This window comes from Puma concolor, chromosome E2 (genome assembly GCF_028749965.1).
Source record: "Puma concolor isolate L17-30 chromosome E2, mPumCon1.1.hap2, whole genome shotgun sequence".
Classification (NCBI taxonomy): Eukaryota; Metazoa; Chordata; class Mammalia; order Carnivora; family Felidae; genus Puma; species Puma concolor.
In genome coordinates, this window is record NC_141681.1 from 54,199,041 (window position 1) to 54,436,005 (window position 236,965).

The 236,965-nt window shown below is 49.0% G+C and overlaps 12 protein-coding genes, 1 long non-coding RNA gene, 1 other non-coding gene and 1 pseudogene across 43 annotated transcripts; 9 read left to right on the forward strand and 6 right to left on the reverse strand.

The window, feature by feature from the left end:
• The first annotated feature begins 6,438 nt into the window (after positions 1 to 6,438).
• On the forward strand, positions 6,439 to 23,252 carry SNRNP70 (small nuclear ribonucleoprotein U1 subunit 70). Of its 5 annotated transcripts, none has more exons than XM_086690351.1 (10): positions 6,439 to 6,641; positions 7,341 to 7,563; positions 9,599 to 9,661; positions 9,775 to 9,829; positions 14,355 to 14,419; positions 14,588 to 14,650; positions 15,280 to 15,361; positions 18,617 to 18,718; positions 22,241 to 22,328; positions 22,411 to 23,252. In XM_086690351.1, the coding sequence occupies exons 2-10, from the start codon at positions 7,417 to 7,419 to the stop codon at positions 23,060 to 23,062; spliced, it is 1,317 nt and encodes a 438-aa protein (XP_086546477.1). In that variant the 5' UTR covers positions 6,439 to 6,641; positions 7,341 to 7,416; the 3' UTR covers positions 23,063 to 23,252. The 5 variants fall into 5 exon arrangements, with proteins under 5 accessions (XP_086546477.1, XP_086546480.1, XP_086546476.1 ...); XM_086690354.1 differs by having other exon boundaries at positions 7,407 to 7,563; positions 22,438 to 23,252; XM_086690350.1 differs by having other exon boundaries at positions 6,440 to 6,641; positions 7,407 to 7,563.
• Positions 23,253 to 28,610: 5,358 nt separating this feature from the next.
• LIN7B (lin-7 cell polarity scaffold B) lies at positions 28,611 to 32,054 on the forward strand. 2 transcript variants are annotated; one of them, XM_086690355.1, is made up of 6 exons: positions 28,612 to 28,718; positions 29,130 to 29,248; positions 29,524 to 29,595; positions 30,216 to 30,425; positions 31,421 to 31,584; positions 31,922 to 32,031. In XM_086690355.1, exons 1-6 carry the CDS (start codon positions 28,682 to 28,684, stop codon positions 31,941 to 31,943), a joined length of 624 nt encoding a protein of 207 aa, XP_086546481.1. In that variant the 5' UTR covers positions 28,612 to 28,681; the 3' UTR covers positions 31,944 to 32,031. The 2 variants fall into 2 exon arrangements, with proteins under 2 accessions (XP_086546482.1, XP_086546481.1); XM_086690356.1 differs by lacking the exon at positions 31,421 to 31,584 and having other exon boundaries at positions 28,611 to 28,718; positions 31,922 to 32,054.
• Positions 30,735 to 33,773, reverse strand: CE2H19orf73 (chromosome E2 C19orf73 homolog). Its single transcript, XM_086688656.1, is given in 4 exon segments — positions 30,735 to 32,323; positions 32,325 to 32,480; positions 32,482 to 32,622; positions 33,552 to 33,773. Coding segments are annotated over 4 exon segments (717 nt in total). The 3' UTR covers positions 30,735 to 32,125.
• On the forward strand, positions 33,084 to 62,539 carry PPFIA3 (PPFI scaffold protein A3). 2 transcript variants are annotated; one of them, XM_086690362.1, is made up of 30 exons: positions 33,084 to 33,269; positions 37,378 to 37,632; positions 37,896 to 37,997; positions 38,371 to 38,535; positions 38,878 to 38,952; positions 39,265 to 39,339; positions 39,659 to 39,880; positions 41,044 to 41,190; positions 41,290 to 41,424; positions 41,828 to 41,911; positions 42,086 to 42,217; positions 42,699 to 42,761; positions 42,904 to 42,983; positions 43,257 to 43,401; positions 43,911 to 44,098; positions 45,465 to 45,687; positions 46,322 to 46,485; positions 46,615 to 46,742; positions 47,764 to 47,857; positions 48,309 to 48,390; positions 49,107 to 49,307; positions 50,900 to 50,962; positions 51,130 to 51,156; positions 52,214 to 52,389; positions 52,804 to 52,901; positions 53,110 to 53,285; positions 53,378 to 53,446; positions 53,670 to 53,841; positions 54,320 to 54,391; positions 61,602 to 62,539. In XM_086690362.1, the coding sequence occupies exons 2-29, from the start codon at positions 37,393 to 37,395 to the stop codon at positions 54,376 to 54,378; spliced, it is 3,585 nt and encodes a 1,194-aa protein (XP_086546488.1). In that variant the 5' UTR covers positions 33,084 to 33,269; positions 37,378 to 37,392; the 3' UTR covers positions 54,379 to 54,391; positions 61,602 to 62,539. The 2 variants fall into 2 exon arrangements, with proteins under 2 accessions (XP_086546488.1, XP_086546489.1); XM_086690363.1 differs by lacking the exon at positions 61,602 to 62,539 and adding an exon at positions 54,478 to 55,271.
• On the forward strand, positions 48,103 to 48,206 carry LOC147573738 (U6 spliceosomal RNA). Its single transcript, XR_015245185.1, has one exon. It is a non-coding gene; the product is annotated as a U6 spliceosomal RNA (small nuclear RNA).
• On the reverse strand, positions 55,437 to 59,925 carry HRC (histidine rich calcium binding protein). The gene is made up of 6 exons (XM_086690364.1): positions 57,362 to 59,925; positions 57,216 to 57,286; positions 56,588 to 56,656; positions 56,280 to 56,334; positions 55,769 to 55,805; positions 55,437 to 55,581 (listed from the first exon to the last, which is right to left on the reverse strand). Exons 1-6 carry the CDS (start codon positions 59,712 to 59,714, stop codon positions 55,545 to 55,547), a joined length of 2,622 nt encoding a protein of 873 aa, XP_086546490.1. The 5' UTR covers positions 59,715 to 59,925; the 3' UTR covers positions 55,437 to 55,544.
• On the forward strand, positions 60,008 to 100,329 carry TRPM4 (transient receptor potential cation channel subfamily M member 4). Of its 4 annotated transcripts, XM_086690357.1 has the most exons (25): positions 60,505 to 61,302; positions 61,602 to 61,669; positions 66,017 to 66,191; positions 66,492 to 66,672; positions 66,823 to 66,986; positions 67,150 to 67,333; positions 70,269 to 70,330; positions 70,691 to 70,882; positions 71,173 to 71,272; positions 75,246 to 75,358; positions 75,694 to 76,035; positions 76,191 to 76,325; positions 81,812 to 81,941; positions 82,123 to 82,268; positions 83,498 to 83,610; positions 84,000 to 84,077; positions 88,197 to 88,628; positions 94,164 to 94,296; positions 94,451 to 94,625; positions 94,883 to 95,060; positions 98,671 to 98,864; positions 99,063 to 99,195; positions 99,441 to 99,513; positions 99,599 to 99,704; positions 99,959 to 100,329. In XM_086690357.1, exons 1-25 carry the CDS (start codon positions 61,279 to 61,281, stop codon positions 99,961 to 99,963), a joined length of 3,636 nt encoding a protein of 1,211 aa, XP_086546483.1. In that variant the 5' UTR covers positions 60,505 to 61,278; the 3' UTR covers positions 99,964 to 100,329. The 4 variants fall into 4 exon arrangements, with proteins under 4 accessions (XP_086546486.1, XP_086546484.1, XP_086546483.1 ...); XM_086690360.1 differs by lacking the exons at positions 60,505 to 61,302; positions 66,017 to 66,191; positions 66,492 to 66,672 and adding an exon at positions 60,008 to 60,161; XM_086690358.1 differs by lacking the exons at positions 66,017 to 66,191; positions 70,269 to 70,330 and having other exon boundaries at positions 60,495 to 61,302.
• Positions 100,330 to 104,013: 3,684 nt separating this feature from the next.
• Positions 104,014 to 126,743, reverse strand: LOC147573740 (orphan sodium- and chloride-dependent neurotransmitter transporter NTT5-like). 9 transcript variants are annotated; one of them, XM_086690374.1, is made up of 13 exons: positions 126,494 to 126,743; positions 126,123 to 126,402; positions 114,864 to 115,124; positions 114,530 to 114,687; positions 114,297 to 114,423; positions 113,959 to 114,137; positions 112,756 to 112,962; positions 112,314 to 112,552; positions 108,508 to 108,694; positions 107,885 to 108,086; positions 107,584 to 107,743; positions 107,104 to 107,269; positions 104,014 to 105,002 (listed from the first exon to the last, which is right to left on the reverse strand). In XM_086690374.1, exons 3-13 carry the CDS (start codon positions 115,084 to 115,086, stop codon positions 104,922 to 104,924), a joined length of 1,929 nt encoding a protein of 642 aa, XP_086546500.1. In that variant the 5' UTR covers positions 115,087 to 115,124; positions 126,123 to 126,402; positions 126,494 to 126,743; the 3' UTR covers positions 104,014 to 104,921. The 9 variants fall into 9 exon arrangements, with proteins under 9 accessions (XP_086546500.1, XP_086546498.1, XP_086546497.1 ...); XM_086690372.1 differs by lacking the exon at positions 104,014 to 105,002 and adding an exon at positions 105,886 to 106,545 and having other exon boundaries at positions 126,494 to 126,742; XM_086690371.1 differs by lacking the exon at positions 104,014 to 105,002 and adding an exon at positions 105,886 to 106,892 and having other exon boundaries at positions 112,756 to 112,866; positions 126,494 to 126,739.
• Positions 126,744 to 129,563: 2,820 nt separating this feature from the next.
• On the reverse strand, positions 129,564 to 209,421 carry LOC112851241 (orphan sodium- and chloride-dependent neurotransmitter transporter NTT5). Of its 7 annotated transcripts, none has more exons than XM_086690377.1 (15): positions 209,324 to 209,421; positions 191,979 to 192,051; positions 187,869 to 188,048; positions 184,306 to 184,388; positions 137,035 to 137,451; positions 136,436 to 136,593; positions 136,119 to 136,245; positions 135,750 to 135,925; positions 135,443 to 135,553; positions 135,026 to 135,267; positions 133,475 to 133,661; positions 132,873 to 133,074; positions 132,594 to 132,753; positions 131,105 to 131,267; positions 129,564 to 130,893 (listed from the first exon to the last, which is right to left on the reverse strand). In XM_086690377.1, exons 5-15 carry the CDS (start codon positions 137,372 to 137,374, stop codon positions 130,708 to 130,710), a joined length of 2,052 nt encoding a protein of 683 aa, XP_086546503.1. In that variant the 5' UTR covers positions 137,375 to 137,451; positions 184,306 to 184,388; positions 187,869 to 188,048; positions 191,979 to 192,051; positions 209,324 to 209,421; the 3' UTR covers positions 129,564 to 130,707. The 7 variants fall into 7 exon arrangements, with proteins under 7 accessions (XP_086546503.1, XP_086546501.1, XP_086546502.1 ...); XM_086690375.1 differs by lacking the exon at positions 209,324 to 209,421 and adding an exon at positions 192,862 to 192,940; XM_086690381.1 differs by lacking the exons at positions 131,105 to 131,267; positions 209,324 to 209,421 and adding an exon at positions 192,862 to 192,940 and having other exon boundaries at positions 130,762 to 130,893.
• LOC112851308 (U6 snRNA-associated Sm-like protein LSm3 pseudogene) lies at positions 156,263 to 156,577 on the forward strand (annotated as a pseudogene).
• Positions 166,003 to 175,921, forward strand: LOC147573741 (uncharacterized). Its single transcript, XR_015245001.1, has 3 exons — positions 166,003 to 166,139; positions 167,152 to 167,279; positions 175,657 to 175,921. It is a non-coding gene; the product is annotated as an uncharacterized LOC147573741 (long non-coding RNA).
• LOC112850799 (orphan sodium- and chloride-dependent neurotransmitter transporter NTT5-like) lies at positions 167,275 to 183,086 on the reverse strand. Its single transcript, XM_086690388.1, is given in 13 exon segments — positions 167,275 to 167,816; positions 169,286 to 169,339; positions 169,582 to 169,687; positions 169,827 to 170,025; positions 170,358 to 170,454; positions 170,456 to 170,542; positions 177,556 to 177,794; positions 177,961 to 178,016; positions 178,019 to 178,072; positions 178,296 to 178,472; positions 178,674 to 178,800; positions 178,990 to 179,147; positions 179,537 to 183,086. Coding segments are annotated over 13 exon segments (1,872 nt in total). The 5' UTR covers positions 179,895 to 183,086; the 3' UTR covers positions 167,275 to 167,656.
• On the forward strand, positions 205,467 to 210,058 carry CD37 (CD37 molecule). Its single transcript, XM_086690390.1, has 9 exons — positions 205,467 to 205,738; positions 205,970 to 206,044; positions 206,155 to 206,227; positions 207,121 to 207,245; positions 207,341 to 207,415; positions 207,963 to 208,067; positions 208,731 to 208,967; positions 209,349 to 209,432; positions 209,690 to 210,058. Exons 1-9 carry the CDS (start codon positions 205,676 to 205,678, stop codon positions 210,056 to 210,058), a joined length of 1,206 nt encoding a protein of 401 aa, XP_086546516.1. The 5' UTR covers positions 205,467 to 205,675.
• Positions 210,059 to 210,976: 918 nt separating this feature from the next.
• On the reverse strand, positions 210,977 to 226,864 carry TEAD2 (TEA domain transcription factor 2). Of its 3 annotated transcripts, none has more exons than XM_086690382.1 (13): positions 226,752 to 226,864; positions 224,872 to 225,109; positions 224,426 to 224,490; positions 223,942 to 224,004; positions 222,701 to 222,712; positions 222,369 to 222,476; positions 222,221 to 222,279; positions 218,801 to 218,865; positions 217,622 to 217,770; positions 214,639 to 214,812; positions 212,867 to 213,028; positions 212,038 to 212,190; positions 210,977 to 211,598 (listed from the first exon to the last, which is right to left on the reverse strand). In XM_086690382.1, the coding sequence occupies exons 2-13, from the start codon at positions 225,101 to 225,103 to the stop codon at positions 211,485 to 211,487; spliced, it is 1,356 nt and encodes a 451-aa protein (XP_086546508.1). In that variant the 5' UTR covers positions 225,104 to 225,109; positions 226,752 to 226,864; the 3' UTR covers positions 210,977 to 211,484. The 3 variants fall into 3 exon arrangements, with proteins under 3 accessions (XP_086546508.1, XP_025770288.1, XP_025770290.1); XM_025914503.2 differs by having other exon boundaries at positions 226,792 to 226,859; XM_025914505.2 differs by lacking the exon at positions 222,701 to 222,712 and having other exon boundaries at positions 226,792 to 226,859.
• A 50-nt stretch (positions 226,865 to 226,914) lies between these two features.
• On the forward strand, positions 226,915 to 231,710 carry DKKL1 (dickkopf like acrosomal protein 1). 5 transcript variants are annotated; one of them, XM_086690387.1, is made up of 5 exons: positions 226,915 to 226,978; positions 227,219 to 227,440; positions 228,524 to 228,698; positions 229,249 to 229,389; positions 231,308 to 231,710. In XM_086690387.1, the coding sequence occupies exons 3-5, from the start codon at positions 228,543 to 228,545 to the stop codon at positions 231,617 to 231,619; spliced, it is 609 nt and encodes a 202-aa protein (XP_086546513.1). In that variant the 5' UTR covers positions 226,915 to 226,978; positions 227,219 to 227,440; positions 228,524 to 228,542; the 3' UTR covers positions 231,620 to 231,710. The 5 variants fall into 5 exon arrangements, with proteins under 5 accessions (XP_086546513.1, XP_086546511.1, XP_086546510.1 ...); XM_086690385.1 differs by having other exon boundaries at positions 226,934 to 227,440; XM_086690384.1 differs by lacking the exons at positions 226,915 to 226,978; positions 227,219 to 227,440 and adding an exon at positions 228,004 to 228,118.
• The last annotated feature ends 5,255 nt before the right edge of the window (positions 231,711 to 236,965 follow it).

Below are 236,965 nucleotides of genomic sequence, written 5' to 3' on the forward strand. Positions count from 1 at the left end.
TGCCACCCGCGTTCATGGTCATATGCTCGTCCTCGTCATTGCCGGTAACGACATACCCTCCAAACAAACTGTTTTTATCATCCCGTGCTCTCCTTTTTCCCGTCAACTGAATTGAGAAACTTTTGAGCCTGCCAGCACATCACAGTACATTGACCCTGTTATCTTTTCTTTTCCTTTTTTCAATTTTTTTTTTAACGCTTATTCATTTTTGAAAGAGACAGAGCGTGAGTGGGGGAGGGCAGAGAGAGGGAGACACAGAATCCGAAGCAGGCTCCAGGCTCTGAGCTGTCAGCACAGAGCCCGACGCGGGGCTCGAACCGATGAACTGTGAGATCATGACCTGAGCCGAAGTCGGACACTCAACCGACTGAGCCACCCAGGCGCCCCGACCCTGTTGCCTTTTCATTATCTCTAGCTCCCCCACCTTGTCCTCACTTCCCTCTTTCTCCTGCTTCCACTGTTCATGGGCCACCGATAAGATCCCTCACTTTCCTATGTCTTAAACTCCCTTGCCTTATGACCCCCTCCAAGGCACTGTTGTAGCCGAACTCCAAATCCTTCTGGTAAATCCTTCTCTCATCTACTCTGTGCCTGGCCCTGGGGGGCCTTGACGGGGGCTGGACCTTATATCCCAAGCCCTGCCTGCGACCCTGGTACGTTTGCCTCATCAATATACCCTCTGCCTCCCCAAGATGGCTGTTACCCATCTTTGTTCTTAAATCCCCCATAGCACCCTGGCCCTCCTCACCCTCAGTAAGCTGATCACCTCACTCATTCTACTGAAAACACAGAAGTTACCAGAACCCCTAAAGATGTCTACCTCCTAATCCCAGGGACCTTTGAATCTGTGACCTTATATGGCAAAAGTGGGACTTTGTGGATGCGATTAAATCAAGGCTCTTGAGTTGGGGAGATTCCCCGGATGATCTGGATGGGCCCAATGAAATCAAGGGTTTTTATAAGAGGAGGGTGGGAAGGTCAGATTCATAGAAGATGTGAGGATAGGAGTCAAGGTCAGATGGAAAGGATGCTACAACGCCAGCTTTAAAGAGGGAGGGAAGGGGGCACCTGGGTGGCTCAGCCGGTTAAGCATCCAACTCTTGATTTCCAGCTCAGGTCATGATCTCATGGCTCATGAGTTCATTCGTGAGTTGGAGCCCCTCTTTGGGCTCCATGCGGACAGCATGAAACCTACTTCGAATTCTCTCTCTCCCTCTCTCTCTGCCCCTCCCCTGCTCTCTCTCTCTCTCTCTCTCTCTCTCTCTCTCTCCCTCAAAAATAAAAATAAATATTCTTAAAAAAAAAAAGAGAGACAGGAGGGGAAAGTCATCTGACTCGCTCAGTCGGTGGAACGTGTGACTCTTGATCTCAGGGTTGTGAGTTCGAGCCCTAAGTTGGGTGTGGAGATTATTTAAAAATAAAATAGGGGGCGCCTGGGTGGCGCAGTCGGTTGAGCGTCCGACTTCAGCCAGGTCACGATCTCGCGGTCCGTGAGTTCGAGCCCCGCGTCGGGCTCTGGGCGGATGGCTCGGAGCCTGGAGCCTGTTTCCGACTCTGTGTCTCCCTCTCTCTCTGCCCCTCCCCCGTTCATGCTCTGTCTCTCTCTGTCCCAAAAATAAATAAAACGTTGAAAAAAAAAATTTAAAAATAAAATATATTTTTTAAAAATGTTCTTTAACATTTATTTTTGAGAGAGAGAGAGAGAGAGCATGAGCAGGGGAGGGGCAGAGAGAGAGGGAGACACATAATTCGAAGCAGGCTCCAGGCTCTGAGCTGTCAGCACAGAGGCCGACATGGGGCTTGAACTCACAAACCATGAGGTCATGACCTGAGCCGAAGTCAGATGCTTAACCGACTGGGCCACCCAGGCGCCCCTAAAAGTAAAATCTTTGAGGGGCACCTGGGTGGCTCAGTTGGTTGGGTGTCCGTCCAGCTTCGGCTCAGGTCGTGGGTTCACGCCCCGCGTTGGGCTCTGTGCTGACAGCTCAGAGCCTGGACCCTGCTTCGGATTCTGTGTCTCCCTCTCTCTCTCTGTCCCTCTTCCACTCTACCCTGACTGTGTGTGTGTCTCTCTCTCAAAAAATAAACATTTAAAAAAATTAAAAAAAATAAATTTTGAAATATTTTTAGACTTACAGAAGAGTTGTAAAGATAGCACAAGAGTTCGTAAATACCCTTCACCCAGTTTCGTCTAATATTGGCATCTTACTATCTTTGCTAATGACCTCAACATTTTTTTTGTTAATATTTATTTATTTATTTTGAGGGAGGGCGGCAGAGAGAGAATCCCAGGCAGGCTCTGGCTGTCAGCCCTGAGCCCTACCTCACCAACTGTGAGATCATGACCCGAGCGGAAATCAAGAGACGGATGCTTAACTGACTGAACCACCCAGGTGCCCCACGAACTCAACATTTTTTTAAGAATACTGGTCATTTAGGGGCGCCTGGGTGGCTCAGTCGGTTAAGCGTCCAACTTCAGCTCAGGTCATGATCTCGCGGTCTGTGGGTTCGAGCCCCGCGTCAGGCTCTGTGCTGACAGCTCGGAGCCCGGAGCCTGCTTCGGATTCTGTGCCTCCCTTTCTGCCCTCTCCAGCTCGTGCTCTGTCTCCATCTCTCTCTCTCTCAAAAGTAAATGAACATTAAAAACAAAAAGTGTGAGAATACTGGTCATTGACACCGTAGATTGTTCCTCAATTTGTTTACCTGGTGGTTTATCTTGACTAGATAATGATTATGGAGGGTTTTTCTCGACGGGGACAGAGGTGCAATTCCCTTCTCCTCCTATGGTGTAGACACAGGCTACGTCTTACTGCAGGTGACATGAATTTGGATCACTTGGTTACCGTAGTATCTGCTGGGTTTCTCCACTATCATTATTTTTTTCCATCTGTAATTAATGAATGGGGGAGCCTTTTTGTTGTTGTTGTTGTTCAGTCAGGCTTAGTGAGGTGGACTTGACATACAATAAAAATTACCCTTCATAGTGTATGCTTGTGAGTTCCGGCCAACGTATACAGTCATGTCACTGCCAGTACAAATCAAAATATAGAATCGTTCTCTCACTCCTCGAAGGCTGCGCTTTGCCCTTCCTAGTCAACCGGTCCCCAACGTCCGGCTCCTGGAAACCACTGCGCTGTTTTCTCTCCCTCCGTCCCTGCAGCACTGTCTTTTCTAGAATGTCAAATACGACGTGTAGCCTTGTGAATCAGGCTTCCTTCGCTTGGCAAAATGCATTGAAGACCCATTCCTCTTGTGTCTGTGACTGTAGTGTTCCAAGACACGGACGGATGCTCACTTGTCTACTTAGCCACAGTATAGACATTTGAGTTCCATTTCGGTTTTTGGTGATTATGAATAAAGCCGCAACAGAAATCCATGTATAGGGGCGCCTGGGTGACTCGGTTGAGCATCCAACTGCGGCTCAGGTCGTGATCTCACAGTCCATGAGTTCCAGCCCCGCATCGGGCTCTGTGTTGACAGCTCAGAGCCTGGAGCCTGCTTCACATTCTGTGTCTCCCTCTCTGTCTGTCCCTCCCCTACTTGCACTCTGTCTCTCTCTGTCAAAAATAAATAACCATTAAAAAAAAACGAAAAAAAAAAAAGGATAGGCTTGCTGGGGTTGCATGATGAGTGGATGCTTAACTTTTTTTTTTTTTTTTTTGCCATCAGGAGACAATTGCATCATAAGACTTTTATTTTTTGCATCGCAAGTCTTTCTTAATGTCTTTTTTTTTTTTTTTTTTTGTAGGCTCCACACCCAACGTAGGGCTTGAACTCATGACCCTGAGATTAAGGGTCATGTGCTCTGTGGACTGAGCCAGCCAGGCACCCCTCTTTTCTATTTTTTTTTTAAAACAAAATCTTCCTTGACTTCACCTCCCTCTCTGGTATTACTGTCTCTCTCTGCTCCTGTTGCCACAAAACCTCTCTAAAGACTTTTCCCCACCAAAGGTCTTCTTTGGATTTCCCACTGCCTTGTTAAGGTCTCCCACAGTTGCCAAACTTCAGCCGGGATCTTTTGCATTTCCCAGCAGCACTGGACTCGAACCCTGCCTCCTTGAAGCCCTTGCCCTCTTGGCTTCCTGGACACCTGAGTCTCCCAGTTTTTTTCTTACATGAGAATTTTTTATTTTTTATTTATTTTTTATTTTTTTAAACGTTTATTTATTTTTGAGAGAGAGAGAGAGACAGAGCATGAACAGGGGAGGGGCAGAGAGAGAGGGAGACACAGAAGCTGAAACAGGCTCCAGGCTCTGAGCTGTCAGCACAGAGCCCGACGCGGGGCTCGAACTCACGGACCGTGAGATCATGACCTGAGCTGAAGTCGGATGCTTAACCGACCAAGCCACCCAGGCGCCCCAAGAATTTTTTATTTTTTAACAAAAAATTTTTTAAATTAAATAAATTGGTTTAAGTTTATTTACTTTGAGAGAGACAGAGAGAGTGAGCACGGGAGGGGCCAAGAGAGAGAGGGAGAGAGAGAATCCCAAGCAGGTTCTGCACTGTCAGTGCCGAGCCCCTTGTGGGGCTCGAACTCAGGAACTGTGAGATCATGACCTGAGCTGAAACCAAGAATCAGACGCTTAACCGACTAAGCCACCCAGGGGCGCTTCTTACTTTTTTTTTTTTTTTTAATCAGTTTTTTTTTAAGTTTATTCATTTTGAGAGAGTGCGAATGGGGGAGGGGCAAAGAGGGAGAGGGAGAGAGAGAATCCCCTGCAGGCTCCGCACTGTGAGCTCCGACGTGGAGCTCAGATCCATCAACTGTGAGACCATGACCTGAGCTGAAGTCAGATGATTAACTGACTGAGGCCACCCAGGCAACGTTTTCTTCTTACACTTGCAATCACTCCTGCTTGGGCCCCTTTGCTGGGTCTTCCCCATATTAGCTTCCCTTGTGTCCCAGGTGAGTTCATTCAGCCTCATGGCTCCAGATACCATCTCTAACCCAAAGACTCCCAGATCTAGGGTTCCAGCCCCAGACTTCTCCGTGACTGCCATATATTCCAATGCCACAACGGCACCTGAGTGCCAGACATCTTTGCAATGTCCAAACCCAGAGCCATGCGATCAACAAGTGAGTCTTCCTCAATAACCCCCTCCACCCACATCTCCCCTCTCGAAAGCAACAGCACCGGGGCCCCTGGGTGGCTCGGTTGGTTAAGCGTCAGACTTCGGCTCAGGTCATGATCTCACGGTCTGTGGGTTCAAGCCCAGCATTGGGCTCTGTGCTGACAGCTCAGAGCCTGGAACCTGCTTCCAATTCTGTGTCTCCCTCTCTGTCTGCCCCTCCCCTGCTTGTGCTCTGTCTCTCTCTCAAAAATAAAATAAAAACATAAAAGTAAATACATAGCACCATCAATCACCCAGTTGCTCAGTCTACAGATCGAGGAATAAAGGTTATTACTATTTTTAAAAAATATTTATTTTGGGGAGAGTAAGAGGGGAGGAGGGGCGGGTGGGGGGGTGGGCAGAGGATCCGAAGTGGGCTCTGCACTGACAGGCTGACAAGCAGAGAGCCTGATGTGGGGCTCGATCTCTCAAAACTGTGAGATCTTGACCTTAGCGGAAGTCAGAAGCTCAACAGACTGAGCCGCCCAGGTGCCCTAGGATTATTACTATTTTTTTTTTTAATTTTCATGTTTATTTTTGAGAGAGACACACACATACACAGAGTGGGGGCGGGGGGGGGGTAGCTGAGAGAGAGGGAAACACAGAATCTGAACCAGCCTCCGGGCTCTGTGCTGTTAGCACAGCCAGATGCGGGGCGAACTCACAAATCCGAGATCATGACCTGAGCGGATGCTTAATGGACTGAGCCACCCAGGCACCCCTGCCCTATTTTTCTTTATTGTGTTGGCCACAACTCCCAATTTATTCTCCCCCCCCCCCACAATTTATTCTTTTTAAATGCCTTTATCATCTCCCCAGTACAACGTAAGCTCCAAGAAGAAAAAGACTTTCTCTTAGTCACGTGCTATATATCTTCAGAGCCCAAGCAACGCCTAGCATTACACTAGGCGCTGAATGAACAGTTATGATTTAACAGGTTAGACATCAACGTAACACCGTTCACGTACGGACTCTTTGCCTCTTTGCCAGGCGGCGGAGGGGTATTTAGTTGTACACACAACATTCGCATGCGTACAAGATCCGGGAAGTGTGTTAGGGAAAGGGGCGGAGCATCGAGGAGTCTCGCGCATGGAGGCGGTTGGAGCCGAAAGCGAAAGGGGGTGGGGGCTGGGGTTTGGTGCGGTACCCGCGTGCGCACTGCGGCCTGCAGCCAGCCGCGGCAAAGGAGTTTAAGGTGCCCGTGGGCGGGGAAGTGAGCTTGCGCGTGCGCAGTCCCCGCGGCGCCGCAAGGTCCCTGTGTGTGGGTCGTTCTGGATCGCGCCGCGCGTGCGCAGCGCGGCCGGCGGAGGGATTTGAGGCTGGCTCCACCCCTTGCCCCTGTCGCGAGCCGAGGCCGCGCGGGCTCGTGAGCAGCGGCCTGGTGCGCGCGCTGGGCGGGCGACTGAGGGAGACCGACGCGGGCGCCGCCGTAGTCGAAGCGAGAGCGGGAGTCCCTGCTGCTGAGGGGCCGCCGCAACCGCCGCGAGCCCCCGGACCGTCTCCAGGCCGAGGAGGGCGCCGCGCGGCGGGTGAGTGAGACTGAGTGGCCTTACGGGGTGCGGAGCCGCTACCCACAAACCCCTGCGGTGGGCCCCAGCCTTTTCCCCGCGGCCGGGCCCCCTTCCCGCGCCACCGCCGCAGGACCTTTCTGGACCCTTTACCCAGACTCCTCTGGGCTCCGAGGCCCTCTTCCCACAGCTCTCCCGCGGCCCCTTACCCACAGGCCCTTGCGGTGTGTTGCTTTTTTTTCTTCCTCGTCTCCGCGGCGCCCTGGACCCTTACCCATAATTCCTTTCGCCTTTGGGGGCCTGCATTTATTACCCACAAGCCCCCAGTTCGAGGGGCTTGTTGCTTACCAGATTCTTCCCTTGATCGGAGACTTCCTGTGATTCTCGCCCCCATAACCTGTTCTCCAAGGTGTGGGACCACCAGCCGCCATTGGTTTGGACCTCCCTCGTAAGGATCGTTGAGCCCCCCCACACGCTCGCAGGGAACCTCCCAGCCCCACGGCTCCTTGCTCGGGACCCTGAGACTTTAAGTCCTCGTAAACTCTTTTTCAGTCATCGCTGCCCTTACCAGCCTTGCCTCGCCCTCTCACAGCCTTCCCCCGTGAACTTTATATTTCTCATTCAGATTTAGTTCTTTGCCGTGAGCCATACGATCATTCCGTGTTCTTCCAGGACCTGCTTTAATACTGAGATCTTACTCCTTCTTTTTCTTCTTGGGAGTCTCGGGATTATAGGGGCTTCGACTCTCCCGGTCACCCTAACCTAAGGCCGTCCTTCCTCCCTCAGACTTGGCAAGATGACCCAGTTCCTGCCACCCAACCTTTTGGCCCTCTTTGCTCCCCGTGACCCTATCCCATACCTGCCACCCTTGGAGAAACTGCCACATGAGAAACACCACAATCAACCTTACTGTGGCATTGCGCCCTACATCCGAGAGTTTGAGGTGAGTTCGCTGAGCAGACTCTTAGTGGTTTGGGTTCTGAGGCCGGGGAACTGGATTTGAGGGTCCAGTTTCTGGACACTTTCTGTGTGATTTAGGCGGGGGACTTAACTCTTTCTGATTCTCAGTTTCTCTGTCTTAAATGGGGTTGATAATGCTTCCTTGTAGGGTTTTTGTGAAAATTCAGTAAGTAGCAGCTGAGGATTCAGGTTCTGGGGTCAGGCAGTCCTTGGCACACCATTTATCAGCCATGTGACCTTGGGCAAATGGTGTGTTCTCTTACTTGATTTCTGCATTTTTTGCCAGGGGATAGTAGTATTTTCCTCATAGTGTTGGTGGGGCATTAACTGCGACACTTATTACAGGGCTGGGCACCAACCAGTCAGCAAAACGTCGGTGTTACTGCGTTGACCAGTTTTGTTGTTAATAGGATGATGTTCGTGTGGGCTTGAGGATGTCGGCTATGCAACTGCAGGGAAAACACAAATACGTAACTTGGGCCTCTGTTTTTGTCGTTGGTAAAACTGGCCTGACAACATCCACCTTCTAAGGTGCATCAGAACACACCTGAGAAATGCTGGCACACAGCCAGAAGTCAGAAGCGGGAAGTTCTGGCCTCAAGTAAGAAAGGGCCGTGAAGGTGGAGGAAGCTGCAGGGCAGAAGTTAGTGGAGAGATAACAGGAGGTTGGCTCTTTAGTAGGATTTGCCACCCTCGGTGAACCGGTACTGGGAAGTGTTATTAGCTAATTAAACTAATTTAACGGCTACAGGCCAGTGGCGTCCTTGATGATGTGGTCATGTGGCAGTTACCGTTTAATGAGTGGCTGGGGAGATCTTCAGGAACTGCCCTGGCCCTCAGGAGGGGTCCAGTCATTGCTTCTGAACTGCACTGTCCTCTTCTTGGGCATCAGCCCTGGTCCCGATCTCTGTCTATGGTAACGGACAAATCTTTTGCAGATTGGGGTTTTTGGTAAACACGAAGGGATCGTTCTGATTTTTCTCGTATCTTTAAAGAAAGACCACAGAATAAAAGATCAAGTTTTTATTTGTTTATCTTTTAAACGTATTTATTTTTGAGAGGAGAGAGCATGCACACACAAGCAGGGGAGGGACAGAGAGACAGGGAGACACAAAGTCTGAAGCAGACTCCATGCTCTGAGGTGTCAGCACAGAGCCCAGTGTGGGGCTAGAACTCATGAACCATGAGATCATGACCTAAGCCGAAGTCGGATGCTCAACCGACTGAGCCATCCAGACGCCCCAAGATCAAGTTGTTTGTTTTTGTTTTTGTTTTCAGTTTTTTTTTTTTTTTTAATTTTTTTTTTTTTTGCAACGTTTATTTATTTGTTTGGGGACAGAGAGAGACAGAGCATGAACGGGGGAGGGGCAGAGAGAGAGGGAGACACAGAATCAGAAACAGGCTCCAGGCTCTGAGCCATCAGCCCAGAGCCTGACGCGGGGCTCGAACTCACGGACCGCGAGATCGTGACCTGGCTGAAGTCGGACACTTAACCGACTGCGCCACCCAGGCGCCCCTTCAGTTTTTTTTTTTAATGTCTATTTATTTTTGACAGAGAGAGAGAGAGACAGAGCATGAGCGGGGGAGGGGCAGAGAGAGAGTCCCAGGCAGGCTCTACACTGTCAGGCGCAGAGCCTGACACAGGGCTCGAACTCACAGACTGTGAGATCATGACCTGAGCCAAAGTCAGATGCTCAACCGACTGAGCCACCCAGGCGCCCCAAGATCGAGTTTTTGTTAATTTCAGCAGGCATAAAACTGCTCTATCAGGTTGCTGTAGAAGTTTCTGAATTCTTCTGATTTGTCTACTTTTCTGGTCACAGACTGGGAACAGTTTGTGGGTAGCACTGGTCTGTGGACCAGGTTTTGATGCCACTCCCCACCTCCACTGGCCTGGGAACTGTCTGTGTTTGCTTGTTTGTGTGTGAGTGGCTGAGGCACGTGTTGTTTTCTGGATGGGTGTCCCTTGCAATTTCCCCCTGTCCCTCCCACCCTGTCACCTGTCTTCTTATTTCCAGGACCCTCGAGATGCCCCTCCCCCAACTCGAGCAGAAACCCGGGAGGAACGCATGGAAAGGAAGGTATGTAATTTTCATCTCTTAGCCACATGTCGTTTTGCCATTTTCTCTCCAGGATGTTCCCTGACATCAGGGCACTTCTTTCCTCATTCAGTTGTCCACCTTTTTCCCGACAGAGACGGGAAAAAATTGAGCGGCGACAGCAGGAAGTGGAGACAGAGCTAAAAATGTGTAAGTCTCTCTTCTCTTCCCCTCTCTTTTTCTTCAAACCTTCTTGCATTTCTCTCCGGCTAATCCAACCCAGGACTCTAATTTGGGAAGGTGGGGGTTTTAGGCCACAAAGTTGGCCAAGCACTGTGTTTGGTTGAGGATTTAGAAGTACAGCGTGGGGTCAGGGTTGGTGGGAAGGGAGGCCTGGTACCTCGGGCTGCACACTGTACGGGGGAGTGCACTCAGGGAGACTCCCACAACCAGCTGGGTGTCCTGGGCTGCAGGACAGATCCGTTATAGTCGTAGTCATTAACCAGACTCACAGAGGGTCACGTCGGTCTCAAGTGGCCCTTTCTTGTTGGAGTAAGGATGTTGTAGTTGGAAGACTCGGTCTTTCTTTCAGCTCTTGTGAGGCTGGTGAATCGTGTCATTTTGGACCTTATTCCCTGGAGCAGCATGTTTCCTCAGGGCTCTTATGCAGATGCCAAGCATCTAAAGGCCTGATACCAGCCGAGAGCTCTCTGAGCAATGACTCACCAGAGCTGCCTTCCTGTCCTTTCTCAGACCCTGTGTTCAAACCGCATTCAGAATTTCCTCTTCCCACCTGGTCTCCTTGGATGTTTTCTTCCCTGGAACATGGCCATGTAGCCTTGCTAGTCATGCTCTCTGTTGTTGCCACCCAGTTTGTTTTTAACACTTTCTTTACTCCTTTCTCCGGTTTGTCACCACCACCTGTCCTGTTACTCTCTCAATGTCCCAGATCTGACCCTTCGCTGCATATGTGTCACCACTCAGGTTTTCTCTTGCTTGGACACACAGTAACCGTCTGATTACCTGCGTGCCTGTCTCCACCAAGTTCTTTGGGTCTTTTTAAAGTACAACTTTGTATCATTTTCTGCTAACAGCTTCCTTTTGCTCTCAGCTTAAAGATGAAAGTCTCTTTCCTGCCCGCTGTTTCAAACATGTTGTGCATTGTGCTTCCTTCCCTCTCGAGCTACAGCGGCCTCTTCTCATGCCTCGTTCATGTTGGAACGTCCCTTGGCATTGGGGTTTTGCCCAGGCTGTTCCCCCAGTCTCTGATGACACCTTGGTTTATGTGTAACAGCTCTTTGTATCCCTGTTCAGCTGTCACTTCTCAAGGAAGCCTTTCGTGACTTCCTTGCTCGGGTCAAGTCACCTTGTGCGCTGAAAGCCCCGAGTCCTGCTACAGGTTGGTCGCTTTGGTCTGCAGGGGAGATTTGAAGATCATCTCCACCTCTACTCTGTGGGTTCACAGCTGCTCTAAGAGAGCAGTGTTCGGATGCGATTTGCTCACCACCATGGCCCCAGCTGCTATAGGGCTCGGCACACAGAATTGTCGGCAGTTAATTTGGGGAGTCTTGGTCGCATTGTAGGGCACAGGCCTTGCAGTCTGACCCTTGTGCGTTGTAACCCCGATCCTGCTGCTAAACTGCCAGGTGGCCTTGGATAAATCTTTTCTCCCCGTAGAAGTTATTTTCCACACTTTTAAGAATGGGATCTTGGTAGGTTAAACAACATCATAAAGATGTAGTTGGTCGAATTCAGGATGTGGGAAAGGGTATAAAACAAAGTTGTAACTCAGTTTCTTTAACAAATAAATGACAAGGAGAAAAAGGGCAGGGAGTGGACCAAAAACGATTAAAGAATCAAAAGATCGGTCAAGCAAGCGATGTGTATGCTTGTTTGGATCCTGATTTAAATGAGGTAACTGCATTGGGGCGCCTGGGTGGCTCAGTCAGTTAAATGTCCAACTTTGGCTCAGGTCTTGATATCGTGGTTTGTGGGTACAGAGTCCTGCATCAGGCTCTGTTCCGTCAGCTTCAGATCTATGTCCCCCCTGCCCCGTTCTTTTTAAATAAGCGTTAAAAAAAAAAAACAAAACTAACTTTAAAAGTCCAGTTTTGGAAATAGCGGAGTACATTTGAACCCTGGATTTCGGGTTAAGGAGCTGACCTTAACCTTTTAAGGTCTAGTAAGAGTACAGTGGTGATGATTTCTTTAAAACTCTTTGTTAGAGGCTGCAATGCTATGTCTGGTGTTTGATTTAAAATACTTTGGTGGGATGGGGGTACAGATGAAGCAAACATGGCCATGTGCTGATAATTGAAGCTGGTTCATAGGGCTTCATTATATTCTTCTCTGCTTCCCTTAGTGTTTGAACTTCTGCATAACTGGAAAGATAAAAAAAAAAAAAAAAACGGGTCAAGTACGTTAGGGTTTTCATGGCCCTAAGAGCCTCCATCTCCAACTACAGAAGTTGGCTCTGCCTTGTCACCCGTAGCAGCTACCATTCGAGGGGACCTTGTCCCTTGTTAAGCAATTGGTGTACTTCATACCGTTGACTTCTCCCAGCTTCCAAGTGTGGCGGGGGGTTATTACTCCCATTTTTAAGATCAGGAAACCCGGGGCTCGTTGAGGGCAGTATACTTCCCAAGAGCCGAGAGTTTCAAAATACTTTTCCTACCATCTGAAAGCCTGAACAGGCTTTCCGGCTCCATAGGGCGTTTCTTCAGGCTCCTGCTCGGGGTTGCTACCTAGATAATCCCTTTAACCAGGGGTTTTCCAAGGGCAGAGGTGCCAGCACGGGAGTTCCCTGAGTTTGTGTGCACAAGTGCACCAACTGGTGAGCTGCTGACCGGCTTCAGTTCTCTGCTGCCCTCTTCCTGCTGACGTCTTCTTTTTGCAGACACATGGGTGTTCTCGGCTCGGCTGCACTAGTTTTTGCCTTTGGCCACATTCAAGGGCAACTCCTCGAGTAAGCAAGAACCGCAGAGAGTTCTGCGGTGTCCCTTGGATGCTGCCGGGCACCTCCACGGCACATCAGGAAGTTTCAGGTCTCTGCTGTTTGGCCTTGGTCCTCTCCCCCATCCCCTGCAACCATTGTAGCCTTAGCATTCCTACGCCGCCTGTTAGGCCACCTGCTGCCTAGGGTTGGCAGATGCGTTTCCCGTTGCAGCTGTGATGGTTTCAGGTCTTCAGTCAGATGTCCTCATCCTGGTGAGGCCTTTCCTGACCTGCCCATTACAACTCTTCACCCTGGGTCTGTCACTGTGTGATGGAACCAGATGACTTCCTCACCGAGTTTGCTGTCGGCCTCCCCGCATGAGTATCTGAGCTTCGAGAGGACGGGGCTGTGGTTTGTCTTGTGCGCCACTGAATCCCTGGCTCTGTACGACGGTTCCGGGAACTCGCCAGCACTGCACAGATACCTGTTGGACGAACGGACGAGAGCGGTCGGTGTAGATCGAGATACCGGGGCACAGAAAACTACGACACAGAAGGATGAGGGATGGTGAGGAACTGAAGGGGGTAGGCGCAAAGATGGCGTTGTCTTCAAAGGCCACCGTCACTTTCCAGGTAGTTAGGCTCAGTTCTCTGGTTTGTAATACATTCCCTGAAGTCATCTTGAGTTTCGCTTGTGTTTGCAGCCTAGCCTCCTCAGATCTGCAGCTTTATTTCTCTGGCTTCTTGCAGCACCCAGGCTGTCATCCTGAGAAGCTGGTGTGTAGGTGTTCAGTATGGAGCTTGGTAGTTAGAACACCGGGGCTGTGAGGTTGGGCTGGGACGTAAAGCCGGGCTTGGCCTCTTTGCTGCTCTGACACTTTGCCTCTTCCATGCTTCGGGCGTTGGCTTAGTTTCCGTTTGCAGAATGAGGATTCATTTTCACCGTGCGGCAGTGTCTGGGCCTAATTATGTGTTCAATAAATTATTAACGTTCATTTTTTTACATTCTCCTGGGATACGGCATGTCATTCTACGGGTTGTGCTGTGTCGTGTCACATGGAAGAACCGCCTTTGCTCTGAAGTGGTCGGGGTGCCTTTGGGACCCTGGCAGGAGTCGAGGACCGCTGTGTGTGCTTGGGCCTCTATAGTTGGTGAAAAGGACTTCTTCCCAGGCCTGACCCACCAGAATCCCCCCGGAATTGGTTTTGTAATAGGTTTTGGCTCCTTTGTGTGGAGATGGTTGTTCCTCAGTGGCCTCGTGGTAGGAGGGTTGGGAGTAAGCGCCTGTTGAGCATTTCGTGCGCTCCAGCACCAGGCCTGGGTTTCTCCCTGGGGCACAGAGGTCATGGGGCAGAAAGTAGGTGGACACTGCTAGGCTCTCTCCCAGCCTTTGAGCTCCGGTTTTCCTGAGGGCTGTAGGTGCAAGCCGTGTCGTTGGGTGGCAGCGTGGCCCCGCAGCTTGAGGGAGGGAGCCTGGCACCTGGAGTGGTCAGGCTGCCTCTGGATGCCCAGCCTTCACCTGGAAGGGGCTGGGGCTTTAACATATGTAGGTCTGAAATGTTGTTCAGACTCCTGGCCCCCATCCAGTGTCAGCTTGAGGTCAGCCTGTCCCCTTCCCCCATCAGCCTAAACTGGTTACTGAGATAAAGGCTGCTGTGCCCCAGGGAAACTGGAAAACGGAGCGTGTCCGAGGTCTCCAGGTCACCAGCAATTTTATTTTAACGGATCTCTGTCCGTCTGTCTTTCTTGCTGTGTGTGACTGTTGATATTTTCTACGTACACATTCTTTTCTTCTGCACAGGGGACCCTCACAATGATCCCAATGCTCAGGGTGATGCCTTCAAGACTCTCTTTGTGGCTAGAGTGGTGAGTCCCCAGCTCCCCAGCCCTGGAGCCCCAGAGAAGCCAAAACCCTGGGCTGCTGAGAGCTTGGGTGTGGGACAAAGGACAGTAGGCTAGGTCCTGGAATGTTCTGAGGGCTTGGGGATGGTTAATTTTTCCCACTTAACTTTGTGTCTGTCTGTCTCCTGGTAGAACTATGACACAACAGAATCCAAGCTCCGGAGAGAGTTTGAGGTGTACGGACCCATCAAAAGAGTGAGTGGACTGGGACGGGGGGTTATTTGAATTGGAAAGGGATTTGGTGGCGGGGTGTGGAGGGAGAAGGCTGGTTCCTGGCCCCAAGGATGCATCCCATCATTTCAGGGCTTCAGAGTCCATGGGCTGCCTTTCCATTCTGACTGTACTTCCTCGCAGGGGATTTTGGGTAGCAGGAGTAAAATTAAGAAGTGGTAACTAGCCAAGCCCGTTTGTTTACCGTTGTCTGCGGCTCCCGTTGCTGTGAGGCAGAGGCGGGTAGTCGGGACAGAGACTGTCAGGTCCATGGAACCGGAAGTATCTGCCGTCTGGCCCTTAAGGGAAGATGTAGAAGCGTGTGCCGATTGCTGTTGTGGAGCAAGGCTCTGTGTTTAACTGGCGGGCCTCGATTTCATCGAAAAGTCCCCTGAGCGCTCTGAGCAGTAGTGAGGGCTTGAGATCAGTGTGCGCGACCACTGCTGAGCCCGGTGCTGGGAGGGCATTAGTCACCTGGGGCTCTCAGGGACAGGGACGGGGACAGGGTGTGAGGCATCTGTCGCTGGCGTAGGCCGCCTCTGTGGTTGAAAGGGTGGGATTTCCTTGTCTGAGAACTCATCTCTGCGCCGCCCCCCACCGGCTGCCTCCCTCAGATACACATGGTCTACAGCAAGCGGTCAGGAAAGCCCCGTGGCTATGCCTTCATCGAGTACGAACATGAGCGAGACATGCACTGTGAGTACTTCTGGCCTGAGCCCTGCCCTCTGACCCTCTCTCTTCTCTGCTGCCCAGCCCCTTCCTGTCGTCTGTCCCCAACCCCTGCCCTGCCAAACCTGACATTAGCGATGTCTCTTCTCCTCCTCCCTCTGTTTCTGATATATCTTTTTTTTTTTTATATACGTGTTTTTTAAAAAACAAAAACCAAAATCCCCCACAACGTGTGTGTGTGTGTGAACCCGGGGAGGTAAGTGTCACACGTTGAACCTCAGGGGCAAGGAGGGAACTGGGTGGGAGCTGGGGCCAGCTGGACGTGGGGGGGAGGGGTCGGGTGTTCGGGGAGCCTCTCCCCATTCCCCCCACCAGAAGTGGGGGTGGCTAGGTCAGAATGAGGACTGGCCTTTGAACCTGCCCTCTCTTCCCCCCAGCAGAACTGGGGCTGGGCCACCCGACCCTCCGCCTCCCCACCCCTGGCCCCCCACCCTGTTCCTCAGCGGGCAGTGGGCCTGTAGGCGTGTTCGGCGCCTGCCCCCACATCTCCAAAGCCCCCTTTGAGGCCGCGGCGGCGTCCACATGGGCAGGGATGGGTGGGCGGGGGCGGGCAGGGCTGCGGCGTGTCCAGGGGCCGCCGTATTAATTGACTGTTCTTATTGTCACTGCAGCCACCACGCAGCTGGCTTGCAGCTGATGCTTACGCTCCCCTTACAACACCTCAGTGTATGGTTGGTATAAGGGTTTGTATCATGGGTAAGATCACTCAGCACCGCACACTAGCCCAGCTTAGCCAGGCAGTGCAGGAGCAGTGAGGCCTCCCTCCTCCCATCCCCAGTCGCCCCCTCAGCCTCCCCGCACCTGGAACCCTTTCCTTGTTTGGGTGCCCTTTGTCCCTCCTGCCACCCCTGCCCCCAGTCCACAGGCTCTCTGGTAATCTTGTCGGTCCCAGGAAGGGAAGGACGGACCCTGATTGGAAAGGCGTCTGGCCTCTCCAGTTGGGCTCCACCCAGCCCCTGACTTAACCTGGCTTCATGGCGTCAGTGGGAAGGTTACAGGAATGCCGAAGACAGGACGCACTGGGGGGAGGGCTCCGCATGGAACCCTTCAATCCTTTGCTCCCTGCCCCCGTGCTTCTGTGGGGCTGTCACTGTGGTGGCCCTGGAGAATCTTTCTGGTTGCTAGATTCAGGGTGCTGTGCCCCTTTGCTGTCTGCCTTCTCCTGGTCAAGGCCTACCTAAGGGCCGTGGTGCCCAGCGGCTCTGCAGAGTGCACGGAATTGGGGATTGGAGTGTGGGAGGGACCAAGTGACAGGCTGCCAGGGGCTGAAGGTGTCGTAGATTCTACTTAAAACCCTTCCGCTGTCTATAGAGACCTAAGAGAGGGAGAGAAAGACGAGCCTAGAAGCACACATGTCACGTGGTTTCTTTGCTGGTACTCCTGGGTTGGGCTTCTTCCGGGGTTTGGGACACTGAACCAGAGCAGGGTTCCTTTGCCTGACTGTGTTCCCGGTCCTTCACTCCCGTCCCCCCACTACCCTCCTCTGGGTTCGGGGGCCGAGCGGCCCCTCCTCCTCAGATCCTGGGCTGCACGCCATCTCCTGGACCCCTTGAGGCTGCCCCTTTGGGTGCCAGCCTTTGACCTGCAGGTGGCGGGAGGGAGTGTGGAACTCGAGTTGGAAAAGTCCTTCTATGTGCTGCGAGGGGGCGGGGCGTGTGCCTAGTTTAGCGTGGACTTTACCGGGAAAGGTGAGGGCGCACAGGTTCTCTGAGGCCTCCCCAGCCGCCTTCTTAAATGCAATAAGATAGTCCCGGGACTTTACCAGCTCCTAGACTTGATGTTAATCCTTGTCTCCCCCTCTTTCAAGGCCTCCATGAGGTTTCTTTGGGGTCCGCCACTTCCTCTGCCTGCCTCCAGGTGGTGCAGGAGACGTGGTTCCTCTCCCTCTCCACTGGCTCCCTAGAACCCTCCCACTTCCCTCCCTGTAGCTTTAGCTGACCCCATGGTGGTGGGTGTGGGGTCTGTGCGCGTGCTCAGGTAAGCTTGGGGGCTCCAGGTAAGCGGTCCCGTGTCCCCCCCCGGGAAGCCCGCCTCCTCGCCAGGCCCCCAGGAGTTGCCGAGCCCCCCCCATCCCGCTCGGTTTGGACACCCGCAAGGCCGGCATCGGTAAATGGCACCTTTTTCTCTTCCTCTGGTTGTTATTTGGGGGGGAGCGGGCTGGGGCGGGGCAGGGTATTGTGGTTGGTTGAGGACAACTCCCTAGGCCAGGGCTGGGGGTGGGAAACGGACTTTTTTGGCCTTCCCGACGCCCGTGTGAGACAGGCCCTGGGTTGGGCCTGCCCATTGCTGTGCCCTGCCCAAGAGCAGGAACATGCCTCACCCCGAATCTCCCCCTCTACTCCTCGCTCTGCCCGGCAGGCTCAGGCTGGGGTTGGCCTCCCAGCGTTTGTTGAGCAGGGGCTATGGAGGGAGAGATGGGACGGGGGCTGGGATTGGGTGGCAGTCAGTCGGCTCAGGTAAGGCAGGAATTGTGAGGAGCACCGCACGCCTCCCATGCCTCCCTCCACTTTCCCTCTCCCCCACCTGCTGTAGGGGGCCCCTCCAGGCCCCCTGGGAGCACCGTAACCCCACCCTTCTGCTCCCTGCCATCTCCTGAAGATTTCTCCCACCCTTTTCTGGTTCATTTTCTGTTCTGATGTCTGTTCCCCCCACACTCACCTCCGTCCCCCAAAACACAAAAAAATAAAAAATAAAACGGTGTGAACTGGGGTGCAGCGCGGCCCAGCTGGGCCTCCTCCCCCAGCACGATGTTTTAGGGTGCATGCCTGGGGTTGTGGAGGAGCCCTCCCCCACAGCAGAGTCCAACCTTAAGTTAACCTTCAGTTTCTTTGCAGCGACTTTGGCCGCCTGGACAGGAGGGGGCTGCTCTGTCGGGTGGGAGTAGGCAGGGCTTGGCAGCCCAGGTGGGTGGGTGGTGGTTGGGGTGGTCCTGCTCCCCCCAGTAGCAATTGGGGGGTGATGAAAAGTTCCGAGATGGAGCAGGCCCCTCCTGGTTTGGGAGAGGGTCAGTCTGGCTGTCAGTTGCCTGGCTGTCTGGTGGGCGTGTGCTTGCGTGTGTGTGTGTGTGCGCGCGCGCGCGCGTGTGTGTGTGCGCGTGCGCCTGCGCACAGAGTGCCTTGAAGGGGACATGGGGGTGGGGATGCCACAGAGCCGGGCCCTGTCCTGACTAGAGGACCCTCTGGGGACTCTTTCCCCCTCCCCCCCCCCCCACGTCTGTTGCAGCCGCTTACAAGCACGCAGATGGCAAGAAGATTGACGGCAGGAGGGTCCTTGTGGACGTGGAGAGGGGCCGAACCGTGAAGGGCTGGCGGCCCCGGCGGCTAGGTGAGCGCTCCCTGTGTGGGCTGTGCCCCGGCGGGCCTGCATCCCTTCTGCATTCCCTGCCACTTTCTGCCTGCCTGGCTGCTCACGTCTTTCCTTCCTCTCTCCAGCTTGTCTCTCATCACCGTCATCATTCCTGAGGGCTGTCTTCCTGTTCTAGGTTACTCTCTAGTTGGTGGACTTCCTCTCTTTGTGCCTCATTCTCCTTATCCTGGAAAGTGGGGGTCACCTCAGAGTTCACCAAGCTCAGCATACCAGATGCCCAGCTTGGCAAGGAGCCCCTGGTAGGGTTGTAAATGTCACCCTCTCATCCACTGACTCTTTGCTCTTGCTTGTCTGTTGATACGTTGGTTCAGCAAATGCCTGTTTACCATATTTTTCCTTTTTTTTAAATCTTTTTATTTTTGAGAGAGAGAGAGAGAGGGAGAGAGAGAGAATACCAGCAGGGAGGGACAGAGAGAGAGGGAGACACAGAATCCAAAGCATCTCTGGGCTCTGAGCTGTCACCACAGAGCCCGACATGGGGCTCAAACTCAAGAACTATGAGATCATAACCTGAGCCAAAGTCAGATGCTTAACCGACTGAGCCACCCAGGCGCCCCCTATGTTTTTACTCTAATTTTTTTTTAATGTTTATTTCTTTTGAGAGGGAGAGAGAGCCATGTGCATGGGGCGGGGGGTGGGGGGGCTGAGGGAAGGAGAGAATCCCAAGCAGGCTGCATGTTGTCGGCACCCAGCCAGACACGGGGCTCAGTCTCACGAACCATAAGATCGTGACCTGAACCGAGATCAGGAGTTGGATGTTTAACTGACTGAGCCACCCAGGCGCCTTTACCATGTGTTTTAGTCAAGAGCAAGGCATATATATATGACGGTCTTTGTCTGTCTCTAACTGTCATTCACAGTGTCAGTCAAGGTCAGTTTGGTTGCAGGTATCAGAAATACATTTGAGGATCTTAAAGCACAAAGGAGCCTTGTTGATTGAGAATCCCACGGATCCTTTGGAGCCCAAAGATGTGTGATGCCAGTTGGCCTGAAGGGGACCTGGTAGCCAGACCTTAAAGTTGCCAGGAGCCACCTCTGGTGTCACTGCAGCTTGCTTCTGTCTTGCCTGCTATCTGTGCAGATCTCTTCTGTGTTTCCCTGCACTGGCCCAGTGTGTGTCCTGCTTTATATCCAGTCTTGACTGAGTCTCTGCGTTTTGGGGTGGGTGGATCTCAGTGGCTCAGCCTTGGGCCTGGACCTGGGTCTGAGGTCTTGCCATCCAAACATGCCTGTTAAGGACCTACTTCTTTGAGGGTGAGTGACAGTTGTCCAAGAAGATGGTCCTCCTTGGGTAGACCTGTCAGATGGATCAGTACTCTGCTCTTAATCCTGCCTTCCCGCCCACTCTTCTCACCCTGAACTTGCCTGTGTGACAGAGACCACACATTCAACTGCTGGGTCTCTGAACAACAGATCGGTTTTTATCTTGCCCTCATTTCTCTGGGGTGGAGTGAGTTCTTCAGAGTGCTGTTTCCTGTTCTGGTAGAATCCCGGAATCCCAGAATCTTCTAGGTCAGTTGGCATTCAAATTTTGCGATTGCAGTACCTAGTACTTCCTGACCCAGCATGTATACATGCAAAATTATAACCCAAACAAAAGTTTTATGAACAGAAATTGCTTTTTTTTTTTAATGTTTATTTTTGAGAGAGCGAGTATGGAGGAGGGACAGAGAGTCACAGGCAGACTCCACACTATCTGCGCAGAGCCGGATGTGGGGCCTGAATTCACGAACCACAAGACTGTGACCTGAGCTGAAATCAAAAGCTGGATGCTTAACTAAGGCACCCAGGCTCCCCCAGAAATTACCTTTTTTACAGACAGTCTATACTAGTATTTTATATTCTGTTGCTTTACTTTGTTTTTTGTTTATTATTACTATTACTATTATTTTTTTAACGTTTATTTCTGAGACAGAGCATGAGTAGGGGAGGGGCAGAGAGAGAGGGAGACACAAAATCCGAAGCAGGCTCCAGGCTCTGAGCTGTCAGCACAGAGCCCGACGGGGCTTGAACTCACAAACTGTGAGATCATGACCTGAGCCGAAGTCGGTTGCTCGACCGACTGAGCCACCCAGGCGCCCCTGTTTTTTGTTTATTAAAAAAATTTTTTTATAATGTTTATTTTTGACCAGGAGAGAGTAAGTGGGGGAGGGGCAGAGAGAGGAAGACACAGGATCTGAAGCAGACTCCGGGCTCTGAGTTGTCAGCACAGAGCCCGACGAGGGGCTCCAACCCACAGAATGCAACCCACAGAATACCTGAGCTCAAGTCGGATGCTTTACCGACTAAGCCATCCAGGCGCCTTTTATTTTTTTTAATGTGTTTCGGTTGCAACCCATCTAATTGGTGATGTGATCCATTGCTGGGTTGTGACCTGACAGTTGAAGACACAAGTCTGTTCTGCATCATACCTGTGACGTTCCAGATGCCCGGTCAGTTGCCTGTGCCTGTTAGAATGTTTGCTCTCCGAGCATCCTTTGCCTGTTTTCACCCGGCACTGCTGGAAGTCCTTTCCTTTCGTGGAACTCCGGCCCGCCTCACTGAAGCTTGCTTCCGGTCTGTGTGGTGTGGAACGGTGCACGAGAGGGCAGCTTCTGGAGTCGGCCAGGAGTCCTGTCCCAGTTCTGCACCTTCGTGGCCAAGTCCCCGTGTGGGCAAGTGACTCTCTGGGTTTGTTTTGCCATCCGAAGAAGGCGCCGTTGCTCCTTAGTTGTCCTTTGACTACTGTGCGTAGACACTTACGTTACATGCTGGTGACAGCAAATCCAGACCTAGTCCTGACTTTCACGGTGCGTAACAGTCTGAAGAGGCAGGAGTTCCCTGCTCACAGGGGCGTGTGCACTGTGAAGCGCCACCTGAAGTTTTAGGAAAGAAATGTATTCAGTCCGTGAGTAAATGGTGGGGAACCGGGCAGTGGGGTAGGTTCGGGAAGGCTTGCGGTGGAAATGGTGTTCAGGAGGACCCGTGAAGGGGGAGTAAGTTAACCGGACAGGGAAGAGCAGACCCCAAGGAGAGCAGTGAATGATCCCCTGAAGTGGGGCAGAAAGGAGACGGAGACCGAGAGTGTGAGGGGGTTGAAAAGCGCCCCGAAAATGAAGAACCAGTGGCCAGCTTCTGGAGGCCGCTTGATGGAGATTTTGGAGTAAAGGCAGTGGGAAACTGTTGGAGGATTTGAGGCCGACCACGTTTTTTAGTTAGGTTTCTAGCTTGGCGTCGTGTCAGGAGGCAGCTGAGCAGAAGGGGTTTGGGAGGCTGTGTGGACTTGGAGGTTAAGGGTGCGCTTTGGAGTCTGAGTACAGGTGTTGACCAGCTGGCGCTTGGGGAAAGGCCTCAAGTGTGTGAGCACAGCTGTCTTGTTAAAGCGCACCCGCCACTGGCGGTTGCAGGCCTGCCTTTTGCTCTTTGATGCGCCTCGTCTCCCTTCCCTGAGTGCCCTGTTTGGACTGACCCTTTCTCCGCCCGCCCCCGCCCCCGCCCCAGGAGGTGGCCTCGGTGGTACCAGAAGAGGCGGGGCCGACGTGAACATCCGGCATTCGGGCCGGGATGATACTTCCCGCTACGATGAGAGGTAAGATTGGGCAGCTGGTTTCCTGGGATGCGGGCGGTCACGTGGGGGAGCCCCGCCACAAACCTCTGCCCACCTCATCCAGGCCCGGCCCCTCCCCGCTTCCCCACAGGGACCGGGACCGGGACCGCGAGCGGGAGCGCAGGGAACGAAGCCGCGAGAGAGACAAGGAGCGAGAACGGCGACGCTCCCGCTCTCGGGACCGGCGGCGGCGCTCACGGAGTCGCGACAAGGAGGAGCGGAGGCGATCCAGGGAGCGTAGCAAGGACAAGGACCGGGAACGGAAGCGGCGAAGTAGCCGGAGCCGGGAGCGGGCACGACGCGAGCGGGAGCGCAAGGAGGAGCTACGTGGTGGCGGAGGCGGTGGCGACATGGCGGAGCCCTCTGAGGCTGGTGATGCGCCGCCTGATGACGGGCCTCCTGGGGAGCTGGGTCCTGACGGCCCTGACGGTCCAGAGGAGAAGGGCCGGGATCGAGACCGGGAACGACGTCGGAGCCACCGGAGCGAACGGGAGCGGCGCCGGGACCGCGACCGAGACCGGGATCGCGAGCACAAGCGGGGGGAGCGGGGTGGTGAACGGGGCAGGGATGAGGCCCGAGGTGGGGGTGGTGGCGGCCAGGACAACGGGCTGGAGGGTCTGGGCAACGAAAGCCGAGACATGTACATGGAGCCTGAAGGAGGTGATGGGTATCTTGCTCCAGAGAACGGGTATTTGATGGAGGCTGCGCCAGAGTGAAGAGGGCTTCTTCCTCTCCCCGCCCCCCCTCCCGTTTTGTTTGGACGCGTTCCTACCCGTCCCTTTGCTGTCGTCCTCTTCCCAACCTTCTTGGCCACCACCTAAGTTTGCCAGCCAAGGGTAGGAGTCTCCTTATTTGTTGTGGCCCCTTGGATTTAAAATAAAATTAATTTCCTGTTGATAACAAGCACCTTGGTTTTTTCGCTGCTTTTAATGTCTTCCCAGAAGGTTGTGCCCTTTCCAGCGGCCCTACTCTGGTCTGTGTCCCAGGGCATGCCAAAAACTTGGGCTTTTTTGACCTGGGGCTGGGGCTACCCCCACTACCCCAGAGCCATTTAAACTGGGATAAGGAGGTGCTCTGAAAGGGTTCCCTCTGTTAGGGTCTTAGATGTCTTTGTGGTTTCCTTTCCTTTTCTTTTTCTTTTCTTTTTCCTTTCTCTTCATCTAACATCTTTCTCAGGGCTCTTATGGGGCCGTCTCTCTGTAACCCTTGTCTTGGTGAAGATGGGGCTCCAAGATGAGGTTACTCTGTGGAAGCTGTGATTTTGGAAGGGGAGCTGTTGTTGAGGCTGGAGAGCTGGGAAGGGTGGGGAGATGAAATGGGAGCACAAGCTGGGGGAGGAGGAGCTGAGCCACCCAGGTGCCCCTCTTCTTTTAAATGTTTATTTTTGAGAACGCACATGTGAGAGTGGGGGAGAGGCAGGGAGAGGGACAGATCTGAGGCCGGCTCTGTGCCGACAGCAGAGAGCCTGATGTAGGGCTTGAATTCAGGAACCATGAGATCATGACCTGAGTTGAAGTTGGATGCTTCACAGAGCAAGCCTCCCAGCCACCCGCACCATGAGTATTTTTACTTCACACATGGCTCTGACAGTGGAGGATTAACAGGAAAGGGGAGGTCCCATCAGCAGTTGAGATTCCAGCTGTTTCTGGACAGAGAAGATCACATCAGGTGACGGTGAGGACACTTCAGTCTGGTGACCGCTTGAGAAGGAAGCCAGTTAGCCTTGCAGAACCTTGGAGCGGCTCCAGACCACAACTACAAGTGCAGCGAGGGTGGCGGACTCCAGAATCTGTACGCGGAACAGTCGCCCTCCATTTCAGCACTCGATGCTTAGGGAGCTGGGTGGGCATTTCCTGCCCAGGCAAATACAGGAGCTACTTTGGTGTTTGAAAAGTTTCTCTGTCTAAAGGCAAACTTGGCTTGATAACCCAGAGGCAGCCTATTAAATCTGTCTGACACACATGGATTATGCTATTTTTTTTTTAGAGTTTATTTTTGAGAGTGCACGTGGGGGAGGAGCAGAGAGAGAGAGAGGATCTGAAGCAGGTTCTGCGCGGACAGCACAGAGCCCAATGTGGAGCTCAAACTCACCAACCATGAGATCAAGACCTGAGCCAAAGTCAGACGCTTGATCGACTGAGCCACCCAGGCGCCCCTCTAGAAAGAATAGCACTTGCATTGCTGAAAACCAAGCACATGGATTATGCTTCTAACTGCTTCAGTCGTCCTAAGCATCCAAGGGTGACAGGCATTTGAGAAAATCCTGCAACAGGAGACCACGAGGTTAAGTGGAAAAACTGGCCCTGGAAGGAAGACTTTAGAGAATAAAAGAGAGCTCAGTGTCTCTAATTAGCATATTCTCAAAGATCTCCCAGATGCTGCAACTACACTTCTGGAATTGGCTACAAAGAACAGTGTTCTGGACTAGCGTGGCACATGCCGGTTATGTTACATAAAGACCAGTCACGGTTTGTAAAAGAACTTGTGAAAGGCACTGGGGACCTGGGCTCGAGGGAGTCTGATGCCTAAGAGAAGGAAAGCCAACACCCTCCCTTTTTCTTTGAGGACATTTGCCAATTTGGTTTGGGGGAACAGACTCAAAAGTGGCAGTCCACTGGGCTGAGTTCACAGAGGTCACACCATGCAGGTGGGGCTTGAGGGCAAAATTATGCTGAGCCAGATGGGGCACTGAGCCCCCAGATCTACACGCAATCCCCACTCAAGGCGTTTGCCAACTGCTAAACTGCTTGCTGTCAGTACAAGAAACTCCCACCCCCACCCCCAAAAGGGCTCATGGGAAAGAACTAGCTGGAGGCTACAGAGCTGAGCAGAAGTGGCAGCAGCCTTGCGGGTCTGGGGGAGACAGGTTGGGGGTCCCACCCTGCAGGGAGCAATGGCCATGCTGGAGATCCCCAGAGCGGCCACCATATTGGAGGAAGCCACAAGTGAAACAGCAGACATGAAGAAACCTGAAAGTGAACCTCATCAGGATTTAGGTGATCTGCCTGCCAGGAGAGAACTTAGCCCTTTGGAGGAAGGTCTCATTCAGAGCCTCTGTGATTTTTAGTACACAATACTCAGCATCTACTCAAACATCATTAGGCACTTTAGAAAGACAAGGACTTGCATTGCTGAAAACCAAGGAAAGAACAGCCAACAGACCCAGGCATTCTGACCCGGGCATTCTAATGTTGTTCTATATGTTGACAAAACAAGGAAAGGGAGATGGAGGGAGAGGGAGAGAAGGAATCCAAAGCAGGGCCCGTGATGTCAGTGCAGAGCCTGACCTCAAACCATGAGATCATGACCTGAGCTGAAATCAAGAGCCAGATGCTTAACCTCCTGAGCCACCCAGGCGCCCCCAGGATGGAGAACTTTAACTGAGAGCTGCAGTCTTTAAAAGAAAAAAGTCAAATGGAAACTTTAGAGCTGAAAACATTAACAAGTTAAGAGTTGAGATGCATTCTGTAATCAGATACTTCGTGACCTGAAATGTTCTGTTACAAACATTACAAGTACTAGGGGAGAAAAAGAATTAGACAAACGTTCTTGAAAGTAAAAGAAATCTCACGACCTTTTAAGGAAGTTAACAGGATATACATCACCAAAACAAGGGATTTAAAAGAGAGGAAACTATGGGGCGCCTGAGTGGCTCGGTCGGTTAAGTGTCCAACTTCGGCTCAGGTCATGATCTCACAGTTCGTGGGTTTGAGCCCCGCATTGGGCTCTGTGCTGACCTCTTGCTCAGAGCCTGGAGCCTGCTTCATATTCTGTGTCTCCTTCTCTCTCTGCCCCTCCTCCACTTGCACTCTGTCTCACTCTGTAAATAAATAAATAAAATTTATTTATTTACAATAAATGTAAAAATAAAAATAAATGAGAGGAAACTAGATCTGATTCAGAGCAATGGAGGAAAGTCCCAGTTTGGCAGTTTCTAGAGAGCACTTCCAACCCTTTTGGGGTCAGAGGATTCAAGTTTCCAAGGAGTTTTCAGGTTAAAAAGAAGGTTCAGTAGCTGAACCAATGGCACTAATCATTTCACAATATACATAAATCAAACCATCATGCTCTTTGTCCCCCTTAAACTTCTACAGTGCTGCATTGTCAATTTTTTTCAGTGAACCTGACTAAAAAAGAATCCGTAAAATTCCTTGTGATGGAAAGTTTGAAAAATTGAGAAGGTGATGGAAGAAAAGCACATAGAAATCCCAGGAAAGCAAAAACAAAACCAGAAGCTGTCCAGGAAAGGAAATGGAAGCACAGAACACTACTTGGGCTCGGCAGGAAATAGTAAGTACTCAGACATACCATGAGCACTTGATGGATGGCCCGAAAATCTGGTAGGAGAAAACTACCATGGGAAGAGAGCAGAAAGGTTGTAAGAGCAGCAAATCAATATGTAATCTATTACTAACATCTAACATTGCTACATTGAGACATAGCATGTTACTTAGATACAGAAGCAACTAGAAGATTGAACAGCCATAAGCTGCCTCTTGCAGTGGGGAGAGTTAGGGTGGGGGTAGGGGCAGGTTCTTTTCAGTATCAGCCTTTCTGTATTCTTGGATTTTGCTTTCAACTGTAAACATGTTTTGTACTCTGAGGGAGAGAGGGAGAGACAAACTTGATCTAGCTCTCTCCCTTTGCCAAAGCCCTTTTCTGGCTTCCGCATCCCCATCCAGCTAATGGTGCGGGCAGGCAACAATCAGTCTTCTCCGCAGTCTTGTCTACATTTCCTATGTACCTTTGGCCTCTTTAGAATACCTGATACCACTGCCCGCTTCCCCTTTTAAAAGCACCCTTTTGGGGTGCCTGGGTGGCTCAGTCGGTTAAGTGTCTGACTAAAGCTCAGGTCATGATCTCACCATTTGTGGGTTCAAGCCCTACTTTGGGCTCTGTGCTGACAGCTCAGAGCCTGGAGCCTGCTTCAGATTCTGTGTCTCCCTCTCAATCTCTCTCTCTCAAAAATAAATAAATGTTAAAAAAATATATAAAAGCACTTTCTTAACAGTTTCTCCCACCTGGTTTCCCTACTACTTTCCTGGCCCCCCCCCCTTTTTTTTTTTTTTTGGAAAATAAAATTTTAATGTTTGTTTATTTTTGAGAGAGACAGAGAGACAGAATCCGAAGCAGGCTCCAGGCTCTGAGCTGTCAGCACAGAACCTGATGCGGGGCTCGAACCCACGGACCATGAGATCACGACCTGAGTCCAAGTCCCACACTTAACCAACTGAGCCACCCAGGCACCCCCCCCCCCCTTTTTAAATCTTCTTTCTAACTTTGAAATGTTAGCAGTCCTAGGTCCTCTTCGTCCTATATTACCCTGTACCCAGCGTTCTTGTCCACTCCTATGGTCTTATCCACCCTTTGCCCAAATGTTCAGTACTGCTTTCAGACTTGGGTGCTGCACGGGCTCCTCAGATTGAAAATATATCCGATAATCCTTCTCCAGTATAGACCATCTTAACAAGAGGCCCCACCAGCACCTTAGTATCATACACAGCAAATTACCAGGACACGTCCCGACGTTTCAAAATCTGTCCACCTATCCTCCCTGCCTCTGTCCTGGTCCAAGCCATCATGGGATTGCTGGGAGAGCCTCCTGCTTCCACTATGGCTACCATCCAATCCAGTCCGCACACGGTGGCTGCACGGATCTTAAAATACACATTGGAATATCACGGTACTCTTAGGAGTTACCATGAGGTCCAAAATCCTCATCATGTGTATGCCAACACACAAGGCCATGCATAACCTGTATGCCGCCTACCTTTTCACCGTCGTGAACCACTCTTAATGTTTACCCCGTGGGCTCCTTTCTGCCTGGAAAATGATCCATGCCCCACCGCCTGATGAACTTCCCTCCAAGGACTCTACGTCAGTGTCCCTCCTAGATCATCACCTCCTTACTTCCAATTTGTCACAGTCGCAGCTGGTTGCCTACTTCCCTTCCCCCATAGACTAAGTTCCTTGAGGGCTGTGGGTTTGTCCTGCTCACCGGAGTGTCCGGATGTTTAACATAACGTTTGTCCAACAAACGTGGAAAAAAGAGAAAGGGGAGAGACAGATGTGGCGGGCAGGGCAGACTGAAACGGAAGGAGTGTAAACAGAAGCTGCAAGACGAGGGGTCGCAAACCGGACAGACCTTCGGCAGCCGCGGGTAGGGCAGCCAGACAGGCGTGGCGGCAGGTGGGGCGGCCGCGACGCCGGGAGCCGAGCGCACGTCGGGCCGCGCCCCCGCAGGGGGCGCCCGCCGCCCGGGGCGTGGCCTCGCGCGGCCCCGCCCTCCTCGCCGGAGACCGGGCAGGCGGGCAGCTGGCGGCGGCGGCGCCGACATGGCTGCTCTGGTGGAGCCGCTGGGGCTGGAGCGGGGTAAGCGCGCCAGGGGGCCCTGCCCACCGGCCGCGGCCCGCGTCCGGGACCCCGGTCCCCGCCCCTCCCGGCCAGGCCCCGGCGGGTGGGCGGGCAAATCGAGCGGGGGTGGGCGGGGCGGGGCGCCGCGAGTCGGCCGTTCGTGGGTGTGGGAGGGTCCGTGGGCTAGCGGGCCCAGGAGGGGCGCCCACCGCACAGCCCTGCCTGCGTGCGTATGGGGATTCTGGGGCGCAGGGCGCCTGGCTGGCCGCAGTCTCCCTTGCCACCGGCAACTCTGCGGGTGTCCGACTGAGACTCGGCTGTCTTTCCCGGGATCTGTCTGCGTTCGCCCTTACTGGTTTCTGGCCGCATCTCTCCGAGCTTCTCCGTGTCTCTGACTCTGTGTCTATGCGCCCCGCCCCCGCCCCGCAGACGTGTCCCGGGCGGTGGAGCTCCTCGAGAGGCTCCAGCGCAGCGGGGAGCTGCCCCCGCAGAAGCTGCAGGCCCTCCAGCGAGTCTTGCAGAGCCGCTTCTGTTCTGCCATCCGGGAGGTGAGAGCAGCGCGGCGCCGGGACACAGGCGGGCGGCCGCCCGTCCTGATCGTCGCCCCGAGCTCAGGGACTACGCCTCCCAGCAGCGCCGGGGGGCGGCCCGCCTTGGGGTGCCAGCGCTTCAGCTCCGGGTTTCTTCGGGAGTTGTAGTTTCCTCGGGCTCCAGGTCGCGGGGGCGGGGCGGATCCTTGGGTGGGAGGGTCTGCGGGCCTGGACTCCGGCGTTGAAGGGAGGAGGGGGCTGGTGGCTCGCTGATGCTGCTGCGTCCTCACCAGGTGTATGAGCAGCTCTATGACACGCTGGACATCACCGGCAGTGCTGAAATCCGGGCCCACGCCACGGCCAAGGTTGGTGTCCCCCCACCCCATCACCCACGCTATCCGCTGAACTGCATGGTCTGGTTTAGTATCTTCCTAAAGTCAACTGTGCCCGTTTCCTCCTTCATGATTTTTGTCGAATCTATGTACCAGCGTTATTGTTACTTACTGATCTTTTCAATAATCTCACGTTTTACTTAAATGTCATATAAAGGCATCTGTAGCAACCGCCAGTGGAAGCTAGTACCGCATACCTGACAAGAGGATACCCTTTAACACCTATACAACGAAATAGCATTAAACACTGAAATCTTAGTAAACTATAGTTGTATGCTATTTCTTGCCGCCCCCTGGAGGCTCTCAGTTCCTTCCAGGCCTTGTTTTTCTCTGTTAAAAATCGAGATTGGCAAGTGGTGAGTATTTAAGAGGCACTCATACCAAAATGGAGACATTCCCTTTGATGTCTGAAGCATTGAGAAGGAACTAAAAGGGACTCATAACAGTGTGAGCTTGTGTTGAACGGCGGCAGGTGCCCCGTGAGTGGGGAAAGTGATCTGGCCTAAATTGCTCTCCCTGGCCCAGATCCTCCCCCCTCGTCCGTACACCCACCAGGGAGGGGCCCTCACCTCCCCACACTTTTTCTCTCCTAGGCCACGGTGGCTGCCTTCACAGCCAGTGAGGGCCATGCACATCCCAGGGTAGTGGAGCTGCCCAAGACAGATGAGGGCCTGGGCTTCAACATCATGGGGGGCAAGGAGCAGAACTCCCCCATCTATATCTCCCGTGTCATCCCTGGAGGCGTGGCTGACCGCCATGGAGGCCTCAAGCGCGGCGACCAGCTGCTGTCCGTGAATGGCGTGGTGAGTGGGGACTGAGGCTGGGCTCCCGGTCTGTTCAAGGTTAGCACAGTCCCTGCTTTTGACATTCATTCAACATGCACCGCTTGAGTACTGCCTCTTTGTCCAGCCCTGTGCTGGGCACCACTAGAGACACTGAAAGAGGTTTGCCTCAGCTCCCGTATTCAAGGACTCCTTTTTGGTGAGAGAGATAGACTCTGACTGAAATAATCTTGATCCAGGGAGATAATAATGAGGAAGCACAAAGCATTATGAGAGCCCAAATGGGACACCAGACCAGCACAGGTGAGGGAAGTTTTTTGCAGAGGAAGGAACATTTGAGTTGGGTTTTGAAGGATGCAGAGGAGTTCTCCAGGCAAATAGGGTAGAGAAGAGTATTACTAGCTGAGGGTGTTGTAGGTCGGGGCTGTGACTCTACACTCCTCTGAGCTGAACAGAAAGGGCTTGGGGCCAGCCATGCAGGGCCCAAGTGTCAACCTGGGAAGCTGGGACTTCATCTCAAGGGTTCTGGGGAGCCTTGGGAAGGCTGTGAACAGCGGAGGGATAGGCTCAGCTTGGAGGGGTCGAAGGACCCCTTTGGAACTCTGTAGGGGATGGACTGAAGGTAGAGACTGGAGGCCAGAAGTTCTAGGGAGGAGGCTAGGTGAAAGTCCCTGGGGAGAAGATGAGGCCTGAACTGGGGCCAGGGTGGCAGGGACAAAGTAGGGAGTCAGAGCAGGAGGGACGGGGCCGGGGAACAGCAGGCTTTGGGGAGGGAGGGGATAAAGGTGGACTTGGAGGTCCGGCTTGGTGACTGAGGGCTTTGAGGGCTTGTCCCTGACATGGGGAACTTGGCAGGTTTGGGGGGAGGAGGACGCTGAGCCAAGAGTGAATGTGCTTCTCCCAGAAGGACACAAGGCCCTGGCAGCCCGGGCTGGTACCAGGCTCACCCACAGTAGGGTCGGGGCTGGGTGTGGGTGGGAGGCCCCAGGCCCAGGTGTCTGTACACCGCCCTGCAGAGTGTTGAGGGTGAGCAGCACGAGAAGGCAGTGGAGCTGCTGAAGGCAGCCCAGGGCTCGGTGAAGCTGGTGGTGCGTTACACGCCTCGCGTGCTGGAGGAGATGGAGGCCCGCTTCGAGAAGATGCGCTCTGCTCGCCGGCGCCAGCAGCACCAGAGCTACTCGTGAGCCCTTTGCCACCACACCCCTGCGGCCTCCACCGCCTCCTTTATCCCCAGAGTCCCAGACCAGACCAGTGACTTCTGGGACCTTGATGGCCACCACCCCCAGCCCCGGCTCCTCTCTCTGGGGTTCTGACCCTTGACCCCTGACCCAGGCTCTCACAAGCTATCCTGGCTAAATCCTTTGGGGGGTCTCCTAGGCTCACTTTCATCCCAAGGTCTGCAGCCGACTCTCCAGAATCCCTCAGTCCACTGCCCTGGGCCCAGGCCCGGCTCTCTCCCATGCCTCCCCAGGTCCCCTTCCCTGAGCTTGACTCCCCTCTCTTCCCCCTCTTTGCAGGTCCTTGGAGTCTCGAGGCTGAAACCACAGATCTGGACCCTCACCCTCACCCCCTCCCCTGTACAGTATTTATTGTCACTGGCTCCTTATTTAAAGATCTTTGACCCTCATTGAGTGTCTGTGTATCTGTCCTGCATCCTGGGGCTAGAGTGTCTTGAGATGTTGGGGGTGGGTGGAGAGAAGCTGAAGTCGAGAGACTGCTTTTCAGAGCCTGAGAGCAGAGGCAGAACTTTCCCCCAAGGTCTGAAGGCGGTGGTTGGCCGGCTTCCTAGGCATAAGTACAAGGCGGAGCCTGGGACCTGGTCTGGGTCCGAGTGCGGGGTCAGAGCCGAAGACAACGTCCCCTGCCCTTAAGAGAGACTGAGGGCGAAGGCCAAACCCCTTCTGTAGTTGGTCTGACGGAGGAGTCCCGAGAAGCTGCGGAGCCGGTGGGCAGCCTCTGTGTGGGCGGGGTGGAACGAACCATTAGCTTCGTTCGCCAGGGGAGGCCTGCAGGCCGTACTATCATCAGCGTGGGGGGTGAGGGTGCCGCGTGCAGTTCCCAAGGTGGGCGCAGGGGGTGCAGAGTAAGGTGCGCTCGCCGACCGGCCATTCACCCCACCTTCCAACCTGAGCGCGTGTCTCCGGGAGCCGCCCCCGCCTTAAAATCCAACCTTTAGTCCCACCTCACCGCCGGTCCAGCCCTGCTGTCCCGTGCGGCGCTAGGGCTAGCGCGCGCCACCTCCGGGATCCGGGGTCGCGACTCGCATTCCACGCCGCGCGCCACTAGCTCCAGGTGACATCATCCCCCTGCCGGGCTCCGCCTCCCGCCCCAGCCGCCGCACGCCGCGAGCTTATTGGCCGGCGCTCCTTGAGCCCCGCCTTCCGCTCTCCGCCCGCGCGACCCCTCCCAGTCCGTGCGGAGGCGGGGTTTAGCCACCGGCCGGCTCCGACGACGCCTTCCATTGGCCATTCAGGGCCGTCTGTCAGTCTCCTGTTAAAGGGGCCACGACCGCACGGGAGCTGTGGGGGGGAGGGAGGAGGAATTTTTTTGGGGGGGAGGTGGGATTTTGGGGGCGCTGGTGGGCACCCCTGGATCTGGCGGCTTCGGCCTCGCGGGGGGGAGGCTGAACGGTGATAGGGGCAGGGGGCTATTTTAGGGGGTAGAGGTCTGTGAGACTGTGAGGGGGAGGGGGGTCCCCAGCGCCCAAGCCGGAGCCAGAGACGCGGAGCCCGCGCGAGCGGCGGAGACAGGGCTCCGGAGCCACAGATCCGGGCCCCGGCCGCCGCCAGGGGCCCCGCCCGGTCCCCCCACCCCACCCCACGTCCCTCCTGCAGCCCAGCTCCGCCCGCAGCCGCCGCGGACCAGGTAGGTGAGAGCCCGGCCCAGCCCGCTTGGCAGCGCCCACCCCGGGGACCCCTCGCCGAGCCTCCCTCGCCTTGCCGAGATCCTGGACTCCCTTCTTTATACCCGGGGGCCCTGGAGCCCAGATTCCACAGCCCAACCCCAGACACTCAGGCGTGCCCCTCCCGGTTCTCAGAGTCCCCAACCGAACCCTAGAATTCCAGGCGTACTGCCGCCTTGCGCCTCGTCCAGGGCCCAGGAGCCTGGATTTCTCAGCTCAGCCCCGGGAGCCTCCTCTGGACCTACATTCTCTTCCTCGGCCCAGTCTCGGGAGCTCCAGACACCTGCTGTGGCTGTGTCAGATCTCCCAGCTAGGGCCAGCTGCCCCCCGTCGCGTCTGCATAGTCCCCTATTCGTGCACGGGGTCTGCCCATCTCCAGCCCTCCGGCTTGAACAGCCAGCCCGGTCCCTCAGTCCAGGCCGGCTCCGCGGCCGCCCTGGACACAGGCCCGCTCTGGAGCTGTCCATGGTCAGCTCACTCGGCAGCCTCACCTCCCCCACCTCCTGCTGTTGCTGCCGCCGGGGAGGGGGCGCCTGCGGCGCCGGGATCCCCCCAGCCGCGCCTTTGACCCGGAGATACCCGGGCCCTCTCTGACCCGGGCGCCTGGGCCTCAGGGCTCCTCTGGCCAGCCTCTCGGCCGCGTCCTCAGTACCCCAGGTTTCTGGGACCCCAGCTGCTTCTCGAGGAGTCAGGGCTTCTGAATGTTCCTGCCTAGTCCACCTCAGGGACCTTGGCACCCAGGGATTCAGCTCCCACCTGACTCTGGGAACCCTGTCAGTGTTCACTCCGTCTGCCTAAAGGCTCTAGCTGGTAGCCCCCAGCCCCTCAGGACCTGGGAATCCAGTTTCCCAGCTCTTGCCCCCTTTAGAAACCCAGTTCAGCAGCCCCTGTGCCCCTCAGGCAATTATACCCAGATTCCTGGCACCCCAGCGGCTGCCTGATTAGGGATTCAGGCACCATGACTCTCTCCCTTTCAGGGGCTTGGAATGCAATTCTTAATGCAATTCTCTGCCTTCTGCCCACCTTCCCCCCTTGGAGACCTAGATGCTTTGTCCCAGGTTCTGTATCCCCTTCAGGGACCCAGGGGTTCAGACCCCAGCTTCTGTACTGCTCACCGAAGCCACCTGCCACAGCCCTCCTTCCCAGCAAGGACTTGGGCTCCGAGCTTCCATCCCCTGTCTTTTATCTCCAGGAGTCCAGGCCCCCACCAAGTGTCTAGACCCTTAGCTCTAACTCTTAGGAACCCAGGTTCCCACAGCCTCACAAACCCCATCTACCTGACATCTCCCTTGGCCTTAACAAACCCCTGCCTCGTCCCCATATCATCTCAGGTGCTGGGGGCTCTCTACTCTCTTCCCTGAGACCCAGCTTCCTGAGATGTTTCCAACACCCCATCAAGATGGTCCTATGTTATGATGTCTCATCCTCCGAGTACACCTTCTCAGGCTGATGAGCCAAACATACACCCCTTCCTCTAGATGTGTTCTGTGACCTAGGTTCATCAGATGATCTAGAACCTACCCGCTATCTTCCATATTTCCGGCTAAACTGTGCTCTTGCAATGCTCTAGATTCATTCTAAATCTGAGAACACTCTCAGTCAATATCTCTGTTCCGTTTTCACCCAAGGTATATTCTAAATTCTAGATTAGGCGGTCAATTCTAGGCGTGTGTGTCCCTAAGGAATTCAAATATCTTGGTAGTGCCCCCAAGCTAAATGCTGATCCCACCTTCTCCTCACACGTGTTCCAAATCTTTCGAAACCAGAACTTGCCGATTCTCTGCGAAAATTTTATTTTAGGTGTGTTCTAGGCTCAGCCACATCCTTGGCACTGTTCTAGATTCCTTTCTCTCCCCGGGGACATTCTACACTCTAGAACATGTGTGTTCCAGTTATGGGCTCTAGCTTTTTTCCAAATTGGGCTATCAATGTTAAAAGGCACTTTCCTGTTTTAGGTTCCAGTCCAATTCTGCGGTCTTAAATCTAAAGGATCCCCACTGAAATGTTGTACGTCTTCCCCCTTTTGCAGGTACTGGGTTCTAGGCCCATCCATTCCCACCTTTTCTGTCCATCTTTTCCCTAATGTGACCTTTGTGTAGAACTTATCTCCTGGCGGATCGTGGGCTTCCTCCTCCATCTGCTACTTTAGCATTCTTAGCAGGCTCTAGGCTCATCTCCTCTTTTTGGAGTCTTCAGCTAGAAATGTCCTCATTTCCAGAACATCTCTCCCCCCTTCCTTTGCCAGCTCAGTCCTTATGCCAGTAAATTCCCAATTCCCAGCATGCTTCTGCATCTTCCCCCAGGCACTTCTAAGTTCCAGGCAGACTCCTTGCTACTTTCTAGGGTTTTTTCCCACCTCCAGGGCCTGCGCTCAATTCTGAAGCATATCTTCTCCCTTCTGTCTATCATGTAGACACATGATAAAGCTAAGAGTGTGGCTCCTGATTTGTTCTTTGTTGTACCTGCATCCCTGGTAGGTGTCACTTTCTAGATTATTTCTCCTGACTGGGTTCGTTATGCATTGCATTAGGTATGTTCTTAGATATCATTCTGCACCCCTTTGTGTTCAGGGTTCTTGGGTGACCCAGATACTCTTTAACATATTGGATTGCTTTTGGCTGGTTCAAGATTCTAGGTCTGGGTTCTAGAATGTGCCCCTCCCTCTCCTTAGCCCTATGTGAGGATTTTACTGTACATTTTCCGCCCTCTGTGCTGTATTCACGCCAGTGGCTTTCTAGATTCTACATCCAGCCTTGCTAAATCTCATTTCCTTCTCAGTGCATTTGAAGTTCTGGAGCGGCTTCTCTAAAACATCCTGTTTGCATCTCCTGAGTAGGTTCTGGGTTTTAGACACGATGTTGGTCTTGACCGGTCTCCTTATAAACATTGTCATGAGTTTGGCCTCTGAGTGCTGGCATGCCGGTGTCTAGATTCCCAGGTGTACCTCTTCAAAGACCAAGGCGACTGTCTGCCTCCTCTCCCAGGTTCCAGGGCCCTTCAGCCCCTCCTCTTCTCACTGGAGTCCAAGACCCCAGTTCCAGGTTTTGGACATAGTCTGCACATTGGGTGGGGCTGGGAACTATCCACTCTCAGAACCGGTTATGCTGCTGCCTGAAGGGACAGAAGGAAAGGAGGGAACAGAGCGAAAGTCACTTCTGCTTTCCACCGGGCCAGCTGGACCCGTCTGACCTGATGTGTGTGGAGGGAGCGGCTCAGGAGACCTCCCTTTATCTCCGCCCACAGCTCATGCACCTAGATTCCTGAGACCTGGGGGCCTGGACTCCTAGGTTCTGGGGGAAGAGGGGTCTGAAGGCTGGGATTTCTGGGTCTGAGGTTGGAGACTGAAAGCTCAGATTCTTGTGTCCCTGTCTGACCCCCAGGATTGGGGAAGAAGCGGCTGGAGGCTCAGACTCCTGGGTCTAGGGGAAAGAAGGGAATTGGGGACCTAGCCTCCTGTGACCTGAGGTAGGAGGGAGCTGGATCTTGGACTCCTAGGCTGTGGGAGATGGCTAGCAAATGGAGTGGTTTTTAGATTCTTCTGGAGCTGGGATCCAGATACCTGGAAAATTGAGGGCAGGATTTGGGCTGTATAGGTCACATCCCTGTGACCTTATACGGTGCCACTGACCTAATTCTGTGACCCCAGTTCCTTGGCCTCCTGAATGCATGGTTCTCGTTTGAGCTTCCGGTTTCTCACTCATGCAGTGGGTTAATGCCGGCCCCCAGCAGGGTCAGAACAGGGAGAGACTGATTTTCCCATATTGACTCAGGCAATGGGTCACCTGGCTTTGGTTTCTCTGACTAGACTGGTCCTAGATTTGCTGCCAGTGCCTGATGGCGTCTGGCCTCGGTTTCCCCAGATGCTCTCACCTAGGTAGCTGGGCCTGATTTCGTGAGAGCAATGGGTTTCAGTTTATCCTGTGCCATGATCAGAATGGATGGACCTCAGTTTCTTCAGTACAAAGCCTGGGTTGCCCCGCCTCAGTTTCCACCATGTAGTATCCGAATGGCCGTGCCTCAGTTTCTCGACGAGGCCGGTCTCTGTTCCCTGCCCCCTCCCCACTCCCGCAGGCCAGCACCGCCGCCATGATGTGCGAGGTGATGCCCACCATCAGCGAGGATGGCCGGCGGGGCTCGGCGCTGGGCCCGGACGAGGCGGGCGGCGAGCTGGAGCGCCTTATGGTCACGATGCTCACGGAGCGCGAGCGCCTGCTGGAGACGCTGCGCGAGGCGCAGGACGGGCTGGCTACGGCACAGTTGCGGCTGCGCGAGCTGGGCCACGAGAAGGACTCGCTGCAGCGCCAGCTCAGCATCGCTCTGCCCCAGGTCTGGGCGGCACCGGGGCGGGGCTTGCGGGAGGCGGGACCTCGACCACTGAAGGCGCGGAGGGGGCGGTCCGGAAGGGGCGGGACTTGGCGCCTAGAAAGGAGGGGGGGGAGACCTTGCCGGTGATGGGCGGGGCCTGAGCCGCGGAAAGGGGCAGGGATTTAGCAGGGAGGGGCGGGGCCTTCAAACTTCCAGTCCTATGTAATGAGGGACATGGGGAAAGGATTGATCTAATTGTCCGGTTCCTGCCCACATCTGGACAGGAGTTTGCGGCTCTGACGAAAGAGCTGAACTTATGTCGGGAGCAGCTGCTGGAGCGGGAGGAAGAGATTGCAGAGCTGAAGGCGGAGCGGAACAACACGCGGGTGAGGGGGCGGGGTGTGGGGGCGGGGCCTAAGCGGGGCGGGCGGGGCCACGGGGGTTTGCAGCCTGACCCATCTTTTCTTTACCCATCTTGCCTCCCTACTACCACTGCCTGGCTGTCTCCTCTGGTCCCCTCCTTGCTTCATATTTTCTCCCCTATCTCCGTAATGGCTCTCTCTTCCTGCACTACCCCTTCCTTGACCATGCCCCGACCTTTCCTATCCTTCTCTCTTTTCCCGACCTCTCTCCTTTACCCCTATGCTTGGCTCCACCCCTTCCTCCGTGTGTCCGTCCCACCTGTCTGAACCACCCTTGTCCTGACTCTGCCTCTCTTCCCTTGCCTCTTTTCCTTGGCCCGGTGACCTAACCCTGTAGCTTCTCCTTGAACACCTGGAATGCCTGGTGTCCAGGCACGAGAGGTCACTGCGCATGACCGTGGTAAAGCGCCAGGCCCAGTCCCCGGGTGGGGTCTCTTCCGAGGTGGAGGTGCTCAAGGCTCTAAAATCCCTCTTCGAGCATCACAAGGCCCTGGATGAGAAGGTATGAAAATAGGATGCAGAACGAAAGGCTGTGGTTGGCTGGGGCTTCCCTGGATAGGACAGATTCTGGCTGTGATTGATTGGGGATGTCCTAAATGGGAGGAATGTTGCCTGAGATTGATTGGGACATGCCACTTCAGATTGGGACTTGACTGATAACAGAAAAATTAATTTGGGGGGGGGGCTACCAGTGGGTGGGGCTGCCTTGGTAACTGGCTGGAGCTGCACACACACCATAGATAGAGTAATGCTCGTGTTGCCCCATCAGGCCGTGCCAGGGGTTTTCTGCCTGCCCTAGATTGGGTCTGATCTCCACCTCACTCTGTCCTGTTCCCATCCCCAGGTCCGGGAGCGGCTGCGGATGGCGCTGGAGCGGGTGGCGGTGCTGGAGGAGGAGTTGGAGCTAAGCAATCAGGAGGTGGGGGCGTGGCCAAGAAGGAGGAGGGACTAAGGGGCTACCAATGGGGCGAAGTTGATTGGGTGGGTTCGGGGCTAAGGGCAAGAACTGACTGCGGAGGAAATAGCTGGACGGGGAAAGTTAAGCCTGTAGAGGACAGGGCCACAAGGAGGCTAGGGGGATGAGTAAGGGTGGACTCCATGCTGGGCGGCCAAGGAGAGACACAAGGATAGACTGGGAGTTGGGATGGCCTCAGCAGGACCAGAGCCAGTGAGAAGTAGAATTGGGGGCTCTAGGACTCCCTTTATCCTGATCTCCCTTTCCCGTTCCCAGACCCTGAGCCTTCGAGAGCAGCTGTCTAGGCGCCGGTCGGGGCTGGAGGAGCCCGGCAAGGAGGGGGATGGGCAGGTGAGAGATGCAAGTACCTCGCTCCCCTTGCTTTTCAAGGATCCCCATCCCCGTGACCTCCACTCAGCCCCCTGACTTTGTGATGGTCCGTTTAATGTTTGATGCGATCCTCAATGTCTCTATGACATCTGAAGTCCTAAGAGCCTTTCTGGCCTTTGACCTCTGATTCAAGTCATCTAGCTAACTTCTGTGACCTCCAGGACCTTTACTGGTCTTTGATTCCCCTCCCCTCCGTCAACTTTCTCCTTATATCCTCTCTCTATCTCTGTGTCCCCCACTCTGGGTTCTGTCCCTTTTTCTCTCACTGTCCCTACTCCAGCCCCTTGCCAACGGCCTTGGTCCTGGCGGGGATTCGAACCGGCGCACAGCGGAGCTGGAGGAGGCCCTGGAGAGGCAGCGTGCGGAGGTGTGCCAGCTGCGGGAGCGCCTGGCGGTGTTGTGCCGCCAGATGAGCCAGCTGGAGGAGGAGCTGGGCACCGCCCACCGCGAGCTGGGTAAGGCCGAGGAAGCTAACGCCAAGCTCCAGCGCGACCTCAAGGAGGTGAGGCCGGAGCCCCTGCTGGGCTGCCCTCTGTCCCTCCCTCCCCCTAACCCTCCCCGTCCCCCTTCGCCCAAAGTCACAGAGCTCAGGAATGGTGCAGCCTGGATTCAGTCCACAAGCTGTGTGGACTCTCCTCCTCTCTGAGCCTCAGTTTCCTCACCTGTACGATGGGATTTATGACCCTTGCCAGAGGGTTGGAACATGACACATACATGGTAGGCGCTCAATGACTGGTCGTAGTTAGGTTATCGTTGGAAAATTCTCTGTGCTTCTAAGTTGAATTCCTTTGTCTGCATTTCACCCCATCCTGGCTGAGGCCCCTTGAGCCTAAGTCCTATGCCCCTGGGACTGCTGGGAAGTGTAGGGTATGGATTCTGGAAGTTATCTGATGAGAAACGAGAGTGAGCCTTTTTCTTCATCATTGGGACTTTCGCCTCCGATTTTGAACCTCGGTGGCACTGGGACCTGTTGGAAAGTGTGGTCCCGCCTCACGGGCTCCCAGACGGAAGCCCATCTCCCATGAGACCCTGGGGCACCGTCTTAGGTTTTCTAAGCATGTGTGACCCTGGGGCTCTTGGGAGATGCTGCCTCCTACATGGAAGGGACTTTTGTTTTTTATGAGACCCTAGGGCACTTGCTCTGTGGTTCTAAGCCTAGGCTGTGCTAGAAGTTGCTGAAAACCTAAGGCCTGGATTTTTTTTTAAGTAGTTTATTATTTTTTAAGTAGGCTCTGCCCCCGGTGTGGGGCTTGAACTCATGACCACCAGATCGAGGGTTGCATGCTCTACTGACCGAACCAGCCAGGCGCCCTAAGGCCTGGATTTTTGAGGGAAGTGGGCCAAGAAGAGTGAAGACTTCCCTTCCATGGACCTTAGGTCATCCATAGGGGGAGGGTCTCAGACAGTACTGCCCTAGAAGCTCATGGAAAGCGTGGTACCACCATTTCAACCCTCCGGTGGTCGGTCGGGGTCTTACCGTCGGCTATTCCTGGGAGTTCTTGGCAGGTGTGGTTCCATCATTCTGACGCCCCGATACGGGAGACTTCATTTCCCAGGATGCCCTGGGGTGTCTGATCCGGGGTTCTAAGCCTACACTCCCACCCCCCCCACCCCCCGGGGCTTTCTGGGAGCTGTGGTCCACGTGAACTTTTGCCCCCTCCGCAGGCGCTTGCGCAGCGGGAGGATATGGAGGAGCGGATCACGACGCTGGAGAAGCGCTACCTGAGTGCCCAGCGTGAGGCCACGTCGCTGCACGACGCCAATGACAAGCTGGAGAACGAGCTGGCCAGCAAGGAGTCGCTGTACCGGCAGGTGAGGGCGTGGCCAGGGAGGTGCTGTGGGGGCGAGGCCGTGGCCCGTGTGACCTAGCTTCTCCCGCTCTCCCCGTCCCCCATCCGTGTCCTCCCCCAGAGTGAAGAGAAGAGCCGTCAGCTAGCCGAGTGGCTGGACGACGCCAAGCAGAAGCTTCAGCAGACGCTGCAAAAGGCCGAGACCTTGCCTGAGATAGAGGCCCAGCTGGCCCAGCGTGTGGCTGCGCTCAACAAAGTGAGGAGAGGCCAGGGGCGGGAGTGTGGGGTGTGGCGTCTGGGGATAGGACGGGGTCTTCCGTCTAGTAGGGTAGGAGACTTGCAGCTGGGATTCTGGGGAAAGGGGCAGCGCCCGGGGTCCAGGAAAGTGAGGGAGCTTGGAATGCAGGCAGGGCCTGGAGGTTTGGTGGGGGGTGTTTTCTAGTCTGTACTGAAAGGATGGCTCTGAACGCAAAAGAGACAGAACAGATCCTGAGGAAAAGACGGGGCCTGAATCCTAGTGCGGAGTCTGTAGCCCTTCGAAGGAGGAGCCTGGAGCGCGGGGGGCGGGGCCTGGCATCCAGCCTTGGGGGAGGAGGGACCTTGAGCCCAAACGAGTCCTCGCGGAGCAAAGTCACAAGCCTTGGGGTTCCGTCCACTAGGCCGAGGAACGTCATGGGAATTTCGAGGAGCGGCTTCGGCAGCTGGAGGCCCAGTTGGAGGAAAAGAACCAGGAGCTGCAACGGGTGAGCAGGCGGAAGACGGGAGAGGGTGGGGCTTTGAAGCGGCGGGGGGGCGGGGGGGGAGGGCAGGGGGAGGAGCTGAGGTGAGGGGGCAGAGTCGGGGGCGGGAGCTGAGAGCAGGGGCGGTGCTCTGGGCCGGGTGGGCTTGATCACCCCCTTCCGGCGACTTTTGGGCAGGCCCGGCAGCGGGAGAAGATGAACGATGACCACAACAAGCGGCTGTCAGAGACAGTGGACAAATTGCTGAGCGAGTCCAATGAACGGTTACAGCTGCACCTCAAGGAGCGCATGGGGGCGCTGGAGGAGAAGGTGTGCCCCGACCCGACCCAGGACTCCAGTAACCTGGAATCCTGGACCGCCTCTTGCCCGAATCCCGGGGCCCCAGACCTTTCCCCGTAATGTTAGTTGAGATCCCAAACCTGGGCATTGCGAGTTCGAATCCAACAGACTTCTCTGGTCTGGCTGGTACCATTCTTTCACCTGGTCTAAACACCCCGAGGGCTGAATTCTGGGGCACCCAGAGCCTGAGTTCTTGGCTTTTCCCCAAGCCTCTGATCCTTGGCACCCTCAAACTTTGAATCTTCATGATGCAGGATGCCAAATTCTGGGGCTCCCAGGGATTCCCCTCCCCAGATGCATCTTTGGCCCCACAACCCCCATGCCCTCCAGCTCACTAGTCATGCCCACCTCATTCCCCTGGGGTTGCCTTCGGCCAGTCCCTGGACACTTACAGCCCCCAGGACATGCCTGTTTCAGGCTCCACCCCTCACTGCACCCGTGTCCTCCACAGAATTCACTGAGTGAGGAGATCGCCAACATGAAGAAGCTTCAGGACGAACTGCTGCTCAACAAGGTAAGGAGGGGCCTGGAAGACCCCGGGGGTGGGGGGGATGCCTGGGACCAGGGACACGGAGCGGGCATTGCTGGGAGGGGAAGGCTGTTTCTCGGGGGATGGGGCAGATTCTGACGCGGTGCTTCCAACTTTCTCCCACCAGGAGCAGCTCTTGGCAGAGATGGAGCGGATGCAGATGGAGATCGACCAGCTGCGGGGCAGGCCACCATCCTCCTACTCCAGGTGACAACAGTCCTTCTGCCCACAGGAGCCCCCTTGGCCAAGCGCAACCTTTCTGATGGCCGGGTCTTCCCCACCCCCCACTCCCTGTCCTCCCGAAGCTTCCGCTGACTCCTGTTATTTTTGACGCCTGGCTTCATGACTTCTGACCTTTCCTGACCTCTGACTTCAGATCCCTCTCCCCGTCCCCTGACCCCAGGCCGTTTCCCATGACTCCTGACCTCTCTTCCCTTTTCCTGACCCCTTGGTCTCTGACTGCCATCTCCGTGCCCACAGGTCTCTCCCCGGTAGTGCCCTGGAACTTCGTTACTCCCAGGCACCCACATTACCTTCTGGTGCCCACCTGGACCCCTATGGGGCCGGCAGTGGCCGGGCAGGCAAGAGGGGCCGCTGGTCAGGGGTCAAGGATGAGTCCTCCAAGGTCAGCAGCCACCTCTGGGGCCTGGACTGAGCAGGGGGTGGCGTCCAATGGCTCTGAGAGGGGGCTGGGCTTAGAAACAGGGTCTCCTGGACCCATGCTGTCTTTTTTTTCTCCCACAACTCCATCATCCCCACTTGCCCGAACATCTGTTCACGTGGATATCCTGCTACCTGGTGAGAACTTTACAGGAATGATGAGGTGGGGAGAGGGGTGGGGTCTGGGGGATGGGCAGGGTATAGAATCCTACAGTGGGGGTGTAGGTGAAGAAAGGAAGGGGGCTGGGTCGAGGGAAATGGTGGAATCAGGAGACGGGATAGAGTCATGGTTGGTCGAGGCAAGGGACTTGTCAAGAGACAAAGTCGGGTGGGATCACATGGTGTGGCCAGTCATTTTCAGGGGACATGGGCAGGGTCATGGAGGGTGGACAAGATCAGTACAGGTGAGGGAAGACCCAGCACCTACTTTGGCCACCACCCACCTGGCATCCTTCTGTCCCCACACAGAGACAGGAGTGGGAGCGGTCTGCCCCTGCGGGGTCCATGCCACCCCCGTTCCCTGGGGAGCTGGATGGCTCAGACGAAGAGGAGGCTGAGGGGATGTTTGGAGCTGAGCTACTTTCCCCCAGCGGACAGGCCGACGTGCAGACGCTGGCCATCATGCTTCAAGAGCAGCTGGAAGCCATTAACAAGGAGATCAAGTGAGCACTGGCCCAGTTTTTCTCTGCCCTGCCTGAGCTGACCCCATAGCCCCTCTGGCTCTGGAGACTGATCTGAAGGTCTGAGCGTATCTCCTGTCCTACTATCTTCAAGGAACTCCCCCAGCCCAACTCTCCCTCCAGTAACGAGGATACCCCAGGAAACACCCAGAAGTCTCCTATGTTATGTGCTTCTTATCTATCTATCTATCTATCTATCTATTGTTTTATCTATCCATCTATCTATATGTGTATCCATCTATCATCTTTCTATCTATTCCCCATCCAGTATTCACAATTGCCCAATACACCAAAGACTGCATCCTGAAATGCCAAAGTTCTTAAGCCACTACACCAAGAGTCCTCTGATACACCATGGAGGTCATGGCTTCACACAACTAATGCCCAGAGTCCCCCAGTATCCCAAGAATCTCAACACAACACAAGGTCTCCAATCCAAAACACCAAGAATCTCATCCTAATACTTCAAGAACCTCAACTCAAGATACCAAGAATTTTTACCTAATATAACAAGAATCCTCAATTTATTATAAATCCTCCACTGCCATAAAGTCTACCCTCATTTCCCAGAAATTGCCCTATTTGGCAATTTTCTTTTTTTTTTTTTTAATTTTTTTAACGTTTTTTTTATTTTTATTTTTTATTTATTTTTGAGACAGAGCATGAACAGGGGAGGGTCAGCAAGAGGGAGACACAGAATCTGAAACAGGCTCCAGGCTCTGAGCTGTCAGCACAGAGCCCGACGCGGGGCTTGAACTCACAGACCGCGAGATCATGACCTGAGCCGGAGTCGGCTGCTTAACCGACTGAGCCACCCAGGCACCCCTTGGCAATTTTCTAACAACAACTCTTCGCGGGTCTCAGCAGATATATCAACATGACCACCACTTTCCATCCAAAGTCATTCATTCTGAGTTGAGGCATCGATTCACATACCAAATGACTCCGTGAACTTCCACATCCTAGGTGGACCTCAGAGTCTTTGATCTTATTCTGATCTTATTATGATCTTGCTCTTTTTCTCTCCTCCTTGGAATTTGACCTCCCGCTCTGTAATCTTTACGATTTTACAGAACCATGAGCTTATCATCCTGGTAGCCTTGATGCAGACCCTAATCATCCTGTTGTCCCCCATTGCTCCATGATCTCTGGAACTATGATGATCCCTTGACTCCCATTGAACCCATGAGGCCATGATGAATACCCCAAGACCCTCTAACCTCATTGTGCTTTCCCCAGAAATTCTTTGTGCCCCATCAAGCCTTCCTGGCCCTTTGGGATCCCCAGACTCTGTCCCCCATTGCCTGCCTCTGTCCTCTCATGCACTCTCCCCCCATTCCCTCCTCAGGCTCATCCAAGAGGAGAAGGAGACAACAGAACAAAGGGCTGAGGAGCTGGAGAGCCGGGTGTCTGGCTCTGGCCTGGACTCACTGGGCCGCTACCGCAGTAGCTGCTCACTGCCCCCCTCCCTCACTACCTCTACCCTTGCCAGCCCCTCCCCTCCCAGCTCTGGCCACTCAACACCCCGTCTGGCACCTCCTAGCCCTGCCCGCGAGGGCACCGACAAAGCTGTGAGTGTTCTGAAATCCTTCATTTGGTGGGGTGGCCAGGGGAAGTCAGATACAGGGCTCCCCAACAAACAGCAACAATAGCCCCTCACACCAGTGATTTTCAAAAGTAACCTTAGCTCTTCCTAAAAGTTCCAGCTTAAAGGGCATAAAGCCTGAGCTACTGAGTTTATGAACCTTAACTTGAACTTTAGTCAAATCTGGCCTGCTTTTACCTGTTTTATGCATTAAGTTTCTACAAGGTTTTTTTTTTTTGTGACTAAACATACATTTGAGAACTACCATTAGATCATCAGAATTGACCTTTGGGGAGGAATAAGGTTTATTAGGCCTATTTTACTGCCTTAAACCCAGTTTCCCAGCTTCCAGAATGAGTAACTTATTAGCTTTCCTTGAGTCTGAGCAGATCCCACTTCTGACACCAGAAGCTAGGCTACATGAACACTGGTCAAGCTCCAGTGGGACTCATTGCTGTTATATTTCTGCAACTCACCCCTACTTGATCCAGGCTACCTTCAGAAATGGTACCCAGAACCAAGGCCATTCCAGACACTCCCTAGTAGACATCCCAACTAATGAAGAGCCCCCAACATGACCCCTCCAATTCATTTCAGGATCTCTGCTTTTCTGTCCCCAGAATCATGTCCCCAAGGAGGAAGCTGGTGCTCCACGAGGGGAGGGACCAGCCATCCCAGGAGACACCCCACCTCCCACTCCCCGCTCTGCCCGTCTTGAGAGAATGACGCAGGCCTTGGCACTGCAAGCAGGATCCCTGGAAGATGGGGGGCCTTCACGGGGAAGGTCAGCAGGGACAAAGGATGGGATGGGGAGGGGCTTGCTTGGGAGGATGTATCAGGGGATGGACAAGGACTTGGGAGAAGAGGAGACATCCTAGATGGAGTCGGCCCTTACTCTGTCCTGCTCACCCAGTGAAGGCACCCCAGATTCCCTGCACAAAGCCCCCAAGAAGAAGAGCATCAAGTCATCCATAGGCCGTCTCTTTGGCAAGAAGGAGAAGGGACGAATGGGACCACCAGGCCGGGACAGCTCTTCTCTGGGTGAGTACTCTGATGCCAACCCTGTTTTCCTTTCTCTCTCCCTTTCTCCCTTTTGCCCTTTCTCCCTTTCTTCCTTTCTTTATTCCTTCCTTCCTTCCTTCCTTCCTTCCTTCCTTCCTTCCTTCCTTCTTTCCTTCCTTCCTCCCTCCCTCCCCTCTTTCCTACCTTCCTTTGTTCCTCCCTTCCATCTTCTTTTTCACAAATTCACTTGACATTCATGTGAGTCTAGGATGTGAAAGGGGTCAGACTTAGCAGAGGTAGCAAGAAGGAGGAAGGACAAGGAGAAGGTACTCTGAGCCCTGCCTGTGTGACTTGGTGGGGAGAAGGCTAAACAAATTTATTTCATTTACCTCTTTTTAAAAATGGTTATTTCTTTTGAGAGAAAGCGTGCAGGAGCAGGGAGAGGGGCAGAGAGAGGGAGGGAGAGAATCCCAAGCAGGCCCCACACCATCAGTGCAGAGTCTGATGTGGGGCTCGAACTCATGAACCGTCAAGATCATGACCCACGCTGAAATCAAGAGTTGGGCACTCAGTTGACTGGGTCACCCATGCACCCAGCCTATTCTTTAGTAGAGAAGGAGAGAAGACCGCTTAAAGGCAAGGCACATGGTGTGCTGAAGCCTGCTCGTACTGGCTTGTGAAAGCCAACTTGCAGGCATTTAGTGAGCTGCTTGACATTACCTTGGTAGCTTGAAATTTGTGGGATTCTTTCCGCCATGGAAACCGACAACCACTACAAATCGGGGAATACCCGCTCCCTCCCTGGAGAGCTAGTTGTTAAACATTTACCACCTTACCAAGGCCAGCCCCGGGAAGACATCCCCATTTTGGGGATGTCCCCAATTCACTGCCTGGGAGGTGCAATTGGTTCCTGCTTGGCTCTGTCATTCCCTCTCTGTGGCCTCATTTACGACTCCCTCGGGACCTCTGCTTCCCTGGCATCCTTCTCAGCATCCCCCAACATCAAAGAATCTCCTTCCCACTTGAGACTCTCCAAACTCTGGCCCCTCCCTGCCTCCAGCAGGAACACCCTCAGACGAGACACTGGCCACGGATCCTCTGGGGCTAGCCAAGCTGACAGGCCCAGGAGACAAGGACCGAAGGAACAAGAGGAAGTGAGTGCATGCGTGGGGGGGGGGGGGGGAGGGGGGGAGGGGAGGGCTGGTGGTCATATGCGAGAAGAAAATGCTGGAAGGGGATTTGCTTGCCTGAGAACTTGGGAACCCCCAAGTTTTTATCATTTTTTTTCCTCTTCTTTCTTGATTGGACTGGGGGAGACCACTTACAGAGATTCACTTTTTTTTTTTTTTTCTTAAAACCTCCTTCCAAATTTTCTACTTTCATAAAAAGTGCTTTGGATGCTCACTTTGGCAACGCATATACTAACACTGGAACGATGCAGAGAAGATAGCTTGGCCCCTGTGCAAGGATGACAAGCAAATTCACGAAGCGTTCCATTAAATAACAAAAAAGGGCTGGGGGGGGGATTTGTGGTAAAGGGGCCCATCCTGGAGGGCTGGGGGTCTCTACTCCTGAGAGCTCCTGCCCTAAGCCTCTGTCCCCCAGGCACGAACTTCTGGAAGAGGCCTGCCGCCAGGGCCTGCCCTTCGCCGCTTGGGATGGGCCCACCGTGGTCTCCTGGCTGGAGGTACTGGGGCCCAGAAATGCCCTGATCTTGATCCCCAACTCCTGTGACTGTGACAGCCCTGCCATTGAGTGCTGCCCAGCGCCACCCCGCATCCTCCTCGTAGCCCGAAGGGGGGGGGGGAACGGAGGCCAGAGGGGGATGAGGCCCCGGGAGAGGTCAGCCTCGCTGTTGATCTAAACAGCTTCCTCCTTCTTCTCCCCCCATCCCCTGCCCCTTTGGCCATGCCCACCTCGGCCCTACGCTCCTGTGGTCTCTCTCTTTCTCTCTCTGTGTCTCCCCATGTCTCTGACTGCATGGGATTCTCTGTGTCTTCTCTTCTGTCTCGCTCTCCATCTGTGTTTTTGTCATTCCCCACATTTCTTCCCATGTCTCCCTCCCAATGTCATTGGCTTCTTTCTCTCCCCATCTCTCTCTCATCTCTGTATGTCTCTCCTCATCTCTGTCTCTCCCCGTCCCTCTTTCCCCTGTGACTCTGGGGGTTACCCTCTGACTCTCCCCCTTTTTCCCCCTGCTGTGTCTCCCCCTGACGCCCTCTTGTCTGCTTGCCTTGCCCCGTCTCTGTTGCTTCTCACCACTAACTTTCCCACCTCTCTGTCTCCCCCCTCTCCTTTTCTTTCTGTTTCTCTCCTGTGTCTCCCGTTTCTCCTCCCATATTGTCTCCCTCTCCATGCGCTGTCTCTTCATTCCCTCCCCGCCCCACCCCTCCTCCGGCCCAGCTGTGGGTAGGCATGCCTGCATGGTATGTGGCCGCCTGCCGGGCCAACGTCAAGAGCGGTGCCATCATGGCCAACCTGTCGGACACGGAGATCCAGCGGGAGATTGGCATCAGCAACCCCCTGCACCGGCTCAAGCTGCGCCTCGCCATCCAGGAAATGGTCTCCCTCACCTCGCCCTCAGCGCCCGCCTCCTCCCGCACGGTGAGTGTTCGGAGGCCAATCCCAGCCCTTGCCGCCTCAGGGCCCCGCCTCTTGTCCTCAGACTAGCCAATACTGGGCTCGCTAACTCCAGCCTGGTCTCTCAGACTCTCTCCCCTTGATCCCTGGGGTCGAGGGGTGGGATGGGGGGTGGGGTGGGGTGGAGGGTGGGGGAGGTGTTCCTCCTCAGGTCTCCGTGCCTTCCCTGTACCCCCACACCTCAGTCTGTCTTATACACAGTGGACCCCATCCTGGAGAAAAAGCCGAATTCATGTGGTTCCTTATAAACCCCTTGATGAGCACCCCCCCCACCCCCCACCCCCCGGCTTAGCACATGCTGCTCCTTTTCCTGGAGCACCACCCCCCGCGCCCCCCACCCCCCACCCCATCCTGTTTCTCCTTCTTATCCTTGAGGCCTCACCTCAAATGTCACCACTTCCAAGAGGCCTTCCTAACCCAGCAACCGAACTGGTCACCCGCCCCATCACCCCAACACATTAACACCTAATTTTCCTCCCTAGTGTTTATTGCCTTGTAATATTTATCCTTTGATCCATGAAGAAACTAATTCAGGAATTGTTAACTCCTTGCCCTGCTTGCTATGTGTGTGTGTGTGTGTGTGTGTGTGTGTGTGTGTGTGTGCGCGCGCACGCGCGCGTGTTTATCTAAAGCCCTTGAATGTAATTTGCGGACGTCATTACTGGTTAGCTTGAAAAATTACTTCTGCAGGGCACCTGCTAACAATAAGAACATTCGCCTATGTAGCCACCGTGCCCTCATATCCAAGGACGTTACCATTATCATCAAAGTCATCTATTCAGTCTATTTTCAAATTTCCCCTCGTGCATCCCAGACCCTACCAACTGTGCACTCGTGAGGAGCTACATAAATGTTTTTGAATCAGTGTATGAATTCCTAACCCGTGGGGTTGCTGGGTGCAGGTGGCCAATAAATGTGACTACCCATCCCCATATCACCCCCCCTCCCCGCTCCAAACTTTTGTCCCATTGCTGTATCTGCCACCTCATTGTGAACCCATCTGTGTGAGGTCAGAGAGGTGACGCTGTGCCCAGAACCACACAGCAAAATACCAGCAATTTACCTAAATTTGTCGGACCCCGGAGCCTTTCTTCTTCTTCTTCTTCTTCTTCTTCTTCTTCTTCTTCTTCTTCTTCTTCAGTTTATTTATTGTTTTTGAGAGAGACAGAGACAGCACAAGCGGGTAAGAGCCAGAGAGAGAGGCGGGTGGACAGAGATCCGAAGCAGGCTCTGTGCTGGCAGCAGAGAGCCCGATGCAGGGCTCGAACTCAAAACCCGCGAGATCGTGACCTGCAACAAAGTCAGGCGCTTAAGAGACTGAGCCACCCAGGCGCCCCCAAAGCCCATGTTCTTTTGCCTGGTACACAGTAGGTGCTCAATAAATGATCATTTGTTTTCTCCTCCGGTGCCTGACCCAGAGCAGTGACTGTCCTTTCTGAGGCAGAAAGCAGCATGTATATAAATGGATCTGGCCTGGGCCTCTAGGAATACTACCCCGTTCCCCTCCCCTATCCACGAGCCCTCTCTCAACCTCCGTAACACCCCTTGTCCCTCAGTCCACAGGAAACGTGTGGATGACACACGAGGAGATGGAGTCCCTTACGGCAACGACCAAGCCTGTGAGTGCCCCCTGCCGGCGACCTTGGGGGTGGCACTAACTGTCCCTGGGGAGGGGTGGGGGGGCGAATCTCTGTCCCTTCGTCTGTCTGTTCGTCCCTCCCTCCCTCCGCCGTCCGCCTGCCCCTTAACCCACCCCTTCTCTCCCCTCTTCCCACTAACGGGTCAGGAGACCAAGGAGATCAGCTGGGAGCAGGTAGGGGGCGTGGGGCGGGACGTGGACGCATGAACAGGCTGTGCACGCTGCATGCACACCCCTCTTTTCCCAAGCCCCACCCCCACCCTGGCCGCAGCGTTCCATCACCACCGCGGGGGGGGCGCTGCACTGAGCTGGGCTTTGGACCGTCTAGTTGTGGCTTGTTGGGGGTCCGGTGTAAGAGTCTGGACTTTTCCATTGTTAGCGTGGGGCATGGGCCATTCCATTATCGTGAGTTGCGGGGGTCCAGGGCTGTTCCACTGCTGTAACTAGAGGGAGACATCGAGCAGTCCGTGTTCTCTATGGCTGGGAGGGAGTGGGACCGGTCCGTGTACTGGGGCAAAAGGGAAAGCATTTTGGGGAGGCGGCAGGTCAGGCCTCAAGTTGGGGAGGAGGAGGAGGAGGAGCTACACTTGGTTCTCAAGAAGGGGAAGGCTTGAACTCCCCTGACCTAGGTTAGACTGGGGTCTTTGCCTCCAGTCAGGGGGAGGTATTGATTGTTTCCTTATGCTACAGGGAGTGCAGGACTTTGGGCTGATTCAGAATATTGTCCTGGGCCAGATATAGCATTAATATTTTTGGACAGTGCCGGAGTGATGGATAGATCCATTATCGTTTGTTGTGGGAAGAATCCGTGGTCCTGACTTGGGGGGAGTAGTGATGTTGGACTAATCCATTGTTCTAAGCTGGGACAGTGCTAGCCTAGTGCTTCGCACACCGTGCTGTTCAGGTGCCCGAGGATCTTGTGAGAATGCAGATTCTGATTCAGTAGCCTTGGGGTGGGGTCTGAGATTCTCCAGTTCCAGAAAGTGCACAGGTGATGGTGATGCTGCGGCTCCACGGCCCCTACTCTTGAGTAGGCAAGGGTCTATTCTGTCATTCCGAAGGAGTAAGAGACAACTGGATTGGTCCATTGTCCTGAGCAGAGAATGACCATTGTCCTCATGTGGGGTGGAAAAAGAACAACCTTGGGTCGGGGGCTGGGGTGCACCCTTTCATACACACATGGGAAGGGGTCAGAGGGCCTGACCCCTCCCCCACCTGCCCACGGCCCCAGATCCTGGCATATGGTGACATGAACCACGAGTGGGTGGGCAACGACTGGCTGCCCAGCCTGGGCCTGCCCCAATACCGAAGCTACTTCATGGAGTCGCTGGTGGATGCCCGCATGTTGGATCATCTTAACAAGAAGGAGCTCCGGGGTCAACTCAAGATGGTGGACAGCTTCCACAGGTGGGGGCTGCCCGGCCAATGGGGACAGCCCAGGGGGGAGCCTCACTCCCAGAGTCTTTGGCCAATGGGACTGGTGAAGGGACATTCCTTGGACTATCCTTGGCCCTTTAGCCTGGGTTCTCAGGAAATCCTGACTTCCGTGCCCTTTCCACAAATAAGATAGTTCACTAGGAAAAGTCCACGTCCTCGAAAAGCTTAGTTAGCTAGTTGACCCCATACCCTGCCCAGGGGAACCAATAGGCCCTGCCTGTTGGAAACACCCCAACTCCTGGGAAGGTCAGCAATCCATAAAACTGACCCTGTGGAACAACTCCCCAGCCTTTCCCAGAAGACCGCAGCCAATGGGGAGGGAAGAAACAGCAGCCATTGGGGTTGTCCAGGCTCATCTGTGACCCCACTTTCCCTATTGCTCAGGGTGAGTCTGCATTATGGGATCATGTGCCTGAAACGGCTCAATTACGACCGGAAGGACTTGGAGCGGAGGCGGGAAGAGAGTCAGACCCAGATCCGAGGTGAGCAGGAGTGTAAAGGTCTCCCTGGCAGCCAGGTGGAGGATTTGGGAACGGGTAAGGGAGGAGGTATGATTAGGGGAGGCGGGGGACTGGGAAGGCAGGAGCAGGGGCCTTTGGTGAGGGGGTGGAGCCAGCATGGGGGCGTGGCCAGGATGAGGAAATGGGGGTAATTGGACCAGCTAGCAGCTGACAGTCCCTTCTGTCCCAGACGTGATGGTGTGGTCCAATGAGCGGGTCATGGGTTGGGTGTCCGGACTGGGACTGAAGGAATTCGCCACGAACCTCACGGAGAGCGGGGTGCACGGGGCGCTTCTCGCCCTGGACGAGACCTTCGACTACTCCGACCTGGCCTTGCTCCTGCAGATCCCCACGCAGAATGCGCAGGTGAGCTACCGCTCGGGCCACCCTGGGCCACCCTGGGCATCCCCACCTCGCAGACTGCACGCTGCAACCCTCCCTTCACCTCTCGTCCCCAGGCCCGGCAGCTCCTGGAGAAGGAATTCAGCAACCTCATCTCCTTGGGCACAGACAGGCGGCTGGACGAGGTGGGCGCGGCCGCCGCCGAGGGGTCTCAGCTCCTAGCGGCACCTCTGGGGTCTGAGCCGAAGGGGTGGGGCTTGACTTTGCGGCGGGACGCGGTTGGAGGCGGGACTAGGGCAGGGGCGGGGTTAAAGGAGAGATGAAATCCGAGAGGGCTGGCGTCAAAGGAAGCGGCTGACTCAGACCCCGGCTCTCGTCCCTCACCCTCTGTCTGGCCCCTATACCTAGGACAGCGCCAAGTCCTTCAGCCGCTCCCCATCCTGGCGGAAGATGTTCCGAGAGAAGGACCTCCGAGGCGTAACCCCCGATTCAGCTGAGATGTTGCCCCCCAACTTTCGTTCGGCCGCAGCAGGGGCCTTGGGATCTCCGGGGCTCCCTCTCCGCAAGCTGCAGCCGGAAGGTGGGCGGCTCCCAAATGCGGCAGCCCCTCCTCCCTTCCCCTTTCTCTCTCTCGGTGTGGGAAGAGGACCAACTCTACATTCCAGAAGCCTCCCTCCGGGTTCCGAAATGGCCTAGTCCCTTCTCCCCCATCCAAGAAAAATGGATTGCTCAGTATGCCACACCTCGGGGTGTGGAATGGATTACTCCCGCACCCCCTTTCCAGAGTGGGAAATGAATTCGCCCGCTGTCACCCGGGGCACCCTAGATGAATCCAAGGCTGCGGGGGGCGGGGTGGGGGGGGGGCTTGGCGCTGGGGGAGAGGGAGGGAAACCGGCGTGGAGCCAGGCGTTCGGTGTTATTTCGGGAGGGGAAAATCCAAGAGAGGACGCTTGAGTTTGAGGATCAGAGAAACCCTGCTCTGTGCGTGCGTGCGTCTGTGTTTGTGTGTGTGGTTGACACGCGCACCAGACTGAACACACCCCCTGCTCTCCTTCCAGGCCAGACTTCTGGGAGTTCCCGGGCAGACGGCGTTTCGGTCCGGACCTATTCCTGCTAGTGTAGGCCTCCAGGTGAGGACTGTACAGGGCGATCTTGGGGGTCCGGGGCGGCACAATGGATCTTCACTGCTCCACGTACTGCCCCGGCGTCAATGCAGGTGACCTCCCTCGGACGGAAGAATCTTCCAGAGGCTGGGCTGTTCCCCCTCCTGCCCAGAGTATGGTCTCGCCGGGGAGAGCGGGCGGGGGAGCTCGCGCCGCGGACCGGACCATCTGTACAGACAAGCGGGGAGTGCGCGTCCCCGCCTCTCAAAAGGACTGGGCCTGGACCAAACCACACGAACTGGACTGAGAGGGGGAAAGAAGAGGGCGGGAAGAAATCCCGCCCCAAACTTCCGCCTCCCTTTTCTCTACTTTGTAATTTATTGATCAGTTTCCGATGGGAGATGGGGGCCCTTTCCCCGCGGGAAGGGAGCGGGGCTTCCCTCCCGGGCCGCATGCTAGGAGAGGCTGCCCGCTCCCCTTTTTCCTTCCCCGTCGCGGGGCCCAAGTCTTCCTTCTTCGTCCGAAAGGAGGGGAGGGGGGACTCGCTGCTACAAGCCTCGCCCCACGTGCCACTCATCCCCGCCCCGCCGGGTCAGGTCGCCGGTGTCTGGGGTCAGCTGCGGGCGGAGTCCCCTCTTCCTCCCCAGTGTCTCGTGTCCCCGGGGCCTCTCCGCCCCCCGTGCTGTGGCCGTGTCCGTGCCCCGGGGGTAGGGGGTGCAGAACTGCGCTCCCGGTTCCCCTCCGGCTCCGGGGTTTGCATGGGAGAATCCTCTTTCCACGATGCCACTGGGCGACGTGGCGTGGGGGGAGGGAGGAAGGTGGGGGAGCCCTCGCCCGAGACTCTTGGTCGGCCTCCCTGCCCCAGGCGTCACTCAGTGATCACGGGTAAAGAGAACTGTTTCAAAAAGCTCCCGTGTTGACTGATTTATTTGCCAGGACCTTAGGGAACCAACCTCCTCAAGAACCCAGGAGGCCACAGGGAGTGGCCTCAGACTCCCTCAGACTCCTCAGTTCCCAGTGCCCCCCCGCGCGCTCCCTGGTGCCCTGAGAATCCAGACCCCACGCCTGACAATGAGGTTTCGGGGAACATGTTTATTCATATTCAGTTCAATAAATATGGCTCGTGGGCAGGGGTTGGAGGGCGAGGGAGGTGCGTCTGCGCCGCAGCCGCGCCGCCGGGTCAGGGTTCCGGAGTTTCCAGCATGTCCGCCAGGGCTCTGGCGAGGGGGGTGCAGGGGTTAGACAGCCGAAGTGTTCAAAGCTCACCCCAGGCACTTAGCTAGAGATCGCTAATCTGCCCATTTTACCGACAGGGAAATGGAGTCCCAGGGTAGTCCATAACTCAGGGGTCAGTGCCTTTCTAAACAGGGCCCTTAAATTGCACCCCCCCCCCCCCCCACTTACTGGTACAGGGAGGAGGAGAAATAGTCGACGTAGCTTCCTGCGGGAGAAGAGAGAAGAGGCTTGAAGGGGAACCCCACGGGTGAAATTAGGGGGCCACTTATTCACCGAATCCGGAATCACGACTAGCTCCGCCCCCTTTTCCCTAATTCCTTCCCTCAATTGAATTCCTTCTATTGGGACTCCTTTCAAGGTCCCGCTCCTTCCTCCTTGCTCTGGGCGTTCCCATTCTCCCGGAGCCCGGGTCCTTCCAAGTCTACCTGCTTTGGCCCCGCCCATTCGTTTCTAGGCCCACCCTTGAAGCCTCTACCCCTTCCCTACTGGGCCTCAGCATCAGTCCCAAACCCTCCCTCGGCCCAGGTCCCGCCCCTCCGCGCGCGCCCCGCTCCACCCGTAGACTTCCAGCCTTGGCCACGCCTCCGCGCCTGGCCCCGCCCCAAACCTCCCGAGCCCGCCTGCGGGGTTTGGCTCCGCCTCCACGGAGTTTGCCACGCTGGGCTTCGCCCGCGCTCACCTGGAGTGCAGACCGTTTCGCAAACCAGCGGGCAGAGGTAGCAGAACTGGCAGTGCTGGGGGCGGGGATGGGGAGAGAGAAGTTTAAGACGAGATCAGGGGCGGAGCCAGGTTGGGGGCGGGTGCCGTACAGGGGCCTGAGGCAGAGGTTAAGGTCAGAGGCGGAATGGAGTGCGGCGTTGAGGCGGCATCAGGGATAGGGGGTTGGGTCAGTTTGAGGACAGAGGCTAGGGTTTGGGACTGTGGGTGCCCAGGGGGTTCCCGGGCATCCTGGGACTTGGTGGAACCTGGGTCCGGGGAACGTGTCACCTGGCACTGGTCGCAGTGCTCTCCCATGTTCTCCTCGTCACAGTGACAATTCTCACATTCAGTACATCTCTGGGGACGGGAGGATTCTGGTTTAGAAGGAAACCCTAACCCCTTGTGGGAGCCACCCGCCAGTCCTCCACCCCGCCCCCTGGACAGGTCCCCAACTCCTGACGGTTCATTACCTCTGCCCCCCTCCCCCGCTCAGCATCTTGCCTCCAACCCACTTTCCTTCCCCCTTGCTTCCCCTGTTGCAGGGCGACACCACATCCCTCTGTCACTGTGGGCTAGACGTGCGGGTGTTTTCTTCGTCCCTTCTCCCTATTCTCCTTACAGCCTGCCAGTCCCCCGCCCCATTCCACCTGCCCCTTCCACCCTATGGACCCTCCCCTCTGTCCCCATATCTGCAGGTACAGCTCAGACCTCACTCTCTTTTTCCTAGACCAATGCCCCAGCCTCCTCCCCAGCTCCTGGCCTCCAGTCTGTCCCCTACATGGCCCCAGAAGCGTCTTGCTCTGGCACTGCCCCTGCCCCTGCCCCTCCTTTGCTCAGAGCAGTCCCAAGGCACCACCTTAGAGCCCAGGGACGAATTCCAGGGACAGCCTGGATTGGACCTGGGCTGGGGACTCACATTGCAGAAAGAGCAGTAGCCACACAGAGACCCCGGCTGGTAGTTCCCGTACTCCCGGTCACCCTGCAGGCCTGTGGGGACAGGAGAGCAGCGGTGAAGCCAGCTGACCCTGTTCCTCCCTGCCCCCACCTGGCCAGATCACTTACCAGTGTCCTCACCACTTTCCTCCTCACTGGAGCCACCTCCAGCCACCTCCCTCCTGGCCAGTGGGTTAGGGATGATGGTGAAGGGGAGCTCATCTTCCTCCAGTGCCTCCTCCTCCTCTTCCTCCTCTTGGTGGTCTTGGCTCAGAGGGGCCTGAACCTCAGCCTTCCCTTCCCTCCTCTCCTCCTCCTCCTCCTCCTCCTCCTCCTCCTGACTCAGGCTGAGGCCGTGACCTTCCTCCTCATCTTCTTCATCCTTCTGGTCCAGGCTGCCATGCCGGGTGTGCTCCTCTCCCTGTTCTGAACTTTCATCATCTTCTTCATGGGAGCTGTGGCCCTCTTCCTTCTCCTCTTCCTCCTGAGAATCTCTCTCCCTCAAATGGCTTCTATCCTTGATCCCCATGTGTTCTGGGGGCTGGGGGCTAATCTCATCTTTGATGGATCCTCTATGGCCAGTTCCTTCATCTTGGTGGCCTTGTTGCCTGTGGCTGGGAGCCTGGTGGCCAAGCTTGTCAGAGACGTCCGCATCTTCCTCCTTGGGGACCTCATGGTGGTGATGGTCTGGGACCGCTGATTTATATTCATCTGGAAAATCCTCTTCCTCGGTGCTCTTGTGGCCTTGGGGTTGGGAGCTTGCAACGTGGTGGCTGAACTTGACTGTGATCTCCTCTTCCTCCTCCTCCTCCTCCTCCTCCTCTTCTCCAAGGCTGTGAGTATGTCTGGGACTCTGGTGCCAGTGTTCAGTGGACACATCCTCTTCCTCATCTTCTTTGTCTCCATGGCCTCGGTGCCTGTGGGCCTGGTGTCCATACTCAGTGGACATATCCTCTTCCTCATCTTCTTCTCTGTGGCCTCGGTGTCTGTGGCTGGGGATATGATGATGGTGTTCATCTGAGACGTCTTCATCCTCTTCTTTCCCGTGGCTGTGATGCCTGTGGGTGTGGTGTCCATACTCAGTGGAGACGACATCGTCATCATCATCATCAACATCGTCGTCATCTTCTTCTCCGTGGCCTTGGTGTCCGTGGCTGGGGACATGATGGGGATGTTCTTCTGAGACGTCTTCATCCTCTTCCTTCCCGTGACTGTGATGCCTGTGGGTGTGGTGTTCGTACTCAGTGGAGATGACATCTTCATCATCATCATCAACATCGTCGTCATCTTCTTCTCCGTGGCCTCGGTGTCCGTGGCTGGGGACATGATGGGGATGTTCTTCTGAGACGTCTTCATCCTCTTCCTTCCCGTGGCTGTGATGCCTGTGGGTGTGGTGTTCGTACTCAGTGGAGATGACATCATCATCATCTTCATCAACATCATCGTCATCTTCTCTGTGGCCTCGGTGTCTGTGGCTGGAGACATCAGGGGGATGTTCTTCTGAGATACCTTCATCCTCTTCCTTCCCATGGTTGTGATGCCTGTGGGTGTGGTGTCCGTACTCAGTGGAGACGACATCATCATCATCATCATCATCGTCATTTTCTTCTCCGTGGCCTCGGTGTCCATGGCTGGGGACATGATGGGGATGTTCTTCTGAGACGTCTTCATCCTCTTCTTTCCCGTGGCTTTGGTGCCTGTGGGTGTGGTGTCCGTACTCAGTGGAGACGACATCATCATCATCATCAACATCGTCGTCATCTTCTTCTCCGTGGCCTCGGCGTCCATGGTGGCTGGGGACGTGATGGGGATGCTCATCTGAAGCATCCTCATCCTCTTCCTTCCCGTGGCCCCTGTGCCTGTGGGCCTGGTGTCCGTACTCCGTGGAGACAACCCCTTCCTCCTCGTCTTCATCCTCCTCCTCTCCGTGGCCTCCATGTACATGCCTGATGATATGATGGTGATGCTTGCTGGACACAACTTCACCCTCGTCCTCATCCTCATGGCTGTGGCTTCTGTGGCTGGGGAAGTGGTGCCCATGCTCGGCTGAATCGTCCACATCTTCATTCTCATGACCTCTGTGCCCACGGGCTTGCCGAGCATGCTTTGTGAAGACTCCCTCATCAGGGACATCCTCCTCTCTGACCTCCTGGTCTCGGTACCTGTGGTCTCGGAGTCCGTGACTGTATTCCCCGGAGACATCTTCGTTCTCTTCTCCGTGGCCTCTGTGGCTCCGGAATTGATACTCTCTCTCTGTAGAAACATCCTCCTTCTCATCTCCATGGCCTCCGTGGCTGTGGATGGGGTGGCCAAACTCACCTGACACGTCCTCCGAGGGCCCCACGACTCCTGCATTGTTGTTCCAGTTGCTGAGGCCTGGCCCAGCCCCTCTCAGCTGCTGGGTCATGGCAGGGGGGAGGAGCAGGCTGGCCAGGGCGGCCCAGAGGAGAGAAGTGTGCACCCGTGGCCCACGTTGGCCCATGGGGACAGACAGGCAGCAGAGCTTTGCCCAGGGCTGGCTCCAGCTGCTGCTGTGGCTTTGTGGATGAGTTCTGGTGTCCTTGTCCCTTTTGGGGTCCTTCTCGTTCTTTCTGTCTGTGTCTTTCCTTCGCTGTGTCTCTCTCCGTCTCTGCCTTCCTCCGGCCCTCACTGCTGGACACCCCTCTGAGGCAGTCTCAGGAGCCCCCTAACCCCCCTCTCGGGCCCTCCCTCCCTAGTTCCAGCCAATAGGGTCTCTCTCCTCCCCTCTCTGTGGCTAAATTTACTTTCCGCCCTGAGTTATTCTGGGTCAGTCCCCGCCTGCCCCTCCCCTCCTGTTCTTCCTCCCAGCTGGGGAAGGGGTGGGTGAAGGGGTCTCTCCTTGGCCAGGAATGGGGGCCAAGGACTTGACTTTGGACTGCCAACAAGTTCACGTTTGGCAGCTGCAAAGGTAATGGATAGAATTTTAGTGGGCCAAGTTGGGGGAGCCTGAGGCATGGGGGAGGAGGGCAGAAGGGACGCATCTGAGAGGAGAGACCCCTCCCGTGGAAGACCGGGGGTTAGACTGGGGGGAGCTTCTGGCCAGAATGGGATCCTCTGTTGAGAGAATGGATGACAACATGGAGGCCCTGGACACGGGTGGAGACAATTGGCCCCAACACACGCACCTGTGACCTCCTGTCCCTGGAACTGAGAGCCAAGGGCAGGAGGCCAGGCCGGGCCAGGGCTATAAATACAGCAAGGGGGTAGGGGTTCAGGTTACCCAGCTAGGCTGCAGCTGTCCCTGTCAGAGCCGGCAGGGGACACGTGGCCCTGCTTATCTATGTGTCATTATCTCCTGTTCCTCACCCTGCCACTACTGCCCTGGCTTTTGGGTCCCCATCCTTCCTTATGGGTCACCCGCTCTCATTCCTGTCATTTAGTTTCTGAGGGTCCCCGCTCCCCCACCCCCAGGATTCTGTCTTCCTGTCACTCTGAACCTCTGCTCTCCACCCAACTCTCGGTCTCTCTCTCTGTCTCTCCCTGAGGCAGTGTACCCGCCCCCCCATCTCTGTTCACCCCCTTTCTGATTCTCTTCCTCCCACCTAAATGTCAGTGCCCTCCACCCGTGGATTAATTTACCCCTTCTCTATCTCTGGCATTCCCTCTTGGGTCCCTGTCCCCCTCTTTCTGGTTCCCTCTTCCCCTGGCTCTGAGTCTCTGTCCCTCCTTCTCTGGATCTTTGCCCCCTCTCTCTGGTCTCTGGTCCCCTGTCTCTGTTCTCTGGCTCCTCCCCCCTACTCTGGGTTTTTGTTCTCCCCTTCTCTGAATTTCTGTCCCCCTCTCTCCGAGCCTCTGTCCCCCTGTGCGTCTCCTTCTGGTCGGCCCGTCAGGCCCTTTGCCCCGCCTCTCGTTCTACACGTCCACAAGACTTCCCGCCCCCCAGATCCTGCACCGCCCCCCAGATCCTGCAACGCCCCGGGCTGAGCTGGGAAGTGGCGGATCCGGTTGGTCCTGGGCGGGTCTGGAGTCAGGGTTGGCCCGGACGGAATGTAGGGAGCCGGATAGGTTGCGGCGGCTGCGGCAGCATGGTGGGTCCGGAGAAGGAGCAGGTACAGCGGCCGGACTCCCGGGTCTGAATGAACAGGGAGCTGGAGGCTTAGCCTCCTGGTTCCCGGAGAGGAGGGCGCTGGAGACCCAGATTCTTGGGTCAGACAAAGGAGAGGGTCGTGGGGGTCGCTGGGGGGGCTCCGGACTCCTGGGTCCTTGGGGACAAATACGAGGGAGGCTGGGGGAGGAAAGCGCTGGGGTCCCGGACTGCTGGGTCCCCGGGTAGGGTGAGGGGTGGTGGACGACTCCGGGTCCTATAGGACTGAACTGGAGCCCTCCCACCTCTTGTTCCTGTCCCTAGGGCTGGATCCCCAAGATCTTCAAGAAGAAGACATGCACGACATTCATCGTTGACCCCACAGACTCGGGGTGAGGAACTCGCCCCAGGGACCGAGCCCAGAGCATCCCCGGAGCGTCCCCGGAGCGTCCCGGCCCACCGACCCCACTCACCTACCCCCCCACCCCCTTATGTCATTGTGGACACTCCCAAGGGCGTTCCCGGTGGCGCTCTCCCTCGGGGGAGGGTTTGGGTCCCTGTGGACGCTTCCAATTTCCCTTGCCTGGTCAGAGTCAGTGTTAAAGCCCCAGGGCTTGGTTCTGTTTCTTTCCTTCCCTGCGTCTCCTCTTTGTGTCTCCTTGCCTCACTTTCTCCTTTGGCTGTTTCTGTTTCATTCATTCATTCATTCATTCATCCGTCCGTCCATCCAAGAAGCCTTCATTCAGTGCTCCCAAGGGAGCACAATTATCGGGAGCACGGGCCCTGCCAGGGTTCAAATGTCACCTGGGATGGGTGCTGTGTGGCTTTGGGTAAATCATTTCACCTCTCTGGGCCTCATCTGTCACCTGGACAGACAGACAGGCTGCCTCCTGAGTGGAGCATGTATTGTGAGGATTTAAACAAGTAAATGCTTGTGATGTTTCTGGAACAGCTCCCAGCACATGGTTTGCGCTGGAAAAGGCCTGCCATCCCCCCTGGAAGATAGCAGTTACCACCGTGTGCGGGCCCCGTGCGCGGGCTCGGTGCCCGGGGCCACTTGCGTGAGTCCCGTGGGGTGTTTGCCTCCCTTGAGGAGCTCCCGGCTTTCAGTGACGGTCTCTCCAGTGGATTCTGGCCTTGTGGTTGTTTTCAAGACAATCTCTGGGGCGTGGGAAATGTCAGCATTCCTAACGTTGAGTGTGCTGTGAACACATTAGCACAGTGTGGCTTGCGATTATGTATAAATAAACAGATCTACATTACTGGGGGGTGAGTGCTCTAAACCTTTCTGCTGATGGGGAGTGTGGCCAAGGCAGTTTCGGAACCTCTGGGCTGGTGGGAAGAGGACCAGAAGGCACGGAGACAGGAACTCGGCAAGACTGCAGCTGGCCCTGCGGGAGCCCCGAGGAGAGTCTGGCTAAGGCTGGGGAGGGGACACAGGGTGTCACTGGTGGCTAGTGGAGGAGGAGGAGCCAAGGAAGTGGCATTTGAAGGATGAGTTGGAGTTTGACAGTTGAAGGCAGTATAGAGAGAAGAGGTGGGGTGGGGGGTGGGGGGTGAAGGTGGTTCCAGGTATGGGATGTGCAGCAGGTGCGGTGTGGCTGGAGAATGGAGCGAAGTTCAAGGTGCAGAAGGGCTCTGTGGCGGAGGGTGGGGCCGGACGGCCCTGGGCCTCACCGGCGGGGACCTTGGCCTGGGGGTGCTGGGGTGCTGTGGGAGGGGCGGGGTCAGCTCTGGGTGTGGAAAGACCCGCTGGGACTTGTGTCAGGTTGAATAGGAGTTCTGGAAGGCCCGGAAGAGGCTGGGCTAGGGTCTGGGTGGGACCAGAAGAGGCCTGAGCCAGGCCACAGCTGTGGGGACACAGGGCTGGGACAGGGGCAGGAGCTTGGGGACTGATGGATTTCAGGAGTAAGAGGGGAGTGAGAAGGGGGACGATGGCTCCTGGACCTCTGGTCTGGGACCTGGGAGACAGTCGGATTGTCCCTGAGATGGAGAATCCAGGAGGAGGAGGGGCTGTGCTGGTAATTCTAAGACTTGGGTTTTTTTGTTCGTTTCTGGTTTTTTTTTCACGGAAGAGTATTTTTTTTTTTTTAGGGAGAAAGAGTGGGAGAGGGGCAGAGAGAGAGGGAGACAGAGAATCCCAAGCAGGCTCGGAGCCTGACAGGGGGCTCGAACCCACGAATTGTGAGATCATGACCTGAGCCAAAATCAAGAGTTGCACGCTTAACCGCCTGAGCCCCCCAGGTGCCCCGCGTGGAAGAGTATTTTTGAAAACCTGTCTCTGAACACCTGAAAACAAACATGCCACCTCAGGCCACCCCAGTTGCTAGCACATCCACAGGTTTTCCACCTCCTGCTTCTTTCCCTTGCGTTCCTTGCTTGGCCTCTGGGGGCATCGAGTTTGAGACCCAAGTTGGGAAGCCATGTGGCCCAGGGTTCTGGGAGGCGCAGAGAGAGAGAGAGCGAGAGAGCTCGAAGGCCACGAATGATGCCGGGACAAGGCAGCTAGGGAAGGAGGGGTTCCCTGCCAAGGAAAGGAAAGGGTTTTTTAGACTCAGAGCCTTTTAGCAGTGACCAGTGCTATTTAATGATAGTCACCTGAGACCTGAATAGGGGCCATTGTATTTGGGGACATGTCGGTAATTGCTGATGTTATCAGGAACAGTTTCAGCTCTGGTGACTTCACAGAGGAAGAAAGGTAGGAGGTGAGAAGTGCAGAGAGGGAGTCTGCCAGTTCTGCTCACCAGAACTTTCTGCAATGGGGGCAGTGTTCCGAATCCATATCCGATATGGCAGCCACTGGCCACATGTGGTTCCTGAGCACTTGAAACGTGGCCAGAGCTGAATTTTTAATTGCATTTAATTTTAATTTATTTAAATGTAAAGAGCCACCAGTCGGTTAAGTGTAGGACTGCTGATCTCGGTTCAGGTCATAATCACAGCTCGTGAGTTCAAGCCCCATGTCCGGCCCTGCACTGATAATACAGGTCCTGCTTGGGATTCTCTGTCTCCCTCTCTCTCTGCCCCTGCCCCACTTGTGCTGTCTCCCCCCACTCCAAAAATATATATAAGTAAATAAACTTAAAAAAATAATTTTAAAAAGGTGTAAAGAGCCACATGCGGCTATGGTCTACTGTATTAGACGGCTGAGGTTCTGGAACATTCCATGAAGGAGTTTTGCCTACAGGGCTAGTGGGAAGTAGATGGACGGTAATGAGGGGGTCCAGGGGTGGGGTTGAAACAGGTGAAAGGATCAAGAGGGTAAACTGAGGCATGCCGGGTCCCTGAAGGTAGACTCAGAAATGAAGAAGGATGTGTCCTTCACTGTAGTTCTCTGTGCCAGGAGTTGGGCTGAGTGTATTCTGTTCATCCTGTGTGGATTGATGGCCATTCTTTTATGTGTGGATTGGTCCTTAAGTCGAGGCTGGCTCCACTTAGGTAAATGCGGGTCTCTTCTGGAGTCAGGGACCGAAGACATTTAGATACATTTTCTTTTAATTTTTTTTTTGTTTATTTATTTTTGAGAGATAGAGCACGAGCAGAGGAGGGGCAGAGAGAGAGGGAGACACAGAATCTAATGCAGGTTCCAGGCTCTGAGCTGTCAGCACAGAGCCGGACACGGGGCTTGAACTCACGGACCACGAGATCGGGACCTGAGCCGAAGTTGGACGCTCAACCGACTGAGCCACTCAGGCGCCCCTAGATACATTTTCAAGTAAATCCCTCATTCACCAAAACCATGTCGCTTGCTCTTTAAAAGGCAGGTGCCAATCACTTGCGCATTTGAAGCAAAAAGCTTCATCCATGATTACCATAAATGGAAAAACTTCCATTTGCCACAAAGAGAAAGAAACAAGCAGGAAGAGACGATTACAATGAAAAAGCAAAAAAAAAAAGTATTTACCTTTTAACTGGATACTGTTGCCAGCCCAATTTTTGGAGCCAGAGGCCGGCTTCTCTGTTAAGAAAAAAAAAAAGAGTAATGGGTCATAGCCAATAAACACCAGAGTGAGTTCAAAAAAATAAATATAAAGGGGGAAAAAAAGAGTAATGGGGTGCCTGGCTGGGTCAGTTGGTGGAACGTGGGGCTCTTGATCTCCCCGTGGTGAGTTCGACCTCCACGCTGGGTGTAGAGATCACTTAAATAAATAAGCTTAAAAAAAAAAAAAGTGTAACAAAGGGTTAGGCGTTAAAGATCTTCTAGCGCCCAGCTTAAGCCTCTCTCCTCGACGGGAATCAGGAGCACTGGAAAAGAAAGGACTTTCTCGCTGTGTCATTCGAGGTTATTTAAAGCTCTGTGTGGCGTGTCCCGTGGAGCGGTTTCTCCGCCTGAGTCTGGTAGGCAGCCCTCGTTTCAGAAAACGCTGTGTTGTTTCCCTGACGCCTCATAATTCCACGGAGGAGGCTGTTACCGTTGTCTTTTGATTTGAGGAGGAAACGTGGGCTCAGAGAGGTGAAGCCCAAGGCCACGCAGCTGCCCCCCCCTCCCCCCAAGTGCTCTCTGGATCGCTCTGAATTTTCCTTGTACTGATGGCCGCTGGCCCTTCTCCCTGCAGGTAGCTGTGAGGGTGGGACCCTGTTCTTGAACCATTGCGGCTTCTGTCTGGTGGGCAAGTGGCTCTGGCTGTTCTTCCGCCTCAGGGTCAGCATGGGCCGTGGGGCTCTTCTGCAGGAAACTTTAATAAGAGTCCCGGGGGACACCCCTGGGGTTCATGGTCCCCCATCCCCCTCCTCCCCAGAGGAAACTTGTGCCAGTGCGGGCGTCCCCGGAGTGTCCACCCGTCAGTGGCCGTGGAGGATGCATTTGGGGCAGCCGTGGTGACCGTGTGGGACAGTGACTTGCACACCACAGAGAAGCCGACGGATGCCTACGGGGACCTAGATTTCCTGGGCGCCGGCCGCAAGGCCAGCAATGTGAGGCTTGCCTGTCTGGGCGGGGCTGGGGTCCGGGAGCGGAAGCTGCATGCCTCGGGGGTTCTCAGAGTTAGAGTCTGGGGGTGCCGCAGCTGAACGCTGTGTCTCCCCATTTCCCATCCCTGTCTTCGCTTCTCCCTGGATCTCTCTCCCTCCACCCCTGTCTGTCTTTTCTAAATCATCCTCCCTCTCTCTGGGTCTCTGTCCCTTTCTCTGTTTCTGTGCCTTTCTCTCTGGGTTTCTGTCCCCTCCTCTGTCTCTGCCCCTTTCCCCGTGTCCCCTCCTCCTGTGTGTCCGCAGTTCCTCCGGCTCTCTGACCGCACGGATCCAGCTACAGTTTACAATCTGGTCACGCGCACGTGGGGCTTCCGGGCCCCGAACCTGGTGGTGTCAGTGTTGGGGGGGTCAAGGGGCCGCGTCCTCCAGACCTGGCTGCAGGACCTGCTGCGACGCGGGCTGGTGCGGGCTGCCCAGAGCACAGGTGACTGAGGCTGGGTGGCCGCTGCCCATCCCCCCCGCATCGCTGGCATGCGGTCTCCCCGCGGCTCTGCATGGGTTTTTGTCTCACTCTCTCTGTCTCTCCACACCTGTGTCTCTGGACCTCACCATCACTCTCTGTGTCTCCCTGTAGGGGCCTGGATTGTCACCGGGGGGCTGCACAGGGGCATTGGCCGGCACGTTGGTGTGGCTGTTCGAGACCACCAGACAGCCAGCACTGGGGGCACCAAGGTGGTGGCCATGGGCGTGGCCCCCTGGGGTGTGGTTCGGAATAGAGAGCTCCTCACCAACCCCAAGGTGGGACCCAGAGTCTTGGAAGAGGAGGGGGCTGGGAATCCTGGGTCTGAGGGAGGAGGGGCTGGTGTCTGTCCTCCTGGTCCTGATGGGAGAAACGCTCTTGTCTGGCCCCTCGCCCCCCGCCACCCCACCCCTCCCTCCCACCCCCGCACCCCACCCCCAGGGCTCATTCCCTGCGAGGTATCCGTGGCGCGGTGAGCCGGACGACGGGGTCCAATTTCCGCTCGATTACAACTACTCGGCCTTCTTTTTGGTGGATGACGGCACCCATGGCCGCCTGGGCGGGGAGAACCGCTTCCGCTTGCGCTTCGAGTCCTATGTCGCCCAGCAGAAGACGGGCGTGGGAGGTGAGTGGCTGTTTCCACTCGGGACAGCGGCCCGAGGCTCCCGATCCCAGTGGTCCAGTCTCGTTGAGGTTTGGGGATTGAGGGGCCGAGGAATTACCTCTGGTCAAGCGTCTTGTCCCATTATTTGCTCTGTTTTGAAAAATCTTTATCTCGAAATGTAAGCTACACAAGAGTGGATAGCTCGGGGGAGGTTTTACACTGACCCCGCATGGGCAGCCCACACCCAGATCAAGAAATTACTGGCCCCCAGAAGCCTTCTCCCTCCTCCACCCGAGGGTCACCCCGGTCCTGCCCTTAGGGCATGGAATGGTTCTGACCCTGTTTATGCTTCCTGTGAATAGATTCCACCATCTGTACGTTTTGGAGTCTGGCTTGTGATAATATTATTTCTGTGAGATTCATCCATATCATTGCAGGAGTTGTAGTCTGTAAATAACCCATGGGTCAAAGAAGCCAGGAAATATTTTCAACTGCATGATAAAAAACATATCACATATCACCACTTTGGGGATGCAGCTAAAGCAGTATCTAGAGGGAAATTTGTAGCTTTAAATGCATAAATCGAAAAAAGAAGAGGGGCACCTGGATGGCTCAGTTGGTTAAGCATCCAACTCTTGGTTTCAGCTCAGGTCATGATCTCATGGTTTGTGGGTTCGGGCCCCACATTGGGCTCTGTGCTGATGGCACAGAGCTTGCTTGGGATTCTGTCTCCCTCTCTCTGCTCCCCTGCTTGCTCTCTCTCTCTCTCTCTCTCTCAAAAATAAATAAACATTAAAAAAGTTTTTTTTAAAAAAAGAAGAAACACTGAATATCAAGAGTTTAAGGATCCAATTGAGAAAAACAAACACACAAAACTTAGAGGGGCCCCGGCTGGCTCAGTCAGTAGAACCTTGGGCTCCTGATTTCCAGGTTGTGAGTTTGAACCCCACGTTGGGTGTAGAGATTACTTAAAAGTAAAATCTTTCAAAAAAATTAAATGAACAAACCCCTAGAACCAGAATAGCAAATCAAACCTGGGAAAAATAGAAGCAAGGAAATAATAAAGACAAGGGCGGAAATCAATAAAATAGGGAAAGGGACACCTGGGCGGCTCACTCAGTTACCTGTGGGACTCTTGATTTTGGCTCAGGTCACGATCTTATGGTTTGTGAGATGGAGCCCCGCGTCAGTCTCGCATTGACAGTGCACAGCTTGCTTGGGATTCTCTCTCCTTCTCTCTCTCTGCCTCTCCCCTGCATTTGCACCATCTGTAAATAAATAAATAAGTAAATAAATAAATAAGTAAATAAATAAATAAAATAGGAACAAATGTGCAGTGGAGAAAATCAACTAAACCAAAAGCTGTTTCTTTGTAAACATTTTTTCTCTTTTTAAAAGTATCCACGGAATGCCTGGCTGGCTCAGTTGGTGGAGCAGAAGGCTCTTGATCTCCGGGTTGTGGCCTCCAGCCCCATGTTGGGCGTAGAGATTACTTAAGAACAAAATTAATCTTTTTTTTTTTAATGTTTATTTTTGAGAGAGAGAGAGACAGAGCATGAGAGGGGAGGGGCAGAGAGAGAGGGAGACACAGAATCGGAGGCAGGCTCCAGGCTCTGAGCTGTCAGCACAGAACCTGACGCGGGGCTGGAACCCATGACCCGCGAGATCATGACATGAGCCGAAGTCTGAGGCTTAACTGACTGAGCCACCCAGGCGCCCCAATTTATCTTTTTTTTTTTTTAACTTCTCTCTCAAAATAAATAAATAAACATTAAAAAAAGAAATAATTTCTTAAAACAATATTTATTTGAGTGGAGTTTCCAGTTTTCTGAGAGTATAAACCATGTTTTCTTCCAATAGATCCCTTTGTCTTTTCCAGCTCGAAAAAATACGAGTTTGTACTACAGTTTTTCTTTCTTGCGTTATTACATTGGCTCAATACTCATGTATGAGTGTGAATAGGAGTAATGTTGTCTTGTTCGTTATTTTAATGGGAATAGAGTTAGTAGAAAACTATCCGAGATGATTTTGCTGTTGGGCTTTGGGAAAGGTCTTTATTGTATTTAGGTAGTCCTTTCTTGGGCACCTGGGTGGCTCAGTCGGTCGAGTGTACAACTTCCGCTCAGGTCATGATCTCAAGGTTTGTGAGCTTGAGCCCCGCACGGAGCTCACGGCTGTCAGCTCGGAGCCTATTTTGGATCCTCCCTCTCTGTGCACCTCCCCCGCTTATGCTCTCTCTCAAAAATAAATAAAAACATTTAGATAGTCCTCTCTTTCTTTTCTTTTTCTTTTATTTTTTTTTAACGTTTATTTGTTGTTGAGAGACAGAGAGACACAAAACGTGAGCAGGGGAGGGGTAGAGAGAGGGGGAGACATAGAATCTGAAGTAGGCTCCAGGCTCTGAGCTGTCAGCACAGAGCCCAACGCGGGGCTCGAACTCACAAAACTGTGAGGTCATGACCTGAGCCAAAGTTGGATGCTTAATCGACTGAGCCATCCAGACGCCCCTAAAGATTTTATTTTTAAGTAATGTCTACACTCAACATGGGGGTCAAACTCAGAACCCTGAGATCAAGAGCCTCTTGCTCTACTGACTGAGCCAACCAGGTGTCCCTATATAGGCCTTTCTGCTCCTTATTTCCTTCGTCTTTTGTTTGAACTTCATCCTTTCCTGGCTCCTGGGCCATTAACCAATTATAGGAGTGACTCATACCATAAATACCTGCCTCAGTCAGGAGTCCAGGAGTCCAGGCCACCAGCCCCTACTCCCCTGGCAAGCCGAAATTGACTGCCCCTCCCAACGTGCTCAAAGATATGACAATTCCCGTGAGCCTCAGGACACAGGATTACACAGAAGCCATGTTTGTCCCGGGGACTCATGGGAAACGTGGTTCTTTCCCATCCCTGGCAAAGGCTGATAGGAGTTGACCAAGCTTCCGGCTTTCTCTCTCCTCAGGGACTGGAATTGACATCCCTGTCCTCCTCCTCCTGATCGATGGTGATGAGAAGATGCTAGAGGTATAGGGGCCCGTGGGGGCCCTGGGAGCCTCAGTCGGTTGAGCAGCCGACTCTTGATTTTGGCTCAGGTCACAATCTCACGGTCATGAGATCGAGCCCTGCATCAGGCTCTGTGCTGAGCATTGGAGCCTACTTGAGATTCTTCCTCTCTCTCTCTCTCTCTCTCTGGCTTGCACTCTCTTGCTCTAAATCAATAAATCAATAATACAGGTGTGGGGGCCCAGACACCTGGGTCTAAGTGGGGGCCCTGACTCCTGGCTCCTGAGACTTGGGGGGGGGAGGAGGCTGGGGATCTGGACTCTGGGTGGGGCGAACACCTGCCTTCCCACACCTGACTGCCCCCCTTTGTCTATCCTGTAGCGGATAGAGAATGCCACCCAGGCTCAGCTCCCCTGCCTGCTGGTGGCTGGGTCTGGGGGAGCTGCAGACTGCCTGGCGGAGATTCTGGAAGACACTCTGGCTCCAGGGAGAGGGGGGAGCAGGCCAGCTGAAGTCCAAGATCGGATTAGGCGTTTCTTCCCCAAAGGGGACCCTGAGGTCCTGCAGGCCCAGGTATGATACTGGGGGTCCAACTCTGGATCCTGAGATGGGAGGGAGCTCCTGGGTCTTAAGAAATGAGAATGCTGAGGACTTGGAGCCCTGGATTTCAGGGAAGAGGGGAATGGAGGCCCAGACTCATGGATTTGGGGAGGAGAGGCCTGGGGGCCCAGCCTCCCAGGTTCTGGGGGGTGAAGGGTGCTGGCACCTAGACTACCAGGCCCTGGAGGGGAACGGTCTCCTGTGACCGTGGACAGGGCCCAGGTGGAGTTGGGCTGGGAGTTACAGAAGGTGGTATTCCGCAGGTGGAGAGGATCATGACCCGGAAGGAGCTGCTGACAGTCTATTCATCTGAGGATGGCCCTGAGGAATTTGAGACCATTGTTTTGAGGGCCCTTGTCAAAGGTGAGCCTTGGACCCCCAAACTCTTCCCTTCTCTCCGCTCGACTTTGGACCCCTTTCCCGCCCGGGGCACTTTATCCATGTCTCTAATCTACATTGGGCTCCTTTTGATCTCTGTCCTTTTATTATTCCCCTTGGCCGTGTTTCTTGGGGCTTTGCCTGGGGTCATTTGGACAGTTTTCCCAAGAGACTTTCGTTATGTGCCAACATTGGTTTCTTTCTGTTGGATCCACGAGTGCCCGCGTCCAGCTATCTTTCATCCGTCCAACCATCCGTCCATCCGCCCATCCATTCTCCCACTCTCCTTTTCTTCCTGTCCTACGTGGCTCCTCTGTTTCAAGCAGCGAGGGGTAGGGGAGTCAGAGAGGAACCAGAACGCTGCTTCCTGCTGAGAAATTCCCAGTATTTCACTATTAGAATGAATGGCGAAAACCGAGGGTAGGAGCATAATGGCTACCTGGTAGAGGCTGGGCTGGGGATCATTTATTCACTCAGCAAACACCACCTTAGGGTCCAGAGATCAAAGCAGATCCATTTCCTGCTCTCAAGGACCCCAGATCCTACGAGGGTTGTCCCGACACAACCTTAAGTAAAATTTAAGACCCAAGCGTAGGGGAGGAACCACTGTCAGTAAAGAGACAGGAGGAGGTATTTAAGCGGGCCTTTCATAGAATCTGGACTTAGTAAGATGAGGAAGTGGGATAAATAAATGGTAAGGAGTAGGGGCGACTGGGTGGCTCAGTCGGTTGAGCGTCTGACTTCTGCTCAGGTTACGATCCCGCGGCTTGTGAGTTCGAGTCCCACGTCGGGCTCTCTGCTGTCCACGCAGAGCCTGCTTCGGGTCCTCTGTTCCTCTCTTGCCCTGCCCCTCCCCAGCTTGTGCTCTCTCAAAAAGAAACATTAAAAAAAAAAATGGTAGAGTGGGGAGGGTCGCTTTTGGTGTCAGAAATGTTATCGGGGAAACACTCCCATAGATAAAAACTCCCGAGAGCATAGTGTCAATTTATAATTCGTTCTCAGCACCAGGCCCCCACCCCAGGTGTATCTGTCATGTTCTGGGATGTGACAGAAAGAGCAGTTACTCTTTAAAAAAAAAAAAATATTTTTGAGAGAGAGAGAGGAGCAGAGAGAGAGGGAGACAGAATCCCAAGCAAGCTCTGCACGGTCAGGGGTGAGCTCGATGCAGGGCTCGTCACAAACCCTGAGATCATGACCTGAGCTGAAATCAAGAGTCGGATGCTTAACCAACACGAGCAGTTACTTTTGACTTTGGAGTCAGATAAAGCTGAGTTGGAATACCAGTTTGGCCCCTGCCTTTCTGTGTGACCTTGAGAAAGAGACTACCCTCCTCTGAGCCTCAGTTTCTCTCTCTCTGAAAAATGGAGAGAATACCTTGCAGGAGTGTTGTGAGCCCCAGGGACAGCTCATGAACAATGCCTGGTTCCCACGGGCGAGCCAATAAATGGGAGCTCTTCTTCTCCTTCTTCTTTTAATTTTTTTAATGTTTATTTATTTTTGAGAGAGAGACATAGTGCGAGTGGGGGAGGGGCAAAGAGAGAGACACAGAATCCAAAGCAGGCTCCAGGCTCTGATCTCTTAGCACAGAGCCGGAGGTGGGGCTCGAACTCACAGCCGGGAGATCGTGACCTGAGCCAAAGTCGGAAGCTTAACCGCCTGAGCCCCCGGGGGGCCCCTACATGGGAGCTCTTCTTAATATAATTCCATTTCTCGTAGGGACACATTCTTTTTTTTTTTTTTATTTTTTTTAATGTTTATTTTTGAGACGGAGACAGAGCGTGAGTGGGGGAGGGTCAGAGAGAGAGGGAGACACAGAATCCGAAACAGGCTCCGGGCTCTGAGCTGTCAGCACAGAGCCCGACGCGGGGCTCGGACCCACGAACTCTGAGGTCATGGCCTGAGCCGAAGTCGGACGCTTAACCGACTGAGCCACCCAGGCGCCCCTCGTGGGGACACATTCTTACATGGAGAATGGCAATCAGCGAGCAAATCTGATTCACTTCACAGAAGTTGACTCCCAGCCTCCTGGGAGAAAAGAGAGCGGCTCTGTACAAGAGGTGCTTTGCCGGGGACAGTGTTGACAGTGTTGGCTGAAGGGGTGCAAGTGATCCCCCTCTGCTGGGGAAATTGGAGATGGCCGGGCGGACTGGGTCATAGCAGATGGATGGGGTTTCAGCGGGTGTGGAAGGAAGCATGTTCCTTAAAGAGCGTGGGATGAGCCTGGGCTGAGCAGTTAGCATACATTTTGCCCGTGATCCTCCATTCTTGCCCGCAGGGGGTGGGGTGGGGCTAGGGCCAGAGGGTCAGGGGGCTAGAGAGGTGGGGCTTGGGGATGTGAACGGAAGGGGGGGCAGGCACAGCGAATCGGGGTGGGAGGGGGTCTGCTTCATCCACTGGGTGGACAAAGGGGGGGCCCTCCCTGAGATGCCGGACCCAGGGAAGGTCGGTTCTGGGGAAAGACGCTGAGCTCCACAGGGGGTCATGATGAACCTGAAGGGCTGTGGGTGGGGGGAGGTCCAGGTGATCGCTGGGGAGACGTGATTAGGCAGAATATAAAGCGAGATATTACAAATCTTTTTTTTTTTTTTTTCCTTCTCTGGAAACTGTGAGGAAAGTAGGGGAGGTTTATTTATTTTTAATTCAAAAATTTTAACTGTATTTATTTTGAGAGAGCGCGCGAGCGAGCAGGGAAGGAGTAGAGGGGGGAGGAGAGAGAGGATCCCAAGCAGGCTCTGAGCGGTCAGCGGTGAGCCAGAGGCAGGGCTGGAACTCACAAACTGTGAGATCATGACCTGAGCCGAAGTCAGGGGCTTAACCGACTGAGCCACCCAGGCGTCCCCAAAGCGGGGAACCATCGTCATTCCCATTTTATAGATGAGGAAACTGAGGCTCCCAAGGTCCAGTGGCTTTCCTGAGGAGACACTCAGTTGGTGCCGGCAGAGCTGGGATCGGATCCCAGGTCCGCCTGCTTCGGCCCCCCCCCACTAGATTACACCCCCTCCTTCCGCCATACCCACTTTGGGAACCACCAAAATGTGATGAAAGTCCCTCCTTTGTTTTGGAAATCGACGTGGAGCAAGCGGAGGGAGAAGGAAAAACGGACTCCGTGGCACAGGGGCTCTGAGGCCCAGCCGTGTCTACACTTGCCCGACTTCTTGGCCCCACCGGCTGCCTCACCTTTCAGGCTCTCGTTGACCGCATCTGTTTGGATCCATGAATTGTTGGATCCAAGTTTTGCTCTTCCTCGTCCCCCACCCCCACCCCAGTGATCTCCAGGGTCTCCCAGAGCCCTTTTCATGTTTGGATATTTTTTCCAATCTCCTTTTCTGCTAACTCAGTTTTCTTCTCTGTCTTCTCACAAATACCCTTAAGTTTCAGGAAATCAGAGTGACTCACTTTTGCCATCACATCCTGTGTTTTCCTGCACCCGGACCTTTGCTTGGGCTGCTCCCTGCTGCCTTGAAGTTTCTTTCCTCATCTTAGACGCACACCTCCGAATCCTGCCTGTCTTTCAAAAGCCCTACCTCAGTGCCCTTCCTCTAGGAGGCCCCCTTGGATCCCCCTCACACCTCCGCGAGCGTAGCCTCCCCCCGCCCCCCCCCCATTCCCTTTGAGGGTAGTTTTGTGGTTCCTGGACACATGTCTCTGGAATGATCTCCTTCAAGGCAGAGGCTGTATGGGGTTTCTCTCTCTATCCCGCCCACTGCCTGGTCCATAACCTACCTCAATAAATGTTAAATGGATAAATGATTTCCTTTCCTTCTTCTTGAGGACTCTAGACCACTGGTCTGCGCATGACCTCATGCTTGCAATAGCCTGACTTCTTAAAGACCCCAGGCTGTACCCGACAACATCCCCTTTTTATGGGGTTTAAATGTCAGGTATCCCCCACAGAAGCAAAACAGACATTCATCTGAAGTTCCCCCCCCCCCCATTTCTTGCCCCCTCCCTCTTTCAGCCTGTGGGAGCTCTGAAGCTTCAGCTTACCTGGACGAATTGCGTTTGGCTGTGGCTTGGAACCGCGTGGACATTGCCCAGAGTGAACTCTTCCGAGGGGACATAGAATGGCGGGTGAGGGGGCGGAGCGGGGGGGGGGGGGGGGGGGTGGTGGCGGCGGCTGTGGATCCTGACAAGGAGGATGCACTCTCCTCCCTCCCTGACTTCTTCCACATCTGACTCGCCCTTGCATTATGGCCTGTCCAGGCTTCTCTTAATTGTCCATCTGTTCCCGTCTTGTTTCCACTATCCCCATCCATCCATCCACCCACCACCCACCCACCCACCCACCTACCCATCCGTGGTGCACTCTTGGCTCTGTACCCCATCTCTTGTCCTTAACGTCTGCCCTCCGCGGGCCTTCTGTCTTCTGTGCTCTTCTCTTACCCCATCAATCCTCGCCCTGCCAGTCCTTCCACCTGGAAGCCTCCCTCATGGACGCCCTCCTGAACGACCGGCCCGAGTTCGTGCGCTTGCTCATCTCCCACGGCCTTAGCGTGGGCCACTTCCTGACCCCGACGCGCCTGACCCAGCTTTACAGCGCCGCGCCCGCCAACTCGCTCATCCGCAGCCTTCTGGAGCAGGCGTCCCACGGCGCAGGCTCCAAAACCCCAGCCCTTACACCCTCTGGGGAGCCCCGACCCCCTGACGTGGGGCAGGTGCTGCGGCTGCTGCTGGGGGAGACGTGCGCGCCGAGGTACAGCGCCGGGGGCGTCGTGGATCCCCACCCCGGCCAAGGCTGCCCGGAGAGCGTAAGGACCGAGCGAGGCCAGGCTGCGCGGGGAGGAGGTGCCGAAGGACCTGGGGGCGGGGCCGGGGAGGGGTGTGCGCCTGGACGGGGGTGGAGCTGATGGCTGGGGGCGGGGTCAGGGAGGGCCAGTCCTCACCACGCCTCCCTCGCCTGCAGAAGTGCCTGCTGAAGGACAAGGCCCCGTCGGAACTCACGCTGGACGCCGTCCTCGGGCAGGCCCCCTGGAGTGACCTGCTCCTCTGGGCGCTGCTCCTGAACAGGGCTCAGATGGCCCTGTACTTCTGGGAGATGGTGAGTGCTGACGTGATCTCCGATTCTACTTTTCTCTGTGTCCCGCCCTGTCCTTTATTTCTACTGGACCCCAGTGCCTGGCCCCTGATGTCACCCCCACCCCCACCCCCGTTCGCCATTCCTGATAGATGCCGCCATCCCCTGCTTCTCCACCCGCCCCACCCCCAATATCACGCCTTTCTCCTGACTTGTTTCCACCAGCAATATATATTGGGCGGTTTCCCTTGTCCATACACGGGACTCCGCCTCATTCTCTCGGAATGGTTACCTCCAAGGGGAAGTTAGAAGGTTATCTGGTAGCCGAGGGGGAGTCTTTTTTAAACATAGTTACACCTGGAAAATCGAGATGCATCGTGGTAGTGGCCATGTCGAAGGGGACAAAACCCGAGGCAAGGACACCAGCTAAGAAGGTAAATCTGGAGGCCTCCAGGCAGCCAAGATGAGGGCCTGGACTAAAACAGGTGCGATGGAGGTGTTGGGACCCATTTGAGAAGCTTGAGAAGTTTTTAAAAAGAAAGAAAGAAAGAAAAAAAGAGTCATAGGGTTTGAGTAGGATCTAAGATTGAGCCTATTTTTATAGCACAGAAATATCTTAACAGGACTTCTTCAGCCTTGGGTTGTTTTCAGCCCATGAGGCCATGGCTTAAATATAGAATTAAAAAAATATATATGTTTTTTAATGTTTGTGTTTGAGAGAGAAACAGCACAAGCAGGGGAGGGGCAGAGAGAGGGAGAGAGAGGGAGACACAGAATCCGAAGCAGGCTCCAGGCCCTGAGCTGACAGCGCAGAGCCCGAGGCAGGGCTTGAACCCACCACCGGTGAGATCATGACCTGAGCCAAAGTCAGACACTTAGCCGACTGAGCTACCCAGGGGTCCCCCCCCCATTTTTAATATTTATTTTTGAGAGAGAGCACAAGTGGGGGGCAGAGAGGGGCAGAGAGAGAGAGAGAGAGAGAGAGAGAGAGAATCGGAAGCAGGCTCCAGGCTCTGAGCTGTCAGCACAGAGCCTGACTCAGGGCTCAGACTCACAAACCATGAGATCATGACTTGAGCTGAAGTCGGACGCTCAACCGACTGAGCCACCCAGGGGCCCTTAGATTTCTTTTTTCATTGAGATCAAATTCATCTAATATAAAATTCACCATTGGAACCACTTAAAACTGCATAATTCAGTAGCCTTTAGTAGGCTCGCAGTGTTGGTTCAACCTCTAGTTCCAGGACGGTTTCATCATCCCAGAAGGAAACCCCAAACCCATTTAACACTCGCTCCCCATTCCCTCCTCCCCCAGCCCCTGGCAATGACTAATCTGCTCCCGGTCTCTATGGACCTGCCCATTCTGGATACTTTATAGAAATGGAATCATCTCAGATGTGGCTTTTTTGCACTTGACTTCTTACGCTTAGTATAGCGTTTTTGTGGGTCATCCCGGCTTGTAGGTATAGGCGTGCTTCCTTCTATTTTGCATCTGAATAATATGCCCTTGTATGGATACGCCGCGTTTTGTTTATCCAGTCATCTCTTGCTGGTCGCATGGGTTGTTTTGACTTTTTTGGCTATTGTGAATAATAGTGCTGTGAACACTGGTGTGGAAATACCTGCTCGGGTCCCTCCTTCCCGTTGTTTTGCGTATATACTGAGGACTCCAATTGCTGGATCATATAGTAATTCTGGGTTAAATTTTTTGAGGCACTGCCGTTCTATTTTCCACAGTGGCCGCACCATTTTACATTCCCTCCAGCAGTGTGCAGGGGTTCCAATTTCTCCACATCTCCACCACCCCTGTTATTTTCTGTTTGTTTGTTTGTTTGTTTGTTTGTGTGTTTTTTATAATTGCCATCCTAATGTGGTTTCGATTTGTGTTTCCTTAATGATTAATGACACGGAGCATCTTTTCATGGGCTTATTGACCATCCGTTTACCCTTGGAGAAATGTCTATTCAAGTTGGTTTGTTTATCTTGTTGTTGTTGTTGAATTGTACGAGTTCTTTATATGCTCTGGATATCAATCCCGTATCAGGCATATGACTTGCAGATATTTTCTCTCTTGCTGTGGGTTGCCTTTTCATTCTGTTGACAGTGTTCTTTGATTCACAAAAGTTTTAAGTTTTGACCAAGTCCAACTTGTCTGTCTTTTTTCTTTGTTTTTGCTTTTGGTGTCATATCTAAGTAACTATCGCTAAATCCAAGCTCACGAAGTTTTATCCCTGTGTTATCTTCGGAGGGTTTTATGGTTTTGTAATTATATGAACTATAACTGTTTAATCCTACACGTTAGTCTTACTGAGATTCCCCATGTGTGATCAGTCACTTCTCCTTTGCTGATCTTACGAGTCTCTGGTTTTGGCTTTTGACAATTTGATTAAAATGTTTTTCAGCGTGAACCTCTTTGAATTTATCCTACTTCGAGTTCCTTGCTCTTGCACGTACAGATTCATGTCTTTCATCAAAATTTGGGGAGTTTTACTCCATTATATCTTGAAATATTCTTTCTAGGGGCGCCTGGGTGGCACAGTCGGTTGGCGTCCGACTTCAGCCAGGTCATGATCTCGCGGTCCGTGAGTTCGAGCCCCGCGTCGGGCTCTGGGCTGATGGCTCAGAGCCTGGAGCCTGTTTCCGATTCTGTGTCTCCCTCTCTCTCTGCCCCTTCCCCGTTCATGCTCTGTCTCTCTCTGTCCCAAAAATAAATAAACGTTGAAAAAAAAAATTAAAAAAAAAAAAAAAAAAAGAAATATTCTTTCTAGCCATTTCTCACGGTCCTCTCCCTTTGGGACTCCTATTATACATATATTGGTGTGGTTGATAGTGTCCCACAGGTCTTTTAGGTTCTGTTTATTTGTCTTCATTCTTGTTTCTCTCTGCACCCCAAACCGGATCGTCTCAACTGATCTGTCTTCAAGCTCATGCATTCTTTCTTCTGTCTCCTCAAAGCTGCTGTTGAGCCCTTCTAGTGAATTTTTCATTTCAGTTACTGCACTTTCTAGCTCCAGAATTATTACGTTTGTTTTTGTTTTTTGTTTTCTGGTAATTTCTGTCTTTTTATTCCTATTCTCTAGTAAGACATCCTTCTCCTGGCTTTCTGGAGTTTTTGTCCATGATTTCCTTTAGCTCTTTGAGCACATTTCAGGCAATTAATTTAAAGCCTTTGTCTAGTAAGTCTGGTGTCTTAGCTCCTGCAGGGACGGTTTCTGTTTCTTTTTTTCCCCTGATACTGTGCCATACTTTCTTGTTTCTTTGCCTGCCTCATCGTTTTGTTTTGTTTTAACTGGGCATTTTGAATAATATAGTGTGGCCGCTCTGGAAGTCAGCTCACCCCCTTCCTTCAGGGTGCGTCGTGGTTTGTTGTGTTGACGGTGGTGGTGTTTGTTCAGTGACTTTTCTAAGCTCTTTTGTAAAGTCTTTATTCTTTGTCATGTGTGGCCCCTGAAGGCCCTGTTCTGTTAGGTTAGTGGCCAGCTAGTGACTTGACAGAGAAATCCTTAAACGCCCAGGGCCTGGGAGGGGGGGAGGGGGGAGGGGCCCGACACTCCTGGTTTGCAGATTGGCTCTGTGTCGGAGCTGTCTTTCTTTTTCTTTTAAAAATTTTTAATGTTGGGGCGCCTGGGTGGCGCAGTCGGTTAAGCGTCCGACTTCAGCCAGGTCACGATCTCGCGGTCCGTGAGTTCGAGCCCCGCGTCAGGCTCTGGGCTGATGGCTCAGAGCCTGGAGCCTGCTTCCGATTCTGTGACTCCCTCTCTCTCTGCCCCTCCCCCCTTCATGCTCTGTCTCTCTCTGTCCCAAAAATAAATAAACGTTGAAAAAAATTTTTTTTTTAAAAATAAAAAAAATTAAAAAAAATTTTTTAATGTTTATTTTTGAGAGAGAAAGAAAGAGCACAGAGGAGGGGCAGAGAAAGAGGGAGAGAGAGAGATTCCCAAGCAGGCCCTGCGCCATCGGCACAGAGCCCGATGTGGGGCTCGAACTCACAAACCCCGAGATCGTGACCTGAGCTGAAACCAAGAGTCAGACACTCAACTGGCTGAGCCACGCAGACCCCCCTGGAGCTGTCTTTCGACACTCAGGCAGGCTGTTTGCCATTTTGCCTTAGCCTTCACTTCCTGCTTTTGCTGACACAAAAGGTCAGCAAGAGGTGAAAAGTTAGGGTTTTCTCGAATCTCTTCTGAGCCTGCACCATCTCAGTCATGCATGTAGCCTTCTAGATTCCCTGATACACGTAGGAACTCCTCAAACCCTTATTCCTTCAACTCTCCTCTCTCCCGGCCGCTTCCCTCCCCAGCTGCTGAGTATATTTATCTTTTGTTCGCCCTGTTATTTTTTGCCTCAGGCGGCTGAGGCTAATCTATTTGTCCTTAAATGCTTTCTGATGGGGAAGCCATTTCTGGTTGGGGGAAGCCCCGAGAACCTTGAGACAAACGCAGGCCCTTGAGCTGTTCCTTCAGATAGCCACCAGCTAAATCCACACGCGCACACAACCACAATTATTTAAGGAGAAGATCTGAATCTCCCTCTGGTACCAACAGTTTGCACCAGGAACAGGCCGCCCTTCAGGCGGGGTGTTGACAGTGGTAGTTAAAATGTCACAGCGCTCTTTTGCCCAAACTTGGTGTTTTCTTTCTTCGTTGAACTTTCTCCTATTTGTTGTAAGTTTTATAGTCCGGTCTTGGACTCCGAGAAAGTTGGTTCTGACAGTTTTTGCCAGCTTATCTGTTGCTTTTTGGAGAGGCAGAGTTTTGAAATTCCGTACCCTGCCAGTTTAGGGGACATTTCTTCCAACTGCTGCTTGACCTGTCTGTAACCTCTGAGGTCATTCGAACTCTACCCCAGCCCCGCTCCCTGAACTATCTGACTTTTTTTTTTTTTTTTAAGTTTATTTATTTATTTTGAGAGAGAGCTCGCGTGCACGAACTGAGAGAAACAGGGAGAGAATCCCAAGCGGGCTCCGTGCTGTCAGCACAGAGCCTGATGTGAGGTTTGATCTCACGAAGTGTGAGATCATGACCTGAGCCTAAATCAAGATTCGGATGTTTAACCCACTGAGCCACCCAGGTGCCCCTGAACTTCCTGACTTTTGACATTTTCACCTGGTGCCCAGATTAACCTACAAACATTGCTTCAATCTTGGCCTCTGATGACCCTGGTTAATTTCTCACTTCTGGCTCTGTCCTTTCCCTTGACCACAGGCTTCCCCCCACCACCACCTTCCGTGAGCCTCTCTAAACTCTGACCCCATCTGGGGGTGGCTCAGTCCCTTAAGAATCCGACTTCAGCTCAGGTCATGATCTCATGGTGTGTGAGTTCCGGCCCCGCCTCGGGCTCTGTGCCGACAGCTGAGAGCCCGGAGCCTGCTTCGGATTCTGTGTCTCCCTCTCTCTACCCCTCCCGCGCTTATGCTCTGTCTCTCTGTGTCTCAAAGCTAATAAATAAAACATTGAAAAAGAAAAATAAACTGTGACCCGTATCCATGACCCCTCTCTCTGTCTCTTCAGGGCTCCAACGCCGTGGCCTCGGCTCTCGGGGCCTGTTTGCTGCTCCGCGTGCTGGCACGCCTGGAGTCTGAGGCGGAGGAGGCGGCCCGGAGGAAGGACCTGGCGGCCAAGTTTGAGGGCCTGGGTGTTGGTGCGTCAGGCACGCGTGCGTGGGGGCGGGGACAGGGAGCTGCCTTGAGAGGTGTGCGCACCCCCCCCCCCCCCCACTCCTCCTCGCACAGCCCTGCGCCTTCCCCTTCGGTCCCCTCGTCCTTCCCCGCACACCGCGCCCTCGCTCCTTCTCTTCCCTCATTTATGTCTCCCGCCCCCAGACCTTTTCGGGGAGTGCTACCGCAGCAGCGAGAAACGGGCCGCTCGCCTACTGCTCCGCCGCTGCCCGCTCTGGGGGGATGCCACCTGCCTGCAGCTTGCCATGCAGGCCGACGCCCGTGCCTTCTTTGCCCAGGATGGGGTCCAGGTGAGCCCCTGAGGTGCCGGCATCCTCAACAGTTCCCACCTGGACTTTGGGATGTATGGAGGATAAGCCCCTGCCACTGCGGGCAGCGAATGGACTTGACCGGCCTCCCGCTGGGAGACCACCCACCCTCCAGAAATTCTCAGCCCTCTCCCAGAAGGGCTGCTCTTCCCATAAGAAGCCCCACCCCCTGCCACGGGAAAGCCAACCTTCCCACAGCAAAGCCCACCCTCCTAAAAAGCTCCCTCTGCGATAGGGAAATTCCTGGTGACTTTAGGAAGTCCCCTGTGGCACACAGGAAGTCCTCCCCACTCCCACGGGAAGTCTCACTCCTCCCAAAGGAAGCCCTGCCTCGTCCGCAGGAAGGCCTTCCTGCTTCCTTTGAGAGGTCCTCAGTTCCAGGTCTCAGCAATTAGAATGACCTCTCTGGACAGTTACCTAGTGTTTTGGACAGAGATGAACTCTGGTTTAGGAATCCCACCCTTCCCCCCCGGGAAATCCTCTCCTTTGGGAAGCCCTGCTTGGCTCACGGTCGCTCCCATCCTGACCATCCTGACGTTTTAAAACCTTTCCCAATATCAATCGAAAGCTGAACAGGGGTGGGGCACCTGGCTGCCTCAGTGACTCTTGATCTCAGGCTCAGGGTGGTAAGTTCAAGCCCCAACGTCGGGCATAAAGCTTACTTAGAAAAAAAAAAAAAAAAACAAACAAACACCTGACAGGGGCTCAGAGAGTCCCACCCTCAGTACAGGAAGTCTGCCCACCCCAACCGGAAGTCCTGTCCTCCCCTGTCCGGAAGGATTTGTCTGGCATTTCAAGTAGTTACCCAGAGTCCTTTGCTTTGAATGGTGGTGACACTCGTGAGTTCCAGCTTGGGTCTCTTCCTTAACCTCTCCGTGCCCCATCTGTGCAAAGGGAGAAAATACTAGTCAGTACTTGTTCTCCTGGGGGGGGGGGGAGGGGGGTGGTGAGAGTTCAGTGATCTCATCTATGTAAAATGCTTCACCTGGTATCTAGCATATTGTGTTAATAAATGTTGGTTTTGTAACTCTACCCGTTAAAACCTGGGACAGGTCCTCCTCACCTTTGACCCTCCCCCCCCCCCCCCAAAAGTTACGGCCGCCATATTGGGCGCTTGCTCTGTGCTGCAGCTGTTGCCCAGTTCTTCCCTGGGGTCTTTGGAAAGGGGCTGTGGGGAGATTCAGGCTCTGAACCCTCCTCACACCCCACAGTCTCTGCTGACACAGAAGTGGTGGGGGGAGATGGACAGCACCACTCCCATCTGGGCCCTGGTTCTCGCCTTCTTTTGCCCCCCACTCATCTACACCAACCTCATCACCTTCAGGTCAGTCCCTGGGGTCCGACCGGCAGGAGGGGGGTGGTGCTCAGTTTGCCCTTCCTGCTCACATCTGGCTGCCTCCCCACTTGGTCTGTCCAGTGTTTCCCCTCCCCGTTCGCTCTCTTTCCCTTCCCAAGACTGGGGGCGTGTCTGGGAGGTGAGCTTCCGGGGTGGGGGTGGGGGGGCCCTCTGCAGTGTCTCTGGGGAACGGTTCCTCTGCCCTCTGGCTGTGGCTCGGGGGGGGGGGGGGAGATCCCTTTGGGGTGAGTCTAGGAAAGTTCCTCGCTGTCTCCCTGCCAATGTCTCTGGGTGGAGAAGTTTGGGTCTGCGTCCGGAGAATTCCTCCTCCGCTTGCCCCGTCCCCGTTCCTCACCCTGCGTTTTCCTCCATGCCAGGAAGCCAGAGGAGGAGTCCACACAGAAGGACCTGGCCTTTGGCGTGGATCGGGGCGTCAACGGGGAAGGCCCCGCGGGGTGAGTGGAGCCCCAGCTCCGTGCGAGGGGGGGCCCCCTGGGCAGCTTCAGGAGCCCCAGGCGCTGAGAGCAAAGCCAGAGGGCAGAGGCGGAGCTTCTGGGGGTAATGGCTTCATGAAGCCGTTGACGATACGGAGGAAGTGTCCCAAATGCCACGCTCGGCTTGCGTCAAGCTTTGGTTCTGCCGCGAAGTTTGGAAGCCAGTTTGCCTCATGCCACACGTACTTCCGTCTCCGTGTTGCAAGTGGAATCAGCTGGATTTGGTTCATTCAGGGGATCCTTCGTCGTTTTTTTTGTTTGTTTGCTTTTCTTCTGACTCCAGGGCCATTGCCCTGAAGCTCTGTGCTGTGGTACCCAGGCCTAAGCAAACGGTCTACCAAACTTCTGATGATGCCACAGAGTGGAGGTGCTGAGGGACTTGGCGGTGGGTCAAGCAGACCTGGGTTCAAACCTTGACTTTGACCTTGGAAGTGACTTCACCCCGAGCCCCAGTTTTCTTTACTGTTAAATGAAGGTGTACCCGTGTCAGCTCAGGTTGGGCAGTGCTGCGTAAGAAAACATCCCAGGGGCGCCTGGGTGGCTCAGTTGGTTAAGCGGCTGACTCCGGATTTCGGCTCAGGTCACCATCTCACGGTTCGTGAGATCGAGCCCCGGGTTGGGCTCTGTGCCGACAGCGTGGAGCCTGCTTAGAATTCTCTCTCTCTCTCTCTCTCTCTCTCTCTGTCCCTCCCTCGCGCGCACGCTCGCGTGCATCCTCTCTCTCTCGAAATAAATAAGTAAACTTAAAAAAAAAAAAAAAGAATGTTCCGGTCTTTAAAAGACAAAAAAGAAAACACCCTAAACTCTCAGCGACTGGCCACAACCAACGCTCACTCCTCACGCTCCTTCTCTGCGTTGTCTGTGTCCTGCCTCCAATATGGCTTCCACCTGGGGGGGGCGAGTGAGCAGCTCCCAGCTGGGATGTTGCTGGTCTCAGGGCAGAGGGAAAAGGGAAATGGGGAGCGAGGTACTGGCTCTTAAAGCCGCCACGTGGAAGAGACACGTGTCCCTGGTGCCCGCATTTTACTGGCAAAAAGGAGGCGTATGGTAACTCCTCAGCCCCCGATTCTCCCACTGAGAGGGAAGCAGAATGTTTGGCGCCGAACGGCGAGGCGTGTTACAGTGGGGGCCTCACGGGGATAACGTGTCAAGTGCATCACACCGTCTGGCACACAGTAAGCGCTCAATTAACGGGGATCGTTCATTGCTACTGTGGTTATTAACCCATTTATCACTTATTTCGTTGAACGACGTGTGTAGGCATAAGGGTCTCAACCTCTGGTAACAGAGACACGGAGAAAACGAGGCCCACACTTATATGCATCTTCGTACCCTCCGTCTCTACTTAAAAAAAATTATTTTAATGTTTATTTTTGAGAGAGAGAGAGAGAGAGAGCAGGGGAGGGGCAGAGACAGAAAGGGAGACACAGAATCCGAAGCAGGCTCCGGGCTCTGAGCTGGAGCCCAACGCGGGGCTCGAACTCACCAGCCGTGAGATCATGACTTGAGCTGAAGTCGGACGCCTGACCAACTGAGCCACCCACGCGCCACCCCCCCCTTTTTCTAGTGTTTATTTATTTTTGAGAGAGAGAGAGAGACAGAGTCTGGGGGGGGGGGGTGGCAGGGCAGAGAGAGACAGAGACACAGCCTCTGTCTCTATTTTAGGCAGTTAGGTGAGAAGAGGGAGGGACCCTGGCCCCCAGTATCCCAGAAGAAAAAATGTTTCTGGTAAGTGTTAGAAACATGACCGGCAGTCTCTAAAATCCACTACCTACCTCGAGGAGCAAATTTAAATGTATATATGTAGACACACACATATTTTTCCGAGATAACGCACAACGAATACGAAATATTTGTCAAGATGGAAGAGAAAGCTAAGGAAAAAATTGGGACCGCTGAGGAAAGTCCCCAGTGTCAGGATCAGTAACGATGTGCTCACCCAGTGAGCTCCCGACTTTTGCACCATGGTGATGGTGACAGTGACGGCGACCATAGCTGATGTCCTGGAACACTCGCAGTGGGCAGCCAGGGTGCTAAGTCCTTTTGAAAATCAGTTTCATTCCCTCAACAGCCCTATGCCGTAGAGTCTGTTATTTGAGGATGAAATGACTGAGGGACTAAGCCACTCGCCTCAGCTCATGTGACCGGTAGATGGTGGAGCTGGGATTTGAACCAGCTTCTTGCTCCTGAAGCCGTCCGTGCTCTTAGCCACTGTGGAGAGCCACCTCCATGGAGAGCTTTGTAGAAAGACAGAGTCCCGGGTGCCTCCTCAGGGAGGCTCGGGATGCGCCCAGGAAACTGTGTGGCCCGGCTGTGCCTGATTCAAGATGGCGGACGGCAGGGAGCCTTCTGACCCACCACGCGGTCTTGGGTCCCAGGGCCCCACGGAGAGTGAAATGCCAGATAACAGGTCTCTTTTCCTTTGACCCTAGGGAACTTTCTGTCCTCTCTGCATCTCACTCGCTTTAGCTTTTACAGTTCTTTCCTCTTGTTTTCTTGAGACCAGCTTTTGCTGAGATAAAATTCACATTCAGTCCACCCATTGAAGGGGTTACGATTCAGTGGTTTTTAGTATGTTCACAGAATTGTGCCGTTGTCACCACAATGAACCTGAAAACACTGTCGCTGCCACAAGAAACCCTGTACCCGTTAAGGGTCACTCCTCATTCCTCCCTCCCCCCAGCCCTGGGGGGCCAATAATTGGTTTTCTGTGTCTACGAATTTCCCTATTCCTGACGTTTTGTATAAATGGGGCCATACACTATGTGGTCTTTTATGATTGGCTTCATTAACTTATCATCACGTTTTCAAGATTTATCCATGTTGTAACACGTGTCAGTCAGTGCTCCATCCCTTTATATCGCTAAATAATATTCTGGTGTGTGGTCACACCATATTTTACTTATCCATGGATAAGCAGGTGGACCTTTGGGTTGTTTCCACTCTGGGGCTATTATCTTTCTTCTTGGTTTATATATACACTTTTTTTTTTTTTTTAATGTTCATTTTTGAGAGAGAGAGAGAGACAGACAGCATGACTGGGGAAGGGGCAGAGAGAGAGGGAGACAGAACGTGAAGCAGGCTCCAGGCTCTGAGCTGTCAGCACAGAGCCTGACATGGGGCTCAGACCCATGAACTATGACATCATGACCTGAGCTGAAGTCAGACACTCAACCGACTGAGCCACCCAGGTGCCCCTTCTGCTTGGTTTATAAAAAGAAGACGCCTTTCCAAGCCAATTTAATTTTCCTGTTAGCTTTCTGAGTTTACTATTAATTTGCATTATTCATGTTGGCTTTTTAAAAAATAAAGTTTATTCATTTATTTTTAGAGAGAGGGAGGGAGAGAATCCCAAGCAGGCTCCAAGTTGTCAGCACAGAACCCAATGCTGGGCTTGAACTCACAAACCATGAGATCATGACCTGAGCCGAAATCTAGAGCTGGAAGCTTAACCAACGGAGCCACCCTGACGCTCCTATTTTGGCGTTTTTGATCTGAGGTCGGAATTAAGAGTCAGGCTGAAATTGGGACAGAGGATCAGAACTTGGAGGAGAAGGGTCAGAGACAGGAGTGGACCGAGGAGGTCAGAATCCAGAAGCCAAATACGGCTGTGTGGTCCGAGGTCAGATCCGGAGAACACCGGGCCGGACAGCCTGACGTCAGAATTTGTGGGTCAGAAGTTAATGTTCAGGGACAGCGCTGTCTAACCTGGGGAGCCGAGATCATGGAAGTGAGGGGGGTCAGAGGTCAGGGGCCAAAGTCAGAGAGTCAGAGGCTATGAAGGTGAAGGAAGAGGGAGTCGGCAGTCAGACACGGGTCAGAGGCCAGAGGGTGGAGAAAATCAGAGGTAGGAAGTCAGCAGTCTTGATGGTAGGAGATTTCAGAGGTCAGGGGTTAGATACACGGGTCAGAAGTCAAGGCGATGGCAGGCAGCCGACTTGGTTTCAGGTCCGGCAGGGTTAGAAGTCAGATGGGAAAGGTGAGAGGTCTTGATGATGGGGAAGAGGGGCTCAGAGGTCAGGCTGAGCCCTCCTCCCCCCTCTCCCCTCCACACCCCCTCCCCCCCCCCCCCCCCCCCAGGCTGGCAGAGCCCCCTGAGCAGACCCCCGTGGGGACGCTGACGCGGCCTGGACGCAGGGGCTGCTGTGGGAGGTGCCCCCCACGCCTGCGCCGCTGGCCCCAGTTCTGGGGGGCGCCGGTGACCGCCTTCATGGGCAACGTGGTCAGTTACCTCCTCTTCCTGCTGCTCTTCGCCCACGTGCTGCTCGTCGACTTCCGGCCCGAGCCGCCCGCCGCCCCGGAGCTGCTGCTCTACTTCTGGGCCTTCACCCTTCTCTGCGAGGAGTTCCGCCAGGGCCTGGGCGGCGGCTGGGGCAGCCTGGCCACCGGGGGGCCCGGCCCGGGGCCCCGCCGGGCCCCGCTGCGCCACCGGCTGCACCTCTACCTCGCGGACGCCTGGAACCAGTGCGACCTGGTGGCCCTCACCTGCTTCCTCCTCGGCGTGGGCTGCCGGTGAGTGTCCCCGTGACCTTGGGCCGCGGGCCCTCCCCGCTGGGCTGGAGCCAGCTCCGCTTTTTCTTGAAAAGCAGGCAACCCCTTCTTGCTGCAAGGCACCCACCGCGGAACCGCGGGCCCCCAGCAGTTTGCTCGCTCGCGTGCGGGAATCCGGCTTGAGGGACGTGGGGATCGGGGCAAGAACCGCACTGTGGTTGTTGCTGTTCTAGATCTGCAGGCTCTCGGGCTTTTCTCTAGTCCTCGAACCTGGCCCCACAGCTGCAGCACCAGCTGGTGGACTGGAGTCCTCCCCCCAGACACCCGGCCGGGCGCGGACACCACCCTGGCCTTCTCCCCTCCTCTGTCCTCCGGCACCCCCCCCCCCCCCCACCATCGGGTCTCCTCTCCCTCCCGCCCCCTTGCCCCAGCCTCCTGGACGCCCCTCTTCCCTCCAGTCCATCTCCCGTGGGGCCCGCAAGGGTCTTTCTACTCCCAGAACTGACCTGTGGCTGCCCAGCACCCCTGCACTTGGCACTGGGAGCCCTGGACGGTCCTGGCGCGCCCATCTCTCCCAGCCTGTGCCCCCATTTCTTTCTCTTTTCTTCATCTGGGCTCCGGCCCCTCCAAGCAGCTCACAGTTCCTTCCTCACAGCCACGGGGGCTTTGACCTTGATCCTAAATATTTTCAATCTGTGCAATTACAAAATTGGAATCAGAATTTGACCAGGACAGATGAGTTCTTATCAAGGAAGTGTTTTCCAGTTTCTTCAAACTTCCTCGGTCAGTTTTATATGCAGGGCAGTTAAACTAATTAATTTTCTTTTTCCTTCTTTTCTTTTTCTTTTTTTTTTCTTCTTTCTTTCTTTCTTCTTTTTTTTTTTTTAATGTTTATTTATTTTTGAGAGAGGGAGAGAGAGAGCACGCACAAGCAGGGGAGGGAGACACAGAATCTGAAACGGGCTCCAGGCTCCAAGCTGTCAGCACAGAGCCAGAGGTGAGGCTTGAACTCAGGAACCCTGAGATCATGGCCTGAGCTGAAGTCGAGGCTTCACCGACTGAGCCACCCAAGCACCCCATATTGTTATTTTTATTTTCAGTTTCTGAAATTACTTCAACTTTGTGAATTATTATTTGGGTTAAGTCATACCACAAATATTGGGCTCATCATTTGTGTTATTGTCTGTATCGAATTTTGCCCAAACCTAGGTTCTGGGTTTGTGAATTTTACTTTGTGGCTTTGATTCATTCGTGTCCAGTTTTCCTGGGTCAAATTTTATAGATTCACATTTATATTTAAGTTTTTTAAATTAAAAAAAAATTATTTTAGAGAGAGAGAGAGAGGGGTCAAGTGCAAGAGTGGGGGAGGGGCAGAGAAAGAGAGAATCTTAAGTAGGCTCCTCGCTCAGTGCAGAGCCTGACTGGGGGTTTGATTCCATCACCCTCGTGAGTTCAAGCCCCGCATCGGACTCTCTGCTGTCAGTGTAGTGCCCGCTTCGGATCCTCTGTCCCCTTTTCTTTCTCTGTCCCTCCCCGCCCCCCCAAAAATGTATAAACATTAAAAGAAAAAACACGTTGTCAGGAATTCACCTCAAATATTTCTGTCGCCAAGACTGGGCTGTGTAATGTTAGTTCATTTCTTCCATGGTTTCCAGATCATACTGTGTGGTGCCCAGGGAAAGGGCAGGGGCATGTCAACACATCCTTGGGGACAAATTGTCATGTCTTTGAGTCTCGCTGTTCCCCTTTCTTGAAACACTTTTCCCTCTTCTCCTTGGCCAAGCCAATGCCTCCGCTTCCTTTAGGCCTCAGTTTTGCTGCCTCCGTCTCTGGAAGGCTTCCTTTATCCTTGCCAGACTCCGGGTCCCTCTCGTGTGCCTCCCTCCTGTCCTGAGGTCACCCCAAATGGTGCTCTCAGTATGGCTTGTGCTGTCTTTCTCCTCACACAAGATTATAAACGCGACACCATCTCCCAGCAACTTAAAATGTCTTTGAAATACAGTCTCTTATCAAAGAAATGCAGAAAGTTGTCCTCAGTGAACAGGATTAAACAAAAGAAAGGCACAGAACAGAAACCGACATTATTCTTCAGTCTTTCCGAGAGTCCTCACTCTTCCATCCACGGTCGCCATCAAGAGTTTGGTGCACGTTCTGCCTGGTCTTTCTTTTGTTTTAATGTTGATTTATTTATTTTTGAGAGAGAGGGAGAGGGAGACAGAATCCCAAGCAGGCTCTGTGCTGTCAGCGCAGAGCCCAGTGCGGGGCTCGAACTCACGACCCCTGAGATATGACCTGAGCCGAAATCAAAAGTCTGACGCTTAACCGGCCGAGCCACCCAGGCGCCCCACATTCTGCCTGTTCTTTTTCTGTGCTTTTACGTGGACAGAGACACATACGTTTACACACAAATGACATTATATTTGCGGTATTTTTCGCCAACTTTGTTTTTCCCTCTTCGGTATGTCCTGCCATCCTTTCCATGACTGTGTTTGCAGATACACCTTGGTCTTTGAATATGTGTCATCCGGTTCCAGAAGAAGGGGGTTTCAGCCGCCGTTGGCTACAGATTAGACAAGACCGACTTCTCCTGGCCAGAATGTATTGAATGAATGAGTTCTTTTCATAAGGCAGGGAGACTGAATTTCTAAACTGGAAGAGGTAGAAATCTGGCCGAAAGTCTTGCCACAAAGTCTCTTTCATTTTCTACTCAAGATAACAGGAAGTTCTAATCAGGTATTAGCTGATGAGGTTTCTTTTTTTGTTTTTTTTTTTTTAAATAAAGTCCCCGGGGAGCCTGGGTGGCTCAGTTGGTTAAGCGACCGACTTTGGCTCAGGTCATGATCTCACTGTTCGTGGGTTCGAACCCCACATCAGGCTCTGTGCTGACAGCTCAGGGTCTGGAGCCTGCTTCGGACTCTGTGTCTCCCTCTCTCTCTGCCCCTCCCCCACTTGTGCTCTGTCTCTCTCTCTCTCTCTCTCTCTCTCTTTCAAAAATAAACATTAAAAAAAATACATGTCCGTTTATGTTTGTTGATCTTTTACATATGTGTATGGGTAGGTACTCTCTGAACCCTTGTTATTGTTTTTCTTTTTAAGTTTATTTATTTTATTTGTTTGTTTATTTTGAGAGAGAGAGTGTGGGAGGGGCAGAGAGAGAGAGAGAGAATCCCAAGGAGGCTCTACACTGTCAGCCGACTTGAACTCAGGATCCATGAGATCGCCACCTGAGCCAAAGCCAAGAGTCAGATGCTTAACCAACTAAGCCACTCAGGTGACCCTGTTTTTTTTTTTTTAGTGTTTGTTTATTTTTGAAGGAGAGAGAGACAAAGTATGAGTGGGGGAGGGGCAGAGAGAGAAGGAGACACCGAATCCGAAGCAGGCTCCAGGCTCTGAGCTGTCAGCACAGAGCCCGACGTGGGGCTTGAACTCACAAACTGTGAGATCATGACCTGAGCTGAAGTCAGTCACTCAACTGACTGAGCCACCCAGGCACCCCTAAAGAATTTTTTTTAATCATTTATTTTTGAGAGAGAGAGTGGGGGAGGGGCAGAGAGAGAGGGGTGGGGAGACACAGAATCTGAAAAAGGCTCCAAGCTCCAGGCTGTCAGCACAGAGCTTAATGGGGGGCCCAAACCTACGAACCATGAGATCGTGACCTGAGCCCAAGTCGGATGCTTAACTGACTAAGCCACCCAGGTGCCCCTAAAGATTTTAAGTGATCACATCCGATAAGGGGCTCAAACTCACAACCCCAAGATCAAGAGTCCTATGCTCTACTGACTGAGCCAGCCAGGCACCACGAACTCTTGGATTTGTTCTCAATATCTTCCCACGATCTGTAGCTTGTCTTTTCACTTTTGTATATTATTATTATTTTTATTTTATTTTATTTTATTTTTTAAAGTAGGCTCCATACCCAATGTGGGGCTGGAACTTACGACCGTGAGATCAGAAGTTGGATGCCCTTATTGACTCAGCCAGCCAGGCACCTCGCTTTTGTATATTATCCTTTTTTTTTTTTGTCATCATTATCTGTAAATTGCTTCCTTTCTCTGAATAGTTTCGCATTTTATTTATTTGTTTGTTCGTTTGTTTGTTTATTGGCGCAAGTGAGCAAGGGGCAGAGAGGAGAGAATCCCAGGAAGGGCAGAGGGAGAGAGAGAGAGGGAAGCAGTGTTCGTATTTTTACCCGAATTGGGGCTCCATCTCGCCCAAAGTGGAGCTCGAGCTCCCTCGATGTGGGACTTGAACTCACGAACGGTGAGATCATGACGTGAGCCAAAGTCAGATGCCGAACAACTGAGCCACCCCGGCGCCCCTTGTATATTATCCTAAACATTTTTTTACTCTTTAAAGTTTTCATGTTGAAATACCCCGAGACTTACAACAAATGCTGCAGCAACAGTACAGAGAATTCCTCCACACCTTTCACCGGGATCCCCAAGTGTTAACATCTTGCATTACCCAAACCAGGAAATTCTTACTCAAATCCCTCCGTTGTCCCACTGATGTCCTTTTTCTGCTCCAGGAGCCAATCCAGTTCGCCAGTCCTTTGGCTCTTATGATCTTAACAGTCTTGGACAGTCCAGACCAGTTACTGTGTACGATTTGGCTCTATTTGAGTTAGTCTCGGGTTCCCTCACGAGCAAATGTAGGCGATGCGTTTTTGGCAAACAGCGTTGCCCTTCAGTGTCGGTCGTATTTATGTTACCTTTTGCTGCAAGGAAGTTTCACATGTCCAGGTTGTCAAATTAATGTCTTTTCCTTTAGTGTGATCTTATATATATCATTTGCATAAAAGGCTTCGCTTGTTATGTGAGAGCTCATCCTCTGAAGCCCAGGAAGGAATTCTTCTATAGTTTTGTCAGATTTTATTTTATTTAAAAAAAATTTTTTTTAATGTTTTATTTATTTTTGAGACCGAGAGAGACAGAGCATGAGCAGGGGAGGGGCAGAGAGAGAGGGAGACACAGAATCCGAAGCAGGCTCCAAGCTGTCGTACAGAGCTGGACGCGGAGCTCGAACTCAGGACTGTGAGATCACGACCTGAGCTGAAGTCGGACGCTCAACCGACTGAGCCACCCAGGCGCCCCAGTTTTGTCAGATTTTAATGTGCTGCCTTTTACCCCGTTTTTAATCCATTCAGAGTTCAAGTACGTGATGTTGCAAAATAGGGATGTGATTCTTTATTTCCCCCATAGGATTGCTAAGGTTACTGGCCTTTGACCTTCCTCTGTGAATTGTGTGTTCTCTTTAACCACTCTCCCGTTAGGTCGTTTGTCTTCTGCTTACTGGTCTGCTGGAACTCTCTAGTGGGTCTCTTATAGGTTGGACAGGTATTCCGGCGGTTTTCCCAACTTGATTGTTACAGGGACCTCCCAAATTCTTGCCAAGGCCGTGGATTACGAAGCCGTTTTTAAGGGTGTGCGGGAGCCCTGCGCGGCTCAGCTTGGCCCTGTGAAACCTGGGTGAACCCCCGGGGAATCGGAGGGTCCCGGCTGCGGCCCCTCCCGAAGCCTGGTGTTGGTGACCCTTGCCGCGTCTCCTCGCACCCAGGCTGACCCCCGGCCTGTATGACCTGGGCCGCACTGTCCTCTGCCTCGACTTCATGGTCTTCACGCTGCGGCTGCTGCACATCTTCACGGTCAACAAACAACTGGGGCCCAAGATCGTCATCGTGAACAAGATGGTGAGGGGGGCGGGGCCCGGGGGCGGGTCCAGAGGAGGGAAGGGGCGGGGCAGGGAGGCTGGGAACACGTGCACGGAACAGAGTGGGGGTGGAGCTTCAGTCGCAGGGGGCGGGGCCAGACTTCGTCTTGTTTCCCGCCCCCCTCCCCGCACAGATGAAGGACGTGTTCTTCTTCCTCTTCTTCCTCGGTGTGTGGCTGGTTGCCTACGGGGTGGCCACGGAGGGGCTCCTTAGGCCCCGGGATCGTGACCTCCCGAATATCCTGCGCCGTGTTTTCTACCGGCCCTACCTGCAGATCTTTGGGCAGATCCCCCAGGAGGACATGGATGGTATGGAGGATGAGAGGGCTTGACACCCTCCCTCGGGGCTCCCTACCAGTCCCCCTGTCTCTGGGTCTCTATACCCCTCTCTTTAAGTCTCTGCCTCGCTCTCCCTAGGTCTCTGAGTGGCCCCGTGCCCCCCGCTCCATCTCTATGGGATTCTGTCTCCCTCTCTCAGGGTCTCTGCTCCCCCACGCCCCCCTGAATTTCTGTTTTTCTTCGGTCTCTGTCTCCCTGGCCCCACCTCTGAGTGTCTCCCTTTACAGTGGCCCTCATGGAGCATGTCAACTGCTCGTCGGAGCAGGGCTTCTGGGCACGCCCATTGGGGGCCCAGGCAGGCTCCTGCGTCTCGCTTTATGCCAACTGGCTGGTGATTCTCCTCCTCATCATTTTTCTGCTCGTGGCCAACATCCTGCTGCTGAATTTGCTCATCGCCATGTTCAGGTGAGGGCTGACTGTTCTCTGATCTGACCTCACCCAGCATGACCCTTGACCGCAGCGTGACCCTCAATCCCAGCTTGACCCTGTCCCCAGCATGATTGGTGATTCCAGCCTAAGCAATTCTGTTTTTAGTCCTTGAATTCTGACTCGGATCTAATGCTGGCTTGGGGGGCACCTGGGTGGCTCAGTCAGTTAAGCGTCTCTTGATTTGGGTTCAGGTCTCCTGGTTCATGAGTTGGAGCCTCGCATCGGGCTCTGTGCTGATAGAGAGGAGCCTGCTTGGGATTCTCTCTCTCCCTCTCTCTTTGCCCCTTCCCCCCCGACTCTCTCTCTCAAAGTAAATGAATAACCTTAAAAAAAACAACAGTGAAATACCAGTTCGTATCATACCAACTAACTCGGATGGCTATAATTTTGTTTTTAAGTTTATTTTGAGAGAGAGAGAGCACAAGCAGGGGAGGGGAAGAGAGAGAGAGGGAGAGAGAGAAGCCCAAGTAGGCTCTGCTCTGTCAGCTTGGAACCGTGTGATCACGACCTGGGCTGAAACCAAGAGTCAGATGCTGAACCGACTGAGCCACTCAGGCGCCCCTCACTCTGGTTTTGGTTTGCGTTGCCCTAATGACCAATGATGGTTAGCATCTTTCCATGTGCTTATTGTCCATTGCACTTCTTCTTTGGAGAAATGTCTGTTCAGGTCTTTTGCCTGTTTATAAACTGGGTTGTCTTTTTGTTGTTGAGTTGTAGCAATTCTTTATATATTTTGGATGTAAACTCCTATCAGATATGTGATATGTAAATAATTTCTCCTTTTCTGTTGGTTGTCTTTTCCTGTTCTTGACAATCCCGTTTAACGCACAAAAGCTTTAAATTTTATTAATTGTACTATTGGTGTCATATCTAAGGACTCATCAGTAAATCCAAGGTCATAAAGATTTACTCCTATGTTTTATAGTTTTAGCTCTTCTATTCAGGTTGTTGGTCTGTTTCAACTCGATTTTTGTACATGGTATGAGCTAGGGGCCCAACTTCATGCTTTTTGGCTTGCAGAAATCCAGTACTTACAGGTCTGTGTTCAAGAGACTGTTTTTTCCCCATTGAGTGGACTTGTCACCCTTGTTAAAAATCATTTGGCCGGGGCGCCTGGGTGGCTCAGTCGGTTGAGCTTCCGACTTCGGCTCAGGTCATGACACAGAATCAGAAGCAGGCTCCAGGCTCTGAGCTGTCAGCACAGAGCCCCATGCGGGGCTCAAACCCACGAACTGCGAAATCACGACCTGAGCCAAAGTCGGACGCCCGACCGACTGAGCCACCCAGGCGCCCCTCAACATACCTCTTTTGAGGGGGAAGGGGACACAATTCAACTCCTAATGCTCATAGATGTATAGGTTTATTTCTGGACCCTTATTTCTGTTCCATTGGTTGATATGTCTATCTTATGCCAGTACAACCACACTGTTTTGATTGTGTAGGAAATTTTGAAATTAGGAAGTGTGAGTCCTTCAACTTTGTTCTTTTTCAAGATTGTTTTGGCTACTCAGGGTCTCTTGCAATTCCCTATTCATTTGTGGATCGGCTTTTACTTTTCTGCAGAAAAGGCTGTTGGAATTTTTGTATGAATTGTGTTGAATCTGTAGATTGCTTTGGATAGTATTGGGATGTTAACAATAGTAAGTTTTTGTATTCACGAACACAGGTTGTCTTTCCATGTGTTTAGATGTTCTTTTAAATATCTTTTAGTATTGTTTTGTAATTTTCAGTGTAGAAGTCTTTTGCCTTGGTTAAATTTATTCCTAGGTGTTTTATTCTTTTAGATTCTATTATAAATGGAATTGCTTTCTAAATTTCCTTTTTGGATTGTTCATTGCAGGTGTATGGAAACACAGTTGATTTTTGGTTGGTGATCTGGTACCCTGCAACTTTGCTGAATTTGTTATTGTGATTCTCTGAGATTTTTTAGAAAATATTTTATTTTATTTATTTATTTTTTTTTTGAGAGAGGGCAAGTGGGGGATGGGCAGAGAGAGGAGGACAGAGGATCTGAAGCAGGCTTTGTGCTGGCCGCAGAGAGCCTGATGTGGGGCTCCAGCTCACGAACTGCGAGATCCTGTCTTGACCCAAAGTCTGACGCTAAACCAACTGAGCCAACTAGGTGCCCCTCTGAGATTTTTGATATATAGGATCATGTCATCTGTGACTAGAAATAGTTTTGCTTCATTTCCAATTTGGATGCATTTTATTTCTTTTTCTTGTTTAATTGCTCTGGCTGGCACTTTCAGTACAATGATGAATAGCATGGTGAGACTGGGCATCCTTGTCTTATTCCTTATTTTAGCAGGAAGTTTTCAGTCTTTCTTCATTGAATATTTTGTAGGCTTTAGGTTTTTCATAATTATCCTTTACTATGTTGAGGAATTTTCCTTTCAGTCCTGTTCTAAGTCAAAAGGAAAAAAAAATTTTTTTTTTTTTTTTTTTATCACAAAAGGGTGTTGGATTTTGTCCTATGCCTTTTCTGTGTCTCTATGTCAGTTGAGATGATCATGTGAGATAATCATGGTTTTTTTTTGTTTTTTTTTGCTCTATGAAGGCGGTGTGTTGTATTGATTTTTGTATGTTGAACCACCTTTGTATTACTGGGATAAATCACTTGGTCATGGTGTACAATCCTTTTAATATGCTGCTGAATTTGGTTTGCTAGTATTTTGTTGAGGGTATTTGCATGTATATTCATAAAAAATATTTATCTGTAATTTTGTTTTCTTGTGACCTCTTTATCTGGGTAACCTCATTGGCCTCATAGAATGAGTCAGGAACTGTTCTTTCTTAATTTTTTTGGAGAATTTGAGAAGAATTGGTGTTAATGCTTTCTTTCTTTCTTTCTTTCTTTCTTTCTTTCTTTCTTTCTTTCTTTTTTTCTTTTTTTGACTATTTGGTAAAATTCACCCGTGAAAACATCTGGGCCTGGGCTTTGTTGTTGTTGGGACATTTTTTGGTGAGTGATTCAATCTCTTTACTTATTATAGGTCTTTTGAGGTTTTCTGTTTCTTCTTGAGTCAGTTTTGGTGATTTGTGTGTTTCTAGGAATTTGTCCCATTTATTTCATTTAGGTTATCTAATTTGTTGGCATACAATTGTGACAGTGTTCTCTTATAATCCTTTTTATTTCTGTAAGGTCGGTAGTAATGCCCTCATTTTCATTCTGATTATAGCTATTTGTGTTCAGCCGACTTTTTTTTTTTTTTTTTTTTTTTTTTTTATGAGAGAGAGAGGAAGAGGGAGAGAGAGGGAGAGGGAGAGAGAAGCAGGCTGAGAGAATCCCAGGCAGGCTCCACGCTCAGCATGGAGCCTGACACAGGGTTTGATCTCACGACTGTGAGCCCCTGTGAGCCGAAATCAAGAGTTGGACTGCTAATTCATGACACCATCCCAACTTGACTCCTGACATCTGACCCTTGGCCCTCCTCACCCAGCTTCTAAGTGCATCCTGTAATACCTCTGACTTTATTGATTCCAATATCTGCCTGGTGCCTTGGACTTCAAACATCTTGTTCAACATCTAACGTTGGTCTCTTGCTGGCTTTGACCTCTGGTGACCCTTGACCTCTCGTCCCCATAGCTACACCTTCGGCAAAGTACAGGGAAACAGCGACCTCTATTGGAAGGCGCAGCGCTACAGCCTCATCCGGGAATATCACTCTAGGCCCGCACTGGCCCCGCCCCTTATTGTCGTCTCGCACGTGCGCCTCCTCATCCGGCGACTACGCAGGCGCAGGGCCAGCTTGCCGTCCTCCCCGATCTTCGAACATTTTCGTGAGAGCGGGATTTGGTGAAAAACACAGGGGACGGGACCTGGAGAGAAAGAAGAGCATAGACAGGCGGGGGAAGGATACCCAGGTTCACTAGTGGGGCGGGTGTGCAATATTAGGGGGCGTGGCCTGGGAGGGCTCCCTCGGGATGCTTTGGGTAGGGAGGCGAGGTCGAGGACTCCATCCTTACTTCGCCCTCCAGGAGTCTACCTTTCGAAGGAAGCAGAGCGGAAGCTGTTGACATGGGAGTCGGTGCAGAAGGAGAATTTCCTGCTGGCACGCGCCCGGGACAAGCGCGAGAGCGACTCAGAGCGTCTGAAGCGCACTTCGCAAAAGTGAGGGCGGGGCGGGCCTGGGACTGGGCTTCCTGCTTCGGGGGCGGATCTTGTGACTTGGGTTGAGTGGAACCCGGGGCTGGGCTAGAGAAGAGCGGTGCTCCAGGTGGAGCCTGCGCGGGACAGGGTCCTGGAACTTTGGGGAGGAAGGCGGGCCTGGGGGGGGGGGGGGGCGGGGCTTCCCGAGGGCAGGGCTGGTGGGCTGGTGGTACTGGCCTGATGCCCTAGGTTGTCCCGGGTTGCAGGGTGGACACGGCGTTGAAGCAGTTGAGACAGATCCGCGAGTATGAGCAGCGTCTCAAAGTGTTGGAACGGGAGGTGAGGACTTCCGGACCGGGCTGGGGGAGTATGGTCGGGGTGTGGGGTTTTGGTCTCGTTCCTTTACGTCCCTCCTGCTCCCAAGGTCCAGCACTGCAGCCGTGTCCTGGGCTGGGTGGCGGAAGCCCTGAGCCGCTCGGCATTGCTGCCCCCAGGGGGGCCACCGCCTCCAACCCCACCTGGGCCCAAAGGTCAGTGTTGTAGGGTCCACCTGTGTCTATCCCTAGCCTCTGTCACCACCACCGTGCTTTCTGGGGCCTCTGTTCCTCGATGCCTGAGTGTTTTTCTCACTTTGCCGCCCTTCCTTTGGCCCTGGGTCATTCTCTCAGTCTCCTTTGGGCTTTTCGTCCTTCTTGCTCCTTTTTTTTTTTTTTTTTTTTGCCATTTTCCCATTTTTTTTCTGTCCTCTCCATCCCATCTGTTCTCTCTTCTCTCTCTCCCCCAGACTGACCCCTGCTGGCAGACTTCAAGGAGTAAGCCCATAGGGCGTTTTTATTCCCGGAGTAAGTCCTAGCTGGTCTTTGACCCTTGCACCTCCTGGCCTTGTCCTCGAGGTGGGCTCCATGCTCATGGAGGACCACCTGGGCTGCTGTCAGGACCACCTCAGGGAGTGTCATCCGTTGGGACCACGGCAGGCCTGGTTCCCCACAGAACCAGTCCCAATCTAGAAGGATCGGTCTTTGGAACCCAGGCATTGACCTTCTGAAGGTCCTGCCACAGCCCACTGGGCAGAAGGCTGCAGGGTCCTTGGGATGCAGGGACCACAGATCCTACTTGTAGCTCCCCACACTGGGGAAATAAAGCCATTTGAGAGGAGTAGAGTCTGCTGCTTGATTCTTGGGGAAATGATGAGTGTGTACCATTTGCTGGGCCAGGGCCAGGTTTGGGGTCATTGAAAAGTTTGTTGCTGTATTTTAGATAATTCCGGGTCTGTTCCCCCATCCCAGGTCCACTGTTGCTGTCTGATTTAGGCCCAGCATCTCTCTCTCTCTCTCTCTTTTTTTAATGTTTATTTTTGAGAGAGAAAGAATGCAAGCAGGGGAGAGGCAGATAGAGGATCTGAAGCGGGCTCTGTGCTGACAGCAGAGAGCCCATTGTGGGGCTTGAACTCACAAACCGTGAGGTCATGACCTGAGCCGAAATCGGACACTTAGCTGACTGAACCACCCAGGTGCCCCCAGGCCCAGCACATCTTGGCACTATTTTGTTGGTTTTCACTTTGGTGGGACAAAAACCCCCAACCATCTGCACCCCCTTGGTTTTTCCTTTCCAGTGGAAAAAGAACTCAGTGATAATAAGCAAATTATTTCCTGGAGAGGGGGTGGGTGGGTGCTGCGTACATCTGCTTTGGCAAGAGGGGAACAGATGATGCAAATTTGAGAAGCTCACTGCAGAAACGTCTTTAAAGAGTCTAATTAGTGGGAAATTGCAGGCCACGCACACATGGAATTGAGGCAAATATGCGTCATTATACATGCAGTTTAACTAAACAACCCATAACAACCTAAACTGGTAATGACAAGACTGAACTGACAGCAGTTATTAAATAGCAAGAAAACCACCAACAACCATCGCATCCAAAAATCAAAACCAAAACATCCTTCCTCCAAATTGGAAGAATTCCAACTATCTGCCACCTTCGTGTGCAGAATAGCTTTGAAATATTGCCAAGTGTTGTGTGGCAACCAGATTTCTCCGGAAGATGCTGAATTCTCACTAGCCCAAGTAGTAATAATATAAACGATGGTGGCAATATTAATACAGCACTGTTTGAAATTTTTAAATTTTCTAATTGCTTATTGCTGGTCTGCAGAAATACTGCTGATTTATTTTGTTCATTGATGTATTCTATGACTTTGCTAAATTCACTAGTATAATTTTCGCAGGTTCTTTGGGATTTTCTTTTTTTCTTAATTTGTAAAAAAATTTAATTTTTTTAATGTTTATTTTAGAAAGGAAGAGAGAGAAAAAGCGAGTGAGCAGGGGAGGGGCAGAGAGAGAGGGAGACACAGAATCCGAAGCAGTCTCCAGGCTCTGAGCTGTCAGCACAGAGCCCGATGGATGTGGGGCTCAAACTCACAAACCGGGAGATTATGACCTGAGTCGAAGTCAGACACTTAAACGACTGAGCCACCAGACGTCCCCTATCCCCCCAAATTTTTTAAATTTTTTTTTTCAACGTTTATTTATTTTGGGACAGAGAGAGAGCATGAACGGGGGAGGGGCAGAGAGAGAGGGAGACACAGAATCTGAAACGGGCTCCAGGCTCTGAGCCATCAGCCCAGAGCCTGACGCGGGGCTCGAACTCATGGACCGCAAGATCGTGACCTGGCTGAAGTCGGACGCTTAACCGACTGCGCCACCCAGGCACCCCCCCCCCCAAATTTTTTATTAGACAGTGAACACGAGCAGGGGAAGGGCACAGAGATTTTTTTTCCAGTTTATTATTTATCCAGTTCCAGAAGTGTTCACTCCAAACAGGAACCTTGTACCCATGAAGAACTCACCGCTCATTCTTTTCCCCAGCTCCCGGCAACCACCATTCTGCTATCGCTTAGATTTGCCTATCCTGGATATTTCATACACATTGAATCAGAACATATGAGGTCCCCTGTGTTTGACTTGTTTCACTTAGCACAGTGTTTTCTAGGTTCATCGGTGTTGTATCAGAATTTCGTGCCTTCCTGTGACTGAATAACATCCACGGTGTGGACTTACCACTTTTGTCCATTCATCCGTTGATGGACATTTGGATGGTTTCTACTTTTTGATGATTGTGAATAATACTGCTATGAACGTTCACGTACAAGGTTTTGTTTTTGTTTTGTTTTTTGAACAGTGTCTTCAGTTCCTTTGGGTGTGTGCCTAGAGTGGAATTGCTGATATTTCTATGTTTAACTTTTTGGGGAACTGCCAAGCTGATTTTCACGGTGGCTGCAACATTTCACATTCCCACCAGCCATGCCTGAGGTTCCGATTTCTTCAGATCCACACTGACACTTGGGACTTTCCATTTTCTTTGGTTATGGATATTCTGGTGGGTGTGAAGTGGTATCTCATTGTAGGCTTGATTTGCGTTCCCCTGATGATTAATGATGCTGACCTTCTTCACCTGCGCTTGTCGGCCCTTGGTGCATCTTTGGAAGGAATGACTGTTAGCAATGAGCTCCACCACTTTCGTTGCGTTGCCTGCCACCCAATCACAGTTAACTAGGAATAGGTGGGTTTTAAATGAAGACAAAAAGAAGGCCCCGTGACCCAAGTCATCACCTGAGGACTATGTGGGCTCAGACATTTCGTAGTTCAGGAAAGACGAGTGGTTGGTCCTCAAGCCTCCAACAAGGATCAGCCTTTTGCGGCTCTTGTATAGCTCACAGGTGGAGATTTTGCTGAAGCTCCTTGGTCCGTGTTCCCCAAGGAGAAAAACCTGAATTCAACTGATGAGGCACACTGGGGGAAAGTAAGCTGAAGTGACTGTTGGGTAGGGGCCCTGCGGCCAGTTCAACGTGCTGTTAGGGCTTCTACTAGTACATGTTTCTCCGGTCCGTACTGTGAATGTCCTGTTGTCAGGGGATTCTTCCGTCCAGAGACTGGAGCACGTGCGGTCGTCTCCAGGGCGGTCTACAGAAATTGCAGGAATCCCAAAAGGAGAAAGGGGAATCCCGGTTTTCCTGTCCTCACGCCTGCCGCGGCCCTCAGGGAGGCCATTTCCCAGCACAACAGCGCCACCTGCTGACACAACCTCCACGAACGCACCTTTTAGGAAAAGGCGGCTGTTCCCGCTTTGCTGTGAAACACTCCTTGAAAGAGGAGGCCCTGCCCCTGGAGGCGTTGTGACTCTCTAGCCTTACGTCTTCGTTTTGGGGTAGGTCAACTAACTGGTAGTATCCACTGGGGTGCGGCAGCCACCCAACCCCAAAGCCAACCCGGGAAGACAGACTGAAATGTATAGTTAAGGTATTGGATGAGACTTTCTCTTTTCCCAACCCTCCACAAGCATCTGGTATTATTGGAACGATTTCCTCAAAAATCAGTTCAGAATATATTTCGGACTACCTTCCTCGCGTTCTCCTGGTCCACACACCTTAGGTAGGCGGTTTGGTCCCTGAATGTGCGTGTTTCCGGAGAGGCTTCATCTCTTCCAGGCTGTCTCCTGGATAATGGCTGAGGCTGAAGGGGTGGGGGAGTTACAAAGACTTATTCTGAAAATTAAGGATTCTGGTTCCTGACCATTCTTGGGTCATCTTTCTGCTGGACAGCCTGGTGGTTCCAACCCTCTGGATGACAGCCTAGCCCAAAGCGGGCCAACTAGGGAGTTCAAACTAAATTCTGGTTTAGCCACCAGCATTTTCTTGTTGGCCTGACATGGCCCTAGATCAGAGGTTGGCAAACTACGGCCTGTTATCTCTGGCCCTTGAGCTAGGACTGATTTTTTTTTTAACCTTTTTAAAAGTTATAAAAAAAAAAACAAATAACAAAGAATATACAATAGAGGCCATATGTCCTGCAAAGCCAAAAATATTTATTATCTGGTCCTTTATAGGAAAGGTTTGCTGACTCCCGTCTGAGCTGCAGCTACTTGCTGATGCCACGCATGTGGCTTAACTTAGCCAATGTATGGTCATCCAAATCCAGGTTAAAACAACCCCCCTCACCCCTGCTGCAAGACCTCTTCCACCACAGCCGTTGCAAAGGGGCCAGAGGCTCCCACTCCACTTTCACCAAGATCGCCAACCGCCGTCCCTCCCCGCCCCCCCCATGCCCGGCACACAGGTCACCTCAAATGTCCTCGTTTTCGCCTCCATGCTTGTGGAAGCACCCACCTCAGACTGGGGAATGTAGGTCAAGAAGTGGTTAACCTGGTATGGAAATGAAAAAGAAAAGGTTCCCAGACTAGAAACCCGAGGACCTCAATTCTATTTGCACCTGAGTCACTGACTGGTTACTTGATCTCAGAGCAGCTGTTTCTCTTCTCTGAGCCTCCTGCAGTATCCACTCCCTGGAAGGAGGGGTGCGTGAAGGAGCCCAGCAAAGGGCCCGTCTGTTGCCTTGTCTAAGTGCTAACAGAGGCCTGGGGGCTTCTGAGGTCCCAGAGGACCTGGGACCGCGTCCTCCATGCCGGGACTTCTCACCCCACAACCTCGCACAAAAAAACACCTTCTTGCTAGAGCCCTACATGGGTTAAGATGCATCATCTACACTGGCTTTTATCTTACCCCGCCGGACTCTTGGCATACCTGGCCTGGGGTGGCCGGCCCTGGCTCGGAGAGGGGAAGAGACTCGGAGAGGGTGAGAGAGGGTACGGGGACCAGGCCCTCTCCACCCAGCTCGTTTCCTGAGCCATGTCATCCCAGACCCAGGGTCCCTAGAGAGCAAGGGAGGAGGCAGGAAGGCCGGAGGGGTGAGTCTTAGACACAAGGAAGGGCCTGTGAGCTTCTGCCTCTGCCTTTTCCGGGGCTCTTCAAATCAGGTTGTAGAAGCCATTTACACTGGAGATGCAGGAGGAAAAATTTAGGTTTTTTTCAACCAAAATAAGGAAGACAAAGCTTTGCCAATATTAAGTATGCAGAATGACAGCAGGTCACAAGTAGATTTCTTACATATGTTGGGAATATTTTCTCAAAAGGTTGTCATGGATAGGGGAGTGTGATAAAGAATGTTTAGAGGCCTCTGAGGTAAATAGAAGGTATGAATGGGCAGGCAGGCACTTGGGAGGTGATTGGGAACCAGAGAGGGTGGTGATGGGACCTTGATGCCCAAGGTCATGACCTCTGGGGATGGGGAGTTACCCAGGAAGTCCCTAAGAGGTGTGGCTTCTAGAAGGTGCCTCCCCCCACCGCCCAGGTGCCTTCGCTCCATCTGATATTCAAAGAGGTAGGGTGGTGCCACTTATCCCCGCAGACAAACCTAGCAAGCTCCAAGTTCTTTCTCTAAGACTCCTGGGTCCTGAGCCCACAGAATCCAGGTGACCTCCCTGCCAGCACCCAAGTGGGTGACCGACCACCCCACGTGAGAACAAAGCATGATAGCTAGAGAGCACCTACCTGCCAGGTGCTGTCCTAGGCATGCTACCCTCTTGGTAGATGATAATTATAAGACATTTAGTATGGTCACCCAACTACCAAGTTAGGTTTAAGGGTTAACACACTTTCTAGATTGAGTGATACTGATCGCTGCAAAGTTCCCCAATGGTTTGGCTCAACTCCAGAACAAGGAGGAGTCTAGAAACTCAGTATCTGTGTCCCAAAGGGAGTGGGAGATTGGGAGATTGGAATCACCAGATTGGACACTCGGTTCACCAGAGGTTGGAGATCTGGACGATATGTGTGTAGAAGGAGGCTGATGGAAAGAACACTGTGCCCACAGCCTGTGCGCGGGGTCTCAGTGGATCAATTTATTGACTCAGCTTTGTTATCCCAGCCCCGTTCTGAGAGAGCAGCCCTGGAGGCGTTAGCTACCCCAGTGTTCCAGGTTGGTGGTGGAGTTTGGGGTTTGGAGAGAACACTGTCTGTCTCCATGATAACTGGGAAGGCTGGATCCCGGAAAGTGCCTCGAGGCCCATCTCCATCATGCCAACATGATGCTCCCTCCTCACAGGGAGAAAGGAGGCCCTAGGTGCAGCCCTGTGAATGGCTGAGTTGATTTCTTCTGAATTCTCCAACCCCAGATCAGAGTGTTCCACTTAGCAGAATCGGTATTATTCCAGGAGAGGAAGGCGCTCCTGAGTTGTCCGTTTCCTCCCAAGGCCAACTGAGTGATGTCAGTGGTTGCTAGGCAAAATTTCCATGTGTCCCTTTCCCTACTTCCCGACAGGGGAAGTATTATTTCTGTAGCAAGATGGACGCTAATGCCAGATTTGGAAAAATGGGTGGTGTCACCAGTTATTGAACAGAGTCCTAATTTTCTTCCTGGGTCTCCCTGCTCTTGTCACTGTTGTCTATGGTTACTGAGGCCGGGCTCACCTGCCTTGAAACGGGAGTGCCAGCATTCCTCATGGACAGCGCAGATGTCAGGGATGAAATGACAGGCAGGCTGAACCAGGAAGAGCTCTGGTTGTACTCACTCAAGGGCAGGCTGAACCTCCATAAGGAGCTCAGGTTCAGCCTCCTAATCAAGGGTGGGTTGACTTTTCTAGATGAGCATTCAGTGTCTGTCTTCTGGGACGTCACCAATTGGTGTTTGGGGTACTGTAACGACTTGGGGGGCACCAAGGGCATCTTTTTGGACTGTAGCTTTTCAAAGGGATCAAAAGCAATGTGGTCCTCGAGGTGCCACCAGTGGTGGAGTGGCTGCACTGGGATTGGCAGAAAGGTGAGGATGCTGAGGAAGGTGACCCAGCTCAGGGTGCTCTGCAGGTAGGGCTGTTTTACTTCCTGGCTCTGGAGGCCGAAAGAAGGGAGCAGGGTGGGAGGAAGTGGGGGGGGGGGTTCAATCCCTGCGATGCTGGGGATTCCACTCCCCAGGGACTGGGAAGCTGGCTAAAGGTTCCCTGGGGATGGAAGGAGCCCAGACCTCGGGTCTCCGTGGAGTGGGAGATGAGATGAACGGGGCCCGGAGTGGTGGTGAGAGGCCAGGGTAGGGGGACCTCACCATACTGCTGTTCCAGGCGATGTAGTAGGACGGTACCCTCCGGTGGAGCTGTGTGAGGCAGATGGTGAAGAGGGTCAGCAGCCCAGGCAGGGTCACGTAGCGCCACAGGAAAGTGAAGAAGGACCACAGCAGGCGGCCCAGTTTACTGAACATTTCTTCCCTGAACCTGGGGAGGGAACAACAGGCGTAGATGTCTGGGTAGGAGCCCTCCTCTGGCAGCCGGGACCCGAGCGCTTGGGAGCGGTTCTCTCACTGGCTGCCAAGTCCTGCTGGGCCCTCGCTGAGGACGGGAACCTGCATGCGTGTAGTGCTCCAGCCCTCTGCCTTCAGACTGTCCCCTATAGTCCCTGGTTCCTGACTGCTCCTTGTGCCTGTACCCCGCCAGCTGCTGGCTGGGCCCCCCTGCTGTGGGATGGACAAAGGGAGCAGAGACCTGCGGTGGGTCCCTGGCTGGATGGGCCCCCGGGGCTTGGACGTCACCTCCTGGCTCCATAGATCCAGGCCAGGGCCACATTCTGGAAGGCCACAATGACGATGAGGGTGAGCGGGACCAGGCAGTCATCAAACAAGGACATTATGTAGCTGCCAGCATGACTGGTGAAGACGAGGCTGCCCAGAAAACCTCCCAAGCAGATGAGCACTGTGACAAAGGCAGGTTTGGCCACACTGAGGTCTATGCGCAGGGCTGGGCTAGGGGTCAAAGTGAGCTCTAGAGATTGGGGTGGCCTGGGGAGAGGGGGCAGCAGGGCAGGGTCTTTGCTAGGCCGAGAACCCACAGTACCTGAGAGCAGCTTGGGATACCTCCTGAAGAGGGAGAAGGAGGTCTGGAGGGGACAGACAATGCCTTCCAAGATGCTCATCAAGGTGCTCAGCCCCATGATGACCAGGGCCAAGAAGAAGAGGATGGCCCAGAGAGAGGCGCCAGGGAACAGCGAGATGGCTTGGGAGAAAGCTGCGAATGCCAGGCCAGGGCCCTCCATGAACTGTGGAGGAGAAGGGCTCTCAGGCAGTGGTGGGTCTGGATTGGGGGGGGGGGGGGGGGGAAATGGTGCAGTGATCGATTAGCAATGTCTGTCTCGGACAGAGGAAAGAGGCAGAGAGTGGTGGGCAGCCGGCAGAAGGCTGAGTGTTTGCCCTGCTTGCTTTCCTGAGCTGTGTGAGCTTCACCTCTTGAGGCCGCAGTTTCCTCCTCTAACAAACTGGGCTCCTAGGGTTGATGTGAGGATTAAAGTCAAGTGACCACTTAGTGAAGACCCTAGTGCACAGGTAACAGTGGTGGAAACTTGATTATAACTGCCACCTTCCTCTGAAGATGCGTGGGTGGCCCATGAGGCTCCTGGGAAATGCATTTCCCAGTGTCCTGTGGGGCCTCTGGGAAGCACCCTCCCACCCCCACAAACACACCTTATCCTTCTGGGTCATGATGCTGCAGGATGGGGAGAAGCGGATGATCGGGTACTGGAGGTGTTGAGGGAGATTGCTGATCCAGTCTAGGTAGTCCAGGGCGGGCAGGAGGAGGATGTCTTCCGGGGGCTTGGCATCCTGAGGCAGCACCCCCTTTTTTATCAGGCTTATCAATTTTGAGACACTCCTGAACGGGAAAAGCAAAGGAAATGTGGTGAGCAGTCTGGCCCGTCTGCTGCCTGAGAGGAAAGTGAGTTGTGCAAGAGGAGTTCAGCCGAGTCACAAGGGCAAATAGACAGGGGCTGGAAGTGAATCAGGTGGACTTGGCAGGGGAGTTGCGCTGGGGAGTCCCCGAAGGGGCAGAAGACTCTAGATTTGTTGTAGCTAGGACTCCTCAGTGTTATGGGTTGAAGTGTGCCCCCACTAAATTCATATGTTCAAGTCCTAAGGCCCACTACCTCAGAATGTGACCTTGTTTGGAAAGAGGGTTGTTACAGAAGTAATTGAAGATGAGGTCATACTGGCCCCTAATCCAGTAGGACTGGTGTCCTAATAAAAAGGGGGATATTTGGGGGCACCTGGGTGGTTCAGTCGGTTAAGCATTGGACTTTGGCTCAGGTCATGATCTTGTGGTTCATGAGTTCAAGCCCCACATGACATTCTGTGCTGACAGCTCAGAGCCTGCAGCCTGCTTCAGATTCTGTGTCTCCCTCTGTCTCTGCCCCTCTCCTGCTCATGCTCTCTCTCTCTCTCTCTCTCAAAAATAAACATTAAAAAATATTAATAGGGGCGCCTGGGTGGCTCAGTTGGTTGGGCGTCGACTTCGGCTCAGATCGTGATCTCGCGGTTCATGGGTTTGGGCCCCATGTCGGGCTCTGTGCTGACAGCTCAGAGCCTGGAGCCTGTTTCAGGTTCTGTGTCTCCCTCTTTCTCTGCCCCTCCCCCACTCATGCTCTGTCTCCGTCTCAAAAATAAACATTAAAAAATATACATTAATAAACCCAGTTCATTCATTTTAATTGGCAGATAGTATTCCATTCATTGAATGACTATACTAAGATTTGTTATCTACTCACCTCCTAGCAGACATTTGGATTGTTTGCAGTTTCAGCCATTATACCTCTCCTCCCACAACTCCAAATAAACATAGATTAATCTTGGGGTGCCTGGGTGGCTCGGTTGGTTAAGTGTCCAACTGGATTTTGGCTCAGGTCATCTCATGGTTCATGAGATTGAGCCCTTCATCGGGCTCTGCACTGACAGCACGGAGCCTGCTTGGAATTCTGTCTCTCTCTCTTTCTGCCCCTCCCCCGCTTGCTCTCTCTTTCAGAACAAATAAAAAATAAACTAACCCTCCCCCCCACATATATTAGTCCTATAGGTCACTGAAGGTCTTCTTCAGTTTTTTCGTTCTTTTTTTTCCTCTTTGTGTTTCACTTTGTAGAACTTCTATTTACCTGTCCTCAAATTAACTGATCCTTTATTCTGCTGGATGGATACTAAATACATCCAGTGAAACTTTGTTTTCATTGACTTTTTGAGTTCTGTAATTTCCATGTGGTCCTTTGTTAGATTTTCCATATCTTTCCTAAAATACCTCCATTGCTTCCATTTTATTCATCTTTTCTATGCAATCCCTTAACATATTTATAATCGGTGTTTTAAAGGTCTTGTCTGCTGATTCTAATGTCTTGATGATCTTTGGGTCTTCTTTTTTTTTTCTCTTGGCTATGGATTCTATTTTCCTGGGTTTCGGAATGTCTTGAGAGTGTTCAATTCCACGTGGGGCGTTGTAGATAGAACAACAAAGGAGGAAGGTCTGTGATCTGTTTTATTTTGCGAAATCTCGATAAATTTAAGACTTTTATTCCAACAGGCAGCTAAGAGTTAGGGCTATTTAGTTAGTTTTCTAAGCGTTGAGGCGAGCTGGGGTGGGTGACAGTTTTCATTAGTTTTTTCTCTGCCTTCAAATGGGATTAAGGAGGGCTCACGTTGCCCTCGGGCCATGCCCCCAACTTCCTGCACGCTGCCCTTCCCCCCCACCATGAGGACTAATATCTTTGATGTTGTCATTATTTGGGTTGAAATGGGCTGGATAGTAGCTGTAGATGTTTTGGGTTTGTCTTCGCACACAGCTCCAGTGGGGCCACAGGTCCTGAAACCACAAGACTAGGCGGAGCTCCTCTGCTTGCTCCCTTGTCTCCCTTGCACTTCTGCCTCTTCTCCAAAAACCTTTCCTGGGAATAGAGAGGCAAACCGTTCGGTCCAGTGGTGTATTTCCTCCTTGGGGGCTCGTTGCGATTCCAACACCTGCTGGCAGCCCATACTGTTATTAAATGCTTGCACGGTTTCTCCTTGTCAGTGCAAAGTCTCTCCATCCGTGACAGGCCTGTGCCTCCAGCCACATGCACCCGAGGAGCCACTTACCCCCAGATATGAAGGCATTCGTGGCTCTTTGCTCATGTACGATGAACTCATTACTCTCCAGGCTTTATTTAGTTCATGAGGGCTCCTTTGTGTCTACTGCTCTTCAGTAACATTATAGGAAAGTATTATTTTTATTTTATCCATTTTTAAAATTGCTGGTACCAAGGAAGCATGGACTTTTGCATCCTTCAACATCCTAACTGGAAGAAAAATCCCACCTTGGAGATTTTTTTTTTTTTTACATTTATTTATTTTTGAGAAACAGAGTGAGACAAAGTGTGAGTGGGGAGAGGCAGAGAGAGAGGAGACACAGAATCTGAAGCAGGCTCCAGGCTCTAAGCAAGCAGTCAGCACAGAGCCTGATGCGGGGCTCGAACCCATAAACTGTGAGATCATGACCTGATCCGAAGTCGGACGCTCAACCGACTGAGCCATCCAGGTGCCCCGGAGATTTTTTTTTTTTTTTTATAAAATTTTTTTAATGTTTGTTTATTTTTGAGAGAGAGAGGGAGAGAGAGAGAGGGAGAGAGAGAGCAGGGGAGGGGCAGAGACACAGAATCCAAGACAGGCTCCAGGCTCTGAGCTACCAGCACAGAGCCCAATGTGGGGCTCGAACTCATGAACCGTGAGATCATGCCTTGAGCTGAAGTCAGATGCTTAACCTATGAGCCACCCGGGCATCCCCCACCTTGGACATTAAAAAAAAAAAAAAAAATCCCAATGCCTGAAGGCATCCCAGACCAAGTAAATCAGAATCGCTGGAAGTGAGACTCAGGTGTAAGTGTTTTCTAAGGTTCCCCAAATGATTCCAATATGTAGCCTAGGCCAGTAACCTTTGATTGTGGCCCAGGATGCTGTACAACCTCTGCAAGTTAAAGAATTGATTTTGAAGTCTTCTTTACACCAACTACAATTTATGGAAACCTTTGGACAGTCCTGTCTCTGGGCCTATTTTCTTATCTATAAAGTGGTGGATATTAGAACAGTATCATTTGGGGGCACCCGGGTGGTTCAGTTGGTGGAGCGTCCGATGCTTGGTTTCAGCTTCGGTCATGATCTCACAGTTTGTGGGACTGAGTCCCACTTCAGGCTCAGTGCTAACAGCACAGACCCTGCTTGGGATTCTCCTTCCCTCTCTCTCTGTCCCTTCCCCCCACCCCCACCCCCACCCCCAAATAAATAAACATTAAAAAAAGTTTTTAGAATATTATCATTTGGCCGCTTTTTCTGAGAATGTGATATTATGATGACTATGATAACTGTTGCTGTTATTGTTATTATTATTGGAGAGGCCAGAGCGTGAAGGCCCATGAGGCTGGGGGATTGCCAAAGTGGAGGGAGGGACCTCCTGTTGGACCTGCAAGGCTGTAATTACTGACTTCTCAACACAGGTGTGGCCGCTGGTGGTGGCCCAGAACTCCAGCACTATAAAGACGATGGATGTGAGCAGCAATGAGGTCACCAGGTTGACCAGGGCCACCAAGGAGGCCACCTGGATGTAGCTGTTGCCGCCAGCCTTGGAGGAGAAGTTGATGGTGATGCCCAGGCCCAGGCCTAAGGAATAAACCACATGGCCTCCTGCCTGACGCCAGAGGTCCAGTGAGGCCCAGGATGAGAGCTGTGGATGGGGTTGGGAGAGAGAGACGTTTGGGGGTGAGCCTGAGGGTAGACCCGCCGGTGAGCTGGAAGAAGGGCAAGCTGGGCTGGGGAGCAGAGGGATGAGGGGCAGGCTGGGGGCCTTAGGAAAGGTGTCTGAGAAGAAGAGTCAGAGAAGGCCTGGGGAGCTGTGGGAGGGAGGAGGTGTGGAGTCCCCAGCCTCACCTCTGTGGTCACCATACGTCTGAGGCTGGCAACTGCACCTTCCAAGAAGAGACTTCGGATGAGGAAGCAGAGGAGGAGGATGTAGAGGAGGAATACCGAAAAAATCAGGATCTGGCCAGGTGGGTCAAGACAGAAACCAGAAGTCAGGAGAAGGGGGGAGGAGGGGCAGGCGGAGGCAAGCATTACAGGGAGCACAGGTCGGCAGGCCTAGAGAGAGGGAGATAAGCTGGGCTGAGCCGGGTGAAGGTGGCCTGGCTGTGACATGAGGGAGCTGTCGGAGGATTATCCTTAGGAGACGGTGATGTTGTTTTGGGGGATGAATCTACCAATAAGCTGCTCAGAGGTGAGGGGTGAGACACCAAGTAGAGATGGCTTTTATGTGGTAGGGCAGCTGGACATAATCATCTGCCTGGGTTTTATGGTCTTGGGGTGAGTTAACCGCATGGGACAATGTCACCGGTGAAGACAGAGGAAAAGCAACCGAGGAGAGACTTTGGGAGAGAGTAACACGGTCAGTGGGAATTTTGAAGTATTTCTGGTTCTTTCCGCTCTGGGAGAGGAAGGCAGGCCCCCTCCCTCCATGTGCCCCTACTGAGCCTTTAGTAAAATCTGCTTTATCTCGAAGGCTGTGGAGAGATGGCTCCAGGGACACATGGGGTGGAAACCGACTGCGTGAACTGTTTTGGGGGCCAGAAGCTGCGGGTAAGGTTAACTGAAGTGACCTAATAAACACACCAGGATAAATTTTCCACGTAAGGAGAAGATGATCCAGGTGGCAGGGGCGTGGATTGGAAGCATGGGTTGGAATAAAATAAAATGGAAGACTCTGGAAAGGAACTGGTAGCCAACTGGCTCCTCCAGGGATTAACAGGCCCTGTCAATGTGCGGGCAGGCACAGGGTGCAAGGTTCAAGGGGCGAGGCTGTGGTCTGGTCTAGAAGGTCTCCACTGCTGTGACCTGGGGGTGAGGCATGGGGAAGAGTGGGTACCAGGCGCTCCTTCCTGCAGTGGGTGGGACAGGGGCAGTTCTTTGTGACAGGAGGGGTGGACGCTGCTGCCTTGGGGAGCCCTGGATGGCAGAGCCTGTCCTCTGGGAGTGGGGGAGGGTCTTGGGGATTAGAGAAGAGAGGTCAGCAGGAAGGAGTGGGATGGTGTCCGGCCGGATTGTGGCGGGGTCGGTGGGGGGGTAGGGGTGGTGGCTTACCTGCATTGAAATCTTCAGCCCTGTGATCATGGTTAAGAAGAGGAGGAACCAGGCTGCGAAGATGCCCAGTGTGAGGTGCAGGACGAGGGCGTCGACCCCTTCCTCAATGTGGCCTGAGGCGCTCAGGGTGGTGTGGTACCAGAAGTACTGGTGGGACACAGTCCGAAGGCAAGAGAGGTCTGGGGGGGGGGGGGGGACCCAGGTGCTTAGGCACCACCTCACTAGGTGCCGGTCCCCGGCTCTTCACTTCCTCCCCCGTGGCTCTCACTGCCTCTCTCCTGCTCCTTGGTGCCCTTGCCTCCCTTGGCCCTGCCGGCCTCCCTTCTCCCTGTCCTCACCAGTGACATTGGTGGTCTTCACCAGTGGGCACTGGTTCCAGGGCAGGGAGTTATCAAAGGAGTTGGCCAGGTAGGAGAGGCTCCAGGTGATGATGACGCTATTATACAAGCTCATCAAGATGCACACCTAGGGGTGGACACAGTGGGCCTGAGGGACAGGATGGACAGAGACGGGGGCCTGGAGACCACAGGGGGTGACTTGGGGATGCCTCTTGCCCGGGCCCCTCATTCACCAATATGCTAGCGTATCCTATGCCGCCCAGCCAGGGGACGAGCTGCTTCCAGACCCGGATGTTGTCCACACGCAGCCAATGCCCCATGATCATCTCCATGTACAGGAGGGGAATCCCAAACGAGAGGAGCATGAAGAAGTACATCAGGATAAAGCTGCCTGGAGAAGGGAGCCAGGCGCTGTGCTCAGGCAGCCAGGAGTCCCGGCCCCCCTCCGCTTTATCCCCTAGAAGTCTGGGTGAACCTCCAGGTGTCTCCTCCCCCAGGACCCGGGAGTCTGGGCTTCAAGCCTTAAAACTCCTTCCCCAAACTCAAGACCCAGGTCCTTGGCCTTACCTCCTCCGTTCCGCTGACACAGGTAGGGGAAACGCCATATGCTACCCAGCCCAATGGAGAAAGCGACCTGCATTAAGATATCCTCGGTTCTTTTAGTCTCAGCAAAGTAGTTTTGGGTCTTGGTGGCCAGAATCTCCTTGGCTGTGAGCTTCCCGGACAGGAAGGAGGAAGTTCTGGGTCCTTTGGGAGCCTCTTCCTCTGATATTTCTTCAAGGGACTCCATGACTTTCTTCTTTCAGGCCAGCTAACTCCTGACGGAATCTTGGGGTCATCAAAAATAGCAGACTTTACGGGCTATGTCTCAGACACTGAAACTTCATGCCGGCAGGGTTTCAGGGCAACAAAGGGCCACAATTTACCTCTTGGCCCTTCTCACTAGTGGACTTTGGGCAAATAATTTCATCGCCTTGAGACTCGGTTGTTGTTGTTTTTTTCTCTCTCATCTTACAAGCTAGATGAATTTCAAAATATTTAGTAATGTTATGGTGTGAGCACCAATCAGAATGAACCAGCCATAGCCCGTGGAATGTCAGCTGAACATTAGCCCCATCTGGGGGCACCTGGGTGGCTCAGTCGCTTAAAAGCGTCTGACTCTTCATTTTGGTTCAGGTCATGATCTCACAGTTTGTGAGTTCAAGCCCCACGTGGCTCCACGCTGACAATGTGGAGCCTGCTTGGAATTGTCTCTCTCCCCCCTCTCTACCCCTTCCCTGCTCAAGCTCATGCTCTGTCTCTCAAAATAAATAAATAAAGTTTAAAAAACTTAGTTAAAAAAAAATCAGCCCCATCTGAAAGGATTAAAAATTACATAGTGGATATTGAGTGCCAAGGACACAGTAAAGACTCAAGAAACTCAGGTTTCTTTCCTTTCTCCTTCTAGTCTACTTGGCCCAGCTAATGCATGCGGGCTTCTAGGCCAGCGGTTCTCAAACCTGTGTATCCCAACCATTTGAGGAGCTCTCAAAAACCTCCAGACTCCTGCCTTTCATTCTCCAAGCCTCACTCTTCCAGATTCTGATTCAAGAGATCTAAGGTGGGGTATAGAGATTGGAGATTGGGGTATAGAGATCAAGAGATCTAAGGTGGGTATAGAGATTGGGTAAAGAGCTTCCTTGGGGTTCTATTTCTGGAAAGGCAGCAAGATGGCGGGGGGGGGGGGGGAGAGCAGTGAGTTTCTGTGGACCCATCCCCTAGTGAAACAAACACAGCCTGTGAACATTACCAAGAAAGAAAACATTCAAGGACTCTGGAAAATGTCTTCAGGGCACACAGCAAACATTTAGTCAGGAAAATCTACTAAAACTCACCATAAACAGGGAGAGTGACCCACAGCCTGCTCCCTCCCTCCTCACTCCCGGCCCAGTGCTGTGGAAACTGCACATGGTTCCCTCTCTCCCCAGTTCCCACTCAGAGGCTACAGGCATCTTCCCAGGAGGGGCAGATCACCAGCATTTGTCATTCCTTTTTGGCGACATGTGGCAGAGACGAAATTCCATGAAAGTGTGTGGTATAAAGGTCCGGAGCCTCTTTCTTCCACTCTGCCCTCATTTGTGACCCGACAAGTGGAGAATACTGGGGGCCCTGGTCACCCCCTTGCCCCAGCTCATTGGTGAGGTGGAGGTTATATGTCAGGAGGGGCAACTCAATAAGACCAGAGGTTAATGCTCCACGTGGTACCCTGCTCCAAAAGCACTCAGAGAGAAGCAGGCCTCTGTTCCCATCCAGCTCTGAAGATCTCGTCCTGGGAGAGATACAGGCCTTCAGAACAAATGGGCCCAGAAGCTCTTCCCAAAGGAACTGACTTTATTTGAAACAGGGTGTGAAGAAGTTTAAGCCTGAGGGCACACTCAAAATCAGTAAATTTAGGCCAGGAATACACTAGAGAGAACGGGGGAAAGAGACAGCTAAGAAGATCCCTCCTGGCGTCAGAACAAACGTCAAACACTGAGTTCAAAAACTTACTGCCGTAAAAAAGCCTGAATTTAACTGGATTAGATTGTGGAACAATTTATGCATCAGCCACTGTCAAAAGCAATACAGCAACCAGCTGGGAATTAGTGGATCCCCGAATTATTTCAAGAATGAAGATGGAATAAAGACAAAACTTCAGAGAGTGCTCTCACCAGAAGCCCTCAACTCCAGGAAATAAGACGGAGGGTTCTTCCATAAGAGGGAAAGTTATCTTTTTAAAAAAATGTTTATTTCTGAGAGCGGGGGAGGGGCAGAGAGCGAGGGGGACAGAGAATCCAAAGTGGGCTCTGGGCTGTGAGCACAGAGCCCGATGCAGGGTTCAAACCCACAAACTGTGAGCCAAAGAGGGACACTCAACCGATTGAGCCACCCAGGCGCCCCAAGAGAGGAAATTATCCTCGATGGAAGGTCAGACACGCAGAAAGGAATCAGGAGTAATGGAAATGCAAATATGGGGATGGAACTGAGACTGCACAAAAAGTAATGGTAACATCTTGTTTGGTTTTAATTAAGCAAAGAGTAAGAATTGCACCACAGTGAAGATAAGGAGGGTGGTTAGTGGAATTTAATTGTTGTAAGTACTTTTTATTGTCTGGGAAGAGGATAAAAGTCCTGAGACCAGTGATGCAGCACCCCCCCCCCCCCCAATTTAGACATGGGGCTCTCAGCTGCTTCTGACCAGAGTCACGTAGCCCTTAGCTACTGTTAAAGAAACTGCCTCAGGAAATGAGTTGCCTCCTGAAAAGTCTGTGGGATGCTGTTCTGCCGGAGGTAACAAGTCTAAGGTGCCGCATTTGCAAGAAAACATAATAATTTGCGGCTTAGTAGTCACAGGATGTGGAACTTCTGCCTCTGTACTCTAGAGATGACATCACTAATGCAGTCTGCTCAGAATGGTTTATCGGTTCAGGCCCCTAAAGCAGAGCGATGGCCCCGCTCCAGTCATACCCAAACCAGTCAGGAACTTGCCAGAAGGTCAAGATGGTCAAGAAAGGAAATATAGTTGAGCGAATCCTTAATCAACATGATCTGGGGCGCCTGGGTGGCTCAGTCAGTTAAGCCTCCAACTGTGGCTCAGGTCGTGATCTCACAGTTTGTGAGTTCAAGCCCTGTATCGGGCTGTGTGCTGACAGCTCAGAGCCTGGAGCTGCTTCGGATTCTGTGTCTCCCTCTCTCTCTCTGCCCCTCCCCTGCTTGTGCGCGATCTCTCTCTCTCAAAAATAAACAAACAAAAAATCAGAGTGATCCAAGACCCTGAGACCCTCACCCTGAATTTTCACCCTTTAAACTACCCTCCAACTCCACCCCCCCACCCCCACTTGGAAGTCATGAGGGAGTTTGGGACTTTTCAGCATTAGCTCCTGGTTCCCCTGGGTGGTGGCCACCCAGTAAATCTTTCTTCACTGCAAAAGCTTGGTGCCGGTTTTTATTTGCTTGCTTAGCATCAGGTGGACGAACTCTCGTTTGGTTCGCTTAGGGTACCGATAAATATTATTTGATAAAATGCATGCATATTTAATATCCAGGTGAACCATTAAAAGAACAGCAAAGAAATGGAACTTCTAAGCTATAAGAGGGAAAAAATAGACTAATAAAAACAAACCATGCACAAAGAATGCAAGAAGAAGAGAAAAAGTAATCTAGAGTAGATAGGGCAGGTACAAAACACCTAATTAAATGGGAGATTTAAAGTTAAACATTTCAGTATTTGTATTAAATGTAAATGGACTGAATGCTCCACTTACAGATGAAGTTTTCAGACTTAATAAAAACCTGAAATCAGACTAAATGCTGTTAACAAGAGACACCTAAAATGTAAGAATTTGGAATAATTAAAAGTAAAAGGCATGGAAAATAATATTTCATGAAAACTCTACCCAAAAGAAAGCTTGTATAGCTTTACTAATATATTAATATATAATTTTTACACATTATAGTATTAATGTTTATATGTACTTAATATTTATATATTAAGATGTATTTACTTTATTAAAAAAATTTTTTTTAATGTTTATTTATTTTTGAGACAGAGAGAGACAGAGCATGAACGGGGGAGGGTCAGAGAGACAGGGAGACACAGAATCCGAAACAGGCTCCAGGTTCGAGCTGTCAGCACAGAGCCCGACACGGGGCTCGAACCCACAGACCATGAGATCATGACCTGAGCCGAAGTCGGACGCCTAACCGACTGAGCCACCCAGGCTCCCCTATTAAGATGTATTTAATATTTAAAGTAAAGCCTCCAGAGATAAAGAGGGAAATTAAAAATTTTTTTAATGTTTATTTATTTTTGAGAGAGAGATTGAGTGTGAATGGGGGAGGGGCAGAGAGAGAGGGAGACAGAAGCAAGCTCCAGGCTCTGAGCTGTCAGCACAGAGTCCGACTTGAGGCTCAAACTCACAAACCAGGAGATCATGGCCTGAGCTGAAGTCAGACACCCAAAGGACTGAGCCACCCAGGCACCCCAAGAGGGAAATTTAATAATGATAAAAAGTTCCCTTTCACTGGGAAGACATATGAATCCTAAAATGTTATGCATTTTTTTTTTTTTTTTTGAGAGAGAAAGAGAGATTGTGAGTAGGGGTAGGGGCAGAGAGAGAGGGAGAGAGAGAATCCAAAGCAGGCTCTGTGCTGTCAGGGATGTGGGGCTCAATCCCACGAACCATGAAACCATGACCTGAGCTGAAATCAAGAATTGGACATTCAACTGACTGAGCCACTCCAGTGCCTCTAAAATGTTATACATTCCTTAATGTGGCCTCAAAATGTAGGAAATTGATAGAATCTACTTATCTTAGGCATAAAAGATAAAGAGCAAAAATTCATTAAGGATATAGAAGACCTGAACAACTTAATTAGCACATTTGACCTAATGAATATATATTTATATGTACACACACACACACACACACACATTATATTCAACACCTGCAGATTACATACTTTTAAAGAACATGATAAACAATTACACAAAAAAATCAACCATATTTTCTGTAAAACAAATCTCAACAAATTCCAAAGGATCACAGTCACACAGAGTACACTTCTGACCACACGCAATTAAGCTAGAAATTAACAAAAATTAGTTTAAAGATCCCTATGTTTGGATATTAAGAACTACATTTAAAAATAACCAGTGGTTAAAGAATTGATTATAATGGACATCAGAAAATATTTTGAACAGAATGATAATGAAAATACTACATATCAGGGCACCTGGGTGGCTCAGTCGGTTGAGCATCTGACTTCCACTTAGATCATGATCTCATGGTATGTGAATTCTAACCCACACTGGGCTCTCTGCTGACAGTGTGGAGCCTGCTTGGGATTCTTTCTCTCTCTCTCTGCCGCTACCCAACTCGTGCTCTGTCTCAAAATAAATAAACTAAAACACACACACACACACACACACACACACACACACACACACACAATATAACTTCACAACTGTATTGAGTTTATTCCAGTAATACAGGGAAGTTTAGAAGTAAGATGTCAGAGACCCCTGGGTGGTGAGATTGAGCCCTGCACTAGGCTCTGTGCTGACAGTGTGGAGCCTGCTTGGGATTCTCTCTCTCTGCCCCTCCCCTGCTCGCATGCTCACTCTCTCTCTCCCTCAAAAATAAATAAACATTTAAAAAAAGAAGTAAAAAATCAATGATAACATAAAAAGGATAAAAATGATACAATCATTTCACTATTTGTGTAAATATTCTACAAAACCCAACAACCATTCCTTTAAAAAAAAACAAACAAACTGGGGCGCCTGGGTGGTTCAGTTGGTTAAGCGTCAGACTCTGGCTCAGGTCATGATCTCATGGTTTGTAGGTTCGAACCCCACATCAGGCTCTGTGCTGACAGCTCAGAGCCTGGAGCCTGCTTCGGATTCTGTGTCTCCCTCTCTCTCTGCCCCTCCCCTGCTCATGCTCTGTCTCTCTCTTATCTCTCAAAAATGAATAAACATTAAAAAAAAACAACTTTAGGAAACTAGAAGTAGAAAGGAACATCTATAATTTCATAGAGGTTATTTACAAAAAAAAGCTACAGCAAATACTGTACTTAATGATAAAAATGTTGAAAGCTTTCCCTTGGAGTTCGGGAATAAGACAAAGATGCCCACCACAGTCCCTTCTAGTCAAACTGGATTTAAAGTCTGGGCTGATAGGGGCGCCTGGGTGGCGCAGTTGGTTAAGCGTCCGACTTCAGCCAGGTCACAATCTCGTGGTCCGTGAGTTCGAGCCCCACGTCAGGCTCTGGGCTGATGGCTCAGAGCCTGGAGCCTGTTTCCGATTCTGTGTCTCCCGCTCTCTCTGCCCCTCCCCGTTCATGCTCTGTCTCTCTCTGTCCCAAAAATAAACAAACATTGAAAAAAAAGATTTTAAAGTCTGGGCTGATTGACAGCATTCATGGTTCTAAGTCTTCAGTTTGTCCTATATCCACTCCCTTTGCAATGTGATTCTGCAGTTCCTCTCACTAACGAGGCCATAATCTACTTTCCTACCCCTTGCATTGGGGCTGGTGTGCCCATTCAGAGCCTTGCTGAAAAAGGCCTTCCTTGTTGCTTCTTGTTCTCTTCATTTTTTTAAAATTTTTATTTATTTTTGAGGGGGGGGGGCAGAGAGAGAGGGAGAGAAAGAGAGAATCCCAAGCAGGCTCCATACTGCCAGGATGGAGCCCTATGTGGGGCTTGAACTCAGAACCGGGAGATCACGACCTGAGCTGAAACCAGTCAGACGCTTAACCGACGGAGCCACCCAGGTGCCCCACTTCTTGCTCTCTTACACTCTTGTCATCACCCTGAGGCCATATCTAGGCTAATCTGCTGGAAGACAAGACATGTAAATCTGAGCTGAGCTGAATCACTCCAGTGGTCCCAGCTCAAGCTAGTGTCGAACAGTCAATGGCCAGTCAACTAACGCCCTTACATATTAGTTGAGCCCACCCTCAAGGCTTATGAGGTATAATAATAAATTCTTGTTGTTTTAACTCACTGAATTTTGAAGTCATTTGTTCTGCAGCATTTGGGTGGCAATCGATAATTGGTACAAGGTGCCAGCAAACGCAACAAGATTTTTTAAAGTGTAAAGTTGGGATGAGAAGTAAAAAATGTCATTATTTACAGATACGATTATGTATGTAAAACATAAAACAGAATCTATAAACACATTATTAGGACCAGCAAGTGAGTCTAGCAAGGTGGCTGGATACAGGGTTAACGGAATACAATAAATAGCATTTCTAGATACCAGCAAGAAATAAATAGGTAATGAAAAAAATTAAAGATGGCATTAATAATAACATTAAGATATTTCAAGTGCTTAGGAATAAATCTAACAAAAGAAAGATGAGACTTCTATACCAAAACCTAAAACAGATTATTAAGAGAAGTAAAAATTTTAAATAAATGGAAAGAGATTTCATGTCAACCCAGAGTATAATGGAAATGACAGTATTAAATAATTAGGATGAGAAAATGTATATTCATATGGAAACAATGAAATTTGACTATGAGATTAAAAAATGAAAGGCAAATTCATAAAGCTTCTAAAGAAGTTAATAAGAGGGAGTATCTTCATGATCTGTAGGTTGAGAAAGATTTCAGAAACAGGACTTGGAAAGCACTAACCATAATGGAAACAATAAGTAACTTTGAGTTCATTAGAATTCAGAACATCTATTCGTCAAGAGGCAGCATTAAAAATGTTAAAAGCCACAGAGAAAAAATCTGCCACACGTGTAGCTGAGGGAGGTTTTTTAAAAAAGTCCAGAATCTATAAAAAGCTCCTACAAATTAATAAGAAAAATATAAATAACCCAATAGAAAAATGTTCCAGGAAATGTGGAGACCTTTCACCAAAGTCATCCTCCAAATAAATGGGCAGTGAACAATATATCAGTGGGTTCAAACTATTTAAACAGAAGGGAAATGGTGATTAAAACCACACCGAGGGAGGGGTGCCTAGGTGACAGTCAGTTAAGCATCCGACTTCAGGTCAGGGCCCTCGTCAGGCTCTGGTGCTGACAGCTCAGAGCCTGGAGCCTGCTTCGGATTCTGTGTCTCCCTTTCTCTCTGTGTCCCTCCCTGCTCGTGCTTTGTCTCTCAAAAATAAGTAAACACTCAAAAAAAATTTTTTTTGATTAAAAAACACATTGAGGGGCCACTTCACACCAGTCAGACTGGTAGAATGGAAAGGCTAAGAACACCAAATATTGATGGATGAGGAGCCATGGGGAATATTATACACTGCTGGGGGGGAGGGGAATGGAAACTTACAAAATTAGTTTTAGAGATGGGTGGGCCAATACCTATTAAGATTGAAGGTATACAGGGGCGCCTGGGTGGTTCAATCAGTTAAACATCCGACTCTTGATTTAGGCTCAGGTCACGATCCTCACGGTTTGTGAGATCGAGCCCCGAGCGGGACTCTGTGCTGAACGTGGAGCCTGCTTCGGATTCTCTCTTTCCCTCTCTCTCTGCCCCTTTCCAGCTCACACTCCCTCTCCTCTCGCTCTCAAAATAAGCAAATAAACATTAAAAAAAAAAAAGGAAGATATATATATCCCACGAACAGCAATTTCACTGTGTGCAACAGAGCACACATACAGGAATTTCCTTAACAGCACTGTTTGCAACAACCCCAACAGGAAACAATCAGGAAGTTCAACACAGTAGCGTGGATATATATATATATAGTGATATCGCCAGTACAAAAGAACACTACACAACAAAGAAAATGAACTACAGCCACACTTAACAATATGGATAAATCCCCAAAACTTCATATTCGGTGAAAGAAGCTACATCCTAAAGAATACATATCATATGACTCTGTTTATATCAAAGTCCAAAAACTAAAGTGTTTAGGCATGCACACTGAGGTGGTAAAACCATAAGTGAAAGAAAAGTAGTAATGGTCCTAAGGGTCAGAATGGTGAGTCCCACTGAGGGGCAGAAGGAGTTGGGGTTTGGGAGAGGCTCAAGGGAATATTCGGAGGATATAGGCAATGTTCTTTTTCTGACCAGGATGGTTGGGGTATTTGCTTGAGAATAGATCGTTGAGCTGAACATTTCAGTTTTGTGGACTTCCGTGAATATGTATAATATTTTATAATAAAAAACAGGTATATGGTATGTAAGAACATAACAGAGTCTCCAAAACACACTTCTGGGTGAAAAGTCACAGAATATCAAATGTTTGATACCATTTATGTAAAAAGAGAATCCATATAAAGAAGACGTAACGTTTCTAAGTGTTCATACACACGCCTGTAAATGCACAGAGGACTCTTTCTCACATAACACCCTCCCTTCTGCCCCTTCCCATCCTCCCTCATCCAGATAACTTCAACTCATCACTGATGTCTCCTCAGATCTAACTTCCTCCAGGAAGCCAGCCTTGATCACCTTTGCCAGAGGTCTCTTGAGATTTTAATACACTTTACACCTAAACACCCTTTCTCGTGCCTAGTGCAATGCCCCCAGTAGCCGCTCTTGGGGATGTCCTGATTAAAATGCTTCCAACAGGGCTGGGTGGCTCAGTCGGTTAAGTGTCTGATTCTTGATATTGGCTCAGATCACGATCTCACGGTCGTAAGATGGAGCCCGCCATCGGGATCTGCGCTAACAGCTCGGAGCCTGCTTGGGATTCTCTCTTTTTCCCTCTCTCTCTGCCCCTCCCTCACTCATGCTGTCTCTGTCTCTCTCAAAATAAATAAATAAACTTAAAAAAAATAACACAATTCTTCCACAAACTGTTGAAATCTGGAAATGTTGCTATTTTGGTAGTCGGATCGCATCTCCCAGGCTTTTCCTCTTATTAGAACAGCCCTTTGTCAGGTAACCAGTTTCCAGTTAGAGGTTGGAAAGTGTGTGGCCCCTCTCCCACCCCACCCATTCAAGAGCCCACTGCAAGACTCCAGCCTGAGGGGCAGCCAGTCACCCTGCCCTGCAAATGCCTCTCAGCTCCTCTGTGGGCAGTACTGGCACCAGCATTCGCTTCCAGTGCAGCACACAGTCTGGCTCAGTTCAACCTGGTGACTTTAGAAGATGGCTTAGGGTTGTTGCTATTTGTAAGGCAGGCCATCTGCCTCTTCTTGCTTAAGTTTGAGGTTTTAGTTTAACTAGGTGCAACGTCTATACAGTCTTAAAAAATACCATGATTTAAAATGTTTGATGGGGCGCCTGGGTGGTGCAGTCGGTTGAGCGTCCGACTTCAGCCAGGTCACGATCTCGCGGTCCGTGAGTTCGAGCCCCGCGTCAGGCTCTGGGCTGATGGCTCAGAGCCTGGAGCCTGTTTCCGATTCTGTGTCTCCCTCTCTCTCTGCCCCTCCCCCGTTCATGCTCTGTCTCTCTCTGTCCCAAAAAAACAAAAAAAACAAAACAAAACAAAAAACACACCAAAAAAAACGTTGAAAAAATAAATAAATAAATAAAATGTTTGCTCCCGGGGCACCTGGGTGGCTCAGGCAGTTAAAGCATCTGACTTCGGCTCAGGTCATGATCTCACCGTTTGTTAAGTTCGAGCCGTATGTTGGGCTCTGTGCCGACAGCTCAGAGCCTGGAGCCTGCTTCAGATTCTGTGCCTCCCTCTCTCTCTACCCCTCCCCCCTTGTACTCTGTCTCCCTCTCTCTTTCAAAAATAAACAAACATTTAGAAATAAAATAAAATGTTTGCTCCCTTTAGTTCTTTCTTTCTTTCTTTCTTTTTCTTTTGGAGGCACTGCTGGGATTCCCTTTAGGTTTTAGAAGGAGGCACAGCCAATTTTATAAGTTGGGTGTTATTATAGTATATGTATATATGAATAGGTTATGCATGTGTATGTCTTACAAACTGGATATTACTATATATTATGTATTGGATAATGTTAAATGCAGCATATAGCACATAAATATATATTAATATATACTCTATGAATATGTGTATTACTTGCAAATTGGACATAATATTGGAGATTATATATATATATCCACTTTATCAGGAGTGTTTTCCTGTGTGATATTCTTTACGAATATGATTTTTAATGGATACTTATTCCAGCATCATTATATAAACCTGACCAAATCTATCATTTGCTTAAATCTTCCTGAGGGGACTCAGTCCTGTTTAGGTCAGCACCCAGGGACCCTCCTGAATGGGCCGGTGCTTCCAGCTCCTCCCAGCCCCCACCCACAGCTGCAGCCACCACTGTCACCCCATCAAGGCTACCTGCAATTCACTCTGCTGCCAATGCTTCTTCTGCCTTCACACCCCCTCCCCCGCCAGAGGGGTCAGCCCAGGTAGCACTTGCCTGGGATAGTTGTCTTTGTCACCAGTCCAGCCCCTCCTGGATATGGGAACTCCGTCTTTCTGGGCTTCCCCCTGCTCTGTCTACTCTCCGCCAGGCTCTCAGAGAATCAAAGGAGCGACAAGCAGTTTGAAGACCAGACAGGAAACTCTTCGATCCAGATGGGAGGGTCCCAGGAGTCCACCTCGGAGCCGGTCAGTGAAGGATGTGCCTACAGCATCCCAACCCCACAGACTCAGCCCAGGTGACCTGCTGGGGAAAGTTGGTGTCCCCCATCGGTGACCTGAGGAGGGAGAGAGAGAAAGGGGGAGGGGAGGAGAGGTGGGATGGGGAGGGAGGAAGGGGCAAGACGTGCCACCAGACTTCCGCTCTACCTGCTGGCCTTTACTACTCTGCCTCTCGGTGTCTGGTGTCCAACCCTCCCCTCCCAGACTCAGGGCATCCTGGATCCCTAAATTCCTGGAGAGAAAGGGAGATTAGGAGGGGAGGCTGGGTGGTCTACATCCAGAGGCGGTGGGGGGTGGTGGCCGGGGAAACAAGATGGCTGGCGCCCCGAGAGGTTAGGAGCTGGGGGCTAGGGCCACTGCACCCCCCTTTACCCGCCACTGACGCACGAGTCTGGAGAAGACCGGTCGCTTCTGTGGGCGTGGCGAGGCAGGGGGGCTGCCTGCGCGCGCGACAAAGGTCGGAGTTTCTGCGGGGAACCACCGCTATTGGGGCCAGCGGTGATTTTAATATTTCGCTGCAGCCATAAGGCGATTTAGGCAATTCACCCTGGAGATGCTCACAACTGAGCCCAGCCCCTAGGCGTGCCTGCCCCTGTTGATTCATTCTTCTGGGCTTCGGGTCCATAGCCCACATCCCATTGCCTGCGTCTGGGCCCCATCACTCTGCAGAGTGACGCCTGCCCCGCGGTTTCGCGGGCAGAAACCCGACGATCTGAGTCCTTAGTGTGAAGCGAGAACCAGCGGTTCTCCCCACCCCACCTCCATCCCTTACTCCTTGGAGCATCATCTCTCCAAGCTTATTCTTCGGGTTAGAGCCCAGGGGTCACCAGCTACCTGCCAGATTCGGCCTTGCAGTGGGCGGAGTGATGTCACCGGTTGCCAGGCAGATTTCGTCTGGCTGGTAGACTTCATGGTTAACACATTTTGCGGACGGAGGTAAGGGGAGAGCCAAGATAGGAACCGAGGGGGGCCTGTTTTAGAGTTCACGTTCTTAGCCACTGTGCCATAAAGATTCAACATTATGTAAAGCTTCAATATCTAAAAGAGGGGGGAGCAGGTTCGCAGTAACCTGATGGCGTAGACTACAAAGTGTAGATGAGGACCTGGGTACTGATGGAAATTAGGATGTGATAAAGTGGAATTTCAAATGGGTGGACAAAACATGAATTATTCAGTGATTGGGTTGAAACAATTGGCACCTGGGAAAGATTATGCTCCTTACATCACAATACATTTCAGATGGGTCAAGGATCACACTATAAAAGATGAAAACATAATTCACTAGGAAGAAACATGGGCAGACATTTCTATAATCTTGGCACGGGGAAGGGCTTTCTAAGGATAACATAAAAACAAGAATCCATAAAGGAGAAATTTGGTAAGTTTGACCATATAAAAACGAAATCTCTGTAGGGAAAATAATAAGAAAAGGGATGGGCTAAATGTGTAAGGGGCATTAAGGAATCAACTCCTGAAATCATTGTTGCACCATATGCTAACTAACTTGGATGTAAACTAAAAAATAAATAATTAATTAAAAAAATAAGAAAATAAAACAAATTAAAAGGCATCAAACTCATAAAATTTCATTTATAACAAAAAGCTTAATTTCCCTAATATACCAAGAATTTTTAATTTTTAAAAATATTTATTGATTTTTGAGACAGAAAGAGAGAGAGAGAGAGAGCGAGCAGGCTGGGGAGAGGCAGAGAGAGAGGGAGACACAGAATCTGAAGCAGGCTCCAGGCACTGAGCTGTCAGCACAGAGCCTGACTCGGGGCTTGAACTCATGAGCTATGATCATGACCTGAGCCGAAGTTAGAGGCTTAAGTGACCGAGACCCCAGGTGCCCCTTCATTTGTTTCTTAAATTCCACATATGATTAATCTCATATTTTTAATACTATAGTTTCTCCGTGCTACATTGATGGTAATTTATTTCCAATTTATATGTCTCTTTCTAGTTTTCTAATTGGTTATTTAACCCATCCATTGATGTTTTTAATCTTTGTGATTTTTCACTTCTTTTTGGTTCTTTTACAAATACCCTGACCATTTCTGAGTCTTTTGTATCTTGTTTTTAATTTCAACTCTTTTTGTCTTTAAATATACTAAGCATATTGAGTTTATATTATGTACCTGTTAATTCCAGTACATTAGGTTTTTGAAGGTCTAATTCTACTACTTTTTTTTTTCTTCTAATCTTCCCTTAGGGTACCTTTTTCCTTGCATATTTTGTGATTTCTTTTTGTGACCTCATGTTCATGAAACGCTATGGGGCTTGGGAGAGGTCGTGTTTCCCCCAGAGATTATGTATATTTACTTATGACAGGTGCTGGAGGCAAGGTTGCTATCCACCGGCACCTTTTATATTAATCTCAACTGGGTTTTTCAGACTATGCATGTGTGAATCTGAACCAAAATTCCATGTGAGAGAAGGTTTTGGGTTACAAATTCTCAAAAAAAAAAAAAAAGACATTATTTGCCTGCTATCAGAAACAGAACCAATACATACATATTTTCTTGCTATCTAACCCTTTCATAGCTTTCTATGTGTGGGGATTTCCTTTTCTTCCATGAACCCAAGTTCTTCTTTAGTCTTCACCTAAACTTTAAACCCCAAATCTCTAAGTTCCTACACTGGCATTTACTAGCTTTAACCCTTGCTGAATTCAAGCTTAGGTTTAATTTTTTTTAAATGTTTATTTATTTTTGAGAGAGAGAGGGAGAGAGAACACGAGCAGGGGAGGGGCAGAGAGAGAGGGAGTCACAGAATCTGAAGCAGGCTCCGGCTCTGAGCTGTCAGCACAGAGCCCAATGTGGGGCTGGAACCCATGAACCATGAGATCATGACCTGAGCCGAAGTTGGAGGCTTAACCGACTGAGCCACCCAGGCGCCCCAAGCTTAGGTTTAATTTTTTTTTTAATTTTTTTTTTTAACGTTTATTTATTTTTGAGACAGATAGAGACAGAGCATGAGCAGGGGAGGGTCAGAGAGAGAGGGAGACACAGAATCTGAAACAGGCTCCAGGCTCTGAGCTGTCAGCACAGAGCCCGACACGGGGCTTGAACTCACGGACCGTGAGATCATGACCTGAGCCGAAGTCGGCCGCTTAACCGACTGAGCCACCCAGGCGCCCCTAATTTTTGAACCTCTTAAAGATTTCCCTTAATTTCTTCTAAGCTCATCTATGCATTTAAAGAGGATTGTTGGGGTGCCTGTGTGCCTCCGTCGGTCAAGCATCTGACTCTTGATTTCAGCTCAGGTCATAATCTCACAGTTCATGAGTTCAAGCCTCACCTCAGGCTCTGCACTGTTAGTGCTTGGGATCCTCTCTCTCCCCTGCATACTCACTCTCACTCTCACTCTCTCTCACCCAAACAAATAAACTTAAAAAATTTTAAAGAAATAAAGAGGATTGTTGAAATATACTTGATGTTACACTTTAGGTGTCTTAATCTATGGTGTGTCTTGTTTGTCTTATTTTGTTGTCATATTGCCTTCAATGAAGTCCTCCTTGAGTCTTCAAACTCTGAAGTTAACCTCTACTGTCTCCCTCATTCTCTGGCAAATATCCTTCCTTCAGGCTCCTAGACCACCTTAGGAAAAATATATAATGTTGGATAAAGGTTTAAGCTCCTTGGTAGACTTGGTAAATTGATCAGCTATTCCTGCTTAAGAGAGACAGGAGGAAGTCACCAATTAGCAGATAGTTAACCACTTTGCCATAATCGGTAACTCCACTGCTTTCTGAGACTATGGTCTCTTATCTGTTTCCTTACAGGAAGGGCCAGGCAGAGAGGGCCTGGGATTCTAGCATTTGAATTGAACAAAGTCAATGGAAGGCAAGAGTGGGAGTTGGGCATTTTTTTTTCATGACGAAAGCAAAGTTTCACGGGTACTAGCACCATTTTTACCTTAGTTTCGTAGGGATCAGACCTGACACGTACCACCAATTCCAAGAGGAAGGCAGCCTAGGAGAAGTAGGGGTCAGCTGTCACCATCAACCAAATACTGGAGGTCAAAGAACACTATTATTATGTGTCTGGTGAGGGCAAGTGTAGGAGATGCAGAGAATGACTGCTGTGTTAACCTCCATCTGGCCAGAAAAACTTTCCCAGTCCAGGAAAACAAAACATCTTTGAGTCCAGTTACATTAGCAATTGCTACTTTTACCTTTTCTAATGTCAAGTTGCCAGCCGGGGAGTTCCACTTTGAAAAAAAAAAGTGATGTTTTGCCAAATAAACCAAGTCTTTATTTCCAAGATGAATCACTCACATGGCAGAGAGGTTTTTCCCTGGTTATTTATCCATTTTATCAACCTTTTGACTTTGCATCACCTGAAGCCGTGGATGGGGCTTTACGAGTTCCCTTTAGCTTCAGGTTTGAAGATAACTGTGACCTTACTGTGAATCACGGAGACTGGAAAAGCCACATCAATGAGTGTGTACAGGAAGTAGGCAGGGATAGGCAAGATGGTAATGACGATGGAGATGATGAGCAAGACTTTAGCCCATAATGGGTAAGTTCGGATCACCTCATTTGACTGTGGAGAAAGGGAAGATTTAGAATACCCAGTTTCTCTGAAGAGGAAGGCTACAGAGGTTGGGGGTAGGGACATGAACCGAGACAAGAGACTAGATAACTGGGTCCCCAGGGAACCCGAGAATAAGGTGGCAGAGTCTTAGAGGCCAGAGAAGATCACAAAGTCCTCACCCGCTCCCTAAGGGGTTCTGGGGTCTGAGAGAGAGGCTCACAATGCTTGAGTCCCAGGCCAAGTAGGTGATGTTCTTCCGACACAGATGAATCAGGGTGTTTACAAACAGGACTAGCAGCACAAATGGAGACAGAAAGCACCACAGCCAACGAAAGATGGGGGAGATGGGGCGGCCCAACATGATAATCAGGTCTGCAAGGAACCTGGGAAGAAGGGCCACGAGGCTTTGGAGGGGCCTGTTCAGGCCTTTCCCAGCCTTGTGGAGGGGTCAATCCAAACCCAGCCTGGGAGACACAGCTTCACGTTTCTTAAACGTTTCTGTTCACCTCCACAACCAGTTTTCTTCCCTCTAATTCATCTCGTTTCAGTCTGATTTCTGTCCCAGCCTCAGGATTAAAACAAAACAAAACAAAAAACAAAACAAAACATTTCTCTCCTCCATCACCCTCAGGATAAAGGCTGAGTTCCTAATGTAGTTTCTTCAATCCCACTTATCCAGCTTTCTTTGGTGCACCTTCTTAACCCCAACATATATGTACATTGGGTTCCTTTTGCCTAGAACGCCCTCCTTTTTTCTTTCCCTTGACAAACTCCCCTTCATCTGTCTCGATTCTGTTCAAGCATCCCCTCCTTGCCTGACCCTTCAATCTTCTTGACATAACCATCTGTGTTCCCAGAGTACCCTCGGCTGCCTCTATCATAGGCTTACTACCCTGCCCCCCAAATCTGCTTACATACATCTCCTTTGGACTCCGAGAGCAGAAACTCGGTCTAATTTATCCCAGTATCCCCAGGGCTCACAAGGCCTGCCTGCCCCTTGGGCACACTCTGAGTAATATTTGAGAGTGAGTGTATGAATCAGCAACTGATGCCAAGAACCACTATCACCTAGAAATGCTGCCACATTTGGATTACACAATGCTTCTCAAATGTTAATGTGCAGACAATTTACTTGGGGTTCTTGTTAAAATTCAGATACAAAGGTCTGGGGTAGAGTCCAGGGTTTTATATTTTTAAGAAACTCTCAGGCGATGCCAATGCTATTGGTCCAGAGCACATTTGAGAAGTGAGGGACTGTATGCCCACACTACCCTGGTTAAAAGTAGGGCTCAGGGGCGCCTGGATGGCGCAGTCGGTTAAGCGTCCGACTTCAGCCAGGTCACGATCTCGCGGTCCGTGAGTTCGAGCCCCGCGTCAGGCTCTGGGCTGATGGCTCAGAGCCTGGAGCCTGTTTCCGATTCTGTGTCTCCCTCTCTCTCTGCCCCTCCCCCGTTCATGCTATGTCTCTCTCTGTCCCAAAAGTAGGGCTCAGGAGCTGCTAGAAGTTGATATAGTCTGTTCACTGGTTTTCCATTTTACAGCTATTTTCTCCAGGCATCAGCCCAGGCCTTCCTCCTTCCCACCCTCCTGGGGGCTCTCCATAAGCCCTGGGATCAGAGACCTGGCAGTGAGAGCAAGAGGGGCCGACACTCCCTAGAGACCCTAGCTGTGTGGGTGTATGGCTGGAGATCCTGGGCTTGGGACATCACCTCCTGGCTCCATAGATCCAGGCCATGGCCACATTCTCCAAGATGACAATGAGGAGGAGGGGCAGAGATGCCCAGTAATCATCCAGCAGGTTCACATAGTAGCTGCCAGAAGGTCTCACAAAAATGAGGCTGCCCAGGAACATAAGCACACAGATGCCCACTGAAGGAAAACATCAGATTTGTATCAAGGTCAGAATTCAAACTAGGTTATAAAAGAGTCCCAGTGGGGTTAAGCTAGACAATGGCCATAGGTGGGAGTGGGGTCATAGGTCCGAGTACCTGTAAGCAGTTTTGTCTGTTTCCTGAGGGAAGCGAAGGTGTCCTGGAGAGGGGTAATAATGCCCTGCATGATCCCTATCATGGTGCTCAGCCCCAGGTTTGCCAGCAACACGAAGATGACGATGGCCCAGAGAGTGGATCCAGAAAACACAGAGATGGTATCAGTAATTGCCACAAAGGCCACACCAGGACCCTCCATAACCTGTGAGTGAAGGGAGGAATGGTAAGGGCTCTGAGCTCATTCTGTAGAACCCTAACTGCATTCTCCTCTCCTCCTCTAGGAAACGACCTGTAGCACTGTCGATGGACATTGTTAACCTCCTCTGGCCTTGAGGCATGAGGACTTCCTCCAACAACAGCTGCTAGTCTGGCAACTCTTTGGGGATGGGGTGAACAGGCTTATATGAACTCTAGTGCTTGGTGCTCTGGAGGCTACACCTGCATTATCACAGAAGGATACTGTGAACCTTGGTCCTGGTTGTTCAGGATGCTGCCGAGAATTGCCTTTCTGAATTCTAGAGGCACCTAAGGAGAGCTGACGTTTCTGGTGTGCTGGGGGCTTTGAAGGGAACATTTGGACCCCATCCCCAACCCCTACCTACCTCCTTCAATTGTTCAGATAAGTTGCAATTGGACAAATGGGGAAGGATCATGCTTTTCATTTGTTCAGGAAGGCTCTTGAACCATTTGGGGTAGATGGAGCTTGGCTCATAATACAGACTGTCTGGAGGCTGGACCTCAGGAGGCAGCACCCCGGTAACTATCAGATTCATCACTGTCTTGGCATTCCTGGGGACAGGGGTAGAATCACATAAAACCATTTGGCCCTTTAAGATAACTTCTCTCTTATCTTTCACACAAGAAGGAAAACCACTAGTCTGGAGTTTTTGATCTGGTTAATGTGCAGCCTGCACTGAAACCTGGGTCTCCAGGGTCCTGGCCCTCACTGCCTGACACCTACTTTCATAATGTGTCTGCGGGAGGCCACAGAGTTTCTGCCTTAAGACCTGGAGGGGTCTTTCCTACAGTGTCATGGAGGGCTTTAGGAACTATACCTCCTACTAGACAATTTCAGGACGACGTTAAAGCTTCTCAGCTTCCTTGACCTGCTGGCCTCTCCAATCTCTTAATGTACAACTCTTCACCTTCTCTATTTTGGACATACTCAACCATTAAGCCTGCTTCCACTTGCCATGCTCCCCATTGCTCAGTTATCTCTGGCACGTGGTGTTCTCTCTGCCTAGCACCACCCACTCTGATCCCAGTCTACCCAAATTCTACCACTATACCATTCTCCATATGCAAATTCCTACACATCCTTACTCAGCCCCCCAAACTCTGTTTACTGCCATGGAAAGCTATTCAAGATTTACTTCCATAAGGGCAAGTCAACAAGCTGCAGAAAAGTAGTATGGTGTGATCCGATCTTTTTAATGATATGTTTTTATATGTAGGTCTATGAATGGGAAACATTATGAAAGCATGCTAAGTGGTGGTTATTTGTCAGGAGACAGACTCAGCTTGGGATTGCCTCCACCGGAAGGTCTTCTCTGACTGCCCCAGGAAGTTAGTGGTTTGCTCTTCTGTGTCTCTTCATCATCCCTTACTACCAGTTATCATCTACTTTGTGATTATCTTTAGTATCTGCTTCCTCAAAAGACTGTGGTTTTCTTTAGGGCAGGGATGGTGGTCTGCCTCACCATTGGTTGTGTTTCCAGAACTCAACACAGGGTTGGCAGATAGGAGGTGTTTTATAAATGTTTCATGGATATTTTTTAGAATGAATCTTATAGGAGAAGAAAATCAGGAATGGGCTCTGGGGGCTCTGGTGGTACTGTGGGTCTTTTTTTTTTTTTTTTGCCTCTTGTCTAATGATTCAGCTAAAGCTATTCTCCTAATTTTCCATGACAATCCCGTTAAGAATGGGGTGAACACACCATTGAAAACCTCTGAGTTTGGGGCTTTACTAGTTTAGAAAGGCAGCCCTGAAAGAGACAGAGTTGGAGCGATTCAGGTGTTTCTACAGTTGAGGATGCTCCCACTTGAGGGTCCCATACTGACTGAGCCTAGATGGGGGCCTAGGCTGGAATTCCACCAGCTATTTCTAAGACTTTGGTCTTTTTGATGATCTGCATATGAAATATTGGGCTCACTTTACGTAACATTTGTTGTTGTTCTTTGTGGCCAAGTGGCCCATTGTGGCAAATACAAACACCATGGCGGTCAGTGAGGCAACCAAGTTGAGAAGAGCCACAGCAAAGGCATCCATGACACAGTTGTTGGATCGAGGGATGTATGAGCTGATTGCGATGAAGCTGCCAAAGCCGTGGCCCATGGATAAAAAGATCTGGTTCCCTGTCCGGCGCCACACTTCCACAGAGTACAGAGCTGGCACCTGGGGAGAAGTACCATGCAAACTGGGATATAAAGTGAGGAGGGGTCTGTGATCTGATGGAAGATGAGGAGGGGGTGAAGGAGGGAACTAGGAGGACCTCTACCAGACTGACAACCATCCTGTCCCTGACACCCCCCATGTGGGTAAGAGAATTCAAGGGCAGGGGACACCTCACCTGGGCAGCCAACAAACTGTCGAGACCAAATTTTGCACCCTCCAGCGTGAGACTCCGGATAAGGAGACAGAAAAGGATGAAGTAGGGAAGGATCACTGAGACATACAGCATCTGAGTGGGAAGTATGATTCAGAAACAGAGTTCAGCAAAGACAGACGCTGGGACAGTAGGATCAAAGGCTACTGAGTCAAAGGTCATATTAGTATGTGTTAGAAGGTAGAGGCCTACAGGCATCAGGTTAGGAGAATATTAGGGGGTCTCAGGTAGAAAGGAGTCCATCAGATTAGTAAGTTAGAGAGTGGCTCACCTTTCCAGAGGACTTGGGTCCTCTGATCATGGAGATGCAGATAATTAACCAGGTCACAAAGACAGAGACACTGAGATGCTTAACTGGTAGCCCACCCATTTCGATTTTGTCTGTGGCCTTCAATACATTCCGGTACCAAAAGTACGTAGTGGATGTTGTCCGCACACATTCAGGATCTGAGGTGAACTGGGCATGGAGGAAGCTGCAAGACCACGTGACTCCCCCTTCCAATTCCCCTCCACCTCCTCCTTCCAATCTCATTCAACATCTTCTTGCTCATCCCAATTTTCTCAACAATCTTCTTCCTTCTTCATTTCCCTATCCTTTTTTCAGCCCTCCCAATTGCCCTTTTCTTCCCTCTCTTCTCACCGTAAGTACTGGAGTTCCTCAGTAAGGGGCACACTGACCAAGGCAGTGGAGACTGGAAAGACTGAACTAAATAGAAGAGACTCCAGGCCATGAGCACACTGTAGTACAAGCCCACAATGCAGCACACCTAGGGACCAAGGAGAATTCTGGAGACAGGAGAAGAAAGGTAGGCCAGCAGAAAGCAGGGGATCTGACAGAGGACTGGGAACTGAAAAGACTTGACCTGTGGAAGTGAAGTCATGGGACCCATCCCAGGACAAGGGTCAGGGTGGGAATGGGGTGTAAAGGGCAGGCCAGGGCAGCCCAGGACTCCTCACCATGAAGCTGGTATACCCCACACCACCAATCCAGGGGCTGATGACCTTCCATACACCAACGCTGCCCTGACGCATTCTCTGACCAGCTGCCATCTCCAGGAATAGAAGAGGAACCCCGATCAAGAACAGCATGAGGATGTAGATGATGAGAAAACTGCCTGCGCAAGGGAGTCAGGAGGGCTCTGAGAACCACCTGGGTTTTCAGTGCCTAGACTTCTTTGGGGGCCAGGAAAACACATTCCTCCTGCCCCCCGTGACCTCCCTCAGGGCCACAGGCATCAGGGCTCAACTGTTTCCACATCCCTCATAGTCCCAGGTGTCCCTTCTCCCCCAATTTCTGGAAGGCCCAGATGCTTAGTTTCCAGCCCACCCTTGACCCAGGCCTCCAGCTCCACCATCCTCATGAACCTAATGTTCAGCTACCCTGCTCCCACCCACCCAACATCCTAGGTGTTCAGGTACCTGCCTCCTGTCCTAGTCAGGATCCCAAATCCCGCCCCCCCCCCCCCACACATATCTCAGAGACCTCGGAGTAGCAAGGACAGTCCTTTGGCTCCTCACCCCCTTGTGGGTCCATGATTCCTGGTCCCCAGGCTTACCACCTCCGTTGTGAAAACACAGGTAAGGAAAGCGCCAGATGGTGCTCAGCCCCACAGAGAAGCCCACCTGGGCCAGAAGGTATTCAATTTTATTGGCCCAGTATGGTCGATCAGGGGGGGCTTTATCCTTCAGTTCATCACTGTCTGTGGTCTCCAAAATTTCATCATTATCTTCATCAGACCAAATGTTTGGTGACAGAGTGTCAAGCTTCTGTCCCTTCCCCATCAATTCCTCAGTAGGCAACTCAGACTTTAATAGCTGGGGAGTTGAGGAAGTAATAGTCAAGGATTTGGAGTCCGAAGGTCTAGATGTCTGGGATTTCTCATCTTGGGCCTCCATGTTTTCACTAACAGTTGTTATCCAGGGTGGACTCTAGTTCCTGCTTCTGCAGGGGTGAGGCCTCCTTCCTTGTTGACCTTAAGGACATCAAGAACTACAGACTTTAGATATATGAGCTAAGTAAAGACAAGACTAGTTGTACAAGAACCCCTGAGGCCTCCAAACCCTCTTATCCTTATGTGGATACGAACATGGAATTCTCCACCCTTGAAAACATACCAAGGATATGCCTGCCTTTAGAAAATAATAATTTTAAAACAATACTATGTACAGTAATGCCAACAGACATAACATGCGTAACAATAATTTTAACAAAAGATGGGCAAGACCTTTACACACACACACACACACACACACACACACACACATTATTGAGAGAAAATAAAATTAAGGGATATAGCATGTTTGTGAACTAGAAGTCTTAATAGTAAAACAATGTCAATTATCCCCAATTGATCTATAAATTCAATGCAGTTCTTATTGAAATCACACCAGGGTTTTTTTGGGGAAATTGACAAGCTGATTCTAAAATGTACATGGAAGGGCTCCTGGGTGGCTCAGTCAGTTGAGCAACCGACTCTCAATTTCAGCTCCGGTCATGATCTCACGCTTCATGAGATCAAGTCCCGCATCAGGCTCTGTGCGGACAGCTTCAGATTCTCTCTCTCCCTCTCTCTCTCTGCCCCTCCTCCACTCATGCTCGCTCTTCCTCTCCCAATAAACAAACATTTTAAAACAAATAAATAAAGTGTACATGGAAAGCAAAAGGCTTAGAATGATTAATACAATCTTGATAGAGAAGAAGCAAATGTAAAGACTAATTATAAAGCTACAGTAATTAAGAGAGTATGGTATTGGCACAGGGATCTATGGCATAAACAGATCCATGGATCAATGTGCTGCACTGTTTAATATGGTGCCTACAAGCCACATATGGCTGCTTAATTAAAATTAAGTAACATCAACGATTTATTTCCTCAGTCATACTAGCCATGTATCAAGTGCTCAGTAGCCATACGGCTACCATACTGGAAGGACAGATATCAAACATTTGCATTACCACAGGAAGTTCTGTGGATACCACTGGGAGATTTCAGAAACTCACGCAAATATAGGTGCCTGATCTACAATAAAGACAGCACTGCAGGGGCGCCTGGGTGGCGCAGTCGGTTAAGCGGCCGACTTCAGCCAGGTCACGATCTCGCGGTCCGTGAGTTCGAGCCCCACGTCAGGCTCTGGGCTGATGGCTCAGAGCCTGGAGCCTGTTTCCGATTCTGTGTCTCCCTCTCTCTCTGCCCCTCCCCCGTTCATGCTCTGTCTCTCTCTGTCCCAAAAATGAATAAACCTTGAAAAAAAAAATTAAAAAAAAAAAAAAAGACAGCACTGCAAAGCTGTAGAGAAAGGGCATTCTTATCAATGAATCATTGGTTGTTAGAGGAACTGGATATCTACACAGAAATAAGTGAACCCTGGCCTCCCCAACTTCACATATTAAACAATAATCTATTCAGAGAAGATTGAAGTTCTAAATGTGAACGATAAAACAATAACATCCCAGATGAAAAACCTAGGAGGGTATCGGCATGACTTGAGTGTAGGCACAGATTTCTTAAATGGGACACAAAAAGCACCAATCATAAAGGAAAAGTTTGACATATTGGATTAAATTAAAACTAGAAACTTCAATGGAAACAACAGTAATTGAATAAACAGACAAGCCCTAAGGCAGTGGAAGATATTTGCAACATACGTGGTAGACAGAATAATGCCCTTCTCCAAGATATCCACATCCTAATCCCTAGAACCTATGAATATGTTACTTTACATGGAAAAAGTGACTTTTCAATATGGTTAAGTTATGGATCTTGAAAGGAGATTAGCTGGATTATCTATGATGGTCCCAATGTATTTATAGGATCCTTATATGGGAAAAGGAAGGTAGAAGAGTCAGAATCCAAGAAGAAAATGGGATCGCAGGAGCAGAAGTTGGAGTAATGCACCTTGAATGTGGAAGAAGGCGCCATGATTCAAGGAATGCTAGCTGGAAAACTCTAGGAAATGGATTCTTCCCTAGATCCTATGTAAGGAACACAGGAACACTGACACTTGCTTTTAGCCCAGCCAAATGGATTTCAGATTTCCAACCTCTAGAATGGTATGATAATACATTCATGTTGTTTTAAACCACTAAGTTTGTAGTTATTGTTAGAGTAACAGTAGGAAACTAACAAAATATATAACCCCAAAAGAGCCTGTTTCCCAAATGATATTTATAAAAGAAAGAAATATCTATAAATAAGAAAAAGTGGACAAGCTAAAAAGTGGAGGGAAGGGAAAAGAAAGCTTGAATAAGCTTACTAATAAAGGCTTGTAATATATACAAATCAATAGCCATAGGAAATGGTGGTCATTATTCAACTTCACTGGTCAACAAGAAAATGTAACTAAAACCACAATAAGAATAGATGGATATATATGTGATAAATTGCATAGAGTAAAATGTTAATTGTAGAACCGAGGTTGATGGTTATATGGATGGTCAGTGTATAAATATTCCAACTTTTCTGTATGCCTAAATATTTTTTCAAAATAAAATGTTGGGGGCGCCTGGGTGGCTCAGTCGGTTAAGCATCTGACTTTAGCTCAGGTCATGATCTCACACTCCGTGAGTTTGAGCCCCACGTCGGGCTCTGTGCTGACAGCTAGGAGCCTGGAGCCTGCTTCGGATTTTGTGTCTCCCTCTCGCGCTGCCCCTCCCCTGCTCATGCTTTGTCTCTGTCTCAAAAATAAATAAAAACATTTAAAAATAAATAAATAAATAAATAAATAAATAAATAAATAAATAAAACAAAATAAGATGTTGGGAGGAAATCACATGAGATCACTACATACCCACTAGATGAGCTAGTATAAATGAAAAAGTCTGATTAAACCAAATGATGGCTTGTGTGGAAACTTTTGGAACTCACGTACACAGTTGGTAGAAGCAGAGATTGGTACAACTACTTCAGAAAACTAGTTGAGGGGTGCCTGGGTGGCTAAGTTGAGTGTCCGACTCTTGATTTAAGCTAGGTCATGATCTCACGGTCGTGAGATAGAGAGTCCCATGTCTGGCTCCATGCTGGGTATGTGGCCTTCCTGGGATTCTCAATCTCTCTCTCTTTCTGACCCTCCTCCCTCAAAATAAATAAACATTAAAAAAAAAAACAAAACTAAACTAGTTGAATGTACCTACATACTTTATTTTCACATTTTACAATCCATTCCAAAGTGACCATCTAACAAATGTGTACATGAGTACACCAAAAATCATGTTCAAGAATGCTAATAGGTGTACTATTCATAACTGCCAAAACCTGGAAACAACCCAAATCTCTTTCAATAGTAGAATGGATAAGTAATAGCATATTCATATAACGGGTATACAATAATAAAAAGAGTGAACTGCTGATATGCATAACAACCTGCATGAATCTCAGAAATATTACTCTGAGGGGCGCCTGGGTGGCTCAGTAGGTTGAGCATCTGACTTCGGCTCAGGTCATGATCTCGCAGTTCATGAGTTTGAGCCCCGCGTCGGGCTCTGTGCTGACAGCTCAGAGCCCGGAGCTGCTTCAAATTCTGTGTCCCTCTCTCTCTCTGCCCCACCCCTGCTTGTGCTCTGTCTCTGTCTTTCAAAAATGAATAAACATAAAAAAAGAATATTACTTTGAATGAAAGAAGCAAGGCCCAGAAAAGAACACAGTACATAATTCCACTTATATGAAGTTCAAGAAGAGGCAAAACAAATTCATGGTGTCAAAAGCCAGGGTAGTGTGATTACATTGTGATAAGTTATAACTATGTGATAACTATAATTACGATTTGGACATACTTGAGATACTTTTTAAAAATTTTTTTAAAATGTTTATTTATTTTTGAGAGAGAGAGAGAGAGCACAAGTGGGGGAGAAGCAGAGAGAGAGGGAGACACAGAATCCAAAGCAGGCTTCAGGCTCTGTCAGCACAGAGCCTGATGCGGGGCTCAAATTCACAAACTGTGAGATCATGACCTGAGCTAAAGTCGGACACCTACCGACTGGGCCACCCAGGCGCCCCTGACTTGGGATACTTTAATGAAAGTTTATCTTAGGGGTACCTGGCTGGCTCAGCCAGTAAAGCATGCAATCTTGATCTCTGGGTTGTGAGTCTGAGCCCCTATGTTGGGCATAGAGCTTACTTAAAAAAAAAAAAAAAAAAAAAAAGGTTTATCTTAAAAATAAACATTGGAAAAATAACTAAAAACCCTGGATTTCTATAAAGCAATAATAAACAGAAAATATATTTTATTTGTTTTGTTTTATTTTAGAGCGAGAGAAAGCATGAGTGGGGAGGGGGCAGAGGGAGAGAGAGTCTCAAGCAAGTTAGTGTGGAGCCCAATGCAAGGCTCAAACCCACAAACCATGAGATCATGAGCTGAGCCAAAATCAAGAGTCGGCTGCTCAAATGACTGAGCCATGCAGGTGCCCCAAAAAGTAGATTTTAAAATAGAAAGATGGCACTCACAACAGCAACAAAAACTATATGGCATCAAGAAATAAACCTAAACGTTAAACCAAGACCTTAAATATGCAGAAACATCTCATGTTTATGAATATAAATACTCAATACTGTAAGGATGGAATTTCTCCCCAAAATGATTTATAGATTGAAGGCAATTCCAACCAAAATCTCAACGTAACTTTTCATGAAAGCTAAAAAGATTTTACATTTTATATAGAAGAATAAAGTACCGAAAATAATGAAGAGACTGACACTAGTTCTTTGTTGCTGGCCAAGATGAAGTAAAGTAATGATATGCAGCCTCTCCCACTGATAACAGATAAAAATCTTAAATAGCATATAAGAAACAAGAGCCTGTGAACTTTGAAAAGTAAACTGGAAAAAAAAAAGCAGACCAGGGATTTAAGTTAGAACTTGAATAATGACTTATAATGAGGGGAGGGGTGAATTTCATATTTCTTTTCCCTCCTTTGTCTCCTGATCCAAGAATAAGCCAAACCATGTAACTGTGCAACAAGCACCAACAGCAGATACTCTAGGAGAAGCCTCCTATTTCCAAAGGACCAGGAAAAGAAACTCCTATGTATTAGAGAGTAAGGGGCTAGGGACATTACTAATTTTCCCTTTTCACCTCAGAGGCTCACCTCTGAACTACACAAGCAGGAAACAAATGTGAAGAAGAGCAACAAGGTTCTGAAAACTGAACAATGATATAAACCAATGCCCAAGTCACAGACCAACCCCAGGGCGGCACATGCTAATCCAAATAGCACAGCAAAGGCTTTAGAGATTGAACTAACGTTGTAACCAACACCCACAGAAGATGGGACAGAACCTGCTATCTGAACCTACCCAGGTTGATGGCCTGCTAAAACAAACAAGCCAACAAAATCCAACATTCTCCAAGGGATACTAACAGGATCCTGAGTTTGCAATATAATACTTAAAATTCCCAGGATACCGTCCAAACTTACTCATCACTTAAACACACACATGTGAAAATCTGACCATTTCCCAAGGGAAAAGACAATCCACAGATGTCAACCCTGAGATGACCCAGATGATGGAATTTTTAGACAAAGACTTATTTATTTTTAAAAGTACAGGGGTGCCTGGGTGGCTCAGTCAGTTAAGCATCTGACTTTGGCTCAGGTCATGATCTTGTGTTCATGGGTCCAAGCCTTGCATAGAACTCTGTGCTGACAGCTCAGAGCCTGGAGCCCATTTTGGGGCACCTGGGTGGCTCAGTCAGTTGAGTGTCCAACTTCAGCTCAGGTCATGATCTCGTGGTCCGTGAGTTCAAGCCCCGCATCAGGCTCTGTGCTGACAGCTCAGAGCCTGGAGCCTGTTTCAGATTCTGTGTCTCCCTCTCTCTCTCTGCCCCTCCCCTGCTTACGCTCTGTCTCTCTGAGAAATGAATAAATCTTAAAAGAAAAATTTAAGTACTTATATTTTTCCAGCTTTGAGGTATTATTGATAAGTAAAAATTGTATATGTTTAAGGAATAACATATAATGTTTTGATATATGTATACATTGTGATATGATCAGCCCATGAAGTTAATTAACTTATCCCTCACCTCACAGTTACTCTCTGTGTGTGTGTGTGTGTGTATGTGTGTGTGTTAAGAACACCTAAGATCTTCTCTCTTAGCAAATTTCAAGTATACCTTATTAACTATAGGTATATTAGCTATATCACCATGCCATACATTAGGTCTCTAGAATTCATTCAGCTTATACCGGAAAGTTTGTACCCGCTGACCAACAAACATCACGTTTCCTTCACTCCTCATCCCCTGGTAACTATTCTTCTACTCGCTGTTTCTATGAGTTCGACTTTTTTTAGATCCCACATATAAGCAAGATCAGCAGTATTTGTCTTTCTGTGCCTGGTTTATTTCACTTAGTATAATGACTTCGAGGTTCATCCATGTTGTCACAAACACCAGGACTCCCTTCTTTTCTAAGGCTATATAATACTCCTGTGTGTGTGTGTGTGTGTGTGTGACATTTTCTTTATCCCTTTGTTGATGGACACTTAGGTTGTTTTCATATCTTGGCTATTGTGAATAATACTACAATGAATATGGGAGTGCAGATATCTCCTCAAGATATTAATTTCAGTTCCTTTGGATATGGACCCAGAAGTGAGATTTCTTGATCATACGGTGTGTCTATTTTTAAGTTTTTGAGGAATCACTATCCTGTTTTCCATAATGGTTGCACCATTTACATTCCTACCAACAGTATGTAAGTGTTCCCTTTTCTGCACATCCTTGCCAACACTTATCTTTTGATTTCTTCATGATAGCCATCTTAAGGTCATGAGGTGATCTCCCACTATGGTTTTGGTTTGAATTTTCCTGATGGTTAGTGATGTTCAGCACTTTTTCATATACCCATCAGCCATTTGTATGTTTACTTTGGAAAATTGTCTATTTCGGTGTTTTTCCATTTGGTTTATTTTTTTTTTGCCACCGAATACTGTGAGTTCCTTGTATATTTTGGCTATCAACACCTTATGGATATAGGTTTGCAAATATTTTGTCATTCTATAGGATGCCTTTTCATTTTGTTGATTTCATTTATTTGCAGAAACTTTTTTAATTTTTTTTTAACGTTTTATTTATTTTTGAGACAGAGAGAGAGCATGAACGGGGGAAGGGCAGAGAGAGAGGGAGACACAGAATCGGAAGCAGGCTCCAGGCTCTGAGCCATCAGCCCAGAGCCCGACGCGGGGCTCGAACTCATGGACCGCAAGATCGTGACCCAAGCTGAAGTCGGACGCTTAACCGACTGAGCCACCCAGGCGCCCCTGCAGAAACTTAATTTGGTGCTGTCCTACTTGTTTTAATTTTTCTTTTGTTGCTTGTGCTTTTGGTGTCATCCCCTGAAAAACCATTGTCAAGACCAATGTCAAGGAGCTTTCCCATATGCTTTTTTTTCTAGGAGTCTTAATAGTTTCAGGTCTTACATTTAAGTCTTTGACCAATTTTTTTCAACGTTTATTTATTTTTGGGACAGAGAGAGATGGAGCATGAACGGGGGAGGGGCAGAGAGAGAGGGAGACACAGAATCGGAAACAGGCTCCAGGCTCCCAGCCATCAGCCCAGAGCCTGACACGGGGCTCGAACTCCCGGACCGCGAGATCGTGACCTGGCTGAAGTCGGACGCTTAACCGACTGCGCCACCCAGGCGCCCCAGTCTTTGACCAATTTTGAGTTGATTTTTGTGTATGGTGTGAGACAAAGGTCCAATTTCCTTTTTTTGCATGTGAATATCCAGTTTTCCCAACACAATTTATTAAAGAGACTATCCTTTCCCTCATGGTGTATTCTTGATACCTTAGTTGACTGAACATATGTGAGTTTATTTCTGGGCTCTCTGTTCTGTTCCATTGATCTGTGTGTCTGTTTTTATGCCAATACCATACAGCTTTGATTACTATAGCTTTGTAATATAATTTGAAATCAGGAAGTGAGATGCCTCTGGTTTTTTTCTTCTTGTTCAGTATTGCTGTAGTTACTTGGGTCTTTTGTGGCTCCATATGAATTTTAGAATTTTTTCTATTTCTGTGAAAATTATCATTAGAATTTTTATAGGAACCCCATTTAATCTGTAGATCACTTAGGGTTATATGGGTATGTTGACACATATTATTTGTTACTAATTCTTCCAATCTACAAACACGGTATCTTTTAAATTATTTGTGTCTTCAATTTCTTTCATCAATGTTTAATAGATTTCAGTGTACAGATCTTTCACCCCCTTGTTTAAATTTATTCCTAAGTATTTTATTCTTTTTGATGCTATTGTAAATGGGATTGTCATTTTTTAAATTTTTCAAATTATTTTTTTTTATTTTAGAGGGAGAGAGCACAAGCGGGGGAGAGGGACAGAGGGAGAGAGAGAGAGAGATAGAGAGAGAGAATCGTAAGCAGGCTCCATGCTCAGCACAGAGCCTGACGGGCTCAATACCATGGCCTTGGGATCATGACCTGAGCTGAAATCAAGAGTTGGACACTCAACCGACTGAACCAACCAGGCATCCCACACGGGCTTGTCTTCTTAATTTGTTTTTCAGATAGTTGGTTGTTAGTGTATAGAAGTGCAACTGATTTTTGTATGCTGATTTTGTATTCTGCACCTTTACTAAATTTTTTTTATTAGTTCTAACGGTTTTTTTTTTTTTTAAGGAATCTTTAGGGTTTTCTGTATATAAAATCATGTTATCTGCAAATAGAGACAATTTCACTTCTTTCTGCCCAAATTGGATACCTTTGATTTCTTTTTCTTGTCTAATTGTTATGGCTAGGACTTCCAGTACTATGTTGAATAATCATGGAGACAGGCAGCATTTTTATCTTGTTCCTGATTTTAGAGGAAAAGCTTTGAGTTTTCACCCTTTAGTATGATGTTAGCTGTGGGCATTCATATATGGCCTTTATTATATTGAGGTACATGCCTTCTATACTAATTTGTTGAGAGATTTTATCATAAAATGATGGTGAATTTTATAAAATACTTCTTCTGCATCTATTGAGATAATCATATAATACTTTCTAAATTTTTATTTATTTTTTTAAATTACATCCAAGTTAGTTAGCATATAGTACAACAATGATTTCAGGAGTCGATTCCTTAATGCCCCTAACCCATCTAGATAATCATATGCTTTTTTTTTTTTTTTCAACGTTTATTTATTTTTGGGACAGAGAGAGACAGAGCATGAATGGGGGAGGGGCAGAGAGAGAGGGAGACACAGAATCGGAAACAGGCTCCAGGCTCTGAGCCATCAGCCCAGAGCCCGACGCGGGGCTCGAACTCACGGACCGCGAGATCGTGACCTGGCTGAAGTCGGACACTTAACCGACTGCGCCACCCAGGCGCCCCAATCATATGCTTTTTATCCTACATTCTGTTAATGTGATGTATCACATTTATTGACTTGCATATGTTGAACCATGTTTGCATCCCTGGGATAAATACCACTTGATCATGCTGTATGATCCTTTTACCAATTCAGTTTGCTAGTATTCAGTTGAGGATTTTTGCATCTATGTTCATCAGAAATATTGGCCTGTAATGATCTCTTCTCATAGTCTCTTTGTCTGGCTTTGGCATCAAGGTAATAGTGGACTTGTAAAATTGCTACAGTCAAGTCCACAGACAGCAGGTCTGTTATCAGGCACAGATGGGTATGGCTCCCACAGATCCCTGACTGCACTTGCACCATGTCCCTAGGAAAGTCCCTGGGTGGGAAGATTGTCTCTGGAACTGTGGTAGAGCAGGGCTGGAACGGGGTCACAGGGTTGCTTCAGGTTCTGCAGTCAAGAACTAGGCCGACAGGCCTGCCATTAGGAGGCTCAGAGGGGCAGGTCTGTCACCAGTTTCCTGGGTGGTCAGAACTGGCTTCCAACCATGTCAGAGAGGAGTTGTCACTGAGTCTCAGGGCCATTTCAAAGTATGTAGCTGGGACTGGCTTCAGGGTCCACAGCCAGGACTGAGGTTGGTAAGCCTACTATGAGGAGAAAAGACCAGCAGTGCTGGATCCCTGGGTAGGTAGGACTGAGATCAGGGCTGAAACAAGGTTACAGAGCTGCTTCAGGATCCAAAGTCAGAACCAAGGTTAGCAGGATTGTTACCAGGAGCATGTCTCCCATAGGGCCCCTGTGCAAGCATGTCTGACTCTAGACTGGCAGTTAGAGTAGGGCTTGAGCTGGGTCACAGGGATGCTTCAGGATCTGCAATTGTGTCCAAGGTTGGCAGGCCTGATACTGGTGGCGGAGATGACCATGGCTCCTCCTGGTGCCTTGGTGGATGGAACCGGTTGCAGGACGGCAGCCAAGTGGGGTTGGAGCCAAGTCCATAAAGAGATGGGGTTATTATTCTGTACCCAGCACCACATTTGGCTGGCTTTCCACCAGGGTTAGAGCCTGCTTCCTGAAATCAGTTTTCCTTAGTCCTGGGCTTTCCTGGGGTTTCACAACCTCCTACTAGGATCCCAAAGCTCCCACAAAGGCACTTTTTTTTTTGTGGATGGCTGCTGGATTGTTGTCTGTGTGCGTGTTGAGGGAAGTGAGCTGGGGACCTCCTCTTCCACCATTTTATTTATTAGGAAAAAAAAACTAAATGAAGACATTAAAGAAACTATTATACCCATTCTCCATTAGGTAAAGGTGAAAACTCTCGAAATTAATGGAACAACAGAAGTTCTGAGTAGAGAAATAGAAACTAAAAAAATAACCAAATGGCAATTTTTGAGCCAAGAGGTAAAATATTGCAAATTAAAAATTCATTAGATGGAATATGAAGATAGGACATTAGAAATGATCCAATCTGAAGAACAGAGAGAAAAAAAATTGCAAATAAAATGAGCAGAGCCTCAGGGACCTATGAGACAATATCAAAAGTGCAAGAATGAGGGAGAAAGAGATTGGTGGGAAAAAAAGTCTGAGGAGTGCCTGGGTGGCTCAGTCGGTTAAGCGTCTGACTTTGACTCAGGTCATGATCTCATGGTTTGTGGGTTTGAGCCCCGCGTTGGGCTCTGTGCTGACAGCTCAGAGCCTGGAGCCTGCTTTGGATTCTGTGTCTCGTTCTCTCTCTTCCCCTCCCCTACTTGTGCTCTGTCTCTCAAAGATAAATAAATGTAAAAAGGAAATTTAAAAAATCATGAAAACTCCCCAAATTTGATTAAATATATAAATTTAGATTCAAGAAGTTCATCAAATCCCCCCCCAAAAAAGCCATATCATATCAGTCACATCATAACTGTGCTGCTAAAAGGAAAAAAGAGGAATCTGTAAGGTTAACAGAGAAAAACAACAGATTACATAGAAGGCTATAACAATCAGAATTGTGGATCTCATCATAAAAGATGGCAGCCAGAAGTCAGTGGAATATCTTTAAAGTGCTAACGGGAACAAAAAAAAAAGTATCATCACATAATTCTATATCCATCAAAAAAAAATACTTCAGGAATGAAGTGAGATAAAAACATTCTCAGTTGGGGGGACCTGGGTGGCTCAGTTGGTTGAGCATCTGACTCGGTTTTGGTTCAGGTCATGATCCCAGGGTCATGGGATCAAGCCCTGCCTGCGTCAAGCTCCATACTGAGGATGGAACCTGCTTAAGATTCTCCCTCTCCCCCTCTGCCCCTCTCCACCACTCATGCTCTCTCTCTCAAATTAAAGAAGAAAATAAAAACTCAGATAAAGGAAAACTAAGAGAATCCCCCACTAGCAGACCTGCTGTAACAGAAAGGCTAAAGAATGTTCTCTGGATTTTAGTGAAATGGTATCAGGGGAGAATTAGGAACTCCAGAATCTCTCCTTCAGAGAGGAACAAGAGAGACAGTAAACAGTGGGGTAAAAAAAAAAATGGACTCTTTTACTCCTTTTAAAGACTTTTTAAAAATGTTTACAGTTGAGAGGCACCTGGGTAGCTCAGTTGGTTGAGCACCCAACTTCGACTCAGGTCATGATCTCACAGTTAGTGAGTTCAAGCCCTGTGTCGGGCTCTGTGTTGACAGCTCAGAGCCTGGAGCCTGCTTCAGATTCTGTGTCTCCCTCTCTCTCTGCCCCTCTCCCATTCATGTGTGCATGTGCGCTCTCTCTCAAAAATAAACATTAAATAATAAAAATAAAATGTTTGCAGTTGAAAGCAAAAAAATATATAATTGGTAGGGGAGGCTTTCAATGTATATAAGCATCATACATATGATAGCTATAAAATAAAGGGAAAGGGTCCCATGAGGTTATAAGGCTTCCACATTTATGTGAAGTGATATTAGCTCAGATAGTCTGTGTGAAATTGGAGGTGCATAATATAATCAATCCTTAGAACAACCACTAAAAAACTTAATTCAAGGATCTATAACTAAAAAGCCAAATATAAATTCAAATGGAATACTAAAAAATATTTAAATAAGTCAAAAGAAGCAAGAAAGACAAAACAGAGGGAAAAAACAGGACAAATAGAAAACAAATAATAAAATGGTAGCCCTAGATTTGACCATAGCAATAATATATTAATATATATGACATATTAAATGTAAATGACCTAAATAGGTCAATTAAAAAATAATGATTATTAGCTGGGGTGGGAGGGGTAGATCCAACTATATGCTGTCCACAAAACACACACACACACACACACACACACACACACACACACACACACCTTAAATATAATAATATAAATAGATTAAAAGTTTAAAAAAAGGTTTTGGAGGGAATGATGAAAATGTTCTGGGGGTGCCTGGGTGGCTCAGTTGGTTAAGTGGCCGACTTCGGCTCAGGTCATGATCTCGCGGTCTGTGGGTTCGAGCCCCGCGTCAGGCTCTGTGCTGACAGCTCAGAGCCTGGAGCCTGCTTTGGATTCTGTGTCTCCCTCTCTCTGACCCTCCCCCATTCATGCTCTGTCTCTCTCTGTCTCAAAAATAAATAAACGTTAAAAAAAAAAAAAGAAAATGTTCTGAAATAACATTGTTATTATAACAAATGCACAATGCTCTGAATATGCTAAAAATCACAGAGCTGTACACTTTAAACGGGTGAATTTTATGACATGTAAATTATATCTCAATAAAGCTGTTTACTGAGACATAAATAAATGTAAATTTATTTATGCAATGTCAAAAGAAATCTAGAGTGGCTGTCTTCATACTATACAAAGCAGATTTCAGAAATTAAAAAAGAAAATTCACCAGAGTCAATTCACCAAGGAGACAAAACAATCCTGAATGTATATATACGTAAAATATTGCTCCAAATACATGAAGCAAAAAATAATAGAGATGATAGGAGAAATAGAGAACCCACTATTACACTTTGAAACTTCATCACTCCTGTCTAATTCACAGAACAAGCAGACAGAAAATCAACAAGAAGAGAGAAGACCTAAATAACGTTATCACCCAACATAATCTAAGTTGCATCTCTAGAATACTCCAACAGCAGAAAACACATTTTCAAATGAATGCAGCAATCTGCCAAGAGACATCATATCCTGGCCCACAAAACAAGCCATAACAATTAAAAAAAATAAAATCACACACAGTATGTTCTCTGGCCATAACAGAATTAAACGAGGAATAAAAAACAAAGACACCTTGAGGGGGTGTCAGTCGGTTGAGTGTCTGACTCTTAATGTCTGCTCAGGTCATGATCTCACGGTTCATGAGATCAAGTTCCACCTCCAGCTCTGTACTGACAGCATGCAGCCTGCTTGGGATTCTCTCTCTCTCTCTCTCTCTCTCTCTTTCTATCTCTCTGCCCCTTCCCTTCTCATGTTCTCTCTCTCTCAAAAATAAATACATATTTAAAAAATAAAAAAACAAAAAACAGGGCGCTTGGATGGCTCAGTCAGTTTAGCGTCTAACTTTGGCTCAGGTCATGATCTCGAAGTTCATGAGTTCCAGCCCAGTGTCAGGCTCTCTGCTATCAGCACAGAGCCCCGCTTCAGATCCTCTGTCCCCCTCTCTCACTGCCCCTCCCCCGCTTGCATACTTTCTCTCTCAAAAATTAAAAAAAAAACAACAGCAACATTAAACACACACACACACACACACACACACACACACACACACACACACACACCAAAAAAGCAAAGATACCTCAAGACCCCCACATGTCTGAAAGTTAAACAACACTTTTAAAAATAACCTATGTGTCAAAGAGGAATTATTAAGGGAAACTGGCAAACATTATGCACTAAACAAAAATAAAAATATAACATGTTAAATTTCTGTGTTGTAATTAAAACAGTGTTTGAAAGGAAATTTATATCACTAAATGCTTATATTGAAAAAGAAAAAAAGGAGAAATTAAGACATTCTCAGATAAACAAAAACTGAAAGAATTCATTACCACTAGAACTGCCTACAAGAAATTTCATGGGAGATTTGCAGGGTGAAATGAAAGATACTAACTATATGTTACCTTGAGCCATATGAAAAAATAAAGATCTCAAAAAATATAAATTATAGGTGATTATAAAAGCTATTATTATTATAACAACAGTTTGTAACTCTACTTTTTATTTTCTACATGAAAGAGATGATTTCAAGAAGCCAATACATTTAAGAAATTTTTTAATGTTTATTTATTGTTTTGAGAGAGACCGACAGAGTACAAGCAGGAGACGGACAGAGAAAGAGGTAGAAGACAGAATCCCAAGCAGACTTCGTGCTGTCAGTGCAGAGCCTAACATGGGGCTCAAACTCATGAACCGTGTGAGATCAGACCTGAGCTGAAATCAAGAGCAGACCCTTAACTTACTGAGCCACCCAGGAGCCCCAAGAAATCAAAAGATTTTTAAAAATTGCAATGGACAGATATTCTAAGCAGAAAACCAACAAGGAAACAATGGCTTTGAATGACATACTGGACCAGATGGACTTAACAGATATATTCAGAACATTTCACCCTAAAACAGCACAATATACATTCTTTTTTCTTCTAATGTTTATTTTCTTTTTGGGAGAGCGAGAGACAGAGTGCAAGCTGTGAGCTGGGGAGGGGCAGAGAGAGGGAGACAAAGAATCTGAAGCAGGCTCCAGACTCTGAGCTGTCAGCACAGAGCTTGATGCGGGGCTTGAACCCATGAGTCCTGAGATCATGACCTGAACTGAAGTCGGACGCTCAGCCGACTGAGCCACCCAGGTGCCCTACTGTGTGCACATATTCTCCAGAACAGATCACATACTTGGTCACAAATCAGCCCTCAACAGGTACAAAAAGATAAAGATCATACCATGCACATTTTCAGATTATAACACTATGAAACTTGAAGTCAAATGAGAAAAAAGTTGGAAAGTCATGTCATGACGAAGCCATGTCAAATACATGGGGGTTAAAAAACACCCCACTAAAGAATGAATGGGTTAACCAGGAGATAAAGAAGAAATAAAAAAATACATGGAAGCCAATGATATAACAGTCCAAACTCTTTGGGATGCAGCAAAGGCAGTCCTAAGAGGAAAGTATATTGCAATTCAGGCCTATCTCAAGAAGCAAGAAAGGTCCCAAATAAACAGCCTAACCTTACACCTAAAGGAGCTAGAAAAGGAACAGCAAATAAAGCCTAAAACCAGCAGAAAAAGGAAAATAATAAAGATGAGCAGAGAAATAAACAATATAGAAACAAACAAAAAACCACTAGAACAGATCAACAAAACTAAGAGCTGGTTCATTTTTAAAAATGTAAACTAATCTACGGGTGCCTGGGTGGCTCAGTTGGTTAAGCATCCGACTCTTGATTTTGGCTTAGGATGTGATCTGAAGGTTTGTGGGATCAAGCCCCACATCAGGCTCTGTGCTGACAGCACAGGGCCTGCTTGGGGTTTTCTCTCTCCTCTCTCTCTGTACCTCCCCTACTCTATCTCTCTCAAAATAAATAATTTTTTAAAATATTAGTCTAAAATCTCGTATTATTGCAATTTATGTTTGTAACTCCACATTTGGTTTTCTATATAAATTAAGATACTAGTGCATTGAGATGAATTATTAGTTTGTGTTTTGGGGCACACAATATATAAAGATGTATTCTGTGACATCATCAACCAAAAAGAGTGGTGATGGAGCTATAAACAGGCAGTTTTTGTATGTTATTGAAGTTAAGCTGGTAGGAATTCAAATTAGAATGTTATAACTTCAGGATGTTATATGTAAATACCATGGTATCCATAAAGAAAATAGCTATAAAATATACAGAAAATGAAATGAGAAAGGAATTTTAACATTTCACTACAAAAAATAATAATAATAATTAAACACCAAAGAAGACAGGAAGAAGGAAATAAGCATGAGGGCAAGGGGAGCTCTAAGGTACATAGAAAACAAATAGCAAAATGATAGCATTAAATCTCCCCCTATCAGTAATTACTTTAAATGTAAATAGGTTAAATTATCTAATCAAAAGGCATATTTTCAGAATGCATAAAAACACATCCAATTATATTATGTCTACAAGAAACTCATTTTAGATCCAAAGACACAAATAGATTGAAAGAATGGAAAAAGATATGCCATAAAATATAGCAGCCAAAAGACAGCAGGGGTGGCTATACTAATATCAGAAAAAACAGACTTTAAATGGAAAAATTTTACAAGAGACAAAGGAAGACATTATATATTAATAAAAGGTTCAATACAGCAAGAATATGTAACAATTATAAGTATTTGCACACCTAATTACAGACCATAAATATAGATAGAACTAAAAAAAGAAATAGTTCTACAATAACAACTGGAGACTTCCATACCCCACTCTCAATAATGGACAGGATTACCATCTGGAAACAGAGATCTTAACACAATAAACCAACTAGATCTAACAAACACAAACAGAATACTACCTACAACAGCATATATATTCTTCTCAAGAGCATGCGGAACATTTTCCAGTGTAGATCATATGTTAGGCCACAAATTAAGTTTCAACAGATTTTAAGAGACAGTTATATAAAGTGTCTTTTCTGACCACAAAGGGATGAAGTTAGACATCAATAACAAAAGTAAAACTGGAAAATACACAAAATTGTGGAAATTAAAAAACATACTCTTAAACAATGAGTGGATCAAAGAAGAAATCACAAGGAAAACTATAAAATACTTAGAGGTGAATAAAAATGAAAGCACAACATACCAAAAGTTATGGCATACAATGAAAGCAGTATGAAGGAGGATATTTATAGTTGTAAATGCCCACATTAACAAACAAGAAAGATCTCAAATCAACAACCTAACTTTACAACTTAAAGAACTACAAAAGAAGAACAAATTAAACCCAAAGCTTGCAGAAAGAAGGAAATACTAAAGATCAGACCAGAGATAAATGAAATAGAGAATAGAAAATTAGAGAAAATCAATGAAACTGAAGGTTGGTTCTTTGAAAAGATCAACAAAATTGACAAACCTTTAGCTAGATGGATTAAGGAAAACAAGCGAGAAGATTCAAATTACTAAAATCAGAAATTAAAGTGGGGACACAACTTATTCTATGGAAATCCTATTTATGGAAATAAAAAGGATTATGAGAGTATCATGAACAATTACATACCAACAAACTATATAACCTAGGTGAAATGGACAAATTCCTGGAAACACAAAACCACCAAAATGTATTCACAAAGAAACAGAAAATCTGACTAGATGTAACTAGTAAGAAGACTGAATCACTAATAAAAAATCTTTCAAGGAGCGCCTGGGTGGCTCAGTTGGTTGAGCATGTTGAGCATCCGACTCTTGATTTCAGCTCAGGTCATGATCCCAGAGTTGTGGGATCAAGCCCCAAATAGGGATTCATGTTGAGTGTGGAGCTTTTCTCTCTCTCTCTCTCTCTCTCTCTCTCTCTTTCTCTCTCTCGCTCTTTCTGCCCCTCTCCCCCGTTTGCACATACTCTCCCCCTGTCTCTCTAAAAAAACAAAACAAAAAAAAGTCTTTCAAAAAAAAATCTTACAACAACAAGCCCTGGACCTGATGGTTTCACTGATGAAATATATCAAACATTTATTTTTTAATTTTTTAATTTAATTTATTTTTTTAGAGAGAGAGAGTGAGAGCATGAGGAGAGAGAGAGAGAGAGAGAGAATCTTAAGCAGGTCCCACACCCAGTGTGGAGCCCAACACTCGATTTCATGACTCTGAGATCATGACCTGAGCCAAAATCAAGAGTGCAATGTTTAACTGACTGAGTCACCCAGGCACCCCAATAAACCAAACATTTAAAGAAAAACTAGTATTTATCCTTCTCAGTTTTCCCAAAAACTGAAGAGAAGGAAATAATTTCTAACTCATTTTATGAGGTCAACATTATCATGATACCAAACCCAAACAAAAATATTACAAGAAAAGAAAACTACAGACCAATATCCCTGATTAATATAGACACAAAAGCCTTCAATAAAATATGAGCAAACTGAACTCAGCAGCATATTGAAAGGATAATACACCATGACAAGGAGAGATTTATTCCTGGAACACAATGATGATTCAACACTAACAGAATGAAAGCTAAAAATCATGATCATCTCAATAGATGCATAAAAAGAATTTAACAAAATTCAACATTATTTCATAAAATATTCAACAAACTAGTAACAGAAGGAAACTACCTCAACATAATAAAAGTCATATATGAAAAACCTGCAGTAAACATTACTGGTGAAAGACTGAAGGCTTTCCTACTAAGATCAGGAACATGGCAAGGATGCTCACTTTCACCATTCTATTCTATTCATTCTTTTTACCATTCTACTCACCACAGTACTGGAAGTTCTGGCCAGAGCACTTAGGCAAGAAGAAGTAAAAGGCATCCAGGGGAAAGGGTTCAGGGTTTGAAACATGGCAGACGATGTGGACCATCAACAAACTACTAGCACTTGTAGAAGAGCCCTGGATCTCATCAGGCTTGGCCTTGATGAGTGAATTTATATGAAAATGAGAAACAACAGAGAGTTTCAAGGAAGACTACATGTTTATGATCAGGATGTAAATACAATGTTGAGAGATGTGGAAGAAACTGTGATTACCATAGAAATTGATGAGGAAACATACAAAGATATGTGTGTGTGTATGTATATACACGAAATGGAATATTCTGATGCTCTTTGTCCCAGGAGATGTTGTACGAGTTGCCCTCCATTAAGAATTGGCTGAAACAGGGGTACTCAATAAATAGGTTAAGCGGCTGACTTCGGCTCAGGTGATGATCTCACAGTTTGTGGGTTCAAGACCCGCATCGGGGTTTGGTCTGACAGCTCAGAGCCTGGAGCCTGCTTCAGATTGTGTCTTCCTCTCTCTGCCCCTCCCCACTCTCACTCCGTCTCTCAAAAATAAATAATAAACATAAAGTTTTTTTTAAAAGAATTGGCTGAAACAAAGAATTTATCACGTATGGAATATGGAAGACTTTGTACGATTGCCTCTTTAAATGTAGAAGACATTCAAAAGAGAAACCTGTGTAAATTTTGATATTAAGAAATGACCAAGGATCCTTCCACTCCTGAAATGAGTTGATTTGCAGATAACTCAAAAATTCTTACACTAAAGTGCATTCAATTTTTTTCCAACCCTTTCAATAAATGTGATCACCCAAAAATAAATAAATAAATAAATAATTTAAAAAGCCATCCAAATTGTAAGGGAAGTAGTAACGTTATCTCTGTTCATAGATGGTATGATATTTTATGTTCAAAATCTAATCATTTTATTAAAAAAACTTTAATAAATGAACTCAGCAAAGTAGCAGGATACAAAGTCAACACTCAAAAATCAGTTGCATTTCTGTATACAGACAGCTAATAATCTGAAAAGGAAATTATGAAAACAATTCTATTTACTATAGCATCAAAAAGAATAAAATATTTAGAAATTAACACAATAGGAAGTGAAACACTTATCCAATGAAAACTATAAAATATTGCTGAATGAAATTAAAGAAGACATAAATAAAGAGAAACATCTCATATTCATGAACTGGAAGACAATGTTTTTAAGATGTTAATACTATCCAAAGTAATCTACAGATTTAAGGCAGTCCCTATCAAAATCCCAGTGACTTTTTAAAAATAGAAATTTTAATTTCCATCCTAAAATTCCTATGGAATCTCAAGGGATCTTGAACAGCCAAACAATCTTAAAAAGGAAGAACAAAGAGGCATCTGCATGATCTTGCGGTTTGTGAGTTCGAGCCCTACATCAAGCTCTGTGCTGACAGCTCAGAGCCTGGAGTCTGCTTTGGATCCTGTGTCTCTCTCTCTCTCTGCCCCTCCCCTGCTCATACTTTGTCTCTCTCTCTCATAAATAAAAATAAAAATAATTTAATTTAATTTTTAAAAAAAGAAGAAAAAAGATGAAGGACTCATACTTTCTGATTTCAAAACTTAGTACACAAAGCTACAGTAATCAAAACACTGTGGTACTGGCATAAAGACAGACATATAAACCAATAAAATAGAATGGAGAGTTCTTTGCATACACGGTCAAATGATTTTTGACAATGGCACCAAGACCATCTGATAGGAAAAGAATAGTCTTTCCAACAAATGGTGCTGGGAAAACTGGATATCTGCGTGCAAAATAATGAAGTTGGACCCTTATCTAATACCACATATGAAAATTAATTCAAAAAGGATCAAAGACCTAAATATAAGACCTCAAGCTGTAAAACTATTAGAAAAAAACATAGAGAAAAATCTTCATGACATTGGATTTGGCAATGATTTCTTGGATATGACACCAAAGGCACAGGCAACAAAAAAACATATAAATAAGTTAGATACCATGAAAAAATGTTCCAATTCACTTATCAAAAGATAATGCCAACAGAGTCAAAATGAAACCCATAGAATAAAAGAAAATACTTGTGAAATCATATATCTGATGTGGGATTCATATCCAGAATATATAGAGAATTCTACAATCTGATTCAAAAATGGGCAAAGGACTATGATGAGACACTATCTCACGCTCGTTAATATGTCTAGTGTACAAAAAAGAAAAGAAAAAAAGGAAAAAAAAGAAAAGAACAAGTATTGGTGGGGATGTGGAGAAATTGGAACCCCTATGCTCTGTTGGTGGCTGAAAAATGGTACAGCTGCTGTGCAGAAAACAGTACGGCAATTCCTCAGAAAATTAAAAACACAGTTACTATATGATTTAGCATTTATACTTCCGGTTATATACTCAAAATAACTGAAAGCAGGGTCTCAAAGATATTTTTCTACACCCATGTTCACAGCAGCATTATTCACAATAGCTACAATGTGTAAGCCATCCAAGTGTCCACTGAGGGATAAATGGATAAGCAAAATGCAGTATATCAATGTAATGGGATATTATACAGCCTTAAAAAGTTAGGAAATTCTGACATATGCTACAACATGGATGAACCTTGAGGATTATACTAAGTGAAATAAGCCAGTCACAAAAAGACAAAGACTGCATGATTCTACTTATATAACGTACTTAGAATAATCAAAATCATGGAGACAAACACTAGTAGAATGGTAATTGCTAGGGACTGTGGAGGGTGGAATAATAGGGATTTATTGTGTAATGTACACAGTTTCAGTTTTACAGGATGAAGGAAATATGGAGGCAGATGGTAGTGATGGTTGTAAAAACTATTAATGTATTTAATACCACTTCAAACTGGTTAAGATGGTTTAAGTTTTATATGTATTTTCCCACACTAAGAAAATTGGAAAAAATGGAATACAAAATGGTATAGCCATAAAGAGTCACAGTTTCTTAAAAAAGTTAAACATATGCTTTCCATATAACCCAGCAGTACCACTCCTAGGTATTTTCCCAAGAAGTTTTGTTCACAAAAACCTGTATGCCATGGGGCGCCTGGGTGGCACAGTTGGTTAAGCGTCCAACTTCAGCCAGGTCACGATCTCGTGGTCCGGGAGTTCGAGCCCCGCGTCGGGCTCTGGGCTGATGGCTCAGAGCCTGGAGCCTGTTTCCGATTCTGTGTCTCCCTCTCTCTCTGCCCCTCCCCCGTTCATGCTCTGTCTCTCTCTGTCCCAAAAATAAATAAACGTTGAAAAAAAAAAATTTAATAAAAAAAATAAAAAAAAAACAAAAACCTGTATGCCAATGTTTATAGCTACTTTATTCATGATCGCCCAAACTGGAAAAACCCACATGTCTTTCAATTACTGAATAAAAGATAAACGGTACATTCATGAAATGCAATATTAGCAGTAAAAAAAGAACAGGGAATATTGATACAATGAACAACATCCATGAATTTCATACATATTATGCAAAATGAAAGAAACCAGACTCAAAAGGCTACATACAGCATGACTGCATTTAAATGACATTCTGGGACACCCGGCTGGCTCAGTCAGTAGGGCTATGATACTTGATCTCAAGGTTGTGAGTTCGAGCCTTGTGTTGGGTGTAGAGATTACTTTAAAAAATAATAAAATAAGAATAGTAAAAAATTAGTTTCTCCAAGAAATCTGTGGGATTAATTCCCCGTCTCCATTTGACAGATAAGAAAGCTAAGACGAAGGAGAGAAAGTGACTTGCTAAAGGTCATGGAACTACCTAAGGGTTTGATATAATAAACAAACACACACAGATTTCTTTGTCTCTAAATGCTATATTCTTCTTACCAGGCCAAGAAGCTGCTCAAGACAGAGACTGCAACAACACTCTACCAGTCACTGGGTCTGGGATTAGTCTTGCTGCCCTGGACACCTATACCAGTGACGGGACATGTGGACATTTCCATATTAGAGGTCTACAAACCCTACCACCTAGAGTCCTAAAACATGTTTTGCCTCAATTTGCCTGCCTAGGCTCTAGGTCCACCTGCCCTGCTCCCTAGGTGGGAACACAGGTGGATTTGTAGGTTTGGGGATGCGAAAATTGATAGAGACAATGATGAGTTCAATTTGGGAAACAATGAGTGTGAGGGCTTGTGGGCACCAACTTCTAGCTGAGAAACATCAAGAGCATCAGACCACATGACAGGAAAATATGTAAATGTAAGATCTGAGAAGCTAAGTAAAAACCCTATAATCCTGAATTTGAATTGAAAAAATAAGTATGAATTTATGATGTATTTAACCTTAGAAGACTACTTCCTAGCTCTATCTATTGAAAAGACCTAGAAACAATGAGCAATGCGGTAGCAACGAACACCCCTAGCACAAAATTGTGATCTCTAAATACCACTTCCCATCAAAAGGAACTAAGTATCCTTAGAAAAATAGCAGATTTCAGAGCTGGGTATGAAATGTACAAATTAATCCTAGACCAGAAGGTCATACCAGAAATCAAAGAAATTATTATATACTTCTGTGGTCTTGTCAAAAGGACGCAGGAGTCAAACTGAAGATGCTTCCATGGGCCAAAAATGAGATGATTTGAGCATCAATAAGAATAGTTGCAAGGGTGCCTGGGTGGCTCAGTCGGTTAAGTTGCCGACTTCAGCTCAGGTCATGATCTCATGGTTCACGGATTTGAGCCCCACGTTGAGTTCTGTACTGACAGCTCAGAGCCTGGAGCCTGCTTTGGCTTCTGTGTCTCCCTCTTTCTCTCTGCCCCTCCCCTGCTCATGCTCTGTCTCTCCCTCTCTCTCTCTCTCTCAAAAATAAATTTAAAAAAAATTTAAAAATTAAAAAAGAATAGGGGCACCTGGGTGGCTCAGTCGGTTGAGCGTCCAACTTTGGCTCAGGTCATGATCTCACAGTCTGTGAGTTTGAGCCCCGCATCGGGTTCTGTGCTGACAGCTCAGACCCTGAAGCCTGCTTCGGATTCTGTTGTCTCCCTCTTTCTCTGCCCCTCCCCCACTCATGCTCGCTCTCTCTCTCTCTGTTAAAAATAAATAAACCATTAAAAAAACATTTAAAAATTAAAAAAGAATAGCTGTAATGGATGGAAATACATCAAATATATGTAAATCTATGAGTCCGGAGAGATGCTAAAAAGAAAAAACTCAACGACCATTTTTGCAGAGTATTAGGCAATAAATTCATTTTTTAAGCTGGCAAATGAGAGGAAAGAATCAAAGTTTATTCTGCTTTCCTCATACAAACTGTATGCCAGGGCAACAAATGTTTGGTAAAGGGAAGTTTCTCTTTCTAGAAGTATTCCAGCTAAAAAAAAAAAGAAAGGAATGATAAAGCTGGAATACCACCATTTCATAATCTCTAATGAATATGTGTATCTAGACAATGACTATTCATGGCTGCTCACATGACAAAAAGAGAGAACATCCAGAGAGTTTTTGCCTCCTGACAGAAGCATATGAAACCATTCATGAAGTATTCTTGACAGAATACTGACCCTAAAATGAATAAACCTCTTGCCCTAACTACCAATTCATAAGAAAGCCAGGGAACAGAGAACATATTAAATGACACCACAGGGAGGGAAGCAGCAAATTCCAGATGGTTAGAAACTACAGGACAAATAACCCAGTTTCATCACTAAATATATTGCAGAGGGGGGGAAAAGAGGGCAGGAGATCTATAGATTAAAAGATTCTTTTTTTATGAATATAATTTATTGTCAAATTGGCTTACATACAACACCCAATGCTTATTCCAACAAGTGTCCTCCTCAATGCCCGTAACCATTTTCCCCTCTCCCCCACACTCCCAAACACCCTCAGTTTTTTCTCTGTATTTAAGAGTCTCTTTGGCACAAAATCAGATTAACCACTGGAATATATACATAACCAACAAAATAGATAAAGTTTAAAAGGTTCAGATTTGTTTTAAGTGATAAAAAGCTAAATAGAAATAAAAAGTAGATAGTAATATACAAGAAGGTATATTACTTAACAGTATAGACTTAACAGTCACTAGTCACATGTAGCTCACAAGCACTTGAAATATAGCTGGTGTGACTAAGAAAGTGACTTTTTAACTAATTTAAATATAATTTAAAAACTTCTACTTGATTCAGTTACTAGAGAACTTTTTAAGTATGTTTAGAACAACCTGGATATGTGAATCTACTTTTTCACATGTGGATTTTAGGAAATTTAAATACAGATCAAATATTTTCTGGTAAAAATTTAGTGTTCAAATTGAGATGTGCTTATTAGTTTTATTTATTTTTTTTTTAATTTTTTTTTTCAACGTTTATTTATTTTTGGGACAGAGAGAGACAGAGCATGAACGGGGGAGGGGCAGAGAGAGACGGAGACACAGAATCGGAAACAGGCTCCAGGCTCTGAGCCATCAGCCCAGAGCCTGACGCGGGGCTCGAACTCACGGACCGCGAGATCGTGACCTGGCTGAAGTCGGACGCTTAACCGACTGCGCCACCCAGGCGCCCCGAGACGTGCTTATTAGTTTTAAATACACACTGGATTTTGAAGACTTAGTAAAATATAAAATGTCTCAATTTTTATATTGGTCACATGTTCAAATGATGTTTTGGCAATCTTGGGTTAAATAAAACTATTTTATTAAAATTTTTTAAAAAAGAGTCTCTTCTGGTTTGCCTCCCTCTCTCAAAAGATTCTTTAAAAAAAAAAAAAAAAGTTTATTTAGGGGCACCTGGGTGGCTCAGTCGGTTGAGTGTCCGACTTCGGCTCAGGTCATGATCTCAGTTCGTGAGTTTGAGCCCTGCATCAGGCTCTGTGCTGACAGCTCAGAGCCTGGAGCCTGCTTCAGATTCTGTGTCTCCCTCTCTCTCTGCTCCTCCCCTGTTCACACGCTGTCTCTCTCTCAAAAATAAACAAAGATTTAAAAAAAATTTTTTTTAAGTTTATTTATTGAGCAGGGAGGGGCAGAGAGAGAGTAGGAGAGAATCCCAAACAGGCTCTGTACTGTCAGCGTGCCACCTGACATGGGGCTCAGTCCCACGAACTGTGAGATCATGACCTGAGCCAAAATCAAGAGTCTGATTCTTAACCAACTGAGCCACCAAGTACCCCAAAAGATTCTTCATGGATACAGCAACAAATCACAACATACGAATTTTACTTGGATGATGATTCAAACAATCTAAAAAAGTTCTGAGACAGTCTCTCAAATAGTGAAACAGAGTTGGGACACGATCGAGCAATTCCACTCCTAAGTATCTGCCAAGAGAAAGAAAAACATATGTTCCCCCCCCCCCCAAATTGTACATGAATATTCATCACAGCATTATTCATAATAGCCCCAAAGTGGAAACAACCTCAAATGTCCATCAACTGGATAAATAAAATGTAGTATATCAATACAATGGAATATTCGGCGATAAAAAGAAATAAAATACTGATAATATGCTATACAGGGATGAAACTTGAATATTATGCTCTGTTCAGGCCAGTCACAAAGGACTACATGTATTGTATGATCTCATTTATATGAAATGTCCAGAATAAGCAACTCTGTTGAAACAAAAGTAGATTAGTGGTTGTCTAAGGTTGAGGTTGGAGGCTGAAGCATTTGGGGTGACAGCAAAAGGGAGGGGGGTTTCTTTTGGGGGTAATGAAATGTACTAAAATAGACTGTGGTGATGGGTACACAACCCTGCCATACTTTACAAGCCACTGAACTGTACATTTTAAATGTGTGAATTGTATGGTAGGTGAATTACATCTCAACAAAGCTGTTAAGGGGCACCTGGCTGGCTCAGTCAGTAGAGTATGTGACTCTTCATCTCCCGGTCATAAGCTGAGCCCCACCTTGGATGTAGAAATTACGTAAAAAAAAAAAAAAAAAAAAAAAAAAAAAAAAGGTTAAGAAGAAAGCTGTTAAAAAGGATAAAGCGGGGCGCCTGGGTGGCGCAGTCGGTTAAGCGTCCGACCTCAGCCAGGTCACGATCTCGCGGTCCGTGAGTTCGAGCCCCGCATCGGGCTCTGGGCTGATGGCTCGGAGCCTGGAGGCTGTTTCCGATTCTGTGTCTCCCTCTCTCTCTGCCCCTCCCCCGTTCATGCTCTGTCTCTCTCTGTCCCAAAAATAAATAAAAAACGTTGAAAAAAAAATTTAAAAAAAAAATAAAAAAAATAAAAAAAAAAAAGGATAAAGCTACCAGAAAAAAAAAATATGTATATATATGTATATATATATGTATATATATGCATATATATGCATACATGTATATATGTGTATATGCATATGTATATATATGTATATACATATACATATACATATATATACATATGCATATACACGTATATACATATATATATGAGACAACCAGGAAAATCTAACTACTGACTGGATATTTGATGGTATTAAAAAGTACTGTTATTTATTTTATGTGTGATAATAGTTTTGTCAGGTGTTTGTGGGGATTTTTTAAATGTTTATTTTTTATTTTTGAGAGAGAGTAAGCAGGGGAAGGGCAGAGAGAGGGGGAGAGAGGTTCGGAAGCGAGCTCCCCACAGACAGCAGAAAGCCCTATATGGGGCTGGAACTCACAAACCAGGAGATCAGGACCTGAGCTGAAGTAAGACGCTCAACTGACAGATGCCCCTTGTCAGGTTTTGTTTTTAAAGGGTTCTTATGTTTTACAGATATTTATGGACATACCTACAGATGAAATGATAAATTTGGGATCTGCTTCAAAATAATGGGGAGGCTTTCAGTGGGAGGAGGTAAGTTGAAACCAGACTGGTCGCCAGTTGGTCACGAGATGGGTGATGAGTACAAAGGAATTCATTAAGTTATTCTTTTACATATGTTTGAACATTTCCGAAATAGAAGGGCCAGAAGCCACAGCAAGAATCTGTATCAGGCTACCCTGACTCACCGTGTAAACCCCTCTTTCTTCTGGGTCTCCTGATGAAAATTAAGGATGACCATAGCTGTGTCTCATACCATTCTCATATAAGGTACCGTACCAAGGGACGGGGCTCCATTTTTGTCTAATGAGGCCGGAGATTCCCAAGAGCAGTGCTGAAGAAACTGCTCATCACACGCAAGGGTGCTACGAAACTCGACTTTCGACAGTAGGATCCCTAGAGCTATCTAGTAGAGAGGAGTCTATGATAGAAATTGGTCTATCTCTAATCAGGAGCCCTTACAGCAGTGTGAGATATTCGCATTGCAAACCACCTTGCAGTTAGGTACCAAAGGACATTCAACAAGTAGCTGGAGAATATAAAAATTGAGAATGGGAGGAGACACCCCAAGATCCTCATTCCACCCCTATCCGTTTATCCGGTAGGCCCCTACTTTTCAATCCCCTCCCCCACGCAGGTTCCATTCCCAAAGCTGAGAACTGGATGGGGAGGCAGAAGGGAGGATGAACACCTGCGTTCCCAAAAGGAAGGCGGTTTAAAACTCAAGACTATTTGATCATGAGAAGACGACTGCCTCCGCTGATTTTCGCCTTACCCAACTCAATAGCACCGCTTCCAGCACACAGATCGTTTGGATGGGGGTGGGGGGTGTGGCGAAGGAAAGTGAGGGGCGGGGCTACAAGGTACAGGAGCCAACGGGTGATGACCCCGATCTTCCAAGCTTGACCAGCGAGAAACACCGGAGGTCCAGAGACTTCCGGGACCACACCTCTTCCTGTTTACCAGGCCCACCCCTCGAGTCCCACCCGCCAATGGTTGGGATGTCTGCTTTTTCTTCCTTAATCACGGAGTTAGGTAGAGGCAACTACCCTGTGGTAGCTGAGCAATCCGAAATACTGAGATCTCTGAGTACTTAAGGGAAACCCATTCCCTGGATCTTCGGGAATCCCAACCACCTCTACCCACAGCTCCCAATCCTAGTCGCTGACTGACCCCTATCTCCTTTTGGTAAGTACGTCAGCTCAGTTGTGGACTCACCCCTCCGGAAGTTGAGAGACCCACTCGTCATCACCCACTAGGCAAATTCATTTGACTTAGCCCTGTAGTAAAACCTGCCAGGTCTCCTACCACGCAGATATGGGGCCCTAGTGGGCTCAGCAATAGGTAGTTCCCTAAACCACTTGTGTTGATTCACAGTCTTGGAGCCTCTTTTTAAAAATAATTTTTAGGGGTGCATGGGTGGCTCAGTCGGTTAAGTGTCCAGCTCTTGGTTTCCGCTCAGGTCATGATCTGGTAGCTCATGAGTTCAAGTCCTGCATCAGGCTCTGTGCTGACAGTGCAGAGAGTGCTTGAGATCTTCTCTATCCCTCTCTCTCTCTGTCCCTCCCCCACTCTGTCTCTCTCTCTCAAAATAATAAACTTAAAAAAATAAAAATAAAATTTTTAGACTCATATATGATTACCATGTCCCATTGGCAAGTGATTAATATCCTTTCCATCTTAGCTGAAACCCCATTTCCCACGTTTCCCTTGGCTAAAGGCCAATCCCTAGACAAAGCAAGTCTAGTAATCTAGATCTGAATTTGCCATGACAAGGATAGGGCAGGAACTCTAGGCTGGACATTTGGCTCTCAAAAGAATGGAAGACTTTTGGGAAAAAGACATTTATAGAAAAAAAAAATCGCTGACACCCAGGACTTAGTCCTGGTGGACTGATCTATTGACCAACAACATTACTCCTCCAGTTTCCTTCCAGGAGCTGGACAGATCAGTCAAGAAGCAGATTTGGTAGACATGACAAATAGTGAATATCATGGGCGTGTGTATATACTGAGGAAGGGGATGGGGAAAACACAGTGACAGTGGTAACCAGGAAGGATGGGGTCTGAGAGGGGGATGCAAAGTCAGGCCCCATGTGTCCACCAAATTATGCCTCTACTTTTGGGAATAATAGCAGTTCTGTGTCTGGGGACATCAACAGTTGCAAGTTGGTATGAGCTGCCTCTTATGCTATTTCCAGGAATGTGTGATGTCAAGTCAAATGAATGAAGTTAGGCAATCATACAACAGGTTGATCAGCAACTTGATTATCACCTCACAGGATTTCCTACTTTTGGACCTCTTTAACGGGCATTGGCTGGATGAAGGGTAAGGATTTGGAAGATACCATAGGCTTACCCTGGCTTGTGGGATTGAAGGGAATCCTGTGGGTGAGGCAGTATGCAAAATATGTGTGGATGGGGAGGATAACAGTGAGAAAAAGGGCAATTGTTGCAAGAAGCCCCAATGATGGGTATTGGTGAAGCACCTCTTTTGACTGTGGAAAGATGGGAAAGGGGTTCAGAACATCAAAGTTCCCAGAAAAGTGAGGACTGTAGAAGGGAAGGGTGGGATAGGAACCAGGGCAGATGACCAATGAGTCTTCAGGGAGTCAGAGAATGAGACGATAGCATCTTTAGGCCATGAGTGGATTGAAAGATCTGGCCCCCACTCTCTAGCAAGGTCTAGTGTCTAGGGAAAGAAGCTCACACTGAGTCCCAGGCCACATAGGTGATAGTCTTCAGAGACAGATGAATCAGAGTAATCACAAACAGGGCTAGCAGCACAATGGGACAGGGAAAGCACCACAGCCAATGGATGAGAGAGATGAGGGGTCCCCACATGATCGCAAAGTCTTCAAGGAACCTGGGAGGAAGGGCCACAAGACTGTGGAAGGCCTAGTCAGGCCTCACCCAGCCTTGGGGGTGGAGGGCAGCCCAACCTTAGCATCTTTCAAATATTCTACTTCATCTCCCAAACTCTGCCTCAGCTCAAGACTCATCCTCTCTTGTCTTCTCCCTAGTCAGTCTTGCATCGCGACCCAAGAAAAATTTTCAAACATTTCTCTACTGCTCAAAATTGTTCATGGGTACCTAATGCCCTTGGGATAAAGGCCAAGTCCCTTTCATTCATTCCATGAATATGAAAATGTTTATGATGTGTGAGGGACTCTTCTACATGCTGGGTATCCATACTAACCAGCTCAGACTGGAAAAGGCAGCAACACTTGACCCTCGGGGGGAACTTTTCTTAGTTTCTTCAAGCCCATGTATCCAACTCCTTTATTGCATGTTCTCAATTGCAATAAATATCCAAGTGGGGTCTTTTGGCCACGAAGGCCCTTCTCTTTGTCTTTTCTTTGGAATATTGCAATAGCACCCAACTGTTCTCCTTGCTTCACTCCTGACTCCTCATAGTCTATTCTCCACACAGCAGTCATAGGTATTTTTTTAAATAAATCTGACGATGTCACTCCCCTGCTCAAAACCTTCCAATGCCTCCTCTCGTGCTGCAGAAAAAAACTAAGTACTGCTATAGCTTAGAAGGTCTTCCTTGATCTCCTGTTATCTCTCTGGAACATTCTACTCCAACCTCTCCGATCTCCTTGCTCCTCAAAAATTCCAGGCATGATGCTTCCTCTTGCCTTGGTACTCAGTGTTTCCTCTACTTGGAACACTTCCTCAAAATCATGGCTCCTTCCTTCACTTCCTTCAGGAGTCTGCTCAAATGTCACCTTATCAGAGAGGCCTTCCCTGCAATCCAACCTAAATTAGCACCCACACATACTCCCATTCTTGATCATTTTACTTTACCTTTTGATTTTCTCCTGTCAATTGTCACCACCTGACATTTAAAAAAAATTTTTTTTTCAACGTTTATTTATTTTTGGGACAGAGAGAGACAGAGCATGAACGGGGGAGGGGCAGAGAGAGAGGGAGACACAGAATCGGAAACAGGCTCCAGGCTCTGAGCCATCAGCCCAGAGCCTGACGCGGGGCTAGAACTCCCAGACCGCGAGATCGTGACCTGGCTGAAGTCGGACGCTTAACCGACTGCGCCAGGCGCCCCTGATTTTTATTCGTTCATCTGGTTACTGCCTATCACCAGCAATAGAATATAAATTCCTTGAGGACAGGGATGCTTGTTTTATTCAATAACCTTGGTGATTAAAACAGTGCTTGGCACATATTAAGCACTCAAGAAATATGTTAAATGAATGAATAAACATGTTTCTCCGAAGGCCCTGAGGTTAAGAGTCCCTGCATCACTCTAGCTGGGTGACAAAAGAAGCAACCAGAAAGGGGTCAACCTTCCCTATAGACCCAAGCTATCACCTCCTGGCCCCACAGGCCCAGCCCACAGCCATGTTTTCAAATATGATGATGATGGGGGCGCCTGGGTGGCGCAGTCGGTTAAGCGTCCGACTTCAGCCAGGTCACGATCTCGCGGTCCGTGAGTTCCAGCCCCGCGTCAGGCTCTGGGCTGATGGCTCAGAGCCTGGAGCCTGTTTCCGATTCTGTGTCTCCCTCTCTCTCTGCCCCTCCCCCGTTCATGCTCTGTCTCTCTCTGTCCCAAAAATAAATAAACGTTGAAAAAAAAAATTAAAAAAAAAAATATGATGATGATGATGATGATGGGGAGGACTGTTCAGTATTCATTCAGCAGGCTGATGAAGTAGATGCCTGAAGGTCGAGTGAAGAAGAAGCCACACAGGAACATGAGCCCAAAGACAACCACTGGAGGGAACACTGGATGGGATCAAGGTCAGAAGTCTAGTTGGGTGACAAGGGCTAAGCATAGGTTATAGACCTGAGCTGGGTAAGAGTCTCAGATAAATCAGGGCCATTGGTAGGAGTATGGCATTGGTCAGAGTACCGGTAGGCTGTTTTGTGTATTTCCTGAAAGAAGAAAAGGTGTCCTGGAGTAGGGTTAGGACGCCCTGCATGATCCCTACCATGGTGCTCAGCCCCAATGTCAGCAAAAACAGGAAGAGGATAGACCAGCAGACAGACCCAGGAATGAATGACATGGTTTCAACGAAGGCCATGAATGCAAGGCTTGGGCCCTCCTTAACCTGTTGAGGGGAGAGAGGGTAGGAGTTAAAGTGTCCTTGGACTTAACAAAAAAATACAGACAAGGATACTATCTACCTTCCCTGGAAAACTCCCTAAAAGCTGTGGGTCGCTGAGAAAATCAGATCTCCAAGCTGACCCTCTGACATGGAAAACCAGTCTACCTGGCATTACCCGTGGAGGGCATTCTGCAAGTTCTAGTTCTCTGCATCATCTGGGCTGCAGGTTATCCTGGTGCTTCTGGGATGTTTTTCTGGTGCTAGCAAAAGCTGAAATTTCTGTTTCACAAAAGGCTTTGAGTAACTCCACGCCCTGCTCACCTACTTTTACTGACCTTCAAAAACTGCTTCTCTAAGTTGCAGTCACTCAAGTGGCTGAGGACAATGCTCTTGATGTGCTGGAGAAGGCTGTCCAGCCAGGAGTCAAGGCAGAGTAGGGCTATCAACCCGATTGGAAGGGGGCTGGGCCTCAAGAGGGAATTTCCCTATGGTTATCAGCTTCTCAAGCATTTCAGCATTCCTGGGGGTAAGGAGTTGAATCACACAGGACCATTTGGCCCCTCAGGAGATCACCTCCTTTTCCCTTATCTTCTAGATAAGGAAGGGCACCACTAACCTAGCATTATTGATCCAGGCACGGTAGAGCCTGAGGCGAAACCTAGAAGGCACTCACCTCCAGGATCATGAATTTATGTGAGCCTGGAGAACTTATGACCATGGGGGAAGCCCAGGAGGAGTGTTTTGCATTATCTTCACAGGAACTCTGGGATATCTGCTGCAGTGACAGGTGTCTTATTCACCACCTACCTCTTCCCTTGCTCTCTTCTTAACTAGTGGGTAAAAGGCAATCTTCTAGGCTTTGCATTACCGAATGTCAGGAAGCACCATTTACTTAGATTACCATGTACATAATGCTGCCCTGGAGGTGAGCTAGTGAGAGAAACTGCTTGGACTTTTTCATCTGAATCCTGTTGACCTATTTACCTTATCTTCCTCCCATGATCCTCTGAACATTTTATGCTCTAATCACACTTAACTACTTACAATTTCAGGGCTGGCCATGCTCTTTCATGCCCAAGACCACCCTCACCCCACTACCATTCTTCACTTGACCAATTCCTACAGATCGTTAAAAATCCAATTCATTGCTCTACACGAACTGCAGTAGAAGGCTTGACACAACTTACTGCTAAGAGCAAAATGCAAGGTGCAGGGAACTAAGTATAGTTTGATCACATTTTAGAAAACAAAATACTGTATGTCCTTTTGGTAATAGGCAAGCTAAATATTTGGATCAACCTTCTCACTGTAAATAAGTTAAAAGTCTGAAAAATATTTTTAATCTTCTTAATTAAAATATTGAAAAAATGAGAAATTGGGTGGGAGGGAGGAGAAGGTGGGTGACGGGTACTGAGGAGGGCACCTTTTGGGATGAGCACTGGGTGTTGTATGAAACCAATTTGACAATAAATTTCATATATAAATAAAAAAAAAAAAAGAAAAAAAAATGAGAAATTATTATACAAAAATTGAAGTGCACACAAAAACAGTGGGGAAAGGGGACTTCCAAAGCAACTTGTTCCCAAAGGTAAAAGCCAAATACAGCACTATACCCCTAGTTTCCAATTTTATGACTTTTAAGAAATAAAAGGAGAATGAGGGTCAGATATAAAGCACCAGAGCCTGCACAAAGTAAGAATCAGACCAGAAGGTCTTCCCCTAATCTCGCAATTCAAAGGGCTACTACACCTTCAGTATAAAAATGAACCAGAAGCGGGGCGCCTGGGTGGCGCAGTCGGTTAAGCGTCCGACTTCAGCCGGGTCACGATCTCGCGGTCCGGGAGTTCGAGCCCCGCGTCAGGCTCTGGGCTGATGGCTCAGAGCCTGGAGCCTGTTTCCGATTCTGTGTCTCCCTCTCTCTCTGCCCCTCCCCCGTTCATGCTCTGTCTCTCTCTGTCCCAAAAATAAATAAACGTTGAAAAAAAAAATTAAAAAAAAAAAACAAAAAAAACAAAAACAAAAAAAAAATGAACCAGAAGCTTGCACTCAACCCTTCCACAAGACAGGGAATGCCAAAGAAGGCTGCTTCAGAAATGATCAGAACAAAGGGAAATGTTTTAAAGTTGCTGACATGGGGTGCCTAAGTGGCTCAGTCGGTTAAGCACTCGACTCTTGATTTTGGCTCAGGTCATGGTCTCACAGTTCATGGGTTCGAGCCCCATGTTAGCCTCTGCACTGACAGCATGGAGACTGCTTGGGATTTTCTCTCTCTCCCTCTCTCTCTGCCCCTCCCCTAATCACTTACTTTCTCTCTCTCTCTCAAAATAAATAAACATTAAAAAATAAAACTCCAAAAAATAAAAAATAAAAAAATAAATAAAACTCTGGGGGGCGCCGGGGTGACTCAGTCATGTAAGCGTCCCACTTTGGCTCAGGTCATGATCTCATAGTCTGTGAGTTCAAGCCCCTGTGTCGGGCTCTGTGCTGACATCTCGGAGCCTGGAGCCTGCTTCAGAGTCTGTGAAGATTCTCTCCAGCTCATTCATTCTCTCTATCTCAAAAATAAATAAACATTAAAATTTTTTTAAAAATAAAGTTCCTGACATGTCATAACCAAGTCAATCCTAGGTTGGATGTGCAGCCCAAATATTTGATCCTGGTTGTCTCAAGAACTCAAGCCAAGAACTGAGTTTCAAGTAGTCTCTTTCTAATGTCCCTATGCATCAGGTAGAAACAAAAGTCCTATTTATAGGAATATACCTTCATCCTAGGCCTTAAGAATTCCTACAAATAATGGTCAAATAAATAGGACAAAGAGACAATTAAGTACACAAAAAGAAGACACCATGAGCAATAACCATCAGAAACAACATACTAAAAATTGACCTAAAGTTACTTCCAAATATTAGAATTGTTGAAGATTATATTTGCTGTGCTTAAATAATAAAAGACAACCTTGGAAGTATTTCAAAGGAAAAAGAGCATCTTTTCATGTGTCTGTTAGCCATCTGGATGTCTTCTTTGCAAAAGTGTCTATTCATGTCTTCTGCCCATTTAACTAGGTTGTTTGTTTTTTGGGTGTTGAGTTTGATAAGTTCTTTATAGATTTTGGATACTAACTCTTTATCAGATGGGCTAGATGGGTGATAGGTATTAAGGAGGGCACTTGTTGGGGCACAGGGTGGCTCAAGTCAGTGAAGTGTCTGACTCTCGATTTCAGCTCAGGTCATGATCTCACAGTTCACGGGTTCGAGCCCCACGTCGAGCTTTGTGCTGACAGCTCGGACCCTGGAGCCTGCTTCGGATGCTGTGTCTCCCTCTCTCTCTGTCCCTCCCCAGCTCACTCTCTCTCTCTCTCAAAAATAAACATTAAAAAAATTTTTTAAATCAAACTGAAAACTAAACATTAAAAAATCTTGAAAGAGGCAGAGAAAAATGATACACTACATATTCAGCAACAGCAATCTCAAAGACTACAAATTCCTCATCAGAAATGGAGCCCAACAGCAAACAGTACATTTTTTTAAAGTTTATTCATTTATTTTGAGAGAGAGAGTGAATGTGTGAGTAGGAGAGGGGCAAAGAGAGAGGGAGAGAGAATCCCAAGCAGGATCCACACTGCCAGTGGCAGAGCCCAGTGTGGGGCTCAAACTCACAAACTGTGAGATCATGACCTGAGTTGGAAGTCAGATGCTTAACTGACTGAGCCCCCCAGATGCCCCTGAAGTATTAATTCTAAACAGACTGTAGAAAGTTAAGTGCACACTTTTGTTGGGTTGTCCTCTTAGTGTGTTTTAGGAGTTCTTTACATATTCTGAATATAAATGTATAGAACATATAAATTTCTCCAATACTGGGACATGCATTTTCATTATCTTCACGGGTATCTTTCAAAGAGAAAATGGTTTGACTTTTAATGGTGTCCAGTTATTGACTGTAACAAGGCCTTACATACTAAGGAGTGAAGAGAACTCTAAAGAATAGAGGAGCCACTGATCTACAGGACGGCAGGCACTACCACCAGGCCTTAGATCATCTAAGAAAAAAATTAACATGGAAAAGTGATTCCCAGGATATAGTGTTAAATGAAAAAAGGATAAAAACTAACTTCTGCATAAGAAAGAAGGGTAAAAAGGGGGGCCTGGGTGGCTCAGTCGGTTAAGCATCCGACTTTGGCTCAGGTCATGATCTCGCAGTTGTGAGTTCGAGTCCTGCATCAGGCTCTGTGCTGACAGCTCGGAGACTGGAGCCTGCTTCCGAGTCTGTGTCTCCCTCTCTCTCTGCCCCCACCCATTCGTTCTCTCTCTCTCTCTCTCTCTCTCTAAGAATAAACATTTAAAACAATTTCCTTTAAATTTTTTTTTTTAACGTTTATTTATTTTTGAGACAGAGAGAGACAGAGCATGAACAGGGGAGGGGCAGAGAGAGGGAGACACAGAATCTGAAACAGGCTCCAGGCTCTGAGCTGTCAGCACAAAGCCCGACGCAGGGCTCGAACTCACGGACCGTGAGATCATGACCTGAGCCCAAGTCGGACGCTTAACCAACCAAGCCACCCAGGCGCCCCAAAACAATTTCCTTTTAAATAAAAAGAAGGGTAAATAAAAATATATACATCTTTCTCTTTGTTTTTACAAACACACACAGGAAGGATAAATAAAAACATAATGAGATCGGTTTACCTATAAGGGATGGATGAGAAATGGGTTGAAGTGCTGGTGAAATTTCTGAGTGTCCCTTTGTATAATTTTCTCTTTTGAAACCATATTAATGTTTCACATTAAAATAAAAGTTTGAGGGACATTAAAATTCCATATAAACAGAAACAAATGAACATAACTGTATTTCAAGTAAGTGACAATCATACTGAATGAAGGAAAAAGAACTAACCCAAGTAATTTAAAAAAAAAATTTTTTTTAACGTTTATTTATTTTTGAGACAGAGAGAGACAGAGCATGAACGGGGGAGGGTCAGAGAGAGAGGGAGACACAGAATCTGAAACAGGCTCCAGGCTCTGAGCTGTCAGCACAGAGCCCAACGTGGGGCTTGAACTCACGGACCGCGAGATCATGACCTGAGCTGAAGTCGGCCGCTCAACCAACTGAGCCACCCAGGCGCCCCTTACCCAAGTAATTTTGAACACAGCATTTTAACTATAAAATTCAGGATAAAGACAAAAAGTTGTCAACAAATAGTGAACTCTGGGATTAGTATGTTTCCTCAATGGAATGAGCTAGCAATTCTGTAACTATTTGCTGTGCATTCTAGCATGGAGATTAAGCGTGTGTGTGTGTGTGTGTGTGTGTGTGTGTGTGTGTGTGTGTGTATGACAGTGAGACCAGCAACAAGAGATAGAAAGACCATTACAATCCTAATAATACTGTGGAAGGAAAGACCATTACAATCCTAAATACTGTGGAAGGTAACCTGGCATTATCCACTGAAGCTATACGTGGGGTAGAAACATGACCATAGTATTTTGCAGTTCCTCCCATCAAGAGGTAAAGTCTGTTTCTCCACCCCTCAAATCTGGGGTGGCTTTGTGACTTCCTTTGACTAAAGAAATGTAGCAGCAACGACAATGAGAGTATTCCCATGCTTAGGCTTCAAGACACTTTGCTGATTCCACCTAGGTTCTCTGTGAGCTGTCATATGAGGAAGCCCAAGCTAGCCACACAGAGAGGCCTCCCGGAAACAGCAGGCCTTGCGGACCCACCAGCTGACCAGAGCGCTCAAGCGAGCCCTGTCAACACCGCACACAGCAAAGTGGTGCAGTCCCAGCTGGGCCCAGCTGAATGCAGACATGCGAGTTAACCCATGCAAGCCCAATAGAAGAACTTGCCAGCCAACCCATAGAATCTTAAGAAAAAATAAATCATTCTTGGTTTCAGCCATTTACTTTCGGAGTGATTTGTCACACGGTAACATAGAACTCGTCATCAACAATCTCACTCATAGATATATACCCTACACACATAAGCACATGTGTAGTACATCAGGAACACGTGTAAGAATGTTTAGAACAGCATTGTTTTAATAGCCCAAAACTGGAAAGACTCTAAATGGTCAATAGTATAATGGATAAATAAATTGTGGAATGTTCACATACTGGAACATTATACAGCATTAAAAGCACAGACTATATGGATGAATCTTATGAACACACATTGAAATGAAAGAAGTAAAACACAAAAGAATACAAAGAGAATGTATATGTAAATGAACAAATTAAACTATATAAATGGACACGTTAAACTATATTGTACTTAGATATGCATACGTAGATAATAAAATATAAAAAAAAAACAAAGAACTAATTACCATAAAAGCCAGGACAGTGGGTGTGAGGAAAGAGTTTATAATTAGAGATACACAGAGATCTTCTATGGGTCATTCTAGTTGTTAACATGGGTGCTGTTTATTTTATAGTTATTTATTCTGCATATGTTGTTTTATGTGTGTTTCTATATGTAGGTAATACCTCATAATAAAATGTTTTTTAAACATTAAAAAATACCATTACACTCCCACCAGACTGGCAAAAATTTTAAAGTGTGACCAAGTGTAATCAAACGTGCAGAAAGTGGGATATGCAGAATTCTCACACATCATAAGCCATTTTGGTAATGAGACAACACACAGTAAGACTAAAGGTGTGGGCACCCTACCCAGCAATTCCATTCCTAAGTATACACCCCAGAGGACTCTTGCACATAAGCACATGAATATTCCTGGATTAATTCTAGAAGAAAAGAGTGCTTATTTACATGGATTAGGATAGGGACAAATTCAGCTTAGGTTTGCCTCCTCTAGGAGTCCTTCTCTGACTAGCCCAGTCAGAATTAAAGGCTCTGTCTTCTATACTCCCCATCACCCCTGTTATTAGTTATCATGAGTCTGTGACTGTCCGATTATGCAATTCCCCCACCTCCTCCCTCTGAAAACTGAAAACTCAGTGAAAGCAAGAACTGTGGTCTGATTCACCTGTCCACATCTCTGTGGTACACAAAGAGTTCTTTCTAAATGTCTGATGAGTGTTTTTGAAACTAATGCCTAAAGAATGAAAAACAAGGGGTGAGCAGACAATAAAAAATCTCGTTCTGAGAGTCCTTTTGGGGTTTAAGTGCGACAGATTGACAGAAATCCCTAAACTTAGGAGTTGAAAGTTAAAAGTGAAAACATTCAGCAAGTGGAAAGTTCTCCATAGAGGTGTGCTCTTAGATGGTATCTGAGACCAGAGTAATCTTGAATGTTTGCCACTTTTAGCCTATCTCTGTGGTGGTACTCTGAAGTGGATGGCTGGCAATCTCTGAGTTTGAAGATTTCTAGGGCCAGAAAGAGGCTCTGGGCAAAATATTATATGACAGAGATTCTACTGTCTCTGTGTTTTGCTCCACGGGACAGTAGAGACTTGCAAGTGCACCTGATGTTGCCAGCTGTGGACAGGAGTCTCTGTAGCACGTTGAAAGTCAGGGTCTTTAGGTTTTGTAGTTCCCTGGCGCTGGCACCCTCAACTAAGGGGCTGGCCTTACTTCTCACTGCAGCGGTGCGTGATGACTGTGGCCCAAAAGCCCAGGACACAGAAGTAAAAAGATGTGACCAGCAGCATGCTGAGCAGGTTGACCAGAGTCACGACCAAGGCATCAATGAGACAGTTGCTGGATGGGTACATGTGCGAGGATAAGGAGACAAGGCCAAAGCCTAGACACAAGGCAAACAAGACCCGGTTCCCTACTTCATGCCATACATCCATGTTGTACATAGTTGGTATCTAAAAGGGGGAAGACAAGTACAAGGTGAAATGTCAAAGAAGGAGAGGAGAACCTTAGCAAGTATGGGGGGAAGGACACGGGGTAATAAGGGGGAAAGGATGCCCTAAAAATAGACAATAGGAGTCTGCCAAGGCCCGGTAGCAGAGTGAGAAAGATGTACTTTACCTCGGAAAGCATCAAATACTGAAGGCCAAATACTGCCCCTTAGAGCAGTAGACACAGATGAGGAAACTGAGGACGATGCAATAAGAGACTGGTACCAAGACATACATTACCTGAATTGAGAATGGGACATATCAGCAAGCATGTACCAGTGAGGGGTCAACCAACAATCAACAGGGATCAAAAGTTCTGAGTCAGAAGTGAGGAGGAGACAGTTTTCAGCAAGGGTCAAGGGCTGGTGGGAACAAAAGGCCAGAAGGAGCAAGACATTAGGAGATCAGTGATAACAATATTAGATGAGGTCTAAGGCATCCGAGAACGTCAATGGTGGCTTATGTTTCCAGAGAACTTGAGCCCATTAATAATGAAAGCGCTAACAAGATACCAGGACACCAATAAGAACAATTTCAGACTGAAGACTGGTGACCCACCATCCTCAATTCTGTCTGAGGCCTTCAAGGTCAGCAGGTACCAGAAGTACATGGAAGGTGTTGTCCTTCAGGATCTGGGGGGACCTGTCTTTGGACATGCCTGCTAGATAGGGTGATCCCTCCCTTTTCTTTAGCCTTTCTCCCACTTCCTCCATCTCTTTCTCCCTCCCATTTCTTCTTCTTTCTAAGATTTTCCTCTTCTTTATCCCTCCTCACTCCTTTCTCCTCTTCCAAATTCCCTTCCAGCTGTTTTCCCCATCTCCTCCTCTCTCACTTCTTCCTCACCAAATTCACTGGAGTTCATCAATAAGGGACAGTTCTCCCATGGACCTGGAAACTGGAAGGACTGGGCCAAGTAGGACAGGATCCAGGCATTGACCACATTCAAGTATAAGTTGGTGATGAAGCACACCTGAGGGCCACAAGGGAGGTGGCTGGGGAGGAAGAATGAGAACAGGAAAAAAGAGGGGATTAGAGAGAGAGGACTGGGAAATGAAGAGACTTGACCTGTGGAAGTGAAGTCATGGGACCCATCCCAGGACAAGGGTCAGGGTGCGAGTGGGGTGTAAAGGGCAGGCCGGGGCAGCCCAGGACTCCTCACCATGAAGCTGGTATACCCCACACCACCAATCCAGGGGCTGATGACCTTCCATACACCAATGCTGCCCTGATGCATTCTCTGACCAGCTGCCATCTCCAGGAATAGAAGAGGAACCCCGATCAAGAACAGCACGTGGATACAGAAGATGAGAAAACTGCCTGTGCAAGGGAGCCAGGAGGGCTCTGAGAACCACCTGGCTTTTCAGTGCCTAAACTTCTTTGGGGGTCCGGGAAAACACATTCCCCCACCCCGTGACCTCCCTCAGGGCCACAGGCATCAGGGCTCAACTGTTTCCACATCCCTCATAGTCCCAGGTACCCCTTCACCCCTAGTTTCTGTAAGACCCAGATGCCTAGTTTCCACCCCCACCCTGGACCACCATCCTTATATTCTGATACCCTGCACCCCTACCCTCTTATGATCCTAAGTGTTCAGGCACCTGACTCCTATCCTGCTCAGAGTACCACATTTCCAGCCTCTACAGATCTCAGAAACCCTGGAGTTTGAAGCCTCTTGTGGATCCATGATTCCTGGTCCCCAAACTTACAACCTCCATTGTGAGATCATAGGAAGAAAACATGCCAGAGATCACTCATCTTCATGGAGTAGCCTACCTGAGTCAGGATGTACTCAACCTTATTGGACCAGCATGGACGGTTAAAAAAGGCCTCTCTCTTTTCCTTCTCTGCAACCTGCCCCTTCCCACATAAGGGTTTCTGGGTCAGGGTAGCTGCCACTCTTTTTTTTTTTTTTTTTTTTTTTTTACGTTTATTCATCTTTGAGAGACAGAGAGAGAGACAAAGCATGAGGGGGGAAGGGGTAGAGAGAGAGAGAGACAAAGAATCCGAAGCAGGCTCCAGGCTCTGAGCTGTCAGCACAGAACCTGACGCGGGGCTTGAACTCATGAACTGCAAGATCTTGACCTGAACCAAAGTCAGACGCTCAACCGACTGAGCCACCCAGGTGCCCCGGTAGCTGCCACTTCCAATGCAGAGATGTGCCTGGACTGGCTAGCTCTGTACTTGGCCTCACAAGCCTGCATCTCCCAGGCCTAAGCCTTTGCCACCTGGGCCTCCAAAGCCTGGGACTCTGAAAGCCGGACCATCGCAGGCCAGGGAGCCATGCCCTTATCTTCCCAAGATTGTCTTTCTTGGGCACTCTCAGAAAGTTCTGTCTCAGTAGAGATGGCTTTTGCCAGTAAAGATGTGGAATCCTGGGCCTCTATCTTCATTCTAGGCAGACTCCCTGGAGCAGCTCCAGCTTTTTCAATGGGGTGTTCACCTTCCTGAACAGACCTTAAAGACACCAAAACCTACATTTAGATTTGAGAGTCAAAACATATAAAAATCTCTATATAAGTTTTACCTCTTAGAAATATTTCAGTACAAGGGAGAAGGGTAGAGATAGCCAAGCTAACAGTTGGGAATCGCACTCAAAGGGCTTCTAAAAACATTGAGGTATACTCCCTATGGAGAGAAGTACCATTTATAGTGGGTTTTTGAATCAATGAAACAAACTTCAGGGTGCCTGGCTGGCTCAGTCAGAAGAGCGTGTGACTCTTGATCTCAGGGTTACAAGTTCAAGCCCCATGCTGGGTGTAGAGATTACATAAATTAAAAAACTGAAAAAATAAAGAAATGAATTTAATACATCTTGCTTATAACCTTAGGAAGGTTCCTTTAACTCTCTGGGCTTTCTCATCTGTAGAACACTCAGGTCTCTGCTCAAATATCACCTCACCAGAGAGGTCTTCCCTATCCACCTATTTAAAATAGCAGCTACCCATCCCCACTACTCTCTCCATCCTACCCCCTTTTATTTTTCTTCATAGCATTTTTCACCTCCTGATGCGATTAGCTATTGACTGTTCATCTCGTTTTTGTCTATCTCCGCCCCCCGCAACTCCCCACTGACTGCTCTTTCCCCAGCAAGAGGACGGTGCTCTACCTCACATCTGGGGACACTCTCCTCTCTGCACTTCTGCCACTCTGACCTGCTGCTGACTCCTCAAATGCTCTACAAGAGAATGGGCAAGGAGTGTTGCTGAAAAATAAAAGGAAAAAAGGGAGGGGAAGAGAGAGGGAACTGGATTTTTCTTTCAGGAGGGGAAGGAGCATGCCATCCAAAAGCAGAGGCAACAGGTAGGTCTCAGGGCAGCACTAGCGCATCTGGGTCACAAGAACAATCAGTTGTGAGACATACTGTTTGGAAAGAGTTCTTACTAGGTCAGGAAATGCTTATAATTCAATGACAGGTTAAAAACCAAAACTGAGACGCAAATCTGTATCTATAGTTCTAGCTCTACTACCTTTAAAAGCATAATGAAAGCAAAGGCTGAAAGAAAATATGCCAATGTGTAGAAGACAATAAGATATTTTTATATCTTTCTCTCTGATTTTATTTTATTAAAATGTCTAAAAAAAGTATTGCTTCAATAATCGAGAAAAGTATGTATTGACATGTAAAAATTAAAAATAAAAAGATGAGGGGTGCCTGGGTGGCTCAGTTGGTTAAGCAGCTGACTTCAGCTCAGGTGATGATCTCACCATTCGTGGGGTCAAGCCCTGTGTCAGGATCTGAGCTCAGAGCCTGGAGCCTGCTTCAGATTCTATGTCTCCGTCTCTCTCTCTGCCCCCCCCCCTCGTTTGCGTGCTCTCTTTCTCAAAAATAAATAAACTTAAAAATAAAAAGATGATACTGGACACAGAAGTCAGATTGAAGGAGTTCTTTCACCCATGTATGGGGCAACTAAAGCATCAAAATAAATAATAGTAACAGATGAGAACCCATAGAATAAAGTAAGAATCCATGAATCCATAACGATATAAATGAGCAAAAGGAAAATTTCTCCTTACAGCAAAATGAAAACTAATAAAAGTATAAGGAATGATGGAATTAGAAAGTCATCATTTGGAAACCATTGAAATTTATAAGTAATTCAAGCAAGAATCATCAATGGTTACTAACACAAGAAAGTTTGGTGGGGACAAATAATTGCCCAGTATTAACATATCTCCTCCAAAAAACAAAAACAAAAAACAAAAACAAAAAACAGAAAAATAGTACCTTTATAGTGTTAGACACCACCTGAACCAAGTAATGAAATCCAACTGATATCATCTGTCTCCTGATATGATGCACTGAAAAGAACACAACATCATTTCAGTGCTATTCCTGCCAAAAATGTACAACCAGAATCCAATCATGAGGAAACATTAGACAACACAAATTGAGGAACATTCTATAAAAGAACTGGATTATTTTCATTAAAAATTGATCAAAGTCATGAAGATAAGGAAAGATGAAAGAATTGCAAGATTGAAACTACAATTGTAAGTCTGAAGTTATGTGAAAATAAGAAGTTAATACTGGGGGTGCCTGGGTGGCTCAGTTGGTTAAGCGTCTGACTTTGGCTCAGGTCGTGATCTCACGTTGGGCTCTGTGCTGACAACTCAGAGCCTGCAGCCTGCTTCGGAATCTGTGTCTCCCTCTCTCTCTGCTCTGCTCATGCTCTGTCTCTCTCTGTCTCTCAAAGATAACGAAATATTTAAAAAAAATTTTTTTAAAGGTTAATACCAGAACTCGAAAAGCAGCTGGGTTGGACTTCCAGTTTCCAGTTCACATGTTAGGAACTTGGAAGTCACCACTCCATCCTAACAAGTAAAAAGCTGAACAGATTGCAAATCAATAACTGGATTCCTAAGGGAGGTAGGGGCACAGAGTAAACCACTGCCCCCAAGACTGACAGATAGTCAAATACAAAGATTACTTGATTACTGGAGCAGAAATTTAGGAGGAGAAACTGCCAAGGAACTGAAAGAGCGGACCTACGCTGGCCGACTCCATCTTGTTCTGTGTCCTCCACCTTGAGTGACTAAGTCCCCGACATGCCCCCTTTCCGGGAAAATCGCAGAAACCTCAGACCACGCCTCCTCCCCTTGAGTAACCTCCCGCTCACCCGTTCAAACTTCCCGATCAAAACACGACTGGCAACCTGCGTAACAGGACTCCGACCCTTCCCCAGCCAATCGGCTGAGGCCACTGCCATTACCTCACCAACTATCCCTAGACCCCTATAAAATCTTTGTGCTTTTGAAACTTGCTCTCTCGGGGCGCCTGGGTGGCGCAGTCGGTTAAGCGTCCGACTTCAGCCAGGTCACGATCTCGCGGTCCGTGAGTTCGAGCCCCGTGTCAGGCTCTGGGCTGATGGCTCGGAGCCTGGAGCCTGTTTCCGATTCTGTGTCTCCCTCTCTCTCTGCCCCTCCCCCGTTCATGCTCTGTCTCTCTCTGTCTCTCTCTGTCCCAAAAATAAAAATAAACGTTGGGGAAAAAAAAAAAAAAAAAAAGAAACTTGCTCTCTCTCCCCGGCATCTCACCGCTGTGTTGGTGCAGGTAGGGGATTGAGCTTGAGCTAGCTCGAATAAAGGCTCTGCTTTTGCATCGGACTTGGCTCCCTGGTGGTCTTTGGGGATCATGAATTCTGGGCATAACAGGAACCAGTGCCAGAGAGGGAAAAACTCAATTGTAATTGACAAATTGCTGGAGGCTCAGTGTGGACAATCCGAGAGTTTAAAACTCCAGGAGGACCCAGTCACTGGGGTGAGGCACATTTTGGTGAGTTTGACCTCCGGGAGCCTGATCAAGTTCTCATGGAATATAGGCTGAAAATCCCCTCAGGCTTCCAGAAGGGGAAGGAAAAAGGAGCCATACTGAAATACTCCAGGGCACTCTATTCTTAACAAGGCCTGCCCTCAGGAGAAACTAGTTAACCACAGCCTAATCTGTGGGGTAATATCAAAGTCAGTCTGAGCTAGGGGAAAGAAAATATCAACTCCAGCCCACTCCAGCCATCCTGTCCCACCTAAGAGAGGAGGAAAAAAGCCCCAAGAAACACTTGTGAAATTCAGTCTAGGGCCAAAGGCTCACTAAAAGACTGAGACCCAGCACAGAATACTTGCCCTTCCCCACACCTTATCACCACATTACTTACAGGCCTACTTTACAGCAGTTCCTTTACCCAGTACGTCATTTGCAGCTAACAACAACAACAAAAATTTACAAGGCATACCAAAAGGCAAAAAAAAACATAATTTGAAGAGACAGAGTGAGCATCAGAACCACACATGGCAGGCATGCTCGGATTGTCAGACTGAGAATTTGAAACAACCGGGATTAATTTGCTAAAGGCTGTAATGGATAAAGTAGACGGCATGCGAGATGGGCAATGTAAACAGAGAGATTGAAATCCTAAGGAGGAACCAAAAAGAACTGACAGATTAAAAAATAAAACAAAACTGTAACAAAAATGAAGAATACCTTTGATGGGCTTTTTAGTAGACTGGACGTGGCTGAGGAAAGAAACACTGAGCCTGAAGATCTCTCAACAGAAACCTCCGGAACTGAAAAGCAAAGAAAACAAAGACTGAACATCAGCAGGCAGAAAATCAGTAAGGATATGTCAAATCTGACAACACCATCAATCAACTGGATATAACTGACATCTGCAGACCACTTCATCCAATAACAACAGAATGCACATTTTTCTCAAGCCCACATCCTGGGCCATAAACCAGCTTAACAAACTCAAAAAACAAAAAGTCATACAATGTCTTCTCTCAGTTCACAATTGAATTAAACTAAAAATCTAATGGAAAGATAACTGGAGAATCCCAAAATACGTGGAGATTAAACAAATCATTTCTAATAGTACATGGATCAAGAAAAACTCTCAAGAGAAATTTATAAATATTTTTAACTAAATGAAAATGAAACAAAACTTACCAAAATTCGTGAGATGAAATGAAAGCAGTACTTGGAAGGAAATTTATGGCACTGAGTGCATACTGGGTGGCTCAGTAGGTTGAGGGTCTGACTCTTGATTTTGGCTTAGGTCACAATCCCAGGGTTGTGGGATCAAGACCCATGTCAGGCTCCACGATGAGTATGGAGCCTCCTTGAGATTCTCTCCCTCCACCTCTCTCCCCACCTCATGCCCACACTCTTGCTCTCTCTCTAAGATAAATAAATAAAAAATTAAAATAACAAAAAAACTAAAATTTAAAAAAAGAAGAAAAAAATACCCTGAAAACTATAGAAGACTTATGAAAGAAACTGAAGATGACACAAAGAAATGGAAAAGCATTCCATGCTCATGGACTGGAAGAACAAACATTCTTATAATGTCTATACTACCCAAAGCAATCTACACATTTAATGCAATCCCTATCAAAATACCACCAGCATTCGTCACAGGGCTAAAACAATCCTAAAATGTGTATGAACCACAAAAGACCCCAAATAGCCAAAGAAATCCTGAATTAAAAAAAAAAAAAAAAAAACTGGAGTCATCATGATTTTGGATTTCAAGCTATATTACAAAGCCGTAGTCATCAAGATAGTACTGGCACAAAAACAGACACACAGATCAATAGAACAGAAAACCCAGAAATGGACCCACAACTATATGGTCAACTCATCTTCGACAAAGAAGGAAAGAATACCCAATAGAAAAAAGACTCTCTTCAACAACTAGTGCTGGGAAAACTGGATGGTAACATGAAGAATGAAACTGGACCACTTTCTTACACCATACACAAAAATAAATTCAAAACGGATAAAAAACCTAAATGTGAGAAAATCAAAATCCTAGAAGAGAACACAGGCAGCAACCTCTTCAAAACTCAGCTGGAGCACTTCTTACCAGACACATTGTCAAAAGAAAGGGAAACAAAACCAAACATGAACTATTGGGACTTCAAGACAAAAAGTTTCTGCACAGCAAAGGAAACAATCAACAAAACTAAACGGCAGCCTACACCATGGGAGAAGATATTTGTAGATGACATACCTGATAAAGGGTTAGTATCCAAAATCTGTTAAGAACTTATCAAACTCAACACCAAAAAAACAACCCAGTTAAAAAATGGGAGGAAGACATGAATAGGCACTTTTCCAAAGACTACATCCAGATGGCTAACAGACACATGAAAAGATGCTCAACATCACCCAACATTAGGGAAGTACAAATCAAAGCCACAACGATATACCACCTCACACCTGTAAGAATGGCTAAAATTAACAACACAAGCCAGGTATTGGCAAGAATGCAGAGAAAGGGGACCTCTCTTGCACTGCTGGTGGGAATCCAAACTGGTGCAGTCACTCTGAAGAACAGCATGGAGGTTCCTCAAAAAACAGAACTACCCTATGATCCAATAATTGCACGATTAGGTATTTACCCAAAGGATATAAAAATACAGATTGGAAGGGGTACATGCACCCTAACGTTTAAAGCAGCATTATCAACAATAGCCAAACTATAGAGAGAGCCCAAATGTCCATAGACTGATTAATAGATAAAAATATTGTATATATATACAATAGAATGTTACTCAGCCATCAAAGAGAATGAAATCTTGCCATTTGCAATGACGTGGACAGAGCTAGAAAAGAATTATGCTAGACAAAATAAGTCAATCAGAGAAAGACAAATATCATATGATTTCATTCATATGCGGAATTTAAGAAACAAAACAGATGAACATATGGGAAGGGAAGGTGGAGGAAAGAAGAGAGGGGAAAAGACCACAAGGGCTTTTAACAAGAGAACAAACTGAGGATTGACAGAGGGAGGTAGGTAGGAGATAGGCTAGATTGGTGATGGGTATTAAGGAGGGAACTTGTGATGAGCCCTGGGTGTTGTATGTAAGTGATGAATCACTGTATTCTACTTCTGAAATCACTATCGCACTGTATATTAACTAAAACTTAAATTTTAAACAATGGAGAAAATCCTGCTACATACACAACAGACAGGATCAAACTGTAGTCACTAAGGGGTTAATTGACATCGATCCTTCCTGATGAAGTCGTTTAATGTTTTAGGAAATAAGTTATAATTTTCCAGGCAGCTTGTTGGAGAGAAACAGAATCCCTCTCCAAAGCCCTTCTGCTCCAATGAACCAACAGCTTCCAGAAGCTGTATCCCAGAGGGTGCAAAAATCTGTGAGCCAATGTGTGAGCCACTTTAGAGAAAACGTGAATGAGTTAATAGGTCTCTCCCTGAGACAAATTGTGCCACCACAGCATTAGCAGGAAGCATTAATTTGAACCACAAGTGTTCCGAGATGAAGAAAAAATTAGGTAGAGAAACTAGCCTGTGGCACAATACTTTTAGTTAAAAGGAAAAAAATTGGGAAACACAACAGAGATAAAAAGTTAAGTCTAGGGGCGCTAAGAGTCCGACTTCGGCTCAGGTCATGATTTCACGGTTCATGAGTTCAAGCCCCACGTACGGCTCTGTGCTGACAGCTAAGAGCCTGGAGCCTGCTTCAGATTCTGTGTCTCCCTCTCTCTGCCCCTCCCCCGTTCAAGTCTGTCTCTCTCTCTCAAAAATAAAAACAAACATTAAAAAAAAAGTTAGTAGTATGAATTATAATCCCTAGAAAAACTGCTAAATAAATGTTGTGAAGAGTTATAGCTACTAAGACAATAAATAAATAAAAATGGACACTAAAAATGATTCAAGCTATCCAAAAAAAAAAAAAAAAAATCAACAAACAGAAAATTGGAGACCAAAATGCAACCATGTCAATAATTACAGGAAACGTTTTTAGTTTAAGCATTCTAATTAAAAGGCACAAATTTAAAAAATAACTAAATAAAAGGCAAAGATTGTCAGGATGAATAAAAGAGACCCAATTATAAGCTTCTGAAGAGATGAAACTTAAGTTCAAAAACACAGATAGATTGAAAGTACCTTAATAGAAAAAGACCCATCCTGCAAATGAAGCATAACAAACCTGTAGTGACCTTATTAATGTAACATAAAATGGGCTTTGAGGTAAAGAGTATTATCAGATTTAAAGAAGGATACTTACTGAGGCGCCTGGGTGGCTCAGTCAGTTAAACATCCGACTTCAGCTCAGGTCACGATCTCGTGGTCCGTGGGTTCGAGCCCCGCGTCGGGCTCTGGGCTGATGGCTCGGAGCCTGGTGCCTGCTTCCGATTCTGTGTCTCCCTCTCTCTCTGCCCCTCCCCCGTTCATGCTCTGTCTCTCTCTGTCTCAAAAATACATAAAACGTTAAAAAAAATTAAAAAAAAAAAGGATACTTACTAATGATAAAAAATGATGTCAATTCATCATGAAGACAACTAATGTATGCAAACATAACAAATCTCAAAATACATGAGGCAAAAATTTACAAAGGCTAAAGGCTACATGATTTCCACAATCATGGTAGAAGTTAACACTCTTTCTCAGTAAGTGATGGGGAAAAAGAAGACCAAAATATCAGTAAAGATATAGAAGATCCAATAACACTACAAGCGTCCTTGACCTAATTGACATTTATAAAACCCCCAAATAGGCACTTGGGTGGCTAAGTCCATTAAACAACAGACTCTTGATCTCAGCTCAGGTCTTGATCTCAAGGTTGTGAGCTCAAGCCTCAAGTTAGGCTCCACTCTGGGTTTAAAACCCACTTAAAACAAAACAAAACAAAACAAAACAGAACACACATACTTCATCAATGCCATAGGCTGGGCTATAAAACAAGTACCCATAAATTTACAAGGATTGAAATCACACAGGGTCTGTTCTCTGACTACAACATAAATAAGTTTGAAATCAATAAAATGTGTAAGAAAGCTGCAAATACTTGGAAATTAAAGAATATATTATTAAGCAATATATAGGTCAGAGAATAAGTCACAAAGAAATTATAAAGTATTTTAAATTGAAGGATAATAAAAATACAAAATATCAAAATTTGTGGGATGCAGCAATAGCAATGCTTAGAGAGAATTTTATAGCTTTACATTCTGTTATTAGAAAGAAAGGTTTCAAATCAATGTCTTACAAAAAGCTTTCAAGACAAGAACAAAATAAATCCAAAAAAGAACAAAGAAAAATATAAATACAAGTAGAAAACAGATAATAGCAAAAAGTAAAGAAGCCAAAGCTGGTTCTTTGAAATGATCACAACACTGGTAAACCCCTAGACAGATTAAGACAAAAGGAGACATGCACATCACCAATATCAGGAATGATAGTGAGGTTATCACTATATATGCTATAGACATTAAAAGAATAAGAAAATATGATGTCAAACTTATGCCAATAAACTTAACAACTTAGATGAATGAGAACATTTCTTAAAAATACAGCTTAACAAAACTGCAATCAAATGAAATGGGAAATCTGTACAGTTTCATTAAATAAGTTGAATTTCTTATCAAAACCCTTCCCACAGAGAAAATTCCAGGCCCAAACAGTTAATAATTAGTGAATTATACCAAATATTGAAAGAAAAAAATAACACCAACCTTACACAATTACTTCCAGGAAAGAAGAGGAAACACTTCCCAACCCATTTTATAAGTCTATGACCCAAATACCAAAACTTGAAAAAGATATTAGTAAAAGAGACAATTTCAGACCAGTATCTTCATAAACATAGACGCAAAAATCCTCTACAAATGTTACAAAGCAAATGCTGCAATATATAAAAAGGATAATAAATAATGATCACATGGAGTTTATTCCAGAAATGCAAGGTTGATTTAACATGCAAAAGTCAAACAATGTAACTCAAAAACAGACCCGTAAGTATATGTATTGGTCTTTTGTTTCTTGATAGAGAATCCAAACACATTCAATTGGAGGGGGAAAAGTCCTTTCTAGAATAACTAGATATCCATATGGGGGAAAAAAAATGAAACCCAAACCCTACTCTGCACCATACACACACATTATTTTGACATAAATCACAGACCTAAATGTAAAATCTAAAACTATAAAGCATTCAAAAGAAAATATAAGAGGGGCACCTGGGTGGCTCAGTCTGTTGAATGTCTGACTTCGACTCAGATCATGATCTCACGGTTCACGAATTCAAGCCCCACATTGGGCTCTCTAATGTCAGCGCAGAACTTGCTTTGGATCCTCTGTCCCTCTCTCTCTCTCTGCACCTCCCCCACTCATGCCCTCTCTCTCAAAAATAAATAAATATTTAAAAGAAAATATAATAGAATATGTTCATGACTTAGGAGTAGGTAAAGTTTCATAGACAGGACACAAAATACAATTATCATAAAAAGTATTCATTTAGACTTCACCAAATTAAAAACTTCCACTCATTGGGGTGCCTCGGTGGCTTAGTTGGTTAGGCGTCCGACTTCAGCTCAGGTCATGATCTCACAGTTTGTAAGTTCAAGCCCTGCATCGGGCTCTGTGCTGACAGCTCAGAGCCTGGAGCCTGCTTCAGATTCTGTGTCTCCCTCTCTCTGCCCCTCCCCTGCTCATGCTGTGCCTCTCTCCTTCAAAAAGAAACATTAAAAAAAATTTTTTTTAATTTAAAAACTTCTGCTCATCAAAAGACTTGATTAATTTTCTAAATTAATAAGCAAGCCAGAGGCTAAGGGAAAATTATCTTCATATATATATCTGACAAAGTACTTGTATTTAGGGAATAGAAAGAACTCCTACAACTTACTAAAAATAGATACAACTCAATTAAAAAATGGATAAAGGATTTGAAAAGATATTTCACAAAGAAAGATATATGAATGGCCAATACACATCTGAAAAATGTGTTCAACATGTCATCAGAAAAATCCAAGTTAAAACCACAGTAATATACCAACCCCCCTCCCAAATTCAGTATAAGTAGTACAAGACTAATGGTGCCCCTAAGTACTTTGCAGAATAAATCGGAACCCTCCCTGGAGTAAGACATCTTCATTCTCAGGCCTTAAGTTATTCCTACAAATAATTTGTCAGGGTGCCTGGCTGGCTCGGTCAGTAGAGCGTGCAACTCTTGATCTTGGGTTTGTGACTTCCAGCCACACATTGGGTGTAGAGATTACTTAAAAATAGAACCTTAAAAAAAAAATAATTTGTCAAGAACAAGAAGCATACATAGCACATAAGGAAAAAAAGGCACTACTAGTGAGAACGGACAGAAACAACAGATGACAAATGCAAACGAGTCCAAATATTAGAATCATTAGCCAAAGGTAATAAAATAACTGGTTTCCTTAGAAAGAAAGAAAGAAAGAAAGAAAGAAAGAAAGAAAGAAAGAAAGAAAGAAAGAAAGAAAGAAAACGAAAGGAAAGGCAAAGCAAAGCAAAATGAAGGAAAGGGATGCCTGGGTGATTCAGCGGATTAAACGTGGGACTCTTGATTTCAGCTCAGGTCACCATCTCATGGTTGGTGAGACTGAGCCCCAGGTCAGGCTCTGCTGACAACTCGGAGCCTGCTTGGGATTCTCTCTCCCTCTCCCTCTGCCCCTCCCATGTTTGTGTGTGCGCTCTAAGTAAATTTTTTTAAAAACTTTAAAAATGAACTTTTTAAAAAGTTTGAAAAAATCTGCAGGGAACAGACCTCTAAAAGTGATTTATTTAACAGGCTTTAAGAAACAGAACGATATGAACATGTATGCTTTTAGCGGGTAGGAAGTAAACAGAAAGAGAAATCTTAATTCAATTTGTACAAAAGTTAAGCAAGCTGAGGAAGCTGGAGACATGTAGGTAAAGGTGGCAGCTGTCTTAAGAAGCACAAATATTCCAGGACACCTGGGTGGCTGTCCATTAAGCATCCAACTTCCACTCAGGTCATGATCTTAGAGTTTGTGGGTTTGAGCCCCTGCTTCCGGCTCTGGGCTGGGCAGCTCAGAGCCTGGAGCCTGCTTTGGATTCTGTCTCCCTCTCTTTCGAACCCTCCCATGCTCGCGCTCTCTCTCTGTCAAAAATAAAAACAAATATTAAAAAAAAAAAAAAAAAAAAAAAAGCACAAATGTTCCAAAAAGGGGGTGGGGGCGGGGCTGTCTAGCTCAGTCCGTAGTGCAAGAGACTCTTAAACTCAGAGTCCTGAGTTCCAGCCCCACCTTGGGCATGGAGCCCACTTAAAAAAAAGTTTAAAAAAAAAAAAAAAGCACAAATGTTCATTACAACTAGATATCTCGCCAGCAGCTGAAATGTAACATACCTCAAAATAACCAGGAGGACTTCCGATTCTCGTAATCCCATGCTGTTGACATTGATTCGGACTCTCCGCTCCCCTGGGGGAGAGGAAAGGAAAATTGTATTCATGAAAAATACAGCCACGTCTCTGAAACACATTCCAAAAGGGTCTTCCTTAAAACGAGTTTTCTGGCAAATGGGGAAATTTGACCCTTCGGCGAGAGAGCTGGCCACCCGCGCCACCTGTGAAGCCCCCTGGCCCCGCGGCAGACCCCCTCCTCCCGGCTGAGCGGCCCTGGGGGTGAGGGGCCACGCGTGACCACCTCCATCACCATTCGCGACAACCGCTCCTCCAGGCCCATGGCCTCTGGGGGGGCACTCAGGGTCCCCCAGAAACGCCTCTTCCCCGCGGAGGCCCTCCTTCCTGGAACTACAACCTCAGGAGAGGAAAGGAGGGAGCGGGTGGCAGGTTCCTCAAGGAGCAGGGGTTGTGTCCCTGACAGGCCGATGGATGGTGGGACTGGCTCGGGTTTCCGCGGTCCGGGCGCTTGAACCGCTGGGTCTCCCCAAACGGCGGGGACCCAGGGCCGAGTCCCGTGAGCACGGGGCCCCAAGTCAGATTCAGACCGCGAAGGGGCTGAAGACAGTGTGCGGGGTCCTGGGGGAGAAAAAAGGAGGGACCCCTCGGGCCTATCTGATCCCTCAGCTCCTCAGAGCCCGGGGCGTCCAGGGGAATCCCGTGACCCCGGGCCTCAGGAGTGACGCCCAGCTTCGCACATCCCGGATCTCTGAGTTTTCAGGCCTCCCTGGGGCTGTCACTCTCACCCCAGCCCGGAGACCCCCGGGCTCTCCGGTCTGTTCAGTCTGGAAAAAAATGAATGTGAAGACGCCTCTGCCGAGAAGCCTACCGAACATCTCGGGCCCCTCCAGGCCTCGTCAGGCCAGCTCGCGACGCACGGCTCGCTCCGCCTCAGGTGCCTTTCCCGCCGTTCCTCTGCGCATGCGCCCCGCCCCCCGACCCGCCCCCCGACCCGGCGGAGGATTCTGCTCCGAAACCCCTAACACGCCCTCCTGCACTGCGCACGCGCGCTCTCCCGCGCGCCCTCCAGCTGCTTCCCCACTCGGTTTCCTGCGCGAGCCTCCTGGCCTGCCCGCCTTCGTCTCTTCCCGCTTTGGACCAGGCACCCAACGCCCTCCCCAATGCGCGTGGGGCTGAAGCCAAGCTTTTAGCCGTATCCCGAGTCTGGAGCATGAACTTTTTTTCCACACCCCTGAGTGAGGTGGAGATGTGGGTGAGGTGGGAAGCTTGTTCTTCCCAGTCATTTCTCTTGCTTTCAAACTTACGGTGTTTAGTTAAGCTTCCCCTACTACTATCCAAAGCTTAAATATGTGTCCAACAGGACAGACACGCACCTTGCCATCAGAGAGCTCAGAAACCTACGGGGATTGCAGACGTGAAATATTAATGAAGGGTAGCCTCTCTAAAATTGAGTCTGGGGGCCAGCAAGGGGAGCTGTCACACCCTACCACTCCAGTCAATTGTAGACCCGACAGGAAGAAACCTACCTTGGTAGTGACTACTGTACTATCTCACCGGGAGGAAGAAAGTTTTTTTCCTACCCAGCAACACCCCAGCCAATGAGAGACTTTCACAACTCACTCAGCCAATGAGAAGTCCCTACACTTCAGACTCCCAGTTCATTCCAATAGACTTTTATTTACAAAAGACCTCCCAGCTCCCCGCCTTCCTCTATCAAAGAGTAGTTTTCTCCATTTTTCTTGGACTTGACTGTGGTTTTGCCCTAACTTGCCTGTCCTGAATTGCAATTCTCTATTATTCCTCGGGGGGGGGGGGGGGGGGACCAATAACAACTCACTTTTGCTGGTAAAATAACTGACAAGTTTTGTTTATTTTAGATATTTTTTAAGTGTATTCATTTATTTTGAGAGAGACAGAGACAGCGCAAGTGAGGGAGGAGCAGAGAGAGAGGGAAACAGCCCAAGCAGGCTCTGCACTGGCAGCACAGAGCTGGACATGGGGCTCAACTCACAGACCTGAGTGGAAACCAGGAGTAGGATGCTTAACCTACTGAGCCACCCAGGCGCCCCTGAGCTTACTGCTTTCTTGATGACCCGGGAGTTTGAAGGTGTTTTCTCCTGGATTTCAACTTCACTCTTCGTGATTTGAGCACTCCAGGCTTTATTTGGGCATCTGTTTTAAGGCTTTGTCCTCCCTGAGACTACTCTTTTGGACTTCATTCCCCCTCCTGTTTGGAACTGGGCTGTTCTTATTCCAACTGTGCCATCTAGGAATTTTTCTCTTTGCTCTAAAGAGAAACCTCTAGGAACTGGGGTTCCCAGGCATCAAAACGCTCTGAGGTCGCCCTGCCCCTTCTGGGACTCTGGCAGGTTTTTTGGCACACTTAAGGAAATGGAACGACTTGACAGAAAGTATTTTAGAACTCCCAATGGCAATCATGGGGAAATTCTGATCTCTCCAAACTTTTTTTATTATTCAAAATTAAATGGGAGAGCTACAGCTGTAAAAGAAGCAAAAACCTGTATGGGATGCCTATTGTAAACAGTACCTTGAGGCTTGCAGATGTTTTCAGGATTCTGTTTACCTCTTTGTAAAATGAACAAAGATGAGAGAAATGTAGCCAAAGCTAAATTTCCTTACAGCTTGCAGCCCACTGATAGATACCTGAAACATACAGAGCATGACATTCCTCAAGGAACTCATGGCTGCCTTAATGCCTTAATGTGTATGTTTTATTAAAGACCAAAAGTAGGGGCACCTGGGTGGCTCAGTCGGTTGAGTGTCCGACTTTGGCTCAGGCCATGATCTTGAAGTCCTTGAGTTCCAGCCCTGCATCAGGCTCTGTGCTGACAGCTCGGAGCCTGGAGCCTGTTTCAGATTCTGTATCTGCCTGCCTCTCTCTCTCTCTCTCTCTCTCTCTCTCTCTCTCTCTCTCTCTCTCTCTCAAAAATAAGTAAACATTAAAAAAAAATTTTTTTTTAAAGAGTAAAAGTAACCTTATCTTAACGGCAGCTAGCCCCTCAAGATCCTGAAAGCCGTGCTTCCAAATTCTTTAGAGACTTACGCAATCCTTAAACCCCACTAATTAAAAAGCATATAATCAGTCCCTCTTCACAATCCCAAAGCAGTCCTTTTTGCCCACGGGTCCTATCCCCGTGCTGGAATACAATCACCTTTTTGCACCAAAAATATGTCAAGAATTCTTTCTTGGCTGTTCGCTCTCTAACCCAAACTTCAAATCACATCACAAAGTACTATTTCTAAATTAAATGAGGCAACTAAACAATTGAAAGAAGTCAGAATGCCTTCTAAGGCCTCTTTACCTCCTCTCCTCCTCCCCGCCCTTCTTTGTCTCTATAATACATAGCATCCACCTTGCTCTCAGGCCTTGCCTCTGGCGCCATCTTCCTCTGCACAGTCCTCACCTCCTTTGTCCCCCCTGCTCCCTGGTTCTAATCCTTTCACCAAACTTCCCTTTTCCTCCAAAACTCTCTCCACCTCCTCTCCTGAACCTATGAAACCCTGCCCCTTTTCAAGTTAAGTCTTTCTGAGGATCCAAATAAACCCCAAATTTCTTACGTTCCCTGGACTAAGGCCAAATCATGAGCCATAGTCAAAGAGTTTCCTAAAATAACTTGCAGCTGAATAATTCCAATCTCTGCCTCTTCCTTCACCTGGCATTCTCGTCTCTCTGTCTTCTCCTGTGTGTCTCTTACAGTATAAGACACTCACCATTAGATGTATTTAGGGCCCCCTCAGATAATGCTGGGTGATCTCATGTCGAGATCCTTAATTACGTCTGAAAAACCCTTTTTGCCAGATAAGGTCACATTCACAGATTCCAGGACATGGACATATCCTTTTTTTCTATTCTAGTGTAGGTAACATACAGTGTTATATTAGTTTCAAACGTACAATGTAGCGATTCAACAATTTTATACATTACTCAGTGCTCATCATAAGTGTACTCTTTTTTGTTTTTTATGTTTTTTTTTTTTTTTTTTTTGAGAGAAAGAGTACAAGTTGGGGAGGGGCAGAGAAAGGGAGACACAGAATCCAAAGCAGGCTTCAGGCTCTGAGCTGTCAGCACAGAGCCCCACGCAGGGCTCGAACCCAAAAAGCAATGAGATCATGATCGGATGCCCAACCGACTGAGCCACCCGGGTGCCCCACATCATAAGTGTACTCTTAATCATCTCCACCTGTTTTACCCATCCCCCTGCCCAGATCTCCTCTGGTGACCATAAGTTTGTTCTCTATTGTTTGGGGTCTATTTTTTGAGTTGTCTCTTTTTTTTCTTTGTTCATTTGTTTCTTAAATTCCATATATGAGCAACTATGTCGTTCTCTGACTTATTTCACTTAGTGTTATATCCTGTAGATCCATCCATGTCATTGCTAATAGCAAGATTCCATTCTTTTTTATGGCTGAGTAATATTCCATCGTATACATATCTCACATCTTTTTCCATTCATTTATCAATTGATACTTCAGCTGCTTCCATAATTTGGCTATTGTAAATAATGCTGCAATAAATGTAATGATGCATGTATCTCTTCAAATGAGTGTTTTTAGTATTCTCTGGGGCAAATACCTGGTAGTGGAATTGCTGGATCATATGGTAATTCTGTTTTTGGTTTTGGTTTTGAGGAACCTCCATACCGTTTTCCACAGTGGCTGCATCAGTTTGCATTCCCACCAACAGTGCACAAAGTTTTCTTTTTCTCCACATCCTCATCAACACTTGTCGTTTCTTGTGTTTTTAATTTTAGCCATTCTGACAGGTGTGATATCTCATTGCGGTTTTGATTTGCATTTCGCTAATTATCAGTGATGTTGAGCATCTTTTAATGTATCTGCTGGCCATCTATATGTCTTCTTTGGAGAAGTATCTGTTCATGTCTTCTGCGTTTGGATTAATTTTTTTTTGTTCTGTTTTGGGGTTTTTTTTGTTTTTATTTTTTGGGTTTTTTTTTTTATTGAGTTATAGAAGTCCTTTATATATTTTGGATACTAACCCTTCACCAGATAATGTCGTTTGCAAATATCTTCCCCCATTCAGTAGGTTGTCTTTCAGTTTTGTTGGTTGTTTCCATTGCTCTACAGAAGCCTTTCATTTTGATGTAGTAGCAGTAGTTTATTTCTGCTTTTGTTTCCCTTGCCTCAGGAGACATATCTAGGAAAATGTTGCTATGGCTCATGTCAGAGAAATTATTTCCTGTGTCCTTTTCTAGGATTTTTATGGTTTCAGATCTCACGTCTAGGTCTTTAATCCATTTTGAGTTTATTTTTGTGTATGGAGGGAGAAAGTGGTCCAGTTTTTCCTGGACCATTTGTCTTTTTTCCCACTGTATATTCTTGCCTCTTTGGTCAAACATTAAGTGATCATATAATCGTGGGTTTATTTCTGGGCTCTCTGTTCTGTTCCATTGCTCTATGTGTCTATTTTTGTGCCACTACCACACTGTTTTGATTACTACAGCTTTGTAGTGTACCTTGAAATCGGGGGTTATGATACCTCCAGTTTTGTTCTTCTTTTTTAGTATTGCTTTGGCATGGACATGTCTTTTTTTTTTTTTCTAATGTTTATTCATTTTGGAGAGAGAGCAAGCATGAGTGGGGGAGGTGCAGAGAGAGAGGGACAGAGGATCCGAAGCGGGCACTGCACTGACAGTAGAGAGCCCAATGAGGGACTTGAACTCAGGAACCGTGAGATCATGACCTGAGCCAAAGCTGGATGCTCAACCGACTAAGCCACCCAGATGCCCCAGCATGCACATATCTTTTTAGGGGCAGGGGCAGGGTGTCACCATCCACACCCTACAATCAGTAGAGAAGCAATTGTAATTATTTGTATGGAAAATAATACAGCCTGGATTAGGATAGTGGCCTTGGAGAGAAGTGAGTGAATTTGAACTGTATATTAGTAGTAGAGCACAGAAGATTTAATGATGGCTTAGAAGAGTTGCTGAGGGATGAGGGGTGGTAAATCTGGGTCCTAATAGATGTGGACATAGGGCTGTATAATCCAGGTCTGGGCTTCAAAAGATCCTCTCAGGCCACGTAGGGAGTGGACTGGAGGGGAGAGACTAAGAGAATGGAGGAGGCTGAGGTCTGGGTCCAGATGGGAAAGCACAAGTCCTGAGCCAGCCCAAGCAATGAGGACAGAGAGAAGGAGAGAACGTAGAGAATCAAGACACAGGATGTATTGGCTTAGGAACTGATGGGCTGTATGGGAATGAGGGCATCACCCAGGGTTGGTCCACCAAGGTAGAAGGAATCTGTGAAGTTGAAGACATATCTCTTGATGTTATCCAGTCAGAGGAGAAAAAAAGAGAGAGAGAAAGAGAAATAAGAATGAAAAAGAGTGAAGTCAGTTTGCTAGTACTGTATTTTGTTGAGGATTTTTGCATCTGTGTTCTAACATTACACCTCAAGGAACTGAAACAAGAACAAACTCAGCACGAAGGTGGCATAATAGTGATGACAGCAGAAATAAATGAAATAGAGACTAGAAAGACGATTTAAAGGATCAATTAAACTAAGATTTGGTTTTTTGAAGAGAGAAAATTGAAAAATCTTTTTTTCTTAATGTCTATTTATTTTTGAGAGAGAGCGTGAGTGGGGAGGGGCAGAGAGAGGCAGACAAAGGATCCCAAGTGGGCTCTGCACTGACAGCAGAGAGCCTGATGTGGGGCGTAAACTCATGAACTGTGAGATCATGACCTGAGCCTAAGTCCGACACTTAACCAACTGAGCCACCCACGTGCTGCAAAAGTTGAAAAATCTTTAGCTGACTAAGACAAAAAAGACAAATGACTCAAATTAACAAAATTATAAATAAAGAGGAGATTTAATAACTGAAACCCCTGAAATACAAATGATCATAAAAGATTAGTATGAACAATTATATGCCAATAAATTAGATAACTTAGAAGAAATGGATACATTGCTAAAAATACACATCTTACAAAGACTGAATCGTGCAGTAAATCTGAACAGACAAATATCGCTTCTCGGCCTTTTGGCTAAGATCAAGTGAACAGACAAATAATGAGCAAGGAGATTGATTCAGCCCCCAACAAATAAGAGTACAGGACCAGATGGCTTTATGGGTGAATTCTACCAAACATTTTAAGGAAGAATTAACAACAATCATTCTCAAATTCTTCTCAAAAATTCAAGAGGAAAGAATATTTCAAGACTCATTTTACGAGGCCAGCTTTACCAAAGCTAGACAAGGACCCTGCAAGAAAAGAAGATTATAGTCCAGTATCCCTGGTGAACATAGATACAAAAGTCCGCAACAAAATACCAGTAAACTGAACTCAACACCACATTAAAAGGCTCACACACCATGATCAAGTGGGATTTATGACTGGGATGCAACATACATATGGTTCAACATAGGTAAATCAACACATGTGATGTACTATGTTAACAGAATGAAAAACATCACATGATAATTTCAATAGATGCAGAAAAAGCATTTGACAAAATTCAACATCCCTTAATGATAAAAATCCTCAACAAATTAGGTATAAAAGGAATGTACCTCAGCATAATAAAGGCTAAGGACACCTGGGTGGCTCAGTCGAGTATCTAACTCTTGATTTCAGCTCAGGTCATGATCTCACAGTTTGTGAGATCAAGCCCCATGTTAGGCTCCATGCTGACAGCACAAAGCCTGCTTTGGAGTCTCTCCCTCTTTCTCTGCCTTTCTCCCTCTCTCAAAATAAATAAACCTAAAAAACAATTTTTTTAAACATAATAAAGGCCACATGTAACTAGCCCACAGCTAACATTATACTCAGTGTTAAGAGTCAAAAGTTTTTCCTCTAAGATCAGAAACAATACAAAAATGCCCACTCTTGTCACCTCTATTCAACATAATACCAGAAATCCTAGCCATAGCAATTAGGTAAGAAAAAGAAATAAAAGTCATCCAAATCAGAAAGGAGGAAAAGTTTATGTTTGCAGACAACATAATCTTATATAAGAAACCCTAAGACTCCAACAAAAAGCTGTTATAACTAATAAATTCAGTAAAGTTACAGAATACAAAATCAAAATACAGAAATCAGTTGCATGTCTATACATTAACAACACACTATCTGAAAGAGAAGAAAGCAAAACCATTTACAGCAGCATCAAAATAATAAAATACCTAGGAATAAATTTCAATAAGGAGATGAAAACTATAAGATACCAATGAAAGAAATAAAAAAAAAAAAAGAAATGGAAAGACATCCTGTGTTCTTGGCTAGGAAGAATCAATATTGTGAAAATGTCCATAGTATCCAAAGCAACCTACAGACTCAGTGCAATCCCTGTCAAAATTCTAGGGGCACCTGAGTGGCTCAGTCGGTTGGGCATCCAACTTCGCTCGGGTCATGATCTCGCGATTTGTGAGTTTGAGCCCCACGTCGGGCTCTGTGCTGACAGCTCAGAGCCTGGAGCCTGCTTTGGATTCTGTGTCTCCCTCTCTCTCTGCCCCTCCCCTGCTCATGCTCTGTCTCTCAATAATAAATAAATGTTAAAAAAAATTTTTTTTAATTCTATTGGCATTTTTCATGGAAGTAGGAAAAACTGTCCCAAAATTTGTACAGAACTACAAAAGACCTCGAAATAGCCAAAAAGAGGGGTGCCTGGGTGTCTCAGTCAGTTGAGAGTCCAGCTTCAGCTCGTGGCATGATCTTATGGTTCATAGGTTCAAGTCCCACATCGGGCTCTCTGTGGTCAGCACAGAGCCTACTTTGGATCCTATGTCCCCCTCTCTCTCTGCCCCTCCCTCACTCGCACTCTTGCTCTCTCAAAAGTAAATAACCAAAAACCATAAAATACCTAGGAATAGGGGCGCCTGGGTGGCTCAGTCGGTTGGGCGTCCAACTTCGGCTCAGGTCATGATCTCACGGTTTGTGGGTTCGAGGCCCACATCAGGCTCTGTGCTGATGGCTCAGGGCCTGGAGCCTGCCTCGGATTCCGTGGCTCCCTCTCTCTCTGCCCCTGCCCTACTCACACTCTGTTTCTCCCTCTCTCTCAAAAATAAATAAACATTAAAAAAAGTTTTTTAATATCTAGGAATAAACATAACCAAAGAGGTGAAAACTCTATACACTGAAAACTAGAGAAAGCTTATGAAAGAAGTTCAAGAAGATACCAAAAAATGGAAAAATATTCCATGCTCCTGGATTGGAAGAACAAACATTGTTAAAATGTCGATACTACCCAAAGCAAAATACATATTCAATGCAATCCCTATCAAAATAACACCAGCATTCTTCACAGTGCTAGAACAAACAATCTTAAATTTGTATGGAAGCAAAAAGACCCTGAATAGCCAAAGCAATTCTTTTTCAAGCAATTGTTGAAAAAGAAAACCAAAGCTGGAGGCATCACAATCCCGGATTTCAAGATGTATTACAAAGCTGTAATCATTACGAGTATGGTACTGGCACAAAAAACAGACACTCAGATCAATGGAACAGAATAGAGAACCCAGAAATGGACCCACAAATGTGTGGCCAACTAATCTTTGACAGAACAGGAAAGAATATCCAATGGAATAAAGACAGTCTCTTTAGCAAATGGTGCTGGGAAAACTGGACAGCAACATGCAGAAAAATGAACCTGGACCACTTTCTTACACCATACACCAAAAATAAACCAAAATGGATGAAAGACCTAAATGTAAGACAGGAAGCCATCAAAATCCTAGAGGAGAAAACAGACAAAAACCTCTTTGACCTCAGCCACAGCAACTTCTTACTCAACATGTCTTCAGAGGCAAGGGGGAAAAAAAGCAAAAATGAACTATTGGGACCTCATCAAAATAAAAAGCTTCTGCACAGTGAAGGAAACAATCAGCAAAACTAAAAGGCAACTGACAGAATGGGAGAAGATACTTGCAAATGACGTATCAGATAAAGGATTAGTATCCAAAATCTATAAAGAACTTATCAAACTCAACACCCAAAAACAAAGAATCCAGTGAAGAAATGGGCAAAAGACATGAATAGATACTTCTCCAAAAAAGACATCCAGATGGCCAACCAACACATGAAAAAATGCTCAACATCACTCATCATCAGGGAAATACAGATCAAAACCACAATGAGATACCACCTTACACCTGTCAGAATGGCTAACATTAACAACTCAGGCAACAACAGATGTTGGCAAAGATGCAGAGAAAGAGGATCTCTTTTGCATTGTTGATGGGAATGCAAACTGGTGCAGCCACTCTGGAAAACAGTATGGAAGTTCCTCAAAAAACTAAAAGTAGAACTACCCTATGACCCAGCAATTGCACTACTAGGCATTTATCCAAGGGATACATACAGGTGTGCTGTTTCGAAGGGACACATGCACCCCCATGTTTACAGCAGCACTATCAACAATAGCCAAAATATGGGAAGAGCCCAAATGTCCATCGATGGATGAATGGATAAAGAAGATGTGGTATGTGTGTATATATATATATATATATATATATATATATATATATATACATATATATACACATATATGTATATATATATACACATATATATATGTATATATATATACACACACACACACACACACACACATACATACACAATGGAGTATTACTCAGCAATCAAAAAGAATGAAATCTTGCCATTTACAACTACACGGATGGAACTGGAGAGTATTATGCTAAGCGAAATTAGTCAGAGAAAGACAAATATCACATGACTCCACTGATATGAGGAATTTAAGATACTAAACAGATGAACATAAGGGAAGGGAAGCAAAACTAATATAAAAACAGGGAGGGGGACAAAACATAAGAGACTCTTAAATATGGAGAACAAACAGAGGGTTACTGGAGGGGTTGTGGGAGGGAGGATGGGCTAAATGGGTAAGGGGCACTAAGGAATCTACTCCTGAAATCATTTTTGCACTATATGCTAACTAACTTGGATATAAATTAAACAATAAATTAATTAATTAATTTAGAAAAGGTAAATAACAACAGTAAAAAGGAAAAAGAAATAGCCAAAAGAATATTGAGAAAGAAGAACAAAGTTGGAGGCATCACACTTCTTGGTTTCAAACTATATGACAAAATTATAGTAATCAAAACAAATGGTATAGGATGCCTGGATGGCTCAGTCGATTAAGTGCTGACTCTTGATTTCAGCTCAGTCATGATCTCACAGTTTGTGGGATGGAGCCCCATGTAGGGCTCCACACTGGGCATGGAGCCTGCTTAGGCTTCTCTCTCTCTCTCTCTCTCTCTCTCTCTTCCTGGCCCTCCCCCACTGGTGCACATTCTCTCTCAAAATAAATAAATAAACTTAAAAAAATGGTATACAAACAGGCACATAAACCAATGTAATAAGGAAATAAGGAAGTATACCCACACATATAAGGTCAACTATATATATATATATATATATATATATATATATATATATATATATATATATTCCTACCATTTACAACATGGATGAACCTGGAGGGCATTATGCTAAGTGAAATTAGCCAGACAGAGAAAGACTTCATGGTATCATTGAAATGTGGAATCTTATTTTTTTTTTATTTTTATTTTTTATTTTTTTTTCAACGTTTATTTATTTTTGAGACACAGAGAGACAAAGCATGAACAGGGGAGGGGCAGAGACAGAGGGAGACACAGAATCCGAAACAGGCTGCAGGCTCTGAGCGGTCAGCACAGAGTCCGATGCGGGGCTCCAACTCACCGGCCGTGAGATCATGACCTGAGCCGAAGTCGGACGCCTAACAGACCAAGCCACCCAGGCGCCCCTTTTTTCTTTTTTTAATTTTTTTTTCAACGTTTATTTATTTTTGAGACAGAGAGAGACAGAGCATGAACAGGGGAGGGGCAGAGACAGAGTGGAATCCTATTTTAAAAACGGGGCAGGGGGAGGAGCGCCTGGGTGGCTCCGTTGGTTGAGCATCCGACTTCGGCTCAGGTCGTGATCTCCTGGTTTGTGGGTTCCAGCCCCGCATCGGGCTCTGTGCTGACAGCTCAGAGCCTGGAGCCTGCTTCTGATTCTGTGTCCCGCCCCCCCCCCCCCCCCGCCCTTTCCCCGCTCGCACTCTGTCTCTCTCTGCCTCTCAAAAATAAAGAAACATAATTTAAAAAATTAAAAAACAGGGCAGGGGGAGAATTTCATAGAAACAGAGAATAGAGTCCTGACCATCACGCTCTGGGGAATAGGGGAAATGGGGGGATGTGGATCAAAGGGTACAGACTTTCAGTTAAAAGAATACATTCAGGGGTGCCTTGGGGGCTCAGTTGGTTAAGCATCTGACTCTTGATTTCACTCAGGTCATGATCTCAAGGTTCATGAGGTCGAGCTCCACATAGGGTTCTGTGCTGGCAACATGGAGCCTGTTTAGGATTCTCTCTCCCTCTCCCTCTGCCCCTCCCCTGCTCTCTCTCTCTCTCTCTCTCTCTCTCTCTCTCACTCTCACTCTCACTCTCTCTCAAGTAAATAAACATAAAAAAAAAAAAAGAATACATTCTGAGGATCTAATATACAGGATGGCGATTATAGATAATTATCCAGTATTGTAAACTGGAAAGTTGCTGAGAATACCTATTAAGTGTTCTCACCACCACCAAAAAAATAAAAATAGTTAACTATGTGAGATCAAAATGTTATCCTGATCTTGACAATCATTCCACAATGCATATGTAGATCAAATCATCATGTTGGACACTTGAAATAACATATAATTGCAATTGTCAGTTATCCCTCAATAACACTGGAAAGAGAAAAAGAAAGTCCAGAGCCAAAAATCAGAATACTATTAACATGAATTGATTTTTGGTAACATTAATAAGAAAATAAATTGCATTTGGAGCCTTAAAAAAAAAATGGTAGATGAGATCTCTCAGAAAGAGAGGGTGTTAGGTCTCTTAAGAGGGGCGGGTTTCCCAGGGCCTGGATGGACATTAAGAGGTAGGAACATCCCCAACGGTGGAAATCCGATTTGACAAGAGTGGGGGCCAACAGGAGAGACTACAGAGGCTGGAGACCATCAAGTACAGCAGACCTCGGTCTAACTGCCAAGGTCACAGATTCAATCCGGACTCCTCCCCAGCCTCACCCTGCTGGGGCCCCACTGCAGAAGCAGGAAGTACTGCAGAGACCCAGCTTCCTCTCTGGGTGTTTTGGCATAGCCAGGCCACCCCCTCACTCCCAGGGACCTTCCCACGTGGGCACTGAAGCACTTTCACTTCCCCCAGGTGCCCAGCCCCTTCCCCAGCATATGGGAACAGCGTGGTGTACATTTGTTGTCAAGAACCGGATGCAGACTCTGAGAGAGAGGCCATGACAAGGTGCGGGGATGGGGCATAAGCAGAGAAAAGACAGGCATGCTGAGAGAAGGGGCCAGAAACCCAGAGAGGGAGAGGGTAGATGCGGGGAAGGTGAGGTGGGAGGTGTTGGGGGAGGGACACCAGAGACCCAGAGAGAGGACAGAGACCCAGAGAAGGGAGGACCAGAGACAGAGGGCCAGGAAGAGGGGACAGAGATGGATGCAGAGATGGCAAAGCTTAGCAGGCAGTGAGGTCAGAGTGTCTGTGAGGTCGGCTGCTGTCCAGGGCTGGCCTGGGGCCCCAGGGCCCAGAGTAGGTGGGTGCAAGTAGATCAGGAGTCCCTGCGGGTCCCCCAGCCTGAGCCATGGAGACCTGGGAGGAACTACCCAACGTGTCCTTGGTGCCCACAAGTCCCAAGGCCCCTCGGGTACTGGTGTGTGTCTGAGTGGGGCAGATGAGGGCGACAGGGGCCCAGATAGACGAGAAAGCCACCTCGAGGGTGTAGAGGGAGGGGGCGGGGCTCCACCTCTGGAACTTCCTCTTTCTCGGTGTTCTTCCTTTCTCCCTCCCCCTCTCTCACAGCCTCTTTCTGCCCTTCTCCTCCACTGCTAACACCTCTTCTGTTCGGTCCCTCCCCTCTGGCTGCCCACCCCTCTAGGCGAAGATGTCGGCCCAGGACAGCTGCCTCAGCCTCATCAAGTACCTCCTCTTCGTTTTCAACCTCTTCTTCTTCGTGAGTTGCCACATGGCTACCCAGCCCAGGCCCCAGCCCCTGCCACAGCCACCTGACCTGATATCCCCCCCTCCTTTGCCCACCGCCATATTCTCATCTCCTCCCTCCAGGTCCTAGGCAGCCTTATTTTCTGCTTTGGCATCTGGATACTCATTGACAAGACCAGCTTCGTGTCCTTTGTAGGTGAGGGGGCCAGGGCTCCTGGGAGGGGCCTCCTGGAGCAAGTGTGACCCGGTCTGCCCCTAAGTGACATCCCGGGGTCTCCCTTGTCCCAGACTCTGCTTCACAGCCTGCCCACTGCTCTTAGTCTCAGTGCCTTCCTCTGGCAAATGAGTTGTGCATATGAATACTAATAAAAATGATAATAGCCATTTCTCAGGCACTTCCTACGTGTTAGATGTAGTGCAGATCCTTATCAGATCCTCCCACAAACCTTCCCCTCTCTTGAGGTTCAGGGAGGGGACGTCACTTACTGGCTGTCACGCAGCAAGGAAATGGAAGAGCAGATATAACAATAATAATAATAATAATAATAATAGTAGGAAAATAATAATGGAGTGATAATCGAAATACTGATAGCTCACGTTTAATAAGTGTGTGCCCTGTACTGAGGACTGCGTTGAGCGCATGCCTCCCATGTGTCCCTGAAAATAGCACTCAGAAATAGATATCATGCACCCCTACCCCTTGGGAGGTCTAAGTGACAGATGTACTGCCAAGTGATGGGACTGAAACTTTTGGGGGTGAGGAGGGGCTGAAGGAGGAAAGAGAGACTGAGAGCAAGAGGGAGAGACTATGACCAGGGAGAAAGGAACAGAGATCCAGAGAGAAGGGAACAGAGACCTAGAGAGGGTGTTGAGGGGACGGTGACTCAGGAGGAACAGAGTGCCAGAGAGAGGGGTAGATAGCATCCCAGGAGAGGAACAGAGACTCAACATGTGGCAGGGACAGACACGCAGAGAAAGAGCCCCCCCCCCCAATACTCCTCCCCAATTGAGTGGCTGCATGGGTGGGGAATGGGGCTACCTGGGGCTGTGAGCACCGTGCCCAATGTCACTGCCTCTCACCTCCCCCAGGCCTGTCCTTCATGCCCCTGCAGATCTGGTCCAAGGCCCTGGCCATCTCAGGAATTCTCACCATGGGTCTTGCTCTCCTGGGCTGTGTGGGGGCCCTGAAGGAGCTCCGCTGCCTGCTGGGCCTGGTGAGTGCCCTCCCCACACCCCCCTCCAATAGAGCCCCACATCCAAGGAAGGGGCTCAGCCTGATCTCCCCCACTCTGCTGCCCCCCCTCCCCAGTATTTTGGGATACTGCTGCTCCTGTTTGCCATGCAGATCACGCTAGGAATCCTCATCTCCACTCAGCGGACCCGGGTGAGCTTGGCTTCCCCTCCCCCCACTCCTCCCAAGCTCCTGTGGGGGACGGGGGGTGTAGGGAGGGGGCTGAAAAAGACGGAAACAAAGGTAGACAAGAGCTGACATGGACAAAGAAATAATAGTGACAGGCAGAGGCAGATGGAAAAACATAGGGACACAGAGACAGACACAAAGAAGATAGAGATGAGGTGAGTCGAAGACTCCACGACGAGGATGACAGGCACGGAGGAAGAAAGACATAGCAAGAGAGATCCAAAGGGAAATAGAAAAAAAAAGAGAAAAACAGGCGGAGAAAGAAGAGGCTCCAAGAAAGAGGCAGAGACCTAATGAGAGATCGTGGGAGACAGTGGGAGAAACAAAGACATGATAGGCAGAGATTTTAAGGAACAAATACATAGCTAGCCATTGGGTGAGAAATCGAGACCAACTTAAGACGCTCAGGGACCTCATGGGACTGAGAAAGCCCAGAAGAGGCTGGAGTGGGTCGGGGCAAATTGGGGGTGGGGAAGCGCGTGGGGATCCGGCCTCACTCTTAGCCTCTTAGCTGGAGCGGAGGGTGAAGGATATCGTGATGGAGACCATCCAACGCTACCACGCGCACCCGGAGGAGTCGGCGGCGGAGGAGAGCTGGGACTACGTGCAGTTCCAGGTGGGTGAGCCCCCCCTACCCGGACGTGCATCCTTCCCTGTAGGTCTGGGACTCTGACAGCCCTGTCCCCTGTCCCAGGGAGACTCCGCCCCGACCAAGCCGGGGCGCCCAGCTCCAGGACCCTTAGGGTAACCCTATCCATCCACCCTACCTACTGCGTGGCCCCGTCCCCAGATGGCCACTTGACTGACTCCTGTGCGGTCGTTTCCCCCAGCTCCCAGACCTTGGAGAGGCTCTGATTTGTGCCCTGATAAGAATTCGCCCTCAGCCCCAAGGCCCTAGCGTGACCCCACTCCCTAACCCTGAGTGACTGGCCCTCACAGGACTCGGCCCACGTGAGACTCCACTCTGGCCACTCTCGTAGCCCTGACCTCCTATCCACCTGTTCCCCACCTGAGATTGAATTGCACCGCCCACCCAATCTTCCATCCACAGCGTGATTCTGCAGCTCCTCCCACAGCCCCATGTCACCCGTGATTGGTCTCCACCAACCCCAAGTTCTAACGTCCCCAAGCCTAGCCCGCGTGTGGTCCATCACCTACACCCATTACTTGGCCCTCTGCTCCCCAACATGACCTCATGCACACCACCCAGTCCCCTGAACGCCCAAATCATTTTGAATCCCTCCAGTCCACGTCTCTCTGACTCTTGTCCCTCTTCTAGCTGCGCTGCTGCGGCTGGAACTCTCCTCGGGACTGGTTCAGTATCCCCAGCCTCAGCAGCAACGATTCAGAGGTGCACCGCGTGCCCTGCTCCTGCTATAATTCTTCGGCGAGCAACGACTCCGCCATCTTCGAGAAACTCTCCTTCCCCCAGTTCAGCCGGCTGGGACCACTGGCGCGGCCCCGCCACAGTACAGACCTTTGCCTGGTCCCTGCAAACAGCGATATCTACAGCGAGGTGGGCAGGGTTTGGAGCCCGCTAGGAAGGGGAGGGGCCGGTGAGGGGGTAGAGCTGTGGGAGGGGTTTGCTCCCCAGGAGGCGGGGCCGCAGGACCTGGGAGGAGTCTGCAAGTAGGGTGGGGCTACGAGAAAGCGGCACAACAGGAGGGGTGGAGCTCCCCAGAAGGGGCGTGGTTTGCGGGGGCGGGGCCTAAAAGAAAAAGCATGGCTGAAAGGAGGGTTGGACCGGACGAGGTGGAGACTAGAGAACCCTAGTAACTAGGGATGCGGGGTGGGGCCTGACAGAGGGGTGAGGGCTGGGCTAAGGAAAACAGTGTGCACGGGGTTGAGGGAGAATCCCAGAGAGGACCCTACCTTTAACCTTTCCCTATATCCCTAGGGCTGCGCGCGGAGCCTCCAGAAGTGGTTGCACAACAACCTCATCTCCATAGTAGGCATCTGCCTGGGCGTCGGTCTACTTGAGGTAATTTGGTCCCGCCCCTATTTGCGATTAGCCCTACAATCCCTAGATGGCTCCGCCCCCAAATCGCGCGCCTTCCCATTCTCCTGGAAAGGTGCAGGCGTGATAGAGATCAGCCAATCCAGGCTCTTCTGCCTCTCCGCACAAGACCTATCTTCCGTGAGCCCTGATTGGTTGTACGCAGGGAGTAGGCGTTCCCGCCTCCCTGGGCGTTCTAGCGCTCTGCTCTTAGCTGCAATATTCCTCCCTTTTCCCTGCAGGTGAGTGTGGCGGGGCTGAGCCTGCTACTACTGCGTAGGGCGCTCTGCCGGGAGCGCCAGCTGCAGGTGCCGGACGCCTATGGTTCGAGCCCCGGGCTTGGTCCCAGGGCTGATGGCGGAGGCGGCGGGCGCTGTGGTGTGCTGAGCAGCAGCGGGCGTAGCGGCGGTCTCTGGGGTGGCTGGGGCATGGCGGACGCCTGTCCCAACTGGGGGGACAAGTCCCCACAGGTCAAGCTGCCCATGGCCCTGGGGCCCTGGCCGCTTTGGGATCAAGACGAGGAACAACCTGAGAACGGGAGCGTGGAGGTGGAGGTCGAGGTGGAACTAGCGGCCGAGGGAGAGGGGGAGACAGATGAGCCTCCGGAATAAAGTACCCTGGGCTATCTTCGGATCGCACTCCTTCCCAGACTCCAAACCTGCGCTAGACGCAGCTGGGCACCTCTACCCCACCCTATTCTTCTTCCCATCCTCCCTCTCTCCCTCGCGTCTTTAGTAACTAACCCCAAGCCTCCAAATTCCCATCCCTGATCCCATCTTTCACAACCTGGCCCAGCTCTCCCTCTAGCCCCACCCACCTTCTACTCCCTTCTCCGCCCCCCCCATGACCGCGCCCCCAACCCAAATCTCCTTGCTTTATTTTTATCCCCTGGCCCCACCCCTTTTTCTCCCTCGGGACCCCCATCCTCCCTACCCCCATCACCCTCGCCAACATCCCCTGGACCTCTCTGACCAGGTCTCCTTTCTCTATAGCTCAGCTTCATGACGCTCTCCATATTCCTGTGCAGAAACCTGGACCAAGTCTACGACCGGCTTGCTCGGTACCTCTAGGCCCCGCCCTTCCCAAAGCCCCGCCCTGACCCCTTCAAGGGCCCCAGAGGTTTCCCTGTGGTGTGTAAATATTTGTTCAACCCCTTTCGCCCCAGCCATTGAGTCCTCAACCTCCTCATTTCCCCGGGGACCCAGATGTCTGCCTGCCCATCTGCTGTCACCTCTCCCGCGGGACCTGAGGCTTCTGGTCACCAGCTTCCTGCCCCCAAAGATACCTCATTTCCTTGCCTCATGTGTTGGCCTACCGCACCTCCCACAGGATTATTTTTCGCCCAAACCCCAAATAAATCCCCTGCGTTTTGGTAAAATAGTTTTATCCTCTGTCAAAACACGAACCAACACACTTTGCGGGTGAGGGGAGGCAACACAGCATAGCCCACGTCTTATTTAGAAGAGAGGATGAGATTAAAAGACTCACCCCACTGCTTGCCCAGCTGAGAAAAAGTCACAACCCTAATACCCACTTATAAATATCTCTTGTTATATTAAAAAAAATATTTCCAGGGCCCACCTGGCTCTGCTCCGGCACAGAAAGGGTTAACCTTCAATATTCGATCTTGATCTTAAGGTCACAGGGTGAGGGTGGTAAGGAGAGGCAGGTTGGGAAGAAAGGGAGATGGGGGTGTGCTGAAAGACAGAGGGACAAACCATATCAAAGCCCCCCCCCCCCCCAAAACATCCAGAACCAAGTTGGGGGAGGGCACCTGTTAAGAGACTGAGAAACCAGTGCTATACCTCAGGGTTGTCTCACTCCTGTCCCCAGTTCCCATGCTCTGGAGTGATCTGTCCTTTCAGACACCACTGTGAAGTCCCAATATCAGGATCCAACCTTCCAGCTTGCCACCCAGCTTTGTAAGGTCCCCTCTAACAGGGATCAGCGCCCCCTCCCCAAATAAGCATGAAGAAAGCTGGGGGTCCTTCCTGGAAGGAGGGTATTCCGGGCATGAGCCACTTTTGGGGTCCCCTTTCAGTCCCTGACCAGACGGTAAATGTGGTGCTGGGCCCCCCGCTCGCTGGTGGAGACCTCAAAGACGTAGGCAGTGCAGAGCAGCAGCTCCTGGGTGTCTCGGTTTGTTACCACCTGCCAAGGAGGCCAAGAGAAAGGGTTTATGCAAAAAACAAAAACAAAACAAAGAGGGAGAGTTGGGACCACTGTGCCCTCCCCAAGGTGCCATGGAATACCCAGGGAAGAGGTCCCCACCTTATCACATTCCCCAGGGAGTAGGGAGAAGGGATGCCTGACATGTCAGTTTCTTCATTCGAGTGTTGGCAGTGAGGGGACTCACATGAGATGGCATATCAGAGGTAAAGGAGTCCCACCGGATCATGTTCCCTGAGCTAAGGTTAGGTTCCCTATGGAGGAGGTCCCTTAAACTGAGGATCCACCACGGGATGTCCTCGAGGTCAGTTTCCCCCATGAGGAGGGATCCCCCTGTGTCAGGGTCCCCAGGCTGAGGGTCTGTCGTGGGCACTCCCCACGACATCAGCGCCCCAACTCCGGCCCAGCCCCAGTGCATCACCTGGAGGATGGTGAAGTTCTCCAGGACACTGTTCATCATATAGCGCTCGGGCAGCTGCCGAAGTTTGTGCAAGAAATTCACCAGGTACTCACACATGGGTGAGCGCAGCAGGCGGTACACAAACCTCCCGTCCTCCAGCTGGGCACGCTCCGTCTGAACCAGGATGGGGGCGTAGAGTAGGGAGGACGGTGACTGAGAGACACAGGGGTCACCCCAGGAACTGAGCCCCACTCTGTGCCTCTCCGATGCCATGCCCACTCCCCACTGCGGTCATTTTACCATTGCTCCATCCATGGCGACCCGAGATGGGACCTGAACCCTCAGGTATCCAACTTGGGACCACTGAGCCTGCAAACCAGGGACCCCTCCAGCCTTTCAAAACTGTGCTCTGAAGCCTCAATGACCTCTGAACTGCACTAACCTCCAGGCCCCCAGATACCCTCACATCCTCCAAAGACCCCTCCACCAGGTCTCCAGACTCTATATGACCTCTGAGTTCAAGACCCATCAAGTCCTCAGCAATCCCTAAGTGTGGCCCCTGAACCTCCTTGCCCTGCAGATTCCCCCATATCCCTAAGAACCTTCTGAATCTTAGCAACTATAAATCTCTGTACCACATGTAACCTTTGAGCCTTCAAAGTAACCCCTACATGCAACTTTGGATTTCAGCATTAGCTCCCAGCCCGTGCATTAAGTCCCCAAAGAGGATAAAACACTCCCCCACCCCCACCCCCACCCCACAGACACTCAAGTGCATGAGCTATTGCACCCCCAAAGTGCCAGGTGGCTGGGTGCTCACCGGCCCGGAATTCTATCCCTCCAGCCTCACCTCCACCTTCTCCACCACCTGCTTGCCAAAGGAGCAGACCTTGGAGGAACAGGTGAGGGTCATGTGCTCCAGGCTCTCGTACTGGCTGCTCACTCCATAGAAACCACCACTGCTGCCGCCGGCCCCTACCTCTTCGCCACTAGGGCCCCAGTTCAGGTCCGCCTGGGGGATGGGGAGGCAGGCACAGGTGAGTTGGAGAGGAAGTTCCCTGTAAATGGTGGGGATGCCTCTAAAGTGGGAACTCTGCCCTATGGCCTGGTTCCCCCCCATAGCCCTGCATTTGCCCACCTCTCTTCCTTAGCATTCAAGGTCCCTGCTTCTCCATGAGCCTGTTTCTGGAACACACCCACCCTTCCATCAGTATGGGAGAAGTCTGGCTTCCTAAAATGGTCCAATAACTCTCTCTCCAATAACTCCACCCCCAACAAAGGAGCCCTGGAATTCAACTTTCTTCTCTTGGAGGCCCCAACTCAAGAGGTCAGCCCCTTCCAAACCTCCGGTTACTATGGAGCCAGCTACTCCCTAGCAACCAGAAACTCCCTCACAGAGGGAGTTGCTTCATGGCCCTGGGTGCTAAGGCAAGTGGCTACTCCCTAGCAAAGGGGCCTGGGGAAGCCAGACTCCTTTCCAGAACACTCTCCCAAGCCCTTTCAGCCAATCCTCAGCTAAGGGGGCAGACAGTCCATTAATTAGGCCAAGTAGGGCCCAACGAAGCCTAAAACCTCATCACACCAGTGGCCTGAGTTCCTTGGGCACCTTTTTGGGAAGCACACCTCTTCCTCTTCCTAACCTTAGCTGCTGACCTGACCAGGTCACTCTCTGAGGTGGTTTAGTCCTCTCCTCAGGGCCCTGACTCCATCCATCACCCTGACAATGGCTACTCCTAGCCTTCCCAGCCGCACCCCTGCATCCCTTCAGCTGCTGGGCTTCCTAGGGATCGTTCTCTTGATCTGGGACCTGATAAGGCCTGTCTCAAGTCCTAACACGTCTAAGACCTCGGCAGCACATCCCCAGAGCCGCCTTGGGCCACTACACACTAGAACACTTTATAATCACGCAAAGCTCATGAACTTCAAGCCCTTGGCATGCTTCCTTCTAGGAGACTAGATCATGCCACAGCTCTGGTTAACAAGAGTTAACACCCCCTAAACATCTACGATGTTTATTGGGCCCCTATAACATCAGCCATTATAGTGAACACCAAACCAAGTGGGCCTAAGAAAGACCCAAGATGGACCCTCTTATTCATGATTACATACATAGCACTTGGCATAGGGCCTATATATAGTAAGTGCTCAATAAATGACTGTTAAATAAATAAATGCCTTCACAAAGCCCCTTCCAGTTCCATCAGTCACTTCCTCAAGACCATTCTCTAACAACAGGGTCTGCTAGGGTCTGTCCTCTGTTTAGAGACCAAATTCCATGACTCTTATTTGCTAAGGGACGGGAACCATTCCTTAGCAACAAGGCTTCACGTGGTCAGGTGGGGTGCAGGGAAGTCTGGAAGGTTGCAAGCCAATCCCTAAGTCCACATCAGTCACACCACTGGTTGTGGCAAAGTCTAGTGGGACCCGGGGAGGTCCAAGTCCTCTCCCTACGCCTGCACTGGTCCTATCCATTCCTGGCCTGGGGATAAAATTCCTCTGTGTTCCTTGTTACAAGGGGGCTGACACTCTGAGCCATGAGGACTGGTAAGGCCTGAGCTTGTCTCCCTTAGAGCCAGAGGCCATGTGACTTGTGAGCACTTTTGTTTTGGTGGCAGAACTCACCCAGAACTTGACCAGGAAGAAGGCGTGAGGGGGCCCGCGATCGTACAACTCCCGCAGGCCACCCTTTTTCTCAGGGAATTTGTCATAGATCTGCCGGACGTCCACACTCTCGAGGGGGGGCGCTCCAGGGCTGGGGCAGTGCTGGCTGATGTGTACGAACAGGTGCCTCTGGTACTGAGAAGGGTCGGCCATGAATGAGGAGTGACAGATGCTCACTTGCTCAAGCCCATCCCATACTGTACCCCCAGCAACCACTAGCTGTTTCACACCGTCCACCCAGATGCTGGGCCTGACTCCCCAGAACTGTCACCATTCCCTGCTGCCCCCCAATATTTCAGTCCCCAAGCCCTGTCCCCTGCTCTCCATCCCCACTGCCCTGTCCTCTCCCACTCTCACCCCAGCCTCCTCCCTGGCCTCCCAGCCTCCGATCTCTACTCTCCAGGTCATCCCTTACAGACTCCCAGAGCCCTGGACCTCCCCTGCTCACAACCCTTCCATGGCTCCCCAGAGCACCCAGGACAAAGCCCACACCCCCCAACCTGGAGGCTCTCACAAATAGATGCTCACAAATGTTCAGTCAATGGATGGAAAAATGGATGCATGGATGGATAGAATCCACACAGCCCAGATCAAGACTCCCCATCTCTCCATTCTTATCACTTCTTATCCGTATTCTGAAATTCTCCTACCTTCCCCCATCTTCTTTTTCAATACAAGTCCTCCCTCCATCTTCTAAGGCCCAAGCCTATGCAAATCTACCTCTTCCTGAAAGCCTCGCTTGATCAATCAGATGGAACCTCTCTTTTCTATGGTTTTCCATCACACTCGGGAGAAAGTCTGGGTCCCTTAGCTTGGCAATGCCACGTCCTCCAGAACCAGCACCTGCCCACCTGTCGGCAGCCTCACCAGCCCCCACCATATTCAATTATTTGTTTTCCTGAGAACTTCATGCTGTTTCTGGAACATAAAGTTCTGCACGTGGTATACTCCCATGTAACCCTCAAAGCCCAACTGAACTGTTGTCATCTCAAGGAAGCCTTCACTAACTTCCCAGGCAGAAGGACTCCTTTGTACACCCACAAAAACTTGAGCCTCCCCTATCCCAGCACATATTCATTATTCAACAGACATCTCCTGAGAGACCTACTGTGTGGGCACTGTTCTGGCCCCTAGGGCTACCAGGCAAAATTTCTGGCCTCATGGAGTCCGCTGGCAAAGACAGAAAATTTTAGGGGTCCCTGGCTGGCTCAGTCGGTAGAGCATGTGACTCTTGGGGTTATAAGTTTGAGCCTCATGTTGGGTGTAGAGATTACTTCAAAATAAACTCTTTAGGGGCGCCTGGGTGGCTTGGTCGGTTAAGCGTCTGACTGCAGCTCAGGTCATGATCTCACAGTCCGTGAGTTCGAGCCCCGCGTCGGGCTCTGTGCTGACAGCTCAGAGCCTGGAGCCTGTTTCAGATTCTGTGTCTCCCTCTCTCTCTGCCCCTCCCCTGTTCATGCTCTGTCTCTCTCTGTCTCAAAAATAAATAAACGTTAAAAAAAAATTAAAAAATAAAAATAAAAAAATAAACTCTTTAAAAAAATAGCTTAAGAGAAAGAAAGAAAAATTTAAAACTCAACCCACAGATAATATAAATCTCAGAGAGTGACAACTTCTTTGAAAAAAATTCCCAAAAATCACAGTACGAGGGTCAAGAGTGATGGCAGCTGGTATTTTCCATGAAGCAGTCTGGGAAAGCCAATCTGAGAAGACAAGCAAAGGCCTGAGTGAATGGAGGGAGAATGTGGGAACCATCTGAGGAAAACATATTCCAGGTGGCAAGAATAGCAGATGCAAAGGTCCTGAGGCAGGAGTGGGCCTGGTGTGTTTGAGAAAGAGCATGGAAGCCAGTGTGGCTAGAGCAGAGTGGGCAAGGGTATGAGGGCAGGAGGTGAGGACAGAGCAGGAATGGGGGTCAGATTGTGCACAGCCCTGTGGGCAACTGAGAGGACTTTAGCCTTTGCTCCAAGTGAGATGGGAGGGTTTCAACGTGATCTAACTTGGGTTTTACAGGACCACCATACACAGCAATTGGTGTTTATTTGGCTGTAGCAGAGACTACTATGTGTTCACAAACCCCTGTTCCTTTTCACGCAGCAAAACTACACTTCCCAGACTCCTTTGCAGTTAGGTGTGGCCGCATGACTAAATTCTGGCCAATGGGATGCGAGCAGAACCTGATAGTTGCCACTTCCAAACCAGATCCATAAAACCTCCTGCACAATTCTTGAGTCTCTCCCTTCCACCATCTGCTGGCCAGATGCAGGGAATCCAGCAGCAGATTCTGAAGCCCTAGAAAATGTCAGAACCACAAAATGGAAGGAGCCTGGAATTTCCCGAAATCACTGTGTGGAAGCCTCCTACTGGACACCTACATGGAAATGTTACAGGAGAGAGAAACTTCTAGGATGTTCATTCCCTGAGGGTTTCGGGTTATTTCTTCTAACAGTCAGCCCACCCTGACTAATATGGCATCTGTCTCCATCCTAGGCCAGGAAAAGCTCAGGCCTAGAAACAAGACCTGCCTTTCCGGGTTCCCAGGGTCCACCACAAAGCCTGGCACACAGTAGGCACTCAAAAATGTTTCCCGAGTGAACACGCCACGGCCTGGGGAGTTTCTCTGAGCAAGCTAACCATGACCCCCCATGACCATCCAGTCCCTCCACGCTAGTGGTTCTCAAAGTGTGGTCTCCAGACCAGCAGCATCAACAAATGTCTGGGAGAGGGTGAGAAATGCAAATTCTCAAGCCCCACACCAGACTCTACCGCATCAGAATTTGAAGGTGGAGCCCAGCAGTCTGTGTTTCCACAAGCCCTCCATGTTATTCTGATACCTGCTAAAGTTTGAGAACCACGGCGTTATGCTTTCCCTCCCTATAACTCTCTGCATTCCAACCCCCACCCCCCCACCCCCCGCCAGTGACTATTCGAAACTTGCACTCACAGAGTCGACTGCATCCGGCGGTTCCACAAAGGCTGAGAACTCTACCAGCTGCAATCGGGCAGTGCCCAGGGCCCGAGCCTGCCAGGCTGGGGGTGACGGGGCAGGTGGGGGCAGGGCAGGGGGTGAGAGGGCTTGGGGGGGCTCGTACCCTAGAGAAAGAGAAAAAAAAGAACAACACAAATTGCTAACATGTATTAAACACATCAAGCACTCTTCTCTCTTGCCTGCCTCCGCTTAGAAGCTAAAAAAGCTACATACTCACTTTCCCAGCCTCCCTTGCAACTAGAGATGGCCATGTGACACAGTCCTGGCCAATGAGACGTTAGGGGAAATCTGCTGAGGGGCTTCTGAGAAGGAGTTTCTTCCTGAATGAAAAAGACAGAACTTTGGGAGGAGAAAGCTTTTGGCCCTGGTCAAGTGCTGCTTGAGACACGATGCCTGGAATCACAACAGCCATCTTGGGACAATAAGAGGCCAAAGGACCTATAGAGATGCCAGGTCTGATATTGCTGAGCTGCTGAGCCAGCACAGGAGCACCCCACCTCCAGACTCCTTGTTAGGTGAAATCATTAAAGCCTTTATTACTTAAGGCACTATTAACTTGGGCATTCTGTTACTTGCAGCCAAAAGCATTTCGAATTGATGAATCTGTGGAACCTGAGAGTTCTCTTTCACCAGTGTGAGTTCTTAGGACCATAGCATCATGGACTTCCGGAAGCCGTCTTTCTTGCCAGGTGGGCAGAGCCTGCCTGGGAATGAAGCCACCACACACCACAGGGGAAAGCAGGACCAAGCAAATCTGACACTACCACTTGAGCCCCTGGATCCAGCCATGCCTGAAGCCACAATTCCTGAAATATCAGTTGCCTAGGCCAACAAACTCTTTTTTTTTCTTTTTCTTTGTGTCATCGAGCTTGATTTGAGTGTCTGCCACTTGCAGCTGGAAGAATCTTGACGGATACACCTCCTCAACGTCCTTTAGGTAGCAAGTGGCAGAACACAAACCCAGCGTCTCCGGATTCAGAGGCCACGATATTAACCACTACAAATTCTATCACTCATCTTTCCTCAGACCTGGACCTATACAGAAATGCGTTTCCTGATTAATGGAAGGGGAAGGAAAGGCAGCTGGGATTGAGGAGAGCGGGGAGACAAGGAAGGTGGAGAGCAGACTCTTACCTGGGAGGTCAGTAGATGGGGGGGTCAGTGACAACGAGAACGGCGTCTGTGAGAATGGCTTCACACTGAGGGAGAAAGGAAGCTGGGGGTCAGCAAGGTAGAAAGATGGTAACTATACAGGCTAATGTTTACTCGGGTACACCAAAAGCCAGACCCTATAGTAGCATGTTATGGGCAAGAGTTCACTGAATCGGGGCCCCTGGGTGGCTCGGTCGGTTAAGCATCTGACTTCAGCTCCGGCCATGATCTCGCGGCTCGTGGATTCGAGCCCCACATCAGGCTCTCTTCTGTCAGCTCAGAGCCCACTTCAGATCCTCTGCCTCCCTCTCTCTCTGCCCCTCCCCAGCTCGCTCAAGCTCTCTCTCTCTCTCTCAAAAACAAATAAACATTGGGGCGCCTGGGTGGCGCAGTCGGTTAAGCGTCCGACTTCAGCCAGGTCACGATCTCGCGGTCCGTGAGTTCCAGCCCCGTGTCAGGCTCTGGGCTGATGGCTCGGAGCCTGGAGACTGTTTCTGATTCTGTGTCTCCCTCTCTCTCTGCCCCTCCCCCGTTCATGCTCTGTCTCTCTCTGTCCCAAAAATAAATAAACGTTGAAAAAAAAAAAAAAACAATAAACATTAACAAAAAAAAAAAGAGAGTTCACTGAATCCTCACAGCCCCCGAGAGCCTGGAGTCTGCCTCAGATTCTGTGTCTCCCTCTCTCATGCCCCTTCCCCGCTCTCGCTCTCTCTCTCTCTCTCAAAAATAAACACACATGAAGAAATGGGAAATGTGGAGAAAGAGGAGGGTGGGGGTCAGGAGGGTAGGAGAAAACGACCAACGGTCAGGAGATGGGACATTAGTCCAAAGTCTGGGGTGAAGAAGCAGCGCCACAAAATCTAAAGGAGTGCTGTCTGATAGAACTTTCCACGATGACGGACATGCTCTACATCTGCCCTGTCCAATATGGTAGCCCCCAGGCACACGTTGCTGCTGAGCACGTGACTCATGACTACTGAGCCCGAATGTGGCTAGAGTGCCTGAGGGACTGACTTTTTTCATTTAATTTAACTTTAATTAACTGAAGATTCAATAACAGGCTGTGGCTAGTGACTGTAGTATCTGACAGAACAGCTCTAGAAACCAATTACCTATGGGTAGCTGAGAAGATGATGGTGAGATTGAAAGGTCAGAGGTCATGGAGACTACACTTGGGGTCAAAGGTCAGTAAGCGGTCACGAGTCAAAAAGACCAGCAGCACCTGGCGGGCTCAGTCAGCAGAGCATACAATTCTTGATCTCGGGGTTGTGGGTTCGAGCCCCACATTGGGTGTAGAGATCACTTAAAAATAAAATCTTGAAAAAATAATAAAAATAGGGACTCAGTCGGCTAAGCGTCTGACTCTTGATTTCAACTCAGATTGTAATCTCACAGCCGTGAAATCGAGCCCCGCATCCAGCTCTCCACTGACAACTTGAGATTCTCTCTCTCTCTCTCTCTCTCTCTGCCCCTCCCCCACTCGCTCTCAAGCACACACACTCTCTCTCTCAAAAACAAATACATAAACACTTTAAAAAAAATAAAAATTCTTAAATTTTTTTTAAAAGTCCAGGGGCACCTGGGTGGCTCAGTAGGTTGAGTGTCTGACTTCAGGTCACAATCTCACGGTTCATGAGTTCAAGCCCGGCATCAGGCTCTGTGCTGACAGCTCAGAGCCTGGAGCCTGCTTCAGATTCTGTGTCTCCCTCGCTCTCTGCCCCTCCCCCGCCCACCCTCTGTCTCTCTCTCTCTCTCTCTCAAAAATAAACATTAAAAAATTTTTTTAATAAATAATTTAAAAAGTCAAAAGACCCGAATCAGAAAGACACAAACTCCAGGGACCTTCAGATCTCGACTCCCAGGGCCCTTGGCCCAGTACTCATCATCCCAATTCTGAAATCTCAACTCCAGTACCCTACCCACTGACTTCATCTCTTGTCATCAGGGCTGCTGGCCACATGCCACCCCTTCAGAGTGGCCCTTCTTGACACCTGTCTAAATAGAGCACATACACCTTGCTTTACTTCCTGCACTTATTCCTTTCGCATGAATGCTTATTTGTTTACGTGTTTACTGTCGGTCTCCTCCCCTCTCCAAACACGTCAGCTCCATGAAGGCAGGGATTCTGTCTCACTTATGTAATGCTGTGTCCCAATCTAAACGGAGGACCAGGCACTTAACAGGTGCTCAATAAACATCTGACTGGCCGGTGGCTTAATACCTTCTCTCATTTCCTGGAACTCACCAGACCTCAGGATCTTGGCACATGCTGTTTTCACTGCCTAAAATATTCCCAACCCCCCTTCTTCACCTGGTTAAGTCCTACTCTGCCTCAGAGATCTCCTCAGAGATCCCTCCTCTGCCGTTATCTCCTCAGAGAAACCCCCAGAACTCTCTTCCTCAACCCAAAACCTGTTGCAGTCCTCTGCACCGTATCACATACTCTTCGATTCTGTGTTTAGGCAGGTGATGAGTTCGTTGACATTTGTCTCCCCGTTGACTATCAGCTCCCCTAACGGTGGGACCCCAGTGCCGACCCACCCCTCCTTCCAGCTCAGCCCCCTTCCCGCAAACCTGCAGTTCCTTCAGCCCAGGGGACCTGTCCTGATCTTTTCCAGGGTCCCAGCACCCCCCCCAGGGAACTTTCTTCTCTCCGTGGAGCCCAGATGCCACAGCATGGCACTTCGCTCGCTCTGGCAACACCCTCAACACCACTCGTCACTGTCCTGAGGCCATGATCCACTGGCTCCTCTCTGGGCTGAAAACTGCACTTCCCATGAGTCTGTGGGGCCTGTTTCTATTCTGCTAGGCTGGAAACACATTCCGTCACCCTTAGGGCTCTCTCAGGGCTAAAACAGACATTCCCATGTACTTTGGGGACCTATTTTCTTCCTTTCGACTCTGAGAGAAGACTCCTGCTCTCCCCTCAGGTCCAAGAACACCTCTGTGGGATGGGAACAAGCCTACCCATGAGCCTCTGGGGCCCAGAGGGATGCCATTATCCCCGTGGACACCCTCCTGGCCCCACACATTCATCCAGTCCCACCCTGAGCTCCTTTCTTCCCCAAACCTGCCCCTGCCCCAGGACACATATCTCCGGACTGTGCCACCAACCCCAGTCACCAGCAAGACCCCAGGCACGGTCCTTTCCTCTGCCCCTTGGCTCCCAGCCCATGAGGCCCCAGCCCCACCCCTCCTCCTGACTCTGTCTGTCCTGTCCCCCTTCGCTGTGCCAGCTCAGGCCTCATCCTATTCTCCAGACCATCACAGAGCCTCCTCTCTGGGAGGCTAGCTGCAGAATCCGTGCTCACAAAGGAGTTGGGAGCTGGAAGGTGGGGTAAGAAAGGTGTGTGTGGAGGAAACAGGCCTGGGGGATGCTGGCCCAGAACAGAAAGTACTCACTCTGGAACATTCCAGGGGGACCCAGAGCCCCCTGACCAAAACTGGAAAAGCTCAGAGGCCTGAAAAAGAGACAAAAGAAGGGGGTCAGTCAGTCGGTCGGTCCCCTTTTGAAACCGCAGCCCCACCCCTCCCACAATCCCTAAGCCACCTGAGGACCAGCAGGACCCAGTTTGGCCTGCAAGGAAGGTGCTGAGATGAGCTGGGCTGAGGACATGGTGGCCATTGTCTGGAAAGCCTTGTCCTTGGAAACCTGGTCCTGGAGGAGAAGTTGGGGGGCCACATTAATGGGGAGTCCCAGTCGACACAGCAGGGGCAGGTCAATGCCGGGGAAGGGCAAGCAAGGGGAGAGGCGGAGTTGGGGAGTCAAGGCGATTGGGGGAGGGCACAAATCCTTCTTCCTACAGCCCTCTGCCCCGCCTGGCCCCCTCAGGAATGTCTGGGGGAAAGGAGCAGAGGGGTAGGGTGGGCAGGGGCACTTACCACATTCAAGGCCTGCCCGTGGGGGTGGGGGAGGGTGCCAAAGGAGGAAAGAAAACATGACTTAGGAAGTGAGGCCTGAGTTCTCACCTTCCTGCCCTCTCAATCCCTACAGCTCCACCCCCCTGAGCTGAAAAATGGGAGGAAGGGGGAGCAAGGATGAATATGGAACAGGAAGGAGAGAGGGCCAGGCCTTGAGGGGGAAAGGGGCTCCTATACCCAGAATACAAGACAGTACACAGCATGAGGGTTTCTAGGTCAAGAAAGCGCCGGAAGTCAAGGTTTCCGGATACGCAGGCAACAGGAAATGAGAATTTCAGATCCCGAGGGAATAGGCAGCGAACATTCCCTAGCTTGGACAGGATAGAGAGACAGGACAGCGAGGTCCAGAAAAGACCAGAAGTGAAGATTTTTTTTAGACCTGGAGAGAAAGGAGAGGGAGGCTTCTGGGTACAAAAAAAAAAAGGAACAGGAAGTGGTGGTCCCCAAATCCAAAGGAAGAGGCGCAAACAAAATAAAACAAAACCAAACCCCTCACACCCAGAGGAGGAGAACATGAGGGTCTCAGGCCAAGAGGGAAGCGGAAATCCAGAGAATGAAGAAAAGGGATGTGAATATCTCCAAACAAAATGAAGATTTCTGGACACGGAAACAACAGGCAGGCCAGCCAGGGACCAAAAAAAAGGGAAGATGAACCAGAAGGAGACGAAGAGGAGGTTCTCATAGCACAAGATGGGGAGGGGGGACCATCAGGAGGAGAGGAGAGGGAGGGGGAAGATTGCAGTAGCCAGAGGAGAGGCCTGACACCCTATCCTTCTTGCCTGCCCTCAGCTAAATCTCTGTTCCCCTCTCTCTACGAATCTCTTCCCCACCCAGGGCTTCTATCCACCCCCCTGGCTGGGCCACGAACCCCCCACCCTGGATCTCTACTTCCTCAATCTGTCTACCTCTCTGTGTGACTCTGTCCCCATCTCTGGTTCTCTGTTGCCCACTCTGGGTCTCCCTGTCCCCCTTTCTCTGGATTTCTGTTGACCTCTCTCTCTCTGGGTCTCTGTCTCCCTCTCTCTGAACCTCTGTCCCTCTTTCTCTTTCTCTCTGGGTCCCCTCTTTCTGATCCTCTGTCCCCCATTCTCTGGGTCTCTGCCCCCCCTCCCTTGGTCTCTGTCCCCCCTCTCTCTGGGTTTCTGTCCCCCTCTCTCAGGGTCTCAGTCCCCTTCGCTCTGGGTGTCTGCCTTAGTCTATACCTTGAGCTTGGACTGGATTTCCCTTGATTTCCTTCGAGCCAGAACCTGGATGTGGCTAGAGACCTGCGGGGAGTGACAAAGAAGTGGACTCAGGCCACCGCCACTTGCCTCTTGCAGGCCCTCTCCCTTCCCACCCTCCGGGTGCCCCCCGGAGCTACCAGAACATGAAAGATGACAAACACACAGAACACGGTAGCTGTGGCAGGTGCTTGCTGACACAGATGTGTCCACAGAGGCTGGTCTCTTCTCATTAACCCTACTCATCTTCCCCAGACCCAGCAAATCTGGTCCAGCTCCCTCTCTAACACACTGGGAAGAAATCCATACCAAAATAGGCACAGTACAGCAAACTAACAGAGGTGCCAGCCAAGACAGACAAAAGCACACGAACCAGATCCTTCTCGAACCTGAACCCACCCATGGTCGGATGGCCCCAAGAAGACAAGCCCGCCCCAGAGAGAAGCCCACAAGTCAGTCCTGAGACCTGTTTGCGGGTTCGGGTCTTCCCTGTTCTCAGCTTGATGTAGCGGGCAATCAGTTCATTCCGACCTGAAGAGTCAAAGATGGGACAGAGTTAGACCTTCGCGGGACTTCCCAACAAACAGGGCACCAGGGAAGGGGACAGAAGCAATGGCTGCCAGCTGGGACGGCTGTGTGGAAGAGGCGTTACCGCCTCAGGCTTTGGAGCCAGACCCGCCTGGGTTCAAATCCCAGCTTCTCCGCCTACTGGTTCTGTGACCTTCGGCAAATCACTGAACCTTTCTGTGCCTCAGTTTCCTCCTTTGTGCAAATCGCGATGCCGGCTCCTGCCTGAGTCCCTGTGAGCATACAATGTGCTTGGACCTTAACGCCATTTAAGGCTCCAGAAATGTTGGTCATGATCTGTATTAGTCAGTGGGGGCCAAGGACAAAACAGAGGGGTGGACTCACCATACATCTTGCCTTCATCAGACAGGATGATTTTCCGCCGGCCACATGGTGGGTAGATCGCCAGGGCCTCCTGGAAGCTCTGCTCGATGTCTGGACTCCACACGCCTTCTGCGTCTGGGCCCCCATCTCCCCCAGCCCCCTCGCTGCCGCCGGTGCCCTCCTCACTTCCTTCCTCACTTCCTGTCCAGCCACTGCCATCGTCCAGGGGGGCCCCAGCCCGGGGTTCCCCCATCTGGGCCTGGAGGAACACAGAGCTCAGCAAGGTTCCGCAACCACCCCAGAGAGCCTTCAGGGCTGGGAGGGCTGGGAGTTCAGATTGCTGGGTCTGAGGGAGGCGAGGGCTGGGGGCCTGGATTTCTGGGTCTGAGGGAAGCTGGGAGCCGGGATCCCTACGTCCTGCAGAAAGGGGCTGGATTTCTGGGGAAGCTTAGGGGTGAGGGTGAGAGTGTCCTCTGTGTTTCCAGGGGAGCCTGGGTTGTGGCGAAGTCTTGAAGACCCCAGAGTAGGGCCTAGGGCCCATGAGGGCCGAACTTTTGGGTAAGGATTACTGGCTTCAAGAAGACAGGAGTCGGGGCCTAGCTGCAGGGAACCCGGGTGTGGATGAGATCTTCTCAGTCCCATCCCAAGAACAGGTGCTAGGATGTGGACAGCAGCTGCTAGAAAAGAAGGAGGGGCCTAGGCCATAGTAAGATGGGGGGGGGGGTCCAGAGAGGGGAACAGAGATCCAGTGAGAGGGACAGAGACCCAGAGAGCATGAGACAGAGTCCCAGAGAGGGGGAAACAGAGATCCAGTGGGGGGGTGGGGGGGGGGGGGAGACACCCAGAGAGAGAGCAGATAGAGACCGAGAGAAAGAGGGGGACAGACCCAGAGAGGAGGGGACAGAGACCCAGAGAGAGGCGAGACAGAGACTCAGGGCAGAGACTCAAGCCGAGACCAGGAAAGACCCACAGAACCACAAACTGGGGGGCAGGGGCGCCCTGCCATCAGGAGAGCCAGAACAAAGGGCCCCGGCGTCCCCTCCCCCAGTTTCCCACAACCCCCATCAGGGGAGGGGCTGGCCGGCGAGGGCGCCTCCCCTCTGGCCCCCGGCCCCGCCCCTTCCCTCCCCTCCCCTCCCCCTGCGCCTTGGGCTCGGATCCAACTCAAGTTCCCAGTGACTTTCCGGAGGCCAGGAACAGGGAAAAACTTTTTCCAATACAGTCAGATCCCGCCTCCCAGGCGGCTCCACGTCTTCCACAGTTTTCCCAGGACCCCAGAGTCCAGGCTCCCATCCCCCTCCTCCCTCGGACCCTGAAGCCCAGGCCGAGACAAAGACCCCAGGCCGAGCCCAGTGGCGCTGAGGCGTTCAGGACCCCCGTAGGCCAAAATCCCAGCCCAGCTCTCCCCCATGTGGCCAGACAAAGGGACGGAGGAGCCGGGTAAGAAAGGTACCCACTAGTTTCCCGCCCCAGGCCCTAAACTTCGGAAGAGGCAAGACTGAAGATCCAGAAAGCACTGTAGCCCGCCCTATGCCACCCCGGGGGCCTTCTTTCTCCATTAGGAGGACCAGGCGCCCGCAAATGACACACGGAAACCAATTCGGTCAGAAACACGCACGGGGTCCTTTCTCACTTCAAAACCACATCGCCGCATACACTCACACCCCCCCCAGACACACCCGCCAAAGTCCCCGGCCCTCACCCACTCCCGAGCGCGCAATCCCAGACTCAGACCCATCACCAGACACCCCAACTCCGGCGAAAGTTCCAACACCTCACTAAGACTCGGTCACAAGCGCAAACTCGGGGCCCCGGGCAAAAAGAGGGCGGCAAGCAATTCTGAGACGGTCCCACAAACACCTCAACTCATAACCCGTAGCTTCCCACCCCAACTCACACACCCCAAAGCTGGATCCCCGACTCCCGCCGGAGCCTTCCTACCTCCCGGCCTGGGGCTGGGGAGCCGCGGGCGGGCGGGGCGCTGCGAGGGAGAAAGTTGCCCGGGAGCTTTGTTTGGGAAAAGTGGGAGGGACCGGAGGGGGGGGGGGCGGGCCCGGGCGCCGGACACAGGGAAGAAGGATCCGACGGTGACAGTTCGCAGGAGGATTTTTGCTTTGGCAAAGGAGAGGTGAAGTCTAGCTTGGGCCCGGTAGGAACTTCAGGCTTCAGATGCTTGCATCCCTGGGAGAGGTGACGGATGGGGGATCCGGACTCCTAGGTCTCGGAGAGGAGGTTGACGGGGGCCAAGAAACCTGGGTGTGAGGGAGGAGGAGTCTGGGGGCCTGGACTTTTGGCTACCACCCTCCAGTGTATTTGTGTGTTGGGGACGTGGAAGTGATAAGAACACAAAAGAATCTTTTCTCTTCAGCCTTAAGTATATCTGCGGTATGTGAGATGGATTTTTGATTGATTTCTGGGACACCCGGGTTTCCTTGTGACTTCAGCAGAATTAAAGAGGTGGGCAAGAGTACTGGGAATTTATTGGAGATGCAGACTCTTGCTCCACACACACTAATGGACCAAGCCCGAGAGAGACCCTCGGTGCCTGAGCGGAGAGGAGCTAGGGTCCGGCCTCCTGCGTCCTTTAAAGGTGAGGTGTTGGATGTTCACATTCAGGGAACTAGAGGGACCTGTGGTCCGAACTCTGGGGCCCTAAGGCGAAGGGAGCCTGAATTCTGGGCTCCTTGGAAGGTAGAACATAGGACTGGATTTAGGTTTCCAGAGAGGTCGGGGCTTTTCAGTGGAACGGAAGAGGACCCCAGTTCAGCGTCCCTTGCACTGCACTCTGTGGAGTGCAGTAATCGTTTCAAATCTTGGAGAAGATGAGAAAGAACACGGAGAAACTCAGAGATAAATGCAAAACTAAGGAGTGGGTGAACCAGAATGACTGCTCGGTCTCGGGCTTTCCACGCATTTGGCAGCCTAAGAATGGAACTGAGGGGGCTGGCGGCAAGATCTGGGGCACAGACGAATGGCCCAGGTGTGGGGGCATGGCTCTAAGTCAAGGGGCGTGGCCATCTGAGATTGGAGGGGGACGAGAGGGCCAAAATCCGAGAACACAGGCCACACAGGATCTTGAGGGCCCAGGTCAACCGACAGGGGCGTGGTCTGACAGTGGGGGTGTGGCTAACAAGTAGAGCCGTGGCTCTGCCCTTAAGGGCGTGACCACCCAGTAGCAGGCCTGGCTCGCGGGTGAGGTCAGCGGATGGGGGCGTGGTCAGGTAGTAGGCGCGAGGCTAAGGCTCGCGGAGCTCATCCAACGCTCCAGGTAACCCCGCCTGGGCTCGAGACCAGAACTGTTTGGATTTAACAGTCCGTGGACGGACGGCCGGGGTCTGGGAGTCCGGTGACCGGGCTGTGGTCTAGCATAAAGGCGAGGCCCAAAAGAAGGGGCAGGGCGTGGGAGAAGGTGAGGAATGAGATCTGGGTATGAATGTGGGTGAAGGAAAGGACTGAGAACCGTGTGTAAGGCCAGAAGAGCCGGGCCCGGGAGGAGGGGGAGGGCCCGACGCGATGGAGGGGGTAGGGTGGGTGGACAGGGGAGCGGGGAGATGTGGGGAATTGACTGAGCCTCGGACGGGAAAAGGGTGAAGGTATTGGGTAGAGGGGGTGTGACTGCTAGGGGGCGGGGGCTCGTTGAGGGCGGGGCCTCTGACTCCTACCGCTGCCACAGCCTCCCTGCCCGCCCCACAATGTGGCAACCTCTGGTCCTGCTGCTGCTGCTCCCCTCTGCTTTGGTGCCCCCCTCCGCTGCAGCACCGATCCGCGATGCTGATGCCCAGGAGAGCTCCTCGGGTATTCTGGGCCTCCAGAGCCTAATTCAAGGCTTCACCCGGCTGTTCCTCAAAGTGAGCAATGACGAGGGTTGGGAGCAAGAAGTAAAAAGAAGAGAAGAGGGAAGGGGGGGTGGGGAGGATGGAGACTGAGGGATGGAAGGGGTTCGGAGAGAGAGACAGAATGGAAGACGGGTTGCTGCCAGGCCGAAGGACAGACAGGAAGAGAGGGAATCAAAGGGAAAGAGAGATGAATAGAGAGCGACAGGCAGACTGAGTGATAGGAAGAGAGAGAGGAAATCAAGCAGAGAGGAAGATGGGACAGAGACAAAAGACTGGAGCGACAGAGACTGGAGACTCGGAAGGAGAAGGGGATGGGGCCATAGAGACTGTAGGACGGAGCGGGGAGGGGGGAGCATGAATAGGAAGATAATGGGACAGAATAGAGACAGGCCAGATGGGGGGTGGGGCAGAAGGTGACCCGGTTAGGCCCTAAGGGTCAGAAGACAGAGAGAGAAGGAGATGGGAGGTACATGGGGCAAGGCCTCAACAGCATGCTGGCAGGGCTTCAGGTTTACTGGAGAGTCTTGGGGTCCAACAGAACAATGGTCCCCCCCCCCCCCAGGATGACTTTCTGCGGGGCATGGACAGCTTCTTCTCTGCCCCCATGGACTTCCGGGGCCTCCCCAGGAATTACCACCAAGAAGAGAACCAGGAGCACCGGCTGGGGAACAACACTCTCTCTAGCCACCTCCAGATCGACAAGGTGCCTATGCTGAGAAGTCCCTCCTGGAGTCCTCCCATGATCTCTCATGCTGCAGTATCTGTGGGGAGGAAGGCAGAGGAAGAAAGTGGTTTTGCTCTCACTCTCTCCTCCAGTCCTCACAGGTGACAGAACAAAACTGGAGAGGTGCTGATCTCTGAGCAGGTGGTGGCGTCCATTGAGCCGGGAGAGGGGAATTTGGAGAGTGACTGGAAGGTTAGGACCTGCCCTGGACAATGTGTCCAAGCTCGAACATTTTCTGTCGTTTGGAAGATGAGTGGATATTCCCACTCTGACTGTTCAGCACTTCTTTTCTCCGGGCCTCAGTTTTGTCATCTGTCAAATGGACAAACCAGCTCTCAGAAATGAGGTTTACAACCCCAGAGTATATCCCCACTCACATAGCAAGCCCCAGAAAAGTTTGTAAACCCAGAAGGGCTTTTAATTCCGAGTGCTTTTAATCTTCACCCTTGTAAACCTCAAAGGGTGCTTTTATCCAAAGTACTCTGCAAACCTCCAAGTATTTTTTAATCTACCCCAAAGGCCTTGGGAAATCTCACTCTCATAAACTTCAAAATGTGATTTTTCTTTCCAAAGTGCTTTAGGAATCCCTAATGCTTTGCGTCTCTCACCTTTGTAAACTGCTAAGGGCGAGTCTAACCACAAAGTGCTTGTGTGTGTGTGTGTGTGTGTGTGTGTGTGTGTGTGTGTGTGTGGTTTGCTCAGGCTGCCATAACCAAGTACCACTGATTGCGTGGCTTAAACACCAGAAATTTATTGTTTCCCAGTTCCGGAGGCTACAAGTTCAAGATCAAGGTGTTCATCAGGGTTGGTTCTTTCCGAGGCTGCGAGGGAGAATCTGTTCCATGCCTCTCCCCTAGTTTCCGGGGCGGTCTGCTGAAAATCTTTGGCATTCCTTGAAATGTAGAAAGCATCCCTTCTCCGTCTCTGTCTTCATTTTCACATGGCCTTCTCCCTGTGTGCATTCCCTATGTTCAAAGTTCCCTTTGCATAAAGATACCAGGCATATTAGGTGAGGGCCCACCCTAATGACCTTCGCCTTAACTAATGATATCTGCAATGACCCTGTTTCCAAGTAAGATCACATTCTGAGGTCCTGGGGGTTAGGACTTCAACACACGAATGGAGGTGGGGAAGTAGAGCTGATTTGATTTTTGTTTTAATTTAAATCCAAGTTAGTTAACATATAGTGTCATAATGATTTCAGGGATAGAATTTAGTGATTCCCCGTGCTCATCCCAATGAGTGCCCTCCTTTAGTGCCATCACCCATTTAGCCCATCCTCCCCCCCCCCGATTTGATTTTTGATGCAGGATTCAATCAAGGATCACACGTTGTGGGGCGTGTGGGTGGCTCAGTCATCGGTTAAGCATCTGATTCTTGATTTCAGCTCAGGTCATGATCTCACGATTCGTGAGTTCAAGCCCTGCATCAGGCTGTGCACTGACGATGTAGAGCCTGCTTGGGATTCTCTCTGCCCCCAACTCTCTGCCCCTACCCTGCGTGCTCTCTCTCTCTCAAAATAAACAAACTAAAAAAAAAAAAAAAAAAAAGGATCACACGTTGCAACTGTAGTCATTCTTTAGTAAAACCAAGAGCTTTTAATCCCAAAGTGATTTGTACATTTCCAACTGCTTTCTAAACCTTAAGAGTAGGTTTAATCCTAAAATGCTTTCGAAACCTCTAAAATGTGCTTTCAATCCCAGAGTAGTCTATAAATCTCAGTATTTTTAACGCAAAAGCACTTGTAAACCCAGTGCTTTTGTAAAGCACAAAATGAGCTTTAAACTCCCAAAGCGCCCTGTAGGTGGGCAAAATGGGTTGAATATGCCAGCTGGGAACTCAGCATCCTGGGGTTGTCACTTGGAGTTTAATAGGTCTCCTTGTTCCTCCTCCCCAGGTGCCCAAGATAGAGGAGAAGGAGGCCCTGGTGCCTGTCCCTAAAGCCATCGACACCTTCCGCCCTGAACCCCATCCCCGAGTCGCCTTCTGGATCATGAAGCTGCCACGCAGGAGATCCCACCAGGATGTTCAGGAGGGTGGCCGCTGGCTCATCGAGAAGCGACACCGCTTGCAGGCCATCCGGGACGGGCTCCGCGAGGGGACCCACGAGGACAGCCTCGGAGAGGGGACCCAGGGATCCTCCCACTCAAAGCTGCCCGCCCGCAAGACCCACTTCTTGTACATCCTCAGGCCCTACCAGCAGCTATAGGGGTGGGGAGGGAGCTGGAGAACACCTGCATGTACCCCCCACCAGACCCCACCCCAAGCTCCATATGGAAATAAAGTTCTTACATCTAGCAGCACTTTCTCCTTTCAGGATCTGTCCCCAGGCCTCAGCCGACTGGGTCATGGCAAGCCCCCTCCCCCCAATCCTAGCCTGGAAAGTGACATCTGGCTGTGCCACAGGCTCTCGCCAAGGTCGCCGGGCTCAGTTTTCTCACTCCCCGGCGTTGTCTGTCTGCTCACTGAGCAGCTCTGTCCCCTCCATCCCCATCCATCATCCCCTCAGTCGCTGACCTTGTCACCTGTCTGCTCTGTCTGCCCTCCTGTTCCCAACAGGGGAGGATTGTTGCACAATCGAGCCTTGGGGTTATCCCAAGGACCCTGCTTCCTCACTGGTTGTGACCTGGGGCCACCCATCCTTAGCTCCTAGAAGCCTCTCTCTGGTCCTTGTGTGTGTACCCTACACCTCAGATCCAGAATCTTTCAGACTCTCCCTTCTGCCCCATCTTCCTTCTGCCTTCTCCTCCTCTTCCAGCGGGAGACAGTTCTCTCTGCCTTTATGGGCTCACAGGATTGGATCGGGCCCACCAGGACAGCACACTTCCCAGGATCCAGGAACTGGAGAAGATGGCCATCTTTGGGGACTAGGAATCTCCTACCACAGGTCTGGATCCTGTCACCTCCAGCCCCCTCTCTGTTAACATCCACACCTGCCCGTTCTCACGCTCTCGTTTTGATCTTTTCATTCCCTGACTCTCGACTAACATGCTGACTTGAACTTCGACTTACTCTCTTTGTCTCTCCCTTTGTCCCTCTGGCTGTCCGTCTGTGCCAACACCTCAGACTCCATCTCTGCCGGCCAGACCTGATGCCTCAGCCAAACCTGGAAGTTCACAGACCCTGTCCACTTTGCCCCAACATCTATTCCCTCCAAGAACCCTCCCTCAAGACCTCTCCCTCATCTAGAAGGCACATCAGGGTCTTCCTGGAGCTGAGTCCTGCAAGGGATGCGGACATGAGGAACTTTCTCCCTTGAAGCCCAGGCTCAGAGTCCGATCACCCCACAGAAAGACCCAGCACATTCAGGAGCCTAGAAACACATGGGCATAAATAAAAGTGAACTTTCTTTTGAAAATTGAGGGGTTTCCTTAAAGATTTTTAGTTTTTTATGTTTATTTGTTTTAAGTATATTTTTGAGAGAGAGACCGAGTGGGATATGGGCAGAGAGAGAGGGGGAGGGAAAACCCCCAGCAGGTTTTGTGAGATTGTGACCTGAGCCGAAACCAAGAGTCGGATGCTTAACCAGCTGAGCCACCCAGCACCCCCACCCCATGTTTATTTTTGAGAGAGCACACATGCACACAAGCAGGGGAGGGCAGAGAGGGGAACAGAAGATCCAAGCAGGCTCTGTGCTGACAGCACAGAGCCCCACACAGGGCTTGAACTCACAAACCAAGAGATCATGGCCTGAGCTGCAGTCAGATGCTTAACCAACTGAGCCACCCAGGTTCCATTCATTTATTTTTAATAATCTCTACACCCAGTGTGGGGCTCCAACTCACAACGCTGAGATCAAGAGTTTCATATTCTATGGGGCGCCTGGGTGGCTCAGTAGGTTAAGTGTCCGACTTCAGCTCAGGTCGTGCTCTCATGGTTCGTAAATTCAAACCCCACATTAGTCTCCCTGCTGTCCGCGCTGAGCCTGCCTCAGATCCTCTGTCCCCCTCTCTCTGCCCCACCCCCATGCTCTCTCTCTCAAAAATAAACTTAAAAAGAGTTGCATACTCTACTGACTGAGCCAGGTAGGCACGCTCCTGAAAATTTAAATTTTTGATTATTCCAAAAAAAAAAAAAAAGCATCAATATGGATGGAGTGGCTGGTGGTCGACTCTCACCAAAATTCAGCTGTAAAAGCTGAATGCAATGAAATAAAAACAACTGATGGAGGCATCAGAGAGCCACCAACACAGCCAGAAGTTAAAGAATCAAGGTCTCAGGGGCCCCCGGGGGGCTCAGTAGGTCAAGTGGCCTACTCTTGATTTCCGCTCAGGTCATGATCTTGCAGTTGATGAGTTGGAGCCCCCAATCGATCGATCGGGCCCTGCTTGGATCCTCTGTCTCCCTCTCTCTGCCCCTCCCACCACCTCGCAAAAAATAAATGTAAAAAAAAAAAGAAAGAAAGAATCACGATCTCCGAGAGAAATGTGATGAGATGAGCCTGACAGTCTGCGCGCAGAATCCCCTTCAGGCATTTGCCACCCCCTAGGTCGTGACCATGTTGGGAGAACACCAAGAAAGGAAGTTGCAATGAAGCTGGGGCGCCTGGTGGGCTCAGTCAGAAGAGCGAGCTTGTCACTCATGATCTCAGGGTGGTGAGTTCGAGCTCCATGTTGGGTGTAGAGATGGCTTAAAAATAAATACATAAATACATAAACAAACTCAAAAAAAGAAAAAAAGAAAGAAATCAAGCGGAACCCAAGAATTCAAGAAGAAAGTTGCTTCCAAAGCACTAAAGAGCCACGAAGAGACATCGGCAGTCTCGTAGTAATAGGAAAACAAGGATGGGACTTGAGGACCTGCTAAGGAGAAGGGACCTAGTAAACACCTCCAGCCTTCCTAGGAGAGACAGGAGAGCCCACATGCCAGCAGGAACGGCAAACCGAAAACACGGTCGGCCTCATCTGGATCCCGGTGATCTATCCATTCGTACTCTGTCTGCACGATAGAAGGAAATCAAATCCTTTCTAAAGGAAGACAATGCGAGCCAAAGGGTACAATTTTTACAATATTCACATTTTAATTTAAGAATTAACTAGTTTGGGGGCACGTGGGTAGTAGCTCAGCCAGTTAGGCGTCTGACTCTTGATCTCAGCTCAGGTCTTGATCTCAAGGTCGTGAGTTCAGGCCCTGTGTTGCGCTCCACGCTGGGATTTGAGCCTACTTAAAAATAATAATAGGGGCGCCTGAGTGGCTCAGTTGGTTGGGCACCCGACTTCTACTCAGGTCATGATCTCACGGTTCCAGCCCCACACTGGGCTCTCCGGTGTCATCTCGGAGTCAGCTCAGAGCTTACTTTGGATCCTCTGTCCCCCTCTCTTTCCGTGCCTCCCCCACTTGGGCTTTCTCTCTTGAAAATAAATAAACATTTTTAAAAAATCAATTACATCCCTGGGGCACCTGGGTGGCTCAGTCGGTTGAGCTTCCGACTTCTGCTCAGGTCATGATCTCACAGTCTGTGAGTTCGAGCCCTGCATCGGGCTCTGTGCTGACAGCTCGGAGCCTGGAGCCTGCTTCAGAGTCTGTGTCTTCCTCTCTCTCTGCTCCTCCCCCGTTCATGCTCTGTCTCTCTCTGTCTCAAAAATTAACATTTAAAAAAAATCAGTTATGGGGCGCCTGGGTGGCGCAGTCGGTTGAGCGTCCGACTTCAGCCAGGTCACGATCTCGCGGTCTGGGAGTTCGAGCCCCGCGTCAGGCTCTGGGCTGATGGCTCAGAGCCTGGAGCCTGTTTCCGATTCTGTGTCTCCCTCTCTCTCTGCCCCTCCCCCATTCATGCTCTGTCTCTCTCTGTCCCAAAAATAAATAAACGTTGAAAAAAAAATTTTTATAAAAAAAATCAGTTATATCCCTAAACACTTAGAACAAAAAAATTAAATGAAATTCATAAAAATATGATTCACATTGGCATAAAAAATAAAATACCTAGAAATGAATCTAGCAAAAGATTTGTTAGGTCTCTTAACAGAAAACTATGAAACATTATGGAAACCGATTGAAGAAAATCTAAATAAATAATTCATAACAACAGAACTCATCATAATTGCCACAAACCAGGAACAACCCACCAAGAGTGAAATGGTTAGGGGTGCCTGAGTGGCTCAGTCGATTGAGCCTAACTCCTGGAGTCATGACCTCATGGTTTGTGGGGTCAAGCCCCGTGTCAGGCTCTGCACTGACAACATGGAGACTGCTTGGAATTCTCTCTCTCTCTCTCTCTCTCTCTCTCTCTCTTTCTCTCTCTCCTTCTCAAAATAAATAAATGGACATTTTAAAAAAAGAGTGAAATGTTTAAATTGTGGCATATTCATCCATGGAAAATTATACCACAGTGAAAAGAAAGGGCCATGTTATGATTTTCATAATCATAATGTTCAGCAAAAGAAGCCATAATCAAAAGTGGTTACCTTTGGAAAGGAATGACTAAAAGTAAGTGTGAATAAGGTTTTTGGGTTGCGGGCAATACTCCCATTTTTTAACATATTATATGGGTGTTTTCATTAATGTATTTACTCTATACAGATTTAACTGAGCTATAACTTAATGTTTAACACTTTATATATGTTACAGCGACACTATAATTTAAAAAAAAATTTTTAGGTTTTACAAAATTACCCAGGCCTCTGGGGAGCCTGGGTGGCTCAGTCAGTCGAGTGTCTGACTTCAGCTCAGGTCATGATGCTGTGGTTTGTGAGTTCGAGCCCCGCATGGGGCTCTGTCCTGACAGCGTGGAGCTGGAGCCTGCTTCAGATTCTGTGCCTCCCACTCTCTCTGCCCCTTCCCTGCTCTCTCTCTCTCTCTCTCTCAAAATTAAATAAACATTAAGAAAAAATAAAAACAAACAAAATTACCCAGGCTTCAAAAAAGGAAAGAAGGGAGAGAGGGAGGGAGGGAGGAACGTGAAATACTGAAGAAATAAACAGAAAGAATGAAATTATGCTAATAAAGCTAAGGAGTCCACCACCTGACAGCCTGTGCTAAGAAAACACCTGGGAAACATTCTTAATTGAACTCTCAAGACCCCCCTGAGGTGGATATTATTTATTCCCATTTTAGAGAAGCTGAGGTTCAGAGAGGTGAAGTCACTTGCCAAAGTCACACAGCAGTGGCCCTGGCTTTGTCTGATTCCATATCTCACATTTGGAATCATTCATCACATCACACCTCAAACAGGTTCTTTCCCAGGCCTTCTGACAGGTTACCATGTAATAAACATAATAATAGTTAACACGGAATACCGCCTTAAGACCTCAAGGTAACAAAAGAAGCAATTATTACCTCCGTTTCTGGGAGGAAACCTGAGGCTCAGAGAGAGCCAGCCATTGTGCCAAGATCACAGCTAGGAAGGGATGGAGCCAAAATTCAAACCCGAGCATGTCTGACTCCAGGCCCATAGCCTTGTCATCAACCCAACACTGCCCAGTAGTTAAGAGGCATGGATTCTGTCCACTCATTCACTCATTTATTCAACACTTTTTTTTTTTTTTAATCACTCACACTGGGTCAGCCACGTTCTAGCCCCCAAACAGCCTCCTACTGCATATAGCTCACGTTCCAG

Coding starts and splice junctions, on each gene's coding strand:
- CD37 (XM_086690390.1), top strand. CDS start 205,676: ATGGAGACCTGGGAGGAACTACCCAACGTGTCCTTGGTGCCCACAAGT. Junction 205,739..205,969: donor CAAGTCCCAAGGCCCCTCGG/GTACTGGTGTGT, acceptor CCACCCCTCTAG/GCGAAGATGTCGGCCCAGGA. Junction 206,045..206,154: donor TTTTCAACCTCTTCTTCTTC/GTGAGTTGCCAC, acceptor TCCTCCCTCCAG/GTCCTAGGCAGCCTTATTTT.
- LIN7B (XM_086690355.1), top strand. CDS start 28,682: ATGGCTGCTCTGGTGGAGCCGCTGGGGCTGGAGCGGG. Junction 29,249..29,523: donor TCTGTTCTGCCATCCGGGAG/GTGAGAGCAGCG, acceptor CGTCCTCACCAG/GTGTATGAGCAGCTCTATGA. Junction 29,596..30,215: donor GGGCCCACGCCACGGCCAAG/GTTGGTGTCCCC, acceptor TTTCTCTCCTAG/GCCACGGTGGCTGCCTTCAC.
- SNRNP70 (XM_086690351.1), top strand. CDS start 7,417: ATGACCCAGTTCCTGCCACCCAACCTTTTGGCCCTCTTTGCTCCCCGT. Junction 14,420..14,587: donor CTCTCTTTGTGGCTAGAGTG/GTGAGTCCCCAG, acceptor GTCTCCTGGTAG/AACTATGACACAACAGAATC. Junction 18,719..22,240: donor CTGGCGGCCCCGGCGGCTAG/GTGAGCGCTCCC, acceptor CCCCCGCCCCAG/GAGGTGGCCTCGGTGGTACC.
- TEAD2 (XM_086690382.1), bottom strand. CDS start 225,103: ATGGGGGAACCCCGGGCTGGGGCCCCCCTGGACGATGGCAGTGGCTGG. Junction 224,491..224,871: donor TGATGAAGGCAAGATGTATG/GTGAGTCCACCC, acceptor TTGACTCTTCAG/GTCGGAATGAACTGATTGCC. Junction 217,771..218,800: donor CCCATCTACTGACCTCCCAG/GTAAGAGTCTGC, acceptor CTCTTTCTCTAG/GGTACGAGCCCCCCCAAGCC.
- LOC147573740 (XM_086690369.1), bottom strand. CDS start 115,086: ATGGAGTCCCTTGAAGAAATATCAGAGGAAGAGGCTCCCAAAGGACCC. Junction 112,867..113,958: donor GGCTGAAGATTTCAATGCAG/GTAAGCCACCAC, acceptor CCACCTGGCCAG/ATCCTGATTTTTTCGGTATT. Junction 106,893..107,103: donor TCGCCTGGAACAGCAGTATG/GTGAGGTCCCCC, acceptor TTCGGCCTCCAG/AGCCAGGAAGTAAAACAGCC.
- HRC (XM_086690364.1), bottom strand. CDS start 59,714: ATGGGCCAACGTGGGCCACGGGTGCACACTTCTCTCCTCTGGGCCGCC. Junction 56,657..57,215: donor GCTACTGCTCTTTCTGCAAT/GTGAGTCCCCAG, acceptor TCCCGTCCCCAG/AGATGTACTGAATGTGAGAA. Junction 56,335..56,587: donor AGCACTGCGACCAGTGCCAG/GTGACACGTTCC, acceptor CCCCGCCCCCAG/CACTGCCAGTTCTGCTACCT.
- DKKL1 (XM_086690387.1), top strand. CDS start 228,543: ATGTGGCAACCTCTGGTCCTGCTGCTGCTGCTCCCCTCTGCTTTGGTG. Junction 228,699..229,248: donor TCACCCGGCTGTTCCTCAAA/GTGAGCAATGAC, acceptor CCCCCCCCCCAG/GATGACTTTCTGCGGGGCAT. Junction 229,390..231,307: donor GCCACCTCCAGATCGACAAG/GTGCCTATGCTG, acceptor CCTCCTCCCCAG/GTGCCCAAGATAGAGGAGAA.
- TRPM4 (XM_086690357.1), top strand. CDS start 61,279: ATGGTGGGTCCGGAGAAGGAGCAG. Junction 84,078..88,196: donor AACGGGGAAGGCCCCGCGGG/GTGAGTGGAGCC, acceptor CCCCCCCCCCAG/GCTGGCAGAGCCCCCTGAGC. Junction 99,196..99,440: donor CTGAAGCGCACTTCGCAAAA/GTGAGGGCGGGG, acceptor CCCGGGTTGCAG/GGTGGACACGGCGTTGAAGC.
- PPFIA3 (XM_086690362.1), top strand. CDS start 37,393: ATGATGTGCGAGGTGATGCCCACCATCAGCGAGGATGGCCGGCGGGGC. Junction 45,688..46,321: donor GCGAGGGCACCGACAAAGCT/GTGAGTGTTCTG, acceptor TTCTGTCCCCAG/AATCATGTCCCCAAGGAGGA. Junction 53,286..53,377: donor TCCCCACGCAGAATGCGCAG/GTGAGCTACCGC, acceptor TCTCGTCCCCAG/GCCCGGCAGCTCCTGGAGAA.
- LOC112851241 (XM_086690377.1), bottom strand. CDS start 137,374: ATGGAGGCCCAAGATGAGAAATCCCAGACATCTAGACCTTCGGACTCC. Junction 136,594..137,034: donor GTGTTTTCACAACGGAGGTG/GTAAGCCTGGGG, acceptor TCCCTTGCGCAG/GCAGTTTTCTCATCATCTAC. Junction 132,754..132,872: donor ACAGACAAAACTGCTTACAG/GTACTCGGACCT, acceptor GTTTTCCTTCAG/TGGGCATCTGTGTGCTTATG.